Source organism: Muscardinus avellanarius, assembly GCF_963383645.1.
Source record: "Muscardinus avellanarius genome assembly, chromosome: 15".
NCBI lineage: Eukaryota > Metazoa > Chordata > Mammalia > Rodentia > Gliridae > Muscardinus > Muscardinus avellanarius.
In genome coordinates this window covers 20,711,601-20,987,768 of record NC_137801.1, presented here as the reverse complement: position 1 = coordinate 20,987,768, position 276,168 = coordinate 20,711,601, and the positions used below count along the sequence as shown (strand labels likewise).

The 276,168-nt window shown below is 50.4% G+C and overlaps 4 protein-coding genes across 7 annotated transcripts; 2 read left to right on the top strand and 2 right to left on the bottom strand.

The window, feature by feature from the left end:
• Positions 1-43,281: 43,281 nt before the first annotated feature.
• CIB4 (calcium and integrin binding family member 4) lies at positions 43,282-102,950 on the top strand (the record flags this gene model as incomplete). The annotated part of the gene is made up of 7 exons (XM_080711334.1): positions 43,282-43,335; positions 43,787-43,821; positions 54,703-54,799; positions 94,113-94,254; positions 101,366-101,475; positions 102,271-102,359; positions 102,920-102,950. The coding sequence occupies 7 exons, from the start codon at positions 43,282-43,284 to the stop codon at positions 102,948-102,950; spliced, it is 558 nt and encodes a 185-aa protein (XP_080567460.1).
• Positions 102,951-105,057: 2,107 nt separating this feature from the next.
• On the bottom strand, positions 105,058-132,395 carry CIMIP2C (ciliary microtubule inner protein 2C; the record flags this gene model as incomplete). The annotated part of the gene is made up of 4 exons (XM_080712077.1): positions 105,058-105,202; positions 108,602-108,714; positions 109,779-110,052; positions 132,322-132,395. The coding sequence occupies 4 exons, from the start codon at positions 132,393-132,395 to the stop codon at positions 105,058-105,060; spliced, it is 606 nt and encodes a 201-aa protein (XP_080568203.1).
• Positions 132,396-136,513: 4,118 nt separating this feature from the next.
• On the top strand, positions 136,514-223,444 carry OTOF (otoferlin; the record flags this gene model as incomplete). 3 transcript variants are annotated; one of them, XM_080712075.1, is made up of 47 exons in its annotated part: positions 136,514-136,592; positions 150,661-150,719; positions 164,158-164,246; positions 170,660-170,759; positions 173,164-173,345; positions 178,476-178,520; positions 185,412-185,485; positions 187,792-187,918; positions 188,365-188,419; positions 193,951-194,082; positions 198,381-198,443; positions 198,815-198,899; positions 202,378-202,537; positions 203,727-203,913; positions 204,185-204,371; positions 205,996-206,219; positions 206,670-206,778; positions 207,238-207,418; positions 207,497-207,617; positions 208,104-208,204; positions 208,285-208,375; positions 208,469-208,585; positions 208,672-208,824; positions 208,956-209,145; positions 209,222-209,346; positions 209,686-209,820; positions 210,519-210,680; positions 210,793-210,912; positions 211,271-211,432; positions 211,545-211,707; positions 212,283-212,353; positions 213,220-213,249; positions 213,525-213,656; positions 214,048-214,114; positions 214,893-215,029; positions 215,137-215,271; positions 215,471-215,608; positions 215,812-215,939; positions 216,032-216,202; positions 216,610-216,770; positions 217,460-217,602; positions 217,962-218,050; positions 219,446-219,544; positions 219,656-219,897; positions 220,420-220,598; positions 220,681-220,781; positions 223,264-223,444. In XM_080712075.1, 47 exons carry the CDS (start codon positions 136,514-136,516, stop codon positions 223,442-223,444), a joined length of 5,982 nt encoding a protein of 1,993 aa, XP_080568201.1. The 3 variants fall into 3 exon arrangements, with proteins under 3 accessions (XP_080568201.1, XP_080568202.1, XP_080568200.1); XM_080712076.1 differs by lacking the exon at positions 178,476-178,520; XM_080712074.1 differs by lacking the exon at positions 178,476-178,520 and having other exon boundaries at positions 212,223-212,353.
• Positions 223,445-224,776: 1,332 nt separating this feature from the next.
• DRC1 (dynein regulatory complex subunit 1) lies at positions 224,777-270,071 on the bottom strand (the record flags this gene model as incomplete). Of its 2 annotated transcripts, none has more annotated exons than XM_080711238.1 (17): positions 224,777-224,833; positions 226,274-226,376; positions 226,634-226,777; positions 227,972-228,151; positions 230,784-230,878; positions 231,357-231,446; positions 232,573-232,682; positions 233,558-233,790; positions 234,625-234,759; positions 237,131-237,270; positions 246,652-246,774; positions 247,585-247,671; positions 248,529-248,666; positions 251,530-251,713; positions 252,389-252,501; positions 260,698-260,785; positions 269,914-270,071. In XM_080711238.1, 17 exons carry the CDS (start codon positions 270,069-270,071, stop codon positions 224,777-224,779), a joined length of 2,178 nt encoding a protein of 725 aa, XP_080567364.1. The 2 variants fall into 2 exon arrangements, with proteins under 2 accessions (XP_080567364.1, XP_080567365.1); XM_080711239.1 differs by having other exon boundaries at positions 227,972-228,117; positions 230,789-230,878.
• Between the last annotated feature and the right edge of the window lie 6,097 nt (positions 270,072-276,168).

Here is a 276,168-nt window from a genome sequence, read left to right as displayed (position 1 = left end):
CAGACCTTGGTCATCTCTGTACCCCATGGCCCCTTGTACACACATTCCTACATTTCTTCCATTCAACTTGGCTGACTCAGGTGGGTTGGCAGGGCTCAAGGGTCACTGAGAGCTGTCCAGAGCCATCCCCACCTCAGCAGGGGCAGAGAGAGAGGTGGGCTCAGAGAAGGGGGACTGAGCCCAGGAGCAGCAGCCGAAAGAAAGCAATGGCTTGGTGCAGATCATTGCACCGGAGTCACGGCCTTGTACTGCAGGCCGGTGAGGTTTAGGGTACCCTGAGCGTGATTGAGGTGTTTCTTGGTGGATCTCTATAGGGAGAGAAGTTGGGGATTAGCCTGGCTTTATGGAGCATAACTAGTCCCGCTACAGCTGGCTTGCGTTTGTCAAGAGACACTGTTTGTTTAACATCTGGAGCCCAAATCAAACACAAAAGGCAACTGTTAGCAAAGCAAGGCTTTGTCGGCTGTTGGGAGAGAGCCGGGCTGGGAAGCTGGACACCTGGCCCTCTTCGTCCTGCCTCATTGAGCTGTGTAACCTGGGGAGAAAGCCATCCTTCTTTGGGCCAAATGAGGGCCCAGACTCAAAACTGTGTGAGGCTAGCCCCGGCCCAGGAGTGGACTTGGCTCTCCTACTAGTGAGAGTGAGGGACAACTGGTCTTCGTGGAGCTGCTATAGGGACAGGCTTGCTCCTGACCATCATCGGCATAAAGCCTGAGTCCTCAAGCCCAAGCCGCACGCCCCACATCTGATGGCCCTTCCTCTGGACAGGGCCTCTTGAGGGGCTTCCTCCGAGATTGCGAGTCCTACCCTGTGATGAGCACCTTCACACATGCATGCTGAGGGTCTGCGGAGGACTGTGGTTGGGACCCAGACGCAGAGGCGGTCATGTGCCCACTGCACGTCTCTAAGCGTGGCTGTCTTGCATGAGATGGCCTGCCTCACCCTCCTATGCCTTCCTACTTTTTACTCATTTCTACCTTTTCTTACTTTTCCTTTCTTCTTTGAAATTTCCTCCTTCCTGCACTTGGGGCAGGGAAACAGGACAGACACAGGCATCACTTGGGGTCTTGGGCAGACCAGGAGGCCATAAAAGAAGTGTGACCTGGAGAAAGCCCACCGCCATTCTCCAGCCTGGCATCAGTGTGCATGTGTATGTGTGTGTAGGAGGCGGTGACTCCAGGAGTGTCAGCCGCAGCCCTGGTTGCCTCTTCTCCTCTTCGTCTACCACCCAAACCTTCATGTCTCCTCTCTGCCTGCACACATCTCAGGGTCTGCCAAGTTTTACAGAAAAATTAAAGCTGGGAAAACCTTGACCCTGGTACCTATGAGGAAACTGAGGTGTGGAAAGGGTACTGAGCGCCTCCAGGCCTCCAAGAATAAAGGGCCAGAGCTGGGATTCATGCCTGACCCCCCTGGCTTCCCATAGCTACAAGATAAGTAACCTAAACTCACCCTGATTGTTGCGAGAACCAAGTCCCTTACGGTTGTCCTCTGCAGATTATGAAGTGGCCATCGTCTGCCTTTCCTGACAAACATCACTACTAAAGAAAAAGGAGAGAGAGAGAGGGAGAGAGAGAGAGGGAGAGAGAGAGAGAGAGAGAGAGAGAGAGAGAGAGAGAGAGAGAGAGAGAGACCCAAGATGTAGTCAACAGCTCACAAATCTTGAAATCCTTCTTTGCAAGGTTTATGGCTTCTGAGAAGCCGGCAGAGGCAGCCTGTTCTTAGCACCAAACACAATAATTATAATAGCACTTGCAGTGATTAATCAGCCAGCGAGTATTGAGTGGTGCCTGAGTGTACACATCAGAGTGTGTGTGTGTGTGTGTGTGTGTGTGTGTGTGTGTGTGTGTGAGGGCAGGGGAGAGGACAAGAGAGATGACTGCTCCCGATGAGCCATGGGTGGCCCTCCCTCGGTGGAGGGGCTGGGGCGGCCACCGTGGCCCTCCTTGGTAGTGTTCTGCTCCATCTAGGGCTGCAGCTGTTTCTGCCAAGGGAGGAACCCTGCATCCTGTGGTCCCGGCTGCTGGGCTCCAGACCATGCTGGGAGAAGAATTGACAAACGGAAGCAGGTTCCAGCCTGTCAATCACATTAATGAGGGGCCTTACCAGCATGATGTATGCGGCACAAGGAGAGAACTTGGGATGTTCAGCCTGGAGAAAAGACTCAGGGGACATGTGAGCTGTCACGCAAGGAGGGACGAGCTTTGCTCTTTGTGGCCTAGAAGGGGCCAGCCATCTGTGGGCGATGCTCCCAGCAAAGACCTTTCTGCGCAACTAAAGACGGAGTATTCTCCATGCCCCCAAAGAAGGAGTGAGCCGCCCAGGATGGAAATGAGCTCCTGATTAAGAGAGGTGTGCAACCCCCAAAGGTTGATCCCTTGGGTTGAGGCCATTTTAGAATTCTAGGAGCTAGTACTGTGCCCAACACATAGTAGGTCCGCAAGAAATGCCTTTCAACTCTTCTGTTGAGTGTATTGAGTTTTGCTGGACTAGATGCCCTTCGGAATTCAGCTGGGTGCAGTCCAACATTTTTGGAGCAGTCTGTCTATGCCGGGCTCTTTGTCCCTCCAACCTGGAAATGCTGTAATTCCCTGGCCCCTGGCCACAGGAAGGGCGGCTCTGGGCTGCTGAGCCATCACAGTGCTGCTTTCTCTCAGCTCCCCCATCAAGCCCAAAGCCCACCACATATGCCACACACACTGCCACCAGAAGAGGTCCACCATGCACAAGTTAGAGTAGGGGTCTGGAGGCCCCGGGACTCCAGCAAGGAAAATAGGCCTCTGGCAGGCTAATTACTGGTAGCTGATTCTATTAAGCAGATAGCTTGCTCCCAGCAAAGCAATTACACCTAATCAGCCCCTTGCAGCAGTCCAAAGGGACAGCCGTTTGAGCCAGACACATGCGTGAGCAGGAACATCAAAGCAGCTGGGTACAGGCCTGGCAGGCTCATCCGAGGCCAGTGCTGCTCCCAAAGTGGTCCCCTTGGCCTTCCCAGGCTGCCCAGATCTTAGGCCACCGCGGGCTGGCTGCGGCACGGTCCAAACAGCCCTGCCCGGGCTGAATTTCATTGATGATGGCGCTTCTCAGATCTCTGCCTCAGTTTCCCTATCTGTCAAATGAATTGGCTAGACTAGACAGGATCCATGTAAGCATGACACTCCAGCCCAGCCAGCCCAGCTGGTCTGAATTCTCATCTAGGTTACCGTGAGCTGACCAGCTAGAGAAAAATCTGTCTGAAATCTCTAAACATGGGATTGCATACTATGGGATCTAATTATTCAGACTATGTCTTCAAAAATAACCGGAATAATGTACTTTGAGTATACAAATGTCCAATTGATATTCTTAGTGTTCCTTTAGACATTTTATGAATGTGAAGCCGGGCGTGGTGGCGCACGCTTGTAATCCCTGCGCTTGGGAGGCTGAGACAGGAGGATCGCACAGGTTCGAAGCCAGCCTCGGCTACTTAGTGAGACCCTGTTTCCAAATAAAATATAAAATAGGTCTGGGAGTATAGCCCGGAGGTAGAAAGCCTCTGGGGTTCCACCCCTAGTACTACCAAAAAAAAAAAAAAAAAAAAAAGAAGAAGAAATTTCATGAATGTGGATCTGGGCGTGGTGGCGCACGCTTGTAATCTCTGCGCTTGGGAGGCTGAGACAGGAGGATCACGCAGGTTCAAAGCCATCCTCAGCTACTGAGTGAGGCTCTCAGCAACTTAGTGAGACCCTATTTTCAAATAAAGTATAAAATAGGTCTGGGAGTATAGCCCAGAGGTGGAAAAGCCCCTGGGTTCTACCCCCAGTACTACAACTACACACACACACACACACACACACACACACACACACGCAAAGAAATTTTATGAATATGTATACCCCCTAAACACCTGATTTTAAAAAAAAACACAATTTAGTGGCTTCTGAGTGGCAGATTCATGAGGAAAGTGGAGTCATATTAGAATGTGCGGAGGTGGGAAGGGGGTCTTGGAAATGAGGAACGAACAAGATGACAATGGTAACATTCTGGCCATGGTGATGGTCAGCCCTCTATGATGGTTCGTGTGCCATTTTCTTTTCCTGGAGGAAGAATGCCTCAAAACACTTTTGGACACTGTCAGGATGTGAATGAAGGATTTTTTTGTTGTTGTAGTACTGGGGATGGAACTCCAGGGCATTCTCCCTCTGAGCTACACTCTCAGCCCTATTTTTTTTTATTCTCTATTTTGAAACAGGGTCTCACTTTTGCAAAGGGCCTCACTAAGTAGCTGAGGCTGTTCACAAATCGTGATCCTCCTGTCTCAGCCTCCCAAGCACGGGGATTACAATTGTGCGTCACCACGCCCAGCAAGGAAGAGGGAGTGTGTGTGTGTGTGTGTGTGTGTGTGTGTGTGTGTGTGTATCTGGGAATGGAACCCAGAGGCATTTGACCTCTGAGGTACACCCCCTGCCCAATTTTTTATTCTTTATTTTGAAACAGGGTCTCACTGAGTTGCAGAGGGCTTCACTAAGTAGCTGAGGCTGTCTGCGAACTGCGATCCTCGGGTCTCAGCCTCCCAAGCTCTGGGATTACAAGCGTGCGGCACCACGCCCGGCAGGAAGAGGGATTTTTAAACATCAGTTACTTTCAGTGCTGAAGTTCTGGGACCCTGGGTTGGTGTCAAGTGACTCACGTGACCCAAACACACCAGCTGGGCAGCCAGGGGAAGGGACCAGAAGACAAGAGACCACTACCATGACAGCTGTGGGCCCTGGGCAAGCCATGGCCTTCTCTGAGCCTCAGCTTCCTCTGCTAGGACTGGGGAGACGAGGAGAGCAGTCCCCACAGGGCCTGCCCCAGCCGTGCTTGGGAGCCTCCTGTGAGGTGGTAAACAGAAGTGAAGATGTGACCGTTCCCGTAGTGAGGGTGTTGTTAGCTGGGGCCAGGCCCCCTCTCCCTCCCAGCCCTGCCCCGGGTTTTGACTCACATGACTGGTTGTGGAGTCAGCGTGGCCTCACTGGAACAGACCCCAGGGCCAACTGACTCCCAGGTCCTCTGGCCTTGGTGATCTCAGATGACTGGTGCCCATGGAATTGGATGAGAACCTTGGTCTGCCCCTTCAGAGGAGCGCTGGCCCTGACTGGCCACCAGTGGCCTTGCTTGGTGTTCGGGCATTTCCGGGTGTGTATGTGTGGGGGAGGTGGCAGGATGCAGCCTTGGCTCAGGACTGGGGCTGAGGAAAGCTGATTCTTCTGGGTCTTTCTGAGTTGAAAGAGAAGGAGGGATGGGGTGGGAGAAACGGAGCCCCGAGGAAGGTCTGGACTGTCCCTCCCCTCGGCTCCTGACACTAACTAAACTGTATCTAAACTGTAGAGAAGAAACCACTTTGTGCCCCATCTCCTTCCGGGGGTGATGGGAGAGGAAGCTAGCCTGGGGTGGGGGGTGTTGGAAAGCCTCACTGCCAGCCGAACGACCCTGCACTGTGATCTGGAGGAACATGCAGGCAGGGGTATCACTCAGCGAGGCCATGGTCGCTAGTTCTGCTTGGCCCTCAGCCAAGCCCACACCCATCCTGCGTGAGCCGCCCAGCTCGCCTCTCCGGCTCCATCCTCATCACTCCCCTTGGGGCTCTCTGCCCTGATGCTCTGTATTTTTGTAGTGCCCTAACTGCACCATGTTCTTTCCTGTCTTTAGCCCAGGAATACCAGGTACACCTTTGAGCAACCCTTGGAATGGCACCTTCCTAGTTTATCGATGAGGAAACTGAGGCTCACAGTGAAGCCACCTGTCTAAGCTCTTTCAGTTAAATAGATCCAGGATCCAGGCCAAGATCAGTCTGCCTCCAGTGTCTGTGTGTGTCCTTCTCTGCCATATTCCCTCTCTAGAAAATGATTGGGGTCAGAGCCAGGCAACATGGGGGATAAAAACAGATGGTGTTAGCAAAGTTGGGTTGGCTCACAGAGCTTAGAAAAACAGTCACACGAATGAATGCATAGCACAGAGAGGAAGGGTGGGAAGGGTCAAGACGGAGCGCCCAGAACGGACAAATGCTTCACTCTGAATAGGAAGCAGGGCGGAGCTGTGGACGAGGCCGAGTGACGGAGCTCGCAAGGGGGCTGGGAAAGAGGATCCACAGTGAAGGAGCTGAGGACCCAGGCCAGGTGGAGGAGGAGCAGAGCTGTCCTTGCCCCGCCCCGGCGCAGGGCCCAGGCACCATCCTCGGCAAGGACTCAGGTGGGTCTCCATGTCTGTGCACCAACCGAAGGGTGTCTTTGGGGCTTTGGGCTGGGGGCTTGGAGGACAGTGGTGTCTCCAGGGCCCCCAGTGATTTAAAGGGGTAGGGAACATCCACCACATGCACGAAGTCATGGCGCTGAGTTGCCATGGGGAGGCGCGGGTAGGGGAGACTGGGTTCGGAGTGCGCAGATCTGCCATGATCCAGAGATGGTGTCACCCGGTGTCCCATGGCAGCCTCAGCGTGTCAGGGAGCGGGGTCAACAGGGAGCCAGCGCTCAGGCGGAAGGGCGCAGGGAGATGGAAAAAGTGATGTCGTTAAGGAACAATGTGCGTGGAGGAATGAGCCGTAACTGGCTGGATCGGAAAGGACAAGCACGAAAATGCTGCCAGAGGCCCTGGGGTGTCTGATGATGGCCTGACACTGTCCTGGGGGAGGGAGCCCCAGCCCCTGGGCTAGAAAGGAGTTACCCTGTAGGCGCCACGGTCCTGGTCTGCCCCTCAGTATCATGCCATGCAACCCCCCCGGGTCTATTAATAAATGCTTGATGAATTGAATCACGACAGGCCTCCTGGCCCAAGAATGCTGCCGCTTCTCCAGAGCAGATCTGGGAAAGCAGCATAGGGCCCAGGGAGAGCACGGTCCTGAGGTCAGCAGCAAAGGGGGTTCCTGGGCCTGGCCTGGGGTGGGGAGCTGTGGGAAGACTGATCAGAGGCAGGTGAGACTCCACAGGTGCTCAGAAGTTGAGAATCTTGGAGTGCATCAGGCGACTTGTGGGTGGTGGAGGGGCTTAGCTGTTCTAAAGTCCCCCTTTTTTTGATACTGGGGATTGGGTCCAGGGGTGCTCTACCTACGAGTTACACTTCCAGCTCCATTTTGTTTTTTATTTTGAAACAAGGCCCTGCTAAGTTACTGAGGGTCCCCCCAAGTTGCTGAGGCTGGCAGGGAACATGCGATCCTCCTGTCTCAGCCTCCTGAGGACTGAGATTATAGGCATGCGGCACCATACCCAGCTCTAAAGGCCCATTTAACAGACAAGGAACAGAGGCCCAGCGTGGGCAAGATCCCAGGACCAACACCAAGCTAGCACTTAGGATCGATTGACCTCAAACCCTGTTGTTTCCTAACAAGAAAAAGCTGCATAGAAAAAGGGATGGTGGAGCTCCTGACAGGGCCCGACACCAGGGTGGGCAGACACCTGTGTTGACCTTGGGAATTTGGAGGAGGAAATGGAACTTTATGTTGTTGTTGTTGTTGTTGTTGTTGGACTGAGATTGGCCCTGGAAGGGGGACGGCAGCTCATCTTGGGTTCCTTGAAAGTGCGGCCTTCTGCATAGAGATGTAGAGAGGCTCCGGCTCGCCTGGAATCTGGGGCAGGGAGCTGCTGGGTCTGAGGGACTGGGGTGCTGGGAGGTGGCCGATCTCCATATGCTTGAGTGGGGAGACAAATGGCCACATCAAAGCCTCCGTCCCAATACACTCTCATGCTAGCTCGGTTTAAAGGCACATCCTGTGTAAATGTGGCCCCTGTTGTCCCCATTCCTCTGGGGAGGACAAGTGACTCCAAGGGCCACTCAGACAGCTGATGGGGGAGACAGGACACCTGGCTTATTTCCCACAATGCACTGAGGCCTGTGCATCTTCTCTTCTCTCAGGACCCACTCCACAGCCCCCTCAGTGCCCGGCAGGTCCCCCCCGCCCCAGCAACCTCAACTGTGGATTCTGCTTTGTCTCCAGCCTCTGAGCCCTTTTGCTCTCGGGCCAGACCAACCTTTTCTCCAAGAGAAGAGAGGGGGACAGAGAGGGAAGCCTCAGGCCTCCATAAGAGAGGGGATCGAGGCATGGAACTGGCTGAGCCAAGGCCGAGTACTGGCAACCCTGTCCCCAAGTCCAGCAAGAGAGGATGGGGGCAGCAGGGACAGGCCGCAGGCCGAGAACGGCTGCTCTGCTTCCCTAAGCTCCCAGCTGGGACCAGGAACACCAAATCCTCTTTGAATAAAACAGAAAAGGGATTTTAAAAAATCAAGACATTAACCTTCTGAAACTGGACACCCCCCCCGTACAGAGATTAACTTCTTTCCTAAGCTCTCTTTTTTTTTTTTTTATTTCTATAAACATCTTAATTCATGCCAACATCACAGCCAGCCTGGATTATGGATGGAGGAGAGCTGAATGGCCTTGTCTCAGCCATACACGTGCATGTGCACACGTACACACACACACACACACACACACACACACACACACACACGCACACACACACCTGGAGCAGCATTACAGGCACTTTCCTCATCTGGAAAGGGGCAGTTGGACCGGTCAAGTTTAAGATGCCTGCCAGCCTCTTGTGACTGCCCTCCCCTGGCCCCTGTCCAGGTTTCTTCCAGAATCTCTCTGACAGCCATCAGGCCTGGGACACATGCATGGAAGCAGGTGAGGCAGGGAGACCCGTGCTCTGCCTCCGAGGGGCCTGGACTGCTTATGTGGACGGCTCCTCCCGCTCTGCGGCAAATGCAGCCGCCGGGCTCAGGGCAGGGCCTTCCTGGGATCTGTGCCTTTCCCTCCGCCTCCCTCTTTTCAGTTTGCACCCTTCAGCTACCTCGGCCACTGAGGAAGCCATGTGGTGTTTTCTGGTTCCTGCCTCCTCTCAGCCCGGTGTCACGGGGCTCCAGTCCCAACCCTGGGACGGCTCCTGTCGCTCTCAAGAGGAAGTACCTGGATCCTCCAGGTTGCCTGCCAGGCCCCGTGTGTCCCACTCCTTCTACCTCCCAGCACTGCTTGAGGTCCGCTGCCTGCTGCCTGGGCTTTCCGAGTCTTCTTTCAGGTCCCCCCAAAATCATCATGCTCCTTCTATCTTGACCCCCTGTGAACTCTGTCTCCTCTGATATCTCTTACTCAGAGCATTCTTGGTGAAGCCAGAGAGGGCTGGCTCCCGCAGGTTCCGTTCCTCCGGCACCCATCCTCGGATGGCGAAACACCATTTTGACCGAAAGCTTTCTGGCATCCTAAGCACTGCATGTGGGTCTCACCAGGAGACCATAGGCTCCCGGGAAGGCGGGCAGGGACAGATCAGGATGTCTGTTTTTTCTCATCACAGTTCCCCTGCACACACGTAATGCCTGGTGCCTGATAGGTATTTGAATCACACGGAAAGTTGCTCTTTAAACACAACTGAAATAGAGTTTAGCACCTTCTATGAAATCTGGACATAGAATTCCCCCAGATAGCTTCACTCGACTCCGGGTAGGTATCTGACCTTCTCTGAAAGTTTCTCCCCACTCCCCAACTATAGACATTGTGTACGTGTGTGTGGAAGAATGTGAACTGAACCCAGCTAGACCCCAGTCTTTTTTAATTAAAAAAAATTTTTTTTAGAAACAAGGTCTCACTAAGTTGCTGAGGCTGGTCTTAGACTTGCCATCTTCCTGTCTCAGCCTCCCAGCTACTGGGATTACAGGCTGACTCTTTATTTTTGAGATTCTCAACACCTCAAGTTCCTTTTTAAACCTTCCTCTGACCTGCCAGCAGCATCACCCCAATCAAGAAACAGATTTTAGATGCCGTTTCCAGTTCCTCCCACCTCTGCTGACAAGCCCGATCACTTCCACGCCTTGATTATGTTTTGGTTCTTGCGGCTGCTGCCAGCTGTGGGTATTCTCAACTCCTGTTGGCACTGGAGAGGAGGGTCCTTGTGGGGTAGTTCCGGTTCAGTGGAGATCAGGAAACATGCTGGTTCCCCACAGTCCTGGGCCTGGGGCAGAGGGGGGCCATTGCAGTGGGCAGGCTCTGGCTGGAGCAGAGGGTATGTGAACCCCTAGTTGATACTCACTGTGATCAATGCCCTTCAAAATATACTTAGGGAACAAGGGTTCCTTGAGCTGTTTTGCAAAAGAAAGGATCCTGTGCTCAGATGGATTTGGGGAATTTAGCCCCACTCAGTCCTTGATTGCAAGCTGCAGAAGCTAGCTCTTCTAATTTAAGCTTAGAAAGGAGTTATTCTAAGGCCCTGGGTGGCTCAAAGAATCTCCTGAAGGGTCAGAAAATCAAGGTCAAAGGCAAAATAGCCGAAGTCACATTGTGCGGCTGGTCCTAGGAGGATGCCATTGCTGCTCCAGTGCTTGAGCGTGGGCCGCCAGCCTTGCCACCGCTACGGCAGCCTCTGGAGGCTACCTATCGATCCCGCCACCTCCGTCTCTGCTCTGCAGTGAGTTCTGCAGGGTCCTGCTTCTTTGCATTTGATTCTTGTTTGCATTGAATTCAAAGCTGGGACGGGCCACTTTCAGCTTTATCACTGGGCAGCAGCTTCGGCCTGAAGACACAGGGGACATCCTCAAACACAGGAAGGCAAGCAGGTGCCGGGCGGCCCAAGAGAATGGCAGGTGTTCTCTGCACCGCGGCCCTAGACACCTCCCTTGGGAGTTTGCGATGTTCTAGAACAGGGCTTCTCAGTCTCAGCTCTGTTGACCTTGTGGGTGGGTGCTGCTCTGCTGTGGGCTGTTTTACACATTGTAGGATGTTTAAGTAGCACTCAGGCTTCTTCTACCAGTCCTGTAGCACCCTCCCAGCCGTGACAACTAAAACTGTCTAAATACATCACCAAATGTCCTCTGGGGGACAAGTCGTTCCCAGTTGAGAACCACCATCTAAGATAACTGCAGGAAATTTGCAGTACACTTAAGGAACGAGGATTGGCTTAACCTGCTTTTCCAAACTGATTTGATCAAGGGAAACCTTTCCTTTGATACTCTTTGACTTATCTTGCCCCTGTAGGTGTTACTTTGGGAAATTCTGTGAGGCTGAGGACCTGACTCCAGAATTTTCTCAGGGATGGGAGATTACTCAGACCAAGAATGCTCTAGGTCTTCCAGTTATCGCCTTCCTCACCTGCCCAGCTTCCTGAACAAGGTGGAGTCTCCTGGAGGTCTTCTGTGCGAAGGTCCAAGCTCTGGGAGATAGTCCCAGGGTGCAGGGAGGACCCGGAAGAATACCATTTGGCTTTCTGGGTCATTCTTTATTCCTTAACTATGAAGTTGCCCAACAGGCAGGTACGGCCCTAATTACGAGGATCACAGCTTCGGGAAGGATTCTCACACCTGTGGCTCCCCTCTGGGACCCACTGCACAACTTGTAGCAGACTAAGGTGGCTTCAGCCAGGCAGGTCTCCAGTGTGGGGCCCGGCCTCCCTGTCTGCATTCCACACATCTTTACCAGGTCCAGGCCCTTCCTACTGCCCAGGGATGGTCTGGACACAGGATCAGGTACATCTGCCCCAACCCAGGACACATTCTACGCACTGAGATGAGAGGTCACAGGCCCTTGAAGGGTGGGCCACCCTTGCCTCTGAGAAAGAGCTGCTGGAGTTGGCACTGCTGGCCGGCGTGGCATAGGGAGGCATGCCCATGCTGGGGACCTCTGTGGCCCGGCAGTGTCCCCACACAGATGGCCCAGCTCTTGTTTGCGGCTTCGCCTTTGGGCCTCACTCATGTGGCTGATGGCATCTCCCAGTGATCTATGCTCTTACCCCTGGGAAACTGGTACAGCGAAAATAGGCTAATAGGTTAGAGAAGGCTGTGTTTGATCCACTGTCGGTGCATCGCCTTGCTCTCTGAACTTTAACTTCCTCCATCTGTGTGGATTTTTTAAAAGTGCCTCTCCGCTTCTCTATTCCAGGATTCTGTATTTTAGGGACTGATAGGTGGCTCTGGGTGGTAAAAAGTTGGGGCTCTTGCCGGGCGTGGTGGCGCATGCTTGTAATCCCCGCGCTTGGGAGGCAGAGACAGGAGGATCGCGCAGGTTCGAAGCCAGCCGCGCGCGCTGGCTTAGGAGACCCTGTTTCCAAATAAAAATGTAAAAATAGGTCTGGGAGTGTAGCCCGGAGGTAGAAGGGCTTCCAGGAACCCCAGTACCACCAAAAAAAAAAAAAAAAAAGTTGGGGCTCTTAATGCCTCCCTGAGAATTGAGGGCCCCATCCTTTAGGCTCCAAGATGTATCTTTATGGGAGCTGGGAAGACAACTAGAGTGGAAGAAAAAAAAAAAAAAGGCCTGGAAAGGCCTTGGATCCCAACCAGCCCGAGGATGCGCCAGTGGAAAATTCCTGCTGTGTGTCAGAGGCCCACCTGGCCCGGGTGACAGCCAGCCAGACATGCAGGCCCCACGGCATGTTTAGATAGCACTTTCCTGCCCTGGCCAGAGCTCCCCTGGCTCACCAGTGCTTCTCCTGGGAAAGTGGGGTGGGGTGGTCTGTGGGCCTTGCCTGGGCTCAGGGAAGCTGCCTGTGTTTCAGATTCCAGGCCCTGGGAGCAGCATGGTGCGCTCTAATAGAAAGAGTGGGCGAGAAGGGGCCCAGCGTCCACGTCTTCCCTGAGCCCATCTCTGTGACCCAGGAGCAGCTGTGTTCCTCTCTGGGCCTGGAGCTCCCCATCTGCCCCACCACCCCGCTGGAGCAGATCTGCATCCTGGGGGAATTCCACAGATACCACAGGAGAGGCGACTCCCAACAGTCATCCTCAGAGACTTTCCTTCCAAGGAAGGCCGCAAGCAGTTGTCTATACCTATGGAAGGGAGAGTTTTGACAGCAGAGGAGACAGATCTGGGAGGAGCAAGGGAGAGCCCTGAGCTTCTGAGTGCAGTATTGGTCCAACACTATGGGTGGGAGTCCTTGGATTTAGGAGTGCTCTAGGGATTGTGCTGACTGTTCTGAAGGGGGCCGGGCAGGTTGCTGGGTCTGACCATAGTGGGATGGAGTGGTCCTCAGACGCCATGCGGAAGCCATACACAGGGCCTCAGCTGTTTGGGGGCTTCTGGACCAGGCCAGGGCAGCCCAGGGTGGGGGCAGATGTGGGCAGGAAGAGCCCTTAGTAGGTTTGAATGCATTGGCTAAGGTGGGCCTGCAGGTCCCCATCTCTTGGCCTGAGACCTTGGGAAGATGCAATCCTGGTCAACTCACCAGGCTGGTGCCACAGAGGAAGTCCCTGGGCCAGCTGGGAATATGCCTGCCAGACTCCCAGCCCACCCCGCTGATCACCCCTTTGCAGCCCAATTTCCCACAGAGAAACTCTCTTAAAGATGACATGATAAGCCCTCCAGGGCCACTCTGGCTTTTGAATCCTTCCCTGCAGACCTAGGGACTGGAATCCCATATGCTCAGCCAGTATTGGTCCAGAGCAATTCTTGGGCATATCTTTTTGTTTGTCCTGTGGTACTGAGGATTGAATATAGGGGCATTCTACCTCCGAGCCACACACCAACCCTTTTATTTTTTTGTTTTGAAACAGAGTCTCTCGCTGGATTTCTGAGAGTCTCACTAAGTTACTGAGGCTGGTCTCAAACTTAGGCATATTCTTAGGATGAAGCTCTTGGATGCCACTGTGCACAGGTCTGGGCAAGGTCAAATAGATCTGCGTGACTCACTCTGGCTGGGCTTGTATCAGCCCATTGCAGGGGGTTGCCAGCCTCACCCAGCCTACTTATCCGTCCATCCCTCTGTTGGAGGCCAGAGCTCTTTCTCTGAGTTCTCCATGACCACATCCTTCTCACATCCTAAGTCTGCTCCTCTCAATTCTAGATTGAACCTGTCCTCTGTACAGCCCCAGCTGCCCGGCTTTCCCCGAGAACTAGCTCCCCTGAGGCCGGCTCTCAGGACGTCTCTACTCCAGTTTCATGTTCTCGAACAGTTTCCCGCCTATACTTTACCCCGTCGGCATCCTACAGGCTCCCCTGGGATCCAGGGCATCCGGGAATCTCTTTCTTGCCCCCTTCTGAGGACCACAGTCAACGTCACACTGTGCATCTTTGAAATCCTAGGACATTCCAGGATGAATAAGACAGAATGAGCACACGATGTGGGGACAGGCTTGGTCCCCAAAGAATACTATGTCTCCTTCTGACAAAAGTCCTCTAAGACCTCCTGTCTCCCTCGGTCGAAGTCAGCCATGCCCAGTGAGTACAGGTTCTGAGAGGGCAGCCGAGCACTTTCTGGGCCAGGTCACACAACAGGGCATGGCGTCCAGGAAGGAGCCCTGGGCCTGCAGCAGGCCCTTCGCCCCTTGCTGCCTGAGTACCAAGAAAGGGAGGTTGGGCCCCAAGTATCCTTACTGGGGTTGGGGTGGAAGATGGCTTAATCCCATGGACAGGTCTGAGCTCAGTGGAATGATGTTTGAAAACAACCATCAGGTGATCACTTACTTTTCCAGAGTGTTCCTTTGGTTTCACAGCTCAGTATGCATCCTGATTTATGGGTGCAGGGTTCCAGCAGCTCTGGCAAGTGTTCTGGTTTCTGCTGGACTTGAACTCATTTGGGGAGTCAGAAGTGAGGTACTGCGTTGGAACGCTGGGAGTTAGGAGTCTGAGGGCAAGAAGCCCCAGGTGGGGCTGCAGCAGACACCCACGGAGACTCCTCTCTGCCTTCAGCTATAGACCCTTTGGCAAAGAGAGGAAGGCCAGGAGCCTCACGTTTTGTTGCCAAGTAGGGCCATATTTTTTGGAGCCAAGAGGAACCATGTATGTCAGGCCCTCTCTTTCAATGGGGAAGAGAATGTACACCCAAGGGTCTTATAGCTAAAAAAGTGGTGGAACCAGGCTCCACATCTTCTGGTCCCAAGTTCAGTCTCCTCATGAGCACCAGGTAGCATCCGTCAACCTCAGTGAAGAGCGGAGGAAGACACGGAGCTTTAGGCAACCAGGCTTGGTTCCAGGCCTGCCTCTGCTGGTAACAGTGGTATGAATTGAGCCAGTATCTGAATCTCGGTTTTCTTAGAAATACAATGGGTATAGTCAGTGCTACTCGGGGGCCAGCTTATTCTGGCTCCTGAAAGCCAACTTTGTGTGTTTCTTCTCAACCTGTATTCAGAATCAGTAGGTGTGCCAGCTTGAAGTGGGCCAAGGCAGAACCATGAGCATCATGGAAAGACAGCTGGGCACGGTGGCACGTACCTGTAATCCCAGAGACTCAAAAGGCTGAAGGAGGAGGATTGTGCGCTCAAGAGCAGCTTCAGCAACTTAGTGAGACCCTATCTCCAAATAAAAAATAAAAAGGGGCCGGGCGTGGTGGCGCACGCTTGTAATCCCTGCGCTTGGGAGGCGGAGACAGGAGGATCGCGCAGGTTCGAAGCCAGCCGCTTGCTCCGGCTTAAGAGAACCTGTTTCCAAATAAAAATATTAAAATAGGTCTGGGAGTGTAGCCGGAGGTAGAAGGGTTTCTAGGAACCCCAGTACCACCAAAAATTAAAAAATAAAAAATAAAAAGGGCTGGGGATGTAGCTCAGTGGTAAAACACCCTAGGGTCCAATCCCCAATAGTGAAAGAAAAGCAAAAGAAAGGAAGAAAGGAAGGAAGGAAGGAAGGAAGGAAGGAAGGAAGGAAGGAAGGGAGGAAGGAAGGAAGGGAGAGAAAAAGAAAAGAAAGAAGAAAAGAGGAAGGAAGGAAGGAGAAAGAAAGAAAAGAAAGAAGGAAAAAGAAAGAAAGGAAGAAAGGAAGGAAGGAAGGAAGGAAGGAAGGAAGGAAGGAAGGACGGGCGAGCCAGCAAATGCTACAAATCAAGGCTTTTCTCCCAGGGTCCTACTGTTAAGCATCTGTCAGCGCACCCTGGTATAGTTCCTGCCGTACAGGACTGAGTACTAGCTTATGTAAAGTATGTAAATTCTTACCACAATGCCTAGATTGGAACAGATGCTCCGAAATGGTTAGCAAGAGTAAAATTTACACTTTCTGCAGCCTTATCATGTTTTATTCCTTTATTCACTCAGGAAAGTAATTTGGGCAAGAATTCCTCTCTTCCCTCATATGGACGCGGACATTGGAAGCTTCGAGAGGCTGGTGACTGGACACAGAAGTGGCCAATGGAGAGGCAGGACCAGAACTCAGATCCGAGTACTCCTCTTTTTGGAATGTCCACTGCCTTCCCACAGATCAGACAACTGAGAGTCTCAGAAATATGAAGATCCTTGTGCTGGAAGGAACATTAGAGACCATCTGGTAACAGTGCAAGACCTTCCTATCACCGATGAGGAAGCTGGCCTGGAGAGGGGAAGGGACATGCCCAGGGCCACACAGTTATGGTCAGGCTAAACTTCAGATCCCATATCTCTTGTATCTCCATCAACATCTCCCTCCACTGGACCAAACTGCTGTTAGATCCCTGAACGAGGTGGGATGTCTTACCCAGAGAGCAGGGCTGCTTCAGTGAGGGTATTTGGGAGGCCATCGTATGTCCATCCCGGGGAAGGAGCATGTACAGACAATGTTCTCTGCCTTCCCTGTGTCGCCAAAGTAGACGAAACCCTCTTGTACATGCTAAAATAGTTATGAATATAAGTCACTGGCATTTTGTCAATCTATAAATGTCGAGTAGACTTCCCACCTGCATATCCTTGGGCCTCTGTGAGCAACAGAGCATTGGGATGGATGAGCCGGGGCTGGACCAAACTTCAAAACCCCTATGACCCTACTTTAACCTCCCTCCTCCCCCTCCCTTCCTTTCTTCCTTCTTCCTTTTCTTTCTTTCTTCCTTCCTTTTTTCCTTCCTCTCTCCTTCTCTCTCTCCCTTCCTCCCTCCCTTCTCTCCTTCCTTCCTTCCTTTCTTTCTCCCTCCCTCTTCCCTCTCTCCCCTCTTCTTGTCCCCAGAAACCAACGTGGGCCAATCAAGCCTGTTCTGATGAAGATGTCAGAAATGCCTGGAAGTTTCCACCCCTGGTTACCCTTTAACCAGCCTGAGGGTGAGGAGTGTGGACCCATGGGCCAGGCCTCCTGGAGCCTTCCCTGCAGGGCTTTATCTGAGTCTGGCTCTCCCTGCCTTTCTGGGAGCACTTCCCTAGCACACCCTCATTTCAGGAGCCACTCCTGGGGCGCCCAACCCGAGGCACCTGCTTTTTTATTTATTTATTTATTTATTTATTTATTTATTTATTTATTCATTCATTTATTTATTTATGGGTCTGGGGATGGAACCCAGGGGCATTCGACCTCCAAGCTACACCCCTGCCCTATTTTTTATTCTTTATTTTGAAACCGGGTCTCACTGAGTTGCAGAGGGCCTCACTAAGTAGCTGAGGCTGTCCACAAACCGTGATCCTCCCGTCTCAGCCTCCCGAATGCTGGGATTACAAGTGTGCACCACCACGCCCAGCTCCTGCTTTACTATTTTTCAACTACGTACCGCTGCTTGGCACGATGCTAACCTCTGTCTGCTTCCACTGCCACGCAAGCTCATGAGGGCAGGGGCTTGGTTGGTTTTTATCACTGGGTACATTTGCATGTCTGGAGAGCTGTGTGGCACACAGTAGGTGTCCCAAAGATATTTTGTTGAAGAAATTTTCTCAATGAATTCTCACAATGACCCAGCAAAGTGAAGATTATCATCACCATCTTACAAACGAGAGGGCAGTTTCTAAGAAGTTCAATAGCTCGTCTGAGGCTGATAAAGACCACACATGGCACAGCCAGGATTCCAAACTCTGCCTGTGTACCTGCAAACCAGAGCTTGGGCTTTTAAACCTCAGCCTGTGTTTTCAGTTTCTAGAACATTCCAGGATTTTTTGCACCTTTTCGGTGCTGCTGAATCAGCTTCTTTTGCAAAGAAGTACTCTTTTCCTACTCTGAATTAACCACCACAATGGCCTTAGAGCCTCTATGTTCCCTCCACAGACTCTTGATGGCTCTTTTTCATGTTTGATTTCTTTTTCTTCCCTGAAATCTTTCAGGGAAAGACTTAGTCTTATTAATTTTTGCTTCCCTAGCACCTAGTTTGAGACTGGCAGAATCTATGAATGTTTGAAGGAAAGAAAGGATGAAGGGAGGAAAGGAAGAGGGAGGGAGGGAGAGAGAAAGAAAGAGAAAGGAAGGGGGAAGACAGAGAGGGAGGGAAGCGAGGAGGCTGGAGGAAGACATTCTGCACAGAGAGAACAGAGAGGGCCAGTTCCCTATGGGCAGGAAGGGTGTTGAGGGTGCCTTCGGAAGCCAGGTGGGGGCAGCCCATGCCCTGGGCCCTCCTGTATGAGGTGGTGTTGCGACAGTCTGATCAGTCCTTTTACCCCTGGGTTGTGTCCTGGGGCAGAAGCCAGATGTAACCTGGTACCCAGCAGCCAGCCTGGTCCCCAGTAAGGGCCTGATAAGGGGTGAATGAGTGAATGATGACGTGGTATGAAAAGCAGATTGGATTTGAAGTCTGAGACTCACGTCCCAGTGGTCCCTTGTTTACCCCTTTCCCTCCACTCCTTGGCATCTGTCTTGGTTCAAGTATCAAGTGTCTCTTCGAGAATCATCTCCCCTACAGCTTCTGCTAGAATGAGCTCTTTGCAAAAGGAACCGGCCATGTCGTAGCTCCTCTCCGGGCTTAACCAATCTCATTGTTTGTAGGGTAAACTCAGTCTCCATGGTTCAGCATAAGAGGCTCTTCCCCAGTGTGTGGTGATAAGAAGATGGATGGCCCCTGAGGCCAGATTGTCTGGGCTCTAGTCCCACCTATGTTACTCTCTAGCCATTTAGCTTTTAGAAAGTCACTTAACCTCTCTTTAACTATGTTGTCTCACCTGTAAAATGGGGGAATCATAACCTAGTTACATAATAGGGACATTGTAAACATTCGATGACTTAGCACTTAGGGCAGTCCCAGGCTCACCTAGGTTGGCCATCAAGCAAAACCTCTCTAGCCAAACCCATCACCTCCCTCCGCCTCCTGCTTCAGCAAGTCCTCTCATGCCAGGGTGCGTGGTCCGTGGTGTCCCTTTCCAGAACATATTCCCCCTACCATTCTCCCTGGAAAGATCCGTCATCCTGCAAGGCTTTCCCAAATGCTGCCTACTCGTAGGGGTCCTGGGGGCTCACTCCTATAACCACTATATTGGGAGCGAGGCAATAATCTTGTTGTGTTGCAATTGCGGGTTCATGAGCCTGTGTGACTTTAAGCTCTGGACCCACTCCCAGGCCATTTACCAGCCTCCCATACAAATGGGTCCTGGAAAAGATCCAATATCAAAAAGACATAAATTCTTCCCAAATTAATCTATAAATTCAGTGAAATCCCAATAAAAACTTAACAAGAGTTCTAAAATTGCAATTCTGCAAGTTAATTCTAAAAGTCATCTAGAAAAAAAAATAGACAAAAATAGCCAGGCCTTTTTTTTTTTTTTTTCATGGCAGTGGGGGTTGAACCTAGGACATTCTATCTCCAAGATGAACCTTAGTCCTTTCCATTTTTTGTTTTGTTTTGTTTTGTTTTTAAACAGGGTCTCACTAGGTTGCTGAGAGTCTCACTATGTTGCTGAGGCTGTCCTTGAACTTGTGATTCTCTTGTCTCAACTTCCAAGTACTGGGATTACAGGTGTGTGCTGCCATGGCTGGCTGCCAGGCAAATTTTGTCTTAGTAAAGCAATGAAGAGAAACAGCCCTTCTCCTAAGAAAGATTTACTAATAAGTGATCAATACGGAGTGATATTGGTATGAGAATAGATAATACAATTACTGGAACAGAGTAAAAGAAACAGATCCACTGAAACCTAGTGTATGCATTTTTAAATGCGTGAGAAAGGACTGACTTAATTAGCTGTGTGGCACACACCAGTACTTGGGATGCTGAGACAGCAGAGTCACAAGTTTGGGGCCAGCCTTAGCAACTTAGTGAGATCCTGTTTCAAAATAAAAATAAATTAGAAAGGCTGGGGACATCGCTCGGTGGTAGAGAACTCTTGGGTTTTATCCCCAGTACCAAAAAAAGAAAAAAAGAAAAAAAGAAAAAAAGAAAAAGCAAGGGAGAAAAGAAAAGAAAAGAAAAAAAGGACTGATTGTTTAAGAACAGTTTGGGGACAATAAGAAAGATTAAGTTAGATATTCTATTGGTCATGGTTTTTCTTCCTGAAAGAGAAATTCATTCTAGCTATTTTAATTAAAAAAGAACTTACGGGAAGTATATGCTGCTGTTTGAAGATGGCTCACTCCCTCTGAAACTCATGTTGGAATTTGATTGCCATTGTGGTAGAGTCGGAGGTAGAACCTTTAAGAGGTGATTAGGCCATTAAGACCTAATAAGGTGAATGCCTCTTTCTAGTGAGTGAGTTCTCAGTCTCAAGGGACTGGGTTAGTTAACAAGAGAGAGAGGGAGGGCTGTGATGAAAACAAGGCTGCTTCTTGTATCTTCTCTCAGGCACACACCTGCTTCCTTTCCTGCCGTCTACCACAGGGTGAAGCAGTGCAACACGCTCCCTGGAAGCCAAGCGGGTGCTAGCACTATGCTCTGGGCCTTCCCAGGTCCAGAACCTGCAAAGGCTCTTTTCTTTGTAAGTTACCATCTCGGGTATTCTGTTATAGCAACAGAAAACAGACCAAGATGTATACATAGCAGCCAGAATCGTAGGGAGCATGGAAAAGAAAGAATTTATACCGAACTTAGCAGACAACTTCCAAAGCCACAGAGCAGAACCGAGCCACGGAGAAGCTGGCTGAGGAGCGTCTCCGCTGCAATCTGGGAGCTGCCAGATAGTAGGAAGTTTTCCCATGAATGCTGTTCCCAAACCACACCACCTCTGCAAGGTCTGTGCTTGTAAAATGGAAGCTGTGCTGCCTTTGTCTCCACATCACTGAAGCTTCATGTGAGATGTGTTTGCTTAGGTCCAGTAGGAAGCGGACACAAAGATGGAGCCTGGGAGGGCAGATCTGTCAGAACAGTGCCTGTAAAAGATCAAGGTGAGAGGGGGCAGGGATGGCAGGGAAAGCTTTCCAGCTTCGTGTGATATAGTTCTGATGCCAGTGAAAGAAAAAGAGAAGGAAGGAGGATTAGCTAGGGGGGAAAAAAAAAAGCCTAAGTGTGGTACAGCCTTGAGAAAAGTCTGGGCCACCACAAATATCGCCCTTAGAGGATTTCCATGCGGGAAGAATAGCCATGCCTTAGTTCTAGCTCCATGCTTAGTCACCGTCTCAGAGCTGTGGTGGATTCCTGAAGGCATCTAACTGGGGAAATCTTCATTACATCTGGAATCCTAGCTTGAAGGATATCTCTGAAATACAGGAAGACACTTCAGAAAGGGCACTGATATAAATTTTGAGTCAACCAAAATACAGAATCCAACTGCCATAGACCCCTACCTCACACCATACTCAAAATACATTTTATTGTTAGAAGAAAATAAAGAAAGCATAGGGACATATTTCTATAACCTTGGAAAAGGGAAAGTAATTTTAAGAAATACACAAACTCTAGAAAACATAAAGAGATATTTTAAATTACTTCTTAGGTTTTCATGTTTTAATTAATGCAATTAATGCTAACATAATGATGAGAAACTAGATACCATCCCGCTAAGATTAGGAACAAGACACGGATATTGTCATTCATCAGAAATAAAACTTCCTTTGCTTGCAGATAACTGATTATTTGTGTAAAAATATTCCAAAGAATCAACAAAACCACCCAAACTAATAAATAATTATAGCAAGATGCAGGATACAAGGTTAATATACAAAATTCAATTGCTTTCATATATTCCAACAATAAACAATTTGAATTTGACATTAAAACCCAGCATAATTTGTGAAAGAAAAAAGGATTTAGACATGTATATATGACATATACATATATGAAATATATAGACATATATATGAAATATATAGACATATACATATGAAATAACAACATGATGATGAAAGAAGACTGATAAATAGTCCATGTTCATGGGCATAAAAAAATTTAATATTGTTAAAATGCCAGTTCTTCCCAATTTGATGCATAGATTCAACCCAATCAAAATCAAAATCTCAGCAAGTTATTTTGTGAATTTCAAAAAACTGATTCTAAAGTTTGGATGAAAAGACAAAGACTCAGAATAACCAATACAATACTGAAGATCAAAGTTAGAGGATCGACACTACCCAACCCCAAGACTTCAAAGCACAGTGATCCATGCAGTGTGGTATTGAAGAAAACTAGACACTAGATCAATGGAACACAATTGAGAGCCTAGAAATAGACCCACACAAGTATAGTCAAGTAGTCTTTGGCAAAGGAGCAAACATTATCCAAAGGGGGAAAAATTTAACAAATGTTGCTGGGACAATTGGACATGGGCATACAAAAATCAATAAATATATACACAGATCAGGCACTTCACAAAAATTATCTCAAAATGGATCACAGACTTAAATGTAAAGTGCTAATCTTCAAAATTTCTGGAAGATGACATAGGAAAAAAATCTAGGTTATCTTGGGTTATCAATACCCAGAACATGATCTATGAAAGAAAATATTGCTAAGTTGGACTTAATTTAAATTTTAAAAATTATTTTATTAGTGCAATTATATGCCATAGTAAAGTTCTATGTGATTAAAAAAAAAACATGCACATATGCAGCTCTTTGTGTATTTTCCTGCACATTCCATCCCATCCCATCCTCTCCTTCCCCACAAGAGTTAGTGACATTGGTGGTAACACCTTCAGATATTGGTATTGTATTATTTGAACGGTTTCCTTCTTCTCCTTCTTAGCTCTCTCCCTTAAATCTCTTCAACTGCTCTACAGCTCTCTCTCTCTCTCTCTCTCTCTCTCTCTCTCTCTCTCTCTCTGCATTATTTAAAGTCTTCTATGTCTTCTATGTTTCTTTCTGATTTTCTCTTTAGCTTCCAAATATGAGAAAAAACATACAACCTTTAACTTTCTGAGACTGACTAATCTCATTTAACATAAAATTCTTCAGTCTCATACATTTTTCTGCAAATGACATAATTTTGTTTTTCTTTATGTCTGAGTAGAATTCCATAGTGTGCATATACCATATTTTCTTTATCCATTCATCTGTTGACAGACACGTGGGTTGGTTTCATTAAAATGAAAAATCTCTAAGATGGGTGTACTGGTGCATGCCTATCAGTTCAGCACTTGGGATGCTGAGACAGGAGTATCACAGGTGTTAGGCCAGTCTCAGGAACTCAGTGAGACCCTTAGCAACTTAGTGAGACCCTGTTTCACAATAAAAAGCTGAAAAAGGACTGGAGGTATAGTGTGGGGAGCCATTAAGGCCTTCCCCTAGATTGGTGTCTCTGACTCAGCTGACTGTCCTTCACCCAGAGTCAACAAGGTTTGGAGTTATGGAAAGTTCAAAAAGGTCTGAGAGAAGATCAGGTGGTGATGACACGAGGGTACTGATAGGCCTATCTGTAATGTATGTGTTTTGTATTGGTCTTTATTGTATTCTGGTGGTATCATGAGAATGTTGATTGGACCTGTAGCTGTGTATAAATACGTCTGGAAAAACAAACCCGGGGTCAGCGCAATAAAGATGAGATTGACCCAGAAGTAGGTGTCGGCCAGGAGCGTTGGCGCAATAGAGAATACTGACCCAGGCATAGTTGTTGACCAGTAGGGAATATTGACCTAGGAACAGGGGTAGGCCAGTAGAGATAATAGGCTGGCGGCTCCCCTGCGTTAGAATTAAAAATTCTTCATCCTCACGCCTCTCTCCAGAACCCGTACTCTTGCCGGCTTGGCTCCAGCAGTGTAGCTCAAAGGTAGAATGCCCCTAGGTTCAATCCCCAGTATCGATCAGTCAATCAATAAAAAAAAAAAAAATGTCTATTCTGTGAAGGACATTCTTAAGGGAACGAAAAGATAAGTTGTAATCTGGGAGAAAACCTTTGCAACACGCATATCTGATATTTAAGGATCTTATATCTAAAATATACAAATGAGTCTTAAAATCTAATTTAAAAATGGTCAAAAGGACTGAATAAACACCTAACCAAAGAAGACACAAACGCGGCAAATTAGGCATAGGGAAAGAAGATCAGCATCACATATCACTGGAAATTATGTATTAAAGCAACAATGAGGTACCACTACTACATATCTAAAACGGAAAAATCTTAAATGTGAACAACACGCTACCTAGGATGTGGAACAGTAGGAACTTTCATTCATTGGTGGTGAGGATGCAAATGGTACAGCCAGTTTGGAAGACAGTTTGGCAGTTTTGTTTTGCACAGTTAAACACAGGCTTACCATATGACCCAGCAATCATGTTTCCAGATACTTGCCAAAAAATGAGCTGAAAACTTTGTTCACACAAAAACCTGCACACAATTGTTTCTAACAGCTTTGTTCATTATCGTTAGTAACCGAAAGCGGCCAAGATATTTTTCAATAGGCGAATGAATAAATAAACTGTGGTGCATAAGTACAATGGAATATTATTCATTAATAAAAAAGAATGGGTTTTTATCAAGTCTCAAGAAATCATGGAAGAAATTTGAGTGTGTGCTACTAGTTGAAAGAAGCCAATCTGAAGATGCTGTTCATTGTGTGATTCCAACTATATGAAAGGGGCAAAACTAGAGAGAGACAGTGAAAAGATCAATGGTTGCTGATGATTCAAGGGGAAAATGGGAAGGATGAATACATGGAGGACAGGGCATTTTTAAGGTGAGAGCGGTTCACTCTGGTACTATAAGGATAGATATATGGCATCATTCATTTGTCAACTCTATAGAATTGAATAACTCAGAGAATGAACCCTAATGTAAACTATGGACTTTAGTTAATAATATCAATACTGGTCCATCATTTTTAACATATGTACCACACTAATGCAAGATATTAACAGTAGGAAAAACGTGTGTGGGCATGGTTGGAGTACAGGGGATAGATGGTCTGTAATTTTTGCTTTATTTACTGTCCTAATAAAGTCTATTAAAAATGTAAAGTCATGGCTGGGCGTAATGGCACACACTTGTAATCCCCATGCTTGGGAGGCAGAGACAGGAGGATCGCGCAGGTTCGAAGCCAGCCTCACTGGCTTAAGAGACCCTGTTTCCAAATAAAATATAAAAAAATAGGTCTGGGAGTGTAGTCCGGAGGTAGAAGGGTTCCATCCCCAGTGCCACCAAAAAAAAAAAAAAAAAGTAAAGTCATGGAGCCAGGCATAGTGGCGCACGCTTGTAATCCCCGCACTTGGGAGGCTGAGACAGGAGGATCGCACGGGTTTGAAGTCAGCCTCAGCTACTTAGTGAGGCTCTCGGCAACTTAGTGAGACCCTGTTTCCAAATAAAGTACAAAATAGGTCTGGGAGTGTAGAAAAGCCCCTGGGTTCTACCCCCAGCACCACCAAAAAAAGAAAAAAAAAGTAAAGTCATTAATATACTTGAAGAAAAAGTTGGAAGCAAAAGTAACTGACAGTAGTAGAATAACCATATGTTTTTGTTTTCTCAGGACACTTTTATACTTATCCTAGAGCACCATCTGAATTAGTATTTATCATTCTCAAAACCATATTGGATTGGATGACAACTTACACAGTCACCCTAGAAAAAAAGATTACTATTGCTAATATATAAGGAATTCCTATAAAGAAATAAGACAGAAGGTAATCCAGGAAAAAATCAGCAATATATATGAGTAGGTCGCACCTTTAACCTATTTGTAGCTGTGTTTGAAGTGGGTTTCTTATAGGAAGTATATAGTTGGAACATGGTTTTAAAAAAATCTAATATGACAAATCTATACCTTTTAACTAAGGTATTTAGAAACACTTACACTTCATTTTTTATTATAGTATTCAGAGTGGCAATGTTAATGTCTTACAAAGAAGATTTTAGAGTAGAAAATATTTCTAGAGATGAAGAAAATTATTTTATAGACCAAGCAATCAATTTATCAAGATGATATAGTAATACCAAATATACATGTACCTAATATAAAAGCTTCAAAAATACATGAAAAGTGATAGAATTGTAAGAAAAAAATAAACAAAACTCATAATCATGGATGGAGATTGCAAATATTCTTGTCCTTATTTCATCATTTTCTATTCTTGCTATATGAGAACTCTTATCTCTTTAAATGCTTAATCAAATTTAAGTCCCTTTCCAGATTAATTTATAGTCTCTAGTTTCTCTAGTGTGAGTTATCCCATTTGTTGAGTTAGTAGGATGTCTATCTTGGCACTGGACTTCCCCATCTGTTTTATAATTTTTGTCTGTGAGCACATCTTCAGCAGGAGCCATTTTTCACAGGAGTCCTATAAGTGCTCTGGGTTATGAAGGCCCCTTGGGGGTCATCACCTCACCATTTCTTCCTTCTACTCTTTTTTGGGATTGGCTCCTTTGCGGTTACCAGTTTCTGTTTCATTTCTGGCACTAGAAATTTTCTTTTTCTTGCTTTTGAGCTTAGCTATGTTTTAAAATGAAAAATTTAAAAAGTTATATAACATTTTACTGTTTGGAACAGTTTTGGGAAATCCCTACATCTGATTTGATTTGGGTTTTGATAAGATCCCCTAATAGGTCTCCCACGACAATATCTTGAAGTCACCCTTCACCCTCTATTTCTGTCTGTTGTCCTTTGTCCGGGAATTATAAAATTGTAATAAGTTGGATTTTTTTTTTTAACTGAAGGGAAAAAAATGACATTTTAGGATTGCAAGACGTGTCTGCCTTTTTTGGGTGGAGCTAGAACTTGCTTTGTGGGGGGTGTTCTTTTGATTTGGAATGCATCATTTGAGTTGACCCTTTGAGCTCTGTCAATACAAAGCAAGGGCCTATGTATTGGTCTCCATGAGTATGGAGAAGCACTGATAGGACCCTAAAGGAGATTACTTACTCTGAGATGTTAATACCCTTTAGTAATATGCATTTTGTGGATTGGTTGAATTATGTGCCTGAGGATTGTTTTACTTAGAACATCACCATCTCCTAATTTGGAATCAGACTATCCTGGCCCTGAAACTGGTGTGTCCTTGCAAAACTGTATGTATTACGTTGGGATCAGTTGTTTGCACAAGATAAAAAGAGCTGGGATGAAGAAGATGTAGCAGAGAAGTGCTCACTTCTTTAGCTGGTGGAAGCTGCCTGGGGCAGCTCAACTTACACCTGGGAGCTGGGTCCTACATGAGGTGCTATTTTAACCTGAACATTACAGCTTTGGGGAACTGCCTGCAGGTATTTGTCTGATGTCTGTACTATGAGTAAGGCAGGCAAGAGGCTAGTTCTGGGGGCAGGATGAGAGGGCTTGGAGGACAGATCTTGGGTATGAAAGGAAAAACGACTTCCTGGTATGGGGCTGGGGGTAGGGTCACTTAGACTCTAAGGAGGGGAAGTTGGGATAGGCCTGGTGGTTTGAAGAGCTTTACCCAGAGGCAGGAGAGGGCTTGTGAAGGGCTTTGGAGTTAGCTCTGGGCCATGTGCTCTTGGCAGAGCTGCTTCTAAGAATAGCGATAGGATTTACTCTGGTGGGTACTTCCTCAGTTTCCCCAAAGGCTTTAGGAAATTTTATTACCTTGTCTCTAGCCATGGTACAGAGAATTAGGAGGAAGCCTGGCTTGTGCTTTGGGAGGGGGGAGTGAGGCCTGATTGGCTCTGGGTGCCACGGGGCCGGAGAGAGCTGGGCAGGTGAGTATGGAGCCAGGCTGGAGCACGCGGGGCTTCGCAGGCCATTCGAAGACACTGGGCCTTGTCCTGTGAGCTACAGGGAGCTGCTGCCAGATATTAAGAAAGATGGTGCTGCTCTGATCAAACTTGCATTACACAAGAAAGAAAAGCCAGACTCTTCCATGAATTTATAGATGGCTGTGGTGGATGTCTGCTTTCATCTGCCCAGCATCTCTTCCACCTCTCTCCCATGGAAAACCTATTCCATGTGATCAGGATAGATCTTATTGGACTCTTTCCCCAAATGTCCGGTGTGCTCTTGACCCAGGCCAGGCCACTTGGAGCATGTGATCTGGCCTCGAGGGACAGAGCTGTGATTTCAAGTTTGGGTCACCTAGCTGGATCTAGAACTTTCACCAAAGAGCCGCTAGGAAAGACCATCTTGTTCTGACGGAGTCTCCAGACTGATAGGTTAGGAATCCAGGGCTCCTGGTGACAGGGAAGGCTTCTTGCCACATGGAGAGAACACACTGGAGAGGTGGCATGAACCGGAGGCCTATGGATGTAGTTTGAGGCACCAGGTCCAGCCATGCTTACTGCCACGTCAAACAGGCAGTTGGAGGAGGGAACCCCGGGTCATTATTGAGCTGCTGGATCCAGCCATTCTTGAAGCCCCCTGAGCATCCCTTTTACATAAGCCAACAATTCATTCCATGCTGAATCTACTTTGTTGCATTTCTTTAATTTATAAGAATCTGTAGAGCTGCATACGCTTCCTGCTTTGCTCTTTCTCTGACTCAGTGTCCCCAATTCATGGTTTCTAGATCCCGCTACCCTGCCATCCTCCTCTGGGTGAAGATGTCCTCACGAGTTCCCTGGGGAAAGCTTTCTAAGGTTTTATTTCAGAAGAAAGTACATGCTGGACTCTTCTCTGTAGAAGTCGAGAGGGAAGGTCGGTGCCGGTGACTTGGGGCGGCCAAGGCTGTTCGAGGACATGGCGTTCATGGGCGCGTATGGCTTGAAGCACCCTCCCTTCTATAAAGAACGGGGCAACTTGGCTCAGCCAGGGGGCGTTCTGAGGGTCACACCTGGAGCAACCTTCTTTTCTAAGCGAGAAGGAAAGGAGTGTGCCCTCCTTTGTAGCCCAAAGGTTCCCCAGGCTTCCCTGGCATACAGATGAAGCCACTCAGTCATCTTAACTGGCTGTTAATGAGCGGATCCATAATTTAAAGGTGGCTTTAAGAAATGGAAAGAGGGAGGGGGCAGGGAAATACAGAGTCAGACGCGTATTTGTTATCTGAGTAGATAGATGTGTGTGTGAGAGATAGTGTGTGTGTGTGTGTGTGTGTGTGTGTGTGTGTAGCAGGGAGCAGTATGCCCACTTCCTTCCTGATTCTACAAAAATGTCTGTGTTTGTCTTGGGTACGGTGACTCGAGGGGTCTTCAACAGAAAACCCGCACTTAGATTCCTAGGGGCTGAACCTTCTAACAGCCCCACGGGGCCTGCCTGGAACCTCACCAAGTCCTGCTCTGTCTTCTTCCTGGCAAGTTAGTAAGTAACACACAAAACGAAAACTCAGATGTCTGCCACTTAGGTGTTCTAGAGGGTTCTGGCCCTCTGGGGTCATCCTGCCTGTGAATATACAAGGGAAAATGGATCGAGCCCTCAACACACTCCAGGGGGAAAGGCAGGGTCACCTGCAATACTTGCAGAGATCTGCTCCCAGTCCCTCCTTACTGGATGCCCCGTTCCTCCCTCCCTCCTTCCCGCCCTCTCTCCACTCCTCTTGGAGCTGTTTTCTCCTCTTGTGTCAAGACAAATGTAAAGCAGATGCTCTTCCTTGATTTCCCCAAAGTACTCTAGCATAAGGCAAATATATTTTTTCCTGAATTTAATTGGGGGAGCTACACTGCATCTTAACACAAAAACAAACAAGCAAATAAAAAACTTTAAGGTCAAATATTAGCTATTCCCTTGGTCCCTCCCTCCCACTAACCATTTCACCTCCTTGAGGCCCAGCCTCCCCCAGGCCTCTTGCCTGAGGTGCACACATACACTCTCTCTCTCAACACACACACACACACACACACACACACACACACACACCCCTCTTCTCCGTTTCTCCTGTGCCTCACCCCTGCCCTAGCCTGCCTCTGGGCCACTCTGCCTGCACAGAAACCCACTCTGGACCAGCTTTCAAATTATTTTTTGCTTTACTACAATCAAATTCTGAGTGTTGACTTCTTCCCCTACCAATCTCTACAGACATGGAAAGAGCTGTCATCTCTTTGATGGGGATTATGCCGCCCTCCTGGCGGGCAGAAGCAGCTAGAATAATTCTGTTGGTTGGTTCCATAGCAGCTTTTTCTTTGCTTCTGTTCAAGTTTAACTACAGCCCAGAGATATTCCCATCAGCCCCACTGGCCTTGTTTGATACATCCTTTCCACCTGGCTCTATCATCATGCTGCTTAACAAGCCCCAGCCCTAGCCTCGCTCCCCAGGGTAAGAGCCTTCGTGGACCAGCCCAGACTTTCACGCTGCAGTTCCAGCAGCAATGGGTGTCTTGAGCCATAGGAAGCCCCTTTCCCGACTCCAGCAAGCTCAGGGCTCTCCTCTTGCCTGGGGTCAGCCTCTCATACCGCTCTGCCTCTGTGTGCTGAGGGTCTCAGAGTGTGCAGCACAGACCCAGGGCCTAGCCTCTGTAAGTTCCCACACCTTGCTCAAGGGACACACTCAGAACTGGCACCTGGCTGAACCAGAGCTCCATGGTACCCTGGCCCTGCGGGGAAGGAGTCAGACAAGAGTGTGGTCTTCCAGTGTTGCACAAACTGCAGACCGGGTCCCCCTCTGCTTTTCGTGCTGTCCCTTACTAAGAGGCATGGCTCTTAGAGTGGGCAGGCCACCCACTCTAAACTCTCGGGCATCTCCCTCATCTAACAACTGAGCAGGTGGAGTCGATGAAGTCCAGAGAGCTAAATCCAGTCCTGGGAAGGGGAGGATCTTACCTCTGGAGTTCAGGATGGTGCCTGGAGCCAGCTGAGAATGTAACATGGTGCTAGAGCATTCTCCTAGTATGTTCAAGGTCCTGGGATTTGACACACACACACACACACACACACACACACATACACACACACGAGAGAGAGAGATCGTGCTGCCTCTGCGCACAGGGAGGCCCAGGTGAAGGTAGGGCCTCATGGGAAGGTAAGCCCAGGAGTCCAGGAGACAGAGGAGACGCCAGTGGAGCTGGGGGAACGTGTGTGGGGCATGGCACATTTCGGAGGTTGCCATCAGTATGGTAGGTGCGGATGATGAACCACTTGGGTCTCTCAGCACCTAGTTAGGGGCATTTCACCAGGACTGAGGTCCCTCTGGCCACCTATACGCCAGCTCAGCCTGCCTCAGAAGGAAGGATGTTCACCCAACTTCGCTGCCAACTTCAAAGGGGGCTAAGGTAGGAGCCTCGTGCCTTCCTCCCAATGATGCCAGCAAGGGGAATACCAGGGCAGCTGAAGAGTGAAGGCCCATGGCAACGTAGCAACGGGTAGAGCTGGGTCTCCCCTCCAGACCAGTGCCAGGATGGAGCACCCCTCTGCGGTGGTGGGAACAGCCCCTCTGGCCCACCAATCCAGATTCAGGGACCCTCTCCTCTAGAGGTGGTTCCGGTTCCGCTTGGCCACTCCGAGTCCCAGACACTTTGAGCCGACTTCTGCTACAGGGCTCTACTGGCCAGACCCAGCAGATGGGCCACACAGCTAGTTGGGTTTGCCTGGCTGGCGAAAGGCACTCTTTGGGCATGGAGATAGAAGTGGGGCTACGTGAGAGAGGGTAGAGGGAGAATAGCAAGCAGTGGCTCGGTGTGAGGGGTGGACCATTTGCTAAATAAAATGTAAACCCGTGCCATGGTGGCTGCCAAGAGGAGAGAAGTGGCTGATGAAAACCACATGTCTCTGAGTAAGTGGACGGAGCTGTGCTCCGTGCGCACGTGTTGAAGATGCTGCCGTCGGTCCCCATGCAATGGAAAAATCTCCTGTTTTAACGAATACAGTGTTAAGAGCCACTCCGAGACAAACCGCGTTTCGCAATTAAGTAGTTCACAAGGTCAGCAAAGGAAAGACAAAATAAAGCAGCTGAAAAGGTCTTGCTCAATAACAAAATTTGTTTAAAAGTTCAATGTTATGGTCCCAAACTGTAACATAGGCTTGTTCTGGAGAGAGAGAGAGAGAAGGAGGAGGAGGAGGAGAAGGAAGAGGAGGAGGAGAGGAGGAGGAGAGGAGGAGGAGAGGAAAGAGAGAGAGAATGTGTGTGTGTGTGTGTGGTACTGGGGGTGGAACCCAAGGGCTTTTCTACCTCTGGGCTATCCTCCCAGACCTTTTTATACTTAATTTAGAAACAGGGTCTCACTAACACTAAGTTGCTGAGAGCCTCACTCATTAGCGGAGGCTGGCTTCGAACCTATGTCATCCTCCTGTCTCAGCCTCCCAAGCGCTGGGATTACAAGTGCGTGCCACCACGCCTGACTTAGATTTTTTTTAAAGAGCCAAGAGATGAATCTCTGCAGAGATGGGGAGGCAGTTAAATGTGCTTTAAGTGCTGGTATGACGAGTATGTTTCCTGCTGATTGAAAAGAGAGTAGTTTTTGTTTGTTTGTTTTTTAGTGTGAACTGTATTGCTTTTCACTTTTTCTAAATGGACCCTGAGGCAAACTAAAACCAAACATAGACATCACTACCATCCACTCTTAGTCCACAGAATAGGATTCTCATTTCTTTGTCCAACACTGAAGTTTCAGCATGATGAGACTCCAACCTGAATTTTCCTCCTCTGAAAGCTGCTACTGGGCCCTGTTGCCCATCACACACATTCTTGTTTGTGGACTGGACTTGTGGGGCTTCAGGATCACCTGCTTTTTCCTGTGATACCCTTCTTCCTAGCTACATGGAAAAATGTTAGCCTTTTTTTTTCTTTTTGTTTTGGGTGCCAGGGACAGAACTCAGGGTCTTGTGCATGCCTTTGATAGCCATTCTTGAAGGTTTTTAACCTCCAAATTCTATCCATTCCGTTATCATTTCCATCTGATTCTCATGCTTTTCTTTTTCTTTTTTTTTTTTTTTTGTGGTACTGGGGATTGAACCCAAAGGCATCCTACCTCTGAGCAATACTCTCATACCTTTTTATTTTTAAATTTTGAAACAAAGTCTCGTGAAGTTTCTGAGGCTGGCCTCGAACCTTCTTCAATCCTCCTATCTCACCCTCCCAAGTAATGGGCTTATAGGTGCGCGCCGCCGCACTGGGCCATCTCATTCTTTCAATTCCAGTTCCCCCTGAAATTTTCCATTTTGTCATCTATTTTCTTGACCATATTAATCACAGCTATTTTAAAGTCTGGATCAGAAAACTCCAAGATCTGGCTCACCTGTGGGGCTGTTTCTATTATGGAGATCTTTTGGGCTCTGACTGATGTTACCTTTCATCACAGAGGATTTATTTTTGCTTTCCGGAAGGCAGTCAGAGGAGCGGAAGGTCATCCTAATCCAGTCTGGGATTGAGCTGGTTTGACGCTGGCGGTCAGACTTTGTGAGGGCTGCACTATTTCTAGCTCACCCTTCCTCGGCATGCGTAACTTCTCACTGAAGTCCAGCTTGCTTTCTAGGGCCCCTCCTCTGCCGTGCGCCTTCAAGCCTGTCTCCCAAGCCCTGTGCAGCTGCCAGTGGCTGTGCTCAGCTCCCCGGGCCTCAGCCGTGCGCTGCCACTTGGGTGGGCGCTAGGAGAAAGCCTTCCACCTCGGCACTGACTGCACGTGGCTCTCTTCTCCCAGAGATCCTGGCCATCGGGTCCTGCTTCCTGCAAGGTTGAACTCCCAATGTGTCTCCCGGCCCCAGGAGATCGGCAAAATCTCACACTGATTTCTCAGCATCGTGTCCCCCACTTTCTGCTTGGTCTGTAAAGCCCCTTGGTCTCCTGCTGCTCAGGAGCCAGCAGAGAACTCAGGGAAGAGACGCGCTAAGGCCGCCTCCTCCCTTAAGGCCTGCTTCCTCCCTCTCTGGCTCCCGACCTCTTCAGTTCTGGCTGCCTTCAAGCGGAAGGCTTTGGGGGTCAGTCCAGCTCATTCCTGACGGGATGACTGGTCTCCAAGGAGCGCTCTGACATCCCGGGAAGCGGAGCATTCTAACTGTGTTAGAATGTGAGTTCCCCCAGGACTGGGACCGTATCTCCTTCACTACCGGGGTCCCTGGCTGATCTTAACCACAGCGTAAATGTCACCAATGTCCGGCCACTTCCAAATACCTGTCTGCAGCTCAGAGCTCTGTTCTGAGCTCTTAGGTATCTAAACACCCCTTGTCATCTCCTCACATCTATAATGTGGACATGTCAAACTTGGTCAGCCCAAAATTTTGTGTTTCCACCCAAATCCGCATCTCCTCCACCCAGATCCGCATCTCCACACTTGCAGCTGTTGGTCAAGAATCCATGGGGTCACGGCTGACAGTTGCTTCCCGCTCCCTCTCCTCCCATCTCCCATCTCCCAGAGTGGCTCATTCCACCTTGAGATGTCACATGAAGTCATCCAGCTCCCTCCGGCTCGGCTCGCAACCACCGTCTGGTCCCGGCGACCGCCCCTCCCGTGCTCCTTGAGCAGTCTCCTCACGGCTCTCCCCAGGGCCACATGGCCTCCTTCCAACATGCTCGCCAGCCACCCTACGGGCGGGCGGAGTGATCCCTTGAAAACAGAAAACCGATTATGTCATTTCTCGGCATAACACCCTCCAGACTTCCCACTGCTTTTAACATCAAGCTTTGAGGGTAACCCTCAAGGAGCCCGGTGCGCTCGGCCTGATCTGCCCCAGCCTCTGCTCCTGGCCATTGCCGGGCCCACACGCTATCCTCAAGGCCCTGTCTGTTCTGCCAGAATCTTGAGTTTCTATCTAGGGGTCCTTCCCACACGCCCTTCTGCCAGGAAACTGCCTTTCCCTCCTGTCTGCCTCTTGGCTGCCTGTCCTTCCAGGTCCAGCTCGATGTCCCCACCTCAGAGGAGCTTCTCCGACCCCAAATGGGCTCTGCATCCCTTCAGTTTACTGTCACTGGGTCCCCACGCTTTGGTCTCAGCACAGCTGTTCCAGTGCCAGTTCAGTGATCACTGACTCTGTTTCCTCCTACTATCCTCTAACCTTCTGAGGCTGGAGACTATGTCTGTCTTTATGACCAATCTCTCTCCAGCTCTAGCAACATCTTAGGAGAGTTGCAAATAACACTTTGAATAAATGAATACGGGATGAAGACCGCAGCCAGCCACCCAGCAGAAGGAGGGCCCAAGCACTCAGCAGAGAGGGTGGCTAGGCACGGACTTTCAGTCAGCCAGCATCTAAGAGTGACCGCAGAAATAAGGAATTCTAATTTGCCGTCTAAAGCGGTTTTTCTTATTTTGCAGGGCAGAAAGCACAGGATGAGGAGCCCGCAGCTCTGGGTTCTAGTCTCAAGCCTGGCACAAATCATGGCAAGTAACACTTGTGCAATGCTTTGTGGTCTACAAGTTCCACAGATAGGATCTCATGAGGTAGGCTCTGTGGCCGCCCAGCCACCGGCTTTTAGAGGACTGGGAAGAAGAGGAGACAGTGGGCTTCTGGAGTAGCTGTGCTGTGGCCCCTCCCCGAGTTCTTAGGCAGGTCCCCTCTCAGGTCTCAGTCCACTCACCTGTACAGTGAAGGCACAGAGATGGTCTCCGAGACCTTAGAGTTAAAACTTCGCATCTGCTCAGTCTGAAAGCCAGTTTTCGGAGTTAACTTTCTCATCAAATAGCTGTTCCCCACTTTTAGCACAAGTGTCTGGGCAGTGTCCCCAGAGGCCTTGCAATACCAGGGGTGACCTAGCATGGTGCTTCATGAAGCAGACCCAGAATGGAGCTTTTCAGAGGTTGTTTGAGAGCTGGTCCTGGGAGCAGGAGTGAGGAGCTAGGAGACAGGAAAGCTGGGCTGGGCATCCAGGTGTGTCCCATGCCCCTCTGTTCCTGAGGGCCTTGACTCTACCCAGATCTGCTAAAGCCACAGAAGCCTCCGGAGCTGCCTCCCGGAAGGGTCAAGGGAGCCCTCTGGGCTCCGACCCCCACTGGCTGAGCCCTAGGAATTGTCAGTAAACTTCTGGGCTGCTGCTACCCACAGGCTGACATAGGTCTCTGTTCTCTGGCCAGGGAACGAAAGCCCAGCATCCCTGAGGCAACACATCATCTGGGGAGATGCCTAAGTTCTCGGGGACCCATCCAGGCAGCAGTGCCGCGTCCAGGGCAGGACACGGGGTACCAGGGCAAGTGGCACAAGCTGGAAAAGGGCAGGGTCACTTCTGTCTAGGTCCAGGGAACATTTCCTTCCACACCACATCAGTCCTCCCTGTTCTTTGAATGTCAAGGATCCTCAACCTCTCTTCTGGGGAGCTCTTCCTGGGCCATTAAAAATTGGGGGTGGGGAGGTGTTATCTGAGCTCAGTTAAGCCTTGGGAAATAAGCCTTGTCCTGCTGGGCAGCCCCTGAGTGACAGTGCGATGGGCAGGGTGACTGGGGACCCGGCCACAGCGCTCCAAGCTTCTCACTGGGCATGAGAGGGGCTCCTCATAGCTGCTGACCGCCATGTACCCAGTGGGGATACCCTGGCCGGCCTCCCTGTAGCCTGGTGCGTCCTCTCTGTCTTCTTTAGCTGTCTTTCCTTTATAAAGTAATCTCCGCTTCCCTCAGCCATCCCTTCTAACTCTCAAAAGCAAAAGTCTGATTTGTTAAAAAAAAAAACAACACACACACACACAATTATGGCCACTCTCCCAACAACCTCCAGATAATATAAATTGGAGTCTAAAGGAGAATGTGTCTCAGGAGAAGGGGAGAGGAGGGGGAAAATACAAGGATTTACATTTTAGAAGATGATCTGTCCACATTTTCCACACCTGGGGCTTCTGAGCTACGTGCTCATGTGCGGTGGGAGCCTACTGGGTCCCATTTGGCCCTACAAAAGAGAGCATCTTAGTGAGCTGGGACCCGGCTTTGCGCTGAGCTCCCAGGCCCTGGGCACCCTATCCCCAGCCTTGTGGGTGCCTCTGGGTCCCTGTCTGTTGCCACCAGGCCAGGGAAGCCTGAGGACCTCCAGGACACTCCTACCCTGCCACTTCACACCACGCTCCGCTCTGCGGCTCTGGGCGGTGCAAGGTGGGCTTCTATATATTGTTTGCCTTGGGAGCCAGGCCCCATCCCAGATTCTCAGCACCCAACCCATTTCCAGGCACCTGCCATGCCACCTTTGTCTAGTGAGCACAGGACACAGGGCTATCTCATGTTCTCAGAGCACCGACCCTGCCATCCTGTTTCTTCCTCCGTACCCCTAGAGAAACCAGAATCTGCTCCCCCAGGCCCGCTTCTTGCCACACCAAAGGAAGTTAGAAGCCCCTCTCCACGAGTGAAGCCTAGCTCTCCAGCCTGCAGGGAGGGGACTCAGAGCCAGAGGTGACTTACTCCAGCAGGATCTCCTCTCTAGCCCAGCTGAGTGCTGGGTGTGGGTGGAGCCCCCAGGGCTTCAGGGCTCAGGCTGCATTCTCTCTCTTACACATTCCTTTAATAATATTTATGGTGGCTTGCTGTGTGCCAGGCACCAAGACAGGAGTTAAACACCCCCTTGACATTTTTAAAATAACAGCTTCAAGATCTAACTGACATACCATACAATTCGCTCTTATAAAGTATACATACACCTCACTGGTTCTTAGACTATTCAGAACCATCGCCACCATCTAATTTTACATGTTCATCACCCTGGAAAGACAGCCCCTGCCATTAGCAGTCTCTGTTCCCCCAGCTCCTGACAACAGCCAATCAACTTACTCTGGATCTCTATGGATTTGTCTATTCTAGATATTTTGTATGAATGTAATCACACAATAGGTGGTCTTTTGTGACTAGCGTCTTTCAATTAGTATGTTTTCAATATGTTTTTATCCAGGTTGCATTACGCATCCAGTCTTCATTTTTTTTCCTGCCAAATCATACTCTATTTTATGGACATATCATATTTTATTTATCCATGCATTGGTCAACTGACATTCGGGTTGCTTCCACATTGGGACTATTATGAATAATGCTGCTGTGAAGATTTTTGTACAAGTTTTTGCCTGTGCATATGTTTTCATTTCTCTTGGGTATCTGCCTAGGAGTAGGGTCATATGGAAACTCTGTTTCATGTTTTGAGGATCTGTCAAAGGTTTCCAATTGGCTGTGCCATTTTACATTCCCACCAGCAAAGTATGAGGTTTCAATTTCTCTACATCCTCACCCATACTTGTCATTTTCCTTTTTAAAATTGCCATCCTAAAGCCCACTGTGGTGCCACACGCTTGTAATTCCAGTACTTGGAAGGCTGAGATAAGAGGATCACAGGTTAGAGGACAGTCTCAGCAATTAGGCGAGACCCTGTTTCCCAAGTAAAAAATAAAATAGTTTTGGGAGTATAGCCTAGAAGTAGAATGCCCCTGGGTTCCTTCCACCCCCAGTAACACACACACACACACACACACACACACACACACACACACACTGTATCCTACTGCTGTGAAGAGGAATCTCATTATTGTTTTGATTTGTATACATCTCCCTGATAGCTAATGATGTTGGACATCTTTTTCTTTTTACGTACTCCTCCGTTCATATATCCTCTTTGGAGAAATATTCATTCAGATCGTTTGCCCATATTTTTAAGTTAGCTTATTTGTATTTTTACTGCTGAGTTGCAAGAGTTCTTCACATATTTTGGATACAAGTTCTTTTTCAATGCCGGTTAGATTCTGAAAGATATTGAAGTCAAGGTCAAGGCAGGAGTTGCAGTTTTAAGAATCTGGAGAGCCTGGTGCAAGGTGGCAGGAACCTTGCAAAGAACGCAGGCCTGTCCCATGCAGAGCCCAGAGGGCAGGATGGAGAACTGTCCTTCCAGGGACTTGCTCACTGCTCCTCGGCACCCGTTCAAAATCCTTACAGAAGAGGAGTTAGGGAGATAGAGTGGGCTGAGGGGAGGGGCGCAGGTTGGTTAGGGTATAACAGGCAGAATCGCATGGGGGAGGGATTCTTTCTTTTTTTTTTTTTTAAAGGAGCATAGACTTTCATTTCATGGGCAAATGAGATGGTACATAAAAGCATTTTGGAACTGTAAAAGAATATGCAAAAGCAAGGTGACATTCTTATTGTTACTATTGTTATTTGTAGGACCCAATGAAAACTCTCTCTAGGGCAGTGCGGGGGCAGGAGGTGGGGTTAGGAGAATGAGAGTGGGCAGAGGAGGGTAGCAGAGTTGGCAGAGTTGGCAAACCTTGGGGAGGAGGAGGAGAGAGAGAGAGAGAGAGAATATTTTTGTGGTTTCTGGCTCATTCCTTTACCACCTGTAAAATTATTTGCTTAATATTTTTCTTTAAATGGGTTTCTATTTCTTTTAATTAAAGAGATATATTTGCAAAGGAAACTTTATACCAGTTATGTGAGAATATAATCAGATTTTTCTATTAAAGGAATAGCTTGACTTAATCTCTTTTTTGTAAAACTGCCATTTTGTAACCTCGTGTGCACTTATATTTTTTCTGTCAGTTTCTATCTTCTGAGCATTGCAAGTGCCATCCCCACCCTTGGCATCACCTTCAGCCAATGGCTTAAAGATTGCACAGCTATTTTCCCACCAATAGGAGTATAGCACAGGAGCCTCGTGCGGAAAATAAAACACCCAGCACTTTCCTGCCATGTTGGTCTTGCCCACCTAACTTTACTAGTAGCAAGATCCCTTTTTGCAAAAAGTAAAATCTCTTTGCTGAGCCACTTTTGAACACATGTCTTTCTCTCTCTCTCTCTCTCTCTCTCTCTCTCTCTCTCTCTCTCTTTCTCTCTCTCTTTCTCTCTCTCTCTCTTTCTTTCTTTCTTTCTTTCTTGTACTGGGGACAGAACTCAGGGCCTTCTATTTCTGGGCTACATTCTCAGCCTTATTTTATATCTTATTTGGAAACAGGGTCTCACTGAGTTGCTGAGAGCCTCACTAAATAGCTGAGGCTGGCTTCGAACCCGCGCGATCCTCTTGTCTCAGCCTCCCAAGTGCTGGGATTACAAGCGTGCGCCACCACGCCTGGCTGAACATGTGTCTTTTCTTACCCTGCCACGGAAATTTATTTCTAGCAGTTATAAATGAGGAGCTGCATGATCTTTAGACAATGTGATGCCGTCCTAGCTTGGATTCTGCTGCCTTCGGGGCCTGGAGCACACGGCCTTCTCATCCTGCCTCACCACCCGTCCATCACTCAGGGGTCTGCTTCCATGGGGCCTCAGGACCCTCAGCAGCCCCTGGTTCTTGCTTTGTCTCTCATGATCCTGTGATTACCTAAGGGCTAGGGGTCACATTCATACAGTGTGTCATGTGGCAGGGTGTTGTCTTATTCCTGGTCTTCACTGTCTGGCTTAGAACATAGAGGTGTCCTGGAGAGCTAAAAAGCTCTGAGCTGCAGGGCCCTTGTCACCTTTGTTTTTGTTGTTTAGCAAGTATCAGCAGGGTGTCAAAGGCACACCAGCCCTGCAAGCTGCAGCTCGCACCTCCTGTAATCAGGAGGAGCCAGCAAACTGGGTGTGATCACAAAGGTCCCCTGGCTGCCCTGGCTTCCCCACCCCACTCTTTGGGACTCCCCAGACCTACAACCTGTTCACCCCCAAAGACACATTGCTAGTTCCTGCCTTCTCCTGGGCACAAGAGGGCAAATACTCTTTTTCCCTCCCAAAACTGGGGTCACGAGACTAGCCTGGGCTTCTGTAGGCATGCCTGGCAGATACAGACTGCTCCGTGAGTAACAGGAGAACCTCCCGAGTTTAGTTGAAGAGGAGTTTTGTTTGTTTGTTTTCTAGTTTTTTTATCCTTTTATTGGTTCATTGTAATTATTCCCCATAGTGAGATTTACAGTGATACAAACATACCTGCACACAGTACTTGGTGTATTTCTTTTAACTCCGACCCTACTTCCCCTCATCCCTCTCCATGGATGTTAGTGAGTTGGTAGTGATGCCTTCAAAACACACACACACACACACACACACACACACACACCACACCACACCACACCACACCACACCAAAACAAAAAACAAACCCATAATAAGAAATGGGCAAGCCGGGCGCGCACTTGCTTGTAATCACAGCATTCGGGAGGCTGAGACAGGAGAATCACGGTTCGCGGACAGCCTCAGTCCTCGAACTTAGTGAGGCCCTTTGCAACTCAGTAGTGATTCATCAGTTTCAAAATAAAGAATAAGAAAAAAATAGCCGGGCGTGGTGGCGCACGCTTGTAATCCCCGCGCTTGGTAGGTGGAGACAGGAGGATCGCGCAGGTTCAAAGCCAGCCGTGCTGGCATAAGAGACCCTGTTTCCAAATAAAAATGTAAAAATAGGTCTGGGAGTGTAGCCCGGAGGTAGAATGGCTTCCAGGAACCCCAGTACCACCAAAAAAAAAAAAAAAAAAAAAAAAAGAAAGAAAGAAAGAAAAAAGAAAATAGGGCTGGGAGTGTAGCTCGGAGATAGAATGCCCCTGGGTCCTGGGTTCCATCCCCAGTACCTCAAAAAAATAAAAATAAAAAAATAAAAATAAAAAATAAAAAATAAATGGCCAACAAATATATGAAAAAATGTAAAAATGTTTAGCAGCATTATCAATCTTGGGACTGCAAATCAAAACTACTCTGAGATTCCATCTAGAGCCAGTTAGAATGGCACTCATCAAGAATACAAACAATAATAAGTGCTGGCAAGGTTGTGAGAAATAGGAGCACTGGTTCACCGTTGGTGGGATTGTAAATTAGTGCAAGCACCATGGAAATCAGTATGGAGAGCTCAAGAGACTAAGAGACTTAATTACCCAAGAGACCGGAGATTTAATTACTAACTCTGCCTGCTGAAGTACTACCCTGCTTTCTAGGCCCGACTTTAAAAAGTAATAGTATTATTTACTCTTTAATGAGTATTCAATATGTGCTGCATATCTTGCTAAATAAGATCTTTACCTACATGGTTTTATTTTACCCTTGCAATAGTTATAAAGTAGTGATTTATCAGTCCCATTTTACAGATGAGGAACTGATAGTGGTTTCATGATTTGCTTGAGCTGATGCGGCCAGGCCTCCAGGATCTCAAAGTCCTCCACCACCACACATGAAAGCCACTTAAATGTCATGGTCTACAGGAAGGGTCCCTCCCAGCAGTGTTACCTCTGATGACATCAGCCTCCACCTCCTGGGGGGGTGTGCGTGTGTGCCTGGGCTGAGCATACATTTCTTGAGAGCTGAGGCCACATTTGGTCAAATCTCCAGGGTCAAGTGGAGTCACTGGCACATTTAGGCACTTGTACTGGTGTCTGCTAAGAAAATGAAAGAATGAAGATTCGGGATTTTCTTCTGCCAGGGTCGTTGTGTGGAGGAGAAAGTGCCCAGTGGTTTTTCCAGCTGCATTAAGAAGTCCCTGGGCTCTTTACTGAAGTCGGGGAGACCAGCTCCGTGCATGAGGGCGGTGTGGTGGGTGTGCAGTCCATCCTGGAGGCAGGGCCGGGGGCAATGGCTGCTGGGGACGCTCCTGATCTGCCACCCTGAGGGCCATTCTGGCTGTCTCCCCTGTCTCTCCAGATTCATGGCTAGCCCCACTCCACCTTGCTCTCCACCTCCACAGGAGTCAGAGGAGGAGCAGATCATGGCCTGGGGGAGTCCATGTGCCAGTGGGCCAGGGCCGTGGCAGCTCTGTGGTCAGGAGCCTCAGGATTCTGAACCATCCCGGGTGGTTTCCTACACCCTTACCTCTCTTCAGTGCAGTGGCCCTTAATTTAGAAACTCTTCATATCATCTTAATTTGAAGGTGTTCTGTTCTTGCAGGGACCCTGACTCATGGTATGGAATGTTCTCTCCTGCGCTTTTTAGGCCTCCTCTTGAGGTCGGGGCCTATGCTTATTGTTAGGGTTTGGGTTTAGAATGTCCCCCAAAAGCTTGTGTGTTGAAGCCTGGTCCCCACTGCAGGAAGGTTCAGAGGTGGAGCGTGACTGAAGGAGGTGGTTACTGGGGTGTGGTCTGGGGGCCATTTATGTCCCTAGGCCCCCCTCCCATGCACCGTGCCACCTTGGGCTTTGCCACAGTGACCTCTGGCCTCTGACCTCTAAGGCTGCTGAAATCACGAGCCTAAATAAACCTTTCTTCCTCTAAGTTGCGCTTATCAGGCATTTTGGTCACAGTGATGAAAAAAAACTGCCTAAAACATTTATTATTTATTCATCTCTATTCAACACCTGACACAGTACTTGTGACCTGACTATAACATTTATTGAACACTAACTCCGTGCCAGTCATGGTTACTGACTCAACTAATCCTCACAACAATTCTATGATTATCATCCCCATTTCACGGAGGAGAAAGAGTAGCTTGTCCCAGATCACCTGGTCCACATGTGGGAGATCTGGGATTTGAAGCCAGACAGTGTGACCCCAGAACCTACACTGTGCCTCTTAAGACTGTGGTTAGGCTGCCTGGCCAGGTGTGGTTTGGGGATGATGTCTCTTAACTTGAGGAACCAAAACAACCTTTTCCTTTGCCAGCTCCAGGGCAGAAGGCGGAACCTGGGTTACCATGGCAACCAGATCAACTGGTGGTACCAGCGGGGGGAGCCCTCAGGCCAAGGTTCTACTGCTGGCTGAAAGAAGGCTGGGTCGCCATGGGGCAGTGTTTGAGGTACCAGATGCACTGGGAGGACCTGGAAGAGTACCAGGTGAGGAGATCAGGCCAGAGATTCCAGGCGGGAACTTCCCAGGGTGGGTGGGACGAAGGGGATTTCTCCCTCGAGGCCCTGATTTTGCCAAGCAGGCAGAGATGCCTCTTGCCTTTGCTAAACCTGCACGCAGGTGGTGCAGACCAGTCTTCCAGCCCCCTCCTCCACATCTCCTGCCCCAGAGCCCAGGGTTTTGGTCCCGTCTCTGACCCCCTCTCTGGGTCCATGCTGCTCTGCTCCCTTTCCATGGTCATGGAAGGAGGGAAGAAAACCATTTCCTCCCCTGCCACTGCCTCAGGTATCCATAGTGTAGGCTGAGGGCCCTCTATTTTCCTAGCAGTACAACAAGAGAACGGGCTTTTCCTACCCAGCTCTGAAGCTCTCTACTTCCCAAGGGGCCAAGAGGGCAGAGCTGGACCGAGTGGTGGATTACCTCTCTGATTTGTTGCAGGCCCTGACCTTCTTGACCAGAAACGAAATTTTGTGGTAAGTAGAAGCCCTGTCCCCCTTTCCCTTCCCCTGAGCTGTGTTACTGGTATTCCCTCACTTTGGCCCCTGGAATGGCTCCCACTCAGAGCCACTGGGGCCCTGGGGCCGCAGCTGGAGTGGGTGGGATGAACAGACCCCAATCCTGAGACCACACTGGAGTTGAAAGAAACTTTAGCTTCAGGCTGCTGTGACTTTGTGGGCATCCAAGGTGGGGTTTCTTCATGGGATCATGGAGCTGGAAGGGCTTTCTTGGGACAACATGATAGCCAGGAAAGAACTTGGGAAACAAACGTTGGGTTTAGGCCACTCACCGGCTGGGTGAACTTGGATACAACACCTGTCTTCTCTCCAGGGCCTGCTAGGTGCCAGGCACCATGGAGGCGGTAGACATGGGGTACAGGTCCTCTTCTCATACAAGTCTCTGCAGTGGGAAGGCTCTTGGCCAAAGACAACCGTTCTGCAGTGTGGAGCTGCACAGCTGTGCCCCCAAGGATGGTGGGGAGAGTTGGCAGCTGAGAGGTTTGATCGAGAGCAGCCCAAGCTCAACAAAACCTATAAAATGAATACATGAGATTATCAGGACCTTCTGGGAAGAGTAGAGAGAAGTGGGGGTGAAGAGACCCTTTACACCCTCTGGCTGGTCCCTCTCCTTCCTTCCCTTCTCTCTGCTTGGACGTACCCTCCCCGGGTACCACATCTCCCATGGAGGCCACAAGCATGAGCCCCTCCAGGCATAAATAGGAATGAGGGGTGGCCAGAGAGCTGTGGCTATGTGGGACAGCTACAGGGCTGTGTTATTTTCTTTTAAAAAACAATATTTACATGCTTTTTTAAAGATAAAAATAGGACAAAACCCGACACGACCCATATCCTGCTACTCATATAAACCCTATTGATATTTTCTAAAAAGTATTGTACGAATAAAAATAAAATGACATAATATGTGAGCATGGCTAGAAAATTCAAATAGGATAAAAGTTTCAACTAAAAAGCAAATGTCTCCATTCTCTCCTCCAGTCCTCCAGACACAGCCCCGTGCACTGTCAGAGCATCCCAGGCTCCCAGGAGAGTGCTCCAGGCTCAGACCTACACACTGAGCCTTCAGCAGCTTTACCCCTTGCCTCCTGTGGCATCCATCTATCCATACTGTTCTGCACTCTGGGTTTTGTTTTTGTCGTTTTGGGTTTTTTTTTTTTACTTAATTAAAATTTTCTTCTTGGCCAGTTTTACAAAAAGCACATTGAGATCTGTCTCATTCTTCTTTAGTAGCTATGGATCCTTGTGTAGATAAGCCATAATTCATGTTATGATCACCAAGTTGTTTATAGTTTTCACTTTTGTAAGTAATGCTATGTTAAACATTTGCATTCAAAATTCTTTTTTTGTGTGGTGTTGGGGATTGAACCCAGGAACATTCTACCTCTGAGATACACTCCCAGCCTTCTTTTCTTCTCTTTCTTCCTTCCTTTCTTTCTTTCTTTCTTTCTTTCTTTCTTTCTTTCTTTCTTTCTTTCTCTTCTTTCTTTTTGGTGGTGGTATTGGGAATGGAACCCAGGGGCTTTTCTACCTCTGGGCTATACTCCCAGACCTATTTCATATTTTATTTGGAAACAGTCTCACTAAGTTGCTGAGAGCCTCACTAAGTAGCTGAAGCTGGCTTTGAACCCACGTGATCCTCCTGTCTCAGCCTCCTAAACACGGGGATTATAAGTGTGTGCTACCATGCCTGGCAGTCTCGCTGCTTTCTGAGGCTATCCTTGAACCTGCGATCCTCTTGTCTCAGCCTCCCAAGTACTGGGTTTACAGGTGTGCACTACCATGCCCAGCTTGCATTCAAAATTCCTATCCAACAGGAGAGAGTAAATTTACTGGGCACATATCTAACTCTAGAGTTGCCGGGCAAAGAGTAGGTACATTTAAAAAGTTGATAGATGTGATGAGGTTGTTCTTCCAGAACCTGTTGTTGTCCTCTCAGGGATGGAACATAACCAGGCTAATTCTCCTGCCATGCCAGGGGTTTTCCAATGGTATCTTTGGATCCCAGGGCTCTTCATATGTGCCAGGAGCTAGTGTGGTGGTGCTGGTGAGGATCTGAGGAGAGAGAAGGACAGGAGAGGTCTGGGTTTTCTCTCTTAAACATGCCTCCTCTCATCTCCTATATTCTGCATTGGTCTTCCACCTCCTCCTCATCCTCCTCCTCCTCTTCCTCATCCTCCTCCTCCTCTTTCTTCTCCTTCTTCTTCCTCTTCTTCTTCTTCTGTATTGGGGAATTGGACCCAGGGACAGTGTACCTCTGAGTTATACCCCCCAGCCCTATTTATTTTTATTTTGAAACAGGATCTTGCTAGGTTGGTGAGAGCCTCACTACTTCCTGAGGCTGTCCTTGAACCTGCATCCTCCTTACTCAGCCTCCCAAATCCTGGGATTACAGGCAGGCGCCACCACTCCCGGTGTCTGCATATTGGTCTTTTGAGGAAGATGGCCTTAGGAGCAAGCCATTCTTAAGGGAGCCTCCCTTGAGAGCTGCCCACCAGGCCTTGAGGTCGCCTTTGCTCAGATGGCTCCCTTCTTCTGAGAGGGGCACCTTTGATCTGCTCAAGGGCAGCCAGGGGAGACTCCATTCAGTCCAGACTTTCCAACGAGCTTTCCCCACTCTCCTTCTAGCCTGCGTCTCTGATGACTCTAGTTCTGAGCACAAGGGGCCTGCGCCCACTCCTGAGAGGCTCCTGCCCTTTGGGGCCATGGAGAACAGACATGGGTCAGGGCTGGGTAGGGATAGGGTGAGGTGTTGCTGCGTCAGGAAGAGTGGAAGGTGCGGTGGCTCGGCTTCTACTCTGCTTTTGTGTCTCCAAATCTGACACCTTCAAATGTGGCAGAGGAGACAAGCAGAGACTCCAGGGTGGTGGGGTGATACCAGGGAGAGCTCTGTTGCTTCCAACCAAGGTAGAACGCCAGGCCCAGGAGCAGCTAGGGATTCAGAACAGTTGTCAAGAGCCCTGAGGAGTGGGTGAGGACTGGCAGAGGCTGGTGGTGCTCCAGTGTTCTAGTTCAAAAGGGAAAAGACACTTTGACCTGGTCATTCCACTCACATCAAGAGAAGGGCCCAGGCAGCCAGGTGCTGTGGCACACACCCGTAATCCCAGTACTTGGGAGACAGAGACAGAAGGATTGCTGTCCAGCCCCAGCAATTTAGTGGGACCCTCAGCAACTTACTGAGACCCTATTTCAAAATAAAAAATGAGGCCAGGCATGGTAGCGCATGCTTGTAATCCCAGCATTGGGTAGGCAGAGACTGGAGGAGTGAGGTTCGCAGACAGCCTCAGCTACTTAGCGAGGCCCTTCGCAACTCAGTGAGACCCTGTTTCAAAATATATAAAGATTAAAAATAGGACCAGGGGTGTAGCTTGGAAGTAGAGCACCCCTGGGTTCCATCCCCAGTACTGAAAAAGAAAGAGAGAAAGAAAGGAAGGAAGGAAGGAAGGAAGGGAGGGAGGGAGGGAGGGAGAGAGGGGCGGGCTAGGGGTATAGCTCAGAGGTAGAACGTTCCTGGGTTCAATTCCCAGAACAATGTTACCTGAGCCAAAGGAAGGCTCAGGTACCATAGTGCTGATACACGCATGGGGGATTCCGCCCTTGGAGAGGAGGAGCAGCAGCATGATAGTTGGTATAGAGCCATCTCCAAGGTATACAACTAAATTAAGAAAGCAAAGTGGTGGGAGCTTCCAATTAACACGGAAAATACATTAGCTTCTATCTCTATTCCCTCTACTAAAAGGAGAGTCAAGAGACTGTTTAAAGAGAAGAAAGAAACCCACAGGACAAAAAGAACACAAGATATGACAGATAAGAAAGGTCAACAAAAATTTGAAAAGTGCAAAGCAGATAGATGGGCGGTACAGACTTAGCTGAGAGAAAGCTGGAAGAAAATTACCTACAGGGGTTGGATGATGGAACCAGAAAAGATGAGATTCTGAATCCTCAGATGCAAGGTCAGGTAGACACAGATAGATCGGAAGACATATTTAGTTTCTTCTCTAGCCTTACAATCCACTCAGCAGCCCTGCCCCACCCGGAAGAAGATGGGAGCTCAAATCTGAAGAGAGCTAGAGCCAGATGGGCTGCTGACTCAGGGTGGTCAGGCACCATGAAGAGCAGACGGAGCTCTCGCTCAGCCTTCAGAGCCTTGCTGTGGTCCGACTTGAAAGCCAAGGGACTCCAGGTATGGAGGGAGGAATAAAAGGAATTCTACATGCACTAAGTTGTGTCAGCATGACATTTCAGAATACCAGAGATAATGAGATGATCCTACAGGCTTCCATAGAGAGAGAAAGAGAAAATAAAACAAAACAGATTACACATGGTGTGTCAGCAATCAGAGTAACTTTGGACTTATGTTGGAAGACTGTAGCTAAACACCCTTCAAAATCCTGAAGAAAAAAAATCTCCAACCTAGAATCCAGTCCTAGCTAAACTGCCAAACTGTCTCTAATCAAGAGTGGAGGTGGAATGACGATATTTGTGGCATACAGATTAAAAGTAATGATCATATACGGGCTTTTTCTTGGGAAGCTTTTGGAGGATGTGTTCCACTAAAACTACTAAGTGTTCCACTAAACCAAGAAAAAACACAGGATCTAGAAACAGGATTTCAATTTAGAGGAAGACAAAATGAATTACAAGAATGAGAGTGTGAGGAAAGCCGGGGATGACGATGGCCGTAGTCATCTGGGTTAGAACTGAGGAGTCGGTGCTAGGAGCAGTGCCCCCAAGAAAACCCAATGGACCTACAGATATTGATCCTGTCACCATATTGAGAGGAACTCTACAGTTCTGCAGAAGGTTTAGGTATGAAATAATGATGGATACACTGAAACCCGCGCAAGTGAAAACCAAAGTGATTATTAACTCTGGGAAAAACAAAAGGCCTTGCAAACAAGAAAATGCAATCATGTTGAGAAGGGACCTCAGCCGGAGCGATGCTTACATAATACACACATACTACAACAACAACAATAATAGTAGTCATCATCATAATCATCGACGCTGTTGATTCAGGCAAATTGTTTTACACTGAAGGCTAGGGAAAGGGAAAGAAGCATATATAGAGAAAGAAATCCTTTCTTTAGTAAAATGTCACAAGATAATGTCTATGGTGAAAGAAATATGGACAAGTGGCCATCTCAGCACAGTATTTAACATGTACAAGGCCCGGAGTTTGATCCCCAGCACTAGAAAAAAAAAAAAAAAAACAAGAGAAATAGCGAGATGTTTATAAAATGCTGCTTCTGGGGAGCAGGGTGGGGAGGTAGTGTGGGATGCTGGGCATTCATTTTAATTGTAAGCTTTAGAATACTGCTTGTGTTTTTGTATTTTTTGTTTGTTTGTTTTTTGTGGTGTTTTTGGTACTGGGGATGGAACCCAGGGGCATTCTACCTCCGAGTGTCACCCCCAGCCCTATTTTTTATTCTTTATTTTTTGAAACAGAGTCTCACTGAATTGCAAAGGGCCTCACTAAGTAGCTGAGGCTGGCTGCAAACTTGCACAATCCTCCTGTCTCAGCCTCCCAAATGCAGGGTTTACAAGCGTGTACCACCACGCCCAGCTACTGCTTGTGTTTTTAACCTATGTAACCGTGTTGCTTTGATAAGCTAGACTGATATATACAAGATGCCGCTGCTTTTGTGAAATAGGGAATGTTCATCCATATATATTTGCACCAAGAGGATATCTCCAGAAGAACACACACACACACACACACACACACACACACACACACACACTGAAAGTTAACTTCCTGGAGACAACCAGAGTTGGACATAGGAGGGTTAGTGTGTGTGTTGTCTATAGGTGAGGGGTGTGTCTTTGACATGGATGCCCAGCTGACGGCAGGCACTCAGGCATGCGATACCCAGGGGAGGATAAGGCCATCATGGCTGCCAGGGCCTGGGAGACCAGACCAAGCTGATCACTTTTGAATAATTTTCCTATGTGATCTCTGATGAGTTGTTATGAAATATGGCATGGGTTGAATGGGCGGTGCCCATTGAACTTAAGTGCCCACGAGACCACTAGACAGAAGGAACCTTTACGAGGAGGGCATTGGCCTCACACTTTCCGGCCTGCTTATCTGTGACACAGAGACCAGGTGACTAGATCTGCAGATGACACCTGCAGGGGCAGATCTCCTGTGACACATGGCTGCCCCTGCGTGGCCCTCTGAAAAGCGTCTGTGGGCGCTTTTTCCAGCCTGTGGGACTTTTCTGTCATCTCCTTTGATCTCTCAAGGTCCCTTAGGCCCCTTTGGACCTCAGGCAGCTTCCTCTGACTTCTGGTTCGTTGTCCATTCCAGGAGCCCCTGCCTCCCAGAGACCTCTGTGGGACTCCACAGCCCCAGCGAGGGTTCAATGGCTTCAGGAGCAGGGCGTGGCCTGGCCTAGTCCAGCTGGGACCCAGGTCAGCCAGGCTCAGGCGGAGTTCTTTGGATGCCCCCCATCACTCAGGGGTCTCCTGGGTTGATTCGGGTCTGATCTGGGGACTGAGGCTTTGCTCCTGGCCCCCGCCCAGGCAGACCCAGACACCAGGCTGCTCTTTCTTTTACTTCCTTCCTTTTGTGCTGGGGACTGAACCCAGGTCCTTGCACGTGCTAGGCAAGCACTCTGCCAATGAGCTTGCCCCGACCCCTTCCAAAGCCTCTCCTTCTTCTTAGCACCTGGAGGCTCCCAACGCTTTACGTCTCTGCATCCTGTCCTGGCTGTTAGCTCCGGGGCCCTTCTGGAACACCTGGGGACCAGCAGGTGGAGTGTTACAGGTTTACTTCCCAGAAGCCTGGGTTGAGGCTCAGCTCTGTGCTAGCTGTGACTGCAGTGAGACTCTTACCCTGGCTGAGCCTTGGTTTCCATACTTACAGAGCAGTGTGGGCTGAGAGCAGAGTCAAAGCCCCCCGTTTCACATTAGGACGATTTAGTGGTGGAGTCTGGGTCATGGTGTGAGCCAGGCCCAGCATGCGGCTCAGGGCCGAGTTTGCTGTTACCCTCATGGTGTTAAACTCTTTGCTGCAGGTAGGGAAACTGGCTCAGGGAACAGCAGGGGTTTGTCCAAGGCCACACAGCTTGGAAGAAGCAGGGGCGCTAAAACCCATATTTTTAGGCTAAAGAAGGTTCCATTTATTAAACATGGGGAAAAGGACTATTGGCCCACGGGTCTCAGAGGCAAAGGGGTAGATAGGATGCCAGAGGCCCAGAAGCCTAGAGCCACCACTGCCTAAGCTGGAGGGCGCCAGAGCAGAGCCCACCAAGACTTTCATTTTGCAGAGGGGAAACTGAGGACCCTTAGCAGGTCCAAGGTCGCACGGAGCAGTAGCGCTGAGCCGGCCTTGGAGCCACAGACAGCCCCGTCCCTGTCTCTGAGCTAAGTGTGGAAGCGAGCCAGCCCGGGCTGCTTGGCTGCTGGCAGGCGGAATGTGTGAGTTTTTCAAATGGCTTTGACTTCTGAGTCCATTAGTGATTAATTCAGAGTTCCATTTAGAGCCAGCTGATCCATATTTGGAGGAGGAGAACATTTTGTGGCAGCGGAGATGCAGCCACGATTCATCTGTGGGCAGCTGGCCCACGTGGCAGCCTGGGGAGGCCCAGCACCCCAGCCCCAGCAGGCTCTCGGGGGGCTGAGTCTCTCACCTGGGGGAGGGTGGACCCTTGACAGGTGGACGGCACAGCCTAAAGAACCTGTTTTAGGGCTCAGCGTTCCACTCCATCCATTCCCAGTTGTAAGACCTTGAACACACCCCCTAAACTCCCTGAGCCTCAGTTTACCCATCCATAGAAATCATCACCTGCGCCTCTCCCACAGTGGGTTGTTGGGAGATTCCTCAGGTGACACGCTGGAATGCGCCCAGCCCTTGGAGTGGGGAAGGGAAGAGGGGTGGCGGGGCAGCGGGTTCCTTCTCTCCCCCTTAGGCCTTCCACGCCCTTTACTCTGGGCTCCCGGGGATGGAGCCCGGTGCCTGCAGCTCTGTCTTTCACAATTTCCAACCGGGACTTCAGGCAGGTTGTTTTACTTTCTTGGCCTCCGTTTTCCTCATGTGTAAGGAGATAATGGTCCCGGCCTTGCAAAATTTCATTGAGAACTGAAACGCCTTCATGAGGGCTGGTGGTGCGCAGTAGCCATGGCACTCCCCGCGATGGGCTGGAGGGGCAGCCGCCCTGGTGCGGACACGAGGGCTCTTTGCCGCCGGGATTCTTTACAATTAATAAGATGCACCGACAGTTGGTCTGCTTCTTACTGCCCTGTATCGTCTGCCTTAACAGTGAGGGCAATGGCATGTTCCTCTTGGCTGTAGCGGACTCTCCTGCCCTTGCCCCTTGCAGCCAGGGGCCTCAGCAGGGCGACTCCTTTCCTCTTGTTTGTTTTTGGTACTGGAGACTGAATCCAGGGACACTCAGGAAACCCCCTAATACCTCTAGACATTTATTTTTATTTTGAAACAGGGTCTTGCTAAGTTGCTGAGGCTGGCCGCAAATCATGATTCTCCTGTTTTAGCCTCCCCAGTACTGGGATTACAGGTATGCACCGCCATGCCCGACCACTTGATTTCTTTCCTCTGGTTCACCTGGCTGCCACATTCCCAGGAGACTGTCTCTGCAACCTGTTCTATACCCTGCTTTGGGGCTCCCTCCCAAACTTCCAAAGAGCCTCTTGTCCCAGTTCGGGTCCCTTAGGAGGCCAGCAGCGTCATGGTGGTCTCCACAAATGTCCAGGTCCTATTCTGGCTCCACTCGTCCGGCTTTCCTGAGCCATTGGAGGGGGATTGGACACTCACAATTGGAACCGTGTCTGTCTGCTCAGAGAGGTCTTACAGCTTGCTCCTGGCCACAGCCAGTGGTAGGGAACAGGATCCAAGTGGGACTTCACGCCTCATGTGTCAGCATCCCTGCAGAAAGTGTTGTGTCCTCCCCTGGTATCTTTGAAGAGGCCACGGGGACATCCAGGCACCAGCCATCATCACCTAGGGCCTGAGCTGCCCAGCTGAGGGCTGGAGGTGTGGCCTCTGGCCCCTTGGTGGACACTGCCAGAGTGTGGTGAGGCTGGGCGGGGGAGGATGAGTCCTGACCTCTCTCTCACCGCCCCCCATCTCCTGCCGGGGCGTCCCTTGGTCAAAACCTACTGGGAGCCAGAGGGCAAAGGCGCGGGATGCAGTTGGTACAGATGGCCCAGCGGCGCGCACTGCAGGGTCCAGGCAGGGGGCAGAGGAGCAAGTTGGATCACAGCTTGCTGTCTCCCCAGTCTCCCATGGCCGGGACGGAAAGGACATTGTTCTAGTTGGTGAGCTGTGACAGGATGAGAGGCCAGAGGGGAAGCAGAAGGAGGCCCTGGGCTCTCCCGCTGCGGGCAGGAAGAACCTGCCTCTGAGTCTCCAGCCACAAAATCACCCTCCACCCGGTCACGTGGCCCTAAATCCCACCACCCAAAGCTCCACTGGAGCTTATAGACCATGTGCTCTGGGAATGGCAGGAGGAGGTTTCAGCCACTCAGTCCCCAGTGAATGTGATCAGGTTGCTGGACCTCCTTGCTCTGCTGAGATTACGAGTTTGATGGGAGAGAAGAGAGGAAGAGGAAAGGGATAGGGGAGAGAAGGGTATTTTGGAGCGTAAAGAGAGAGCAGGCCTGGGCGGGTTCGAGGCCCCTACTGCAGGGGCGTGGTCTAACTTTGAGTTCAGCATAGTTGGGGGCACAAGGATACCCGGAGTGCAGAGGAGGCACAGAAGGGGTTTGGAGGCTCGGGGTCTTCTCTGAGGCTGGGGAATATGAGCACGTTTGCCTGCCAGCGCCATCCCAATAGCTCCTCCCATTTGCCCTTGCAAACGTGTAAGGGAGATTTCTCACCCCACTGAAGAGTCGAGGAAACTGAGGCTCAGGTGGATTCAGAAATGTGCTCAGGGGCTGGGAGCTACTGAGAGGCAGAGCCAGGACTTGAACTTCAGCTTGCTGGCTAGGGAATGTTTTAAGCTAGCCTGTGACCCTCCTTACACACACACACACACACACACACACACACACGCACACACACACACACACACACACACACACACACACACACCTCTTTCTCTGGTTCACACTCAACTTGCATCACAGCCCTCCACGAGAAGCCTGGATTGCCTTTTATTCAGAGGGTGAAACTAAGCTCAGAAGTGTAAAGTTGCCCAGCGCACGCGGCCCCGGCGGCAGCGCAGGCTCTGGTGTCCAGGCCTCCTGGCTCTAAGCCTCCTCCCTCCCCCTCCACCGGCTGCCTTGGTCACAGGCCCTGCAGACCCAGAAGCCTGCAGGTGGACGGGCCCTATGTCCAGGCTGGGGTGAGGGGGTCAGAGAACAAGGGGCCACCTGTCTTGGTGTGGGGCAGAGCTCCCTCCTGCCCCTTTCCTCTCAGGGGTCATACATCCATTTCAGCCTCTGCTGGTCACTTCTAAGTGAAGTCCCTGGACTGTCAGACTGGCATACAGCGTAGCTTACCTGCCACGAGCCAATGGGCTCTGCTCCCTGCTCACTGTGCTGCCGAGGGCTGAGGATGGGGGTGGCAGTGGCCAGAGGGGGCCCATGGCATCTCCATCTCTACCTGAGGGTCTGGATGGAGGCCTGACAGAAGTCCCTGTCAGCTCTGATGCTCTAGAACTTACTCCCAGGAGCCTCTCACTTCTCCTCAGCCTGACACACCATGATGTTCCAGGCATGCAGGTGCCTGGGGTGTCTCTAGAGGGGTGGGGAGATTCACTGCTGCTTTCTCCCTCGCCTCAGTGCATTTTCCCCTCCCCTACCCCATGAGAAGGCCTTGTGGCCCTCTTTTCCACGCCCGCGCGGCCACCCTGCCTCTCCCGCCTGTCTCCCCAGCATCCACGACACCTTCCTGAAGCTCTGTCCTGTGGGCAAGTACTACAAAGAGGCCACGCTGACCCTGGACCAGGTTAGCTCCCTGCCGGCCCTGCGGGTGAGTTGGGGAGGGGATGGGGGTGGTGTCCTGGGATGCTGAGGGGCTAAAGGTGTGACAGGGTGGGGTGGGGCCGGCACAGGTGCTGGTGGACAGCCAGTTCCATCCGCCCTTCCTCCCCCATCACCCCTGGAGCAGGACAGGTAGGTGAGCCTCTCCATCTCTCAGGCCAAATGGCCGACAGGGTGTGAGACCTGCCTAGGTCCCACGGTGGAAGGTGCTAGCCCCAGCTGGAGGCCCGCGCTGGTTCTGCTCATCGGCCTCTGCGCCTGGCCACCCCTAGAGTCTCGTAGCCTACTCCCACATGCGCCAGCTACTTCCTGCTGCTAGCCTTGTGCCCCAAACCGGGGTGAGTGGGAAGGCTCCCAGGTGCCTCGGGGTCTCGGGGAAGCCAGGGTGCCACTGTCTGCCTGGCCCATCTCAGCCCTGCCCCTTTTGTGCTCAGTTGTTACAGGAACAAGACTTCTTTGTTTTGTGGTACTGAGGACTGAACTCAGGGGCATTCTACCTCTGAGCTATAATCCTAGCACTTTTTATTTTATTTATTTATTTATTTATTTATTGTGGTACTGGGGTTCCTGGAAGCCCTTCTACCTCCGGGCTACACTCCCAGACCTATTTTATACTTTTTTTTTTTTTTTGAAACAAGGGTCTCTTAAACCAGCACGGCTGGCTTCGAACCTGCGTTATCCTCCTGTCTCCGCCTCCCAAGCGCGGGGATTACAAGTGTGCGCCACCACGCCCGGCATATTTATTATTTTGAAACGGAGTCTTGCTAGGTTGCTGAGGGCCTTATTAAGTTGCTGCGGCTGGCCTTAAACCTGGGATCCAGCTGGGCGTGGTTCCGCACGCTTGTAATTCCAGCGCTTGGAAGGCTGAGACAGGAAGATCACACAGGTTCGAAGCCAGCCTCAGCTACTTAGTGAGGCTCTCAGCAACTTAGTGAGACCCTGTTTCCAAATAAAGTATAAAAAAATAGGTCTGAGAGTATAGCCCGGAGGTAGAAAAGCCTCTGTGTTCCACCCCCAGTACCACACACACACACACACAAAAAAAACCCTGGGATCCTCCCGTTTCAGCCTCCCAAGTACTGAGATTACAGATATCCACCACCACACATGGCTCCGGGAACAAGACTCTTTACTGGGACTTCTTGCTCGAGTAGAAGGGAGATACAACTCCGACCAAGAGTGTCAAGCTGGATCCCAGGACAAAGCAGGGAGCCAGTTTTATTCATGGGAAAGGGTGGTGGGGTGGGCCAGAGTTCAGGAATGTTCATTGGTTTTAGGGACATTTTAAAAGATTTCCTTTGCCTGGGTGAGCACTTTAACCTTGAGGGGCGGGTCGTTAGCTGGTCGTCCTGGAGCCAGAGTTGACATCTCTCATATGATGTCACATCCTGTGTAAGCATCTCTGTCTCATGAGAAGGCTGAGCTGCTGTGGTTGTTAAGAGAACGCTGTGGCGGGGAGTGGGAGACACACAAATCATGGCCGGTAGTAAGTTCAAGACCCTGGGAATGTGCTATTTCAGTGACTTCTCAGCAGTTTTACCCCTTATCCTTTATATTACTTATTCTTGGAAAGTCGTGGTGTCCTGGCCTTGATACACCTGCTTCATGAGCTAGTGAGTGAGGAGGGAGGTAAGGGCAAATATCGCGCTCCCCCTCCCCCCAGTACTGGTGATTGAACTCGGGGGCATTTGACCTACAAGATACAGCCTGTCCCTTTTTAATTATTTTTTTATTTTAAAACAGAGTCTCACTAAGTTGCTGAGGCTGGCCTCAAACCTGTGATTCTCCTGTTTCAGCCTCCCAAGTACTGAGATCAGAAGTATATGTCATGTACCTGCTACATAGCATGCATGGGTCCCTCTTCTTTCTCTTCTCTTCCCCTCTCCTCTGCCCTCTTCCTCCTCCTCCTTCCTCCTTCCTCCTTCCTCCTCCTCCTCCTTCCTCCTCCTCCTCTTCCTCCTCCTCCTCTTCCTCCTCCTCCTCCTCCTCCTCTTCTTCTTCTTCTTCTTCTTCTTCTTCTTCTTCTTCTTCTTCTTCTTCTCCTTCTTCTTCTCCTTTTCTCTCTCTATTGATCTCTCTCCATTAGGGACTGAACCCAGGGTCATTCTACATCTAAGATATACTCCCAGCCATATATATCTATATATCTATATCTATATATAGATATAGATATATAGATATATAGATGTAGGTGGTTCTGGGGATTATATTTTATTTTGTTTTGAGACAGGGTCTTGCTAGGTTGCTGAGAGTCTTGGTACATTACTGAGGCTTACCTTGAACCTGAGAGCCTCCTGTCTCAGCCTCCCAAGAGCTGGAATTACAGATGTGTTCCACCATGCCTGGTGTCAGCCCCTTTTTAAAATTCTTTTATTTTGAAACAGGGTCTCACTAGTTTGCTGAGAGTCTAACTACTCTCTTAATAGCTCACAGGGCACAAGTGGAGGTGGAAGAGCAGAGGAAGGCACACCATGGTCTGAATAGCTAAGGAGCCGGGAGTTAAAGCCCAGCAGTGCATTTGCCTTGGTCTCTGACAGTCTCAGAGGGAGACTGACTCAGGCTCTTCCCCAAGAAGCCAAGAGGATCAAGACTTGGAGTCAGGGGACTGTCCCCCCAGCGAGGTGGCTGCAAGTCTGCACTCGCTCCCCAAGGCCCCGGAACCCCAACAGGCAGTGCTCCAGGAGCCGCCAGCACTGCCCCCACTTTCCAGTCTTTTAAGGACAACCGAGGGAGGCTTGTCTCTGCTGTGAAGAGGCCCTGCCCTTCCCCTGGCAGAGCCCCGAGGCGTACGATAAAAAGGATTCCCAAATCACTCCTGAGATTTTAATTAAAACTTGTACATCGCCGGGAGGCGCCATCAGGTTAACAAATCTCAGCACCGTTTCATTCTGCTGTTTGTCATCCGGATCTCGGCGGAATAATGATTTGAGTTTGTCATTGTGCAGCAAGAGAGAGCCCACCTTCCTTTCTGTCTGGAACTAGGCAGGCTGTGAGAGCCGAGCACATGGCGTGGACGGGGCCCAGGGGCTTGGGAGGAGGGGGCTGGCGCCCGAGGGAGACACATCGGGCGGGGACCCATGGCCGCATCTCTCCTGAGTGACAGGCCGTGATCGAGGACAGAGACAGAGAGGAGAGCACCGAGCTTGGGCTGGTGATGGAGGTGGGAATGGAGGCGACCAAGGAACGAGAAGGGGAGACGGGGGTGACCAGGAGAAGCCGAGGCCTTGGGGTGAAATGAAGTGGAATTCTCGAAAAGGTGAGATAATTGGAAAATGTGTCTGTGTCTTTCTGGCACCTCCTATTCACACTCACCTCCAAATGAACCCATACCCATGTATACACACACACACACACACACACACACACACACACATTCACACACAGCCTATACTCAGTTACAGACACGTGGGTGCTGGGACTTAGACCTAGACACCCACTCACGGACCCAGGGCCCAGGACAGCCAGAGAGGGTCCTGAACAAGCTCTGCCACCAACACAGACCCAACACGTTTGTGTCTTTCCACAAAGCCGGGATTCATTGAAGAACAAGGAATTCACAAGCTCCGTTGCTTTCATCGGGTGCGGCTCACTCCACGCTCCGGGTCACTTGGGGTCAAGTGGAGGGTTAAATGAGCTGGTCCTCGGAGTTGCCAAGGGGAAGGTCTGGACAGAGTCAGCTTGAACTGAGATGTGCCTCATTGTCACAGGCAGGAGAAATGAGCTGAGCCGAAGCCCAGGGACAGAGAATTGGAAGCTTGTTGCCGCGGCAGTTTTCCTGGGCAGGCTTTGGTCTGGGTGGCCAGGTGACAGGGCCAATGCGTTACGGCGTCCAGTCTTGGGGGGCTTCTCTTTTTATGGGCCATAAGTGAGGGGGTTTGATCTGGTGTGTTTGATAAACTCATGGGCCTGGCATTTCTGACATGGGGTTGATACATCCATGTATCCATGTGCTTCTGACTAAATTCAGTAAGTCCACAGGTGGCCATTTTTATTAGCACAATTAATAAATAATTTATCAGGTTGTTCCTTATGGTTGTGCCGGGCAGATGGTAGCTGTTTGCTTGTACAAACAAGGTGTAGAGTCATTCTACACAAAATGGAGTAACTTGTGGCAAACTACGGCTTTATAAAGTACTGTTTTACAAAACAGAGCAGGGCACAGCCCAAAAGCCGCTTTCTGTCTGTTGTGGAGCGACTCAGCGCAGGGCACAGCGCACTCTCTACAGAGAGGCAGGCTGGCTGGGAAGCTTCTGCCCATCTGGAGACAGACAGGGCAGAGTCCCTGGTCAGCACCAGACTCCCTGAGTGAGACTGGAAAGAAGCTTGGTGACCCCTCAGTCTAGCCACCGTCAAGTGTCCCCGCCCTGACTTTACCCGTGGAGACCTGAGGCCCCGGAAGGAAATTTTGCCCATAGTAACAGGGTGTTAGAGCCAAGATCGCCCCTGCTCCTGGGGAGTCCGCTGGGCTTCTGACTCCATGAGGCCCCGAGTGCAGAGGCTTGCCCCCGGAGGGCTGGCGTGGGGCGCGTGGGTGACTCCTGGCCCCAGAACACCCTTGTCTGGTGACCATCTTGTCCCAACAGGTGCTAGGAACTCTATTCTGAGGTGTAAAGGAGCAAGCCCTGGGTCAGGATCCGCGGGCTGCTGGGTCTAGAACAAGCTGCGTACTGTACAACCCTCAGTCTTGGCTGGTCCACCTAAGGAGGGGACCTGGCAGGGGTGAGCCAATCTGCACCCTCCTTTATGCCCCCAAATACTCCTTCCATTTCAGAGGCAGGAGTCTCTGGGGAGCGAGACTCAAGAAGAACAGGGGAGTGGCCAGCCCCACAGGTCAGGGCTGGGACCGGGACTTCTGCTGGGACATCAGAGCCCCCCTCCCCAGGTTGTTTATTGCAGGGTGACTCTGAAGCGGGGTCTTGGGTCATGTGACTTTAATTTTGTTCTTTTTATTTAACCCTCCTAAATGGTCACAATTTTATTCCATTTTATGAATGAAAGTGAGTTCATTGTTGAAAAAAACTAGAAAATAGCCGGGGGTGGTGGCTCACGCTGTAATCCTAGTACTTGGGAGGGTGAGACAGGAGGATCACAGGTTCACAGCCAGCCTCAGCTACCGAGTGAGGCTCTCCGCAACCTGATGAGATCGTTTCAAAATAAAGAATAAAAAATAGGGCTGGGGGTGTGTGGTTTGGAGGTAGAAGGCTATCCCCAGTAACGCAAAAATAAATAAATAAATAAATAAGAAAGAAAAACTAGAAAACACAAAAAAGCAAACGCGAGATATAAGCCATTGAATAGCTCACTCGAGATCTGACAGCCATGACCATTTCGACGTGTTCCTGTCTGGACTCTTCTCTATGCGGATGTCTGAGTATTTAGTGGGATCGTGCTGATTCTTGTGTGAATTTTCTCCCACTGTGGTTTAATTGTTGCTTTTCCAGCCAGAACCATCTCATGAATTGTGGACCCTGAGCCATGCCACACCCAGAGAACTAGGGCGCAGGGAGGCTGACCAGGGGAGGGGAAACCCGCTTGAATTTACTTGCTAGTCACATGATCTCAGGCTAGCTGCTCCACAGGAGAATGACTGGGGTGTGGGACACAGGAGCAACTTGACCCCACCCTGGGAGACGGGGGGGGGGGGGGGGGCTGTTTCCCGCAGGAGAATGGCAGCCCTTGGAACTGGAAAGGCCTTGCTCTAGGTGGTCCCAGCATCAGACCAGCTCAGAGATGGTGCAGATTTCTAAACTACGAAAGGGAATGTTTTCTAGTCATCAGAGCTGTGCATAAAAGCAATGAGCTCCCTGTCACTGAGGGGAGCCAAGTGGGGCTAGTCAGGCCCCAGCAGGGGTGTTCTGGCACACACATAGTGTGAAGGGAGATTAGGCCAGATGCCTCGTGCCCTCCACGCCCCGACTCTGTGGTTCTGGCTCTGGGCTCCGTCTTATTCTCTCTTGAATCATTTTACCGCACGGTGTGGTGTCCCAGACCTTTTTTTTATTTTTTTTTCCAGTTATTTCAAGGAAGGACTAGAAATACCAACTTTCAATTTCGCCAAGTAAGGACATAAAAAAAAATCCACAATCGCCATTATTTCATTTTTTAAAAAATGTTAACCTTAAATTGCAAAAAGCCTCTCATCCTAGAAGCAAGAATGTTTCATCCCGAACATGGTCCTTTTTGTCCTTACTTTTCTCCCGTTGTCACCAGTTGTGAACAGCCTTGTCCCTGGCCCATCTCTGGTCCCCAGACTAATTTGAAATGACTTAAACCTAGGTCGGAACTCCCCTTCCACATCTCTGCAATTCTGGACTAAGCAGAAAACTTGCTTCCCAAGAGGAGCCAGGAGAGGCTTGCTGGAAGGCGGGGCCCGGGTGGGCCGGTGTCCTCTGCAGCCCAGGGACAGGGGCAGTGTGACTCATTCTGTCCAGACTCTTCTTTGGAAGAGTCTAGAGAACAGGGCCCCAGGGAGCTCTGGGGACTCATATGACTTGGCTCAGGGGCTTCAGTGGTCTGGGAAGAAAGTTCTGTTTTCTTAACTTGGGTTCTCGCATGGAAAAAGCGGGCTTGTTGGTATCGGGAGGGGTCTGGGGGCCGAGGAGAACGGGGCAGGGAAGGTCCCGGCTAGCAGAGGGGAGCGGGAAGAGCCTGCCGAGGGGGATGCCCGCTGGGTCGCCACACTGTGCCCTTTTTCCATGCAGACTTTCTGTGCTTTTTTTGTCCTCTGGATTTGATGTCTTTAAAAGTCAATTAGCTCGATGTTTCTGTTCCTGTAAATAATGATCTTGCTTTCTGTAAACATAATGAGTGCTGCCGGTGGTGTGACTCAGGTTTCCAGTTTACTGGCCTGGAGTGTCTTTGTGTCTGCCCGGTGGCCGGGCAGCAGGGCCCGAGGGCCAATCTCATGTTCTAGTGGGTAGAGAGAAGGCAAGCACACTGATCAGGCCAATGCCTCCTCTGGCTCTGGCCTCTTCCCAGACCTGCTACAGGCTCTTCCAGCCTTGATGCTGTCAAATCAGAGAGAGGTTAGGAAACCTGCCCCAGGTCTAAGGTGTGGCTTCTAAGCCTTCATCTCCTTCTCTCTTTTCATCTCTACCCAGTTGTTCTGGTCCTTTCTGAGCTCTGCTGTGCTGAAGCCTATCTGCTTAGAATTAATTGATTGAAAGGACTTATTCCCAAAGCTGAAATGTAATGGAAAGTCATGATATTTATTCAGCCTCTTAAGAAATTATCAAAGTAAAGAGGCATAGAGATGAGAGTATATTTTTAATTTTATTTTTAATACTTAATTTTTTGTTTTAGTTTGTGTATGTATGTGTGTGGTACTGGAGATGGAACCCACGGGCCTTCTATCTCCAAGCTATGTCCCCAGGCCTATTTTATTTTTAACTTGGAAACAGGGTCTAAGTGCTGAGAGCCTCACTAAGTAGCTGGGGCTGGCAGTGAACCTGGATCCTCCTGTCTCGGCCTCCCAAGTACTGGGATTACGAGCCTGTGCCACTACTTCTGGCCTTTGTTTTCGTTTCTAAAGCAGAATTATTTATGTATGCGAGAATTAAGCTGCCCTGTAAGTGTTGCTCTATTTCCCTTTCTCTTAAGCAACCATTTTAGCTGTCCGCTGACTCTTTGGGTATTTACCTCTCCATCTCTAAAGAGAACACCATTTGATCTTCCTGATAGTTCAGCCTTTGACTTCTGCCTAGAGAAAGTGTTTAGCTGTTTCCTCTCTCACTATGCCCATCCCACATTATCATTCTTCATTCCCACACTCTCCTGAGACAGAGCAATATTCAGAGTTGTATCAGTCAGCTTTTTGTTACTGTAATAAAACACTTGAGGCTTGTGAGGCATGAGAAAAGGTCTTTGTGTAGTTCAGTTTTGGAGACTTGAAGTCCAAACAGCATGGCACAGGCTCTGGCAAGGGGTCTTCCTGCTGAATCACATCATGGAAAGAACATGTGTGTATCTTGTGTCTCTGTGGTCTCCCTTTCTTTTCTCTTTTCTTTTCTCTCTCTCTCTCTCTCTCTCTCTCTCTCTCTCTCTCTCTCTCTCTTTTTTTTTTGGTGGTACTTGGATTCCTGGAAGCCCTTCTACCTCTGGGCTACACTCCCAGACCTATTTATTTTATATTTTTATTTGGAAACAGGGTCTCTTAAGCCAGCATGGCTGGCTTCGAACCTGCGCTATCCTCCTGTCTACGCCTCCCAAACGCGGGGATTACAAGCGTGCGCCACCACGCCCGGCTCTCTCCCTTTCTTTATAAAGCTGCCAGAACATAATCATAGAGGGTCCACCTTAATGATTTTACTGATATAATCACTTCCTAAAGGGCCCACTTCTAAACACCATAGTGGGATTAAGTATCCACCGTCTCAACACCATGAACATCAATTTTAAGGATTAAACTCCTCGAGATAGAGAGACAACCATGCCGAAACCATGCTGAATGTTCCCACTATTATGACTGCGTACGCTGTTCAGAGCTGAGCCGTGAAATAAGCTCTTCACTTTCCCTTTCTGCATGCTTTTGTTGTCTTTTCCTGGATGTAATCATTGTTTTTGCTTAGTTTTCCATGTACATATCATTAACTCAACACCAAACCTCTCCCAATTGTCTAAGCCTCTTCTAAAAGCATCCAGAAGTGAGAATTTCCCACACATTTTATTTTCCTAGAGGACGTTCTCTTAGAGCCTTCCAACGGGCTCTAATCAGGATGGGGCTGCCTCCTGAGCCTGGTACACATGACCATCCTGGGATTTCCTTTCCCGATGGTGGGTGTCAGATTCTGTTCGCCTCCTTCTTGGGTCTTGCATTTCCTGTTTTCAGTTTCCAAGGGCTCGTTTTTCTGTTCTCTGGGGTTTTTTTTTTTTTTTTCCTTTTAAAATAGTACCCTCCCTCTTCTCCTGGATGCAGTAGGCTCCCTGGTCTTTCCTTCGAAGGACTTCTTTCCCCGTTCGCTTGTTTGGGTCCTCGTCTTTCATGTCAGAGGCCTTCCTTGGACATCTGGCTGTCATCTGCTCCTAATGAAGAGTGGGCAATGGTTGCCCTTTAAAAAGCTGTTTCAAAGCTGGGTGCATTTGTCAGCTGCAGGGGCCATTTCTTGAGGATTCCCTAGAAATTCCAGGAGGAATGTTCTGCATGCCAACGTCCTAGAGCCAAGTCCCTAAAGAGGGCTGGAGGGCTCTCAAAGTTCAGCATGCATTTATTCAGTCCCCAGTTCCCGGCTGTGTCTGCTGTCCCCCAGGGCACAAAGTTGCGATTATGCTGTCCCCAGAGAAAAGCCCTCCTGTCTGCAGCAGGGCCCGGGAGCTCTAGGACTCCAGCTGCCCTCGGGTTTGCCAACCGTATTTCCAGTCCTCCAGGGCGCGATGCCTATTCCGGAGCCTGCAGATCGGGCTGGTGTGGCCCTTCCCGCTGTGGGCTCAAGGTCCTGCTCTCTCGCCTCTGCAGCCCGCTGGCCACTTGGTCGTCTGCCGTCCATGTGAGTCCTTGCTGCCACCCCCTCTTGAGGTCTGTTTTTATGAGTTTCGCCTCCAAGAAATCCTTTTATGTTCACTTCAGTGGTTGTCAGCGGTGAGCGAGGCTAGTTGTTCTGAGTGAAGAGTTAAACTTGATGAAAACCCCCTCTCCTCACTGTTGCTCACCCAGCGACCCCCAAGCCTTTCTCTTCTGCCCCCCACTCCAGCCTCCCGAATGCTCTGCTTGGTTGGCACTCTCAGAGCCCTGCTCCCGCCCAGTCCTCATTCCCATCGTCCCGTCCCCGTGCTGGATGCCCAGCTGCCTGGCCGCCAGGGAGCCCCTCACCCTCCTTGAGGGCTCTGTGAAAAGACCGCAGGGAAAGGTTCTTCTCTTTGCTTTCATTACCAGGGAGAAAATACCAGGGAGAAGAGATGCTTTTGTGGAGAAAGGCTGGTGAATAGAGGCACGCGCACCTGGCTCCCCTGCTCACTCCGCAAGAAGTCATTAAGCATCTGCGGCGGGCGGCGGGCTGCACCCTGAGTTGGGTCCTGGGGCTCACAGAGCCTGTTGTCAGGGCAAAGAACAGGAGAATCATCAGCCATGAGGGCTTTGCAGAGCTCAGACTCTGGACCCCAGTGCCCAAAGCTAGGGACCCCCAGACCCTGACGTGAGCCTGATCTCTCTCAGAAAGACCCATTGAGAGAACTCGGATGTGCTCTGTCAGCACCCCTTCCCATTCCTAAGGAGGCTGAGAGGCTTCCTGGGGTATCTTGGCCCAACACAGCTCCAAGAGGGCCAGGAAGGACCTCTCAGTGCTATCCTGTGGCCAGGATTGGGCACCAGGAGCATCTACACACAGACACCCCCACAGCACTGGCCCACCCGGACCCCCAGCCCCACGACAAGCCCTGATCCCTGGACCTGTAAAAACTATCATAAATGACAGTCCTGTAGTGCCACAAGCTAGAAGGGGTCCCAGAGGCCTTGGGTTCCTGAGCCCCCCTTTTTTTAATGTGTAGCACTGGGGTTTGAACCCAAAGGCATTCTACCTTCAAGCTATACCCCCAGTCCTTTTTAAATTTTTGTTGTTGTTTTGGTTTGAATAGTCTTGCTAAGTTGCTGAGGCTGGCCTCATACCTGTGATCCTAGTCTAACTTGCCAAGGACTGGGATTACAAGTGTGCACCACCATGCCCGGCTCGGGACTCTCTTTTCTATGGGAGATGGCCCATCTAGAATTTAAATCCTCCTGTCTATTCGGGAAGAGGTGGGGGTCGGAGAGAAGCAGGAGCTGGATGTCAGCGGTTTTCCCAGTGTCTTTAAGGATCTGCCCCTTAAGGACTATCTCCTCCAAGGTGGACAGGCCTTCACAAAAGGAGAAGCCAAAGCCTGCAGATGTAGGTGTGACTCATACTGGGTAACAGGGCCCCAGAGAGGCTGAGCCAAGATCAGAACCCAAACCTCCCCACCTCGGCTATGCCCGCACTCCACCTTCTAAACTTGTACATCCTGAGCTGACTTCACAGTCTGAGGGTCTGTCTGTCCCTTGATAAAGAGCTAGCCTGATCTCCAAACTCCCAGGAACCCAGCCCAGCCCTCCGGGCACGCTAAGCTCAGCCAGAGGATAGAAAACCAGACTGGAGACCAGCAGCCCGCAGGGAAGGCTTTGATCACTCGCAGCCAGGCAGGGACAGCTGGGCCCTGCCATAATCCTCAGATTGTATTTAGGCCACTACCCTGAGCTCCCCTCTGCCTCAGATATTCTCCCCACTTACTAAAAAAAAAAAAAAAAAAAAAAAAAAATTAAAACATTAAAAAATTTAAAAAAGCAGATTGGATGGATGGATGGATGGATGGATGGATACAGAAATTCACTTTTCAGCCCTCAATGTCCACTGCCTATAGTCACACTGTGTGGTTGCAAGTGTTTTTCACTCCCTGCCTCATCTGATTCTCATGGAGGCTCCGTGAGGCACAGGGGTGTCCCCCATTCTACAGAGAAGGAAACTGAGGCTTCAAGAAGCCAAAAGCCCGACCTGAGCCCACACAGTTACAAAAATATGATTGAAGCCAAGACTTCATGTGCTCTTCTCCGTCTTCTGGGGAAAGATACGTGTGTGTGTGTGTGTGTGTGTGTGTGTGTGTGTGTGTGTGTGTGTGTGTCTGTGTACCGCAGGACAAAGAATAGACAGTTCCTGGTGGCCTGAACTTGGTATTGAACCCAGGGGCCATCTACTCTGAGCTACTTCTCCAGCCCTATTTTTATTCCTTATTTTTTATTTTATTTTATTTTATTGGGGGTTTGGGGGTGGAACTCAGGGGCATTAGACCTCTGAGCTACACCCCCTACCCTATTTTTTATTTTTTATTTTGAAACTGGGTCTCACTCAGTTGCATAGGGCGTCACTAAGTAGCGGAGGCTGTCCGGGAACCATGATCCTTCTGTCTCAGCCTCCCGAATGCTGGGGTTACAAGCATGCGCCACCATGCCCGGCTTTATTCCTTATTTTAAAACAGGGTCTCATTAAGCTTCAGAGGACCTCACTAAGTAGCTGAGGGTGGCTGCGAACCTCCTGTCTCAGCCTCCCAAGTACTGGGAGTACAAGCATGCACCACTACGCCCGGCTTGCAGGACACAGGTGTTCATCCCGTGTGTTGGTCGCCTGTGTGTGGGTCCAGCTCTGGATGGCAGAGTCCCTCCAGCTCCCAGCACTCACCCAGCCTTTCTGGCTCCTGTGGAGGCCTGGGAATTGTCTGGTTCCCAAGTCCTCAAGCCAGGCTCCACCCCTAGTGCCCAGACTCCTGAGTGAAACACATGTTCCACTGAGAAAAAGAAGAGAACAAAGGACCCAGCCTGGTCTCCCAGGCTCCCACCTCTAGGGCCCGAGGTCACTCTAAGCCTTTTACCATCAGAGAGAAGCAGCTGGATCTTTGAGATAAATAAATATCAGGGGCTGATCAGAGACCTGGCATCTCCCCAGTGGACCCAGAGAGCCCGGCCCTTTGCTCGCCCAATCTGCGGGGCCAGGGCTCATTCAGCAGAGTATAGAGCAGCTGGCTGTCCCAGCTCCGCCTGTGCCTGGCTCTGTTCGGGACGTCGCCTATATATCATCTCATTTAATCCTCAAGGTAACTGTGCAAGGAGGGAGTTGTTATCCTCATTTACAGCTGGGAAGCAGATCAAAGGGGTTAAGCAAGCCATCCAGTCTACAGCTGATGGCAGCGGCTCCGTCTCCAATGCTCACCCCCCTCCCCCGCCCGCCCCGTGGGAGGGTCCCGGCTCCCCGGTGCCGTGCCGAGTCAGAGCCGGGAGGGCAATTTGGCAGCTGGCTCTCTCCCTGCATTTTCAAGCATCATTAGATCTTTTTCTGACAACTTCATCAGTTAGCAGGGCTTGGAATTGGCAAAAATCCTTATTTAGACATTCAGCCAAAGAATTAAGCGGTTTGTTTCAGAAAAAGCTCCGTGATGTAGGAGGCCGTCTCCGTTCCGGGCTGAGCAGACAGCAGGGGCAGGACCGGATCTCTGGCCTCCAGCCTCGGCTTTTCACCCGACCCAGCCGTCAGGGCTGAATAACTGCCCTTTTCTTCTCTGGCCTCAGTTTCCCTATCTCCCAAATGGGTGTGATAACCTCCCACCCAGGTAGTTAGGAAAGCCTGGGAGGGCTCTGGGCTCTGGTTTGGGCTGTCTAATCTGCTGGCTGAATGGCCTGGGGCCAGTTTCCACCTCTTCCCTGGCCTGGACCCCCAGGTAGGGCAGGGAGTCCCTGCTCTGAACTGGGGAAGGGGATGGGGAGCCTGGGATGGCCAAGGGCTGTCTCTGCCCCCTGCAGCCTGGGTGGGGGGACTCTGTACTTTATAATCTATGCATGGGGGGTGGGTTAGGGTTAGAGAGAACTCTCCCCTCAGTGCTGGTCTCTCATTGTCTGGGAGCAGGAGCTGGAGGGCATTTTGTTTTCAGATTTTGCCTGTTCCCATCTCCGACCTCACTTGTTGCATCTTATCGGACCCTCTCATCAACCCTGGGAATTAGCTACTGTCTCCAGCTCAGGGAGGGGGAAATTGGGGCACAGGGTAATAAAGCCGCATGCCACAGCCACCCAGCTGGCACCTGCCATGACCGTGGGGGGGGGGGCTCCAGCCCTCCTGCTCCCCACCCCCAGCTCTCACTTCCTGGGCGGTTTCCTCACCCCGGCCCTAATTGCTTCCCTGGATGATTCATGCTTTTCCTCAGAGCTCCCAGAGCAGGACTATTAGCCTTGCTGCACTGGGCTTGGCGGCGTGGCGCTGTGGAGGAGGAACGGGCTTCCAGGCAAGTCCCTTGACTTCTGAGGGCCTGGGCTTCCTTCCCTTTCTGACGGGACTGACACATCTCTTGCAGGGGTGTGTAAGGAGTCGGTGGCCCAGCCCTTGCCTGGCCATACCCTGCACTTAAACCACCCAGGCAGGAACGCAGGCCGTGTTTGAAGGGCCAGGGAATCAGAGGCCGGCCGATGGAGGGAGGGTGGAGGTGGCTGGCTGGTGAGAATCCAGACTGGAGCCGCCTCCCCCAGAGCGCCTCTGTGACACAGAGGGGCCAAATTCACCAGCAGCTGAGGGAGCAGACATCAGGGGGCCTGGGCAGGGGCTGCCAGGACGCTTGTCCAGCACCCCTGGTCACAGTCCTGCACTCAGAGTATAAGTTAAACAGGCCCCATTGTGGCTATCCAAGAGGCCTGGTCCCCAGGGCTTTTGTGGCCTTCTGGCTGGGGGCATTATTCCACTCACTTCTTTGCTGATAACTTCATTTGTGCCCCCAGAGACCTCAGACTTGTTTAAAAATAGAAAAATAAACAACATTGTTCCTGAAGCACCCTCCCCCTCTGCGGGCTGCCTGAGGAGGTGCTGGCTACAGCCGCCAGGGCTCTGTTCCCAGGGTTTTTGACCCCCTGCAGGCCTCGGGCCTGCTGCGGCCTCCACAGGGACTGGACGCCCTGCAGCTTTGAAGGGCTTCCCGGAGGCCTGAGTGCCTGTCATGGAGGAGGGTGTGCCACCTGCCTGACAGCTGGGGACAGGAACGCTTATACCCAAGCTCAGAGGGGCTTTCCAGGGATCTTTCCCTCCTTTTGGCTCTGGCCTCAGCCCCTCACAGGACCACAGGCCTGTGGGTGCCAAGCACTGAATGAGAGTCCCAGAAGTCTCCTGGGCTTAGCAGGTACCCCTGAAGTCCTGCAATTGAATTTAGAGTTTGTGGATGACCTCAGCTTTGCCCCTCTCAAAAATGGAGCTAGTGAGAGTGGCCTGGCTCCTTCCCAGGGCTTTTAAGAAGCCTGGGTGGGGGGTGGGGAGAGGCTGACTCGGGGCAGGGGCTGCACCTGGAGGAATGGCACCTGAGGGGCATGGCTGTGCCCGTTGAGAGTAGGGCCATGTGCGGAGTCTTTGTGGGTGAGCTGGAGGGGAGGGGGAGTCCCTGGAGGAGCCCACAGCTACACCACTGGGAAGGCGGCAGAGAAACTGGCATGTTCCACCTGCAGAAAGGCCTGGGGGGCGCTCTCTCTCTCTCTCTCTCTCTCTCTCTCTCTCTCTCTCTCTCTCTCTCTCTCTCTGTAGTACTGGGGTTGTTCCTGGAAACCCTTCTACCTCCGGGTAATACTCCCAGACCTTTTTTTTCTAATTTGGAAACAGGGTCTCTTAAACCAGCGAGGCTGGCTTCGAACCTGTGCAATCCTCCTGTCTCCGCCTCCCACGTGTGGGGATTATAAGCGTGCGCCACCACGCCCCACACACATAACTCTCTTTACATCTTTACATATTTACTGGTGGGTGGAAGAGGAATTAGATTTGCCCCCAACGTGAGTAGAAGGACATTTCACTTGGCCCTAAGGGAAAAGGGCAAGCTGGGAGACCAGGTTCATGGAGAGAGATGGGGAGGAGGAAAGAGAGAGGGACAGGGACAGGGAGAGAGATGGGATCCTGTGCCCTGAGCCCATCCCAGCTCTGGAAATGATTCACCCTTCTCACCCGTTCTACCGAAAAACAGATGCCAAATGTTACGGTTTGGACTATTATGGTTTGGGAGGACTGTCCCTGGGGACCTTTGTTAGGCTCCCCAAGACTATTCCCATAAAACCGCGGGTTCTTGTCCTGAGCTAAGGATAGATATGCAATAGCCCAGACTCTTGCTGAAGATTTAAAGGAGTTTGTTAAAAAGATAGAAATACAGAAGATAGTTACATGAGGGGGTGCTTCGAACGAAATCACTGAAGATTTCTGGACACAGAGTATTCTTATAGCCAGTCTCCTAACCCCCAAAGATCCGCCCCCCCTCTAGGGCCAGTCTTTTGGTGTGGGGGATTCCTTCCTGCAGGTCTGTCCTGTTTCCCTTAGCACCAAATGTGTTAATTAATCATCGCTTATGGCATCCTCTCATGATTATCGAAGTCTGAGATCTCCTGAAGGTTCATGGCATCCTTCCACTTCCTTGGGAAATCTTATCTTTACAATGGAAAGGGCCCTGAAACTATGTCTGTTGTCTTGCTAATCTCCCTTGGTCCCTGGGATCCTGCAGCTTCTTTTTCTGAAGCTCTTGGCTTCTTTACTACCAAAGATATTTTTGAAAAATTGAAAATCTTTCCCAATACTGGTACGTTAATACATTTTGAAGCCTCTTCCTAATACTGGTACACCAGAGGGATGTGACCCTCAGGCCCACCAGTATCAAGGGAACTGAAGAAATGCTGATGATCAAGCCAGCACTCCTCAAAGATCCTCTTTGTCTGTCTGTCTGTCTCTCTCTCTCTCTCTCTCTCTCTCTCGGTCATAATAGGAAAGAGGGTCTCGCTGAGTTGCTGCAGCTGGCCTCAAACCTGCGATTGCCCTGTCTCTCTGGAGATGGCTGGAGGTACCTGCTTCATGCTTGCTACCTGGCCCCTGTTAGAGCGGGGCCTCCTTTGTCCTGTGCCCTGAGCCACCCACCTGTAGGAGGTTAGGAGGGGAGCAGCAGGTGGGGACTGGGAGGCAGGGATCAGCTTCTTCTCTGCAGGAGCGGCATCCTTCCTGACTGGCTGCTCTCGCTTGCTCCGTCCCAGGCAAAGAGCCTTGGGACCAAAAAAGTCCCACAGACAAGGGAAGGCTGCCCATCAGGACCAGGCAGGTAACAGTGGTCCCTGCTCCTACCTCGAGCCCCATCCTTCTCAGAACAGCCACCAGGGACCCTGGGGGGACAGGGAAGTGGGGACCACTGTGCTTCCTCAGGCGTGTACAGCGAGAGAGTGGAGACAGCACAGGCAGCCGGACAGGCTCTCGGAACCCTGCGGAATTATCGGCAGAAATGTTTGCCGTTCCCTGGTCATCCAGCTTTGGCCATGTATTTTGGAAAGGATCTGGAAAGATGGATGGCTTAAGACACAAGACTGGGAGATGAGCCGGGGCTTCTCTCAGTGAGCTTAGCAGGGTCCCTGCTTCCTGCTGGGTCCTAAGGAGAGACTGCCTGTTAACCTCTAACTGGCCCTGGGAGCCAGGGGTGCAGCTCCCAGGAGAGAAGCAGGAGGGGAAGCAAGAAGCCCTGCCTCCAAGCCCCTCCAAGGGGAACCTGGTTTGCTTGTCTTAGCACATGGTCTCCAGAGAACACATTTTTTTCTTTTCCTTTTTTTAAACTTGCTTTTTATTTATTGTTTAAAAAGCATGTCAGCATTCAAATAAAAAATTTTAAAAAGCAATTCTTTAGCATCCTACCACCCTAAGTTAAGTTTCCATTTTCTATTTTCTTTTGGCATCTTTGTCCCTAGGCGAGCTTTATTTTACAACACTGTAGACATACATAGATAGAATTTTATTCCTCTCCCCCCACCCCTGCTTTTTTTCCACCAGGCATAAATGCTTTTTCAGTGTAATTATCATTTTAATGGTTGCATAATTGCATTGGGTTCTGGTTTACTAAACCATCCCCTCATTGCTGGACATTAACATTGTTTCCAGGGGTTTATTTATTGTTTTGCTACTATAAAAAGGATCTTTGCAGTTAACATCATCATGTATTATTTTCTTCATTTTTCGGAACTGTGTTCTTAAGTCTAGATATCCAGGTCCGTTGGAGGCAGTCCAACCTGAGAATTTGAACTATGCAACCATTAAAATGATAATTATACTGAGTATGTAGCAACATGGGAAAACATTTATGCTTTACGGGGGTGGGAGTGAATACAGAAAAGAAAAATATGGGCTTTTAAATATCCTTAACCCAAATCAATGCTAAAACGATAGAGCCCTGTGAGACATCACTAGAGGCCTTCCTCCAAGTGGACGTCATTGCATAAAGATCACTTTGCATGTGGGTTTTCAACAGGTAGCTGTGTGTGTGTGTTACATGCAACCCATTTTCTCTATCTGTCCATGAGGGTATCGGACAAGAATGTCTCCAGTTATGCTGGGCTGACGCTTGTCCCTAGCGCTGGGGACATCGCAGCCAAAGTTGGGCGGGCTCTTTCAACACCTCCTGCCCAGGGTGTGGTCGCCCAGGCTTCTGCACTGCCGCGTGGCTGATGCATGCTGCAGGAGAGATGTAGTACTTATGTCATTCCTGAGACTGGTCATCAGAACACCCAGTGCAGGGCCATGCAGGACGTTTTCCACTCCTGCCCCTGGCCCTCCCTGAGCTGGCACCAGCACCGTTCATGAACACTTTCTTTGGCATTTTTTGGTCCAAACACTGGACACCTTCACATGCCTTCCCCGCCCCCCCCCCCATATGGGATGCACGGTCTTTTCAGAACAAACTCCTTGGAAATATGGGTCAGATGGACCTGGATCTGATTCCTACTGTTCCTCTCATCTCCTCTCTGCTAGCTGGTTTCGATCATCTATACAATGGAGTTCCTGACATGTACCAGGGTGAGGTGCCTAAGGACCCGGGCCAATAGTGGGTGTTTAATAAATGCCCAGGAAATGATGCATTGTGGGTGGCTGGCTGGGCCCTTAGCAGTCAAGCATAGCCTGTTGCTAATGGGGCAATGTCTCCAGCAAGAAAGAAGGGGAAATAAAAGGAGAGGTTGGGGTCTTCAAAAATCCTGAGTGTCAGGGGCTGAAATAATAGTGTCTTTGAGTTGTGTAGGTTGAGTTGTGTAGGTTTGCACTTTCTGGTGTTTAAAGAGTCTTTGAGCATGGAAAAAGGAGGAGGAGAAGGAGGAAGAGAAAGAGGAGGAAGAGAAGAGGAGGATGAGGACAAGGACAAAGACGAGGAGGGCGAGGAGGAAAGGGCCACAGAGGGCTGTGGTGTGAATCCATTTCCGTCTCTATCGCTTGGTTCAGAGAGAAGCCAAACAGATTACTTGTCAATGCTCAGCTGTATTGATCAAACAGAATTATCCTGCTGCAAAAATCTACATCCTCTGCAGTTGTCAGGGGACACGGTTCCCACGGTGCCCTGGGGCAGGTTCCCTGAGCAGCCACAAAGCGGACACAGGAGCGGCTCCTTGAACAGTTGACCCGAAGGCTGCAGGCTCGCAGTTGCTCCGGGAGGGAGGGGCAGCCCTGCCCCACAGCAGGGAGCCCTTCTGGGCAGCTTTCCGAAAGTTCAGCGCCAGGCTGGCCTTGGCAGACGCTTCATCCTGGCCGTTACCGTCTCCTGCTTTGGGCTAACTGCCTGTAAAATACAGGTACAGCTTGTGTTGAAAGGATTTTTATATCGACTGTCCGGAACTTGGTTTGTATTTTCTACAGAAAACTGTAGAAACTGTTGTTAAGGTCCCCACCCCAGCCTCTTGGGGTTGAGGCCACTTGCTGTGCAAGAGCGTCGGGTAGAGAGCCCACCCGGCTCCAAGACTCACACCCATGCACTTGGGGCCTCCCCCCCCAGGGGAAATCCAGGTGCAATGGCTGTGAGCCACCTTGCCTTCCTTCTGTGGCTGTGGGGTACACGGTCCTCCTTTTGCCATCCTTCTGCTCTTTCTTGGGAGGAATCCTAAAGGAGAGGGGTGAGGAGCTCTTGCTTCTTTCTTATGCCCCTCTGCCACCGTCTCTGGCAATTCTGCCTCTCTTCATATTTTCCCAAACAAAATTCTTGGTCCTTTCACTGGTTCACAAATACAACATAAGCCCTGGATGAGCTGTGGGCACCGCTGAGGGCTGGGTGGGCCCCAGGAGGTGTCCTCTCTTGGAGCCCTTCCTCATCTCCTCTCTGTCCTCCTCTCTCCTCCTCCCCACTACCTGCTGCTGAGCCTCAGGGACTCCCCCATCCTCCTCCCCTCTGGGCAGCGGGGCTCCTCTCTCCACACAAGCCTCCACAGAGCAGAGGAGACCCCCACCCACAGGACCCACCTTCCCTGCACCCCAGTGGCTTTAGAACGTCAATAACAATTTTTATTCCATTGTCTGAGTAATTTGATAAAACGGCAAAGCTATAGCATTGAACTAGAGAGTCATTCACACGACACCAGCGCTTTATTGGGTTCCCGGGGAGAAATGGCTTTCACCAGAAGGCAGGCAGCGGAAGTAAATTTATTTATTTCCTAAATAAATCTGGCAGAAATTGGAAGGAAGGAAGAGGGGAGACAGTTAAAGGACCTGTTTGTAGGAGAGACCGTTTGTCATGGGTGGAATTGATGGGAGCAGGGCCGGAGAGGTGGCCTGGCTCTGTCCTCCTGGCCACTCTTTCCTGGGGCCCCAGCCCCATCCTTGGCTGAGAGGCTCTGTCCTGGTAGGGACAGGGGCCACTTGTGGAGTCCACACAATCTCAGCACGGGGTTGTTGACGGGGTTAGTAAACACCTAACAGTTTGGTGACCACGTAAGCACCACATGGAACTTGCTGAGATTCCTGGGCCCAACCTGGTGGGCTCAGGATTCTGAATTTCAGTTAAGCCCCACCATAAGCTTGGATTTGTTGCCATCCCTGGTTCTCTCCTCTCAGCTGCAGGGTGAGGTAATGTTAGCACCCCTCTTGCCCTCCTCACCAGAGCTGCCCTCCGAGAGCCCCCCGGGGATCTCACTTGGAGGTGGCGTTCCCATCAGCCTGCCAGACCAGCCGTGCTTCTGGCCAGAGTCAGCACCTGAGCCTGAGGAGCTACAGGGTGAGCTCACAGCAGCATGGTGGCCCGGGGAACAGCTTTGCTTGGGAGGTCAAAATGGTCAGCTCAGCCCGGCCCGGGTGCTGATGATGCTGATGGGGGGGGGGCAGGTAAAGTGGGGTGGGGGGGCAGCATGGGAGTGAACACTTACTGGGTGCTTTACAGATACGATCTCACTGGATTTCACACAAATCCCCATAAGCAAAGTTAGGATTCTGCCTATTTTTCAGATGGGAAAATGGAGAGGTTTCACGATCTACCCAAGATCACACAGCTTGCTTTTGCTGATATTGTTACCCCAAATCTTGACTATGGTTTAATGTTTTGTATGATGTCCTAGAGTTGATCTGAAGCTGCTAAAAGTGGTAATGTATAAGCTGGGCATGGTGGCGCATGCGATACTTGGGAGGCTGAGACAGGAGGACCGCAAGTTCACGGCCAGCCTCAGTAAGTTAGGGAGGCCCTTTGCAACTTAGTGAGACCCTGTTTCAAAATAAAAAATAACTAGGCCTGGGAATGTAGCTCAGAAGTAGAATGCTCCCGGTTCAATCCTCACTAACACACACACACACACACACACACACACACACAGTAACAATGTGTGAAACACATTTTGTGTGTTCACATACAAATGTGAACAAACATGTCTATAGTACAGGTAAGTTTTGTTTTGCCTGTGATCGACGTGGAAAATCAGGTGAGGGAAGGATTGACTTTCTGGCTTTCTTTTTCTTTCTTTTCTTTCTTCCTTTTTGTATATTTTGCTTGTGCATGTTGCACTGATTTAAAAAGTTGAAATTCTAGAAACAAAAGCTGCTACATAACAAAAATCTTGTAGCTGTCAAGTAGAAAGTTATTATATTAGGTTTTTAGTGTCAGTCTGATTCCAGCACCTCTGCCTGATCCACTCTTTACCCCCAGTCCTCCCAGGACAGTGCCAGGCCCCTGAGCGGCTCTGGGAAGCAGGTGTAGCTCCTTGAGTTCCACCAAGAGGAGGTGCTTCCAGAAAGCTCTTCTGGAAGGTTCTTGGGAGCAGTGGCAGGGTCCCATGCTGGGGATCTGGGGAGAGACTGCTCTGGTGGACCTGAGCCAAGCTTAGCCACATGGGCCCAGGGCTATTCAATAATATTTAACATTTTTACTGCCTTTCTCCCCTATTTGTTCCATTAGCGATCCGCCTCCAGCTGCCAGTAGGACACATCCTCAGCCCATCCCTGCCAGCCCATCTGTCACGGGGAGACAGCTCCTACTGGGGCCTCTGTGGTTTTAGACTTCAGGAAACTTGACACAGAGAAGGTCCGTTGTTTCTTATACACAAAGGGTAGAAAGATGCCTCAGGGCCTGGCCCAAGGAGGAAGGACATTCCCTCAGTGTTCTCAGCTTCCTACTCCTACTCCCCTGCAGTGAGCTTCCAGGGTGCTCCCTACTTGGGGAGGACCACACAGCCCCAGCGGGGCCTTCGAGGGCTTTAGTTAGGGTACCAGTGCATCCCCGCCTTCAAAGCATCTCATCCATCCTGTCAACCTGGCTGGCCTGGAAGGGGAGGGGCAGCTGGAGGACAGGAAGCAGGAGGGAGCCGCTTGCCCTGCTTCTTATTCTCAGCCATAGCTTCTGCCCACCCCACCCCTCAGCACACACCGCCCTGTCCCCGCTACCGTCATGATGTTTTGCTTGTACAATAGCCCCTCCTCATCTGCCGTATCCCTTTCCATGGTTTCAGTTACCCATGGCCAACTGTGATCTGAAAATATTAAATGGAAAATTCTGGAAATAAACGATTCATGTTTCAAATCATGTGCTATTCTGAGACTTGTGATGAAATCTCATGCGATCCCGCTGGGACGCGAATCATCCCTTTGTCCAGCGTATCCGTGCAGTATATGCTACCTGCCCAGCAGTCACTTAATGGCCTCAGGTATCAGAGTGACTGTTGAGGTAACACAGTGCTTGTAGGTAGGGTTCAGTACTATCTGAAGTTTTAGGTTCATTGGAGGTCTTAAAATATATCTCCCTGGGACAAGGGGGACTACAGTACGTGCTCTAGACTCTTCTATGTTGCCTAGTTCTGAAGAGACTTAGGCTGAGCCTCATGGAGGGCAGAGGTGACATCTCCATTGTTTTGAAGTCTTGAGATCTAGTTCAGCTTCTGGCACGCAGTAACTCAGGCTTAAGCATTTGCTACAAGGGCTTGAAGTTCAGATTTTGAGCTTTGTGTCTTTATGCCCAGCTGAAGAAGTGACATCTTCACTCCCAACATCTTTTCTCTGAGCCGCTACCAGTTGGCAAGGGCATGGGAATCAGGGTAATGCCTCAAACCCCTCATGCTCTATGGGTAGGAAAGTGATTTGGAGACATTTTCTTGGAAAAAACAAATAGCTAATGGAGTCAAGAGTAGCTCTGTAGAAAAAGCACTAGCTTAGGAGTGTGAGTCCTGACAAGGCTCCTGAGGGCAGGGCGGTGACCGTAGCTGGGAGCTTGGAATCTGGAGGATTGCTTTCCTTGTTTGGGTTTGTGGCTTCTCTCTCTGTCAAATGGAGTGGTAATGCCTACCCTGCCACCTGTCTGCAAAACAGTCACAGCCTAACCCAATGTGTTGCATACAGTAGGTGCTCACTAGTGTTGTTTGTGAACTGAGTGGCTGTGACCCAACACTGCCACCTTCTGGTGGAGCTACTCCAGTGCTAAAGGGCTGCTCCTGGGAGCTAGAAATTCCTCCTGGGCAAAGGGATGGCAGGAAGAGGAGCCTTGCCCCAAGGTGCATCCCATCCATCTGAGCTCCCTCTACCTTTCAAGTGATGAACTCTTTCTTCTTCAATGGCTCAGGTAGGCCAGGAGCATGGGGTTAGGATGGATTCCACCATCCACCAGCAAAGACAACTGTTCCCCCAGTGATCACCAGTGATCAACTCCCATCAAAGGGTGAAGGACCTTTCATGTTTCTTTCTTTCTTTTTTTCTTTTTTCTTTTCTTTTTTGGTGGTACTGGGGGTGGAACCCAGAGGCTTTCTACCTCCGGGCTATACTCCCAGACCTTTTTTATGTTTTATTTGGAAACAGGGTCTCACTAAGTTGCTGAGAGCCTCACTAAGCAGCTGAGGCTGGCTTCGAACCTGTGCGATCCTCCTGTCTCAACCTCTCAAGCGCGGGGATTACAAGCGTGCGCCACCACATCCGGCGTCATGTTTCATTTAACCAAACAATCTTTCTTCTTTTCTAATATAAGCACTTAATGCTGCTAATCTCCTTTATGCATGGACTTCAGCCAAATAGTACAAATATTGATATGTTGTACTTTCATTTTTTTTTATTCTGTTTTTTTTTTTTTTTTTTTTGAAACAGGGTCTCACTGAGTTGCAAAGGGCCTCACACTAAGTAGCTGAGGCTGTCCAAAAACCACGATCCTCCTGTCTTGGCCTCCCAAATGCTGGGATTACAAGCATGTGCCATTGTGCTCTCCAGCTGGATATTTATTTATTTATTTATTTATTTATTTATGTATTTGGTGGTACTGGGGTTCCTGGAAACCCTTCTACCTCCGGGCTACACTCCCAGACCCATTTTATACTTTTTATTTGGAAATAGGGTCTCTAAAGCCAGCACAGCTGGCTTTGAACCTCTGCAATCCTCCTGTCTCCGCCTCCCAAGCATGGGGATTACAAGTGTGCACCACCATGCCTGGCTTTATCCTTTATTTACAAACAGGGTCTCACTGAGTTGCAAAGGGCCTCACTAAGTAGCTCTGGCTGGCCACGAACCTGGATCTTCCTGTCTTGGCCTCCCAAATGCTGAGATTACAAGTGTGCGCCACCACGCCCAGCATATGCTTTCATTTTTAACTCAAAATACTTTTAATTGTTCATAATTTGAGAATGTTCAAGATATCTTTCCATTATTTATTTCTAATTTAATTTTTATGGTCAAATGACATATTTCATATTATGCAGATCCTCTTAAATTCATAAAAACTTGCTCTATTAGCCCTGATCTGGTCCATTTTGGTCAATGTTCCAAGTGCACTTGAAAAAAAATGCTTTCTGCTATGTTAGGTGCAGTGTTGTACAAATGTCAATTAGATACAGTTGGCTGATAATCTTTTAAGCCTTTTATTTGCTTAATGACCTTGGGCAGGAGGGTCTACTTACTCCATCAATTACTGGCAGAGAATTATTGAAATCTACAACTATGATTGTGGGTTGTAGCCTGCTGCAGTGGCACACACCTGTGGTCCCTGCCACCCAGGAGGGAGGGTTGGCCTCAGTTGGAGGCCAGCCTGGGCAACTTAGGGAGACTCTGTCTCCAAGTAAAAAGTAAAAAAGGCTCAGGATGTGGCTCAGTGGTGTAGACCATCCCTGGGTCCAATCCCCAGTAGAGAGAGAGAGAAAGAGAGAGAGAGAGAGAAGAGAGAGAGAGAGAGAGAGAGAGAGAGAGAGAGAGAGAGAGAGAGAGAGAGAGAAGGGGGGGAGAAAAAATTATAGATTGTGTCTTTGAAAAGGATTTAAAATTAGGAAAAATATGTTTACCCACATATTTGTCATTTCTGTGTTCTTCTTTCCTTTGTGTAGCTCTAAGCTTCCTTCTAGCATTTCCCTTCTACCTGAAAGACTGAAAGACTTCCTTTAATGTTTTCTGTGGCTCTGGTCTGTTGCTGCTGAATTTTCTCAGCTTTTGTCTGGGAGAAAAAAATCTTTTGCCTTGAGGTCTGAAAGATATTTTTACTGGGTATAGAATAACAGGACAAGAAGATCGTTTTTGCCTTCCAGAGAGTGAAAGATACTGCTGCATTGTTGTCTAGTTTGCCTAATTTTTGACAAGGAATGTAGTATCATTTTTAACTTTGATTCTGTCTAGGTATGTGTTTTTCCCTCTCTGGAAAAGGATTTTTTAAGTTACTGGTGTTTAGCAGTTGACTCTGCTGTTCCCGGGTGTTATGGTTTGATTAGAGAATGTCCCCTGGAAAAGCTCATAAATTGGCTATTTGAAAATGTCCAGAAGTGAAATAAGTGAATCAGGAGGGTTCTAATTTTGTCAGCGGACACATTTGATAGACTAATACTTTGAATATATTTGTTGGGTGGTAACTTAGGCAGGTAGGGTGTGGCTGGAAGAGGTAGGCCACTGGGGGTGTGGCCTTGGGGATCATATATGTCCCTCCTCTTCTCCCCCTCTATCTCCCTCCATCTGTCTGTCTCTGTCTCTGTTTCTCTCTCTGTCTCTGTCTCTCTCTGTTTCTCTGTCTCTGTCTCTCTGTCTCTGTCTCTCTGTCTCTCTCCCTCCGTCTCTGTTTCTCTCTCTCTCTCTCTCTCTCTCTGTTCCTCTCTCTCTCCGCCACTCTCTCCCACCACCATTCCTTGAGCTCTGCAGATGTGACCTGGCCTAACATAGACTGAGTCTCTGAAACCTCCAGAACTGTAAGCCCCCAAATCAGTCCTCCTTCCTCTAAGTTGTGGTTGTCCGGTATTATAGTTTTCTTCATCATACTTTTCTCTGCCTTCTTTTAAGTTTTTTTAAATTTATTTTTGAGATGGAGTCTCACTACACACCCAGGCTGGTCTTCAGTTTGTGGGCTAGCATGAGCTTCCCACCTCAGAAACTGGGACTATGGAAAATGCCTCTGTGCCCGGTATCCTCTGTCTTCTTGAAAGTAGTGTAGTTATAAGTTATTCTAATATTTGTGCCTGTTCTGTCATTTATATAATTTGTGGGTTGGTTTTCACTAAGCTGATTTTTCTACAGATTTTGGGTCTTTTCCTGTTTTGTTTTGTTTTTTTTCCATGACAGGCAATTTTTTGGGAAGACCACTAAAACATTGTAAATTTTGTATAATTAGGTGATTAATTTTGGTATATTCTTTTTTTTTTTTTGGGTGGTACTGGGGTTCCTAGAAGCCCTTCTACCTCTGGGATACACTCCCAGACCTATTTTTTAACTTTTTATTTGGAAACAGGGTCTCTTAAGCCAGCGCGGCTGGCTCCGAACCAGCGTGATCCTCCTGTCTCCGCCTTTCAAGCGCAGGGATTACAAGCGTATGCCACCACACCCGGCTGGTATATTCATTTAGACATTACTGAGTTTTGTTCTTGAATGTAGTTTTGTTCCTAAAGACATTTGATTTTTTTCAATACTTGCTTTTAAGATTTAGTAAGGCAGGTTCTCTATGCTTTTCATCTGGCTTCCCCTGATGTCAATACCCTATATTATCACAATAGGTTTATCAAAAACTAAGAAATTAAAACTGGTCAAATTTTAATTGAGTTAAAACTGTTAGCTGGGCGTGGTGGCGCACGCTTGTAATCCCCGCACTTGGGAGGCTGAGACAGGAGGATCGCGCGGGTTTGAAGCCAGCTGAGGCTGGCTTAAGAGACCCTGCTTCCAAGTAAAATATAAAATAGGTCTGGGAGTGTAGCCCAGAGGTAGAAGGCCCCTGGGTTCCATCCTCAGTACCACCAAAAATAAAATAAAATAAAATTAACTCAATTACAAAACTTGCTTGGATTTCACCTATCTATCCACGAATGTCCTTACCTGTTCCAGAATCCAACACTGACTTTGTTATCAAGTGCCTTTAGTCCCTCCAACCTGTGAAGGTTTTTCATCTTGTCTTTCATGGTTTTCTGGAGAACACCAACAGAATATTTTTGTAAAATGACCCTTAATTGGGGTCTGTTGTGTGATTAGACCGGGATCACTGATTGGTGTAAAGAATATCAGAGAAGCGAAGCACCCTCCCCCTTACCTCACATCAGGGGGCTCATTATATCAACCGGACACAAGATCTGCCTTCCAAACCTGTACAACCATGAGTGGCCCAAACAGTGGTACTTCCCTGAGTAAGATTCTGCTGCAGGTAAACTGAGGCCTCTACTCAGGACTGAGAATGCTGGCTACCTCATACCCTCACAGGGACCACCTTGTCTACTCCTTTCCCTGGTAGGTGCTTTACATCTGCTTTAAATGTTTAAAAATATAATCATGAATCATATCATTTTAATAGGAGTTGGCAATGGACACAATACACAAAACCAAAATATTATTAAAAATTAACAGACACTAGCTGGGTATGGTGACACATGTCTAAAATCCCAGTACTTGGGAGGCTGAGACAGGAAGATCACAGATTCAAGGACAGCCTCAGCAAGTAATGAGATTCTCATCAACCTAGTGAGACCTTGTTTCAAAAAATAAACAACTAATGAACAGGCACTAAAAATTAAGGAAAATTAAATGGCAATGAGAAGTTTTAAGTGAAATAATGTTATTTGATCTCTTTAAAAATCAAAGTGCATCGATGATGTCAGTTTTGAGTCATTGGTGTATTTTTGTGAGGATTTTTTCCAGCAACCGTAAAAAGCTCTCTTTGACTAAATGCTAGTTGGAGAAATGGTGAGGAGATATTTTTAAGCTAAGTCCAAATATTTTCCCTCTGACTTTCATGTTCAAATCAAATCTCTTGTTCAATAACTTTGAGGAGATCTTAAAAAAAAAAAAAAGTTTAGTGTTTTTGGCAGGGACTGTGATTTTTTTTTATTGTCAACAAACTGTAGTTTCTGTTTCCAAAAAAAAAAAAAAAACCTCCCAGCCTTGGGGTTTATTTTCATCATCTTTGTCATGCATAGATGGAGACTGCGTTACTGATTTACCTGTATAAATTCCATGCTGACATGTTTATATTCCCTTGTTCAGGATGCCTTCAAACTAGGGTACATGTTATTCTTGAAATGGAAGCATTACTTTGTCAATTGTCACTTCCTTCCTCCTCTGGAGGATTGAAGACTTTTAAATGAATGTGAAATTTAGTGCAGACTATAACGCTCTAGATAGGTCCCCAAATTTATGGGTACAGATTTTAGATTGTTAATGTTAGAGCATCAAAAATCTGGAATATAGTAACCCGGACCTGTGATGGCTAATGAGCCTTGCTCCTTCTGCTGGCCCTGCTTGGTGGGCTGGTCTTCTGTCTGCTCTGCAGGGCTGGGCTGGCTGAAGAGAACCCCAGGACACAGGTTGAGCTGTCATTAGCTCGGGGTGAAGAGCAGGAAGAGGTACAGAGGATATACATCAACAAGGGCCTTAGAAACCTGCAGTGCCATCTGGTCTGGAACTTCATATGTTCTGCTACCTCATGATCTGTATCTGGGGATATCCCTCCAACCCCGAAAATGACAAGGCAGGGAAACTGGACGGGGGGGTGGGGGCTTGTTGGAATAAAAACAGGTCTGGGACCCTCACCTGGCAGGTACCTGCAAGGCCTCACAGAGAACTGCACTGGTCCGAGCCCAGATGCCCTGGAGGTCTGGTGACCCAGCCCAGCCCCTGTGGCCGGATGTCTGTCTCCTCTGGAACAGTGTCCCCTGCTCTGTGCTCTGATTTGCCCCTCCCCCCGAGAAGGGGATAACTTTTCTCTGCTCTCCCTGTTCCAGGTTCCTCCTGCAGCCTGTGCTGCTGTGGCCTCAGAGTGACAGGCAGCAAGTTCCCAAGGGCCACTTCTCTGGCTTCAGTCTAGGCTCCAGCTCTGCACTTTATGACAAAAAGAAATGTTTGTAGTAAAGAAAGAATTTAGCCCTGGCGTGGTGGCGCACACATGTAATCCCAGTACTTGGGAGGCTGAGACAGGGGGATCACAGGTTCGCGGACAGCCTCAGCAACTTGTGAGGCCCTCTGCAACTTAGTGAGACCCTGTTTCTAAAGAAAGAATTAAAAGTAGCACTGGGGGATGTAGCTTGGAGGTACAATGCCCCTGGATTCAATCCTCAGTACAACCAAAAAGTAAAAATAAAAAAGTAAGAATTTTTAGAGAGAACCATTTTCAAGGTTTTCTACATTTTACTGGTCATGTTGCCGGCCTCCTTTGCACCTTTTGGTTTTAATATTCATTTGGCATGGGGCTCAGGGGACCTCCTGGGTCCTGGCTGACTTGCCTACTCATTGGCTAAGTGACCTTGGGTAAGTACCTCCCAACCCAGGGATACATTTCTTTTTTTTAATTTTTTTTATTGGTACACTGTATTCATACATCATAATGGGATTAAAAAAAAAAACTTTTGTAGACATACATGCACACATCGCCCAGTTAGCCCCTACCCAATTCTCACCCCATTCCCTCCCCATCCCTCCTTCCCATGCTTGGCTTAGTGGTTGACATCTAGTATTATAGCAATTTATCCAAAATTAACAATGATAATCTCACATAACAGTTTCATTTGTCTGATACCAAGCTTTTGATGACTTAAAGATAACATTTCAATATTTCTTTTTGCTTTCTTTCTTACCAGAGGATAATTTTTTCTTTTTAAGGTGAAACTATCATACATTTATTTATTTATTTTTCAGAAAAAAATCTATCCTAATATGGAATATGGACTCTAGATACCAAAAATGATCTCGAAAAAGAACAAAGCTAGAAGATGTATATTTTCTGATTTCAAACCTTATAAAGCTACAATAATTGAAACAATGTAGTACTGTTATAAAGGCAGATATATAAACCGTTGGCATTAAATAAAAGCCTAGAGATAAATTCTTCCATATATTGTCAAGTTATTTTTGACAAGGTTTCCACGAACATTTGGTGAAGGAAATAATAATCTTTTAACTAAATATTGTTGAAAAATAATAGTTACATGAAAAAGAATAAAATTGGACCCTTACCTAACACCACATACAAATATTAACTCAAAATAGATAAAAGACCTAAATATAAATCTTAAGTCTATAAACTTTTAGAAGAAAATCTGGGTCATAAAATCTCACAACAATGAAATTGGCATTGATTTCTTGGATATGATTTCAATGTCACAGGCAACAGAAGGGTAAACAAACTCCCTAAAAAATAAAAAAAAATATTGTATATCCAAAGACAATGTAAACAGAGTTAAAAGTTACTGATAGAATGGGATAAAGTATTTCCAACTGCTATATCTGAAAGTATATTAATATTCCAAATAGAAATCCTAAAAATTAGCAACAATAAAAACAAACAATACAATTTAGAAATAGGTAAAAGGGGAAGATGGCAACCGAGAAAAGCGGGGCTTAAGAGTCCCGCTAACAACCAATCTCCATTACCACAAAAAGAGCGCCTTTCATAGCCAGAAAACACCATCACCAGAAAAACAAAAAAAACCACCAGGCTCCAGAGAGAAAGCGGACTGAGAACAGAGCTCAGGGCCACAGAGGAGACACACGCGCCCGAGGATGCGGCAGCAGCGCCATACTGCCGGCGGCAGCGGCGAACTCAGGGGACGGCTACAGCAAGCCGAGGTGAGCCGATGCGGAACAGCCAGGCGGGATCTTTCGGTGCAGACAGCATTTAAAGCTCCCAGTGGCTGAGCTCAGCACACGCTGCAGGGATTCAGAGTGGAAATCAAAACCAGAGAAGAAAAAATACACCAGCCTCATGGCCGAGGGCATGGCAGAGGCGCCATATTGCCACCGGCGGCGGCAGCAGCAGTGAATTCACCGAGTCCAGTACAGCTACATCTACGTACTCAAGAACAGTGAGTCAAATTGTGGGCCACAGAGGAGAAATCCCAGTATTGTGCCTCCTGGGACTTGACCCAGTGAGGGAGTGGTGGTGGCAGAGATATCACACCATAGGAGAGCGTGCAACCTGGCACCCCCTATAGTTTAAAGCAGCCTCTATCGATTCCCTGGGTCGGAGACTCTGTGATACAACCCAGTAAAGGAGTAGTAGGGTCTGAGATAATACAGACTCGAGATCCAGAGCACCTTAAGTGAAGCCATAGTGACCCAAGGGAAGAACCCAGAGAAGGCACAAACCTCCGAAATCATGGGAAAGAGGAATAACACTGAAGTAATGAATGTGCACAACCCCACAACATCAGAACCTGATAAAACAGAAAATCAGAGATTTCTAGAAGATCAAATCAGGAAAATAACTGTAGAAATAATAGAGGTGCTTCGAAAAGAACTCAGAGAGAGCCAAAAAGAGATAAAGGATGCAATTAATGAAGTAAAGGCCTCAATTCAAAGCACAAACAACCGATTAGACCACATGGAGAACAGAATCTCGCTCTTAGAAGATGAGCAATCCAAAAATGAATGCATAGTTTCTAATCTAGAAAAAGATATCCAACAGCAGGAATCTGACATTGAAGAAATATGGGCCCATTTTAAGAGAGCTAACCTAAGAATAATTGGAATAGAGGAGGGAAAAGAAAGTGATACCAAAGGGATCAACAATCTCTTCAAGGAAGTAATAGCAGAAAATTTTCCAAATATAGAGCAAGAGATCCAGGAAACTTATAGAACTCCCTTTAGACAGGATCCGAGAAGAGGATCCCCACGCCATATAATTGTCAAAATGACCAATGTGGAAGCCAAGCAGAGAATCTTAAAGGCAACAAAAACAAAGGGCCAAGTGACATTCAGAGGCAAACCAATTAGAATCACTCCAGACTTCCCAAACCAAGTCATGAGAGCCAGGAGGGCTTGGAGTAACATATTCCAAACTCTGAAAGAAAACAACTTCCAGCCAAAAATTTCCTATCCAGCAAAACTTTCTATCAAATTAGATGGAGAAATAAGAAGCTTCCATGACAAACAGAAACTGAAGGAATTTATGTCTTCAAAACCAGCGCTAGAGAAAATACTCAAAGAGATTAACTACAAAGAAGAAATAGGTAACACACATCAGAACTAGAGAAACAAGATTTTCCATCCAACAGACAACTAAGATTGGTTATCTGTGAAGATTCATTATTTTTGTTAGTCTTTTACCTATCTCTAAATTGTATTGTTTGCCTTTATTGTTGTTAATTTTTAGGATTTCTAGTTGGAATATTAATATACCTTCAGATATAGCATTTGGAAATATTTTATCCAATTCTATTAGTAACTTTTAACTCTGTTTACATTGTCTTTGGATATACAATATTTTCTTTTATTTTTTAGGGAGTTTGTATATTCTTCTGTTGCCTGTGCCATTGAAATCATATCCAAGAAATCACTGCCAATTTCAATGTTGTGAGGTTTTATGACCCAGATTTTCTCCTAAAAGTTTATAGTCTTAAGATTTATATTTAGGTCTTTTATCTAGTTTGAGTTAATACTTGTATGTGGGATTAGGTAAGGGTCCAATTTTATTCTTTTCCATGTAATTATTATTTTTCAACAATATTTAGTTAAAAGATTATTATTTCCACCACCAAATCTTCGTGGAAACCTTGTCAAAAATAACTTGACAATATAGGGAAGAAGTTAGCTCTAGGCTTGTATTTAACTCCAATGGTCTATATATCTGCCTTTAGAACAGTACTACACTGTTTCAATTATTGTAGCTTTATATGGTTTGAAATCAGAAAATATACATCTTCTAGCTTTGTTTTTGCTTCGAGATTGTTTTGGGTATCTAGAGTCCATATTCCATATCTGGATAGATTTTTTTCTGAAAAATAAATATATGATAGTTTCACCTAAAAAAAAGAAAAAAATATTCTCTGGTAAGAAAGAAAGCAAAAAGAAATATTGAAATGTTATCTTTAAGACATCAAAAGCTTGGTATCAGACAAATGAAACTGTTATGTGAGATTATCATTTTTAATTTTGGATAAATTGCTATAATACTAGATGTCAACCACTAAGCCAAGCATGGGAGGGAGGGATGGGGAGAGAATGGGGTGGGGATCGGGTGGGGGCTGACTGGGCGATGTGTGCATGTATGTCTACAAAAGTTTGTATCCCACTATGATGTATGAATACAGCGCACCAATAAAATAAAATTTAAAAAAAATAGAAATAGGTAAAAGACTAACATAAATAATGAATCTCCAAAGATAACCAATCTTAGTTGTCTGTTGGATGGAAAATCTTGTTTATGTGGTTCTGGTGTGTGTTACCTATTTCTTCTTTGTAGTTAATTTCTTTGAGTATTTTTTCTAGTGCTGGTTTTGAAGACATAAATTCCTTCAGTTTCTGTTTGTCATGGAAGCTTCTTACTTCCCCATCTAATTTGATAGAAAGTTTTGCTGGGTAGGAAATTTTTGGCTGGAAGTTGTTATCTTTCAGAGTTTGGAATATGTTACTCCAAGCCCTTCTGGCTCTCATGACTTAGTTTGGGAAGTCTGGGGTGATTCTAATCGGTTTGCCTCTGAATGACACTTGGCCCTTTGTTTTTGTTGCCTTTAAGATTCTCTGCTTGGCTTCCACATTGGTCATTTTGACAATTATGTGGTGTGGGGATCCTCTTTTCTGTTTCTGTCTAAAGGGAGTTCTATAAGTTTCCTGGACCTGTGTATCGACCTCTTGCTCTATGTTTGGAAAATTTTCTGCTATTACTTCCTTGAAGAGATTGTTGATCCCTTTGGTTTCACCTTCTTTTCCCTCCTCTATTCCAATTATTCTTAGGTTAGCTCTCTTAAAATGGGCCCATATTTCTTCAATATCAGATTCCTGCTGTCGGATTTTTTTTCTAAATTAGAAACTATGCGTTCATTTTTGGAGTGATCATCTTCTAGGAGCGATATTCTATTCTCCATGTGGTCTAATCGGTTGTTTATACTTTGAATTGAGGCCTTTACTTCATTGATTGCATCCTTTATCTCTTTTTGACTCTCTCTGAATTCTTTTCAAAACTCCTCTATTATTACTACAGTTATTTTCCTGATTTGATCTTCTAGAAATCTCTGATTTTCTGTTTTATCGGGTTCTGATGTTGTGGGGTTGTGGGCATTCATTGCTCCATTGTTATTCCTCTTTCCCATGATTTCGGAAGTTTGTGCCTTCTCTGGGTTTTTCTCTGGGTCACTATGACTTCACTTAAGGTGCTCTGGGTCTCGAGTCTGTGGTATCTCAGTCCCCACTACTCCTTTACTGGGTTGTATCGCAAAGTCTCAGACCCAGGGAGTCAATTGAGGCTGCTTTAGACCATGGGGGGGTGCCAGGTTGGGCGTTCTCCTGCGGGAATTGTGACTATGGTGTCATATCTCTGCACCGCCACTCCCCCACTGGGTCAAGTCCCTGGGAGTACAGTACTGGGAATTATCCTCTAGGGGCCACAATTTGACTCACTGTTATTGAGTGCGCTTGGACTTGGTGAATTCGTAGTGGACTTGGTGAGTGCGTAGTGGACTTGGTGAATTCGCTGCTGCCGCCACTGGCAATATGACACCACTGCTATGCCCTTGGCCGTGAGGCTGGCATATTTCTTCTCTCATTTTGAGCTCTGCTCTGAGTCCCTGCAGGGTGTGCTGAGCCTGGCCCCTGGGAGCTTTAGATGCTCCCTGCGCCAAAAAATCTGCCAAATTCCACCCGGCTGTTCCGCAGCTGCTCACCTCGGCTCGCTGTTCGCCCCTCCTCTCCAGGGCCTGGTGGGCTGTTGAGTGCATTGGTCTGGTGCTGTCTGGTGAACTCGCTGCTGCTGCCGGCAGTATGGCACTGCTGTTGCATCCTCAGCCGTGAGGCCAGCGTATTTCCTCTCTGGTTCTGAGCTCCGTTCTGAGTCCCCCTCCTCTCTGGGGCCTGGTGCTACAAGGGAAGATGGCGTCCACATGGCTCCGCGCCATGGCTCCAGCCACAGTTCCGGCCGCAGCCCTGCAGGCTGGTTTCTTTCTGATGTCTCGTTTTTCCAGCCCTCTTTTTCTCTGTCCCTTGTATTTACACTTTTTGTTTCTCTGCTGATGGTGTTTTCTGGCTATAAAAGGTACTGATTTTGTGGTAATAGAGACTGGTTGTTAGCGAGGCTTGTAAGCGCTGCTTTTCTCCGTCGCCATCTTCCTGGAAGTCCTCCATTTCTTTATCTGTGAGATAAAGGGGGTTAGTCTGGATCAGAGATTCTAGAAATTTTTATTGTGTATCTCCCAAATTAAAAATAATGTGGTATATACGTCCATAATATGTACCTATTTTTTATGGACTATATATATTTGAACTATAGATATACAAACATATATACATATGAGCTATATATATTTACTACTACCTGCTTATGATATAAATATGGAAAATTAAAACTTAAAAGGCAAGCTAAAAATCGCACAAAAGATCTTAAAAATAAATCCCCCCTTATTATATATAAAACGTCTTCTTTGCGCTATTTTATTGTTTGCGTATGATTAATAACAAATACAAGTGAAAGCGATGTGGTTGGAGCGCTTCATTATTCTTTGAAATCTTGCTTTAATGTTTTGAAATAGAGCTGTTTAAAGGTCTGGTTCTCATTTAGTTTTTTGTTTAATTGACACATAACGCACATATTTATGGGGTATATCTGGTTTAGTTTATTTTTAACAGCTGTCTAACTGATCCAAAGGGAAGAAATGTATTGTGGACTGCATGTATTAAATCCTGATATTCATCTTCATTCCCACCCGCCAATTAGAGGCTTTTTTTTTTTTTGGAGTGAAGCAAGGAATTGTCTTTACGCCTTTATGTCAGCCAGTGACTTTTATAAGCTAATTGGAAAGCTCTGTATTTTTATATTCTTAAAAAGTGGGCTGAAAGTCCACTGACATTGTTTGGACAAATTTTAACCAAGCTATAAAAGTCTATTATAATATTTTCAGGTATGCAGAGGTGAGCATTCTTTGTAAGAACAAATATACCATTTTCAAAATATTTTTTCTAAGCTAGGCATGGTGGCCCAAGCTTGTAATCCCAGCATTTGGGAGGCTGAGACGAAGGATCATGGGTTCACAGACAGCCTCAGCTACTTAGTGAGGCCCTATGCAACTCAGTGAGACTATGTTTCAAATTAAAGAATAAAAAAATGGGCTGCGGGGTGTAGCTCAGAGGAGTGTCCCTGGGTTCAGTCCCCAGGAGCGTGTGTGTGTGCGCGCGCGCACGCGCGCGCGCGCACACACACACGCATTCTTAAAAACATGAGGTTTCTTTGGTCAAACACTAATGGTAAATGATGTAATCTAATTTACCTTTAAGAGTTCAATGAATTCAAGTTCATCTTTTGGTGAGCAACAAAAAATCAATGAATATATAATACAAGTAATATGGAATAATTTTAGCAAAATTTATTTAGCAAAATAGTAGGTAGCAAACTGCTAACAGCCACTTTGTCATAATAAAAAGGCAGCAAATTCAGATACTTGTGCTTTTAGGCAAGAAAAATGTCTAACTCATCTTTAGGTTTGATAGCTCTTTTATAAGAGTTCTGCCAAGAGATAACTAGCAAACCTCCATCTGGTCCAGAAGATGTTCATAGCCACTTTCCTTCTGATAACAAATCATTGTATAAGTTTTACTTTATTCTAAATTTGCTTTTAGAAAGGACTAACTGTATCAATGTATCATGCTACATTTCTGTAGTGTGTGTGTGTGTGTGTGTGTGTGTGTGTGTGCACGCGCGTGCATGCTAGGCAAGTACCCTGCCTCTAAGGTACACGTCTAGCCTCCTGGATTTCCCTTCTCCACCACAGTAGCCTGTGGGGAACCCTACGGGGAGTTAATTTCACATGTGCCGATACCTCTTTTCATAACGGAGCAGCCTCTCCATCCATGACTGCGCTCAATTTTCCCCACAAGTGTTGCTTTTATTAAAGAAGTAATTTACTCTTCAATCCCTATCATCTTTTTCTTTACTGGTTCATAGAAATGTGGTTCTTCGTGTCTTCCATTAATGAAATAGCATCTAGGAAAACTATGTCAGGAGCATCCGCATTGTACGTAACCAGCAAAGCGTCTGCACTGTGAAATCTGTTCTGATGCACATGCCTCTCTGCATGTTCAGCAGGTTTCTCTGCATCTTCCAATGGGCTTGCCACTCTGTGCTGTATGTGCTCTTCATATTGACACTGGCAACTACAACTGCTCGGTTTCCAGAGTCTATGACAAGGAGGGGTGTGTGTGTGTGTGTGTGTGTGTGTGTGTGTGTAGATAAGTCACGCAGCATGAGTTGAGGGATAAGTGAACTGGCCTCCTGGCAATCCCCCCTCCAACACTACCAGCAAAGCTGTGCCGTGCGGAGGGCCCCAGGGAGAGGAAGCCTGCTCTCTTCCTCCCTGGCTGGAAATGTGCTTTGGCAGGGAGCTTGTTGACCTGCCTTGCACCTGTCTGAGCACGGCCTCAGAGAACTGATGTGGGGACTTCTTGCTATGTCTGGCTGCAGTCTCATGGTTTCTGCCTCATGGCATTTTTGAATAGAAGCGGTCTCAGCGCTGACATCTCCTTGTTGAATTTGCATCGTAAGCATTATCTTCCATTGTGGTTTCCTCGCAGGAATCTTGTTAAGCCACGGAGCCATTTGTGAGAAGACTTAATGTTGTTAAAACCGGGTAATGTAATCTGTAGAGCTACTTCATTTGGTCCATGTGACCTGGACCACATCACAGTAGATAAGGCTTATCAGAATTTATTTGAGCAGTTAGATTAAACATTTCTGGGAATGTTGAGGGGAAAGAATGGAAGTTCCAGCAGGTCAGCCTGGGTTTTCTTGGCCCCTGGCCACCTCTGAAACATATATCTATGAAACATGCATAACATACATACACACACACACACACACACACACACACACACACATATACGATAAAAATATATAACTATTTTTACTTAATATATACAACAGACTCATATCACCTAGGGAATCTTAATTGCAGCGCGGACTTCTACGCGTGTTAGTTTACTAAGGTTTCCCTAACAAAGTACCACACACTATGTGGCTTAAACAACAGAAATTTATCATCTTATAGTTTGGAGGCTGAAGTCTGAGATCAAGGGGTTGGTTCCATCCGAGGACTGTGAGGACAGGCTCAGCTCCATGCGTCTCCCCAGCCTTCAGTGGTGCTTAGCATGTAGAAGGACCACTCCAATGTTTACACAGTCTGCTCCATTAGTATGTGTTCTGGTGTTCCCATTTCACGTTTTTATAAGGACACCAATCCCATCAATGGATAAATCCATTTGATAGATTAATACTTTGAGTGGATTTGCTGGGTAATAACTGTAGGCAGAGGGGATATGACTGCAGGAGCTAGGTCACTGGGGACATGGCCTTGGGCACTGGATGTGTCCCTGATCTGTCTCTCTGGCTGCCCCCAGTTCAGTAGCTTTCTTCCACCATACCTGCTGCCATGATGATTCTGCCTTGAACCTGGTGACTATGGACTGACCCTCTGAAACCATGAGCCAAGATAAACTTTTCACCCTCTAAGTTGTTCCTATCAGGTGTCTTGGTCACAGAGACAGAAAGCTAATTAATAAAGGGAGATTATGTAGTTTGTCTAAACTAAAGTCACGTAGCTATAAATAGTAAAGCCAGGACTGAAACCCAGGTCTGTGTCACTATATTGACAGTAGTTAAATGTGAGGAATCTACAGCTTATTTTTTTGGTGGTACTGGGGTTCCTGGAAACCCTTCTACCTCCGGGCTACACTCCCAGACCTATTTTTTAATATTTTTATTTGGAAACAGGGTCTCTTAAGCCAGCAAGTCTGGCTTCGAACATGCGCGATCCTCCTGTCTCCGCCTCCCAAGCACAGGAATTACAAGCGTGCACCACCATGCCTGGCCAGATTTTTTTATTCTTTATATTTTTTTGTTTTCTACATAAAATAGAGACAGACTGATAGCCACAAGAACAACACAGCCAAAAAAAATTATAAGCCTTAAGAATATGTGTGCAGGTGGAGATGGTGATGGGGAAGTGATGTCAAGCAGGGCCCCTCATCCCTGGTCCCCCTGGTCCTGCTCACTGAGTCAACACGCACTCCAATAGTTAGCTAGTGGCCATTTCCTTCTCAGCTCTAGGACACAGTGCTCTTGATAGCTGAGAGAGAGGTTGGGAGGCATGGCCTTGACCTGAGAACCCTCATTCCTCCTCCTCCTCCCGCCCACAGGTCAACCCTTTCAGAGACCGCATCTGCAGAGTGTTTTCCCACAACAACGTGTTCTCCTTTGAGGATGTGCTGGGCATGGCCTCCGTGTTCAGCGAGCAGGCCTGCCCCAGCCTGAAGATCGAGTACGCCTTTCGCATCTATGGTGGGTGCTGTGGGCGCCTACATGGAAAGCGGGTATGGGGCATAGAGTACTCACCACATCTGGTCCAGCAGCATCAGTTCACTGGGGTTTACCTGGGCTGTTGTGGGTATGTATCATGTTTCACAAGTGCTGTGGAATAACAAAAATGATTGAGAACTACAACCCCAGTGGATGGACACCCACCCTTCCATGCCACCCAAGGCCCTTGGAGTCATCGGTGCAGGTGTTTGGTGGCAGTGTATGGGCAGGCCAGAGGGAGAGGAAGAGAACTACATGGGCAGGAAGGGTTTGTGCTTGCTTGGCAGAGGAGCAATGAACGGGAAGTCAAGAAATGTGAACATTTGAAGCAGCTCAGCCACTCGCCGGCCAAGCAGTCTTGAAGAAACCATTTCACTTTCCTGGGGGCTCCGTTTTCTCATATTTAAAGTGAAGGGCTTTAGAGAGATGAACTGTGAGGCCCATTGACATTTTTTTGGTCTCTGATTTTGTCTGAGATAGTCATAAGGCTCTGCTAAAGTTCTGCTCTTCACCAGATAAATGTCTCCCTTAACACAGGCAGAATGCCTGAAACTCTCAAAAGAAATCAACAGAAAAGAAACAAAGAAATCCTGAGATTTCAGACAGGCCATGTGCAGGGCTTTGAGAGCATCGTGATGACCCCATGGTCCTGGCCCCATGGCTGGGTGCATTTCACCATCTCCCTTCCTTTTTGAGCTGGGACAGCCAGCTCCGTCTGAACTCGTCCAACAAGGAGCAGAGTCATGCAAGCTGATGAAAACCCTGAGATACGTAAAGTAAAGGGAAAGCTACTGAAGAAGAGAGAAAAAGGCAACTTAGAAGACCCTGCTTCAAAATAAAAAATTATTTATTTATTTATTTATTTATTTATTTATTTATTTATTGGTGGTACTGGGGTTCCTAGAAGCCCTTCTGCCTCTGGGCTACACTCCCAGACCTATTTTTTATATTTTTATTTGGAAACAGGGTCTCTTAAGCCAGCATGGCTGGCTTCGAACCTGCGCGATCCTCCTGTCTCCGCCTCCCAAGTGCGGGGATTACAAGCGTGTGCCACCACGCCCAGCACTAAAATAAAAAAATTTAAATGGGTGTAACTTGGAAGTAGAATGCCCCTGGGTTTGATCCCTAGTACCAAAAACAGAAATAAAGAAAAAATTGACTTACATGATTAAGGCAGCCAAGAAATCCATGCCCTACTGTATGTAAACTGGATGACTAGAAAAATCAGTAGTTTAATTTAGTCCAAAGTCCCAAGGATCAAAAGCATCGATACCCAAAGACAGGAGATGAATGACCTGACTCATGCAGAAAGAGTGACTTTCCCTTCTGCTGACTTTTTGTTCTATTGGGCCTTCAATGGACTGGATGATGCCCATATCTTCTTTACTCAATCTTCTGGTTTAAATGCTAATATATTCTGGAAACACTCTCACAGACACACCAGAAATAATTTTTTGCCTACTATCTGGGCATTCCTTATCCAGACAAGTTCACACATAAAATTTACCATCAGGATAACCATGATCGGAAAGCAAATATGCTCACAATGAGTTAAAAGATATAAAATGTCAGCAGAGCAATAAAAACTGTAAGAAAGAATAAGATGGGAAATGTAGAATAAAAAAAAACATGTGAAAAAAATCATGGAGGGGACTTAACAGAATGGAGATGATAGAGGGAAGAACCAGAAAACCCAAAGATAGATCAGTAGAAATAATCTAATCTGAATAACAGAGAACAAGTGTCGGGAGAATTAAAGAACAGGGGACACGTCCAACTGCGGGAAGGTCTAACATCTATTCAATTGGAGTCTCAGGAGAGGAGAGAATAAGTGGGGCAGAAAAGATATTTGAAGGAATAATGGTCCTGAATGTCCTTAATTTGACACGACACAAACTTACAGTGACTTTTAAGCAGAATAAGTAAAAATAGAGTCATATACCTAAATTCTGTTGGCTTAATAGTCCCCACCTGTCTGCTACAGTTCCTCCTGCCTTACCCTCAAGTATTTCTGAGGTCTCTGGGGGAGCTCCCAAAGTAACCTGGGAGTCCTAGCCCATCACTTTCTGCTGTTTTGTTATATCTCCCACCCTACGTGGCCCCTGTGCTGGCTCAAGCCATTGTCATCCTCTTTGGACAGGGCAGCTCTTCTGAGAAAACATAGCCAGGCTCAGAGTTTGTTCATGTCTCAGCCAAGAGACAAGATTGCAGCTCATAGAAAGTTACCCACGTCAGAGTACCTAAGGAACAGTTTCTTTCTCATATAACGAATGGTCACATACTTGGAGGCATTAGATGGTTTGCATTGGTGATCTCAGTGTCTGTGGGTCAAAGGCCAGGCATGCCCTCACTGGGTCTTCCTCTTAGGATCTCACCAAACTACAGTCAAGGTTCTTCCTAGGCTGCGTTCTCACTCAGAGGATGCTGAACTGGGGAAGAACCTACTTCCAAGCTCACTTGAGCTATTGGCAAAAGTCATTTTCTGGTGTCCCTGGGACTCTGAGCTTTGACTTCTTGCTCTGACTTCTCAGCTCCATGCCACATGGCTTTCTGACATGGCCACTTGCTTCTTCAAAGACAGTAGAGGGAGAGCATCCCTTGAGTCACTCTGGTCTCAAGATGGAGCCTGACATAACAAAATGTGATCGTGAAAGTGACCGATGATGTCTACGCCATTCCCGCATGGGCTGCAGGCTCCAATCTGGCTGGCTAGCCCCAAGCATCTGTTTCTCCCTTCCGGTTTCTCAGCAGGTACTTATTGGCTCAGCTGAAACAATGATCTGCTGCCCTGGTTTGAGTGACCAGTCTTGCTCAATCACCTACAGCCAAAAGAAACAGAGTCGCATGGGCAAGCATGGCTCCCAAGGCCGACCACTTGTGGTGGGGACACTTCTCAGTGATGGTAAAGTAAAGGCCGGACGGGTGTCCTGAAAGGCTGTCTTTGCATAGTTTCCAGAGGCAATAGGACAAAAAAAGCCCCCCAACCCAAGCCCCTCAGGCACTAGAGGAGCAGCAGTTTGTCAGCTCTGAAAGAAGGGATGCCCAGGTCCCAGGAGGTCAGACTGTATGTCTGGGTCAGGTCGAGGGCCAGATCCCACACTGTCCCCCCCAGTGTCCTTCTTCCTCCACCCCTCTCCAGAGCCCCTTGAGCCTATGGTTTCTCTCCCCCAGGAGCCCAAGCACAAAAACAAAAGCTCAACGTCTCCATGCAAATTGGCTGTGCAAACAGATGCCTAGGGACTCATAAGCACCAGCCTGAGTGAGATGCGCCTGGACAAATCTGAATTCTCTTTGGGCTCAGAAGATTTGTGGCCTCATACAGCTGTCAGCAAGATTAGAGATGGAACTTGTGAATCCCTGTGCCTAGCGCCTGGCCCGTGGGAGCTGTTCCGTAAGTCCAGGTGGGGGTGGTCTACGATGAAGGAAGAAGAGGAGGAATAAAGAGAGAGGAGACAAAGACAGAGAGAAGATGGTGGTGACAATGATTCTTAAAAACCTAACTCAATACTCTGGCCCTGGTGACTCCAAGTGTGGCTCCTGGACCAGCAGCATTAACACAGCCAGGAAGCCTGTTGGAAAGGCGGATCTGCATTCTAGTGAGATCCTTGTGCACCTGAAACTCTAAGAAGCGCTGCCTTAGCCTGGTGCTTCTCCAACTTGGCTGCACATTGGACCCACCTGGGAGTTAAACAGAATAAAACAAAACAAACAGAACAGATGCTTGGCTCCAGCTCCAGAGACTCGATGTAATGGTACTAGGTGTATACACACACACACACACACACACACACACACACACACACACACTTAGTATATTCTGGTTTGGGGGTTTTCTAAGCTCTTTCTATATTTCTAATGTGCAGCAGAGTCTGAGAGCTATTGCTCAGCCTATGAGATCAGTTAGGATTACACTCAGTCATGCTTAACTGTGTCCTCAGTTCAAAAAATAAAGTCTGAAGTCAGACAGTCCGGAACTGGGGTGATAGCTCCAAGAAGAAACCAGGGACCCAGGCCCCTTCAGACTTCCAAACCTGCCAACCGTGTGGGACCATCGTCCTCACGATCACAAAATAGCTTCTGCGCCTGCAGACATCTCCTCTTCATTCTAGTGAGCAACCGAGGGGAGTGCAGACAGAATCTTACATCCAGCGGCACAGGTAAATCTCTGCTCCTTCCACAAGCTCCCTCGGAACCCCAGCCAGCAACTTCGGTTTATACTTCATTGGCCAGAGCAATGACGCACGGCCACCCCCCGCAGCCAGGGAGAGTGGGACGGTCCATACTTGAAGCTGAGCGTGGCATCATGCGGAGGAAGTGCAGATCTGTTAGTAAGGAGATGCCAAGAACCCACTGAGAAGCCACGTTCCCTGGAACCTATGTCCTGGGCTCCAGCTTTCTGCTTGGAGGAACATTATGGCCTTCAGCTGACAAGTCTTCCAAGCTCTCCACACCTGTGGGGTGATTTTGCACCCTTCAGAGACCATGCCTTCTTACCCGCAGCCAGCAGGCTGATTCTTAGGAGTACTTTGTCAATGGCCAGGAATAGGAATTACAGAGACACTGGGATGACGATTGTCACAACCTTTTGGAGGGACCCGAAGGCCGAGCTTTGACTTCACCAACTTTCTAAACCCCCTCCTGTTGGGAGACGGCAAGAGGAAGGCTCCATCTCCTCCCAAGTGGTCCAAAGCTGCATGTCCCTGGGCTACAGGGCTGCATGGGCTGGGACCTGGCCAGTGGCCCGGAGCTCCCTTCCGCCAGCCCTTTCCCAGGCTCCTCTGCCCTGGCACCCCCAGAGGAGAGGAGCTGTCCAGGACTACATTCACTCTAGCAAATTATTCTGTTTCCAGATGGCTGAGGACCAAAGCCATGTCATCCGCTGCAGTGTCTGCATGAGGGAGCCGGGCCAGCAGGATGCCTGGGATGCTGCAGGGTCTCCATACCCGCTGCGGAGCTGCTCTCTGGCGGCGCACCGTCACTGCAGCTGTCCGATGCCTACAGCTCCCTCTGCCCCTTTCACCATGGTGTGTCATGGCGGAGCTGCGCAGGGAGAGGCTCAGGCCACGGTCTCCAAACCCTGGGGCTGATAAATGTCCAGCTGGGGGAAAGGTGCTGCTTCAGGAGCGAGGGGTTCAGTGTAACCTCCGCACCCACATCCTGACTTCAGGAACAGAGATGGGTCTTGACTCCATCACCAGAGAGCCCCATGACATAAGCAAACCCTGGGCCTCAGCTTCCCTAATAGCTCTGTACAGCTCTAGTTCCCATTCTTTAATGTAGGATATTACCCAAAGTTTGCTTTTCTGTCCTTAATAACCAGCAAGTGATGCAGAATTGAGACCCTATTGTATCTAATAAGCGTCTACTATGCTGAGCATCTTCCATATTCTAGACCCCATGCCAGGGGCATATCCATTTTTTATTTAACCTTTATAGCAATTCTAAGGAGGTTTAATATTCCCATTTTACAGATGGGGAAACTGAGGCTCGGATCGTGAATTAAGATTAAGGTTGCTTCCCAATGCCCGGAAACAGTGGGTTAAGCAAAACAGCTTCTGAGAAGTCATTTACTTATTTCTCTAACACGTAGAAGGTCAGAGGTAGTTGCCCACAGTGGGTCTAAAGTTTCACAGCATCAGGGACTCAGGTTCCTTCTGCTAATGCTTTATCTTCCATTCCCAGGGTCACCTGGGAACAGGGGCCTGCTTCCAATCTTGACAGCTCACAGACGACCTGTTTTAAAGTTGGCATTTTTCTTCGTCTTCCCCCTTTCCTTCACCTCCTCTTAGCAAATAACATGCTCTTATCTGTTTACTGGGGGACCTGGCACCTGTGGATCTGAATAAGAACCGACTCAAGGAAGACTTAGATGTGAACTGTGTCCCTTCTGATAAACAGGGCAATGTGACCCTGGTCTGCAGAACTGAGTAAGAACTGACTCAAAACCTAAACATAAATTGAATCCCTTCTGACAGATATACCAGTGTGACCCAGCTCTGTGGATCTTCATAGGAACTGACTCAAGGAAGGCTTAAATATAAACTGTGCCCTTCTGATACACACACCAGTATGGTTCTGGCCGGCAGATCTGAATACGAACTGACTCAAAGACTTGAACACGAATTACATCCTTTTGATGAGACACCAGCATGACCCTGAAGAGCTAACTCCGAAAAGGGACTTGATTCCTTTGTTCAGAGAGAATCCTTGGATTCTCCGGAAAAAGCTCTGGATCCCTCCCATTTGCTAGCAAATCAATACATTTCTCTTTTCTTCTTCCCAAAGGCTTGTCCCAATTATTTGATCTGGTAAATTGGGGCAGGTACTAGGATTCAGAAACAATCTCAGGACTTCTCTTTTCTAAAGACCTTCCCGGAAGTTGTCTGTGCCTCCTCTACTTACATCTCATTGGCCAGAACTTAAACACATGGCCACATATAGCAGCAAGGGAGGCTGGGAGATGTAGTGCTTGTTCTGGATGATCCTACACCTGCTAAAAGTTGGCATTTTATTGCAATAAAGGCACTTATGGGTGGGGCAGACAGATTTCTAAGTAGCCCTGCTGCCTCCGTTCCTCATGTCTCTACTTACCAAGGTGTGACCTTGGGCGGCTTCCTCATTCATTTATTCAATTCTTCACTGAGACTCTACTCTGTCCTAGGTACTGTTCTCTCTGAGTGAGGACTATGGGCCTGGAGCACTACCTCGTGCCCCTGTCTCTTTGAGGGCACAGCCAGTCCCTGAAGCCAGCCCATCAATGGCACCGGCTGCAAGGACCACTATCCCTACTTCCCTGAGGAGGTGAGGGCCCATGTCTGGGTCACTCACAAAGCTACAGCTCAGGAACAGGAACAGGGACTGGTACCCAGGGCTTCTGTTCCAAATCCAGGTCGCCTTCTCCTCATGGCTCAGCTCTTGGCCACTAAAAGACATCCCGGCTTCTGAGTTCTGAAATGGAGATGTCCACAGCAGTTGGGACCTGCTCAGCCTCCCGGAGGCTAATGGGATTCTGTGTTGTGGGGCCCCGGCCACTGAGGCCCACTTCCTTTTCAGCCCCGCTCTGTTCACCGCAGACCCCACCTCTTTGTTGCAGATTTTAACGAGAATGGCTTCATCGATGAGGAAGACCTGCAGAAGATCGTGCAGCGGCTGCTGAACAGTGATGACGTGTCTGAGGACCTGCTGATGGACCTCACACACCACGTGTGTACCAAAAGCTGAAGGGCAGGCCCGGGGCCTGGTGGGCCTCCAAGGCCCCTGGATGTCCACCCTCTTGGGAGGAGGCCCAGGGCCAGCCTCAAACAGACATTTGGACCACACATTCCCTGGCGGCCACTGTGGGGTGGGCAGCACAAGGGGCCCTGATAAGTGAGCACAGAGCTGGAGGCTGCCAGCCCAAGTCCCTTCCAGGGTCCCCAGAGCACCATGCCCGGCCCACCCTGCTGCACCTCCCACCCACAGGGGTCACTGCAGGCAGGTGAACCAACATCAGCTTAGCCTCAAATGGATGTCACGATGTCCCCTCCCCACATCCCTCTCCATCCCAGAACAACATAATACCTGCTGTCCCAGAGCAACAAGAATCCCAAGACAGGGCATGAGGTCATGTGTCCCCAGACCACAAAAACCTTCAAACGTTTCTGGTCTGGGCGGGAAGTTGAAAGAAAGAAAAACCATGAGTACCGTTGAGAGGGTCGCCGCCACCTCCTGCCTCACTGGGTGACAGGGCAGGGAGGCGACTCACCGTCCCCACTTCCCTGCTGGTGCTGTAAGCTCCAGGGAGAATCTTCCCAAGAGTGACAGCAGCTGGTGAGGTCCGGAGCTTCTGCACATGCCCTCGTCCCTCTGCAGGGATGAGAACCAACCTCATGGCCCAGCCAGGGAGATGAGTGTTAGCACTGGCCGAGATCCTGGCCTATGGTGGCCCCTGGGCATGGGCGTTCCCCCTCCCCTGCACCCCATCTCATTGTCTGACCCCAGGCTCCTTCCCCCGTCCAGGTCCTGAGCGAGTCGGACCTGGACAATGACAACATGCTGTCCTTCTCTGAGTTTGAACACGCCATGGCCAAGTCTCCAGACTTCATGAAGTAAGGCGTTCTGGAGGGGGTGGGGCTGCCCAGCATGGTGGGGAAGGAAGGGCCCCTTGTTTCCCCTGGCCCATGAGGCATCTCGGTTCTCCCAAGGAAGTCCTGAGTTTCCAGGGCACTTTGCAGATTCTTTCAGAATTAGGAAAACTGCAGTTTCTGAGAAGTTAGGTAACCCTGGGGAACTGAGGGGCAGAGGGAGGACTGGATTGCAGGCTTTGCCAACGACATGAGGGGCCAGCCTCAGGAACATGCCCCTGGAGGCCCACATGCCTGCATGCTTCTCCCAAGCCCTGCTGAGCTCCGGGGCTGGCCTGCCGCCTGGTTGTTACCCTCAGTCATGGGGAGGTGGGGATGGGAAGAGGTAGCTTGGAGTTAGAATGTCCCTGGGCTCAATCTCTAGTACAGACAGAGGAGAAAGAGGAGAAGGAACAGCTTTGGGGTCCATTTGGGCCGCTGCCCAGAGAAAGTAACCTGAGAGGTGGGCTAGGGCAGGGTTGAGCCAGCAGTCAGAAGCCCTGCAGAGCTGCAGGCTCCAAGGGCCCACGGGTTCTTTTTTTCAGCTCCTTTCGGATTCACTTCTGGGGATACTGATGTGGCCACAAACCTTGGTGCAGCAGCCTCAAAGGCAACCACTGGGATCCACCCCTGCAGGCACCAGGAGATCTCTTTGACTTTATCTCTGCCTCCTCCACCTCTAGAATATTATTTTATAAATAAAACCAAAGAAAGCCCTTTTCCTTAGGCTGCCAGCCCACTACTCTTTGAACATAGGATCAGACAGGAGGACCTGACATTAAGAATGGCTCATTCCAGGGCTTCAATCCGCCAGCGACGCCGGGGAAGCTGAGATGGTGAGCTTCTTTTTGAGGCCAGGGTCCAAATCTCAACCCGTGTCAGAACAAGGCACCCGGCCAAATGGGACAGAGGTCACTAGGAAAGTATTCATCTTTCCCTCCCTCCGCTGGAACCCTCCCTCCAGCATCTCCCAGTGCAGAGAGGCACAGAGATGTTCACATAGCTGTCATTCCAGTCGGCGCCTGGCGCTCCATCCTCATCCCACGGAGAAGACATCTTGGCCCCACTTGGCAACCCCAGCCCCCGGGATGAGACCACATGTGACCAGAAATCAGGGATTGTTTGCTTTACTCTTCAGCCAAGGCCTGGAATGAATCTGGTCACTCCAGGGACACTTTTGGGCCCAGCTGGTCAGAGTCTCAGGGACCTAGAAGAAGCCCCTCATGGGGGCTTCCAAGAGTCATCAGACACCATCTGATGGGCACATGGATTCTCTGCTTGCATTGTTGAGTGGAGGTGGCTAGCGCTGGCTACAAAGGAACCTTGAACCTTGCTATGGTCCCCTTGCTCTTAGGTCCTGGCTCAGCCATTCAGTGGTAGTGAGAGCCCTGCTGCTTGATGGAGCCCCTGGACCCAGTCCCCAATCCAGCTGGGATGTTGAGGAAGTCCCACGGTAGGGTACACTGGTAGTCTGAGGTCCCCATCCCAGAGCCTGGGAATTGTTGCTATATCCTGCCCCTAACCCAGAAAGCAGGAGCCCCTCCCCAAGAGGGGCTGAGCAGAGCCTGGGGAGCACAGACCCTCCAAGGCCACCCAGGCCCAAGGCCTTGGCACCCACTCACAGTGTCCACAGTCCTAAAACTCAGAGCTTCCTTGAAGAGTGGCTTCAGAGACTAGGCACTGCCTCCCCTCTCCTAGAAACCGCCTCGGGGGCAAATGCCAAACCAGCTGGTCCCTGCCAGGTTGGGCAGAGAGCAGGAAGGAGCAGCTTCTTTTCCCAGGCATTGTTCCTCCAAAGGGTCCTCCGGGGTTCTAGAAGTTGCCTCTCAGTCTCCACACACGCCAAAAGCAGGGTTTAGAGTGGACAGACCAGGGATTGGGAGTCAGAAAGATCTGGGTTCAAGCCAGGCGTGGTGGCGCACGCTTATAATCCCCGCACTTAGGAGGTGGAGACAGGAGGATTGTGCAGGTTCAAAGTCAGCCTTGCTGGCTTAAGAGACCCTGTTTCCAAATAAAATATAAAGGTCTGGGAGTATAGCCCAGAGGTAGAAGGGTTCCATCCTCAGTACCACCAAAAAAAAAAAAAAAAAAAAAAAAAAAATCTGGGCTCAAGTCCTAGGTTGCTGTCTGCTCTCTGTGTGAGTTTGGGCAACTTTCTAAACATCTCTGAACCTCTGTGTCTTTATCAGTGGAGCAAGGCTGAGATCACCTCTTTTAAGTTATCTCATGAATGGAACAATGCGGAGTCAGGCCCCCATAAGAATTCCTTTCTTCTCCCACCCAGGACAACTGTTCTGCGGCCACTAACTACTTCCTTCAGACACCGGCTTTTTTTTATTACACCAGAAGAAGTACATGGGAGGTATCCCATACCTGAGTGACCGGTCACCAAGGCTTGGAAACCCCTTCCTTCTCCATCCCACCTGCCTTACCTTGAGCAAGGAGCTGAGTGTGTCCACTCCACCCACTCAGTGGCTGGGCACTGCTGCTCCTTGGCTTGAATCCTTGAACTGAACTTTCCACACACCCTTAAAACACAACACTGAGCAACCCTTAGGGGCACTTTCCTGCTATAGCGAAACGTGCCTAGGACCCAGAGGAGAGGTTCATGGGATAGTTGTGGCTATAGATTTTATTCTGAGCAAGCCAACCTGGTCAGGGCCTAGGTGTTGACCCCCTGATCTCATGCTCTGAACTCAAAGTAGCAGTCCCTCTTTTGCCGTTCTTGCGGGGACACCCTCTTCCCCGATGGGAAGGTCTGGTAGGTCTTCAGGTTCTCAGGAGAGGATCTTAAAAGGTACCACTTCTGTCTTGGGCTCAGAGGCGGCCTGGATGTGAAGATAGAACCAGTGTCGGGCAGTGTGCCTGGAGGGAGGGCAAAGTGTGCCCAGCCACAGCCCCACACACCCACTCTCAGCTCCCCATTGGGTGCTCATCAGTAAAGAGCTGATAAGTCACCCTACCTTGAGAGAAAAGTGACTTGTGTGTGCATAGCGGTACAGTTGTTAAGAATGAGGAAACAGGAGTCAGACAGACCTGGCATGGATTCTGGCCCTATTTCCTACTGGAAGTGTACCCACGTAAACATGGACTGCTGGTGGTTTCACCCTCTTAGCTCTGTTCTGAGGAGAAAAGGAGGTAATGCCTATGAAGTACTCATGATAACACCAGGCAAGGAGTAAACACTCATGAGTGTTACAAAAGGTGATAGTGGTGATAGTGAGGATGGTGATAAGAGTAGTGGTGATAACGAAGTTTATGGCAGTGATAATAGTGATAATGGTGAAACTGATGGTGATGGTGACAACCGTGATGGTGATGATCGTGATGGTGGTGATGGTGATGGTGGTGATGGTGGTAATGGTGGTGATGGTGATAGTGGTGATAATGATGGTGGTGATGGTGATGATCGTGTTGGTGGTGATGGTGATGGTGGTGATGGTGGTAATGGTGGTGATGGTGATAGTGGTGATAATGATGGTGGTGATGGTGATGATCGTGTTGGTGGTGATGGTGATGATTGTGATGGTGGTCATAGTGATGATCATGATGGTGGTGGTGGTGATGGTGGTGATGGTGATGATTGTGATGGTGATGGTGATGATCATGATGGTGGTGATGGTGATGGTGGTAATGGTGATAGTGGTGATAATGATGGTGGTGATGGTGATTATCATGATGGTGATGACGTGATGGTGATGGTGGTGATGGTGATCATCTTGATGGTGGTGATGGTGATGATCTTGATGGTGGTAATGGTGATGATCGTGATGGTGGTGATGGTGATGGTGGTGATGGTGATCATCTTGATGGTGGTGATGGTGATGATCTTGATGGTGGTAATGGTGATGATCTTGATGGTGGTGATGGTGATGATCGTGATCATGGTGATGGTGATGATCGTGATGGTGGTGATGGTGATGGTGATGATCGTGATGGTGGTGATGGTGATGATTGTGATGGTATTGGTGGTGATGGTGATGATCGTGATGGTGGTGATGGTGATGATCGTGATGGTGGTGATGGTGATGGTGGTGATGGTGATGGTGATGATCGTGATGGTGGCGATGGTGATGATCGTGATGGTGGTGATGGTGATGATCGTGATGGTGGCGATGGTGATGATCATGATGGTGGTGATGGTAATGATCATGATGGTGGTGATGGTGATGATCTTGATGGTGGTGATGGTGATGGTGATGATCGTGATGGTGGTGATGGTGATGATCGTGATGGTGTTGATGATGATGATCGTGATGGTGGTGATGGTGGTGATGGTGATGATCGTGATGGTGGTGATGATGATGATTGTGATGGTGGTGATGGTGATGCGTGATGGTGGTGATGGTGATGATCTTGATGGTGATGGTGATGGTGATGATCGTTATGGTGGTGGTGGTGATGATCATGATGGTGGTGATGGTGATGTGTGATGGTGGTGATGGTGATGATCTTGATGGTGATGGTGATGCTGATGATCGTGATGGTGGTGGTGGTGATGATCGTGATGGTGGTGATGGTGATGATCTTGATGGTGGTGATGGTGATAATCATGATGGTGGTGATGGTGATGATCTTGATGGTGATGGTGATGGTGATGATCGTGACGGTGATGGTGATGGTGATGATCGTGATGGTGTTGATGATGATGATCGTGATGGTGGTGATGGTGATGATCGTGATGGTGGTGATGGTGATGTGTGATGGTGGTGATGGTGATGTGTGATGGTGGTGATGGTGATGATCGTGATGGTGGTGATGGTGATCGTGATGGTGGTGATGGTGATGATCATGATGATGGTGATGGTGATCATGATGGTGGTGATGGTGATGATCGTGATGGTGGTGATAGTGATGATTGTGATCGTGGTGATGGTGATGATTGTGATCATGGTGATAGGGATGATGGCAATGGTGGTGATGGTGAGGGTTATAGTGGTGACAGTGATGGTGGTGGTCATAGTAGTGGTGGTGACTGGGATGGAATTGCATAATGAGAGAAAAGAACTGGCCCCAGGCAACAGAGCAGATAGCTGAGCTTCTTATCCCTAACCACCTGGGTAATGTTCCATGCCACGCAGGAAGCTTCCAGCAATGCAGGCTGCCAGGCAATTTGGAGAAGGAAAAGAACTGGGAAGCCCAGTTCCCTGCAACTTCAGGAAGGTCCTATCCTGGGAAGATCTCAAGAAGAGATCTGTCCACAGGAAAGATTTGCTCTCTCCAATGACACACTGGGTCAGCACTATCCCAAGTGGTGGGAGTGGCCGACCCAGAGTCTAGAGTTCACCACAGGATACACAAATTTCAAGCCTGGCCTCCAACCAGCCGGGCCTCTTACCACAGGCCCTTGAGGCTAACACTAAGCCTCAGTTCCCCTATGTATAAAACAAACCCAGTTTCCTACAGGCACTCCTAGAACAAGTAAAATCCGTGTCTTTAAAAACCATTAAGCTGTATAAAAAGCTGCTGCTTTTTATCTGCAACATGATGATGAGGCTGGGGCTCATGAGGGTCAGTGAGACTTGGAAAACCAGGATCTGCTTGCTAACCTCCTAGCATCCCTTCCCCCAACAAAGAGACGAAGTTGTGATGAAGGCGGTACCTGCTGGGAGGCTGGTGGGCCCACAGCCCAGGCACCCTACCACCACCTCTAAGACCACAGGACACCTCGTGGTGGATTCCTGGTCCAGTGCCTGGGCAGCCGGAGGGACCATTCAGCAAGGAAAGCCCTAGTGAAAAGAGCTCTCCAGATAAAGGCAGCTGTGAGCTGTGACTATCATGAACTTACATATTTTCTTAGCTGGACAATTGGACTTTCGAGATATTTCCAAGTCCCTTGAGAGGGAATCTATCCCCACTCCATCCCAGGCTGCCTTTATCTGGGAGAAGCTAGGGAACATCCCTATTTGGTGTAATGCCCTCTATACCCTCCAGAGGGCAGCAGCTCCCCACTGCAGCTGCAACACGTTTGGACCCGTGCAGGAAGAGGATGCAGCGAAGAGTAAGGGGTTTCCCCCCAAAGCTCGGGGCGCACTGGGTGAGGAAGGTGCCTTTTCTGATTCTGTTCATTCCTGGCCCTGGCATCCTGCCTGAGCCTGCCGGAGCTCGAACGCCCTTGCTTTGCAGGCAGGCACTATGGGGCCTGGTAATTAAAACTCAGTTGGCCTGGGGGGGGGGGCAGATCCTGTGTTTGTGGAGGGAAGGAGGAAAGGAGGGAAAGTACTCACAGGTCGGTGGGGAGGGGGTACCGTTCAGATTCCCTCAAAGGCAGCACAAAGTAGGGGACCCTGGGCACCACGCCGGTCTTATCTCTGTAGTACTTCCGGTGCTCCTGTGCCATCTGCAGCTCGACCGAGGAAGAGATGCCAGGTTGTTAGGGAACAGAAGTGACCTGAGGCGCCTGCAGCCCGTAGCACCCCTGGGTGCGTCTTCAAAGCTCCCGGGTCCCTGGCTCAACTGCTAACCAGCTAGTATCCTCTCTGAGCCTGAGTTCCTCCTCCAAGGGGGTAATGGTGCCTCTACGCCAGTTTTGCTGCAGAGAGTAAATGAGACAAGGGCCAGCTAAGACCAGATACAAGCCCCAGCTGAGCAGGTGCACCACACCTGCTGTCCGCACAAGCGCAGCGGGAGCTTGGCATGTCCGCTCCTCCTTCTCCTCCCCTCCTGGACAGGGCATGTTCTGTAAGAGCCAGGATGGAGGGAAGGGCTGTCACAGACTCACAGATGGCCCCACGGTTCCTGGGAGTCTGCCCCTCTAGAAGCAGCCTTACACATTGAGTCCCCGCCCTGGCCCCAGGTGTTCTGTGTCCTTGCAACCATGCTGGGAGAGATGTAAGGGAAGGTGATGTAGAGAGGAGAGTTCCAGAAACATAGCATACAACAAGCCCTTACCCTCCCCCTGGATAAGAGCCGGCTCCAGCCCCTCTGTACCCTAGGCCCGCCAAGGACACTTCCTAAGCCAGAGGAGCAGGACAGAGCACTGAGGGGGACCTGTTGTCCCCCCCCCAAACAGTTTGGTGCAGTCTGGGCAGAGGCTAGCTCGGGGCGCAGCCTCCTAAAGGCACCTTGGGGGCTGAGGTCTAGGGGGAATCAGTCAGTGGATGGACCAGGGTAGGGGGCTTCAGCAGAGACTTTGCTCATGAGCGATTCATCCTGTGGGGGAATCTTCAACCTCTAGCTCGGGTAGGAAGTGAGCAGGGATCCACAGCAGGAGAACAGGGCACCATCATCCCTGAAGGCCCCCAGCTCCACTGACAGTGGGAAGAGCAGGGACCGAGGTCTGGAAGTCCGGAGCCCAGCCCTCTCCCCCTGCCAAAACTCGCCAGGATCCCCACTGACTCAGGGACCCTGGAGGGGCAGGGCTTCACCATCACTCCTCCCCATGCAGCGCGGGCAGCAGCGCACCTGGTAGAAGTTGGAGACTTGGCTGGAGCGGTGGCTGTCCAGGTTGAAGCGGGTGTAGCTGGGCATGTGCAGCCAGCGGTCCCAGGTGCGCGAGCGGTCAATCAGCACCATGTTGGGATTGGGGGAGAAGATGGTGGGGAAGTGGCCGCCTCTGCCGAGGGGGGTGTGGCTCTTCTCCAAGGCTGCATTGCGGTGGTCCTGGAAGTACTTGAGGGTGGTGTTGCCATAGGTGGAGCCGAAGGAAGAGTCCACACCTGGGACATGGCCTTGGTACCTGCCCCAGGGTGGAAAGGGGTGAGGATCAGTGAAGGGCTCCAGGGCTAGTTCCCCAGAGGCCCTTAAAACCAGAGGCTAGCTGTCCCTCTGGCTTAGAGGGGGCTCCTCCGGTCACTGACCAGCTTGGGGCTTTGGGCAGGGCCAAAGGGACAGGACTCGGGGCTTCTTCCTTTGCACGGAGGTCTCTGCCAAGATGTTCATCTTCCAGGTCAGGGGCCTTCCTGGGACCACAGCACCTGGGTGCCCCTTGGCCTGCCTCTAGGAAAGTCAGTCTTCCTCAATGGGCCTCCACTGACTCAGGGGTCGGTCTGAAATGCGGGAGGCCTCCCCCAGCTCTCACATTCTGTGGCGATCTCATTATAGGGTAGAGGGAATGTGAGAACAAAGCGGGTCTGCAGCTGCTAAAAGCTGCGGGTGTTAGATTTGTCAGATGGGAGCCCTGGGTTTCAGTGCTGCAGCCTCACCCCCAACACCACAGCTTCAAGAGCCACAGCTATTCAGATCAGAAGCACTGAGGGCCTGGAGGGACCCCGCCGCCCTCCGCCCCACGGCCCAGCAAGAGAGACAGGAGATGGTGAGCTGAGGCCCTCTCAAGACCTTTGGCTACTTGAGGCTCCCACAGAGAGGGACCGGCACCGGCACCCAGAGGGCACGGGCAGCTGACCTCTGGCAGATACAGGAAGGGGCAAATCTCTTCCCACCTGTATAACCCTCCAGCCCCGCACTCCACGCCCTCTGAGGTCTGATTTTGCCCTATGCTGACACTGGATTTGCTCCTGACAATGATTTTCTTGCTGCTAATTGGGGGATTGGGCCCTTCTGCAGCACTGGGCATTGCTGGCCTCTCCCTTCCAGAAACCCTGCCCTTGGTTTTCATTACCCTATTTGCTCATTTTCTCTTGGGTTTCGCCCATATCCCTGATCATCCCTTCTTGGTCCCAGGATCCCCCTCTTCTGACTGCCCTCTGACCTGATGGTACCATCACCAGATCTGCACCCATCTTTATTTCCAGCCGGGGGTTCTCATCCATTGCACGCTTGACATCTTCCTTGGGTGTCCCCGGGCAAGGTCTCCCACCCCAACCTGACCCAATGGACTCAGTGAGGAGTCCCCACTAGCTGTCCAGGTGAGAAACCTGGGCGTCCATCTCACATCCAATCAGCAGCTTCCATAGCTCCGCCTCAACACCCAAGCCAGCCATTCACCTTTCACCTGGGCAGTAGCACCTCAGCACTCTCGCGGCACTCACATCCCACTCCCCAGTCCATTTGCCACACTTTGATCAGACTGCACATTCCAAAGGCAAATCTGTAGCAAGACCCTCAAGACTCTCGCTGTCTCCAGCCTCAGCGGCCAGCCTACACCCCAGGCCTAAGGAGCCACTGCGGTTCTCTGGGTGCATCTGCTCCCGTGCTCTCCCCTCTCCCTCCCCGTCCTGGGCTCTTCCCCCTGTGTCTTCTGACATCAGGATGTCAATCCTATTCACCCACCCATCTGCAACCCTTCTGTTGCCTCCCAAATACTTAATAGTCCAAATCCTAGAGTCCTTTAAGCACCGCCACCTCTCCTGGCCCTGGGTGGGTACCTGCTCTCTGCACTGTAAGATCCCTTCCACGAGCCCCATCTTTGTGCTGTGACTGTCCTTAGGTCTCCGTATCCTCCACCAGAGGCCGAGCTCCTCGGGGGCAGAGCTCACTTTTGTGTCATTGAGTCTCAGTGCATCTCTGGCACATGCTATGTGGGGAGGACACTCATCATTTATTAAACAATGAAAAGCCGTGTGGATGGCGTGCCTATGCTACCAATGACATCTGCAGTCAGGCCTATACGCACGAACCCTGAGGACCAGTGGCCAGCCTCTACGAGGCTTGATGTCCTCCTTTCTCTGGAGTCCTGACCACATGCCACAATATTCCCAATGAGGCCCAGGAGGTGCCAGGAGCCAGCTACAGCTGCAGCATCCCCGCCAATACAATCCAGGCACTGTCCTGCCCCGAGGGCTGAGAGGTTGGTGCCTCGGAATCTCTGGGAGCTGTCTCAGGCCTCGGTTTCCTTGCCAGCAGGACAGCTGTTGGCCTAGAATTAGGTAGTGATGCATGATTCCCTTCTTTGCATCTTCAGGAAAGAGGTAAGGAAGCTAAGCAAAGACTGTGATAGCTCTCTGTGTTGCTTTCCACTGTAAGCAACTAACTAGAATCCTTTCTGCGTTCTGGTCCCAAGCACCCCTGCCAGCTGAGCCTTCCTGGGCCCTTCCTAGGCCAGAGCAGGAAAGGAGGGTGTAGAGCCGGCCATGGAGGGACCCCGCCACCAGCTCACTGCCTTTCCCCAGCCTCTCTCCCTCCTTTTTGACACCACAGGTACAATGCCCTTGACACTACCACCGTGGTGGTCCTAATGCTTTTCCCATGCCCTCAGAGCCCTTCCTGGGGGGCTCCTGCATCCCCTGCTGACCACCATGCCTCCTCCTGACCTGAAAAGATGTGGGGGGTCAGAAGTCCTCGTTGACTGTTCCTGTGAGCCTGTCTGGTCACCTTGGCATCCAGGGGGCAGCGTCCTCCTCTCTGCATGGCCTGCTCCCTCCTGGGTCTGGAGCCCACCATCCTGCCACACCTGAGGCCTCTTCCCCTCAAGCATCTCTCTCTCTCTCTTTCTCTTTTTCTCATCCTTTCTGTCTGCCATCTTCTTTTTTTTTTTCTTTTTTTTCTTTTACGTAGGGTCTCACTATGTTGCCCAGGCTGGTCTCAAATTTATGAACTCATGCGGTACTCCTTCCTCAGCCTCCTGAGTAGCTGCGGCCACAGCAAGCACCACAAGCCCCACCGTCTCTGCCATCTTTACTGTCCCCTGCCCTCTTGGTGTCCTCCCACCTTCCTAGAGACTTGTGCAAGCCTTTCCCAGCTGGCCAAGTTCTGCAGCACCCCTCACTGCTGTCTCACACGCAACCTTGCCCCTTCCTTTATTTTCTAATCTCTCCAAGAAAATACCATGGACCTCCTGCCTTTATTTCTTCAGCTTCTGCTTTTTCTTGACCCACCTCCTTCAGCCTTCTGACCCGCAACTCAAATGTGAACCTCTAATTTTTAGTTAAGACCTTATCAGGTCACCCAACATCCTCAGTTCACAGTCTCTGCAACGTTTTTACCGATGCCAAAACTCATTTGGAAGAAAACATTTCCAAGAAGTAGAAGCAGAGTTCCTGAGAAGACTGTGTGCTGTGAGAGAAATTTCCTAGAAATATAGATTCAGGGAGTTGAGAAGTCAAAGACAATGTGAACATGGAGATTCCGCTTCCTTGTCTCCTAAGTCCTGGTGTAGGGAAGGGCCATGCTGCCCTTGCTCTAGGGCCTTGCAGGTGGAGGACATGTGAGTGGTGAGTTAAAGGGGAAATGGAAGGCTCGTGGGCTGCCCCTTCCTCCTCCTCTTTCTCAGGAGCAAGGAAGTACACATTGCCCTTCCATGCTAGAAGTTCTGGGTGAACAGGCTCCAGCCCTGCCTGTCACATCTGGGCTTTGGTAGATCTAGGATCCATTCTCTAAGGCAGCTCTTACTCTCCCCATTAGCTCAGAATATAGGGAACGAAAGATGAGATACATGGTCATCAGGTGTTGCCAAATTCCAATGAAAAGAGAAAGCCACAGAACAAAACATAGATACCTGCCACATTCTGCCGAGAGGAGAGCATGGCCCAGAAACATCATACCTGCATGTGGTCAGCAGATACAAGGCGGGTCCTTCCCTGGCAAGGAGGAACTCGGAAAATAAAGCTCTCACAAGAAGCTCTCACATAAAGCTTCCCCATAAAGCTTCCCCAACACCTTTCTCAGTGACAAAACCCTGCCAACCAAAAGGTGATTGCCAAGAAAAATAAAACCGAGTGATATAGAACCCCCGTGAGAACCAGGGGTGGTGATCTTCAAATCTATTCAAGAAAGGAACTAGGAATAGCAGGCAGGTGAACCCTGCTTGCCGAACAGAGTGTAAATGTTATAAAACCTGTCAAAGTAAAAATAACTGAAACAACCCAAATTGGGGGGTGGGTGGAGGGGAGATAGGGGTTTGCTCGCTAAGAATGCCTCCAAGCCGTCAAGCCACGGCACCAGAAACGGAAACATGTCGTTAAAAATGTGCAGCATAATGACTCTAACCCTCGCAAGGCTTTTATTCTCTCCTCCGCCCCCTTTAGAGAGAGGGATTAATATCTCTCGTGATGAGTTGACATTTATCTGAAGACTACCTATTCTTCCCTTTTGCTTCAGTTTCTTTCTCTTAAGCTCTAGTGAGATTAAATTTCACACTTTTGATTTTCAAATAGCAAATATGGTATGATCATATTTTTATAAAATTGCTTTCATCTAGCTTTATATCTAGCCCTCCATCCAATATTTTGTTTGTTTTTGGATTTGGTACTGGGGAACCAACCCAGGGGCTTTCTACCTTCTAGCTACACCCCCCCCCCCAGCCCTTTTTAGTTTCTATTTTGAAATAGGATCTCACTAAGTTGCTGAGAACCTCACTAAGCAGCTGCAGCTGGCCTTAGACATGTGATCCTCCTGTGTCAGCCTCCTAAGTACTGAGATTACAGGTCTGCACCACCACACCCAACTCTCCATACAGTCTTTTGTCTGACTATACACATACAGACCCCGAGTAAAGTTCATCAAACAGTAACCCTGGTTAATGCTGGGTATTTGTGCTCACGGTGACTTGTTACTTTCTACTCTTTATACATATCATTTTTTAAAAGAATCTGATGGCATTAAAAGTCACTTGATTGGGAGCCCAGACACAACGCTGAGGCCTGGGAACACCCAGCTCCTCCCTCACTCATGGGCCACGGTGCCACTAGGGGCACGTCCTGCATGCAATGCTGCGCCAATACCAACCAGCTCCAACCCACGTTGGGCCAGAGTCCAAGCTCTTACGCTGCTCCATGCAAGGAGGGAAGGCCGTTCCCGTGGTGGCGACTGAGTGAGCCCAGCAAAGGAGCTTCCCGTGGGATGAGGCTTAGAGGGCCACTCAGCGCTTGGGAAGAGTGGACAGTGGGTCTGGCCACCGCCCTGGCTCATCTACTGTTGGTGCTGCCCCAGGGTCCTCATCTGTTTTCAGGGACCCACTACTTCAGGGTGACTTCATCCATGCAAGACCTCAAACACCTCCTGCACATTTCTGATGCCAGATCTGGGTCTCTGGCCCCAACTATTCTCCTGGAACCACAGCCACCAGCCTAGCTGCTGCTCGCTCAAAGGCGCCCCAGGCCCAGCTGTGGTATTCAGTCCCGGGTCCTGGAGCACCCAGGCCTCTGAGCCTAGCAGAAGTTTCTTTACCTGGATGCTGATCTCTTTCTGTGCCTGGGCAGATGCCTCCCCTCGGCACTCTCTGTTGTCTTCCCTGGCTGGACCCTGTACCATCAGGGTTATCATCCATAAATTCACATCCAAGGCCACAGGCATCTCCCTCCTCTGCTTGTCTGTTCTCCCTGACCCTCCACGTCTGGCACAGGACAAGAGCTCAGTGAATGCTTGATAAAACAGGGAGAAGTCCAAAAGCCCCAGGAGCATGATGACCTGGAGCACAGGGGCCCTGGAGAGCTAGCTGGCTGTCAGAGCGCATGAGACACCCCACCCACAGGGGCGGTGAGCTCCAGAGACGTGACTTGCTTCTGTGATTCTTCTCCTCGCCACCCCCAAGCTCCCTGCCATGCTCCTCCTCTGCTCTCAGAGCTTTTCCACCCTCTGAATGCCAAGATATTTGCATCCCAATAGAATAGAAGCCCTCTCCTCCGCACCCTGGAAGTTCTGCTTGACTTCCCTTCAGAACCTGCTGCTCTGGCAGGTGTGCACGTGTGCATACGTCCATCCATATTCACGTGTTTTTTTTTTTTTAGCACCCAGTAGGCACATCCTGGCAAGCTAGCTCTCTGGCCCTTGTATGCACCTGCATTTGCCAGCCCTAAGCATAACCCTGGTGCAACTCCCTGGTGGAGCCTTCTCCAGCCCTGTTTTTGTTGGTCTTATGGCAGGCCTTGCTGGACAGCGTCAGAGGGGATTTGCAGATTTTATAACTGGGCACTGAACAGGTTGGATGCCATTATCACAGCACCTTCCTGACCCCAAGTCTCCATCCACCTGTACACACACAAGTTAGGAGACGGGCCCTGGGCAAAGATCACATGTGGATTCTAAAGCCCACTGTGAATTACTGCGTGTTCAGGCAGCCATCCCTTCCCTGCCTCTTAATAGCACTGGTTGGCCCCATAGCTAACATTAAAATTAATTACCATGAGCCATCAGGGATCCCATGAGCAGCCTTATTAACTAATTAACTTGTTACTGTCCCCCATTCCTCATGCAGCCTCTTCTCTACGACGCCTCCTACTGCAGACAGTTCTGATCAGATCTTTCCCCTGGGCAGAACCTGCAAGGGCTCCCTGCTGCCTCCGAAATTAAGAACAAACTGGGCCAGCTGCTCGGGGCCTCCTGACTTGGGCATGTGTGAGAGGTCTCTCCAGGCTCGCCTTTGCTTCATAGTGCAGGAGCTTTTCCGCTCTGGCCATGAGACCATTTGCTGCTTTGAAAGCAAGTCCTGCAGGAACCTTCAGCAGGAGCCTCTGCCCGAGCCGGCCCCTCCCCCACTGTGATCTTACCCATCCTGGGGGGACCTTCCCAGCACCCTCCTTTCCGTGGAGCCTCTTCTGACCCAGCCCCCACCCTTTCACTGGTCTTTGCTCTTCCTGCCTCTCTTCCGTCTCAGTTCACCCACTATTGTATTTGTAATGACCTGAGCCCTTCGGGTATTATTTCTTTCTGAAGTATAGACTCCCCTGGGGAGAGAGGGCTAAGTTTCACCCTACTTGCACACTCCCATTCCCCCCACCCAGTAGATGCTCTGTAAATGTATGTTGGGTTGAATTGACAAATGGAGGCATGATTTCATGAGCTGGTCTTTCTTCCGGAAAGGAGAAGCCTTGTGATAAAGACCAGGTTCCCAGGGCTCTGGGCCCTCTGTTCATAGGAGCTTCTCCCATTCCTCATGGTTGCAGGAGAGGCACCCGTTACTATGAACCACCCAGCTCCCTTGACCAGCTCGGAGGTGAATTCTGGGGAGGAGAAGGGGTGGCCGTGGGGCAGAGGTACCGAAGAGCTAAGAGACCCACAGGGTTTGTGGATCCAGGGGAGAGAAGGCAAATGAGGGGTTCCAGGCACCCAGGCTGCCTCTGGGGGATCCAGGATGGGCAGGGCCTGGAGGCAGAAGGACAGGAAGAACTTTAGAATTTATTTTTCGTTTCTGCACTTTGGGCTTGAATCAGGCCAGCTCTGCTCAAAGTGGCTTCCAGTGCCTCTGTCAACCCTGGGCCTCGGAGTGGGGGCTGCCGAGGAGAATGGCAGGTGTGGGAAGGCCCCACACTGGGCCCCCTTGTTAAGATGCTTAGAAAACAGGCCCACACCAGCCCCCTCTCAGGGTTCTTGTTCCTAATCACTTGGGAGGGTTAAGAACTCCTGATGCCTGCCCACCCCAGGCGATTACATGAGAATCTCTAGATGGAGCCTGAGTATCTGTTAAAGCTCCCCAGAAGAACCTAATACTACCGCCTGGGTGCACAGTCTCTCCTACATCCTCTGGGGAAGATGAATGGCCTTTGTTTCATACCCAGGACCTACTGGCCTGTCTCAGGCAGCACCTCCAATGCCAAGGCCTGGGCTGGAAAGGAAGTGGCTTCGGGGATGCACCTGCTGGCCCTTCTCCCCTAAGAGCGAGGCCCAGGCCCGAGGAAGTGGCAGAGACAGGCAGTGTGTCGCAGGCCAGCTTCCAAAATGGCCTTGCTCAGTTTATCAGCTAAATTTTTCCAAGTCTATTGTTTACCCAAAAAAGCCAGTATTCAAAACTAAAGTTATAGCCAGGCGTGGTGGTGCAGGCTTATAATCCCCGCACTTGGGAGGTGGAGACAAGAGGATCGCGCAGGTTCAAAGCCAGTCGCGCTGGCTTAAGAGACCCTGTTTCCAAATAAAAGTATAAAAATAGGTCTGGGTGTGTAGCCTGGAGGTAGAAGGGTTTCCAGGAACCCTAATCCCACCAAAAAACAAACAAACAAAAAACTAAAGTTATAAACAAATCATATTGAAAGCAAAGATAATAAATGTACAAAACTTAACACTTCCTAACCATTATATTGCATTTTACTGTTGTCTATTTTCTCACCATTATTTATATCTACTGAATCTTATAGTGTAAATACAGCTATCATCCCCCTTGCCCATGGGGGATACAGTCCAAGACCCCCCCTAGTGGATGCCCAAAACTTTGGATAGAACTGACTTTATTCCCGGAGGTCCGGGCCACAAGGCCCCGACCCCGGGCGGTTGGGCGGGTGCAGGCGGGGCACTCTTAGGAGACCCCTCCACCCGGAAAGAAAAAAAATTTTTCATCGCTACTGAGTGCCTGATCCCACATCCTCCCCAAACCACACATGATCTCTTCTCTTATTAAAAAAAAAAAGGGGGGGGGACGAAAAAAGAAAAATATTCGAGAGGAGTTAAGATGGCCCCGGCGGCAGCTAGAATATTGGAGATGCAGACAAAACATATCCATCTGAACTAGAACTTTTGGAAAAATTCCCAGAGAAGGAGGACTGCTGCTTCTCTACATCGTTAAGAATCCTGGACATCACCTGTAAGGAGAGAGTCTAGCGGAGACCTAGGAGGAATGCGGTGGTGGCAGCAGTGGCCGAGATGGCGGTGGAGACTTGGATTTGGGAGAGGCAGACATCTGATCCAACCCACCCTGATCCTCTGAAGAAATCACCCCAAAGGTCGAATGCTACTGTCGCACATGCTCAGGAACACTGGACGTTGTGCGGTATGGAAAAAGAGCTTGGGAAAGATTTGAAATGGTGGAGGCAGTCTCATTGGCAGCGGCAAGTACTCAGGGGAGGCAGAGATCTGACGTAATATACCTGGAACCTTTTTTTTTTTTTTTTTGTGGTACTGGGGTTCCTGGAAGCCCTTCTTCCTCCGGGCTACACTCCCAGACCTATTTTATATTTTTGAAACAGGGTCTCTTACGCCAGCACGGCTGGCTTCGAACCTGCGCGATCCTCCTGTCTCCGCCTCCCAAGCGCGGGGATTACAAGCGTGCGCCACCACGCCCGGCTTACCTGGAACTTTTGAAGAAATTACCTCAGAGGCAGAATACTACCACCACATACCCTTGGGAACGTGGGACAACCTGCTGGGTGAAGAGGGTGCTGAGATCGAAACCTGCAGAGGGATTAGGCCAGTGCCGGGGCCATTGAGGCTGGGATCGGAGCCTGCTGTGAGGCAAGGCCAGTGCTGGGGCCTCTGAGGCCTGGATAGGAGCCTGCCGAAGAGTTAGGCCAGTGCCGGGGCCAGCAAGGCTGGGATCGGAGCCTGCTGTGAGGCAAGGCCAGTGCTGGGGCCTCTGAGGCCTGGATAGGAGCCTGCCAAAGAGTTAGGCCAGTGCCGGGGCCAGCAAGGCTGGGATCGGAGCCTGCCTTGAGGTATGGCCAGTGCTGGGGCCTCTGAGGCCGGGATCCGAGCTGCTGAGGGGTGAGGTCAGTCCCGGGGCCAACAAGGATGGGATTGGAGCCTGCTGTGAGTCAAGACTGCTACTAAGGCCTCCGAGGCAAGGATCAGCGCCAGCTGAGGGGTTAGGCTGGTGCCGGGACCAGCAAGATCGGGATCAGAGCCTGTCGTGAGGCAAGACTGGTGCTGGGACCTACAAGGCCGGGATCGGACTCTGCCAAGGGGTAAGGCCGGTGCCTGGGCCAGCGAGGCCGGGATTGGAAACTTCTGTGAGGCAAGGACAGAGCTGGTACTTGCGAGACCAAGATAGGAGCCTGCCAAGGGGTTAGGCCAGTGCCAGGGTCAGCGAGGCCGGGATTGGAGCCTGTCATGAGGCTAGGCCAGTGCTGGGGCCTCTAAGGCTGGGAGAGGAGCCAGCTGAGGGGTTAGTTCGGTGCGGGGGCCATCGAGGCCAGGATCGGGGCCTCCCATGAGACAAGGCTGGTGCTAGAGCCAGTGAGGTGGGGCTCAGAGTCCTCAGGGTGGCCAGGCCACTACTGGGGCCATCAAGAGTGGGATAGGAACTTGCAATGCGGCATGCACAGAGAAATGGCACAGAAAATAAAATCCAGATGCTTCCCCTAATTAGCAAGAACTAGGAGGAAATGGGGTACAGGAAGAGGTTGAGTAGTAGAAAGGGCCCTATTGAAAAGCAATTAAGAGGATGGAACCTCTTTAAAACTCAGGAGGTACGTAAACAAATGTATTAAAGATAATCACCAGTCAAGCATGGGATCAAGGGAGGGGGAGGGAATGGGATGGGGATTGGATGAAGGCTTATTGGATGATATGTGCTTGTATATCCTCTCAAGTCTTGTATTCCAAAGTGATGTATGATTTAAAAAAATAATTAAGAGACTTCCGGGAAGATGGCGACAGAGAAAAGCAACACCTACGAGTCCCGCTAACAATCGATCTTTATTACCACAAAACCAGTGCCTTTCAGAGCCAGAAAACACCATCAGCAAATAAATAAAAACAGTAAATACAAAGGCCAGAGAAAAAGAGGGCTGGAAAAATGAGACACCAGAAAGAAACCAGCCCACAGTGCCGCGGCCACCACCGCGGCGCAGAGCGATCAGAGCCATGGCACGGAGCGGCCAGAGCGGCCAGAACCACGGCACAGGCTACATCTTCCCTCACAGCACCAGGCTCCAGAGAGGAGGGAGACTCAGAATGGAGCTCAAATCCAGAGAGGAGGTACGCCAGCCTCACGGCCTAGGACACAGTAGCAGTGCCTTACTGCCGGCAGCAGCGGTGAGTTCACTGGACAGCTCCAGATCAATGCACTCAACCAGCCACCAGGCGCCAGAGAGGAGGGGTGGACAGCAAGCCAAGGTGAGCAGCTGCTGAACAGCTGGGCGGCAGTCAGCAGTTTTTTCAGCGCAAGGAGCATCTAAAGCTCCCAAGGGCGGGGTTCAGCACACCCCGCAGGGACTCAGCAGAGCTCAAAACCAGAGAAGAACTATGCCAACCTCACAGCCGAGGACGTGGCAGCAGTGCCTTACTGCTGGTGGCAGCGGCGAGTTCACCGGACGGCTTAAGACCAACGCACTCAACCAGCCACCAGGCTCCAGAGAGGAGGGGTGGACAGAGAGCCAAGGTGAGCAGTTGCTGAACAACCAGGTGGCAGTCAGCAGTTTTTTCAGCGCAGGGAACATCTAAAGCTCCCAAGGGCCGGGCTCAGCACACCTGGCAGGGACTCAGGGCGGAGCTCAAAACCAGAGAAGAAATACGCCAGCCTCACGGCCGAGGGCATGACAGTGGTGTTATATTGCCTACGGCGGCAGCCGCAAATTCACCGAGTCCACTACAGCTCCATCAGCACACTCAATAACCGTGAGTCAAATTGCGGCCCCTAGGGGAGAAATTCCACTACTGCACTCCCAGGGACTTGCGCAGATAGTCTCCCTGGGTTGGGGATTTTAGCAGTCCAACCCAGTGGGGGAGTGGCGGTGGCAGAGATATCACACCAAAGTCACAACTTCCTGCTGGAAAATGTCCAACCTGGCACCCACCACAGTCTAAGCAGCCTCAATTGACTCCTTGGGTGTGAGACTTTGCGATACAACCCAGTAAAGGAGTAGTGGTGACTGAGATACCACAGACTCGAGATCCAGAGCACCTTAAGTGAACTCATAGTGCCCCAGGGAAGAACCCAGAGAAGGCACAAACTTCCAAAATCATGGGAAAGAGAAATAACAATGGAGCAATGAATGCCCACAACCCCACAACATCAGAACCTGATAACACAGAAATCCAGAGATCTCTAGAAGATCAAATCAGGAAAATAACTTTAGAAATAACAGAGGACTTTCGAAAAGAATTCAGAGAAAGTCAAAAAGAGATAAAGGATGCAATCATTGAAATAAAGGCCTCAATTCAAAGTATAAACAACAGATTAGACCACATCGAGAATAGAATCTCGCTTCTTGAAGATGATCGCTCCAAAAATGAACGCATAGTTTATAATTTAGAAAAAAAAAATCCGACAGCAGGAATCTGACATTGAAGAAATATGGGCCCATTTTAAGAGAGCTCACCTAAGAATAATTGGAACAGAAGAGGGAAAAGAAGGTGAAACCAAAGGGATCAATAATCTCTTCAAGGAAGTAATAGCAGAAAATTTTCCAAACACAGAGCAAGAGGTCGATACACAGGTCCAGGAAACTTATAGAACTCCCTTTAGACAGGATCAGAGAAGAGGATCCCCACGCCACATAATTGTCAAAATGACTAATGTGGAAGCCAAGGAGAGACTCTTAAAGGCAACAAAAACAAAAGGCCACGTGACATTGAGAGGCAAACCAATTAGAATCACTCCAGACTTCCCAAACCAAGTCATGAAAGCCAGAAGGGCGTGGAGTAATATATTCCAAACTCTGAAAGAAATCAACTTCCAGCCAAAATTTCCTGCCCAGCAAAACTATCTATCAAATTAGATGGGGAAATAAGAAGCTTCCATGACAAACAGAAACTGAAGGAATTTATGTCTTCAAAACCAGAGCTAGAGAAAATACTCAAGGAGATTAACTGCAAAGAGGAAATGGGTAATACACGTCAGAACCAAAGAAACAAGAATTCCCATCCAGCAGACAACTAAGCAAAGAAGAATAAACAGTATCTCAAACAGAAATAAGATCTTAACATGTTGGGAACTAAAAATTATCTCTCTATAATCACACTGAATGTAAATGGCCTCAACTCCCCAATAAAAAGACATAAAGTGGCAAAATGGATTAAAAGCCAGAATCCATCCATCTGCTGCTTACAAGAAACACACCTTACAAGTAAAGATAGGAACAAACTCAAGGAAAAGGGCTGGAGCAAGGTAATCCATGCTAATGGTACTCCAAGACAAGCAGGAGTAGCAATTATGATATCAGACAAGTTAGACTTCAAACGCAAGCTTATTAAAAGAGACAAAGAAGGTCACATTTTACAGGTAAAAAGAATAATCCAGCAAGAGGAAATAACAATAATCAACATCTATGCCCCAAACATAGGGGCAGCTACTTTCATAAATCAAACTCTTTGTGACATGAAGTCACACATAAATCCCAACACAATAATACTGGGAGACTTCTACACACCTCTCACAGTACTAGACCGATCTTCCAGACAAAGGGTCAGTAAAGATGCCTCAGAACTAAAGAACACCATTAATCAAATGGACCTGTTGGACATATATAGAATATTTCACCCAACTACAGCAGAGTTTACATTTTTCTCAGCTGCTCACGGAACCTTCTCCAAAATAGATCACATCCTGGGACACAAAATGAGCACTAGCAATTTAAAAAATGTTACATACTTCCCTGTGTCATTTCAGACCACAATGGAATGAAACTAGAAATCAACTATAGGAAGACCCAGAGAAACAACATAAACATGTGGAGACTGAACACCACACTTCTGAATTAAGAATGGGTCATAGAAGATGTAAGAGGTGAAATCAAGACATTTCTAGAAACAAATGAAAATAAAGATACAACATATCAAAACCTCTGGGACACTCTGAAGGCAGTATTAAGAGGAAAATTTATAGCACTGAGTGCTCCCATATAAAAAACAGAAAATCTTCAAATAAATAGCCTAACGACACACCTCAAAGCCCTTGAAAAGCAGGAACAATTGAACCCCAAAGCCAGCAGAAGACGGGAAATTATTAAAATTAGAGCAGAAATTAATGAAATAGGGAATAAAAAAATACAGAAAATCAACAAAACCAAAAGCTGGTTTCTTGAAAAAATTAACAAGATTGATAAACCACTAGCCAACCTAACTAAAAAAAAGAGAGAATCAACCCAAATTATGAAGATAAGAGATGAAAAAGGAGACATTACTACTGACAGTGTAGAAATCCAGAATTATCAGAAACTACTTTGAAAAACTATACTCCAACAAAATGGAAAATCTGGAGGAAATTGACAACTTCCTGGATAAATACAACCTTCCTAAACTGAGTCAAGAAGATATAGAACACTTAAATCAACCAATAACAATCAAAGAGATTGAAACAGCAATAAAGAGCTTGCCATCAAAGAAAAGCCCAGGACCAGATGGTTTTCCAAGTGAATTCTATAAAACCTTTATAGAAGAGCTAACCCCAATACTACTCAAACTATTTCATGAAATAGAAAAAAACGGGACTCTCCCAAATACATTCTATGAAGCCAACATCACACTAATACCCAAACCGAATAAAGACAGTTCAAGGAAGGAAAACTACAGGCCTATATCTCTGATGAACTTGGATGCAAAACTATTAAACAAAATACTAGCAACACGCATTCAAACCACATCAAGAAAATCATACACCATGACCAGGTAGGGTTCATCCCAGGGATGCAAGGCTGGTTCGATATACAAAAATCAATCCATGTAATTCATCATATAAACAGAATCAAAGAGAAAAATCACATGATCATCTCAATAGATGCTGAAAAAGCATTTGATAAAATTCAACATCCATTTCTGATAAAAACACTGCAGAGAATTGGAATAGAAGGAACATATCTCAACATTATTAAGGCAATCTACAATAAGCCCACTGCCAACATCATATTAAATGGGGAAAAACTTCAAGAATTCCCCCTAAAAACTGGAACGAGACAAGGATGTCCATTATCACCACTTCTCTTCAATATAGTACTAGAGATTCTAGCCAGAGCAATAAGGCAAGAAAAGGAAATCAAAGGAGTACAAACAGGAAAAGAAGAACTCAAGCTTTCACTATTTGCAGATGACATGATACTATATTTAGAAAACCCAACAAACTCAACCAAAAGGCTTATAGAACTGATCAACAAATTCAGCAAAGTATCTAGATACAAAATCAATCTTAAAAAAATCAGAAGCTTTCCTGTACACCAACCATAAATCCACTGAAAAAGAAATTCAGAAAACACTTCCACTCAGGATCTCCCACAAAAAAATAAATTACCTAGGAATAAACTTGACCAAGGAGGTAAAAGATCTCTTAAAAGTAAATTATAAAACACTAAAAAAAGAAATCGAAGAAGATCTTAGAAGATGGAAGGACCTTCCATGTTCATGGATTGGCAGAATAAATATCATTAAAATGGCCATCCTCCCAAAAGTGATCTACAGATTTAATGCAATGCCCATTAAACTACCAAGATCATTCCTCACAGACATAGAAAAATCAGTCCTTAAATTTATCTGGAAGAACAAAAAGCCCAGAATAGCCAAGGTAGTTCTCAGCAACAAAAAACCACTCAGGAGGAATCACAATACCTGACTTTAAACTATACTACAAAGCCATTGTAATAAAAACAGCATGGTACTGGCAAAAGAACAGATATATAGACCAATGGAGCAGAATAGAAGACCCAGAAACAAGTCCACACACTTTCAGCCAATTGATTTTTGACAAAGGGGCCAAAAACATACACTGGAAAAAAGATAGCCTCTTCAACAAATGGTGTTGGAAAAACTGGTTAACCATATGCAGAAAACTGGAAATTAATCCCACTTTTTCACCCTGTACAAAAGTCAATTCACGATGGATCAAAGACTTGGAAATTAAACCAGAGACCTTGAAGCTCCTTGAAGAGGGCATAGGTCCAACACTGCCACACATAGGCACAGATAAACATTTCCTCAACAAGACCCCAAAGGCACAACAAATTAAAAGGAGAATCAATACATGGGATTGCATGAAACTGAAGAGCTTCTGTTCAGCAAAGGAAACTGTCAAGAACCTCAATCGAGAGCCAACAGAATGGGAGAAAATTTTTGCCACCTACACCACCGATAGAGGACTAATATCTAGAATATACAGCGAACTCAAGAAACTCAACACTAAGAAATCAAAGCATCCAATAACAAAATGGGCAAATGAACTAAATAGACACTTCACAAAAGAAGAAATTCAAATGGCCAATAAATGCATGAAAAAATGCTCAACATCACTGGCAATCAGAGAGATGCAAATCAAAACTACCCTGAGATTTCACCTAACTCCAACTAGAATGGCAATCATTCAAAATACAAACAACAGATGCTGGCGAGGATGTGGAGAAGTGGGAACTCTAAGACATTGTTGGTGGGATTTCAAATTTGTGCAACCACTTTGGAAAACAGTATGGTGAATCCTCAGAAGAATGGGAACAAATGTACCATTGATCCAGCAATACCACTTCTGGGTATCTACCCAAAAGATAGGAAGCCAAACTACCAAAATAATGCATGTATATCTATGTTCATAGCTGCACAATTCACCATAGCCAAACTATGGAACCAGCCAAGATGTCCATCAACAGATGAATGGATTACAAAACTGTGGGATATGTACACAATGGAATTTTACTCAGCCATCAAAAAAAAAAACAACACAATTACATCATTTTCAGGGAAATGGATGGAACTGGAGGACATTATGCTAAGTGAGATTAGTCAGTTACAAAAAATAAGAAATCAGATGCTTTCCCTAATATGTGAGAGTTAGGGAGAAATGGGGCATAGGAGGAACTCTTGAAAAAGGAAATCCTATAGAGGAGCAAACAAGACAACCTAAAGGAGGAGAAAGGAGGGGGAAAGAGGAAAATCGCTAAAACACACAATGTACTTAAACATATCGAAGTCAATCACTAAGCCAAGCAAGGGAAGGAGGGATGGGGAGGGAATGGGGTGGGAATTGGGTAGGGGTTAATTCAGCGATGTGTACATGTTTGTACACACAAGTTTTTTACCCCAATATGATGTTTGAATATAATGCACCAATAAAAAAGTTTAAAAGAAAAAAAAGTGAATAGTTGTGTTTCCTCATCTGTGTGGAAGCTAGAGAGAAATTGGGTAACAAAAGAGACCTCAGATAAAAAAATAATAATTAAATTAAATTAATAAATAAATAAAAGAACTGACTTTATGTATACTGTGCTCTTTCTTGTGCATACATTCTGTTATAAAGTTTAATTTATAAATTAGGCACATTGAGAGATAAACAACAATAATGATAAACGGAATGATTATAAGAATATACTGTAATAAAAAATACTTAAAACCTAAAAATTATTTATTTCTAGAATTTTCCATTCAGTATTTTCAGACCATGGTTGACCTTGAATAATTGGAACTGCAGAAAGTAAAGCCTGGATATAAGGGAGTCCACTGTCTTATCTAATGGGGTCCTGCTGCACACCCCACCCAACTCGTTTAGGGACACCACGTCGGTAGCTTGAAATCAGCCCTGAGGGGTATGGATACCACAGGTACGGGTGGAGGGTTTTTCTTCCAGGGAGCTAGTTATTAAACACCAGGGGGTCTGTGAGTCTATTGTACAGGGATTCTGGGATCCAGGCACAGACCCCTCTGTGAGACCACCCTCCTGAAAAAGAGCAAATGTAAAGCACACTGATTTAGGGTCCTGACCTAAACCCTGAGACCCAGCTCAGGAGCAGATGTGACCACAGCTGCCAGTCCAGACAGAGAGAAGGAGCAGCTGATAGGAGTCCCCCTGCCCTCGCTCCTGGGGAGAGCTGCTGGGCAGGGGCTGTGGGCACCAGGGGTAGCAGCAGGCTGGGCGTCATGAATTCACTGAGAGCCTGTGGGGCCTGGTGGGAGGCAGCCAGGGAAGGCTGCACCCAACCCTCACCTGCAGGCAGGAGGCAGACTCTCACTGCGGCCATTCTCATCCCTTCAAAGCCTCCCAACCCCAGAGTCGGAGCCAAGAGCACCCTGCACGGTGCAGGACAGTACCCAGCTAGGCATGTACGGGTACTACCGATGGCAAGATGCCTGGGAGATATGTCACCTAGGAACAGCAAAGGACAGAATAGATCGCCCTGGCCAACTGTCTCAAGACCAGCCTCGCCATGGTCTACCACTCCTGCAGAGTCTAGTACCAGGCCCGAACAGGGGGCTTGAACTAATGACCATAGCTAACAATTATCAAGTGCCAGGCTTCATGCATTTTAACTGATTAAGCCTGTGTGTGTGTGTGTGTGTGTGTGTGTGTGTGTGTGTGTGTGTGTGTGTGTGTGTTACTGAGGCATGAGGGGGGTGCTCAACCACTGAGATAAGCCCTTAGCCTTTTAATTTTTTTTATGCTATCCCATCCATGAATTCTTGCTTTAATTTCCTGAGCTTTGGGGGGGCTTATTGAGGAAGTTTCTACCTGTACCTATATGTTGGAGCGTCGGCCCTATTCCCTCTTCTAGCACTTTCAAAGTTTCTAGTCTAATTTCTAGGTTTTTAAATCATCTTTTGAGTTGACTTTAGTGCCTTCAGTAAAGATTGGCTAGTTATAGATACGGGGCTTTGTTTCTGAGTCTTCTGCTATGTTCCATTATTCTATGTGTCTGTGTTTGTGCCAATACCATGCTGTTTCTATTACTATTGCTTTGTAGTATAACTTGAAGTCAAATACTGTGATGCCTCTAGCATGGTTCTTATTGCTGAGAATTGCTTTGACTGTTCTGGGACTTTGGTTTTTCCGTATGAATTTTATAACTGATTTCTCTAAGTTTGTGAAAAATGAAACGGAGTCTTGCTAATGAGCAGAAGCTGGCTTTAAATTTGCAATCCTCCCATTTCAGCCTCCCAAGGTCTGAGATTTCAGGTGTGTGCCACCGCACCCAGCCAGATTAAGTCTCCTTCAACTTACATAACACTAACCCCATTTAACAGATAAGGTGAGGCCCAGATAACTTGCGAGGAAAGGGTAGAGTCAGGGCTCGAAGCCAGGCGGGTTGCTCCAGAGCCCATCCCTCCGTGTCTACTCCATGTCCTCACTTCTGACTGAGGGTAGTGTGAGAGGCTGCGTGAGGGTTTGGGGACACACTGGGGTGAGCTGGGGTATAGAAAGCACATAAAGGCTTGGCTGGAAAGCTTGCTTGCTGAATGGCCTTGGGCAAACTATTCATTCCTCATCTGGATTGATATGAAAAAAATTCAGCATTTTTATGGGTTAGGGGTGTAGTTCGGTATTAAAGCACTGGCCTAGTATGTGCAAGGCTCCGGGTTCAATCCCCAGCACTGCAAAACAAGGAAAACTTAAAAATGATTTGTAACAGGGCCAGCCAGCACAGTGCCTGTATGCATGGGTGTTTGTAGTGCTACCTCCGGGCACCAGGGACGTGGTTCCAGCCCAGCACTACCATCGCCAGGCAAGACCCCAGAACCTCGGTGTCTGCCTATGGGGGAGCAGGGGTCCCGCATGGTCTCCGAGGTCCTTACCAGCCCGAATAGTTTCTGCCTCTATGAATAAACCTGAAAGGGGGTGATTTGAGCATCACGAGAGACTGGCTGCACTGTGAAATCTGTGATTAATGTTTGAAAAGACACGCAAAAATAACAATTATCCAAGCACGGTGGGGAATCTTGGATTCTTTCATTAAGTTAACAAAATCACCAATGAGGTAGCATGCAGAAACATAAAGCAACTTGCTTCATCGTTGGTTGGTGGGAATCTTTAAGGACAGCATGTTGCTCCCAGAAAAAGAGAAAAAACAAAAATCCAGATGAGCACGTGCCAGACACACTCAGCTGCTCAAACCAGCCCAGGCCAGGCTTGGAGCTGTATTTATGACATGTGTTAGCACCGTTTCTAAGTCAATCACAGGACAGGATGCCTGCTGCCGGGAGCTGCAGACAAGTGGTTGTAGCCAGAGAAGTGTCCTGGAAGTTGCTCCTGAAACCCGCTGCTCCCGCCCCTTCCAGACGGAGAGGGGAGCCACCAGGCAGGGTTTGCAGCTGCCCCACGGGCAGACAATGGTCAACCAGACTGTGGGAGGCTTAGTGGGAAAAAAAAATCTCAATGTATAAAACCAAACCTCATGGTAAACACCCAGATGTGCACAAAACACCACTAGCCAAGGCAGCAAGGGTGGATTTTAACAAAACCTGAGTGTTCACACCAGACTGGGAGCCCCGCGCAGGGCAGCCGCCGACTCGTTTCTTTGTCTTACTGGCATCTTTTTTTTTTTTTTTTTTCAGTACTGGGGATGGAACCCAGGGGCATTCTACCTCCAAGCTATGCCACCAGCCCAATTTTTTTATTCTTTATTTTGAAACAGAGTCTCACTGCATTGCAAAGGGCCTCACTAAGTAGCTGAGGCTGGCCGCGAACCTGTGATCCTCCTGTCTCAGCCTCCCAAATGCTGGGATTACAAGTGTGCGCCACCACGCCCGGCTCCCCAGCATCTTAATACAACACCTGGGACACCCCAAGTACTCTGCGCTGAGTGCTCAGCTTCCTAAGTGAATGTCTAAATGAATGAAGCTATGGACAGGCAAATCCTAAGTCTCCTTTCCCCACACCCCTGGCTTGGCTGCAGAAAATTTCAGTGACTTTTCCTGGTGGGAACCAAAGTGGCTTTTGAGCCGTCCAAGACCCAGGGAAAGGTCCTGTCCACAGATGGGCTGGGGAAATACTAAAACCCCTAGGTACAGCTACTTTTGCATGCACCGTCTCTGGAAATGACGTTACTACAAGTCCTCCGTGCGTGCAAGATGTACGCAGGGGTCTTCTCATTTTGCAGTCTTTTCAGTTTGCAGGAGAGAGTATGTATTTTTCTTTCTCATTTGGAAGTTGTCTGGACAACTCTTAAGAAGTTAATTTCATTCTCTCGTTCCAGAGCAACCTGCTAATACTGGGCCAACTGTGTTGGTGACTTCGCTGAAGCCCATCTCTACCCTCTATGCCCTCCCTGACTGGTAGGAGGGTTACGACAACCTTATACCCTGGAAGAAGAGGTGGGGGCAGAAATCAGACACTTTAGAAGAAAGGCCAAAGATTGGGAGGGAGCCATCAGGCTTGCATTTTAGATGTTTGGAGTTTGGAAGCATCCAGAGAAAAGAAAAGGAGGGCTCGCCCTGCATTTGAAACCGCTAAAAGCAAGGCAGTGCTCAGGGCTGAGAAGCTTCCAAAAAGAAAGTTCTGTCAACAAAATGACCATCTACAAATTTGGGTGTACGGTATACACTATCATCCATCAAGTATTGGCACCCTACTCGGCCAGATTCTTTCAGCTGGCACCCACCAGGCCTGTCTCCATCCTTCAACCCAGAGACACAAATCTCACCTGAATCCTGGGTGCCCACAATATCCTGCTCCTTTGTCTGGGACTCCTTACACTCTTTTTTTGTGTGTGTGTGTGGTGGTACTAGGAATTGAACTCAGGGGCATCCTACATCCAAACTGCACCCCAGGTCTTGTTAATTTTGGTTTTGAAACTGAGTCTCTAGCCGGGCGTGGTGGTGCACACTTGTAATCCCAGCATTTGGGAGGCTGAGACTGGAGGATCATGGTTTACGGACAGCCTCAGCTACTTAGTGAGGTCCTCTGCAATTTAGTGAGACCCTGTCTCAAAATAAAAAACTAAGGCAGGGGGTTCCATCCCAGACCTCCCTACCAAAAAAAAAAAAAAAACTGAGTTTCACTGGATGGCTTAGTGTCTCACTAAATTGCTAAGGCTGTCTTCCTGCCTCAGCTTCCTGAAAACTGGGATTACAGGTGTGTACCACCATGCCTGGCTCCTCACATTCTTTTTTTTTTTTTTTTTTTTTTTTTTTTTTTTGGAACTGGAGATGGAACCCAGGGGAATTCTACCTCCGAGCTAACACTCCCAGCCCCATTTTTTAGTCTTATTTATTGGTGGTACTGGAACCCAGGGGCTTTTCTACCTCCGGGTTATTCTCCCAGACTTATTTTATACTTTTGGAAACGGTCTCACTGAGTTGCTAAGGGCCTCACTAAGTAGCTGAGGCTGTCTGTGAACCAGGATCCTCTAGTCTCAGCCTCCCAAATGCTGGGATTACAAGTGTGCGCCACCACACCTGGCTTCCTCATTCTTGATGCGGACTCCGGGCTACTGCCTGACGTGTCTCATAACCCCAAAGCCCACAGAGTCTCCTGTGCTCAGGCTCCTGCAGTGCGAGGTCCCATTATCCAGGGTTGGTTCTGCCCTGTTCTCAGCAGAGGACCTGGAGCTCCCCCAAACCTCTGCTCACACACTTGCCCAATCAATGCCTGCTCTGAGCGCCTGGGAACCCCCAGGTAGGCCAGGGAGCCTGGTGGAACTTTGGCGGGTTCCTTCAAGCCCCGATGGTGCACGCAGGACGGGGTTTGGGCCACCAGGGCGGGCGCATCCGGAAGGAGGGGCGGGGCGCCCCGCGGGCTCTGGCCCTCGGGCTCGGTGCGCTCGGCTGCGCGGCGGCTTACCCGGGCATGAGGCTGGGGGGCACGTAGGTGGCATTGTACTCGGTTAGTAGAGTGCCGGCGCTGCGGGAGGCCATGGTGCGGGCCCCGGCGCTGCCCTGCTCGAGCCCGAGGTAAACAGCCCGCGGGTTACCGGGCAACCGCGCCCTGGCAACGCGAGTCTGGCTCCTAGATGCCCCCGCGTTCCGGACTCTGGGTGCTTGGCCAGTCCCGCGGGGTGTCCTCAGACGGCGCCTCCCCATCTCCGCCCGCTGCGTGTGACCCCGCAAGCCACCCTCGCACCCAATGGGCTCCGCGGCCGATGCTGGAGGCTGGTGCTGGACAGAGGTGGGGACTAGGTGGCCTGGCCCGGCTGGACCCATCCAAAGTGTCCTACCCACTGTGGAACTCTGTGACATGAAACCACAAGACAGGCCTAGCTCTGGAGGAGGCTCAGGCCCAGGACACCCCCCTCTGGTTCCATGGGGGCTGCCAGAAACCACTGGGCAGTAAGAAAAACCTTTGGAAAAATGGCTGGAAAGCATCAGGTGTGAGCTCCAGGCAAGGCTTTCTGGCCACCCACGAGGGTGGGCTGCTGCTTCCTCCATTCCAGGCCGGGGGAGGCACTGTCAAGGCTCCCACCCCCCATGCCCACTTGTCCAGATTCCCCGAATCTGACTCTGCTGCTTGGGGTCCAGCCTGGGATTTGGCTTGCGTTTCAGCAGGCCTGCCGAGTGGAATTGCTACCGTTTTACAGATGTGGAAATTGACGTTCAGCCAAGCTCATGCCCTGCCCAAGGCAGGTGGTGGGTTTTTCCTAAACATGCAGAAGGCTGTAAAAGGCCTCGCAAAATCCATCTCTTTCCAGAGAGGACCTTCAGAAGGCCCTGGTAAAAAAAAAAATTCTTTTCTTTTCTTTTCTTTTCTCTTTCTTTCTTCTTTCTTTTTCTTTTTTTCTGAGTACTGCCAAGTCTTATAAAAATCATCTGTTGACTTCATGGATGGAAAATGCTAGAAATTTTATTTATTTATTTTTAGATTTAAAAATTTTTATTGGTGCATTGTATTTATACATCATAATGGGGTTAAAAAAAAAAAAAAACTTGTGTGGGCATAAATGCACACATCACCCAGCCAGCCCCCACCCAGTCCCCACCTCACTCCCTCCCCATCCCTCCCTCCCATGCTTCGTTTAGTGGTGAATAAGTACATCACGTGCTTTAAAGCATTTCCCTCTGCCCCCCTCCCATCCCCACAGTTAGGCTGCCTCATTTGCTTCTCTATAGGATCTCCTTTTTCACCTGGAGTTCTTCCTATGACCCCTTTCACCCTAGCTTTCACATATTAGGGAAAGCATCCGATTCTTTACTTTTTGTGACTGACTAATCTCACTTAGCATAAAGTCCTCAAGATCCATTCATTTCCCTGAAAATACCACAATTGTATTTTTTTATGGCTGAGTAAAATTCCATTGTGTACATATCCCACAGTTTTGTAATCCATTCATCTGTTGATGGACATCTTGGCTGGTTCCACAGTTTGGCTATGGAGAATTGGGCAGCTTTGAACATAGATACACATGCATTCGTTTGGTAGTTTGATTTCCTTTCTTTTGGGTAGATACCCAGAAGTGGTATTGCTGGATTGAATGGTGAAAATTTATTTTTTTTTTTAAAAAAGAGTCATTAAAACGGGCATGGTGGCACACACTTGTAATTTCAGTACTTGGGAGGCTGTGACAGGAGGATCTCAGGTTCAAAGCCAGCCTCAGTAACCTAGTGAGATCCTGTTTCAGGGTGAGGGTGTAGCTTGGAGGTAGAATGCCTCTGGGTTTTATCTCTAGGAGAGAGCGAGAGCGAGAGTGAGAGAGAGAGAGAGGGCGCACTTAAACTTACCTGGGTTTGTTTGTTTGTTTGTAGTACTAGAGATGGAATCCAGGGGCATTCTACCTCTGAACTACACCCCCAGCCCTATTTTTTATTCTTTATTTTGAAACAGGGCCTCACTGAGTTTCATAAACTTACCTGGTTTTTCAAAGATTGAACATTGACTTCTTTTCAATAAAAGCAAATTTCAAGCCAGCTGTGGTGGTACATGCCTATAATCTCAGTACGTGGGAAACTAAGGCAGAAGGATCGCAGGTTTGAAGCCAGCCTCACAACTTAGGGAGACCCTCAACAACTTAGATCCTTTTTCAAAGTATCAAATAAATAAAAAGGGCTGAAGGTGCTGCTCAGAGGTAGAATGCCTCTAGGTTCAATCCCCAGTCCCCCCACCCCAATACAATTTTTTAAATATTCTCTAATTCAATATGGTTAAATATGGTTAAGAAAGGTGAGCAGGAATTGAGGAAAGAAAGAGGGAGAAGGAAAAGAACATAGAGAGTGTGTGTAGGTAAAAGAGAAAAACATCTAGGAGGAGTGAAGACTCAAAGGACAGCCAGCAAATGACTCAGACCACGAACTCAGAAGGGGTGACCTCGTTACCACTCTGAAAGTTTAATATTTCTCTTCTTAAATCTTTAGACTCTGTGTCAATAGGTCATGGGTGCGACTTTTTATTGTATCATAATTAACCGGGCATCCTACTATGTGCAGAATCCTCAGGCTCTGGGGTGCAAAGATGCTGTGTGACCGAGCCTGCCAGGGGTTAGTGAAAAAAGTGGAGCTGCCCCAAGATCCTGCGAGGCGAGAGGGGCAGGAGTCACCTGGGTGCTGGTGCAGCGGTACCTCCAGAAATGGGCGCCCAACAGGCCCCGGCCAGGCCAAGAAGCAGGGGGTGGGGGGAGGACTTCCCACCAAGAGCGAATGGGGCAGCAGGCTGTGCGGGCTCCAGGGTCAGGGATCCCGCCCTCATGGTCCCTGTCCCTACGAGCTACTCCTGAAGGAGGGGGACAGTTCTCCTTTGCTTCTAGGAAATTCTGCCACGGATGTCCCTTCTCTCACCTCTGAGTGGCTGATGAGAGCAGGAAGCAGGACAGTTCTCCCCCTGGACACCACGCATCAGCTGTCTCACCTCACCTGGGATGGGGCTAGGTCAGGGCTTGACCTTTGATCTCTGTCCCCAGCAGAGCAGAAGCCTCTGAGCCTCCAGTCAGGCCTCTGCAGCCTGGTCCTCAGCTTCCCCCGCGCAGCTGCCCCAGCCTCTCAGCCTCCAGAGATTTAGGTCTCAAACCCCAGGGTAGGAGACCAGAACACAGCCTCTCAGAACAATCTCAGGGCAGGGGACAGGTGGTCAAGCACACCTCTCCTCCTCCTCCTCCTCCTCCTCCTCCTCCTCCTCCTCCTCCTCCTCCTTCTCCTTCTGTATTAAGGATTGAACCCAGGAGCAGTCTACCTCCAAGCTACATCCTCTTTTTATGTTTTATTTTGAAACAGCTCAGTTGCTGGAGCTGGCCTTGAACCCGATTCTCTTGTCTCCGCGTCCCGAGTACTAGGATCACAGGCCTGCGCCACTGCGCCTGGCTTCACCTCTTCTCGGGATGCTTGTATTTCTGAGGAACCCTCCAGTTGGCATTGCCCTGCTGCTGCCTGGTTGCTGCCGGTTTTCTGGCCAGCAGGCCTTGGGTTAGGCTCTCTCCATGGCACGGTGTGATCTATCTGGAGCAGCAAGCAGGTCAGGCCGGTCAGGCTCTCAGCCTTGAAGGCACCAGGGCCCTGGTGGGGAATACATAGCGCAGGAGGCAGCGTGGGTCACCCCTAAACACCAGTGCGACAGACAGCCCAGCCTCCTGTGCCTACTGACCTAAGGGTCCTGATCCCAGGGAGGGTACTCCCGTCCCATGCCCACTGCCAACTCCCTGCTCTTGGTGGCAGAGCATACTCAGCCCTCCTTGGGGCTGGCCAGGGGCCTGCGCTCCAAGAGCTGGAAGGAGATACCTGAAGCCGGACAGGGCTTTATCTGGGAGGCAGTGCTGCTGAATAATGAATTCCGACTCTGCGTGTGCACTCCCAGGCTGCTCGCTGGGTGCACAGCGCACACACGTACTTACACACACGCTGGGCTGACAACTCGGAGGGGCGGGAGCTGGCAGGGCTGTGAGGCTCCGTGAGTCGCTGGAAGGAGCAGCTCAGCTCGGTTGCCTTGGTCTCTGCGGGCAGCATCGAGAGGAGGCAGCGGCGGCTGCGGGGAGAGGAGGGAGGCGTGTGGGCTGCGTTCCATCAGCTGGCTCCCTCCAGGCTGCCCTGCCTGGCAGTGCCGGGCTCTCCACGCCGGCATGGCTCTGCTCGTCCACCTCAAGACTGTCTCGGAGCTGCGGGGCAGGGGCGACCGGATCGCCAAAGTGACTTTCCGAGGTAGGGAAGCCCCTGTCCCAGAGGCCCAGCCCCTGCCCTGAAGACGGATGGGGACGGGGCAGGGCTGGGAGGCTGGATGGCAAAGTTATAGCAGAGGCTTGGGCCACGAGGGTTTCCCATGGGTACCCACCCATCCGTGGCCTGAATAACCCTCAAGGAAAATCAGGGTCCTGTGTTTTTACTCCTATCTCTCCTTGTACTTGCGAATGTGCCAGTGCCCCGGCAGGGTGCAAAGCCCTCTGCTCAGGAAGGCAGAAACAAGGAGCCCACGCCTGGGCTCAGGGACCAGGCATGAGCCCACACCAGAACTGAGGGACCCGGCCCTGCAGAGCCTTCCTGGCCCCCTTACCCCTCCTGCAGGCCAGTTGCTTTGGATGTAAGACGGAGGTCTAGACCTGGAAGAGAAGGGTGGATGGTAGAAAGGGCGGCCACGGGCGGTCTCGGCCCCAGTGGGCATGCTCTTGGCTTCTCTCGTGTCTGCTGTATTCCTGGGCAGGGACCCTGCAGGCTTCTCTGCTCATTCTCTTCCTATCTTCATTCAACTCCTGCGTTCAGCCACCACTTACTCTGATCTACCCTGTACCGAGGCTGGAGGCTGGAAACACAGCCCAGGTCCCAGCCTCCAGGATCCACAGCTGGTGGGACCGGAGCACCGCTGGGAAGACAGGCAGGCAGGTGTGTGACCCAGAGAGATCGGGGAAGAGCAGCACACAAGACACAGAGGCGGATCCCTAACCTGGGCTGGGATCCACAGGCAGGGAAGGCTTCCCGGAGGAGGCACCACTCAGCTGAAGCCCAAGGGCCTTGCAGGAGGCAGCAGGGTGGGGAGGTGACCTGGAGGAGATGGAACAGTGTACCCAAGACTGGGACAGGAGCTGGATGGTGGGAACCCAGGCTCTGTGCAGCTGGAGACCAGAGAAGAGGTTATGGTGGAGGTGACAGCTGCAATCTGTTGGCAGGAGGAGGGCAGGCAGGGGACAGGAAGGCAGACTGGCTGCCTGTTGCTTCCCAGCCCTGTCTCCGCTGCCTTCACTGCAGCACCCTAGCCCCTCTGAGGCCACCTGCCGGCTGGTAGCGGCTTCAGAAAAACAAGTGTGTTTCAGCTACAAAATGTGGCCCTGTGTCTGATTCACAGCACAGTGCTTGGTTATATAGCCCTAGGTTTCTGTGCTGCTGCAGCTGGGGCTGCGCAGGGCCAGTCCCACTTGCAGGTAGAGAAATCAAGGTGCAGAGAGCCCTGCGTGCAGCGCCCGCTGGTGGTAGTGGTGGGGGGCTGGGGCACCGTGGCCCAGCTTGCAGGACCTTGTCCTGGTTGCTCAATCCTGCAAGCTCTTTTTGTCTCCTCCGAGCCTATTGGGGTGAGCACCTTGTCCATCTGAGACCCAGCTTTTTTGGGGGGACACTGAGACTGACCACCCCGAGATCAGCCTATTTGCAGCCTCTGTCCTCTAGGCTGAGAAAAAAAATCTCTTTCTAGGCTCCACATCTGCAAACAACAATAGGCAGGGCTTCTGGGAAAGGGGGTTGGGCAGTAGGAATATAGGCAAACGACGAGCAGGTTTCCAGAAAGTGTCCTATATCACGCTCAGAGAGGCTCAGCCAATCACCTGCTACATCCAGCAGTTGACAACCATAGGCACCCCAAAACGACAACACCACAGAATGGACGCGCTCTAGAATGCGGTGCAGCGCCTCCCCACACGCACGGCCACTGGCATCCACGCAGATGCACTGCAGGAAGAATCCAGAATTGTGAGCAGTTGAGAGGGACGCTGGCTCCAAGCTCCCCAGCCCCCTGGCGGGAAGCCCAGTGCCAAGCAGGGTAAGGAAGAGGCCTGGGACCCCGGGGTGAAGCAGACACAGCCTTTGTCCCCGCAGCCACAGCGTCACTGGCCTAGACGGCAGGTACGGGGAGGCCGGACTTGATCCCAGTCATGGCTGCGGGCCAAAGGACTCTGGGGCCTCAGCCTCCCATTAACTGGAGATGAGAGCCCCCATTTACCTCAGAGGCCCGGGGTCATCAGAACTAAGCAGGAGTGGGCTGTCTGGGAAGGAGCTGTCTTGACCCCAGATGCTACTCAGAGAGGAAGTATTCATTTTGAATTTGTACTTTATCAGCTCTAAATTAATTTGCTGTATCAGTCCTGGAGCCATAGAAGTCAGGGTGGGAGGGGCCTCTGAGTCCTTCCAGCCCACCCCTGTCCAGTTCTCAGCCACTGCGAGCCCCCAGGCATGGAGACCCGGGCTGCCCGGGAACCTAGGGGCAGGATGTCTGGGGCCAGCAGCCCCATCACCCCCTATGATGTCCTCCACCCCCTGAGCATTCTTGCCAAAGCACAGGTTGAGGGTTTTATGTGTGTGAGTCGGTGATATCCAAAGGCTGAATCTGGCCTCTGTGGGATTTACCTGGTCTGGCCACTGGCTCAGTGGACCACTCTAGCAAGACTTCCCTTGGGAGGGGGTCATCCCTACTCCTCCTCTCCTCTCCACACCCCCCCACTGCACACCCACTGTACCAAACTCCCAGCCAGTCCCCAAAGACACCAACCCTTCTATACCTCCACGTCTTGAGACACATTTCTTCGAATGATTCTCACCCTCCACCTTGAGAATTCCCGTCACTTTTGTGCATCCTTCAAGGCCCAGTTCATACGCCTCCTCCTCCAGGAAGCCTTCCCTTCCCTTGCAGTGCTCTGTACGTTCTCCTGAAGCTTTGGTATGTTGTATTTTAGGAAGTTGTCACATGTTAATGTGCTTCAGTACCTTCTGAGCACCTTCCAGACAGGGACTGGATCCCAACTGGGCCTGAGGCTGAGCCCCGCGGGGTCTGGTCATCAAGGGCAGTAAGAGGCAGCTTCTGTCTCCGGGGTCTTCTCTGTTGAATGAGTTGAAATTCTCCGGTGGCTCAGCTCCCAGTTGTGAACTCCACCCCAGAACTTCCTGTCTAACAGAGATGGAGGGCCTGGAGGCTCATCCTCCTCCTACTGGCCTCAGCAAATCTTGTAGGGCCTCCGAGGGAGGCTGACCTCATCCTCTAGCCATTTTGGGGGGCCCAGCTCCGGCTCACAGGTGGGAAGCAAGAGGGGCTCCGTAGACCTCCTCTTTACTGAGCATGCTCATTCCGAGCCTCGCCGTGACAGCGGGGGTGCAGGGCGGAGGCTGAGCCAGGACTTCACCACCAGGCAGAGGAGAAGAAACGTGTGGGCTTAGGAAACAGTGCGGGCCCCAGGAGGGCCAGGGCATGCTTGGTGAACTGCAAGGATGCTCAGAAGATGGCGGCTCACTCAGAGCTGCAGAGCACAGGGAAGGCTTTGGAACAGGGCCGAGGGGCTGGGGAACGAGAAGCAGCTCTGGGGCTGGGTCTTAATGACCTTCCTGCTTGAACACGGGGAGATGCAGACGGAGGTGGGGGCCCACAGGGAAGGCAAAGCCATTGGGGGTGAGTGACACAGGGCTGGGAGAGTGTCTGAAGCAGAAGCTGGAGGGCGGACCAGGGGACAGCCAGGAAAACCGCAGGGGTGACTGTGCTGGAGGGGGCTGGGAACGAGGTTCCCATTCCTGTGGTTGCCCGGACCATCTCAGATTCCAAATTAGGTGTGTTTTTCCCAGTGAAATGGGGGGAGCTCTTCTTGATGATAAATATGACTTCTATCTGGAAACTTCTTTTCCATCCCTGGTAAAGGAGGCAGAATGTCCTAGTGCCCCGCCCCTGGATGTCTGGGCCTGCCTTTGGGCCACCACTAGCAATGGAGTAAGCAGAGGGTCCTTAATCCAGTCTCTGCAGCCCTGGGCTCTCACCATTGGCCCGGAGAATGTGTCCCTGCGTCTTCCATCTTCCTTTTTCTGTTCTTCCCAGCCCAGGTCCTCTCTACCTCCCCTCCCCTGGGAAGGCCTTTGTCTAGACCATGGAAGCTGATGTTCCTGTCTCCTTCCACCCAAAGCCAGCCCCAGCCCATAGGTCCCAGCTGAGAACACCCAGAAAATCCCCCAGGATTTTCCTGCTGATAAAAGGAGTATATTTTCTTGCTTATGGAAATGATAATAAAACTATCTTTTGCTACAAGAAGTCTTATATATATATATTTTTTTTAAAAAAAAAAAAGGCTGCTGGAAATGTGCAGAGAACAGACTCACAAATAATTTCCCAGAACAACAAGGGCTTAGTTTTATCTTCTGCCCTTACTATTAACAAGAAAGCCCCCTCTCTCCTGCCTATGCCCATCCCTGGGTCTGAAATTTTGGTGTGTGTGTGTGTGTGTGTGTGTGTGTGTGTGTGTGTGTACGTGTGTGTGTGTTTTAACGTTTTTACAATAAAAAGCCTCAAATGTAAGTGGAGTGTGGTGGCACACATTTGTAATCCCAGTACTTGGGAGGCTGAGACAGGAGGATTGTGGTTCGCAGCCAGCCTCAATTGTGAGACCCTCTGCAATTTAGTGAGACCCTGTTTCAAAATAAAAAATAGGGCCAAGAAAGCCCCTGGGTTCAATTCCCAGTAGCAGTACCAAAAAAAAAAAAAAAAAAAAAAAAAAAAAAAAGCCTCAAATGTATACAAGAGTAGAGAGAAGAACCTCATTCAGTTTCAACAGCCAACCAACTCCTGACCAGTCTGGTTTCATCCCCGCCCCAAATCCCAATTATATTGAAGAAAAAATATTGTATAATTTTATCTGTAAATATTCAACACATGGCTATAAAAGACAAGGATTTAAAATTTTTTGTTTATATAATTTGGTATTGGGGATTGAACCCAGGGGCATTCTACCTCCAAGCTACACCTTCAACCCTTCTTATTTTTTATTTTGAGACCTTAGCCACTCTGAGGCTCACTTCATGTCTACGATACTCCTGTCTTAGCCTCCCAAGCACTGGGATTGCAGGCACGCACCACCATGCCCAGCAAAGATTTTTTTTAAAATCCCACCTGCTTCATCATTTCTAAAAAAAAAATGAACAATTCTTTAACACTATCAAGTGTTCAGTCTGTGATCAATTTCCCATTTGTCTCGTCAATGTCATAAATTGTTTCCCAGTTTATTAAGAGTTCCATCACCACGCGCTTTGTAAAGCAAGGATTCAACTCAAAAGAATAAGTATCAAATATTCACTGAGGACCACCCATGCGCTAGGCACTCTTCTGGGCCCTGGGAGGACAGCAGGAAATGAGTCAGAGCTGGTTTTACCCTCGAGGGCAAGACGGCCATTGGCACAGTCTTTGTGAATGTGCAGAGTGCCGTGGAGAGCGAAGTTTAGGGGCCGAGGCAGAGCGTGGCCTGGGACCCCTGAGACCGGGTGGCTGCCCTGCTCCGGTGAGACACAGGGAGTCAGTGGAAGGTGGTATTCAAGGTGGCACCTGAGAATAGCAGTAGTTTTTTTTTTTTGGGCAAAGACTGAGCCCACGAATGGCCCCATTCCAGGCAGAGGGGCTGAGACTGGTGCAGATGCCGTCTCTAGAGATGAGGCGTGGGTCCAGGGTGCGCAGGGGAGGCTGGAGGTGGGGTTGGGGTACAAACAGAGAGGGTCAGTATCACACTGCAGAGTCAGAGCGTTGCTTTGTAAATTAAGGGGACCCCCGGAAGCTCTTAGCAGGAGGATGGATGGGAAGATGTGGTTTGGGAAACACTCGGGGTCAGGGCTGCAGACAGGGTGCAGGGAGAAGCCTTGGTGCAGGCCAGCAGCGAGGGGAGGACAAGGTGCCTCTGGGCCAGAGTGGAGTAGATCGTGCCCCTGGGGACCACTGTGGATCAGGGTTTGGGGAGATAGGAGCATAGCTGGTCTTCCTCTGGAGGCCTACCCAGTGCTGACACCCTGATTTCTGGCAGACATGGAGATGCGGGGCTGAAGACACTGGCGCCATGACTATCTATCCAGGCGGGCACCCCCAGGTGGCAGCGTGCCTGGCACCGGGCGGACCTGCGGCCGAAGTGTGCACTGTGCTGGTGCGGCCTGAGGGAGCAGCCAGTCGCTTAGTGCCGCCGGCCCCTCTGCAGCCATCCCTGCAGCTCACCGGCAGTTCTAGAAAGGTCTCCTGAATCAAGGAACACCACGTGCCTCCCTCGGCCTATGACTGCTTCCTACCCAGACAGACCCACCCTCTACATACTGATTCACCATCCTGTTTTTATTTCTTTTTTTCATCTGCTTGATTGAAGGTCAGTTTTCACTCACTGGCTTTTTTTAAAGCCCAACTTTAGGATAAAATCAGTACTGCGGTTTTGACAGTATTTTTACCCCATTCGAGAGTGTAAACAAAGTCACCCTCCTATCATGCCGCATTTATTCCCACTGCCTGGCACAGAATGGGGGCTCGGCACAGCTTGCGGGTCCCTAGGACCACTCGCGCCATCCGTCACAGCGCTGGGGGAAGCTAAGACCCTGCAGGTAGTTGCTAAGCGTGTGGCTGCCTCTGTCCTAGACTCCAAGGTAACTCCACACTCCCGCCGCCGTCTCTGGGCTAGGGTCTAAAAAATGGGAACCAGAGGTATTAGTTAGACTCATGGCAAAGCATAGTAAACACCTGGGAGAAGCGAGGGTTTGAGCCGAGCCAGAGAGATGGGACCGGCGACCCCTGCCCTGTCCTCACCTCTCAGCTGAACATGTGACCCAAGCCCGAGGCTCTCTTGTGCGTACCTGGGGGCTAGCAGGGTGAGAGAGGGGAAATACACAAGTGGAGGTGGAAATTATATTTGAATAATTTCAAATATGATAGTGTAAAATAAAGGGTTATAAGCAGAAGGCGTCTTCGTTTGGCTGCGAGGCAGAGGAATGGAAGGGCCGCCTCCCCCTGAGGGAGGCCCAGGAAGCCTCTGCTCCCCCAAACAAGAAAATCGCTGGGGCGATGGAAGATTGGATATCATCAACCCCATCAACCTCCACACCTAACGGGCATTCCTAGGACATTACCCCTCAAAACTGAAGAATACACATTTTTCTTAAATACACATGGTACATTCACTATGACAGATTCTAAGCTGGGAAACTGAACAAGTCTTACTACATTTCAAAAGACTGACATCCTGCCGGGCATGGCGGCGCACGATTGTAATCCCCGCGCTTGGGAGGCAGAGACAGGAGGATCGCGCTGGTTCGAAGCTAGTCTCTGGCTTAAGAGACCCTGTTTCCAATTTAAAAAAATAAAATGGGTCTGGGAGTGTAGCCCGGAGGTAGAAGGGTTTCCAGGAACCCCAGTAACACACACACACACACACACACAAAACAACAACAACAACAACAACAAAGACTGACATCCTCCCGGGCGTGGTGGCGCACGCTTGTAATCCCCGCGCTTGGGAGGTGGAGACAGGAGGATCGCGCAGGTTCGAAGTCAGCCGTGCTGGTTTAAGAGACCCTGTTTCCAAATAAAAATATAAAATAGGTCTGGGAGTGTAGCCCGGAAGTAGAAGGATTTCCAGAAACCCCAGTACCACACACACACAAAAAAGACTGACATCCTGCAGAGAGGTCCTATGACCACAGTGGAATTCAGTTAGAAATCCAAGGCCAGGCCGGGCGTGGTGGCGCACGCTTGTAATCCCCGCGCTTGGGAGGCAGAAACAGGAGGATCGCGCAGGTTCGAAGCCAGCCGCGCGCGCTGGCTTAGGAGACCCTGTTTCCAAATAAAAATGTAAAAATAGGTCTGGGAGTGTAGCCCGGAGGTAGAAGGGCTTCCAGGAACCCCAGTACCACCACCACCAAAAAAAAAAAAAAGAAATCCAAGGCCATAAGGTGTCTTTAAAAGCCATAACAGGAGCTGGGCGTGGTGGTGCACCATTGTAATCCCAGTATTTGGGAGGCTGAGACAGGAGGATCATGCAAGTTCAAAGCCAGCCTCAGCTACTTAGTGAGGCTCTTAGCAACTCAGTGAGCCCCTGTTTCCAAATAAAAAATAAAAAATAGGTCTGGGAGTATAGCTCAGAGGTAGAAAGCCCCTGGGTTCCACCCCTAGTACCACACACACACACACACACACACACACACACACACGCGCGCACGCGCGCGCGCGCTCTTTCTATTTGTAATTGAACAATAACCTGTCATCAAAGAAGTAAACAAAAGAGAAAGTATAGGACATTTTTAACAGAAATATAACAAATCCGCATTTATAGTTTTAAATATTTGTAGCAGAAAAAAAAAAGTATAAAATCCATGATCTAAATTTTGGCTTTAAGGAGCTAGAAAAAGAAAAGCAAGCTAAACCCTAGTTTTGAAATCATGTTAAATAAAAGAAGTTAGACCATATACTGTATGGTTTCATTTATATAAAAATGTTCAGAATAGGTGAGTCCATAGGGAAAGAAAGTAGATTGCGTAGTGGCTGCCGGGGCTACGGGAGGGAGAAGAGCCAGTGACAGCTCATGGGAACGGAGCCTCCTGCCCGAAGATAAAAACATCCTGGAATCAGGCAGTGGCAATGGTCATACAACCTGGTGACTACATTAAAAAATACCATTAGAATATATACTTCAGAAGATTAAACTTGTTATTACATTTCAATAAATAAAAAATAGAGGGTGTAGCTCAGAGATGAAATGCCCCAGAACCACAAAAAATCAAAAAAATTAAAATGAGATACTATCTCATGAGCACTAAAATAGCTAAAAATGTAAAATAACCAGATGTTGGTGATCGTGTGGAACAGCTGAAACTTATTTTACATTGTTGAGAGAATTGGAAAATGATACAATCACTTTGGAAAGCTGTTTGCCAATTTCTTATAAGATTAAATAAATAACTACCCTAAGATCCAACGACTCTACTCTTAGGTATTTCCCCAAAAGAAATGAAATTACATGCCCACAAAAAGAATTTTATAAGAATATTCACAGCAACTTTACTCATAGTAGCCCAACATGGGAAAAAGTCTATCAAAAGAGGAATGAATCAACAAATTGTGTCATATCCATACAATGGAATATTACACAACAATAAAAATTAAAGAATTACAGTTGGCCCTCTGTATCCATGGGTTCCGCGTCTACAAATTCAATCAACTGAGGATTGAAAATATTTGGTGGAAAATACATCTCTATTGAATATATGCTGATTTTTATCTTGCCATTTTTTCTGAACAACACAGTACACTATACCTCATTCACAGTGTTTTAGGTATTAAGTAATCTAGGAATGATATAAGGCACATGGAAGGCTGTGTATAGGTTATAGTAAATGCTAGGAGATTTTCTATAAGACATGCTAGCATTCACAGGTTTGAGTATTCTTGAAAAATTGGTTCTAAGACATCACCACCCCTCCATCAGATACTGAGGGATGACAATATCAATCAATGTGGGCAAAAATATAGATGAATCACAAAAGCATTGCATTGATCAAAAGAGCCAGACACAAAAATGTATACTCTGTGGGGACAATTTACATTCAGTTTAAGACAGACAAAACTAATCTTTGGCAGCCAGGCAAAATACTTTGGAGGCTGAGACAGGAGGATCACAAGTTTGAGGTCAGCCTCTGCAACTTAATTGAGACCCTGTTTTATTTTTATTGTTATTATTATTATTATTGGTGGTACTAGGGGTGTAACCCAGGGGCTTTCTGCCTCTGGGCTATACTCCCAGACCTATTTTCTATTTTATTTGGAAACAGGGTCTCACTTAAGTTGCTGAGAGCCTCACTAAGTAGCTGAGGCTGGCTTCGAACCTGCGCGATCCTCCTGTCTCAGCCTCCCAAGCGCTGGGATTACAAGTGTGCACCACCACGTCCAGCTTTATTATTATTATTATTTTGGTGGTACTGGGGGTGGAACCCAGAGGCTTTCTACCTTTGGGCTATACTCCCAGATCTATTTTATATTTTATTTGGAAACAGGGTCTCACTAAGTTGCTGGGAGCCTCACCGAGTAGCTGAGGCTGGCTTCCAACCTGTGCGATCCTCCTGTCTCAGCCTCCCAAGTGAGGGGGATTACAAGCGTGCGCCACCATGCCCGGTGAGACCCTGTTTAAAAATAAAAAGAGCTGAGGATGTAGATCAGAAACTCCTGGGTTCAATCCCCAGTACCACCAAAAAAAAAAAAAAAAGGAAAACAAAACCTTAATTTTTGGTAATAGAAACCAGATCAGTGGTTTTTCTGCCAATAGTTGCAGATAGAAATTGCTGGAAAAAGACCCAAGGGAATATTCTGGGGGAAATGTTCTATATATCATGATTGGCTAATCCTAAAATGAAGAGATAATGGCATCTAAAATACCTAAAACTTAAAAAATATTACAAAAGGCGAGGAAAAATTACTTCTGATTATATGCTACTAAAAATGACTATACGTATGATTCATGAGAGAGGAGATCATTTTTATATTTAGCACATAACTTAAAGGTTAAAGGAAAGACAGGAGTATTTAATAAAATAATAGCTATTTCCTATTGAGTAATAAACTGTACAGATGCTATTCTAAGCGCTATCACCCCCCTCCATTGTATAGAAAACACGGATGCAAAGGGAAGTTAGCAACTCCTTCAAGGGCACGGGGTTAGCGAGCGGTGGAGGTGGGATTTGAACTCCGCACCCCGGCCCGGGTGCCCTCTCTCTGTACTGCTCACCCTGTACTTATACGGACTTGAGGTTTCACTCAGACCTTCTCAAAAACAGCCTCTGGCTGCAATGGTCGCATGAGATGTGGTGTCTGTGACCCCAAGGGGTCGGACAGCCAGCGGCAGGGCGCCCAGGCCATGAGCCGCAGCGCCTGGCCCAAGCCTGACCGGGCCTGGCCTTGTTTCCTCCCCACAGGGAGGCTGGCGCCCTGCTTCCTCATCCTTGGGAGTAGCCAGCCTTCAAAAGAAACAGGAGAGGGGAGAGTGGAGATTAGCAGGGCCTGCTCAGACAGCCATGCGGAGGGAGGATCAGAGGAAGGGAGCACGCCCGGCGCTGCTGAGCTCCGTACAGCCGCCCATGCCGTCACACAATGAGCCTTGGCTATTTTATTTTATTTTTATTTATTGTGTGTAGAATACTGGGGATTAAACCCAGGGGTGTTCTACCTCTAAGATACACTCCCAGTCCTGTTTTATTTTGTATTTTGAAATAGCATTTCGCTAAATTGCCACCCACTGGTCTCCAACCTGTCATCCTCCTGTCTCAGCCTCCCAAGTACTGGGATCACAGGCGTGCGCCACCGTGCCCTGCTGAGATGTGACTATTTTAAATAAGGGGAGGAAATAACAGCGGAGGGTCTGAATCCCATGGAGTGCTAATCGCGGTTGCGGTTTCTCAGCTTACACAGGTAAGAGCAGCAGGCTCTGCTGGGGCGATGGCCAGAGGCCTGGGCCCGGGCAAAGCCTCAGCGTCGCTGGAATTGGCCTTGGACCCGCCCCTTCCACTTTAGATGGCCGGCATTTGACCCCAGGCCCCTCAGCTCTTTCCCTCCACGGCCACTCCCTGTGGACGGACCTCTTTCTTATTCCCTTCGCCTTTGGGACTCTCGGCCCTGTGTCCAGCGTCTCAGCACTCCATTCTCTGCTCCACGCTTTTAAACACTGGCATGCAGTCTTCTCTCCGCCTGGAATTCCCTCCTGTCTCTCTGCTTACAGGCTCTAGACTGGACTCTGCTTCCAGTGCCTAGAGTCCATCTGTTCTCCAGTGTCCAAGCCCCATGTCTCAAAGATGCCTTCCTTGACCTGCCGGGCTGATAGCCATTTCTCCGTTTCATGAACCTCACTTTATATTTTTCATATGGCAACAACCAAATGCCGCCTTCTGTAGAAGTCTTTTTTGAGGTATGACATAGCCCCCTTTCTGGATTGTCATAAACTCTTAAAGGCAGCATCCAGATCCCAGTGACCCTGACACAAGTCTCCTGCACATGGTCACATGCAGAGCTCACCGACCAGGAGAGGAGACCTCCTCGCTGTGGACACGAAGAGATGTGCGGGACAGTGTCCCCCCGCACCTGCCTTTTCTCAAAGACTTGGCCCTAGCAGGGTAAATTGTCTGGGAAAGAGAGCTATATTCTCTGCAGGTGGGACTTCTGTATCCTGCAATCACAGGAGAAGCCAGCACGCTGTCTGCATGTCAGTGCTGAGCGTGCCTGCATCAAGGAGGCGAGCTGCAGTGGGGATACATAGAAGTTACTTCTATTAAGCCTTGGGCTCCTCAGTCCCTCCCGGTTGGGATGGATAGGTAGCCTGTCGTGGCCCTCCTTGAACTTGGAGCACAGATCTGCAATTCAAAGCCCATTTACTGCCCCCTGGGGGTGGAGGGGATTTCAAACCAAGGGGCAGCCACCTCACAGGGAGGGAAGACGCTGTTCAATTCTCCATCTCACTTTTGTCTCCCCCTGGGTCCACAAAAGCCGCTCCGTGCAGGGAAGAGGCCATTTTCTTCTCAATCTTTCCTGTAGCAAGAAAGCTGGAAATGGGGATTTTTAATGATTTTGTTTGAAAGCCACTTAAAACAAAACTGAAATGTCAATAAGACTGGTGTTGAATGAAGTCGATGTTAAGTAGAAATGAACCTAAAACAAGACGGGGGCTTGTCATCCCCACTGGTAACTTCAAACGGATGCTGGAGGGCCCTGGCTCGGCCCCAGTGAAGGCAGAAGACCACCTGAGTGATGCTGCCACAGGCAGACATATTCTCCGAAGAAGTGGCTCTTCAAAAAGGCTTAAGGATGTTCTGTTTTCTTAAAAGGTTGACCATTTTCTCATTGTTTCTGTATGATGAGAGAGGGAGAGGGAGGCAGAGAGAGAGAGAGAGAGAGAGAGAGAGAGAGAGAGAGAGAGAGAGAGAGAGAGATTGATTTCAGTTCATCCTGTTTAGAATATTCACCAGGTCCATCTCCCCAGAGCCGGAGTCAATGAGGTCTTAGCGCCTTCCCAGAGTCCTGATGTATAAATTGTGCAGCACCTAATTTCACAGAATTGTGCTTCCTCTCCATCAGGGCTGTGGGCACTACATGAGCAGCGGAGGGTTGGAAGATTTGGGACTCAGTGTTTCAAGCACAGTAGACTTGACACTCCCTTGGCGGCCCCTGCCTACCTCCAAGGCCTGGCTTCCCGTCTTCACTGCAGAGGCCTTGAGCACAGCCTAGCTGAGCCTCCAGGATGAAGAGGCCTCTGGAGAGCTGCAGGGCCTCCGGGAAGCCCCACGCACCACTAGGCTCACCTGATTCCCGATTTGCGTTGTGTGCTGCCTGTGGGAGAAATTAGCAGAAGCTGAAGGCTCAGGCGCCGCCTCTTGTGCATCTTTCTCCTCCGCCAGCAGCACACATTGTTGGGATTTTTTTCTTCATATATATTTTTTTTTTGCTTTATTTTGTCCCTGTCTAGCACTAAAGATTCTTTCTTTCCCATCTTGTCTACTTCATATCTATTTTTTCTGTGTGGATGGCTCTGCTTTATAGCAATCCTTCCCTACCTGCCCCCACCACACACACACACACACACACACACACACACACACACACACACACACACACTCCACCCTCCTGCTCTCCTCTATTCTGGTAAAGCCCATGTCAAACCTGCCTTCCTCAACAGGGGCCAGTTCTCTCTTGAACTAGGGCTAGCACCTGAGTCTTAAAAACCACTGGGCCAGCAGGGAAAGGAGGGGCCAGTGAGACTACAGGGGAGAGAGATGTCACCTGAGACTTCCATCACTGCAAAGGCTTCTAGAAGAGGAAAGATGGGGGAGGATGTTGGGGGAGGGGGAGGAGGCTGATGGGCGACAGTCTGGACTTTGACTGGTTGTCCTGGGCCTCGTTTGGGCAGACGCCCCAGGGTAGCTGCAGGCGGTGACTAGGCATCACAGACCCCCTTCAGCAGGCGAGAAAAGTGCCAGCCACAGGAGCAGGATTTTGCTGCAGTGGCAGGGCCCTGGACAGCAGCAGAGCTGAGGGGCTGCAGGAGGCAAGAGGGCCCCATGGGGCTAATGGCCTTACCCACCTAGCTTCAGGGCCCGGTAAGAGGCAACAAAGGCACAGTCTCCCCTGCAGAGCTGCAAAGTCCTGGGGTCCCATGGTGCCCAGCAAGGGTTTGTGCATCAACTGCTGTGAGGCTGAGTCCAGGTCGACGCTGACCCCAGCCTGTTGTCGAGACCATCTAACTGGTCCTCTCTCCCCACACAGGGCAGTCCTTCTACTCCCGGGTCCTGGAGAACTGTGAGGATGTGGCCGACTTCGACGAGGTAGGCATCGTGTCCGGGACTCTCTCCTCAGGCCACCTGGTGGCGCTGAGCCCAGAGGGAAGCAGGGCCCTCCCTGCCCTCCTGGGTACACACTGTCCCCATCCCAGGCGCTGGCTTGCTCTGAGCGCCATCACTCCCTGTGTCCAGGGAGGAGGTGGCAGTGGGAGGATGTGGTAGAGCCTTCACCCAGAGTCTCCTCAGAGCCGCTGCCCAGGAGCCCATGCAGTAGGATGGCAGGCCAGGCCACCTCCAAGGCCTGTCCACTTCCTCTGGAAGAAGGACCCACAGAGCCAGAGGCCTGAACATGAGCTCTGGCTGAGGCCTCCATGAGACTGGAGCAGGGGCTCCCTCTCCAGAGTTCCTGGGAGCCCTTGCAGGACACAGACCAACCCCACAGGGGCTTCACATGCCATTCCCCTTTGTAAGAGCGTGGCACACCCCTCCCTCCTCGGCAGCCAGAGCTTCCTGAAGTGGAGACACGGAGGTGCGCCCACCGCGCTTCCCCAGAAAGCTTGTTCGAACCGCAGTCTCAGAAGGTTAAACGTAGAAATCTTTGGCCTGGGTTTATGGTACCCTGTCCCATTGGTCTTCACGAGGCCCCACTCTTGTCTTGGATGGGTACATCCATATATATTCTGTTAGTCTCATCCCCTCTGTGTACAAACATCCTAGTGAACAGAATCAACACCTCTTGGTTTCCTTTGTGTCCTTGCAAGAGTTGTACTGTTGTCTTGTGAGCGTGTATGTGTTTACTTTAATGGAAATGTGCTAAGTGTATGCAGGGGACCAACCTTCCTCGTTTGCATGGGACTGAGAGGGTTCCTGGGACACAGGTTTTCAATGCTAAAACTGGGGACATTTGGGGAAACCAGAATGAGCTAACTGGTCACCCTATATATCCTACCTGCCTGCTCCACCTCAGAGGGGCCACCTTGCCTCCAGCTCACTCCCATCAGGAGGCGATGTGTTTTCTTGTACATGTCTCTTTTGTCCCTGTGTGAGCAATTCTCTGGGATGTGCGCCAGGATCTGGAACCGCTGGCTCCTAGCATTTGCATACACTTCATGTGACCCAGTAGAGCACTTCCATTAGTAGGGCAGGAAGATTCCCGTCCCCAGCTTCCTAGCTTGACATGGTCCCACAGTGATATCTCCTTGTTGTTTTAATTTACATTGCTCTGATGACTAATGGCTTCGAGCACCACCTGATGTGCTTTTAGCCTTTTGGTTTCCTCCTCTGTAAATTGTCCCTGTTCCCCGTCCTTTTCCTGGTTGAGATGGCTGGCTTTGCATTATTGATTTGTAAGTCTTCTTTGCATATTCTTGCTATAGACCCCTGTTAGTTTAAAATATTGAAAAGACCTCCCAGCCTGTCTTCTGTCTACAGACTGAGTCCATGGTGCCCCTCATTGAACAAACGTCATCACTCCTGACAAGCTTTCTAGTTTGGTTGAAGAAGTCTTTAATGAAGACCTCTCTCTCCTGTCACCCTCTCCTAGGAGACAAATATATATTCTACAATATTTTCTGATATTTTGGTTTTATCTCTTAAATTGCTATATTATAGATCTCTCTCTCACACACAGCTTAGGGGTCCAGTTTTGCTTTTCTATATATAAGGAGCCACTCTTCCTAACATCAGCTTACTAACTCATACTAACTTCTCTCCACTTATGGTCTGTGTCAGAGCCCTCTGTGTATCCCATTAGTCTAGTCTGCTCCAGAACCTTGCCATATTGGCTTCATTAATATGGATTTTTTTTTATTTATTTTTTTTTTTTTTTGGTGGTACTGGGGATGGAACGCTTCTACCTTCGGGCTACACTCCCAGAACTATTTTATATTTTATTTGGAAACAGGGTCTCTTAAGCTAGCATGGCTGGCTTCGAACCTGAGCGATCCTCCTGTCTCCGCCTCCCAAGCACAGGGATTACAAGCGTGAGCCACCACTCCCGGCAAATATGGATCTTTTGTATGCCTTAATATTAGGGAAGCAAACTCCCCTTTCTTATTTATTTGTGTGTGTGTTTTTATTCACTAATCTCTACTGGGGATTGAACCCAGAGGTGTCCTAACCCCAAACTACACCCCAGCCCTTTTTGTTTTTTATTTTGAAACAGGGTTGCTGAGGCTGTCCTCAAACCTGCAATCCTCCTGTCTCCGCCTCCCAAGTACTGAGATTATAGGTGTGTGCCACATGCTTGGCACAAGTTCTCTTTTCTTACTCTTTCTTTTGTAAAGTTGACCTATATGTACACCTTTTATTCTTCCAAATAAATGTTAATGTTTACCAAATTCTTCCAAAGCCAACTGGGATTTTGATTAAGATGACATTGAACTGAAATTTTAATTTAGGATGTTGTTTATAATATTAAATCGTCTGTTCAAATGATCTACTAGACTTTACTAGATTTTTTAAAGTTTTCTATATAGAAGTCTATAGTGTGTGTGTGTGTGTGTGTGTGTGTGTATGTGCACACGCGCGCGCATTCTACCTCTGAGCTATACCCCCAACCTCTTTTTGTTTGTTGTTTTAAAACAGGGTCTTACCAGGTTACTGAGTCTCTCCATGTTGTTGAGGCTGTCCTTAAACCTTCAATATTTCTCTTAGCCTCCCAAGTACTAGGACAACAGATGTGTGCCACCACCCCTGGCTGAAATCTATATATTCTTAATTAATTCCTAGATACTTTATAGTTTTGATGATGTTGTGAAATGGTATCTTTACTTTATTACAGTCTCTTAGTTCATTATTGCTTTCAATTCTTTTGTAAGTCCCTTTTATTTTCTGGCAACCTTGCTGAACTCTTAGGGGTTTCAATAGTTTGTATACTGATTCTGTTTTTCTTATGCATATGAGCATATGATCTACAAAACATGTGTTTTATCTCTTCCTTTCCGATCTTTATCTCCATTACGTCTTGTCTTCTTATAGAAACTTGGTCATGCCGGGCGTGGTGGCGCACGCTTGTCATCCCCGCGCTTGGGAGGCGGAGACAGGAGAATCGCGCAGGTTCAAAGCCAGCCGCGCTGGCTTAGGAGACCCTGTTTCCAAATTAAAATGTAAAAATCGGTCTGGGAGTGTAGCCCAGAGGTAGAAGGGCTTCCAGGAACCTCAGTACCACCAAAAAAAAAAAAAAAAAGAAAGAAAGAAACTTGGTCATGATTTCTAGTTCTACCTTAAACAACGATGGTGATAGCTGTCCTTTCTGCATTCCTTCCCAAAATTAAAGGGATTAAATGCGTCTCATGTTTGATCACCAAGTATGATTTTTGCAGTAGTATTTTACTCTCTCTCTCCTTGTCTCTCTAGCTCACTCAGAGTTTTCATTATAAAACGTTGTTGAACCTTATCAAAGGCTCTTTCTGTATCACTCAAGGTCATCACATTTCATTCCTTTAATATATTTCATAATGTATTCATTTCTGGTTAGATATTATTCTAACTGCTATTACACTATCATTTACCTAAAATTTTCTTGAACAGCATATATGATAGAAATTGGAAGCCGGGCGTGGTGGTGCACGCTTTTAATCCCAGCATTCGGGAGGTGGAGACAGGAGGATCACGGTTCAAGGACAGCCTCAGCTACTTAGCGAGGCCCTCCACAACTCAGTGAGACCCTGTTTCAAACACAAAGAATAAAAAAATTAGGGCTGGGGGTGTCGCTCAGAGGTAGAATGCCCCTGGGTTCCATCCCCAGTACTGCAAACAAAAAAAAAGAAAGAAAAGAAAAAAAAAAAGAAATTGGTCTTCATTGACATATTGAAAGACCCAAATGTAAAATCATCCAAGTCTAATGAAGGAAAGGTGGAAAACGCTTGCTTGTAATCCCAGTACCTGAGAGGCCGAGCCAGGAGGATCGCAGGCTCAAAATCAGCCTCAGCAACTTAGTGAGGCCTTCTGCAACTTAGTGAGCAAAGGAATTCTGCATTAGAACAAAGAACATTGTCTCAAAAAAAAAATAATACACACACACACACACACACACACACACACACACACACACACACATATATAAAATAAAGCTAAAGGTGTAGCTCAGAGGTGGAATGTCCCTGGGTTCAACCCTCAGTACCACAAAAAATAGTTTTAAAGATCCAAGTCTAGACTTTTTTGAGAGGGAGACTCTTCAACTCTTTTTTCAGTTTACTTGTCTTCTTACACTAACTTGAGATTTTGATAGTTTCCTAGGCATGCTAGTGTTTTATTTAGGTTCTCAAATTTATTAGCACATATAGGATTCTAATATTTTGAATTTTTTTTTTTTTTTTTTTTTTTTTTTTTGGTGTGGTGGTACTGGGGTTCCTGGAAGCCTTTCTACCTCCGGGCTACACTCCCAGACCTATTTTCTATTTTATTTGGAAACAGGGTCTCACTAAGTTGCCGAGAGCCTCACTAAGTAGCTGAGGCTGGCTTCAAACCTGCGCCATCCTCCTGTCTCCGCCTCCCGAGCGCGGTGATGACAAGCGTGCGCCACCACGCCCGGCTGAGGCCCCCCCTTTTTATTCCATGTTTTATTTACATGTATTTTCTCTCTGTTTCTCTTGGCCAGTCCTCACGTAAAATCCACTTATTAATCTTTGTAAAGAACCAGCTTTAGTTTTCCTTAATCTCCTCTGGTAATGGTGGTAGTCTCTTCATGTCATTGATTTCTGACCTTTTCTAATGACTCCATATTGATTTTATTTTGCCCAGTGCCCCCTTTCCCAGCTTAAGTGCTAAGCTTGTTTTTTGTTTGGTTTTTCTTTTCTTTTTCTGACAAGGTCTCACTATGTTGTCCAGGCTGGCCTCAGATTCATGATCCTCCTGCCTCAGCCTTCCAAGTAGCCTGTTCTGAGGGCACAGACCACTGTATCCAGCCCTTCTTGTTTCTCAATAAATGTGTGTGTGTGTGTGTGTGTGTGTGTGTGTGTGTGTGTGTGTGCGCGTGTGTGTGTGTGTGTGTGTGTGTTTTGCTGGAGATTGAACTCAGGGCCTCAAACGTGCTAAGCAAGTGCTCTACTGCTGACCTATATCCCAGCCCTTTTTAAAATTTTATTTTGATCCGGGTGTGATGGTGCACACTTGTACTTGGGAGGATGAGACAGGAGGATCACGCAGGTTCAGAACCAGCCTCAGCTACTTAGTGAGGCTCTCAGCAGCTTATAAGACCCTGTTTCCAAATAAAATATAAAAAATAGGTATGGGAGTGTAGCCCCTGGGTTCCATCCCCAGTACCATAAAAATAAATAAAGAAATATAAAATGATGGTCCAGGTGTGGTAGTAAATACCAACAGTCCCAGTATTTGGGAGGCCAAGACAGGATGGTAGATTTGCAGCCAACCTCAGCGAGGCCCTCAGCAACTTAGTGAGACCCTGTCTCAAAATTTAAAAATGCAAGGTTGGAATGTAGCTCAGGTGTAGAATGTCCCTGGATTTAATCCCCAGTGCCACAAATCATCACCATCATCATCATCGTCATCGTCATCATCATCAAGATGAGGGGTGGCTGTGGCAGAGAACCCAGCATGGCACACTGAGCCAGCATGAGAACCCACCACGGCACACTGAGCCAGCAGGAGGACCCACCACGGCACACTGAGCCAGCATGAGGACCCAGCATGGCATACCGAGCCAGTGAGAACCCACCATGGCATACTGAGAGGCTCAGGCCGCCCCACTGCATGGCTGCCGGCTCCCCACTCCCTCCCCTCCTGGTTTCCTGGTTGGTGAGGATGTGAGCAGCCCAGCCCAGCTCCTCGCAGGCCTGCCCCACCTGGCCTCTCTCCCTAATCAGCCAGGCAGAGCCTCCAACTCCCTCCTCCCGAGACTCCCAGGGGACAGATTAGCCCAGGCCCAGGCCAGGAGCAACCTGATGCCCCTTCCACAGGCACTGCCACCGCTTTCCATGCACTGCCCCGGGACACCTGAGCCACAGATAAACATGGCATTCAAAGTTAATCACCGTGTCCTTCCTCTCCCTAGAGCTGCCCAGCACAGGTCAGGTGGAGATCATCTCCACTGTCCCGTGTGCTGGGCACCTGAGGGGTGCCAGGCCTAGGCTAGAGATACCCTGGAGAGAGGAGAATGGCCTGAACAGGAACTTAGGAACGAGGTCACCTTTGGGGGTGTGTACAGAGACCACCGGGAGGGGCAGAAGCCAGGGAGCTGTGACAAATGCTCTAACAGCGGTGACCACCAGTTGGAAAGGAGGGGTGTTTATTGGGAAGGGTGCTGTCTGCCCACAGGGACACAATGGGGACCCCCTGGCACCTAATGGGGTGGGGCAGGAATGCTTCAGGACTCCCAATGCTCAGGCTTCCTGCCTTGCCATCAGAAGACTGTGACAAGCCGGGCGTGGTGGCGCACGCTTGTAATCCCTGCGCTTGGGAGGCAGAGACAGGAGGATCACGCAGGTAGCCAGCCGCGCTGGCTTACGAGACCCTGTTTCAAAATATAAAAAAATAGGTCTGGGAGTGTAGCCCGGAGGTAGAAGGGCTTCCAGGAACCCCAGTACCGCCAAAAAAAAAAAAAAAAAAAAAGACTGTGACAGCCCCTCTCACAGTAACGCCATGCTGCTGATACAGAGCAGGTGTGCATGAACATGAAGCCCTCCCCCTCCCCTGCTTCCTGGGGGGAGGCTCTCGAGCAACCGAGCAACCCAAGTGCTCAGGACAGGACCTGGGAGAAAGACAATGCTCCTATAACAATGCTGGAAACAGCCTGGCAGTCTCCCCTTTCCCAGAGGCGGGAACCTGAGCTCCCCCATTTAACCTCCAACTCCCAAGGACCTGAGAGAGAGCGAAGGAGGCCCAGCCTTTGCGGCCACGGAGTCCACCGCAAGCTGGTGCAGCCTGGCTCTAACACAGGCTGTGTGGACCAGAACCCCTAGGAGAGGCCAGAATGACAACGGAGCGCTGCTATTTACTGTGGCGAGAAGGGCCGAGAGCTTTGCTCAGACAGCATGCTCCCTAAAACTCTCTGGGCAGGCTTCATCCCAGGGCTGGAGGAGCCATGCCAGGATCGGAGCCCACGTCTATGTGCTTCTAGAACCGGGGGGCATTTGCAAAAGGGGCAGACTCAGACCTGCCCTCACAGAGCTCAGCACACATGGACCCGATACAGACAAGTATGGACCATGGACTTCTGAGCCTGGAGGAGAGGACGGACGGCGTGAGCCCCCCAGGGCTGGCAGAACAGGGGACCTGGCCCCATCTGCCCACTCCTGCTTGCAGGTGGAAGTTGTGAGCCGTAAGCTTCCTAGAGGCAGGAAAAGGCCTGTCTTTTCATCACTGCCCAGCACCCAGCAGGGGACTGGGAGAAAACTGCCGAATAAAGGCATGAGGCGAAGCATAGGCATCCACCAGCTGGCACTGGCACCAGGGGCCTGCGCTCGGCTCCGGAGGGCAAAGCAGGGCTGGCAGCATGGGCACCCTCTTAGCGCGGGCCTGGCAAAAGAAGTAGGCAAGGCACAGACATGATCGCTTAAAGAGCCCTTAGGGATCACCCCATTTAGCCTCCTGTTTCACAGTGAAAAGAGAAAGTGTAGGGGGAGGAAATGAGCTGACCGAGACCACCGGCTGAGGACAGGCGGAATATAGACCCAGGTCTTCCAGCTCCCGAGACGGTCTCTTTACATTTCACCCCAATTCTTTGCAGCGCATCTCAGTTCCCCTTAAGGATGCTATCTTGTAGGTTGAGGAAGGTTCCAGGGCTGGTCGGTGGTCAAGCTGGGCACAATCCAGATCATTCTCCAGCGCACAACAGGGACACCTGTCTGCAGAGCCCCAGATCCCTGGGGCTGATAGCGTGCGGAAGGCGGCATCTTGGCCAAGCAGCGGCCAGGTCAGGGCTGAACCTGGAGCTGGTGAACTGGGTCACAAATGATCACTTGCAGGGCTCCGAGACCTCTCCTGACAGAGATCCTCTTTCCTTCCCCTACCCAGAATACCCATCTCCCTACTCCCGCCAATGGTCCTATTGCAGGTTGCTATTTCAAGCCAGTGTCTGTCTCCAGAACTATCCAGAAGCATCCCCAGGACTAGGAAACACCCCTTCATGCCCACAACTTCTGTGTTACCCACATCCTCTGGCTCGAGACATCTTGGGCAGCGAGGTCTGGCGTAGCTCCGGAGTCCCCAGGTTACCAGGCGAACGTTTTGTGGCTTGAGGGCTGAGACAGAGTGGGCTCTTAGATGGACCGCTGGAATTCCTTGACCCAAACTCTAGGGCACCCCCAGAAACAGAAAACACCACCCCCAGCTTTTACAGCCACAGGAAGAGGATCGTGCTGGTGCCGCCCAGCTGGAGATGTGCCCCCTTCCCAGACGCTCCCTGCAATCTGGAAGTGTCTGTCACCAAGCCGCCAGGCCTGGCCCTGTTCCACACGGAGTGCCTGGCTGGCTTCGCAGTTACCCCAAAAGTGCAGTATACCGCGTCACCCTCACTTTAGAGAGAGGTGCACAACCTGCCCCAGCATGCTCCACTAGTAAGGATTGGTACTACAGTCAGGCCCATCATTTGAGACCTGTTCACTGAGTACTTACTGTGCGCCAGCCCTGCGGCAGGTGCAGGGAGACCCCAGTGAACCACACCAAGACCTGGGTCTCGGCCCCATCCCCGCTCTCGCCAATCATAAGCCAAAGTGAAGAAGAGAAGCAAAAGAGCTGGTGGCCCTAACACAAGTCTGACACTTAGAGCCACAGAGAGCATGGGGTAATGTCACCGTTATCTTGTGCTGCGTAACAAGACACCCCTCAACCTGGTGACTGACATGATTCATATTTTATTTATTTATGATTTTTAACAATGTGCTTTTATTGGTGTATTATAGTCTAACATCATAATGTATATCACACGTGCGCACAGCATTTGGTGCCCCTGTATCCCCATTTCTCCCCTCCCCATTACAGGGTACTGAGACTGATGTTGATATAATCACTTATGTACACAGGGTCAATGGTAGTAATTCCATGGATGAACCTCAGCCTTCCCCTCCCTTCCCTTAGACCACCTCCCGGGCTCGTGTGCGGAGTCCCTCTGGAATCCCAATTACTCCCTAAATGAGAACACTGGGAAGCAAGGAAACTTGCCCAAGTTCATGCAGCTGCTAGTGGCAGAGCCCGGGTGCACGCAGCCCGCCTCCTGTATAAACTACTGAGCTAGCCGGGCGTGGTGGCGCACGCTTGTAATCCCCGCGCTTGGGACATTGGCAGGCCAAAGCAGAGATGGTGTCGGGAAGTGAAGGAGGGAGACATGGCAGCCACAGACACGCACAGAGCTGCCACGGGGGGGAATGAACGAGAAAGAGGACCCAAGGAATAACGCCTCCCATGTCTGCAGCGCTCTGCCACTGACGAAATCCTGTCACCTCTGTGGCTTCTTTTGGTTCTCTTAACAGCCCCTTGAGATAGCTGTCTTAGTCCATTTTCTGATACTATAATCAGATACCTGAGCCAGAATAATTGATAAAGAATTGGGTTCTGAAGGGTGGGAATTCCAAGAGCACCTGGTGAGGGCCTCTTTGCTGCGGCATGACACGGCAGATGGCACCGCAGGATGAGCCAGAGCAAGCACCAGCCTGGTGCCCGGACCCCACCCGGAGATGCCAGTCCAATTGGTGTCAGGCAGGGCCCAGGGACTTTTAGTGAAAGCTTCTGGAAATGATGCTGACACGCAGCCAGGGATGGGAACCACTGGGGCACAAAGAGAGTAGCCGAGACAGAGAGGAAAACGATGGAGGGTAAAGTGGACGAGCTGAGGAGAAAAGGCAGAGAAATAAAACAGGAGAGCAAGAAAGTAGAAGCCGGAATGGTGGTACTCGGGAGTAGCACTGGTACTCGGTAATCCTGGTCCTTGGTAATCCCAGCACTTAGGAGGCTGAGATAGGAGGAGTGCAGGTTCAAGACCAGTCTCAGCAATTTAGCAAGACTCTCAGAAAACCTAGAAAAGACCCTGTTTCAAAACAAAACAAACAGCCGGGCATGGTGGTGCACGCTTGTAATCCCCGCGCTTGGGAGGCTGAGACAGGAGGATCACACAGGTTCAAAGCCAGCCTCAGCTACTTAGTGAGGCTCTCAGCAACTTAGACCCTGTTTCCAAATAAAGTATAAAATAGGTCTGGGAGTATAGCCCGGAGGTAGAAAGCCCCTGGGTTCCACCCCCAGTAGCACCAAAAACAAAACAAAACAAAACAAAATGATTTTGAAGGGCTGGAGATGTAGCTTGGAGGTAGAATATCCCTGAATTAATCCAAAGGAAAGATAGAAGGAGGAAGGAAGGAAGGAAGGAAGGAAGGAAGGAAAAAAGGAAGGAAGGAAAGAAGGAAAGGAGAGAGGAGAGGGGAGGGGAAAGTATAGTGAAGGTAAAAAATACAGGTGGTAGAAAGGTGAGGAAAGGGAAGAATGTGTAAGAGGAGAGAGAAGTCAGGACACGCTTCTGGCTCACTGAGACCTTTCGGTCACTCACCCTGAACACCTCTGAGGAGGACCTGAGTCTCGGCCCACTCAGCCCAGCGTTCACTTCCTCCAGCCCCCAGCTTGGGCTCCTTCCTACAAATGCTCCTTCTGGCTGAGAAATTCCTGGAGCAGGGCCGGTCCCCAGGCCTGCTTCCCTGGACTCTCCTCCCTCCCACCCTCCCGGCCTGTGGGGTGGGCCTCTGTGCCCCACTGCACTACACCCCAGGAGCTCCCTCTGCAGGTCCCCTGGCCTCGGTCCACCATTTTTCTCTGAAATGACTTTGCTGTCGCCCTTGTGCCCTCCTGGCTAAGCCACCTTTCCATGTACCCTCCCTCTGACGGTGCTGTCGCCATCGGATCCCTCACGTCTCCTGTTCCTCCTCCCCTTCCAATGCCGGATCCCTCCCACAACCCATGGATCACTCACCCCTGCCTGCTTCATCTCAAGCAAACCTGAGAGTATCCTCCAGCACCCCTTCTCAACACCCAGCGGATGACGATGAGTCGGGCTCATCTCCCTGCAGCCCCAGAGAAGCAACTTCATTAAGAAAACCACATGCTCTGCCCACAGAGACAGCAGACAGCAGGAGCCCACGCTGTTTAATGAGGCTGCCTCGCCCTCCCCGCTCCCCCCCCTCCCCGCTCAGACCCTACCCATCCCACCCGCACCCCTCCCTCTGTGTGTCCCTCACACACTCAAATCAGGGACCCTCCTGGACCAGACCAGTCCTGCAGGAAGCTAAGGCCATCCTGGGACAGACCCTGCACACACTGGACAGTGACCTGCCAGGTTGGCCCAGTGTCCTCCCAGCCCCCCAAGTCCCTACTCTGAAAGAGGAAAGCTGAGCTTTGGAAGTGGCCCCTGCAAGCTGGGCTCTAAGAAGCCTCCTCCCCAGACCCACTCAGCCGCCAGCCCATCTCTATATCATACTGCTTCTCTGAGCCCTAGATTTTCTGTCCATAAAACAAAGAAGGCATTACCAGCCTCTCGGGCTGTTGTAAAGACTAAGTGAATTAATATCACAAAGGTTTCAGACCCCTGCAAAATGACAAGGTCTCCATAAATCACAGCGATTATTACTAATCACTATTAAGTATTACTGGTCTCTTGAGTGGCCTGAATTGGATGGGGTGTTAAAAGGATACTTAAAAATAAAAAGTCAAGCCAGGTATGTGGCGCACACTTGTAATCCCAGCATTTGGGAAGCTGAGACAGGAGGATCACGGTTCGAGGACAGCCTCAGCTACTTGCAACTCAGGGAGACCCTATTTCAAAATAAAGAATAAAAAATAGGCCTGGGGGATATAGCTCAGAGGTAGAATGCCCCTAGGTTCCATCCCCAGTACCATGAAAAACTATATATATATATATATATATATATATATATATATATATATAGTCACTGATTAGCCTTAGCAACTTAGCAAGACACTATTTCAAAATTTTAAAAATTACAGGGAAAAAAGGACTGGAGTGTCGCTTGGAGGTAGAAAGCCCCTGGATTCAATCCCCAGCACCCAAAAAAAAAAAAAAAAAATTAAAACTTGCTACGTTCCACCTGCTTTGCCAAAACCACACTGGTATACATCTCAACAGCCCTGAGCTACCCGCCAAAGCCTCAGCTCATTTGGTCATCCAAACTCTGGCCAAGGCCAACACTCTCACCTGGCACTGGTCTCCACCTGGCCTTCTCCCCTTCTTTAGTGCTTGGGGCTTTAGACTTGGAAGAGGGGCCCCTGCTCAGACCCTCCCCAGCCCCTCCCACTCCAGCAGAGGCAGAGGTGTGGCATCTTTCTGGGGTTTTGCCATGAGCACAAACCCCCAGGTGACAGCTTCTCTGACAAGCTCAGGGTGCCCTCGGCATGGCGGGCTGCAGGCTGCAAGCACTGGCTTCCTCCAGGACACTGTGCAGGAGTTCTGTGGGACATCTGAGGCCATAGGTTCCAGCTTGGGAGGCCTGGCTCCAGCCCACCCCAGCTCCTGCCACCGGGGACATCCCTGCAGCCTCCTCTGTGTGGAGGAACCCACCCCTCCGCAGGCGGCCCTTGGAGGGAGTGCCATCAGGTCACCACTTGGCCCACAGAACAGAAACCACATACACGTCTCACCCCACAGGGCCACACGAGGCTCTGTGGGTCTCCTGAGACCAGCTCACTGCCAGGCAGATGCTCTTGGGATGTGCATGCCAGGCTGTCTTTCTCGCAGGTGCCTCATCTCTATGAGCTGTGTCTCCAGGCAATACCACAAAAACACTGCTCTCAGGACGTGGTCACTTCTACCTCTTCCTTTCCCTTCTTCGTTGCCCCACGCAGGAGGAGAGCTGAGCGAGGGCAGGGGTAGCGGGGCCTTTGAGAAGCCGAGGGAGGCGCCCGCCTCTGCCATCATTGACTTTCTTTAGCGAATGGGGCACTCAGAACCTTTTGGCCTCTATGTTGAGCCCTCATTGCCACTTCTAGGACATTGGGAAAAAATTCCATTCGAGTTTCATTGATCTTTGTTGTTGATTCTGGGAAGACTCTAAGCGAAAGGGTGAATCTAGAAACGGTGAGTCAGGGAAAGGCTTTGGTCCTGATCTCATAACACTAAACAGCTAAAAGTCCGTTCTGACACGAACACGGCCACAGTGTGGGTGGCTCGGCCTCAGTGGGGGCGTCCAGGCAGAGCCCGGGCTGGGCAGAATGACTGCTGGGGAGAGCTGAAAGCTCACGGCTCCTCTCAGCACACACCCAAACCAGGCTCATAACCTGAGGCAAAAGTCCTGGCTAGGTCTAAGTCGTCCCCTTCCCGCCTGACCTTGGGCAGCTCCCAAGGCTCTTGGAGCGGCATGTGTGAAAGAGAGTGGACAGCAAGCCCACTCTATGCCGTGAGAGTCCAGGTGCGAGTGCTTTGTGCCTGGGCCCGTGTGAGGGGCCACGGGGGCTGCGAAAGGCCTCCACCCACACTCCACGGGCTCTCCTGTTCTTCCCGCCTGAGATCCCGCTATCCCTCTCTCCCCAGACGTTCCGGTGGCCGGTGGCCAGCAACATCGACAAAACCGAGATGCTGGAGATCCAGATTTTCAACTACAGCAAAGTCTTCAGCAACAAGTGAGTGTGGGCTGGGCTGGGCCTGCCCCGAGCCTTGGGCTACCCCGGGGCTTAAAATAGGGACTGCATCCCTGGCCTGCCCTGGGAAGACCCTCAGTGACCAAAGAAGTCGCAGGCTGAGTTGTGCCCACATTCTGCTCCCGCATGGAGCCCCAGGCCCTCACCCGTTGCCATTCAAGAGCACCTCGCCCTCCTGGCCACCCTTTTGTCCCCAGCCCCACCAGTTTCCTGTCTCTTTCTTTAGGCTCCCCTCTGCACCCGCTGGGGGACAGTAACCCATCAGAAAGGTTAAATCCTGAATGGCTGACAATGTCTTTCTTCAGACAGTCTCCCTTCAGGGAGAACTTGTCTCCCAAGAGCCATGAGACACTTAGATGAGGTGCTTTAGGAGGCAGACCTGCAGGTCCTCAGGTCAGCCATCTGCCGTGGGACCCTCGGCAGGGCACGTAACCTCTCTGTGTTCAATATACTCATGTGAGAAAAGGATATATATTTGCATCAAAGGCAGCTGTGAGAAGCGAATGAGATAGAGTCATTCATTACAAGTGTTGACTAAGTTCCCGTGTGTGTCAGGCACTGAGCTAGGTGCTGGAAAGCCAGGTGCCTGCCCTCGTGCGTCAGCACATGAGTGTTATCACCATGAGATGCTCCAGCAGGGTGGGCATCTTTCTCTCTGAGTGACCAGCAGAACTGAGAAAGATTCGAACAGTCTAGAATGGTGGCTTCATATTAGAAATGTAAATTTCAGTCCTACATTCAGAAATTAATTACTCTTATGTAAGCTGGAGGAGGTCATGAATTAACTGCTATGTGCACCAAAACATGTGGAGGTATTAGCTTAGTGGGGGCTCAGTGTGACTCAACAGTGGGAGGGAAGCTCAAGCCAAAAAAAAAAGCTAACCCAGTCCTAGGTCCTATTAGAAGCTGTACAATATTAGCAGAAGAGGAGAGGGTTCCACTGCTCTCCTTTTGGTTGCAGATGACTCCAGTAGGTACCATCTATGGTTGCCTATGGGAAAGGATTTCAAATCTTGCCTTAAAACAAGTGGATGCAAGGAGAGAGTCATATAAAACATACTTATCCATTCATCTATCCAGCTACCCATCCATCCATTCATTCATCCAACCATTAACTTATCCAACCATCTATTAGCTTTCATCCATTCATCCATCCATCCACCTATCCATCCATAATCTGTGTATTCATCTCTCCATTTGTCTATCCATCCATCTGTTCATCTGCATTCATCTATCTACACATCTGTCCATCCACTCATCCACCCTCCCATCCATTCCTCTATCAATCTGTCAGCCAGCCTGCCATCTATTCATCCATCTATCTACCCATACATCTATACATCCACCCATTCTTCCAGCCACTCACCAAACACGTACTGAGCAAATAATATTCTATATCAGACAGAAACTGTGCTAGTCACTGGAGGTGTTGGGATAAGGGATCAAGGCACAGTCCCTACCCCAAGAAGGCTTTCTGCCATGGGAAGAGGAGAGAGAAGAATGATCCTAGAGGGAACATGAGGACGAGGCTTTATTGTTGGGAGAAAGCAGAAAAGATCATCAGAACTCTTCAACCAACATGCTCCTTCAGGAAGTAGTGAGCTCCCTTCTTCTGGGAGAGGACAACCCAGAGTGGACTGAAGAGGGGATTTCTGAGTCAGGAAGAGCTGAAATTCATGGGCTGTGAGGAGTGTGTGATTCTGTAGTATTTATAGTGAGCTCTCAAGATCACAGAGTATGACGCACGGACATTTCAGGCCTGCTGGCAGGGCCACAAGAGAGATGTTTAGGTCACAGAGGTCTCCCTTTGCCTTTCAGGGACCCAGGCAGCTGCCTCTGGTGTCCATAAGAAAGGTTGGTGAGAGAAAGCACACCAGGGACCCCAAGGGGGAGCATGGCCTTCTTCCCTGGGATGAGGCACCCGAGTGACCTGTGAGGACAGGAGAAACCGAACAAGAGGAGGAGCCAATACCGACAGAGTGGGAGTGGAGGGGGAGGGGAGGCAGAATCAGAAGCTGAGGGCCAGGAAGGGGCCAGCAGGGGCCACTCAGGAACCCCAGCAGGAACCAGCCCTTAGATGTCAGAGCATCCGGGAGCGTGGAGCTCCACCAGGGCAGCCCTTGCCTTCAAGAGGGAAAACTAAGTCCCAGAAGGTACAGTGAGGTCACACGAAGAGACAGGGAAGAGGCAGGTTGCGACCCACATCTTCCATCTGCTCTTCCTGGTCCTCGGCAACTCCCAACACCCACAGGATTTGAGCAGTGACGTGGAAACCAAAGACTCGGAAGACATTGTTAACTCATTTACAGTTAAAGTTGCTAGACCAACCACAGAAGTGCTAGAAACCCTTAAACACATCAAAAGTCCTGCTATACACAAATCAGTATTCAGGAAATTGTCTACCACATAGCGAAGATGCTGAAAGTTGAGGCTCCACTTAAGTGTTCTTAGGTGTAAGAAGGAAGACAAAAAGGGGTGCGTTTCCTACCCCAGCGCTCCCCTTCTTTGTCCCTCCCTCCCTTGCTCTCCCCACTCACAAGGAGGCAGGAAAACCCACCCACAGGGGAGCGCTCAGGTGTGAACGAGGATCCTGCCATTTTCTCAGGAACCTAGAGAATGTCCAGTACAAGACACTGTTGGCTGAGAGATGGGACAGGGATAAGAAGAGGCCATCTTGTGGAAACACAGCCCATCCTGACACAGGACAGCCTGGGGAGGGGTGCTTGGAGTCAGGTGGGGCTCAGGGCCCCCCATTCTGAAGTCAGGGAGTTATTTCCTAGAGCCAAAGAAAAGGCCCACATCTAGTGGTTCTAGGGCCTGCCGGGAGCTGGAGGCTTGGTGGGAAGGAGGAAGCATCCTAATCAGGGTCCAGGAGGCCACTTGGCTCCGCCTGGAGCAAGTATCTCCTTCCATGAACCTTGAGCTTCCTGTGCAGGAAGATGTTAGGTTGGGACGTCTTGGGCATCCTGCTTACCTGTCCAGGATCTTGAGGGGCAATGGCCTGGCCCAACCACCAGCCTTCTGGCTGTGGAGGATGCCAGAGTCCCTGAATAATTCAGGAGCCAGGAGCACAGTGGAGGGCCAGCGGATCCCAGGGCACCTGACACTGGCTCCCAGGGGGACGCAATGAATTATTGACAGGATTCTGGTGCCCGGTTGCCATTCTATTGTGGTCAGTCTGTGGCCCATCTGTACCTGAGGCCTCCTGTCTGACTACCTGAGAATCCTGGACCGCCCTGCCAGCCAGGCCCCGCGATGGGGGCCTTCCAGGAGGAGTGCTCTCTGTGAGGAGGGATTGGGTGGACCATAAGGGAAGTGTCAGAGGACGTGGCGTCAGCTCCCAGCTCCTTCATCTAACAGCCTGGGTGAACCTGAGGCCCAGAGAGGGCCCTTGCCCAGGGTCACACAGCAGGTCTTCAACCCAGACCTCCTGACCTCTCGGCCAGTGCTCCTTCTCATACCTCCATTTCCAAGGACACAGCTCCGCTGTCCAGGGGACGGATGAGCCCACCCTTCCTTTGTCACCCCAGGGGCCAGGTCCCACGGGTCACTGCCCCGGCTCTTCCCCAGAGCGTGTCTGTGGGGGAGAATGAGGGCAGCGTTCTGGTTGAAAGCCGCACAGCAGCGTGAGGGCCTTTGTTTTGAAACTGCGTTTTTATAGCAAGCACCTGTTTTTGCTTAGATGATTGCTTGCAGACCTGCAAAAAGAGCAACACTTCATAAAAGTGCTTTTCTTTATAGTTCACGTAAAAGTGAGATGATATCAATTACCCGTTTCAAAGAATATTCCTTTTTGTTTTTAATTTGAGGAAGGGCAGAGGTGCTGGGAGGTAAAATCCCCTGCAGCGTGACAAGTTGGTTCCTCCTATAGCAGCGGGTCCTCCGGGCTTGGCCAGGCGGCGCGGGCTCTGTCAGGGGGAGGGTCGGCCTGGGTCTGCTGCCAGATCCCAGCCGGCGAAGGGGAACCACCCGACCTGGGCCCTCCAGATGGCAAGCCCAGCATTAGAGAGCTTGGTGGGAGTGTTTCTGCTCACTCAGAGAGGCTGAAGGACCAACCAGACCCACACAAGCTACCAGGTGGCAGACTCTCCCATGGGCTCTGCTGGGTGACCCACATCTGTCTACACTGCCTGATGTTTAGCCTGGGCTTAGGCCAGGGTGTGGGGAGTGGGGGTTTCCAGGCCTCTGGGATGTGCGGGTGAACCAGCGGTGGGAGCCCATGGAGCAGTGAGATCCCGCCGCCCCAGCTCCCCGGCTCCCCATGTCCAGCTAGGCTCAGAGCTGGAGGTTGTTTCAGAGCTGAATGCTAGGCAAACAGCTCCTTTCTGCCCCCTGGGGGCGTCTTGTCACATTGCAGCACCTCCTCTGATCCCAGGGACTTTCCTTGGCTGTTCTTGGGCCTCAAGATGGAGTAAGATGTGCCCTGGGCAGGTACCTGGCAAAGTCCCAGTAAAATGATAGTGTCCTGAAGACCCCACAGGCAAAGTATCAGAGTGAAACAGACTTTCAGAGTGTGCCTCCCCCCGCAGCAGCCTCACCAGCATCACCTGGACAGAAGTGCAAATTCCCAGGCCATGTCCCACCAGTCAGATCAGAGACCTGGAGGAGCAGCCAGTGGTGCGAGCTGAGCTGATGGCCATGGTGAGTCATTTATACCATGGAAACTGGCAAAGCTACACACTGGCACTGCCTTCCTTCCTTACCAGTTGTTCAACAGTTACCAGCACATCGGAGGTCCCTATCATTTGTATTTCGAGGAGCCCTCTAGTGATCCTGTTCATGAAGTTTGAGAAGCACTGATTTAGGACCCAGAAAGGTGAGGTTGCCACCAGGCGGGGGTGCCCTTTCATGCCAGTCATCTGCCCTCCAGATGTCTCTGAGATGTAGAAACCTGAGCCCAGACAAAGACAGATCAAGACTCAGGAGCAGCGGTTCTGGGTCTTCTGGCCCCCAGCCCAGCACTTCTCCCTGTGATATCTCCCCGGCTGAGGAGAGATCAGGATGGGACACGGCCTCCCGTGTGGCTGGCCTGAGAAGAGTCAAGAAGCCTAGTTGGGCTCCAGAGTGGAGGGCCTGGACAGTTCCGCCCAGGGAGGTGGCGTGAGCTGAAAGCCAGGGCTCTGAGCCCTGGAGGGATGCGGTTCACACGTACCCAACACGACTGCTTCCAGAAATTCCTCTTCGTGTGGATGGATTTTTTTTTTCTTTTTTAAAATCAGTGTTCATCCTCCATAGCCCTCGGAAGGGTATAAACTTCAACCATGACTAAGTCAGAATTTGCCTACATCTCACTTCACCTCACATTTGCAGGGGGTCCTTGTACCCTCATGGACATGCTGTCCTTTAATTGGCTGTGTTCCTGTTCCCTTTCTTGGCCCCGAGGACAGCACAGATGACTCCCAGGTCCCTTCCAGCTCTCACTGTGCGAATCCCCTCAGCCATGGTCCTTCTACAGAGAAGGGCCACGTGCTCAACTCGACCCATGAGAACAGACCACGTGAGCGCAGCCCTGAGCGCCCTGCTCACTCCCACCGTGGGGTAGAAGGGATCCACGTCAGCATTTACTGGACATCAGTTCAGTCAGCAGATATCGAGGTGTTTAGTGTATGGGAAATACAGAATAGAGGCTAAACATAAAAAAACCTGCATGCACACCCAGGGCTTTGGGAGTGGTGAGTATGTGCTAGATACCGACCAGATCATCGACAGAGTCTCACTCACTTAGTAAAGCAGGGGCGTTAGCTCAAGAGCAAACCCAGAGCTTAGGCGGGGTGCCGGAGACAGGTACCCTGCTGGGAAGTGTAAGCTGGCTTTCAAACTCCATTCTCCCCGACACTGGGTAGCTGTGCCCTGCTGTGCAGCTAGAGTACGGGGACTCCGCAGTTCCACGGGTCCTTGCCTTGAAGTTGCTTAAGGGCTGCCCCTGTGGGATGAAGGAGCAGCATTGGCGAGTAATGGAGATCTTGGTCACAGTTGGGGAAGTGGAAGGGAGGAGCCACTTATGAATCCTGGGGCCTCAGTCCTTCCCAGCAGCCTCCACACAGGCCTCTGGGCCTCCAAAAGCTGCTCTTGCAGGGGCCCAGCTGAAGCCTGATTCCATACACCCTGGCTCCCAGTCTGTGAACGCCATCCCAGGATGCTCACTGCCCCTTAGAACTCCCCTGGGGACAGGCTTCACGTATACAACCATAGACATTTGTAGGAATCACATACCTCGGGGACATGCTTTCCTGGCCAGGCCAGTCCCAGCTCCTGGACCATCGTCTCTAGTCCCAGCCTCGGGCTTGTGTGAGTCCACCTGCCCCTTCCCAGCCTCCCACAGCCCTCAGGATGTCAGCCTTGGCCCTCACTCTGGCATCTTCTGTGCAACCGCCATGTCCTGGTGCCATTCACAGGCTGATCGGGACCTTCCGCATGGTGCTGCAGCAGGTGGTGGAGGAGAACCGCGTGGAGGTGACCGATACACTCATGGACGACAACAACGCCGTCATCAAGGTGGGTGTGACCAGACTCCCTGGACTTGCCCCTCCTGGGCCCACCGGGAAGCCTGCTTTTGCTTTCTCTCCCCCACATGTAGGGAAGACTGGGCAGCACTTCATACAGGGCAAGGCGAGGGAGGAGGAGACGGGGAGACTGCTGGAATTACTCATGTGGGGCCGGGGCTGGAGCCTCTGGAGCGTGACAGTGATGGGGAAGGGCAGTGGGAGGTGCCATTCCTTCTCTTCCATCAGGACCCAGCTCAGGAATCACGAATGCGGCTTCTCTAAGCACCCAAAGGCCAACCTGAGCCCTGCTGGCCCTCCACCAAGTGGCCTCCACTCTGCCTACCTGACTGGGCTCCTCTTTTTGACTAGGATCTTTGATTGGGAGTGCAGGGATCTCAGCATGAGCACAGAGGCACTAGTAGCAGGCCTGGCATTTGATGTATGTTCTGAAAAAGGAGACAATAAAACCCTGGCCCACCCAGTGCCCAGGGGCTGCTCTCCTGTCTTCTCCCTCCCACCTCCGTCACTCATGGGCAGTTGGCAGCATGGAAATGAGCCCAGCACCTGGGTGTGTACCTTGGTCAGGCCGCCCCCTAACTATGACTTAGACAGGCTTCTTGTCTTCTGCAATGTGAGTAAAAATATGGAATCCACCTGACAGGGTTGTTCCGAGCACTGAGAACACACAGAAAGGGCTTAGGATAGCTGAGCCCATAGCAAGGACTCAGTAACTACATAAAATGCTATTGTCAGCTAGGAGTTCCTGGCCTCAGCTCGGCCACGTGTAAAGTGGGGCTGCACCATGGTGCCCCCACCAGGGTCCTACGTTAAGGCACGGCCCTGCGTAATAACTGGCAGGAACAGCCTGAGAGGGTAAGATTGGAAGGAGCCCTCACTGAGGAATGCTCAGAATGGGACCGAAACTCCCACCCTGAATTGGCATGTGAGGATACTTCCTTGCAAACGGGAGGACAGCTAGGGCTCCTGACCTGAGCTCAGCCAGGCCATTCTCTCCCCTGGGTGGGCTAGAGGTTGGGTGGGCGGCTCAGCCACCACAGCAAGGGGAGAGGGGGTGCACAAAAAGCAGCAGGAATGGCGGGCTTGCACACCATGGCAGCCTGGAGGGAGACAAGGTATCGTGGGTGACGAGGGAGGAAGGAACGGAATGTTGGCAGGGACCAGCACACAGCCGGGCCTATATTTCTAGAATTACACTTGGGGTTTGTGCCCAGGAAAGGGCTTGCAGATCATCAAGCCCACACACCTTTCACCTCTGCTGCCTGTGTTATGGATGGGAATGCCGAAGTCTTGGGTGGAAATAGATTTGCCTGAGGTCAGAGAGCTGATAACAGCAGAGGCAGCTCTGAAACCCAAGACTTCCAAATCCAGGCTGCCATGTTCCCATGACAACATACTTGGTCACACCAGAGGGGCCTCCTTGGCTCAGAGGAAAGGACATGGGGCTTGGAGTCAAGGGTCCGGGCTCAAGTCCCAGCTGCAGCAGTTCCTACCTGCTGGACTCTAGGCACGCGACTTACCTCCGGCTATGTTAGGTAGGGTGGGTTGAAGTGTTGAGAAGATCAGATGAGTTTACATAAAAGTATCTCAGCATGATAACGGCGAGGGCTCAGAAAACGTGTGCGCCTTTCCCTTCCCTTGGGAAATCCAAGCCTGGCCATCGGGGGCTCCAAGGACTGAGGGAAAGGTGCTATCGAGTACATGAGCAAGTCGCCCCCAGATCTGAGAGGCCTCCCTTCTCCCATGTGGTTGAGGAAGGGACTGGAAAGGGTCTCCCCTGTGCACAGGGTGCACCCAGAGCTGGACAGAGGTACGTGGCCCAAGGACAAAAGGCAGGAATCCAACCAGGCTCCTCAGTTGCCGAGCCTGGGCCCAGGTTTTGTTCTACTTTCTGCAGAGGAGAGGCCCAGGGCAACCCCCAAGGTCCTGTCCTCTCCAGGGCAGGAAGATCAGAGTGTCCAGGGCTGCGCCTCTCCTGGAAGGCGAGCTTAGCTCATGTTGTCACGCCACCAAGAGGCCCCTGTTCTGAGGACAAGGACGTGACCTAATCTTTGGGGACACTAAATGTAATTCTTGATTATGAATACAGGAAACTCAGAGAGCCCACCCCTAGTGCCAGGTTCAACTGCCCAGGGTGGGCCCCCAACCTTGGCCTTGGGAGCAGCAAAGCCAAGGGCCCTGGGACCTAAGGCCAGGACCCCCTGAGCTGGGGAGTTTGCAAGTATCAGTCTTTCTGAGCCTTGGTTTTCTCATCTGAAAAATGAGTAGGGTGGGGGACTCCCCCCATGTCCCCTCTAACAGGCTGGAAGCACTTCACAAGCACTGTTTAGTAGCAGGATGCCGGGACTGGAACTGTCACCGCCGTCCCAGGCGTCTGCCACCCTCCCTCCTTCCAGACCAGCCTGTGCGTAGAGATCCGTTATCAGGCCACAGACGGCACCATGGGCTCCTGGGACGACGGGGTCTTCCTGGGGGATGAGTCTCTTCAGGAAGAAGAGAAGGACAGCCAGGAGACAGACGGGCTGCTCCCCGGCTCCCGCCCCAGCTCGCGGCCACCAGGAGAGAAGAGCTTCCGGAGGTAACAGGCTGGGCCCCTCCTGCCTCCCCCAAAGACCCTGGGAGTAGGCCTGAGGCCTGGTCCAGGCCTGGCTGGGCTCACAGGGCAGCTGGGTTGCTGTAGATGATGCAGCTGTGAGAAGATATCTTGGCAATATCCCTCATCTGTACCCCTCAGAGCTCAGCGGGGAGGCGGCAAGGGCTCAGAGAGGGCTGAGGGGCCGGGCCTCCCCAACCCTGAGGGAGCGGAGGGTCTGGGAGGTTGAGGGGAAGGGACTAGACTGCATGCCCTCCTTAGGGAATGGGAGGAGGTGGAGGAAGGTCCAGCCTCTAAGGTCTAAGATCCAGCAGTGCCAACCAGGCCCAGACAGCTGAGCCTCTACCCTGGCCCAGGGAAGACACCCAAAAGGTGTTCACTCTTCCTGCCAGAGAGAAGCCAGCGGTCCTGGCTGGGGCCCAGCCTCTCCTCTGTCGAGAAAAATACTTCCAGGCACTTCTGTGGTCATGCCCTGCGGATGCCCTGCTACACACAGATGACAGGGAGCTGCGTCCAGACCTGCTCATTCCGCACACAGTATTTTTACAGGATCTAGGCTGGGCTAGTGAAGTGGTGTCCACAGGTCCCTAGGTCACTGCCCAGGGACAGTGTGTGAAATGCTGATAAGACTAAAGGGCCAGGCTATGATTTGAGAAGAACAAGGATCTCCAAGCTGTGGGAAGCGTCTCCCTCTCATCTACTTTCACCCTTCCCTTCCCAAGTAAAGGTCACTGGGTCCCTGTGCGATGATGCCAATTAGCTGTAATGGAGTCAATGGGCATTTACTGGACAAATACGTTTCCCGGCAGGATTAGAACCCAGGGGCTAGAAATGCTAAGTGGAGGGGGCTCAGGGGACGCTCACACGATGGCCACCACCTGGTCCTCATCCATCAACTCTACTCAGGAAAGAGCTGGACAGGGCTGGCTCAGAGTCTGCGGGTGGCCTCTAGGAGAGGGTTTTTCTGAGGTTGTGATTAGAAGCCACAGTAGGGCCATCAGTTATAGGGAAAGGAGCTCCGGCCTGAGTCAGGAGAGCTATGCTCCGTTAAGTCCCATCCTGACTCTGCCACTCAGCTACAACCCCTCCAGGCCAATAACAGGAAGGGCTTCAGCAAGCTGACATGCTGGCTCCCCTCACCTCTGACATCCTGGGGACCAGGAGATGTCCTGCTTCCTAGAGGTAGCATCCATGGGAAGCTCCTCTGAGCCTGGGGCTGCCCTCTGTGGGGTGGCTGTACTGTGGGCAATGCCATTCTCTCCCAGTCCTACATGAAGAGGGTTAGATAAAACAAGATGAGGGAGGGGCTTAGTTCCTCGACCTCCAGAGAGTCATGGGCCCCAAGACCCTGGAGCTAAGAGGGCTCCGCCCACCCTCCCACAACACAGCCTTGCTCCCCTGCCTGTCCCCCACTTCCATGTGGCCACCCCCAGGGCTGAAGCAAAAAGCAGGAGTGGGAAGAGGGCTTTCATCGCAGGGACTGGGTTTTGAGCCAGTGACAGTCGCGGCCAGAGCACCCTGTCTTCCAGGGGCCACCACCCTGGTTGGAGGGGCATGTGAGGGCACACACTTTCTCCAGCCTCGGCCCAGGGGTGGGAGTCATCACCATCACCATCACCATCACCATCACCATCACCATCACCATCGCCCTCGTCTCCCTTCAACCCAGCCACTGCTGTTAATCCTCTGCTTCCACCACGCCATCTGACCCAGCCCCTGGCCAGTCGCCTGCCTCTGATCCACTCCGCCCTCTTCTGCAGTCCCTGCTTCCAACTCAGGACCTCTGGTTTCTGCCCACTCTCTGTACAACGCCCAGGAGGCAAAATCCTACCAGGAGACTGTGCAGTACAATGAGAGCCTGGGGCTCAAGTCCCAGCTCAGCCGGTTGGAGCCCCACTTTCCTCCTGAAAGATGGGCTCACCGACGCCACGGCAGTGTTAGGATGAAGCAGGGTGATCTGTGAGAATTGTGTGGCGCGTGGCAGGTGCTCAGCCAGCACTCAGCTCCTTCCCCCTCACACTCCATGCTATCCCGACCCCAACAATTTCTATCTGACCTTTTGGTCCAGGTGCTGTTACCGAGCCCTGTCTCAGCTCTGACACCCCACCCTATACCAGAGGCCCTTGGAATGCTGCCCACACAGGAGATTCAGCCCGCTGGACGGAGAAGGGGTCTCACTGCCCCACCTCCACCGCCCCAAGCTGTCAGTACTGCAGGGAAGGAAGGAATTACTAACCTCACGAGCTCTCTGCTTTCAAGAGCGCAGAATCAGGGTCCCCAGCCTTTGAATGGCAGCGTACATCTTCCTCAGTCTCTGGAGAGAGGAGACTTCAGCCCTGCACACCACACAACGCACACACACACACACACACACACACACTCGTGTGCTTGCACACAGGCACATGTATGTACAGTACGTGACACCAGGGAGTTGAACATGCCAGCTGGGTGCTGGGCTCTGCAGCTGTCTCTAGGAATCACATCTTAGAAAGAACAAAGAAAGGAGCCACAGCCATATTCTCGGGCCTTTCCTCCAGGTTCTCTGCATTCTTTGATTCTCTCCCTCTTTTCCTGTGGCCTAGCCCTCCTGCCCTCCTGGCCCCAACTCCTCCTGCTACCCAGCCCCCTCTCTGGTGTCCTGGGAAGCATAGGGGTCCTCGCTGGGCTGCTCTTAGCTTGGTCTCATTTGGAAGGGGCCGTAAGAGGGCCCACTCTTCTTGTCCTCCCCATGGACATTCCTCTGCTCCCGTGGGTCCTACTTTCTATGCCTGAAGCAGCAGCCGCTGGGCGCGCATGCATGGCCGGGTGCTCTAGAGAGGTGCTAGGTGTGAGCTGAGGCTGTGCGTCAGCACCGCATCAGCACACCCCGCCTCACCCCAGTGTTGCTCTGTCAGCTCCCTCCACCCCCAGAGAGCTAAAAGCCCTCATCAGCGGGGCTCCAGGGCTCCAAAGACTCACAGGGCCCAAGGTTGGACAACCATGCCGGGATCGGGGAGAGAAATGTGGCTCAGGAACTCCTCTCCAGCCCAGCTGCTCCACCTGAGCTTTGAGCCCCCCTGGGCCCTCCATCCACCCAGCCCAGGGCTCAGTGCTCAAGTAACTGACTTTATGAAGCACCTGGGCCCCAGCAAGCCCTAGGGGTCCCCAGAGGGCTGCCATGGTGATCCTCCAGCTCCGGGATTGCTAGTAGTAGTAGTAGTAGTAGTAGTAGTAGTAGTAGTAGTAGTAGTGGTACTGGGGACTGAGCCTCGGGGCATTCTACCTCTGAGCTGCACCCCCAACCCTTTTTTTACTTTTAACTTTTTGTGTGTGTGTGTGGTACTGGTGATGGAACCCAGGGGTATTCTACCTCAAAGTTACAATCCCAGCCCTATTCCCCCCCCCCCCCGGTGGTACTGGGGTTCCTGGAAGCCCTTCTATCTCTGGGCTACACTCCCACAGGCTACACTCCCAGACCTATTTTATTTTTGGAAACAGGGTCTCTTAAGCCAGCACGGCTGGCTTCGAACCTGGGCGATCCTCCTGTCTCCGCCTCCCAAGCACGGGGATTACAAGCGTGCGCCACCACGCCCAGCCCTATTTTTTATTCTTTAATTTGAAACAGGGTCTCACTGTGTTGCAAAGGGCCTCACTAAGTACCTGAGGCTGTCTGTGAACCGTGATCCTCCTGTCTCAGCCTCCCAATTGCCAGGATTGCAAGCATGCACCGCCACGCCCGGCTTACTTTTAACTTTTTGAAGCAGGGTCTCACCAAGTTTCTGAGGGTCTCGTTAAATTGCTGAGACTGACCTAAAACCTGCAATCCTCCCATCTCAGCCTCCAAGCACTAGGATTGCAGGCATGAGCCACCACACCCACTACAAGAATATTCTTTCTTCATAGGAAGAAGAAAGCCTTTCCCTTCTCCATCTGCATACTCAGGGAGTGTGGGCCTGTGGGTCACCTTTGTTGGGTCCGAGGCCTGGAGTGTTGGAGAAGGCAGGACAAAGGTTCCCCACTGAGGAAGGGCTGATGCCTTTATGGGATTTCAGAGCAAAGCCCAAAGGGAAAGAAAATGGCCTCAGTTTATAGTTCAGAATGTCTGGTCCACCTCCTGCCGCCCTTGCCCGCTCCCAGGCGATGCCTCCTGTCTCGTTTCCTCTATGGCAGGGATTCTCAGAGTTTTCCAGGTCTTGGAGTTCTTGAAAAAACAAAGACAAACCCATTCCTCGGAACCTGGGTTGACAATTCAGAGAAAAGGAACTCTCCGTGGAGTAACGTGAGGGTGGTGACCAAGAAATCTCCCAGGGAGCGTCAGTTGCCTAAGGGCTCCTGGGAGCAAGCCCCAGCAGCCCTCCGGGGTCCTAAGGAGGCCCATGACAGACCAGCCCCCAGACCAGCTGGGCTGGGCCAGAGCAGAGCCCGCAGCTCGGTGGTCCCAGCCGGTTGCAGAGCCAGAGGCCCGGCTAATGTTGAATTACAACTGACCGTCTTGCTCATGGTCAAGATTTAGCTGGACGTCAGCTGGGCTGTCCTGAGGCCTGAATGACACGGCAAGGGGTCAAGTCTGCCCAGAGAAGGTCTGGGCCAGGACAGCAGGTGAGGAGAGGAAAAAATTGTTCCTGGATATTCACTTTCTTTTCTTCACCCTCATTGACACATCATTGAGATGCCTTGAGAGAGCATTCCAGAGGGTTCCCGGAAGCTTTCCTTAAGCGAGCGGGAGCACCATTCTCTCCCTGCTTTGAGCCCTAGAGTGGTCACTCTCTTACTGCCCAGCCCCACCTTTCTTCTCAAGAAGCAGAAGGTCCTGCCTAGCAGCGCAGCACGCCAGCCCCTCGCCCCCTCAACACAGGCTCAGCTATCTGTCTCCCTGGAGCATCACCAGCCTGGGATGGAGGAGATCGGCTGGTCCCAGGCCCTTCCCCTCTCTCTGAGGCAGAGCCTGGGACCCTGGGATCCCGGCCCAGCAGACGCAGGCTTGCTCTCTCAGAGGCTGCGGGAGAGGGATCTGTGGGACACGGAGGCCCCTGGGGAGCGTGGGGTCGGCAGGGCCAGGGCTAAGGCTGCAAGTGTCTCTGGTCCACACCCTCTCACTTGCGTCCCCTTGTCTCCTCGTTTCTCCCCCCTACTCAGCAAAGGCAGAGAGAAGACCAAGGGAGGCAGAGCTGGCGAGCACAAGTAGGTGTCCCAGGCCAGGGCAGAGCTCCCTACCCCAGGGCCGCAGAGAGTGGGGTGGGCCCAGGAGGGGGCTGTCCTGGCGGGGCCAGCATGGGGTAAGGAGCAGGAGGGGAGGGAGGGGTGGGCAGAGGGCCAGGCCTTCTGGTTTCCGCTCTTGCTTCTTGGAGGTAACTCTCCCTGCCTTCAAAAGTTCCTGTTCCTTCTCCATCGCCCTGTCCAGCGATCCACCCCTGCATGTCAGGCCCATAAGCTCCCCTGTGAGGGAGGGTATAGCTGAAGAGGAGGGATGGCGGCATGAGAGGCCAGTGGACAGAGCTAGGCAGCTGGACATACAACCCTGGAGCCCAAGGAGGACCAGCTCTGGGCACTGGGTAGCTGCAGGGCGTGACGAGCTTGAAGACCAGAAAGCTGAGGGCAGGTAACCATTCTTGGGTGACTCTCCAGTCTCCATTCCCCAAAGGTTTCCTTGGGGAGGGAGACATCAAGTATCCCTGAGAGAGGAGAGGAGGAAGGGAGCCCTAAGGGAGGGGACAGCCGTCCGGCGCTGGCAGGGCTGGATGACTGAGGTTATGAGGGGCTCGCGGGCTCCCCAGAAGCCCGTCATCATTTGAGGATTTCACGAGGGCAGTGGTAGCCAGTGCTGACCACACTGGAGGAGACCCCTGACCAGCTCCCAGTTTTACAGATGACAAATCTACGTCCCAGAGAAAAGGGGGACTAACACATGGGGAGTCCAACTTCCTACCCAGAGCTCACAGCGGACCCCGGGCTTCCAGCCCTTGATTTGGCTCTAAAGTTAATTCATTTTCAGATAACACCAACAAGGGTCAAAAAGCTAAAAATGTGGCCTTTATTTTCCAGATAGAAAAATGGAGCCCCAGAGATATTAAGAGATTGACTCAAAGCTGCTATCCCAATACATTAAAAATTAGTTCAAAAAAAATTAGTTCATGTGAAGATACCATGCAAACACCATGATTGTGTGTATAGAGGGCACTGGTCCTGGGTGCCTGCTTACATTAAGTTTAGAATGCAGAGGGAGCCCACTGCTTTGTCTGTTGTTTTACCATAGCGCATTGAATTCTGATCATGCTTGTTACACATAAGCAACAGCACTGACAACAGTGTTCAGGCTATGGTGATGGAGGTGACCCCATTGTGTGGGGAGAGCTCTACCCAAAGACCAAGGGGCAAAGAGTTTGCTAGAAGCCCCAGGCAGAGAGTGTGGCAAGGCTTAGACAGAGAACCAGGGAAGTGGACCCCTGGGCAAGTGGAAAATGATGGGGACACTGAGCTGGGGAATCCTCTTAGGGAGAGGGCTCAAGGGTCCAAGTTTCTCAGTGACCTCTTAGATATCAAGGGCATATATAAGATGGGTGTGGTAATGCACACCTGTAATCTCAGTACTTGGGAGACTGAGTTATAAAGAGCGCAGGTTTGAAGCCAGCCTCAACAACTTAGTGAAGCCCTGCTTCCAAATAAAAAATAAAATAGTGCAGGGGATGTGGCTCAGAGGTAGAAGCCCCTGGTTTCAATCCCCAGCTTAAAAAAAAAAAAAAAGGCTTGTATATGAAGCATGGGCCACCTGTTCGCCTATAGTGATCTGTCTGAGTTCATAATGCTCAAACACGATGCTCAAGGCCCCCTTTTTTTGTGGTACTGGGGATTAAACCCAGGAGTAGTCTACCTTTGAGCTACACCACAAGCCCTATTTTTTTATTCTTTATTTTGAAACAGGGTCTTACTAAGTTGCAGAGGACTTCACTAAGTAGCTGAGGCTGGCTGTGAACCTGTAATCTGCCTGCCTCAGCCTCTCAAGTACTGGGATTACGAGCGTGTGCCACCGAGCCTGGCTCAAAGGCCCTTCATAATGTCCAGCTCCCCAGTTTGTCCTGGGTCTGACCACAGCACTTGGACTGGCCTGATCCCTGTGGCTGACTACAGCCGGGGTAAGGAATACCTCACAGTACCTCACAGTCACACAGTAGGCCCACAACAAATGCCAATTTCCTTGCCCTGTGCATCTAACTTCTTGCCATCTTCCATTAATGCGGGAAATAGAGTAAGCCAGCATGTATTATTATTATCTGAATGTGTACAGCAGTATGTCTACTAAAAGAGTAGGGAAATGAGATTTCTAAAAAGCAATTAAACAAATTGAGACTCCGGCCTGGGAAGAGGAGACCGTGGGTACAGTTTGTAATCTCTGAAAGGTGACAGTGCAGCAAAGCGGCTTGGTGTTTCTCTCCTCTGAGGGGAGGTAAGTGGAAAGCACTGCAGTAGAGAAAACTTGCGCTTCGACCCATGGAAGAACACATGCTTGGCATGAGCGCATGGGTCCTGGTTAGGTTGCTTCAGGGAGATGGAAAGTATAGTTCCCTGATTGCTTGGGCTTTGCATAAGGGTGGGCCGCCAGGGAGAACTGAAAGCCAGCTTCCCTGGCACTCTTGGGATTGGGGTAAGTCCCTTTGGGCCTCCCAAGCCCCCTGCTACAACAGAAATACATATGAAAATAGGCTTGTTTGGACAGAGGGTGGCCCTTGTGTAAAGAATCCATGTGTCCTCCCAAATGGGATGCTATTTGCAAAACTGAAATTCAACACACTTCCAGAGACATTGTCAAGACAGCAATTGTACTGGAAACATAAAAAAATAAAAGAAATAAGCCCATCAAGAGGTGCCTAGAAACATCCCCAAGCTTTTAAAACCTGTTTAAACACTGCAAAGAAGCATCGCAGACCCCGAATTCTCTTAGGTAGGAGTTTATTTATCCTGATTACCTGAGGCCTCAGCTGATGAGCCTTGACAGTTCCAGTTGAAGCTAATCCTGGGTAGAAAAGTCCCGAACGGTGAGAAACCATCTGACTCATAAATGAAGAGCTTGCAATATGTGCACCAATTTAAAAAATCTGTTCTCATTGTTATAACTGGTATTCCTAAAGGAAGGATGGAGACATGAGGCGTAGAAAGCACTTCCAAAGGCATCATTAAGATAATATTCCTGAGATGGGTGCAGTGCCAGGTGCCCATAATTTCAGCTGAGTCCAGCTGAGGACCGCGAGTTCAAGGCCAGCCCAGGCAACACAGCGAGACTGGTCCCAAAAAACAAAAACACAAACAAATAAGAACCTGTTCTCTAGACAGAACCAGTCTAGAGGTGTCATTTCGACTGTGGCGCATCCAGCCACGGGAAACAAATGTGACTCTAAGTCTTCAGAAGGTCTCAAGAGGCTACGTCTCCTCCATGCCTATTTTTAGAGTTTAATTCACCCACAAATAAGGAGCCACATGGTTGTAAATAATTTTTCACCAAGTTGATTATTGGCTTCTTTTCTTGGTCTGTTTCTCACCACATCCTATCCTCAGTCATTGTAGAACTAACTAGATGAAATTCAGTACTTTAATTTAAAAATTGGGGGTGCTCAGATCCGGCGTGGTGGCACACACTTGTAATCCCAGCATTCAGAAGGCTAAGACCGGAGGATCGCAGTTTGCAGACAGCCTCAGTTACTTAGTGAGGCCCTTTATAACTCAGTGAGACCCTGTTTCAAAAACAAAAGTCTAAAAAATGGGGCTGGGGTGTAGCTCAGAGGTACAATGCCCTTGGGTTCCATCCCCAGTACCGGATTAAAAAAAAAAAGCTCGGAGCCAGGCATGGTAGTGCACATCTGTAATCCCAGTACTTGGGAGACTGAGAGAGAAGGATCATAGGTTCAAAGCCAGCCTCAGCACTTTAGTGAGGCTCTTAGCAACTTAGCAAAACCCTGTTTCCAAATAAAAAATAAAATAGGGCTGGGGGTGTAGATCAGAGGTAGAATGCCCACACACACCCACACGCGAGGTGAGGGGGATTCAGTACAACAGAATTATAATCAACAAATCTCGTTTTTTGAAATCCAGGTCTTTAATACACATGGATAATCTTCAGATTTTCTTGGTTAAGTTAACATTTGTTTTTAAAGAGCTCCTCACTCTTTGCCAAGGGAAGCTGGCATACTGCTTTCTGGGAACTGGTGCTGCCACCAGACAGAAAGGGCTTTTTCTGTAGCGAATTTCTGATATGCCATTGATCAGAAAATCACAAGGGCAGGGCATCGTGTCTATTGCTCACAGAGCACAGGCACAGAAGAGCAAGTCTAGAAGAAACCAACAGAGGCACAGAGCCTAGACTAAGAATTCTGGAAATTATCTCCATCACTACACATTTCTACATTTTTCATCAAGGGACAAACATATCACTTCAGATGGTTAAGTGATGCAGAGTTAGGAGAAAGGGGTTTTTTCTTTGAATTGCTTCAAGATATGGTAGAGATGGTTGGATAAATATAGGCTTTTAAAAATCTTTACTTCCAAATATGTTTGTCTTGAGGAATAAAGTGTGCTTCAAAATCAAGGGCCATAATAACCCAAGGAATGCCCCGGGACCCGAGTAGGTGGGAATATAGAATCGGCTTCAGAAAGCCACGGTGCCCTGCTGCCTAGCCGTCCCTCTGGGCCTCGGGCAGCTGGCTTCTCCAGGTGAGCCTCTTCTGACCCAGGCATCACTTGAATCTGCCATCTCAGAGCAGTTCCCCCAGGGTGGGGGCTTCAGTGGCTAGAGCAGGCTGCGATGGAGATAGCGTTGTCTCTACACTTGGAGTGGGACAAGGGACTCTAGGAATGGCCCAGCCCAGGAATGGCCAAGAAGAGATTGTATCGGGGAAAATGCTAGCCCTCCAGGAGACCCCTGGGTCATTCAAAATAGAATTAGTTGACCAGTGAGGCCAAGCAGAGAGGAATCCCACACCCAGATACAGGCAGGGATGAGTGGAGAGTCACAGAGTGGAATGAAGGCCAGCATTAGCTGAGTTTCCTACAGCTGGACCAGTGATTGAGTGATTTTGCATGTAGCACCCTGCCCTAAGACCACTGGATGGGGGTGAGCCCACAGGTGCTTCAGGGTAAGCCAGGTGGGATGGCCGCTCTGCCTACCGCCACGCCATTCTTTCTAACTGCCTCCTCGATCTGTTCGATGTTATATCACCAGTAACTTAACATTTATAGTTGTCTCTTCCCAAATGTGTGTAGATGCGTAGGTCATTTTTGAATGAGCCCTTCAGCGTGGGACCCTTCACAAATGATACCCTGATCTGTAAATTGTGCTGGCACAGTACAGCCCTGAGAGCCTTTTTGCCAGTGTCCCCAGTGGTCAGGACTGGATTCACATCCACAGAGCAGTCCCACAGCACGGAGGCAGTGGAGCCAGCACGGGGCAGAAAGGCCGCTGGCCCAGGTGACAGGACCTTCATGCTTCAGCCCCAACTTTGCCATTTACCGTGGGACAGTGTTTGCTCAGAAAGGTTATGCAATCTCTTTTTGGCCGTTTTATATATGGTTTAGACACATGCGTGTGTAATTTTTCTCTCCTTAAGATTGCTTTTTAAATATTTCTGAAAACACTGGTTTTCTTTTTGTAGGGACTTTCTGTTTCCCTTTCTTCCCATTTCTATGTTATGCCCGAAACAACCGGATACTACAGATGTCTGACAGCCTGGTGCCACCCCGCCTTCTCCTGTCCCTATTTAGGAAGCCCATAAACATGCCAGGGAGCCTTTACCACACAAAAGGGTGGCTCTTGGCAGCCCCCACTGGAATTCAGATATACTTTGCCCTGTATCTGAATAGTAAGTAAAATCTCAAATTTAGGATAGGGCCAGGTTTATGGGAGAAGACGGCTCCCCAACCCAAATGGCTTGAGGTTTCCAAGCCATCTCTACAAGGACAGAAAGGTTTTCTCCAACCTCACATTACACAACGTAAAAGGCCTGGGGGTCCTAGAAACCATTATCAAGCCTCCATGGGAGATGCAGACCCCAAGACTGTGGGCTCTGCTATAAGCCATCAGAGATGGGCCTGCCCCTAATGGGGCCTACAGGATGACAGCCACACCCAGGAGGAGGAGAGGGAATTCAGGGAGTCAGGTATCCTGCTCATGCAATATGGATGGGGTAATGGAATACTGCACCTTACCCTCGCCGATCCTACTCCTGGTCCCTGCTGGCTCCAGGGACCTTGGGCTCGGCTGCAGAGACATCACTGAAGGGCAGTGAGGACCCCTGCCCCCTTCCCTCAGCCCCCCAACTGCAAAACCCTTCACCTTGGGCTCAGGGCCACACCAAGCCAGAGGAAGAGGTAGGAACTATGGAGCCTGCCCTAAGTTCCTGTGTGGAGGGAGGGAAGGGTTTCCACTGTGAGAAGGGACAGACAGAAGGGGCAAAGCTAGGGCCAGAGATTGGTGGGAAAGGACCCATCTCCTCCTTTGCACTGGGACCAAAGAGAGCCCGGGGCACAGAGAAGCTAGAAGCAGGCAAGCCGGGCTCTGTGCTCTGGGCCAGCTGAGCGCAAACAGCTGGTTTCAACACCTCCCACCTCCTCCTCGGCTCTGCCCTTCCGTCCCCCCAGCCCTGCTCTTTCTGGTCTGACGCTCTGTCCATTGTTATCTGGCTTAATTTCCAACCATCTCAGGTGGGATGCAGGGAAAAGGGGGATGATCTCTGGGACCTTGCAGAGCTCAGGGCTCTAAGACTGTGAGGGGCCTGGGGCCAGCCTGAAAACCCCAAGGCCCAGAGGTGCTCCAGGGAATGCCTCCCCCAACTCCAGGCCACCTTCCCTGATCACGGGGCACCCCCTCCTCTGTGGTGTGAAGGGGACTGTAGGAGGCATGATGGGGTTTCCCTACTGACTCCCAATTTGGGAAGTTAGGTCCCAAATATATTTGGGGATCAGTAAGTAAGGGGCTGGGTAGCCATCTCACTTTCTCTATGCATTCCCCCATGCTTGGCCCTTCTCTGTTTGTGTGTTTTCCTCTGCGTGTCCACCCCCCCCACCTCATTCTGGCGGCCCCCCTCACAGGGCCGGGAGGAGCGTGTTCTCCGCCATGAAGCTCGGCAAGAACCGGTCCCACAAGGAGGAGCCCCAAAGGCAAGGTAGGAGGCCCGGGCCCCTTGGACTACCATCAAACCCCACCCCGGGCAGGTGCCAAGCAGGCCTTTGGGATTGGTCAACCAGAACCCCCTGGGAGGGGCCCAGCCTTCCACTGGCTGGCCAAGGAGCCAGTTCTTGCCTGAGAGTGTGGTCCTTTGGGGACTGATGCCCCTGGACCCTGGGGGTGGGCACGACCCCTCAGCACCTCCAGTGGTCTGGAAATGGGCAGAGAGCCCTCTGAGGGGTGGAGACCTCCTGCCCTCATAGCTCTCCATCCTGTGTTATTTACACAGAGCTGAGATTCTTAATTTAGGAAATGGGGGACCAGTACCCCCTGACCTTGACTTTATGGCCATCTGGCTGGGGTGGGCTAGACCCAGACTCGGTGTCTCTGTCACCACTCTCAACACTGGTATCTAAAACAAGCAGTGAGTGTCAGGCGCAATGGATCCTTAGCTGCCAGGCAGGACCCAGTTGCCAGGTTTAGAGTTTGAGTGGAGAAGACCCAGGCCCGCGGACAGCTTCTTCCTAGTCCTGTCCCTTTCTTAACAAGGAATGTCAAGAATCCTGAACATCATTTAGCCAATTCTCTCTTGGGGAAGGGGGGACAAGAATCCCAGGAGTGCCTGCTCAGTGGAAGAGCTTGCTGCCCTGCCTGCCAGCGCCCTCTCGCCAGCCTGCAGCTTGTCCTCCACAGGAGGCCCTGGGGGCCCCGGAGAGAGTGAAGGCTGGCCTCAAGGCTGGCTTGGCCTGTGGCACTGGCCCCTCAGAGAGCAGCCATCTGAGGATGGCACAGCAGCTGTTTAAGGGCAGGAAGGGGGGTGAGGCTGAAGCAGGGGAGAGATGTAGAGAGATGCAGGGGAGGGAAGGTAGCAGTGTGCAGGCCGGCTGCCCATCATATGCCCACCATCAGGACGTCTGGATGCCCTCCCCATGCCCCCTGTGTGGCCCATCGGTGCCCAGAATCTCTCTCCCTCTTTCCCCATACCAGTTCCAGCTGTGCCCTTCTTAGATTACGAGTATAACTGCTAGCCGAGGCCCATACCCACCACCCTTGGGTGGCTTTTCAGAGTCACCATTTCTTTGTCTCATGGGATTGATACATACCAACACAAGGTTAGCTACTGAATCCCATCACGTATTTTATATGGACCAGTTACTTCTGAAGCCTCGGGTTCCCTATCTATGACGAAAATAAAGACTATCTTTTTTCTTTCTTTCTTTCTTTCTTTTCTTTTTTTCTTTCTTTCTTTTTTTTTTTTTTTTTTTTTTTTTGCGGTACTGGGGATGGAACCCAGGGGCATTCTACCTCCGAGCTACACCCCAGCCCTATTTTTTATTCTTTATTTTAAAACAGGGTCTCACTGAGTTGCAAAGGGCTTCACTAAGTAGCTGAGGCTGTCTAAGAACCGCGATCCTCCTGTCTCAGCCTCCCAAATACTGGGATTAATAATGACTGTCTTAACAAGTCTTTGCTCTAAAGACTAGAGACCAGTGTGTAAAGTGTCTGGCATGTGCCTGGTACAGAGTGGCTGTAAAACTAAATACAGCTACCGCTTTGGAAGGTAAAAAGGTACAAATTCAGCCAGGGGTGGTGGCACTGCTTGTAATCCCCACGCTTGGGAGGCTGAGACAGGAAGATAGCACAGGTTCGAAGCCAGCCTCAGCTACTTAGTGAGGCTCTCAGCAACTAAGTGAGAGAGACCCTGTTTCAAAATAAAATATAAAAATAGGGCTGGGAGTATAGCCGGAGGTAGAAAGCCTCTGGGTTCCACTCCCAGTACCACAAAATAAATAAATAAATAAATAAATAAAAAGGTATAAATTCTCCGGGCCTGGTGGCTCACACTTGTAATCCCAGCATTTGGGAGGCTGCGACAGGAGAAAGTAAGGCCCTTCAAGGCCCTGTTTCAAAATAAAGAATAAAAAATAGAGCTGGGGGTGTAGCTCGGAGGTAGAATGCCCCTGGGTTCCATCCCCAATACAGCAAAAAAAAAAAAAGGCATAAATTCTTTATTCCCTACTTTCTTCCATAAAATAGATGCAGTGCTTCAGTAAGTAGCATTTAATTTTGAAAAAGTTATATACTACTAAAATTAAAAAAGCAAGACCAGACATAGTATCAACCAAAATTAAAAACTAAGACTAGAGAGAGAACAGCAGCAAATATATAGACTGTCACAACCTAAGTGGATGCTACCAAGTAAACCTTGAATTTAACTCTCGGGTTACTGGATGCCAAAGTCAGAGAGGAAACAGTCACCATCCCTCCCACCACCCACCCACGGAGCCGGCCCTCCTTCCCCAGATGAACCAGCGGTGCTAGAGATGGAGGACCTTGACCACCTGGCCATTCGGCTAGGGGACGGGCTAGATCCAGACTCGGTGTCTCTGGCGTCTGTCACGGCTCTCACCACCAATGTCTCCAACAAGCGGTGAGTGCCAGGCGCCTCCATCCCCAGTGGTCTCCACCCTGCCAGGCGGGCCACACTTGCGGGTTTGGGATTTGGGTGGAGAAGACCAGGTCCCTGTGCAGCTTCCCAGCCCTGTCCCTTTCTTCCTTTCCTGGGACATACCTCTCTCCTTGAGTGGCATTCAGCAGCTACGGCCTTTTCCTGGGTCACTTAAACACGTTCAGGCCACAAGAAAGCACAGAGCTTCCCAGTTCACATTGGAACCTGCTGGCCTATGTCTGCTCCCCTGCTACTTCTGGTCTGGTTAGTCCTCTCCTGCTGGCCCCCATTCGGGCTGACAGTCCTAGAATGTCTGCAGACCCTGATCTTGTCCCTCCTCCCTTCTGGAAGGTACAGCCACTGCCATTCCTCTCCTCCCCACAAGCAGGCCCCTTCCACCAACCCTGACAGTGCCTTCTCCTCCTCAGATCTAAGCCAGACATTAAGATGGAGCCGAGTGCTGGGCGGCCCATGGATTACCAGGTAAGTGGGCGCCTGGGGGGCCTCATGTCTTACAGGCTCTGCTATAGTGGGAGTTTCCAACCTGATGTTGTGCATTCTAGACTCTGTCTCATGAATCTGAGGGTCATAGTGAACCACAGGCTGAATATGAATTCTCAAAGTAAGCTTGTTCCTGGAAGGCATTCCTAGAAGTATCCGAGTAGAGAGATACAGACCCAGAGAAGAGCTTGAGAACTCTGCTTTTGCTGGTCAAAGCCCTTCTGGGATTTGTGCCCAGCATTGGACATCATAAAGTAAGAAAGATTGAAATAAAATATAAAAAGACCAAGGAGAATCTCTCTCAATCTCTCTCTCTCTCTCTCTCTCTCTCTCTCTCTCTCTCTCTCTCTCTCTCTCTCTCTGTTGAAATATAACCCTTTGAAGAAGGGGTATTTTGAGTATACTTTTAAATTGTTATTCTATATTATTCTAATGCTGGAAGTAACATCAATCCTGTTATCTCAGGATACAGAGAATGTGGTGGGTCTTCTTTTTGCATCCCTGTACTTCATGAGATGGACACAAATTCCTCATTTGTATGTTTGTAAAACAGGCTGAGACAGGGAGGGGGCTGCAGCCAGACAGCTGTGAACGTGGCCACAGTGTAGCCAGGACGGGTCATGAGCATGGCTGGTGGCTGCTGGGACAGGCCACACTGACTCTCTGCCTTGTAGGGCCAGACTTTCTATCCTGACTGCTCTCCAGAGTCACCCAGAGCCTGGGAGGCAGAGTTATACACAAAATAAACTGGAATAGGAGCCAGGAGCCCCTGGTACCTGCTTAGAGAGTGGGAGCATTGGAGGAACAGGCATCGCTCAGGATCGGCCCAGGGTCCCTCCCCTGGGGGCCGATGAGGCCCAGCCATAGGTTTGTAGCTTATGGTGGAGGGTCAGAGGACCGGGCCTTCAAGAGACCCCCCCACAACTGTCACTGTGTTTCCTGCCCGAGGATGTTCTCTCTGGGTAGCAGCATCTGGCCTCGGGATCAGGGTGAGCCCCTCCCAGGGCAGAGCTTGGCTTTCTGGTACCCACACATGCCGCCTCTTCTTGACCACACCCCACCTCACCTCCCTCTGGAGATGACATCAGGGGCTGGGTGGCGCCTTTCTGTGTGAAAGGTGCCTCTGCTCACAGCCCCCCAGGGTTCACCCCGTCCCCCTTGCTCCTCCTGTTTCTCTTCTCAGTCACATCTTTCCAGGTGCATGAAAAATAATACCAGGCGGTGTCAATGGGTCCACCCTGGTGGCTTTAGACCCCCTCAAGGCTTTGGACTCCTCGAGGTTTCGAATGTCACCCCTCCCCTTTCAGCAGAAACCCAAACACAAAGTTTCCTGAGGTTTCTGGGGTACTTCCAGGGGGCTGGGCCCAGGGGTTCGCTCCTGTGTGCAATGCACAGGAGAATTCTAAAGAACAAAGACCCCCAATTCAGATACCACGTCACTGGGCTGCCCGGTAAAGAAAATGGAGTTGTCATTATGCAACTTGTTTTTTGAAGATTGATTACATGCCGGGCACAGTGCTAGGTATGTGTTTGATTTAAATTAGTGTAATTCTTACAACCACTTAAATAGAGGTGATACTGCACTCACAAGGTAGGGGTCAGAGGCCAAGGCAGGAAGCTTGTCCCAGGTCACAGTGAGTCACGGCGAGAGCAGGGCTCCAACCAGACCCTAGAGAGCGGTCAGCGTGGCCAAGCTCCTGACCACTGCTCCCCACTAGTGCCTGGTTCTCTGAGCTCATTCCTTACTGCTTGTTTTCAAAAGTTTTCCAAGCCACTCACTGTCAGAGACATTTATTAACTGGACAAGCCATTTTCCTTCCGAAAACTTTTTTGTGTGTATGTGGGTCTGAGGATGGAACCCAGGGGCATTTGACCTCTGAGCTACACCCACTGCCCTGTTTTTTATTCTTTATTCTGAAACTGGGTCTCACTGAGTTGCAGAGGGCCTCACTAAGTAGTAGCTGAGGCTGTCCGCAAACCATGATCCTCTGGTCTCAGCCTCCCAAATGCTGAGATTACAAGCGTGAGCCACCATGCCCAGAAAAGACTTCTTAAACTTCTGGGGGAAAAAAATTTTTTTTTTTTGCAGTACTGAGTATTGAACCCAGGGGCATTCTACCTCCAAGCTACACCCACAGCCCTATTTTTCTTTTTTTTAATTTTGAAACAGGGTCTCACTAAGTTGCAAGGGCCTCACTAAAGTAGCTGAAGCCGGCCACTAACCTCCTAAGTACGGGGTTTATAGGCGTGTGCCACCATGTCTGGCTAAACCTTCTGAATTGAACAAAACAAAATTGTTACTTATCACCTGGCAGAACAGTGTCCCTTGACTCAGAACTCAGCTGCAAGTGTGTTCCTACAGAGAGGGGGGGGGGGGGAGACCACGTGCAAGTGCGCACCCTGGCTATGAGGATGCAAATATAAAATAACTTAATTCTAATAAATACAATGTATAAAGCAATAAAGCCAAGGGACTTCACTCCCTTGGAGAACTACAGGGAGGGCTGTAGCAGAACTCAGATGCAGGATTCCGAAGGCTCAGAATCATCTCAAAGGTGGATAGTCCTGCAAGGAGGTCTGGAGGTAAAGATCACCTGCCCCTTAGGTACTTAGAAGGGACGTAACATATGAAGCCTTTCCTGATTGTTAACATCTCACAGGTGACAAGTCCCAGGCCCTACTGTGGATGTACAGTTTCCCCACCAGACCGGGCAATGCTCAGCACTTGGTAGAGATGCTCTTGGTGGGACATGGGGCCTGGAGTTTCCTTCCTGGTACCCAGGCTTAACACGTGTCACCTCCAGACATCTCTCCCGTCTTCACCCCTTTTCATTGCACTGACCTGCATGAATGTCCCCACTTTTCCTGGTCTCCCTGGCTTCATAGCGCATTCTCCTCTCCATCCTCTTGACACCACCGGACCTATCTTCTCTAAATGCAGATTGCTTCTGTCCCATCTCTGGGCCCTGAAGATGAGGGGAGGGAAAGGATGTCACAGAACAGCAATAGCAGAGGGTCCACCAACTCTCATGCCTCGTTAGCCCCCAGCTGAGGTTCTGGGAGTTCAATCAGCTCCCCGGAAGTGAGTCCCAAAGGAGGATCCTATGGCCATGCCTCGAGAAGCGAAACATCAAAACCAGCCAGCCTCTTGGCATGGGGATGGCTCATCTCTGGCTGGCATATCTGTGGTATTCGCCAAGGTGATGTCCATCTAATTCCCAGTCCTGAGTCACAGAAAGCATTTTTTTAAAAGGGAAGGGGGACTTAGATGTGAAAAAATAATGGGATTTTTTTTAACCTTTAACACTAAAAGATTCACGGAAATTAAATTTCTACAAAGTTCTGTGCAAAGAATATTCCAGAAGGACTTCTAGTGTCTGTTTACTTTCTTCACAGTAGACTTCTCAGAGCTAAGTAAATTAGCCCCATTTCCTTTTTGCTCCCTGAAGAAATGCCGATTATCAAACCTCTTTGAAGCTTGGATTCTGCGCTTTCACTTCAATCCCTTTGGTGCTTCAAGCTCCAAATAGAAATGTTTGCTTTCGTGGTTCAAGTGTTCCTTCCATGAGTAAATATTCAGTTTCCCATTTCTGCGCTTTCCTGGCAATGTTCTTTTTGTAATTGTAGTGTCTGTTTTCTTAGCATCATTACTTCTGATGCGTGGATTTTTCTTGGTCTTTGGAATATTTAAAATAACATAATGGATGTAGTAAATGAAAATTTTAATGTCTTTTTATAAAAATGGAAAATAGGGCTAGGGTGAAAATAGCTCAGTGGCAGAGCACTTGCCTAGCATGCGTGAAGCCCCGGGGTTCAATCCCCAGAACCACAGAATCAAAAAGGAAAAAGAATTCTTTTGAGTAAAATCATATTGAAAAGTTGCCCCAAAGCACAGCAACTAAATTCCCAAGTCTCCTAGAGGAGAATCATAAAGAGCGACCCTTACCTTCATCGGTGGCCAATGCTAATACTAGCTGGGGTGAGGCTTCGCGTTAATGCGAGCTCAAGAGAGTCACGTGACCCGATCCCAAGCACCGCACCCACCTGCCTGCCTGAGAGTAGACGCTATGGGAGAAGCCGTTTAGGACTAGGGCTCACACTGCCTACGGCGTTCTCTTGTTCAGGATGCAAGTCCAGCAACCTCAAGCCTGCATCTTTCTATTTCACCAGGTCACTCTAACCACCTCCACATGCAAAGGTGGAACAAATGGCTTCAAACGAAGGCTTAGGAAAAGGCGTTACGATGGGAGATACACGAACACGGCTCTCTCGCTCTCTCTTTATGTACAGAGACACATATAGTCATATATATATATATATGGTCAAATATATATTGCCTATACTTATATATTTGTATCTTTTAGATATATATTTTATATATACCTTTTTAACTATATGTATCTCTATATGTGTGTATATAAAAATAGATAATAGATAGATAGATAGATAGATAGATAGATAGATAGATGATAGATAATTAGCTTAAAATCTATAAGCCAAAAATCATCTGCAGTAAGTTCCATTTAGGGGAAAAGCTCATTTCGCTCTTACTGCTGCCTGGCCCCAACAGGTGCACCCCAAATACTTGTTGGATGAGTGGACACCTGGAAAAGTCCTGCCTGGATAGGAGTAAGAGTCCAGGGGGCTGGAAGCCACTGGAAGGACTCAGAACGCACACGACATATAATCCCCAGGCAGGAAGAGGCTTCATGGGCACCAAAGCCTCCTGGACCATTCAAAGAAGTTAAGCGAAGGAGAGGGGCAGGAATGTGGAAAGGGGGACAAATTCCAGAAATACAAGGAAGTATTAGAGGCCCGAGGCTTAAGTGAGAAATCCTAGAGCTGGAAATTAATGAAGACTCAAAAAGTATAATCCCTGAACACACAAAACTTGGCAGTCTCCCCCCAAAGCAGAGTCACCCCATTAGTTCTGGGAGAAAACTTGGAGCACTGGCAACACCCAGGAGCTTTCAAAAACTGATGTGCAGACCAGTCTTCAACACTGGTCGGATTGATCAGGAGTGGTGGCCTGAGCAGCAGGGACTTTACATGCCTCTGCCCTGGGTAATTCTAGTGAATGCTGACTTAGAGACCATGCAGCCCGTGCCCCTTTATAAATAAGGACACAGAGGCCGGGCATGGGGCGCACACTTGTAATCCTAGTAGTTGGGAGGCTAAGAGAAGAGGATCGCAAGTTTGTGGCCAGCCTCGGCTACTTAGTGGGGCCCTCTGCAACTTAGTGAGACCCTGTTTCAAAATAAAAAATAGGACTGGGGGTATAGCTCAAGGGTAGAATGCTCCTGGGTTCAATCCCCAGTACCGGAAAAAAAAAAAAAAGACACAGAGGCTTAGATCACCCAGAAAATCAGAGGCACCAGTCAGCATGCAGTCCAGAATGTAACTCTGAGCCTGTGCACCCCTGTGCCCTCCACGCCCGCTCTCCAGCTCCTGGGCTTCAGCAGGAGCCCCCAAGGCTCACACAGCTCTCCTCAGCGCCCCCCTCCCACCCGCAGGTCAGCATCACCGTGATTGAGGCCCGGCAGCTGGTGGGCTTGAACATGGACCCCGTGGTGTGCGTGGAGGTGGGAGACGACAAGAAGTACACGTCCATGAAGGAGTCCACCAACTGCCCCTACTACAACGAGGTCAGTGGCCCTGTGGCCCTAGTGGGGAATGTGGCAGGACACTGGTCCTCAGCCCCACCCAGGCCCAACAGGAGCAGCTGGGTGTCAAGGGACACAGGGGTTTCCAGCAGAAGTGACCGTGACCCACCCCAATACCTCCCCAGCACACCAACATGCGGTGCCATGCCTTCTGGACCCCCAGTCTAGATCCTAGTCTGACCCAGCTCCCGCCAAGGGCCACCCATTGAAATGAACACAGCCTGGGCGCTCCCAGGCATCTCCCAACAGTGCAGGTAAAGGAACCCCATGCCCCCACGAGGCCTGGGCCCAGCTACTTTCCTGGGAAGAGCCCTGGGACAGTGCAGCTGACTCCAGCCGGCCTGTGGGGCACTGGCACCATTGGCGGGTATTTCCCGTGGGCACTCTGCACTCCTAAATGCAGTAGGTACCATAATGACTGTCCGAGGCCATCACTGTATCCCGCTGCAGGCTCGGGGACACTGAGGCCTCTGCAGGAGGACCTGCTGGTCAGGTCCAGGTGCTCAGCCACCTACACACCTGCACCACTGTGCGCTTCCCTCCAGAGCCCTGGTCTGGACTTTGGGTGTGAGAGATAAGATGCCTGGTGTCTACTCCTGCTCTTTCCAGCCCTTTGGGGCCATATGGGTGGGGTGTGAGAGACCTCAGACCTTCTAGTTCAACCCCCATCTGACAAAGGAGGAGGCTGAGGCCTCAGTTTGGGAAAAGGAAGACTGCCCACTATCACTGGGTATCAGTGATGGCGCAAACCCAGGCTGTCCAGCCTCCAGTCCAGTGCCCTGGCCGCCACCTTGGAACAGAGTCCTGGACTCTGGGATCCAGATGAGCTCCCATTGTAATCAGCTCTGGTGTCTGAGCACACATCAGGCTAGCCCAGAAACCTGGGGGGCAGGGCTTCCTGGAGGGGGCACCGAATCTGTTTCTCCCAGGGGCTTCAAGCAGGGACGGGTGCCAGGTATCCGTTTCCTGAGGTGTGGGGAAGGTTGAGGGTGCCTTGGGCAGCTAGGGATGGGGGCTTCAGCTGTGCACCTGCAGGGGGAAAACCTGGGCACACCTGGGCCCTTCAGCCCAAGCCCAGCCGAACTCTCATGCCCCGCTCACCTGGCCCTGCTGCCCCGGCTGGCTTCCCTCAGCCCGAAGCAGGACTCACTGCTCAGAACTCCTCCAGCTTTGCATGGAGTCAGGACATTCCAGCTTACATCTCTGACCTTATGGATACATCTGTGACTGGAAAAGCCTCTGACCTAGATAAGGGTCTTCTTTCCCCCTATGGCTCTGGAGATAGGTCCCTGTGGCCTTCCGTGGTTATTTGATAGTGGCAAAGCCATGTTTGACGGACTCCAGGGCTCAATTTGCACACACACCTCATGTTTTATTCACATTGCTTCCTCTTTCCAAGAGCTGCTTCCCGGCTCTGTGGCTTCCAGCAAACTCCTCCTCATCCTGCAGGGCCCAGCTCAGATGTCCCTGCCCCACTCCACTTGTCCATCCCCCACCCCTCTCTCTGGACTATAGCATCCTTAAATTGCCCCCCCCCTCTCTCTGGACTATAGCATCCTTAAATTGCTTGACTCTTCACGTCACTGTTACCCTGGTAGACTGGAGGCTCCGGGTCCCCTGTGTCACTGTGGCCCAGCTCAGAGCCCGGCAGGTACTTGGAGGGCTCAGTAACACTCCGTTGAGTGAATTCTGAGTCTTCCTCAAATGAGGAAAGCAGCATTCGCTGAGCATCTGCTGAGCATGGAGCCAGCGTGGGGCAGCAAGGACGCTAGGGAGATGGCGACGAGACAGTTTCTGCCTTCACAGCTCAGCCAGCTGCAGCCTGGAGACCACCTTCTAAACTTCACATCTGCATCCTCTGTGACCAGTCATTCCACTCTTCTAGGACTGTCTCACATTCGTTCCTGATCACATTTGTGTTCTCCTTCACTAATCCAGGGAGCTCTGAATTTTTTTTTTTTCTGTTTCCTCAGAACTAGGGCTTGTCACGCTTAGCACTATGGAATATTGTAGTCAAGATTTCTCTGTGTGTGTGTGTGTGTGTGTGTGTGTGTGTGTGTGTGTGTGTGTGTGCGTGCGTGTGTGTGTGTGTGTGTGTGTGTGTGTGTGTTATTAAAGATCGAACCCAGGAGCATTCTACCAACCCTATTTTATTTTTAAGTTTGAAATCGAGTCTTCCTAAGTTGCTGAGGCTGGCCTTGAACCTGAGATTTCTCCTGTCTCAGTCTCTTAAATACTGGGATTACCGGTGTGTCTCACCACATCCAGCTTGGAGAATTCTTTATGGTGGGGTTGTCTAGAGCACTGTAGATGCTGAACAGGGTCCTGGCTTCTACCCACCAGATGCCAATGGCAACCCCCCTCCCAGTTGCGGAAACCAAAAATGTTTCCAGACGTTGTCAAAGTCCCCTGGGAGTTCATCTTGCGCCCAGGTGAGACCACGATTCTACTTCTCTTTCTCTGATTCCTTCCAACCCCAAGGCCTTTCTTTCCCTTTTCTTCTCTTCCTCTTCAATGAAAAATACCCTCCTGGTCTCCAGTACGTTTTGCTTCTGGCGAGTTCTCTGAGCTGGCAGGAACCTTCCTGTGGTTCCACGAAAACAACAGAGGGAGGTGAGACCAGTCGACCTGTCTTAGTGGATTTCTAAGCAATTCCTAAAGGGAATGATGCTCAGAAAATACCAGGAATGCAGCCGCGGACAGTTCTGAGGTGCGGGATTCGGGCTCTAACTCAGCCCGTTCCCAGGGCTGACCCAGCTCTGGGGTGCCTGCCTGGTGGAGGGACACCTGTGGCCTTTGCCTTCCCAGAATGACCTGCTGCTCATGGACCGGGCCAAGACCCCTTCCCTGTGCAGCCTGGCCCACCTGGGCATCCTGGGAGCCTGTCCCCTCCCTGCCTCACCGTCCTCTTCTCTTTGCTGGGGCTTCTCTTCAGACACCCCAGGAATCTGGCATTGCACATCCACCAAGCCCCAGCTTTGCCCTTGCCTCCTCGTGGCTCCTCCTCCTTTCCCTGTAAGTGTTCACCTGCAGTGTATTCCGGCTAAGCACTACTGTGAAAGCCATGGCTGCTTGCTTCTTGTGGCCCTGTCCTGGGCCTGCTTCCCCTCCAACAAACTCCGCGAGCATCTCCATCACCACCCACGTGCTGATGATCCCCAAATCTAGATAGACTTCCATCCACCTCTCCAGAGCTGCAGGCGCCCCTGGCCAGCACCAGCTGGACCCACGACTGCCACACACAGTGGCCATTGCTTCCTGTGCCTTTCCCAAGAGCGCACCTGGGTCGAGTGCTGGCCAGGGTCCTCTCACTTCAACTCACAACCACGCCTCACAACCCGTGTGAATGGTGCCTGCAGTGGTCCAACACAGAGACCTGAGATCATTATCCCCTTATCGCAGGGGTAAACTGAGGCTCCGGAAAGGCAGCGGCGACCCAACAGTAACAGCTAGGGGGCAGGCACAGAGGACAGTTTTAGCCACACTGCACTCACCATAGCTTTTGTGCAACATTTCCCCCTTTCCTTGCCAGTGAGTTTGCCAGAGCAGCGGCCCCTCTGCTCACTGCCCACACCCTTAGCCCAGCCCCTGCACCCAGGCCAGGGGACAGGGCTGGGGACCACGACTGTGCAGGGCAGCTCACAGCACAAGAAGACGTTTCATGTCCCAGGGTTATGCGCCTTCACACTCCGTAGTTCCTCAGTTCTAAGACTCACCTTGTTCGATATATCTGCCAACCTCCCTGAAGTTGGGATGCGGCTTCCAGACAGCAACTGGTTTGATGGTGATGCCTGTGTAGGCCTCAGCCCACAGGGTATCTCACCATCAATAGCAGTGTCCACTTGGTGACATGTGTTATAGTATCTCATCAGAGCCTCACAGCAAGAGTCTAGGGAGGTGTCAATATCCCCATTTTACAGCCGGGAAACTGAGGCTTGGAGAATATGCTATTCAAGGCCACATGGCTAGACAGGGCAGAACTGGGACTACAGACCCTGGCTCCTGGCTCCCCAGCTGCGGGCCCTTCTGAGCATATCACGTCAGCGTAGACCAGTGGTTCCACCTACTGGCAGAAGACGGCCCAGCCTGGGGATAGGGCCTGCTCCCACCCCCACCAGGGCACTCAGAACCATGGGCTACACTGCTGCTCATCCAGAGCTTGGAGCACAGGGGAAATGGCTGGGGTGCAGACAGGCACTGCCAGGAGGGAAGGGCCCGGTGCTGCTCCGGCTGCCGCCGCCACCCGCCAGTGACAGCCGCCTGGTCCTTCCCCCCTCCAGTACTTCGTCTTTGACTTCCACGTCTCTCCTGACGTCATGTTCGACAAGATCATCAAGATCTCGGTGAGTGGGGAGCAGCCCCAGCACACACCTTCATAGGACCTTGAAAGGTGACCCTCTGGACCAATCAGAAAGGCAACCTGTGCCAGGACACGCAGCTGGGCAGGGGGGCCCAGACTGGATTTGGGGTCCCTCTAGCCTGATGCCCCATGTAGTACACAACCCACTTACCTGTCTATGGAAGCCAGCCAGAATTAGGAGTGGGTGGGACAGGCTGATGCTGAGCCTCTGGACGCCCTGCCAAAGGCCCTCCTGCTTCACCATGAAGCTTGAGCCCCAAAAGACCGAGGCAGCGCCACCATGAGTGGGTCCTCACAGCCCCGAAGGCCTCACCCCGCCTGGCCTGACTGGAGGCTGGTGGTTCTGCCCTGAAGGTGATTCACTCCAAGAACCTGCTGCGCAGTGGCACCCTGGTGGGCTCCTTCAAAATGGACGTGGGGACTGTGTACTCGCAGCCTGGTGAGTAACTGCACGGGCTGTCAGCCCCGGTGCACACGGCTCGGGGAGCGGGCGCCCATGGTCCTTCCTACCACACAAGGCAGGTGCTGGGCTCGCCTGGCCAGGACCACAGACACTGTTAGCTCACAGGCGCAGAGGAAGGTGCGCACGGTGAGCCCCAGATGCAGGAGCAGCGCCGCGCGATCTGGCGGGTTCTTGCTTGTTACTGTTGCTGTATCTCCGTGCAGAGCCTTAGAGTGACTGTCATGGGCGCCTTCTCAGTACATGCGTCAGGCTGTGTGTTCAGGGGCCCCCACCAAGTCACACCGATGTCAGTGCTGATACAGCAGCCCGTAAGGGATGCTGGGCTCTGAGAACACCTTTTACGGGGACCCAGCTCACCTGAGGAGCAGCGATGGTGGCTGTGGCTGGCTGGCAGCTATGTAGGCACCGTGGACCAACTCTGGAGATGACAAGGAGTAGCCCAGAAGGTTTGCCACCCCGTGGCCAGCTTGGGGCAGCTCTGCCCCTGAAGTGAACCAGATGCCCTGAATGCAGCAACAACCCCATTGTGCCCTTTGGGGCCCCAGTTTCACCCAGTTGTCACATTGGATGATCACAAAACAGTGAGGTAGGCAGCTCTGTCCCTTCCCATTTTAGAGATGGGATCAATGAGGCCCCAGAGAAATAAAGGTTGAACAACTAGCACTCTCTGGTGTTTCAACCTAATAGACACTTAGCTGACACACAAGAAAACTGTGGCTCAGATTAGGGAGCTTGAGTCCAGTCCCCAAGATCACAAAATCATAGAACATTCAAGCTACCTAAGACCTTGAACACATCTAGTCCAGTCTCTATTAAGATGGACAACCCAGGGAGATGAGACTTGTCCAACATCTGGAAGTAGAACCTGGTCTCCTGGCTCCTGGGCCAGCACCTATCACATGGCCCACACAGTCCTGGGCCCCAGGAGATCAGCTCTACTGACCGCCCAGAGCTGCGGGGAGCGGGGCAGTGTCAGTCTGTAACCACGATGATTCTGAGGAAGTGGCACAGCTGTGGACCAATTGCCCAGAATGTCAGTGACCAAGGGTCAGGCAGAAAGTGCCCCTGCCCCATTACCATTGGCCTGGAGCCACGTACAGGGTGGAGACAGGGGAGCTTAGTGTGCACCTCCAGGCAGTTGAGTCGTGGTCAGCAAAGCACCGCCCCTCCTAGAGGAGCAGTGGGTGCCAAGCACTGTGGCCAGCACCAGCCCAGCAAGTCAGACCCCCCCAACCCCATGTGGGGACCAACGTTCCCATTTCACAAGAAGAAAACCGAGGCTCACAAGCCAAAGTATCTGCTCCAGGGCTACAGTGGGAATAAATGGCTGAACCAGGATGTGGCCCCAAGCCTAGGCGCTCCGCTGTGACAACCCACCCCGTACCTGCTGCCCCTGCAGAATCTCCCCTGGGCCTGGTGTCTTCCCAGAAATAGGGGAGGCCGCAGTCACACGGTCAGTCCTTCAGTGAAGGAGTGAGTGTCATCCCTCTGGTGGTCTCCAGTTTGGCTGAATTTCCTAATGAGTCCTTGGTTCCTGACCAGGCCAGAGTGGCACTGGGCAGATGTTCCCAGGGACATGGGACTTCTGAATGCTGCTGGGAAACTTTGGGTGTGTCGATACCTGGTAGAGCAGAAAGAGCTTCCTGGGGGTAGGAGCTTGTTCTCACCCTGGCAGGATCCCTTTGCCCTGTCTGGTTCAACAGCAAGGGACTGTCCACTCTCTGCTGCTCTCTGCTGGGCAGAAGGGTGGGTTTGCTGGTCACAGAGAAAGCCTGACATGGTGTTTCCTGTTGGTAAGCATAGATAAAGCTGGGAGCTCATGTTCTTGTAAGTCTAGACTGGGATCACACAGTATCAAGACTGGAAGGACCTCAAAGGTCAACAGACCTGTGTGTACCCAACACAGGCACCCCTGTTGTTGACAGTCATCTAGCCTCCGTGTAGACCTCCCAACAGTGAGATACTCAACACCAAAATCTGTCACCCATAACCTTCACCCATGTCTACAGGTCTGTCTTTCAAGACAGAAAAAAAAAAAAAAGCCTCTTCAAATAGTCTGTAAGTTAGAAGGCAAATTCTATGTCACTCCTGAGTTTTCCTCTTTCCCTGCTAAATTTCCACAATTCATCTAATCATGTCCACGTCTGCCAATCCACCCATCCATATATTCACCCACCTACCCCTCTGCCCACACTTTAGTAGATCCTGCTATCCATTTATCCACCTACCATGTAGCCATCCACCTACCCCGCCAGCCTGGCCGCCCAGCCCCAGCCCTGCGTCCATCGCTCCAATGGCCATCCAGCAGTCCATCCTACTGGGAATGCCTAGGACACAGCTCCTCTTGTGAGGCCCTTCAGCTCAGCAGAGGGGCCCCAGCAACTCTGCACACCTGTGAGCTCCTGCCTCTCGCCCGCCTTCACCCTCCCTTCACTCTGGCATTGGCTCCCCTGAGACACAGTGGGCTCGCCGGGCCCTAGCCAGGTTGGCTTCTGCACTGACCACCAGCGGTGGTCAGTGCCTTGGAGGATATGAGCCTGGGATGCAGTGGAGGGTGGAAAAGGAGGGAGACAGGGTGTTCTGAAGCCCTGGGGATTTCAGCACCCACACGCAACCATTGGAAGAAGATTCGCAGAGCAAGGCCTCCCACCCTGGGCTGAAAGACCACCGCAAAGGGCAGATCCTGCCAGAGTGCCTCCTGCCCAGACACCTGTCCTTTCCTCCCACTGACTCAGGTCCTGGGAACACCAGGGTGGGACTGCCAGTCCTGCCTTTAGGAAGCTCTCAGTGTAAATGTGGGAGGCAGGCATGTGGGGTACCAAGGGCACCAAGAGGCCAGGAACCACCCTTCTGAGAAGGCCGTGGAAGGCTGCTGGGAAGAGAAGACCCTAGGGCAGGAGGAGGAAAAGTTCTCTGGCAGCTGAACAGAGAGGGGAGCACGGGCAGGGTGGCAGACAGAGCAGCCTGGAGAGGGGATCTGTAGCAGGAGCACAGAGAGGAACAAAGGAGCACCTTGCCTAGTGAACACTGCGCTGGCGGCTCAAGCCAGGCAGGGAGGGCTAGAGCGGGAGCACCACACCAAGCCTCTGGGCTTCACCCCAAGGCACGGGGAGGCCCCAGGCAGGTTGGAAATGAGGATGTGAACCGGGGACCCTCCGCTTTGGGGAGCCCCACCTGGCAGCCATGCAGGGCTGGCTGGAGAGGTGACGGTAGGAGAAGCTTCAGGCTGAGAAACCCTTTAGGGTGACACCACACATCCCGCTGCCCAGCCGCCCTGCTGCGGAGGCCCATCTCCCCCAGGCCCAGACACAGGCAGAGCTGTGAGCCGTGGCCCCTGGTCTCGGGGCCCATGGCCTGGGCTCTAGAGCCAGGTGGTGCTCAGCTCTGCCGCCCATGGCCCGACCCGAGGCGGCGAGCTGCAGGACACAGGGTGCAGCGCCCTCCCCCACTGCAGAGCACCAGTTCCATCACAAGTGGGCCATCCTGTCCGACCCCGACGACATCTCTGCCGGGCTGAAGGGCTACGTGAAGTGTGACGTCGCTGTGGTAGGCAAGGGGGACAACATCAAGACGCCCCACAAGGCCAACGAGACAGATGAGGATGACATCGAGGGGTGAGCCCATCTCCCTCAGCCCCTGGAGGCCTGGCCCCCTTTCCCCTTCCCCCTTCCCCCCTGTGGAGCAGCGCGGCCACCACCCAGAGTTTTCAGTGTCCAGCCCCCTGACTCTGGTCCTGCCCATGCATCCACACAGTCCTGCTCTTCCTGGAGGGCCTGGGGCAGCGGCTAGGGTGATGGAGGATGGTTAAGAATGACAGGGCTAGCCAAGTACCAAGTACTGGGGAGGCTGAGACAGGAGGATCCCAGGTTCAAGGACAGCCTCAGCAAGTAGCGAGACTCTCATCAACCTAGCAAGACCCTGTTTCAGAATAAAAGTAAAATAGAGCTGGGGTATAGCTCAGAAGTAGAATGCCTCTGAGTTCAGTCACTAGTATCACAATGAAGAATGGCTGCTTTAGTCAGGTGCAGTGGTGCACACCTGCAATCCCAGTATTTGGGGAGGCTAAGCTAGGAAGATCGTAGGTTTAAGACCAGCCTCGGCAACTTAGTGAGATCCACAATAACTTAGTGAGACTCTGTTTCAAATTTTTTTAAATAAATAAAAAGGGCTGGGGTGTAGCTCAAAGGCAGAACATCCTTGGGTTCAATCCCCAGTGCCTCCCCCAGAAATGGCATTGCTTTTAAGGCCATACTTTTGACTGAGCAATTTGGTAGGAAGAGTAGGTGGTGACCAACCTCAGGATGGGCCCAGAACAGCACAGCCAGCCCTTTTGGTAGCGAGAGAGATGGTTGAGCAATCTGCTGGGAGCTTGTGGGGAGCTCGTGGGGGAAAGCCCTGGGATCCTGTGGATCACGCCTCCCAAGGGCCGAAGGGGAGAGCAGCCGCCTGTGAGCGTGCTGTCCAGGGACAAAGGGTAGAGAAAGGATAGATAGAGCTGTGGAAGTTGATACTAGCACTAAGGTTGGTATCCTGCTCTAAACGTACAAAGCACTCTGCGTTGCCTATTCTGTTTTCTCCTGGGGACGGATATTACTATTATTCCCACCTCAGCAGTGTGGAAAGTAAGGCTCAGTGAGACGGGAGACTCACCCGGCGTCCCGCGTGGCAGGTGCCCGGAACACGAGTGCCATTAGTCCGAGTCTCCTCAGCTGTACCTCTCAGCTGCCCCAGGGCAGACAGATGCTAGGACGGGAGCGAGGTCCTGGACCTAGCCACCATGGCCCTGGCTGGATGTGCCTGCAGGAACTTGCTGCTCCCCGAGGGGGTGCCTCCGGAGCGCCAGTGGGCCCGCTTCTACGTGAAAATCTACCGCGCCGAGGGGCTGCCCCGGATGAACACGAGCCTCATGGCCAACGTGAAGAAGGCTTTCATCGGCGAAAACAAGGACCTCGTGGATCCCTACGTGCAAGTCTTCTTTGCTGGCCAGAAGGTACTGGAATACATGGCGTCGGGGGCTGGGGTACCAGGTGGCGCAGAGGCAGATGACGGACAGGGCGACAGGCCTGAGGCGAACCGGAGGCCTCCAGCTGGGGCTGGGAGGGCGAGGCCAGGCCGGAGTCAGCTCAGCCAGGGCCAGGGCTTAGAGAATCCTCAGACCAAGAGCAGCCTCACAAACATGCACGCACATGTGCGTGCACGCACGCGCACACATGCACACACGCACACGCACGCATGCCCTAACCCTTGCGCCCTCCCTCCAGGGCAAGACTTCAGTGCAGAAGAGCAGCTACGAGCCCCTGTGGAACGAGCAGGTCGTCTTCACAGACCTGTTCCCCCCGCTCTGCAAGCGCATGAAGGTGCAGATCCGAGACTCTGACAAGGTCAACGACGTGGCCATCGGCACTCACTTCGTCGACCTGCGCAAGATTTCCAACGATGGCGACAAAGGTCGGCAGCAGGAGGCTGGGTGTGGCGGGGGCCGGGGCGTGCAGGGAGGGAGTAGTAAGACCCCTACTCATACCACCACCACACCAGGGCCTCAGCCTGACAGGCTTCTGAAGGGCCTGTCACCGGGCCTGCCTCAAAGATGAGGGGGAGGTCAGGGCTCAGGGCTGGGCAGACTGATGGACTGGGCAGTCAGCTCTGTGAACTTTACACCTATTTTCCCATATGCAATTTAAAAATGAGAGGCCCACAATAGAATAATTATAGTACAAATGTCCATGTAACTACAGGGCGCGCGCACACACACACACACACACACACACACACACACACGCTGTACATATATCTGGCTACAGTATCGACAGCAGCCCTAGTCATGACAGTAACACCTACCTACAGGCCTGAGGGGCTGAGCCTCTCCTGGAACCCAGCTCTGTGCTGGGGGTAAGGACATAGAGATGGGATTCTGTCCCTGTCCCAGGCACGCTCAACTGACTTTGAGGAAAGAAATTGGCACTGCTAGATGTTCAAAACAGCAGGCAGAAAACATGGAAGGCTACATGTTGCCTAGGTCCATGCAGATGAAACATTCAGAATGCTCAAACTCACAGAGGCAGAAGTAGATTGTTTCCAGAGGGGTTGGGGGAGGGGGGGATTGAGACTAACTGCTCTTAGGTACAAGGTTTCTTTAGGGGAAGGAGCAGCGGAAGTGTTCTGGAACTAAATGATAGTTGCATAACACAGTGAATATCTTAAAACACACACACTGAAATGTATACCTTGAAATGGTTACATTTATGTCATATGAACTATATCCCAATTTCTAAATGCTGTGAATGATTTTTTTTTAATTAGGCAGAGGCCAGGCATGGTGGCATTCAGCTCTAATCTTAGCTACTAGGGAAATGGAGACAGGATGATCACAAGTTCGAGGCCAGCCTTAGCAACTTAAAGACACTGTCTCAAATTTCAGGAAAGAAGGGGGAGATCTGGGAGTGTGGCTCAGTGATAGAGCGTCCTGGAGTTCAATCCCCAGGACTAAAACAACAAAACGGGCAGAACAGGGCTGGGGTGTGGCTCCGTGGCAGAGCACGTGCCTAAGTCTATGCAAGGCCCCAGCATCACACACACACAAAGAATAAAAACCAAACAAACACGCAAGGTGGAATCAGAGCCACACAAGGCAATTTTTATTGGATGGAGCCCAACGAATCCCAGCCAAGAGAGAGGTGACTTGTGACTAGGCACGGGGGCTCCCGGGGAGCGACGTCTCCAGGCAGAGACCAAGAGGGAGGACCTTCAGAGAAGAGAGAGGAATCTCCTAGGTAGGGAAACAGTAGTGGACATGTGTCCACAAAGATGACCAGGGGCCCTGCAGCCATGCTGAGGAACTTGGTAGGAGCTGGCATCTGTCTGCAGGTGGCTCCGGCTCCAAGTACCAGGAAGCAGGACTCTGCTTCCCCCACACCCAGCTCAGACCCCCATGAGAATAAGTAGTCCCCCAAAAGGGCTCCATGCACACACAAGTACGATAAGGCCACCCTGCACCTGCCCGGCACCCAGCAGACACCAAGCCTTCAGCCTAGTCCAGCTGAGCAGCCCCTCCCCCTCCTCCCGGCTGCCGCAGGATTCTTGCCCACTCTGGGCCCAGCCTGGGTGAACATGTACGGCTCCACACGCAACTACACGCTGCTGGACGAGCACCAAGACCTGAACGAGGGCCTGGGGGAGGGCGTGTCGTTCCGCGCCCGCCTCATGCTGGGCCTGGCCGTGGAGATCCTGGACACCTCCAACCCCGAGCTTACCAGCTCCACAGAGGTGCAGGTGGAGCAGGCCACGCCTGTCTCAGAGGTGAGGTCCGGGGACTCTGCTGCCCCCAGATCACTGAGTCCTGGGATCTGTCTTTTGCTGCCCTGTCTACCTTCGGGGGGCCAGACCCCCACATGAGGCCTCCCCTAGGGAGTAGATGGCTACAGCAGGACCTCTGTCCTCATCTACTGCACCCTTCCCAGAGGTCCCGTGATGGCCACCAGCTCCCAAGACAGTGCCTCACACTGACCCTCCTCCCGGCCATGACTGCCTGTGGATACAGAGCCAGCCTCCTCCCAGGGCTTGAGGCCTTCAGGGTGTGGGTTGCCTTCTCTCAAAGCTGGCAGGATGCCAGCCATCAGCCCAAAGAACCCATCTTCCTATCCCAAAATCTGGAGGGATGACAGGCCCTTTGGAGGATGTTGAAAGGAGGCCGGCCAGGCCCGTCGCCCCACTAAGGTTTAGGGACGGTTGGAACTACCTCCCCCACAGAGTTGCACAGGGAAAATGGAAGAATTCTTTCTATTTGGAGCCTTCCTGGAAGCCTCAATGATCGATCGGAAAAACGGAGACAAGCCAGTCACCTTCGAGGTGACCATAGGTGAGTGGAGGAGGTTCTTGGGCCCAGGGGCTGCTGGTAACCGCTGGAGCCTGCGCCCCAGCCCCTGGGGACCAAGCATCACCCACCTCTCTCCCCTGAGCATCGTCAAATACCCACACAGCACACTGCGTGAGCATGGGAGCGTAAGTGCCCCCAGAGGGGCCCCGCTTTGCTCCACAGAGGACTGGCCTGCGCAGGCACGTGTGGGAAAGGATGGCAGGAGAGGAGAGGGTGGGAGCGCAGGCTGTGTCCTGGGTGGGCATTCCGCCCCACAGTCATTGGGCTCCGTGAGATCTTACGGGGCGGGAGACACGGGACCTTTCTCTGGCCGGTGCTCCAGGTACCTTAAGCCCCATTCTCTGACTTTGCCTCTCCCCAAAACAATGCCTGGGTGGGGTGGCAGGTGGGACCCTGTGGGAAAATGACTCCAGAGCCTCTGATGGCCCATTCTGTGTCCAGGCAACTATGGGAATGAGGTTGACGGCTTGTCACGACCCCAGCGGCCTCGGCCCAGGAAGGAGCCCGGGGATGAGGAGGAGGTAGACCTGATCCAGAACTCCAGTGACGACGAGGGTGATGACGGCAGGGACCTGGCCTCGGTGTCCTCCACGCCACCCATGCGGCCCCAGATCACAGATAGGTGGGCCCTACCCTCCCGTGGCCTGGCCCTCCCGCCTCCCAGGACGCCAGCCCTCAACCTCTACCCACCGCCCACCAGGAACTACTTCCACCTGCCCTACCTGGAGCGCAAGCCCTGCATCTACATCAAGAGCTGGTGGCCTGACCAGCGCCGCCGTCTCTTCAATGCCAACATCATGGACCACATCGCCGACAAGCTGGTCAGGGCCAGGCGGGGACCCGGGTCCTGGGGGAGCAGGCGCGTCCCACAGCCTTGCCTAAAACACACAGGCTCATCCAGAGGCTTGCCACAGGGTGGGGAGGGGCAGCAGGAATGGACCCCGGCCCAGGTCACAGAGCTCAGGAGCAGTTCTGAGGATCCAGGTCCCTGCAGCCCTGGGGTGCCCTGGGGGTGGCAGGCATGCCCCGGTCTCTGGCCAGCACCAGCCTGCTCAGCCTTCCATGGTCACCACCCAAAGGTGGCTTCTTCCTTCCAGAATTGAGGACCCTGCTAGTACCAAGGTCCCCATTTTCCACAACAAAACCTGGTGGGTCGGTTACTTCCTTGTGACGAATGGGAAGTGGCCTAACAAGAGTTCCAGGGCACTAGGTCCCTTTTCCCACCGATGAATGGGGAGGAGACACGTGTGCCGATTCCGGGGGAGGGCTATAACCCGCATGCATGTGCCTCTGACCCTGGTTCGCAGGAAGAAGGACTGAACGACGTGCAGGAGATGATCAAAACCGAGAAGGCCTACCCCGAGCGCCGCCTGCGGGGCGTGCTGGAGGAGCTCAGCTGTGGCTGCCAGTGAGAGGGTGGGGACAGGAAGGGGGGACTGGACAGCAGAGGGGCCGCCCCAGCCTAAGCCCCGGCTCCCCCACCCCCAGCCGCTTCCTCAGCCTCGCTGACAAGGACCAGGGCCACTCGTCCTGCACCAGGCTGGACCGGGAGCGCCTCAAGTCCTGCATGAGGGAGCTGGTAAGGACGCTGCGGACCCCAGGGGGAGGGAGGGGCTGGCAGCGAGTAGGGCATCTGCCCAGCCGTCCCCTGATGCCCGAGCGCCCCCCGCAGGAGAGCATGGGGCAGCAGGCCAGGAGCCTGCGGGCTCAGGTGAAGCGGCACACGGTGCGTGACAAGCTGAGGCTGTGCCAGAACTTCCTTCAGAAGCTGCGCTTCCTGGCGGACGAGGTGCGCGGCCTGCGGGGAACTGCACAGAAAGTCGGGGGGCCGGGGGAGAAGGCCGATCCCTGACCTGCGCCCGCGGCCCCGCACAGCCTCAGCACAGTATCCCCGACGTGTTCATCTGGATGATGAGTAACAACAAGCGTATCGCCTACGCGCGGGTGCCCTCCAAGGACCTGCTCTTCTCCCTGGTGGAGGAGGAGCTGGGCAAGGACTGCGCCAAGGTCAAGACGCTCTTCCTCAAGGTGCCGCAGCTCCCCCGGCTCATCCCCCCCAACCCCGCCGCCCCTGGCCCAGGCCTCCACCAGCCCCCGGTACCCCACCCCGCGGGCCCTGGCACTGGCCAGGCTCTCTGTGACCCGGAGCCTGTCCCCAGCTGCCGGGGAAGCGGGGCTTTGGCTCGGCGGGCTGGACGGTGCAGGCCAAGCTGGAGCTCTACCTGTGGCTGGGCCTCAGCAAGCAGCGAAAGGACTTCCTGTGTGGCCTGCCCTGCGGCTTCGAGGAGGTGAAGGCGGCCCAGGGCCTGGGCCTGCACTCCTTCCCGCCCATCAGCCTGGTCTACACCAGTGAGTGAGGCGGCCCCGACAGCCCCTCTCCCGGTCCTCACCCTGCCGGCCGGGCCTCAGCCTCCTCTCCCCACAGAGAAGCAGTCCTTCCAGCTCCGAGCCCACATGTACCAGGCCCGCAGCCTCTTCGCCGCAGACAGCAGCGGGCTGTCCGACCCCTTCGCCCGCGTCTTCTTCATCAACCAGAGCCAGTGCACAGAGGTGAGGGCCTGGGGAGCAAGGAGCCAGGCTTTCAGAGCGCGAGGATGCCTCCAAGCCTGGGGCCTGGGGAAGCAAGTCTGTGGCACCCCCCGCTCTCTCTGGAGGGAAGCCTGCAGGTGGCCGCGGGGGAAGGCCACGACTTTGATGGGGGTGTGCCCAAAGGCAGGGAAGACTAGGTACTTAGCAGGCGCTGAGAGCAGACCTCGTATTAGCCTCAACATTAAGATTTCCAAATACCAGGCAATCTGACAGTCCTGTGCCTGGCTTCCCCAGAACCCCTGACTAGGAGTGGCATCTGCCACTCACCGCCTGTTCCTCATCCCCCACCCCATGCTGCAGGTGCTGAACGAGACGCTGTGCCCCACCTGGGACCAGATGCTGGTATTTGATAACCTGGAGCTGTACGGAGAAGCTCAAGAGCTTCGGGACGATCCCCCCATCATTGTCATCGAAATCTACGACCAGGACAGCATGGTACGGTGGCGGGGGGGGGGGGGGAGTGTCTCTGGCACCAGGGACCCTGGCAGCACCAACCTACCCCAGATCCCTGTACTACACCTGGACCAGAGCCACGCGGCCTCCTCCCCAGCCACCTGCTGGGCTGGGGCCTACTGGAAGGTGGGAGTGTGGCCTGCTGACCGGTCCCTCCAGTGCCTCCTGCCCACCTGCCCTAGCCTGGCCCCGCACTGTGGGCCTCAGGGGTCTAACGAGCCAGGTCAGGCACCTGCACCTCCTGGCACAGAGGGAAGCAGGAGATGAATCCTACTGTTACCAGTCTCCCCTCCTTGGGGGTTCCTGACCCCTTGTGCACACCTACCATAGTCTGTAATAACCTTACAGCCTTCCATGGGGACTCTAGTATAAGGAATGAAGATTTGGGGTGACCCCTGAGGGCTGGGAGTGTCAGCTCTTCCTAAAAACGACCTTACCTGTGGAAGTGCCCCAAGAGAGCTCTGCACGGGGGGTAGGAGGGCCTTCCTTCTAGTCTCAAGCCCTGAGTCTGCCATCCACTGCCGGGTCTTCAGCAAGCTCCTGTCTGTCACCCCATCTGTCAGTGGGGTGACACCATTCGCCAACTCCAGGCCGTCGTAAGGACCGAGCGTGATGACGGGTGTGTGGGTGTTTGGTAAACGGCAAGTAGGAGAGACCACCTGGGTTGCTTGTCGTGTCAGGGCAAAGCCGACTTCATGGGCAGGACCTTCGCCAAGCCCCTGGTGAAGATGGCAGATGAGGCCTACTGCGCGCCTCGCTTTCCACCACAGCTTGAGTACTACCAGATCTACCGTGGCAACGCCACAGCCGGAGACCTGCTGGCTGCCTTCGAACTGCTGCAGGTATGTCACAGGGAGAAAGGCCCTGTGCCGGGGCCTGGGACCCGTGTCTCCCTGATCTCCTGGCAAACCACATGGGGGGGGCCTCACAGGGACCTGTGACCCCATTCCCCAGATTGGGCCAGCAGGGAAGGCCGAGCTGCCCCCCATCAACGGCCCTGTGGACGTGGACCGAGGACCCATCATGCCCGTGCCTGTGGGCATCCGGCCTGTGCTCAGCAAGTACCGAGTGGAGGTGCGTGGGGCCGTCTGTGGCCCTCCCTGTCCCCGGCCTGTGACATCCACCCCGGCTTCCTGTTCCTCTCATTTCCACCGTGGCTGGCAAACACCTCTGCTCCCTCAGTCCCGCTCCCTGTTTTCAAATAAGAAGACAAAGGGCCCATGAGGGACGGTGACTTGCCCGAGGTCATCTCTGAGACCAGGCCAGTGCCCGCCCCAGAGTGAGTCAGACGGCCATGCTCAGGACCATTCCTGCCTCCTGTCTGTTCCTGCCTCTGCCACCTCCACGCCCACCCTCGCTCTGAAGCCCTGACCTCGGTGCCTGGAAGACACCCACCTCACCGTCCCCACCCATTGAAACCCCACATCTCCAGGTGCTGTTCTGGGGCCTGCGGGACCTGAAGCGGGTGAACCTGGCCCAGGTGGACCGGCCACGGGTGGACATCGAGTGTGCGGGCAAAGGGGTACAGTCGTCCCTGATCCACAATTACAAGAAGAACCCCAACTTCAACACCCTGGTCAAGTGGTTTGAAGTGGTGAGCACAGGCCCAGGTGGAGCCGGGGCTGGCCAGCACTGCGGGCGGGGCTTGGTCTGGCTCCTCGGCCTCCTTCTTTGAGGCTCAGGCTCCACGTCACTGGCACCCCCAGGACCTCCCGGAGAACGAACTCCTGCACCCGCCCTTGAACATCCGCGTGGTGGACTGCCGCGCCTTCGGCCGCTACACACTCGTGGGCTCCCACGCTGTCAGCTCCCTGCGGCGCTTCATCTACCGGCCCCCGGACCGCTCGGCGCCCAGCTGGAACACCACGGGTACGGGCACCCGACACCCAGTCCTGGCCCCTCTGTCCTGGAAGGGCTCCAGCTCACAGGCCAGTGCAAGTGGCCACCGGAGATTCTCCAGGGGGACGTTTCATGGGGTCGTGAGGGTTGGGTGGGAAGGCAGACCCCACCCTGGGTGGCCATGGAAGGCTGCCCAGGGGGACCCTCACTCTGGGCCAGAGAGGGCCAGTGCTGGAAAGGGCCTGAGAGCAGTTGGCCTCCTCCATGGGGTAACAGGAAAGGCCCGGGCTCACACCCTGCTCTAGCCTCCACTCTGCTATTTGGCTCCATGGAGCCTCCCATCTCTCGGGTCACTTCCTCCCTCCTGGTCTCCATCCTTCCCTCTCAGCTACCCTGTCCCTCCCTCCTCTCCTCGCAGAGAGTTCAGAAGCTGCCTTGGCCCCTGCGCCTTCCTGCCTCCCAGACTCTCACCTCTCTTCCTGCTCCCACTCTGTGTGTGTGTCTGTCTGTCTGTCTCTCTGCCTGTGTCCTGTCTCCCGGTCCAGCTAGGCTTCTCCGGGGCTGCCACGCACCGTGCAACGGGGGCCTCTCCTCTTGCCCCCCAGGGGAGGTCGTGGTGAGCATGGAACCAGAGGTGCCCATCAAGAAGCTGGAGACCATGGTGAAGCTGGACGCGGTAAGAGGGTAGGACGGGCAGGCGGGGGACACGCATGACACGTCTCACGAGCTGGGCATTAAGTCACTTTTCTTACAACATGTGGATCTCAAGGGCTAACCCTGATGGCCTGTGCAGGTCCACCCTAACACTGTCCGTGTGTGTGTGTGTGTGTGTGTGTGTGTGTGTGTGTGTGCTGGCTTGATCTTTAAGGCAGCCTGCCCAGGTCAGGGAGAGCTGGAGTGGAAGTTGACCCCCCTTAGCTGGCATGGCCGCCCCCTGCACACCCTGTTGCCTCCCCCTCGCAACCCTGGCTGTTCACTGAAATCACCTCTGAGTTTTGAAATTCACTGGTGCCCATCACCCCCACACAGACTCAGTGGGGCCACGCTGGTCATTTGCAAAAGCCCCCCAGGGGATTCCAGCACTCGGTTGGGAATCAGCGTCCTAAGAGGCCGCAGGAAGCCTCGAAGCCTCCCGACACGGGGCCCTGGCAGCGCACTTTTGTTAACACAAAGTTGGCCTTGTTGGCTGGGCGTGGTGGCGCACGCTTATAATCCCCACGCTTGGGAGGCTGAGACAGGAAGATAGCACAGGTTCGAAGCCAGCCTCAGCTACTTAGTGAGGCTCTCGGCAACTTAGTGGAGACCTGTTTCCAATAAAATACAAAAAACAAATAGGTCTGGGAGTATAGCCCGGAGGCAGAAAGCCCATGGGTTCCACCCCCAGTACCACCTAAAAAAAAAAAAAAAAGTTGGCCTTGCTGGCGAAGGGCACACGATGAGCACCCCGTGGTCCCAGCCCTCCATGATCCCTGGCCTGAGCCGCTGCCTGCCCGCCAGGCCCCAGGGGCTAAGCCTGTCCTGTCTCCTTGGTCCCCTCTGCAGACCTCTGACGCCATCATCAAGGTGGATGTGGTGAGTGTGCAGCCACACCAGGGCCCTGGGTGCCAGGTGCCAGGGACTGAGCCCTCCCCCACCCTGGGGCCCATCCCACCTTGCCCGGTGCCTTGCACCAGGGCCGTCACACCTTCCTCCACAAAACAAGGCCTCTCCCACTGACAGTGGTCCCCCGCAGAGCATCGTGGGGCCCAGGGCTTTTCCAGAGCAAATGGCCAAGGTGGGTGGGGGCCCTTGGGAAAGTGCAGGAAGCAGGGAGCCCACAGGCGCCTATAGACCTGGCCCACCCTCAGGCTGAAGAGGAGAAGGAGAAGAAGAAGAAAAAAAAGAAGGGTAGCGCAGAAGAGCCAGAGGAAGAGGAGCCGGACGAGAGCATGCTGGACTGGTGGTCTAAGTACTTCTCCTCCATCGACACCATGAAGGAGGTGAGGCCCCAGAGAGGCTGGGGCTGCCGGAGTCGGCTGCCCCGGGCCCTGGCTGCAGCTCCCACCCCTCCCCGAGAGCTGGCTCCCAGCTCCCACATTCTTGAAGTTCCAGCTGAGAACTCACTTCTTCCAGGCCAGTGGTCCAGTCTGCCTCCCCCGACTTGGCCACCTCTTTTCTCATTCGTTATCCCACAAACATCTCTAGAGTCTGTGTGAGGAGCCAGACCATACTAGTTGCCACCGGAGCCTAAAGATCAGATTCCATTCCTGTCCCGAGAATTCCCCATTACAGGGCAGAATGGATATGTGGACAGATACTTAGGGTTCCGCGTGATAACAAAGGCAAACCAAGCCCCAGGGAGTCAGGGAGAGCCGCTTCATTTCTTGGCAGCAACTTCGACAACAAGAGGCCTCAGGTGTTGACTTGGAGGAGAAGGAGGAGACCGACAACACCGAGGGTGAGCCCTGGACCCGGCTCCCCAGGCCCCGGCAGGTTCCCCGCCTGCCTCACCAGCTCCAACTCCTTCCCATCCCACGGTCCTGGCGCAGATGTGGTCAGGAGGCACTGGGTGCCAGGGAGCGGGCTAAGAATGGCTTTTACTCGGATGAGTTCAGCAACCACAGTGATAGACAGACACTTAAAGCCACAGAATAGGGAGCCAGAAAGGATCTCACAGCTCATTTTCCAGACCTTTTTCCATAGAATAAGATTAATAACTATTCTGGAGGAAAGAAAGGGCTCTGTAGGCAAATTGGTTCAGGAAATTCTGGCTTAAACAGATTCTTTGGGGAACGATTTCTCAGAGCCTTTAACATGCAAATATGAATATACTATATCTCTAGTAGGAAGATACTGTATAAAATATTTCCCAACTCACTCCAGCACAACGCCCTTTCTTCTAAAGCATGCCAGCCGCACCTGTGGCAGGTGGTCCACCAGGTGCTGTTTGGAAAATAGAGGGCCAGCCACCTTGCTAGTACCGACAGTAGATTACCACCAAAAGGAAAAGGGAAGGGGTCCAAGGCCACGCGCCACCGGCCTCTGACTCCTTCTCTGCCCCACTCCACCCCAGTGCAGGACCACAATCTGCTGCCTTTTTTCACAGTGGAGCGCAGTAAAAAGTTAAATCATAAATGGGCGGCAAAGCTGGGTTTCCAGCACAGACCTTGCTGCTCGGGCCTTTCTGCCCACCTCCCCCTAAGCTGAGTGGGGCTTCCCTTTCTGCTTCCTGCCAGGCCTGAAGGGGCCAGTGAAGGGGAAGGAGAAGGTGAGGGCTGCCAAGGAGGAGAAGAAGAAGAGAACCCAGAATCCCGGCCAGGGCCAGACATCTGAGGTCCCTGAAAAGAAGAAACCCAAGATTGATGAGCTGAAGGTGAGGGTCTGGAAGCAGGCTGGCCTGGGTGTGGGCAGGAGGCGGCAGACAGGCTGGATGAGAGCCAGCGGGTAGGCATCAGCCACTGACGGCCCGGCCTGGCTCAGGTGTACCCCAAGGAGCTGGAGTCAGAGTTCGACAACTTTGAGGACTGGCTGCACACCTTCAACCTGCTGCGGGGCAAGACTGGGGATGATGAGGACGGCGCCACCGACGAGGAGCGCATCGTGGGCCGGTTCAAGGTCAGACGGAGGAGGAGCACAGCCAGCCCTGCCCCCAGAGCCTCGAGTTCCCCTCCAACCCCAGTACTGCCTGAGCCCTTCCTCCCAGGGCCTCTAGCTCCCCCCATGACCCAGCAGCAAAGGGTTAGGATCCTTAGCTGTTAGCTGTCTTTGGTGCCACCCTGCCTGATGCATCCCCGGCCACCTCACCTCTCCCCAGGGCTCCCTCTGCGTGTACAAAGTGCCACTCCCGGACGATGTGTCCCGGGAAGCCGGCTATGACCCCACCTACGGCATGTTCCAGGGTATCCCAAGTAACGACCCCATCAACGTGCTGGTCCGAGTCTACGTGGTCCGGGTGAGTCTCCTCACATCCCCACCTCCCAAGCCTAGTGGTCCTCCTGCTCAGGAGGGACTGACACAGCTGCAAGCCCACCGTGCTGGAGGCATGGAGGGAAGGCATTCAGCGCTCCTGCCCCCACATCCATCATCACCCTGGGGCCCGCCGGGAGCAGGGCAGAGGCACCTGGAAGCCCGCTCAGGCAGCACCTCCCACCCCAGGCCACGGACCTGCACCCTGCTGACATCAATGGCAAAGCTGACCCCTACATCGCCATCCGGCTCGGCAAGACCGACATCCGCGACAAGGAGAACTACATCTCCAAACAGCTCAACCCCGTCTTTGGGAAGTGAGGCCCCTGGGCTCCCGCCCTGCTGTTCTGGGGCCTGGCCCTCCTCCTGCCCCGACTCAGCCTTTGACCTTCTCCTAACCCGCCCCCAGGTCCTTCGACATCGAGGCCTCCTTCCCCATGGAGTCCATGCTGACCGTGGCCGTGTACGACTGGGATCTGGTGGGCACCGACGACCTCATCGGGGAAACCAAGATCGACCTGGAGAACCGCTTCTACAGCAAGCACCGGGCCACCTGTGGCATCGCCCAGACCTACTCCATGTGCGAGCGGGGGCTGGGTGTGCCTGTGTCTCCTTGACCTGGGTGGGGAAGATGGCAGAGGAGGGTCCTCTGGAGCTCTGGGCCAGCCTCTGCCACGTCCAAGCTGTGTGACCCTGGGCAAGTCCCTTAACCTCTCTGGCTACCAGTTTCCTATGGGAATCTGAGCTTCCAGTGGAGTGGGCACCATGGGGCAATGGTTGGGGGACACTGAACCATGTGGACCAAAGCCTGAGGTCAGAGGGGTCAGGCTTAGGCTGTCCTAGTGTGTTGGGCAGGCCTGGAGTCCAGGGCAGGCCCACCTGCTGACATGGGGCATCAGCCATTCTAGAGAACCAGTACGAACCGCTGCCACCCAGGATGACTCAGGCCCAGCCCAAACCCTCAGTTATGTGTGTTCCCACTCACAGACATGGCTACAATATCTGGAGGGACCCCATGAAGCCCAGCCAGATCCTGACCCGCCTCTGTAAAGAAGGCAAAGTGGACGGCCCCCACTTCGGGCCCCCCGGCCGGGTGAAGGTGGCCAACCGAGTCTTCACTGGGCCCTCGGAGATCGAGGATGAGAACGGTAATGGGCGCTGGACCAAAATGCCTGGCCCCCGACCAGAGGCCAGCAGGAACACACAATTCCTGGAGAGAGGCCTGGAGGTCCAGCCCGGTGTCCTGAGCCTGAGCCGGGGCTCCCTCCCGCCTCTGCCCCTCCACCCCATCCCACTCTGCTTTCCCACAATCGCCTTTTCTCTCCCACCTCATCCCCAAGGGGAAGGGAGATTATCCCCACTCTGCAGATGAACAAACTGAGACCCAACGGGTCAGTGACTTGTCCCAGGTCACATAGCTCTTTAGAGGCAGCAGGAGGGTGTGGGCTCAGGCTCCTGTGGCTCCAAGCCCTGTACTCTCCCCCTTCTCCCCTCCTGAAACACTTCCCAGGGAACCAGTAGGTACCCAAGCTGAGAAACTTGTGCCACGGCCTTCAGGCTCCTTGCCTCCTTGCCGTACACCCTCACAGCCCAACATGATTCTCCACTCGGCTTCCCTAAGCAGGGCGAGCCAGGGGCCCAGAACTCTCTGGGCTGTAGGGGGCAGTCACGATCTTGGGCAAGCCACCTCTCCCCCAGTGCCTCAGTTTCTCCAACAGTAAACTGGAGGTGGGGTGGGCAGATGTGACTCAATGCCTTGTGTCCCAAAGTTCCCAGCCCTAGGTCAGGTCTCGTGGTTCTGGGGAGCCCATGCACAGCTGACCTGCGGCACCCACAGGTCAGAGGAAGACCACGGATGAGCACGTGGCACTGTCCGCCCTGAGACACTGGGAGGACATTCCCCGCGTGGGCTGCCGCCTGGTGCCCGAGCACGTGGAGACCAGGCCACTGCTCAACCCTGACAAGCCGGGCATCGAGCAGGTGAGGATCACAGCGCCGGGATGGGGGTCCCAGACCGGTCCAAAAGGTAGAAAGAAGGCATCCTGGCATTCATTTCACTGTTGCTGTGTTCCTGGAAGCCTGGCAGCCCCGCCCGCCCCCCAGGCCAACTTGAAGGCCAGTGCCTTCTCTCTGAATAGGGATTACATCAGCAAGTGGAGACCTGAGTTATCTCCCTCCTGGGCCATGATTGGCTACCAGTGACATCATAGAAATTCCCAGAATCCAAAGATGGGAATGGATGTGGGTCCTTGTCAGAACTTGGGTTGGGAGGACAAGAAGGGCTGACCTTCCCGGACAGAGATGTTCCCAGGACCATCTGCCACGGCCTTCTTTTTCAGGGCCGCCTGGAGCTGTGGGTAGACATGTTTCCCATGGACATGCCGGCCCCTGGGACGCCTCTGGACATCTCCCCCAGGAAGCCCAAGAAGTGAGCTGCCTGGAGCCTGTACTTCTTCCCAGGCCCTACCTACTTCCCACCAGCCCAGTCCTTCTGAGGGGCACTGGCCAGGTGGCCTTGGTCAGTCACTCTCCCTGGGCCTCAGGTGTGGCCAGTCTCTCCAAGGAGAAATACACTGACCTAGGAGTTGCGGGACCTGCTCTGGGCCGGTCCCCATTTGCTGAAGCAGGGGCACACCCTCTGTGCCATCCCTGGGGGAGATGAGCCACACCCCAGCACCCCAACACACACCCAAAGACGCGTCCACGTGTAGATACGCTCGCCCACACCCACCCCGTGCACACACGGCACTCCCATGGGCACCCACACACATGCTCACACACACACTCGCACAGGAGACAACCCCTGAGGCTGCTCTGCGCCCTCCAGTTAGGTTCTGCCAGGTTTTCTTTCAAGTGACAGTGAAAAGAGGTGGAAAGAGGTAAAATGGAGAGAGCCCTGAGTCAGGATCCACGTGGCCCTGACCAGCCTCAGTCCTTCCCCCCAGTGAGGGGGCAGAATGCAGTTGCATTGATCCAGTGTCCTCAGGACCAGCTTCCCAGGCATACGAAGCTGTTCAGGGCTCCACACCAGAAGGGGGTCAAATTATTCTTGTTTCTATGCTCCAAAGTTGCCATATGGATTTCTTGGTGATTTTTTAACAAGGGGCCCTGCATTTCCAAACTGCACTGGCCCCAGCAAATTATGCAACCAGCTCTGCCAGAAATAGCCTCCACGCCTGGGGCCATGAGGCCGCCGTTCCGGGTCCGACCACAAGGGGGCAACCCAACCCAACGGGCCGTCTGCACAGTGGACCAAGGGCTCTGTCTCTTCCTGTAACTGCAGAGAGCCAGCTCTCATCTGATTTTGTTAGATGATTCAACCTCACTCCTAATTATTGAAACTTAACTACCTACCTCACTTATAATTAAAATTAAACCTCTAGGGGGAAATCTTCCCTGGGGACAAGGACATAAGGAAGTCAGCATCCATGGGCTTCAATTGCAGGCTCCTGGGCTTAAATGTAAACTTCTCTTAGACCCAGAGTGAAGCTCTGGAATCTCTGGCCTCCAGAGACAGAAGTTGCTCCTGCCTCCCTCAGCCACTCTGGGCAACTGGCTCCTCTCCCCTCTGCCCCTCCCTGTCCTCAACCTCCCTTCCAGCCTGACCGGCTCTCCGCTAGGCGAGGGCCGCAAGTGACTTGCTGATGACCTGGCTCACCCCGGGCCCCCTGGACGAGGCCTCCCTCCAGCCTCCACCCACTCTCCTGGCCCATGCCACCCCCAAGTCCCCAGGGCTCCTCTTGCTTCATCCCCTGCCCCATCCCAGCCCCCAGAGCCTGGGATACCCACACCTGCTGCTAACCGGCCCTCCTGCCTTGCCCAGGTACGAGCTGCGGGTCATCGTGTGGAACACAGACGAGGTGGTCCTGGAGGACGACGACTTCTTCACGGGGGAGAAGTCCAGTGACATTTTTGTGCGGGGGTGGGTGAACTGGGCGATGCCACCTTTCCAGGAGAGGAGGGGCAGGGCCGTGGGGTGGGGATAGCCCCCCAGGGGTATGGCCGTGGGTCTGGAGCACGTGGCTCCCAGCAGGTGGCTGAAGGGCCAGCAGGAGGACAAGCAGGACACGGATGTGCACTACCACTCCCTCACCGGCGAGGGCAACTTCAACTGGCGCTACCTGTTTCCCTTCGACTACCTGGCGGCCGAGGAGAGAATCGTCATCTCCAAGAAGGAGTCCATGTTCTCCTGGGACGAGACGGAGTACAAGATCCCTGCACGGCTCACCCTGCAGATCTGGGATGCCGACCACTTCTCGGCTGATGACTTCCTGGGTGCGGGGCCTGGGACCCAGAGCTGAGGGGCAGGGCTGGGGAGACAGGGGCGGGCTGAGCCCACCACGGGCAATGCAGAGTCAGCCCCACTGGGTCAGGGACAGAGGTCAGCTGGGGTTCCTGTCACCCAAGACCACACATGACCGAGGTTGGCAGGGTGCTTCGGACACACCAAGGAGGAGACAGTGGATTCTGATGATACAGGAATCACCGCGCGTCCTAAGGGCGTCAGGAGACCTGGGCCTCAGACGGCTCCTCTATAAAGCAAGGTTTTCTGCATAAAGCTAATCTGCACCTGCAACTTTGGGGATCTGCAGGACTTTGATAGTCAATGCGCAGCTCAGGGGGTGGGGGAGGCATGAGAAGAGACCCTCCAGGCTGAAGGAAGGGCCCAAGCAGAGCAGGGGGGAGGCCGGTAGAGGGAGAGAGTCGGGAGGATGTGGGGCAGTGTGATGTGAACAAGGGGGCCAGAGCCCCTGCCCCTGCCATATTTGGCCAGCGCTGACTCTGAGGTCGCCACAGGGGCCATCGAGCTGGACCTGAACCGCTTCCCACGGGGCGCAAAGACAGCCAAGCAGTGCACCATGGAGATGGCCACCGGGGAGGTGGATGTGCCCCTGGTGTCCATCTTCAAGCAGAAGCGCGTCAAAGGCTGGTGGCCGCTCCTGGCCCGCAATGAGAATGACGAGTTCGAGCTCACGGTGGGTCTCGCCTCCTGCTCGGTGCTGGGTGCCGAGGGCACAGCGGCTGGCCCGGGCACTGGGACCTTTCTGTCCTCTGCAGGGCAAGGTGGAGGCTGAGCTGCACTTGCTGACAGCGGAGGAGGCGGAGAAGAACCCAGTGGGCCTGGCCCGCAACGAACCCGACCCCCTGGAGAAACCCAAGTGAGCCCCTGCCTGCCTGCCTGGCCACCTGCCATGTTGGCTGGGGGTGGGCAGGAAGCGAGACCAGAACCTGCAGGTCTCCTTGCCCCCACTCCGCAGGCACCCTCTCGGCCCCTTCCTGGCCCATTGCAGGGGGGCATCCTCCTCCACCCCTGAATCCTGCTACCTCCCTCTGAACCAGAGGATGGGCTGTTGGTACCTGGAAACAGTTCCCCTCCCAGGAAAGGCCCCATCCAGCAGACCCACAGGCTCTTCCTAGTTTTTGCCCAAGGGAAGCATCCCCAAAAGTGGCACTGGGGCCTCAGCCAGCCATGATGGCCCAGCAGGCGCGTAGAACTCCACAGGCTCGGCCAGGCGGGCTTCCCCTCTGCAGGCGTGCCTCACCACACCAGCCCCAGCCCCCGGTCCTTTCTCCACGCTCCCTCTACTCTCCCCGCTGCTCCAGCCGGCCCGACACGAGCTCCGCTCCGTCTGCTTCTTGAACCCTCTCAAGTCTGCCCGCTACTTCTGGTGGCAAACCTACCACTGGCTGTTCCTCGAGCTGCTGCTGCGCCTGCTGCTCGCCCTGTGCCCCTGCTCTGTGCCTGGCTACCCGGCCAAGAAGGTCCTCGGGGCCTGAGCCCGCGGCCCTCTGGGTCTGGTGCTTCCCCCTCCTGCCTCTGGACCCTAGGCTAGACAATATGTGAAACACACGTGTGCAGAAGCATGCATGCGCACACAAGCACACAGGTCCACACTCAGGCACACGTACACACATAAAAAATGCACAAGCACATACATGTACCCACACATGCAGAAGTGCACATATACAAGGACACACACACACACACACACACACACACACACACACACACAGAGCAGCTTGCAAAACAGGATCATATTCTTGGAACTAGAGGCGGCTACTTTACAGTTTTACATATTGGGCCAGAGAGATGAACTACCTCGCCCAAAGCCACCCGGCAAATTAGGGTAGAGCAGGGACTCCAGTCTGAGTGTCCAAAATATTGTAGTTCTTCCCACGATAGCACCTTCTTTCCCAAACACGTTCCTCACGCTCTAATTCCCTGTCCTTTGCAAAAGAAAATTGAGATTTGGACAGGGAAAGGGGAAAGGTTTGGCTAGGATTAACCAGCATCTCCTACCTCTCCAGAGCTGGTTTCTGCCCTGCGGGATAATAATTCCACCTGATTCTAATATTCTGTGGCCAACGCTGAGCGCCCCTCCTCGCGGGCTCGGTTTCACATGCCCTGTCTTGGGTTTCCATTTCACCAGCCCAAGAAGTAGGTGCTACTGTCAACCCAGCTTATGAATGAGGAAACTGAGGCTCCAATGGGCACTTAAGTTGCCAGTCACAGCTGGAATTGGAAATTGAGTGCTCTGGGTCCAAACCCTGCTCGGCTCTCCCACTTATCCTGAGCTCAGCTCATGATAACATGGGGTGCAGCCCATGTTCTCTGGGACCTGGTGGGTAATAGTTTAAAAAATCATATTCAAGACTTTAATTTTATATCTGGGCATCTTATGAAACCTATACCTTTCAAAAGACTCTGCAGAAAGTCAGGCAGTCAGACCCTTAGCAGAGCGTGAGGGGACAGAAGTCTGTGTTCATCAGAAAGGAAGAGCTGGGCGTGGTGGCACATGCTTGTAATCCCAGTACTTGGGAGGATGAGACAGGAGGATCGCGGGTTAACGGCCAGCCTCAGCAATTTAGTGAGGCCCTCCGCAACTTAGTGAACCCTTGTTTCAAGATAAAGAATAAAATCAGGCTGGAGGTGTAGCTCAAAGTTAGAATGGCACTGGGTTCAATCCCCAGTATCACAAAAAAGTAAATTTAAGCCAGGCGTGGTGGCGCGCACTTGTAATCCCCGTACTTGGGAGGCTGAGACAGGAGGATCGCACAGGTACAAAGCCAGCCTCAGCTACTTAGTGAGACCCTGTTTCCAAATAAAATATAAAATAGATCTTGGAGTATAGCTCGGAGGTAGAAAGCCCCTGGGTTCCATCCCCAGTGCCACCAAAAAAGTAAATTTAGAAAAAGAAAGGAAGAGGTCATGCAAGACTAGGCTCCTGAGAACCGGAGGCAGCAGGACCCTGCGCCATGACCTGCTCACTCAGAGCCGAGGTCGTAAAGAATCAGAGCAGTCTGTAGCGCCGCAGCCCCTGCGGGTGGTGCCACCGTGGCCACAGAGGTCCATGGGGGCTCCCACAGAGGTCCATGGGGGCTGGGAGCCTCCAGCAGCGTTCATCCAGGCCTTGGGAAGAGATGGGAGCTCCGGAGACCTGCAGGGGGCCCTCTGTAGACAGCAAATCTGCTCAGAAAGGGGCTCGACTGCCTCTGGCACTCACTGCTCTGGGGACGAAGGCTGCGACAGGGTCTCTTGGGGTCTAGCAGGAAAGAGAGAGGGGTGTCCTGTGGGGTGCAGGGGCCGGGGGGCGCTCCCACTTTCTGACCGGCCTTTCCCTCCTGTGCGCCATGCCCCAGCCGGCCCGACACGGCCTTCGTCTGGTTCCTGAACCCGCTCAAGTCCATCAAGTACCTCATCTGCACACGGTACAAGTGGCTCATCATCAAGATCGTGCTGGCGCTGCTGGGGCTGCTCATGCTGGCCCTCTTCCTCTACAGCCTTCCCGGCTACATGGTCAAAAAGCTCCTAGGGGCCTGAGGGCCCTGCCGCCCAGCAAGCGCCTCTCCATGGCTGCTGTGTTCGCCCTTCCCACACCCGACACGGTCCCACCTTGCCTGCGTAGCCCCGTGTCCACACTTGGGGTCTTGGACTGGGCCCTGCCCCCTGCCTGCCGTCCACATTGCCCCACCGCTGCTGGCCTGGCCTCCGATGGGTTGGGGAGTGTGGGGAGGCAGGGGGACCCGGGGCAGGTCTCTGGCCTCACCCTGCTGAGGCACCACCCTCCTCCAAGCCCCAGTCCAGTCACCCCAAACCCTCCCCTGGGCCAGCCCAAGATCAATGCTTTAATGAAATTAACCAAGGGACTTGGGCCGGTGCCCAGGGCTTAGAAAAGAATGAACCAGAAAAAGGCATCACCAGGCAGTCTGCAGCAGGCGGAATCCCTTGGGCACCAGACACACGTCCAGTCTTTAGCTCGGGGCACTGAGCCAGCCTCCTGGCCAGCCCTGCGGGCAGCTGCTGCCCCACCCACACCTCCTAGGCTCCTTCTCCTTCCCAGGCTGCCACCACCTGTCAGCAGGTGCACAGCCCAGTCCCGGTTCTGCCTGGGGGCTCCTACATCTTCCCAGGCTCTAAAGCCCAAACAGGATCACCAAGATCACCCAACAGGGCTGCACCTGTCCCCAATGCCCTGCGCTGCCCTGCCCTGGGGCAGCCAGGAGTTCCTACCTTAGTACTGCCCCCGCCGGCACTGGGTTTCTGTTGGCTGTTTTTCCTTTTGAGTGTGATTTTTCTCTTAATAAAATAAATCAAACAGCAAGCTGACTGCGAGTGTTGGTCCAGAGAATGGAGAGCCACCTGTGTGGGTGCAGGGCCAGTGGGCACTCTGGGTTGACAAACCTTGCCCTTGCCAGGGGCTTCTTGTGCCCAATGTTCAAGGTCTCGGGGATGGGGGCAGCTCAGGCTGCCCACAGGAGCTGCTCCCCACCACAGCCCAGAGGGCACGGCAGGGCACACCTAGGGGCCCCTGGGGACAGTCTGAAGGCTTACGACCCAACGAAGGCCTCAAGCTCCACCCAGAGCAACCAACTGCTCCCAAAAGCAAGAAGGGTGCCCCACGCCACTGGCCTCTGCCAGGGACAAAGTTCCCTCGTGATACACACACCACACCTGGCCTCTTCAAAGAGAGTGAGCCACAGCTTTCAAAAGACTTTAATTAGACCTACAGGTAGCTCTTCTTGCTGCCTTATGTCGACAGGCTTATAAGACAGCTCTGGAAAATCCACAGTGGGTCTGGCTGCGGTGACAGGTCCCAGCCGCGGTGCCAGCCCCAGCACCAGCTCGGGCGCACCAGCCTTTGGAGGTCCACCTCTATTTTGTGGGCACCCGGAACACCTGAGTGGGAGGAATCTGCAGCTCAGAGTTTATCTGGAAGAGAAAGCGTGATAGGTCATTTCCTGCCCCTCAGGCCTTCCTTCTTGGCCTCTGAATCCAGCCAGCGCTTCCTGTCCCAGCTAAATGCCTGCGCTCCTGAAGCCACGCCAGCACTCCCTGCTCAGCGTCCACGCTGGCTTCGCGTTCATCGTCGCCCATCTGCTCTCACGCCCCCACCCCTCTTCATCTGCCACTGTGTCCCCAGCCTAGCCCTGCCCCCTCCTCCGGATCCCCTGTACCCCGCATCTGTGGAAGCGGGGCACATAGGGCCCAACTGTCTGAGTCCTGTTACATGCCAAGCCTCGCCATCCCCCGCAGGGCCTGGCCTGGGACCTGAGACCCGGCTGGGGCCAGGCTTCCCCAGTACTGGGACTTGGGGCTGGTCTCAGTTGCCTTGTGCGTGTGCAGCTGATGACTGTCCTGACCCCCTGATCCCTCAGCACCACGTGAAGGGTCCCACGGGAGCAGAGGAGAGCACACCACTGCTACGGAGGACCCTGTCCTTTCTCCTCTGGCCAGGCCATGGGGAGATGCCACAGCAGTTGCCAGAGAAGACACTGCTGGGGCCCAGCGCACATCCGCCTGGCAAGGCCTCTTCTCCCCACACAGCAAACCCCGGGCATATCGGAGGCTGAGGAAGCTGGGCAGGCAGAATGGAAAGAGCCCTGGGTTCCAGAAGCCTCGCTGAGTCCCCAAGTTTTGCTTTTTCTTTTCATGAAATGGGGAGAACAGTTCCTCTCTGTCTCCCTCACAGAGCAGTTGTTAGAAGAAAATACCCATGGTGGGCTCTGCGAGCCGAGGAGCTCAATCCTGCCCTTGGGATTGCTTAAAAAAGAGTGGTCCCAGCCGGGCGTGGTGGCGCACACTTGTAATCCCAGCATTCGGGAGGCTGAGACCTGGAGGATCATGGTTCGCGGACAGCCTCAGCTACTTAGTGAGGCCCTCTGCAACTCAGTGAGACCCGGTTTCAAAATAAAGAATAAAAAATAGGGAAGGGGGTGTAGCTTGGAGGTCGAATGCCCCTGGGTTCCATCCCCAGACCTGTAAAAAAAAAAAAAAAAAAAAAAGGAGTGGTCCCAGCCTTGGGACCACTGTAATTGTACACCCATAATCCCAGTACTTGGGAGGCTAAGAGAGGAGGGTTGAAGATTTGAGGCCAGTCTCGAAAACTTAGCAAGACCCTCTTTCTAAATAAAAAATAAAAAGAGCTGGGGGTATAGCTTCAAGGTAGAACACCCCTGGGTTCAATCCCCAGTACCAAAATAAGTAAACAAAGAGTGGTCCCATCAGGGGCTGGTACCAAAACCACAGGCATCAGGGGACATGGTCACCCAAGCTGCTAATACCACTGCCTTGGGAACATCTGCCTCCCGCTGAGGCCCTTGTTGATTTTGCACCCATCTCCAAGCCCGGGACCCCCTCCAGCCCACCCACCTTGGAGTGCAGATACTGCTGCAGCAGCGACTGGAGCTCCGTATTCTGCTGCTCCAGAGACTGGTTTTCCATCAGCAGCTTGGCCCTCTGCGTCAGGACGAGGCTTTGGGTGAGAAAACAGGTTAGAGGCCGTTTCTGTTCTGGCTGGGGTGGAAGAAGACCCCAGAAGCCAGAAGGGACCTGGGAGGCGGGGCCAGAGAGCCAACACCCAACCCCATCCACCACCCCCCAAGACAGAATGACTTGCTCCAAGACTGGGTGGGAACTGCAGGTGGCAAGTGTATTCTTCTGGTACAGGACGGTCCCCCAGTGACTTGCCCGGTCCCCTCTTCCCTCTGGGGCCATGGTGCCCACACTCACTGGTATTTCTGCAAGGCTGTGTACACAGCATCCCAGAGGTTCTGCTTGGCATCCGGGATGACCATGCTCAGGGCCTGCCAGTACTCAGAGTCCTTTGAGTCATCCCGCACATCCTTCTTCACTCTCACTGGAGCCCCGAAGTCCCTGCAGGTCAAGAGCACGTGCCATGACCTCTGCTGGACACCCCAGCCCCCAAGCAGTGCCTGCCGTGGTACCCGGAGCCCGTCACACGTGCACTGCCACCAGCTGCCACCTTCCCGCTCAGCCGCACTTTTCCATCAAATTGATGGCCGGTTCCCAGAGAGCACACCTGCTTGCCATCCACGCTCCCGGCTCCTGGGCCATCAGGGTGTCTTTAGACTTTCATTCACCCCGCCCTCTCTCCTGATTAGTGCACCTCAACGGCCTGCAGCTTGTTGCTGTGCCCTTTTGGATCCATGAGTAACTCCAAAGCAGCTCTTGGATTTTGTGCCTTCTTGCATCTCCTCTCTAATGATACTGATCCAGGGTGCCATCCCCTTCTACCTGGACAAACCTCCCCATTGCACTCCCGGTATCCAGCATCACCCCCCTCTCCGCTGTCAAAGGGATTTTCCTACAGTGCAAGTTAAACCAGGGATACCTCACTGATTAAAATCCTTTCAGGCTCGTAGGCACTAGGAGCAAGGCTCCCCTGGACCTGACCTTGGCTCCCCACCCTCTGGCCCTACCCCCCAAACACGGACACACAGCCATCACTCCCAGTCATGATCTTGAATATGCATGTCCTTTCCCAGTGGTGTCACCTCCTGAAAAGGCCTTTCGCCTACTCTGCCTGCCTAGAAACACCTGCTTCCAGTGCCATTTCTCCCCCAAAACCCTCTCTGACGTGCCAGAGACAGCCACTTCCTCCCTCCTCTCGGCGATGTTACCGCTCACATAGGCTTTGACCGCTGTTCTGATCCTAAGGTTTTATCTCGTGCCCAGGCATGACAGACCGCAATAAATGTTTGGCGAATGAAGGACAGATGAGTTGAAGAGGTAGTGGTTACTCCTAGACTCCTTCTTTTCTTTTCTTTTTTTAATTGAACTCGGGGTTATTCTACCTCTGAGTTATACCCCAGCCCTTTTTACTTTTTATTTTGAACTGGGGTCTCGTTAAGTTACCGCTCACTGGCCTCAAACCCATGTTCCTCCAATACAGGGACTACAGGCAGGAGCCACCACGCCCCGCTCCTACGCCCATCTCTTTCGTGATGATGCAAAACGCATGCCCAGCACCTCTTCTCTGCTCACCAGCCTCTGCATGGCCCCAAGTCTCCCAGGTTCCCAGGCAACACCGCCCACACCGTGACACACCTGGGCTTCTTGAGACCCATGACAAAGGCTTTCAGAACCTTGAGGACCTCGTTGGGGTGGATAAGCAAGGGAGAAGACGGGACCTCCTTCTCTTCCTGCTCCCCGCCCACGGGGATCTCCTCCTCTTCTTCCTCCATCTCTTGGGACTCTGCTGGCTCCAACTCGGACGCCAGGCTCTTTCTGTCCACAGCCGGTGCTGGCACCAAGCTCCTTTGCTCTGTCTCAGACTCCAAGCTCATTCTCTCCAGTGCTGACATCAAGCTCGTTTGGTCCTCATCCACTTGATCCAAGGAGCCAATCTGGAGAAATGTGTGAATCTCATTTTGAATCAATACAAAGTAAAGTTTGTTTTAATTTTTAAATTCAAGAAAAAAAGAAAGTCTTGCTGGGTCTGGTGGCTCAAGCCTGTAATCCCAGTACGAGACAGGAGGATCACAGGTTTGAGGACAGCCTCAGCAATTTAGCAAGACTTGCAGCAACTTAGCAAGACCCTGTTTCAAAATAAAAAAAATAAAATCTGGGCATGATGGCACATGCTTATAATCCCAGCATTCAGGAGGCTGAGACCTGAGGATGGTGATTCGCGGACAGCCTCAGCTACTTAGTGAGGCCCTCCACAACTTAGTGAGACCCTATTTCAAAAAACAAAGAATAAAAAAATAGAGCTGAGCCAGGTGTGGTGGTGCACGCTTGTAATCCCCACGCTTGGGAGGCGGAGACAGAAGAATTGTGCAGGTTCGAAGCTAGTCTTGCTGGCTTAAGAGACCCTATTTAAAAAAAAAAAAAAAAAAAATATATATATATATATATATATATATGTCTGGGAGTGTAGCCGGAGGTAGAAGGGCTTCCAGGAACTCCTGTACCACTAAAAAAAAAAAAAAAAAAAATAGAGCTGAGGGTGTAGCTCAGAGGTGGAATGCCCCTGGATTCCAGCCCCAGTACCGCTAAAAATAAAAATAAAAATAAAAGGGCTGGGGTTATGACTGTGATGTATAATACCCCTTATTTATTTTTTAATTTTTTAATTAATTAATTTATTTTTTGTGGTACTGGGGGGTGGAACCCAGGGGCTTTCTAACTCCGGGCTATACTCCCATACCTATTTTTTATACTTTATTTGGAAACAGGGTCTCACTAAGTTGCTGAGAGCCTCACTAAGTAGCTGAGACTGGCTTTGAACCTGTGCGATCCTCTTGTCTCAGCCTCCCAAGCACTGGGCTTACAAGCGTGTGCTACCATGTCCGGCTCAGTACCCCTTATTTAATCCCCAGTAGCCTCTTCCCCTACATACAAAGTCTTCCTCCTATTCCTGTCTCTCAGTTTTCAATTTACTTCTCACAGGCAACCTTAAATAGTCTTCCAAATAAATAATATGCCTATCTAAGCACATGCATAAAGAAATACACATATAAAATACTTTTTCTCAGCATTTTCACATACATGTAACCATATTAACAATTTCCTTGTTCCTCTGGGGTGTGTGTGAGTGCGTGTGTGTGTGCGCGTGTGCATGTGAGTGTGTGAGTGCGTGTGTGTGTGTGTGAGTGCGTGTGTGTGCGTGTGTGCGTGTGAGTGCGTGTGAGTGTGTGTGCGCGTGTGAGTGCGTGTGTGTGCGCATGTGCGTGTGAGTGTGTGAGTGCGTGTGTGTAAGTGTGTGTGAGTGCGTGTGTGCGTGTGTGTGAGAGTGCATGTGTGTGTGAGTGCGTGTGTGTGTGAGTGCGTGTGTGTGTGAGTGCGTGTGTGTGAGTGCGTGTGGGGGGGTTGTGTGTGTGAGTGCGTGTGAGTGTGTGTGCGTGTGTGTGCGTGTGTGTGCGTGTGTGTGCGTGTGTGTGCGTGTGAGTGGTCCATGGTATCCTTTCATGTAAATGCCCCATATGTTATTACATGGATTCCTTAATGATGGGTATTTAGACTGTTTCCAATCTACGACCTCAAATAATGCTGCAGTGAAGAAGCTACAATAAGCACATCTTTTCAACTCTTTTGAGGTATAGCCATAGAATTAATCCTAGAAGAATTGCAAAGCGTTTGCAGGTTTGTAATTAACAAATTGTCCTTTTAGACGTGACTGCAATTTACACTCCTACCAACAACTTCTGAGTGAGCCTGTTTCGACGCCTCACTCATCACTATGGGTAACCCAAAACTCAGACTTCTGCCAACCTGACAGGTGAAACTGAAACTCAGGCAGTTTTGTTTTATGTGTTTATTTGTTGGTTTTGTTACTGGTCATTGAACCCAGTAGCATTCTACCTCCGAGCTATACCCCTCACCCTTTTTATTTTTTTAAATAGGGTCTTGCTAAGTTGCTGAGGCTGGCCTTGAACTTGGGAGCCTCCCAAGTACTGAGATTACAGACATATGCCACCAGGCCTGGCTAATAATATTTTCAATACAAAAATTTTCATTTTAAAATGAAAATTTCTTATTTTAATATGATGGCTTCTTTAGAATAGTTGATATTTTACTCTCCTACTGAAATCAGTTACAATAAAGACATGTACAACCCTACAAACCAACCCTGCTTTGCAGGGAAGTGTTAGTGGCCAAAATATATAAAATGTGGTTGGCCCAGACCTTATGGGGGCTGAGGTCTGGCTTGGAGGAAGGAACCGGGGGGAAAATGCCTGGACCTCAGTGTGAGAATAGCACCCCAACCCCAGCCCTTCTTCCCTTTGCAAATAGAAAATAATTGTAATAAGGAAACTGCTGCTAAGTATTCTTGGAATAACCCCCTCCTCAAAGGCAGTGATGGATGCCCTCTGGGGGCTTCCAGGAAAGTCAAAGTGTCCTTTCCGTGGTGCCTCACCTTACCTGGCTGCCAGAGGATAAATGAGAGGCTCGGTATTTAAGGAAGAAGCGCACCAGTTTATACATGTCGTCCTCACTCTCGATCCCAAGGGCCTGGGGAGAAGAGAGGATGGTTGCTCAGACACCATGAAAGAGGCCACGGGCTTGGGTGCTGCAGACTCTGGGCAGCTCAGAGCAGGCGCTGAGCTTGTTCCCGAGCTTCCCCGGGGCCTGCCTGGCCCACAGTAAGGACGCTGGTCAGCGCTGGGAAGCCACGGTAAAATGAGGGACAGGAGAACAGACAGAAGCAAAGCTCAGAATCGCAGCTCTGGTACGTGAGACAGTGCGGGGCCGGGGGGCCCATGCCTGAGTTGGGGGTGCGGGGAAGGCCTCAGCACCTGAGAGCCCAGTCACGAGAGAAGCCAGGAGAGGGAGGGTCAGGGACGGTGACTCGACACGATGCCGAGGCCGGTTTGTGGAGTGGAGAGCACGCTCAGGGAAGGCAGTGGGAGCACGGGGAGCCCAGGAGGCCCTGGCCCGGTCTTCACCCCACACACCGCATGCGCTCACTCGCCCGCCCAGTGGGACTCACAGAGAAGATGGCGTCCAGCCTCAGCAGGTAGCACTCGCTCTTCTCCAGGGGGAAGAGAAGGCTCAGCAGCTTGCTCTCTATGAGGAAACCCTGCAGAAGAGGACAGCACCAGTCAGCATCCGCAGCGCTCCTGTGTGAGCCCACCGTGACGGGACCACGGGGCAGAACCCCAAGGAGCAGGCCCAGGGACAAAGCCAGTCTTCATGGCGGCTCTCGGCTGCCCTTCACCTCGCCCTTGAGCCACTGACCCGTCGCCAGCGCCCACCTTCCCCGCCTCAGGCTGAACAGGTGCGGGGCTGTGGAGGCGCGAAGAGCGGGGATGGCGGTGCGCGCCACTTCACCGCACAGGCCCACGCAGCCCCTGGGGGTGAGGATCCAGGGCACCCCCAGCTGGGGACCCTAGGGGAAGGCTCCATGAGGAGGTGGCCACTGGCATCGGTCCACAAATACAGAGGGACTGACTCCTCCAGCAAGAGCCAGCCCTGCGCCAAGAACCCGGCCCTGCACGCCCCAAGCGACCTGAGGCTGCTAGACCTTGCTTCACCCCTCGCCCACCTCAGAACCGCAACCTACACAGACACTGGTCATGCTCCTGACAACCCCACTGCAGCTGAGCCAGCTCCAACAAAGACTTCATTCATTCATTCACTCATTTATTTTGGTACTAGGGATAGAACCAGGGGCATTCTGCCTCCAAGCTACACCCCCAGCCCGAATTTTTATTCTTTATTTTGAAGCTGCAGAGGGCCTCACTAAGTAGCTGAAGCTGGCCACGAACCTGGATTCTCCTGTCTCAGCCTCCCAAATGCTGGGATTACAAGCATGTATCACCACGCCTGGCTCAAAGTCTTTTTAAGTGTAATTCTTTGTACTAACACACAGTGCAGATACCCAAACTCAAGGTAGCCAGAGTAACTTTAAACTGAGCCTCCAGGAGAAGGCCAAGGTGTGCGTGGCCGCAGCCCCTGGCAGGGCAGCAGAAGACGCTGGCTCAGCTGGACTAGGCCTCACTCACCCTCTGCAGACAGAGCCATCACCAGCTGGGCCAGCTCAGGGGCGCAGGCCCCCCATGAACTGCCCCCAAATCCAGGGCCAACCCCAGCTCCCTCCTCAGACCCACTCTCTGGGGATGGCCAAGAGACAGCAGCTGCCCATGGCCCCAGGCCACAGGGGCCCAGCAGAGGCCTTAGAAGCGGCCAGGCCCGGCTGGCCTCACCGACTCGTCACACAGGAGCATCAGGATCTTTTTGGTCGTTTTTGCTGACATTTTCTTGGGCAGGTCCAGGTAAGACTCTGGATCTGAAGCCTCTTCTAACCCCTCCTCTTCTGCAGAGAGAGAAAGAAGAAGAAGGCAAGTTTGTGGCCTTGGTGGCTTTGGGAAAAGTCAGAGGACTTTCCTGGAGAAAACTGACCTCGTAAAGTCCTCTGAGGCCTGGCACTGGCACAGTCTGTCTTGCTGAAGGAAGCCTATTACGTGTGTGTGTGTGGGGGGGGGGGGGTTCAGGAACCAGAATCAGAAACTCTCCAGAGGCCACGGCCAGCCCGGCCAGCCTACAAATCCTGGGCTCTGTCCACGGAAAAGGCCCAGAAACATCAGCCAGTCCAAAACCGTATGCCTCCGGCCCCACGTGTGGGTTCCAAACAGCGCTTCCTACTTAAAAGGACCAGGTATCGTGGAGAGATGACTGGCTCTGGACCTGAGGCAGGAAAAGCATAATGTGTGCCTGGAACATCTCTCCTTCCCAGACAGCCAGGACGCTACCAAAGACTACAGAGGACACAGCAGACAGGCCCAGGTGCCAATGTGAAGAGACTCCCGCTGGCCCCAGAAGGAACAATTAGAGCATCAGTAAGGGCAAGAATTATAGTTCACTGAAATACACCACACTTGTTTTAATCCATGTGTTCATTATATTAAAAAAAAAAACCTCACTGACCTTTGAAAGTTACTAGACACCCAATCCATTATTCTAAAAACTGGTACAGAAAGGAAAAAAATAAGCATCAATCCTGCTTTCCCTACACAAGCTGCCTCTAATGAGAGTGAGGTTATCTTTTCAGAAATGTGTTCACTAGTCCAATGTGCTGTCTGCTGCTCCTCCTCTTGGCCCTCCCAGCTGTCATTTTCTCCTCTGGGATGGGCGGGTGGAGGGGGTCGAGAGCCCCGCTCCCCTGAGGCAGCCCGCCTCTGTCCTAGTCACCTGCTTGCATTAGCACTTCTTCTATTATTTCTGCAGGGGTCTTGTGCAGCTGCTGGGAAATAGGCCCCACGTTATTCAGGAACCAGAAGTCAGGGGCCGCCCAGGACAGCCCCAGGTGCTGGGTGTGGACGATCCTGTCCACATCAAAGGCTCTGCCGATCAGCGCCTTGGCCTCCTCTTCGTTCATCAGCCAAATCTCCCGAAACTTCTCCTCATCGATAAGAGCAAAGTGTCTGTGTGAAAGAGAGTTAGTGGGCACGGCCAGCTGGCCTCCAGGCCTGGCCGGGGTCCCCGCAGTGAGGGGCACCAGGGCAAGAATGTGAGGGAGAGCCTTGGTACACCCGGCCTGGCCCCATCCACAGGCAGCTGATCCCACCCACGGTAAAAACAAACCATCCCAAGAAGAAATAAGCAGGTGACACAGGAGAAAAGGGACACAGGACACAGCACGAAGCATCATCAGTGCCCTGGGCTCACTCCAAACAGCTGGCATCACTGCCACCACACCAACACCAACCTGCCCTCCCACCCACCACCTCCATCCTAGGCCGGGACCTAGGACACCCAGCCAGAGCCTGGGTGTCCTAGAAACACTGTCAGGAGTTTAGGCCTAAAATGGGAAAGAGTAAGCCCCGCCCACTAGTTCCCAGCCCCGCCCACTAGTGGCCCCTCGTTGTTTAGCAAGTGAGCAGACACTTCAAGATAAGGGAGCGAGCTATTCCTTAGGCAACCCAGAGTCAGGATCCAGGAGCTCTTCCTAATGTAAATAAGAGCCCCAGTTAAGAGAGTGGAGAGTGCTGGGGGGAGGTATGTAACTTAAGCACCTTGCTAGGTATAATAAATCTCCAGCTTACTCCTTCCCTCTCCAAAGTGAGAGGCCAAGGGTATAAGAATCACGTGAGCCCTTTGTTCGGGGCTCAGTTCCATAAGTTTATCAACTGAGCCATTTACCAGTAAATAAAGAAACCTGTCTCTGATTTCAGCTTCTGGAAATCCTGTCTCAGGAATCAAGAGGAAACTGAAGGCAGGGAGACCGAGTCTTCTGCGACACCCAAATACGTAGCTACCTCATGGCTTTCTGTAGCTCCTTGAACTGCATCACGAGCCGCCTGTAGTCTGAGGTCAGAGAGTGGTTCTCTTCCTGGAACTGTCTGACCTGCTTGGCGAATTTTGCTCTCAGGTTGTTAAGTATATCGTGCAGGCTGGTTGGAGGGACAAAAGTTCATCCTCGGCTCAACAGAGGTGTAAAGTATGTTCCCTTCATCCACATGACTCAGTCTCACAATAATCCCAGAAGCAGACTTGTGGAGAGATTAAAAAAAAACAAACAAAAAAAAAAACCCCTCCCAGCTATTCCCAAAGCCAGAGAGGTAAGGAAGGCGACAGGGGCCAGTGGGATGGACCAGAACAAGACAATCACAACGTCCCCGGCCCCCCCAGAGGCGGCCAGCTGCTCCCGAGCGGGAATGAGCCTGCCTCCACACGACACTCGCCAGCACCCAGTGCCTCCGGACCTCGGTCCACGCTCACACTAGTTCAGGGTCTGCTCTCAGAAGTCCTGCACTAGAAATGTGTGCCACTGTCCAGATTTTATTGCTAAGTCAGCAGTGCCAGATAAAGCAAAAAGGTGAGGTTAAGGTTAGCGATGTGACTTTGGTAGTTATCAACCAAAAGATAATGTTCAAAAGTATGAGGCTGGCATGCACGGCAGACAGGAATAAAAAGAACAAGCAGAGGGAATCTGGGTTCTTGTCTTGACGGCCCAGAAATATTAGTCCGAAAAGCAGAACCATCAAAGGAAACAAATAAGGAAAAAAGCAAATATTTCAGGAACATAAGAACCAAAGAAGGTAAGTTTGGTGTTCAATAATAATAGAATGAGGCCTGAGGAAGCGCTGGTGTTTGGCCAGCAGGACAGCACCAGTCTCCTACTATGGGGGAGGATGGTTGTTCAGGTCCAGAGTCATAGGTTTCCGTGCTTTAAATGTGTTCCCTACAAAAGCCAGGTGTTGCCAGCGTGACAGTATTAACAGGCGGGCCTTTCAGAGGTGCTGGGAGCCTGAGAACTCCTCCCTGTGAACAGGAATCAGGCGCTCATCAAAGAAACCGCTGGGCTCGCTCTCCGCTCTCTGCCGTGAGAGGACACGGCGCTCCTCCCTCTGGAGGACGAAGCCGTCACCAAACACAACCAAACCTGCCCACGCCTTGATCTCAGGCTTTCCTAGCCTTGAGAACTGCAGGAAATACATTTCTGTTCTTTACAAATTACCCAATCTCCGCTGGGCACCATGGCACCTGCTGGCAGCCCCAGCTATACAGGCGGCTGAGGCAGGGGGATCGCTAAAGCCAAGAGTTCAAGACCAGCCTGGACCACACAGCAAGATCCTGTCTCAAAAAAATTGAAATGATCTGGGTGTGGTGGTGCACAGCTGTGATCCTTGTACTTGAGAGACCGTGACAGGAGGATCAAAGGTTTGAGGCCACCTCAGCAACTTGTGAGGCCCTCTGCAACTTAGTGAGACCCTGCTCCAAAATCAAAAACAAAAATCAGAGAGCCGGGTGTGGTGGCGCACGCTAGTAATCCCGGCATTTGAGAGGCTGAGACCGGAGGATCGCAGTTCGCAGACAGCCTCAGCTACTTAGTGAGACTCGTTGCAACTCAGTGAGACCCTGTTTCAAACTAAAAAATAAAAAATAGGGCAGGGGGTGTAGCTCGGAGGTCGAATGCCCCTGGGTTCCATCCCCAGACCCGCAAAAAAAAAAAAAAAAAAAAAAAAAAAAAAATCAGGTTGGGCGTATAGCTCAGAGACTTCTGTCCCCTGGGTTCAATCCCTAGTATGGAAAAAAGAAAAAAAGATGTGGAAAAGCACACACCTGTAATCTCAGTACTTAGAAAACTGAGGTAGGAAGACCGTAGGTTCAAGGCCAGCCTGGGCAACTTAGTTGAGACCCTGTCTAGGTCTAGGGGTATAGTTCAGTGATAGAATACCCCTGAGATTCCTTCTTCAATTCAAAATAGAACAAAAACAAAAAGATGTCAGGCATGGTGGCTCACACTTATAATCCCAGTGCTTGGGAGCCTGAGACAGGAGGCTCACAGGTTCAAGGACGGTCTCAGCAAGCAGTGAGATTCTCATCAACCTACCAAGACACTGTTTCAGAATAAAAACTAGGGCTAGGGGTGTAGCTCAGAAATAAAATGCCTCAGCCGGGCGTGGTGGCGCAGGCTATGCCCTCAGACCTATTTTATGTTTTATTTGGAAACAGGGTCTCACTAAGTTGCTGAGAGCTTCACTAAGTTGCTGAGGCTGGCCGCAAACTTGAGGTCCTCCTGTCTCAGCCTCCCAAGTACTGGGATTACAGGCGTGCGCCACCACACCCAGGGCCAAATACTCTTTTCCTGGGGAGAAAGAATAGAACCTCTTGAATATATTATCTTGTCCAAAAAACTTTTATAACTTGAATGAGGGTTGGTTATATTTCTAATGTGTTGATACCCCTTCAGAAGAGAAAAGTCTACGGCATCCCTAGTCTCAGCATAGAAGGGCCCAAAGGCTCTGTGAGCTAGCTTACCGGTTGATCTTCCTCTTCTGCTGGGATTTAATTACCGTGCTTTCTTCGTCTCTCTTCTTCAGCACCTGGAAGTTGTATTCTAGCTTCTCTTGGTTTAGCTGATAAGTTGCTTTCATGTGCTGAAGTTGTTGCTCAAGAATCTAAAGTTAGAGGGAGAACAGAAACAATGAGTCCTTGGTATAACTCAGTGTGCCTGAGGACCCCAATAGCTGGTTCAAGGCACGCCAGAGGAACCTTAGGGGCAGCCTGGATTATGAGGAATCCTACTATGAGAGGCAAGTTAAAGACCAATTCGATAATATACAAATCGCTCACCTGCAAGCTAAAACCCGCATACCCAAAGCCGGAGGAAGAGTATCTTTAAGGGCTTCAAGTCCAACTAGTGCTGGTACTTTGTACCAGGCCCTTTAGAGATCTCATCTGAGCACCATAAAAAATAACATTGCCAGCTGGGCATGGAGGGCACGCTTGTAATCCCAGTACTTGGGAGTCTGAGACAGGAGGATCACGGGCTTGAGGACAGCCTCAGCAACAGAGAGAGAGATCCTGTTTCAAAACAAAATAAAGTGAAATAAAATAAAATAAAATAAAATGGGCTGGGGGTGTAACTCGGAGGTAAAATGCCCCTGGATTCCAATGCCCAGTACAAAATAATAAAAAAAAAAAACCCAACAATAATAACAACATTGCTGCAACAACTTGAAACTCCCCCGCTTTGATGGCCCAGGATGGCGACATTAGTGTGGAGGGCTTAACAGCACTTAAAAGGAGGCCAGGCGCATCTAGCTTTTGGGATTTCTGTTAGCTGTATTCATTCAACAAATATTTACTGAGTGTCTACTATGTGTCAGCCATTTTTCTAGGTCTTGCTGGAAAAACACTGGCACACACACACACACACACACAAAAAAAAAAGGCAAGTCCTGTCCTGTCCAGGGCGGAGACAGGCAACAAGCACGGGGGATAAGAAGCAGGACAGGAGCAGGGCCCAGCGGGAGGCACAGTTTCCTTGGCCTTGCACCTCGGGAGGCATTCCTGAGACCTGGCGAAGGAGCAGGACTTACTCAGGTGACACTGAGGGGCAAGAGCCCTGGAGGGAGGAATGGTGCGCACAAGGACACAGAGGCAAGGAGAGAGAGGGGTCTTGGGGCAACCACAGCAGTGCGGATGCAGGGAAGGGCCGGGGAGGGGGCTGGCCCAGCCGGTGGCTTGGAGCGCCAGCCAGAAGTGGAGGAGGGCCAGCCACTAAGGACGGCCAGTCCTGGCCAGTAGAGAGGCACAGCTGGAGGCAGGGCAGAGACCTGCGGCCACTTCCGTCCCTCCTGAGCGGAAGGAACTAGGAAGATGACTAAGCACCCTCAGATCTGACAGCTTAGCTGGACCGCGCGCCCGCCAGCCTCCTCCCAACCTCGCTCCACCAGGCCCCGGCTCTTGCCAAGGAACAGACAAGGCAGCGATGGCAGCCAGCCATCACCACCAGCGAGGCTCAGGAGCGACCACGTCCACGTGGTGATGGAGGATCATCAGGCTCCGCGCAGAACGTGCAAGTGGTCGCCTCCTGACCAGACGCCGTGTCCGCCCTTCGCGGTTTCCCTCCTCCCGGAGGAATTCTTAGTCAAGTATGTTCTACTTTAACCTCTGCTATGTATGTGAACATCTCCTTCACAACAATTTGCTTTGTAAAAAAAAAAAAAAAAAACTTTCTTTTTTTAAATTTTTATTGGTGCCTTATATTCACACATCATATTGGGGTAAAAAACTTGTGTGTGCAGATATGTACACATAACCCCTACCCGATTCCCACCCCATTCCCTCCTCGTCCCTCCTTCCCTTGCTTGGCTTAGTTGTTGACTTCGATATGTTTAAGTACATTGTGTGTTTTAGAGATTTTCCTCTTCCCCCTCCTTTCTCCTCCTTTAGGTTGCCTTGTTTGCTCCTCTATAGGATTTCCTTTTTCATCTAGAGTTCCTCCTATGACTCATTTCTCCCTGCTAAGTGAGATTAGTCGGTCACAAAAAATAAGAAATCAGATGCTTTCCCTAAAAAAAAAAACCTTTCTTAATGGCATAATGGCAAAAGAAAAATTTGCTCATAATTTGCTCATTGTTGACAGTTCGGAAGCTACAACAGGTGAATGTGCCACCAAGCCTGGATATTAACATAATATCAATGGTGTAACTACCTTTATACATTATATTATCATATATGAAATACTTATTTCCCTACAGTTATATATTTATGTTCTTTTGATACCTTTCACTCTAATAAAATAATGTTAGTATAAATTACATATAAAACTCCTGAGTTTTTTGTTATTTTTGTTTTGTTTTGTTTTTGTTTTTGTGGTACTAGGGATTGAACCCAGGGGCATTCTACCTCCAAGCTACACTCTCAGCCCTATTTTTTTTTTTTTTTTTTTTTTCGGTACTGAGGTTGGAACCCAGGGGCGTTCTACCTCTAAGCTACACCCCAGCCCTATTTTTTGTTCTTTTTTTTTTTTTGAAACAGGGTCTCACTGAGTTGCTAAGAGCCTCACTAAGTAGCTGAAGCTGTTCGTGAACTGCAATCTTCCTATCTCAGCCTCCCAAATGCTGGGATTACAAGCGTGCGCCACCACGCTCAGCTCTAATTTTTTATTTTTTATTTTGAAACAGGGTCTCACTAAGTTGCAGAGGGCCTCACTAAGTTTGCAGCTGAGGCTGGCTGCAAACCTGCGATCCTCCTGTCTCAGCCTCCTAAGTACTGGGAGTACAAAGGTAAGCTACCACACTTGGTAGCTTATTTTTCTTATTTCATCAAGGTAGTGTGTGTGTGTGTGTGTGTGTGTGTGTGTGTGTGTGTGTGTGTGTGTATTGATTGAAAACAGGGGCATTCTACCTCTGAGCAACAACCCCTGCCTTTTTATTTTTTATTTTGAAACAAAGTCTTGCTAAGTTGCTGAGGTTGGCCTTGAAGTGCAATCCTCCTGTCTCAGCCTCTCGCATACTGGAATTACAGGTCTGCACCACCATACCCAGCTCATCAAGGCCTTTTCTAGAAGCGAACCAACGAGGTCAAAGGCTCCCAGAAGTTGCTTTCCAAAGAGCAATTTATGATTCATGCTTCCTCTGATCAAGAGTACAAGTGCCCTTCTCACCAGGCCCCCTCTGTGCGGAACATTGAGGAATCAGCTACAGGGTCGGCCTTGGGTGGGGTGCTTGGAGCACCCCACCTGACCCTTATGGAGCACCAGGAACATTTGATGCTGACACTTCTAAAGTGAATGAACGCTGGAAAAGCCCCAGCACAGTCCCAGATCAAACACAATGAAGTGGGCCTGCCCCTGCCAGGGAAAGTCCCAGTGTCTCCCAGGAAAAGGGGCTTGCATCTGTTTTCCTGCAAAGTGACAGTTATTTATGCCCCATTCTTCTGTAGAAACCACAGGAATTCTTACAAACCACAAGAACAGGAAAATCTAACACACAAATTGGGCATGATGGGTAAAGTACAAGAAGTAAAAAAAAAAAAAAAAGAAAAGGGTGTATGTTTTCAACTGCTTATTTCCAGTAAAAGCCATGTTATTAATGACTGGAGCAAAAAGAAGTCCATAAACATTATGCACTTAAGCAACAAAAAATTAATTAAAGGCCAGGTGTGGGGCACATGCCTGAGATCCCAGTACTTAGGAGGCTGAGACAGGAGGATTGGAGATTTGAAGCCAGCCTCAGCAACTTAGTGGATCTCTGTTTCAAAATAAAAAATAAAAAGGACTAGAGATATAGTTTGGAAGTAGAATGCCCTGAGTTCAATCCCCGTACCAAAAAACAAACAAAAGAAATTTAATGAAAAAATTATGTACTCAAGAGGGATTTTACTACCCGCTCCCATCAGACCAAAGTAAAACTTCTAGAAACACTTAAGGTTTTTTTTTTTTTTTTTTTAGTAGTGGGGATGGAACCAGGTGCATTCTATACCTCCAAGCTACACCTTCAGCCCTATTTTTTTTATTCTTTATTTTGAAACAGGGTCTCACTGAGTTGCAGAAGGCCTCACTAAGTAGCTGAGGCTGGCTACAAACCGTGATCCTCCTGTCTCAGCCTCCCGAATGCTGGGATTACAAGCGTGTGCCACCAACTCCCGCCTTAGTTTAGTTCTTGATGCAAAAAAAAAAGTTTTTATTTTTAGGCCTTTCATGCACAATTAAAGTTGTAAAATGACCTAGTTCATATGTAGGAGCTATTGCCTTTAGTACCAAAATATTAATCACAAAAATAAAGGTTGTTTATTGAACAAATATTGTTAATTTACATTGTGCAAAGCTCAGAGATAAGCAAGATACATACAGTTCCTGCCTTCAAGGAATTTGTCACCACTGATTAAGAAAGTAAGCCACATAAACATTGCAAAAGATCAAGAAAACTACATCATGCTGGGCATGGTGGCGCACGCTTGTAATCCCAGCATTCGGGAGGCTGAGACAAGAGGATCGGGTTCGCGGACAGCCTCAGCTACTTAGCGAGGCCCTCTGCAACTCAGTGAGATCCTGTTTCAAAATAAAGAATAAAAAATTGGGCTGGGGGTGTAGCTCAGAGGTAGTAGGCCCCTGGGTTCCATCTCCAGTACTGCAAAAAAGAAAAAAGAAAACTACATTAACAGGCAAAAGCAGCCCGTAGGCCGGAGCTGACCTGGCCACCTCTCACTATGGGATGGGGCCGCACTTTGGATTCGGCCCCTCCCAGGTCGGGAGGGCCTCTGGATTCAGCTGAGAAGGCAGAAGGGAAGGTTGTTTCAGATGTCCACTCCAGGCAGGGCATGGGTGGCAGCCTCTTCTCCTGAGTCTGCGGGCAGGAGATACACCTAAAACACCTGGTAAAGACTACTGCCCCGCTGCCCCAGGCAAAGGAGGGGAGATGTCAGCAACGTGTGTGCTACCTTTAACACTGAAGCACTTCCGCAGCCAGTTAGCTCATGATCTATAAATCACGCACAGGAAACCTAGCATCATGCTTGGCTCTCGGTCTTGGGAACATAACGTACCACTTTGCAAAATATCTTTGGATAACTGAAAAAGCTATATTCCATACGTAACAGTCAAGGGTGACTATAGGTTGAGAGTAAACCCTGAGCTGATGAACAACGGTCACTGATACTGAAACGATCATGAGCTGAAGGTTTGAGAACAAATGAGTTGTAGAAGTCCTGTCGCTGCCAGTGGAGACTGTACGCGGAGCGATACCAGCTGGTATCGGCTAGACCATGCGTTGGTAATGCCTACACCAGTAAGGCCTACCTGTCATTACTGATGCAAGGCCACAAGGTCGCCCTGACCCTGAGGTGTGATGGAGAGGGAGCTCATAGCGCTTGCTGGTGCCTCCGGACACCTGACCCCTAAGAATGTTCTCTAGCAAAGACCAAGGGCAAATGTTTGCCACCCAAAGGGCTAAAAATGACTAATAGATATTTAAACACTTGTGCAAGCAAAGACATATAAATTAGAGCAAGCAGGTGACTGTGTGTGTGTGTGTGTGTGTGTGTGTGTGTGTGTGTGTGTTACTGAGGAATGAACCCAGTGGCATTCTACCTCTGAGCTACACCTCCACCCCTATTTTATTTTTTATTTTTAACAGGTCTTACTAGGTTGCTGAGAGTCTCAGTACTTGCTGAGGCTGTCCTCGAGCCTTCAATCTTCCTGTCTCAGCCTCCCAAGTACTCGGACTACAGGTATATGCCCCCACATCCAGTTTAATGCACACTTGTAATCCCAGTACTTTGAAGGCTGAGACAGGAGGATCACAGGTTCCCCATCAACCTCAGCAATTTAGTGAGGCTCTTGGCAACTTAGTGAGACTCTGCTTCAAACTGAAAAAATAAAATAGGGCTGGGAATGTAGCTCAGAGGCAAAATGCTCCTGGACTCAATTCCCAGTGCCCCCCACACCCACACACACACATACACATACACATACACATACACACACACACTGTTAAAAGGGGGAATTTTCTAAATCTTTGGACTTTCAAAAATATAACACTATTAAAGTGGTAGGGAAAAAAGTTAAGTAGCTCCATTCTGGAGTGATCGCCAACATACACAGCGGAGATGAGTACGATGCTTCCATTTATGTGAAGTGGGGAATCCGTATTAGCTGTCTGTGCTGTGTATGGCTAGACTGTTTCTGGAAGAATACAGAGGGAGCTTGTCAATGGCCATGGATTCTGGGGTGGGGTTGAGGGTCTGAATGGTGCTATTTGAGACACATTTCTTCAAACATAGGCATGGGTTTTTTTAGGGGGAAAGGTATACTAAGGACTGAACCCAGGGTGCTCTGACTCTGAACTACATCCCCAGCCCTTATTTTTATTTTATTTTTTTTATTTTGAAACAGGGCCTCATTAAGTTGCTGAAGGTCTAGCTGAATTGCTGGGGTTGGCTTTGACCCTAAGTTTCTCTTGTCTTAGCCTCCCAAATACTGGTATTACAAGTCTGTACCACCATGCCTGGATTTTTTTTTTTTTTTTTTTTTTTTTTTTTTTTGGTGGTCCTGGGTTCCTGGAAACCCTTCTACCTCCGGGCTACACTCCCAGATCTATTTTATACATTTTTTTTTTTGAAACAGGGTTAAGCCAGCATGGCTGGCTTCAAACCTGCGCGATCCTCCTGTCTCCACCTCCCAAGCGTGGGGATTACAAGCGTGTGCCACCACGCCTGGCATGCCTGGCTTTTAATTATTCTTTTACTAGTCAACGGTATAATGTTTATAGGCTTCTAGTGGCTCCAGTAATTTTAACAAGACCTTTACAGGCAGTAAGCAAAGGATAGATCTTTTTTTTTTTTTTTTTTTTTGGTGGTACTGGGGGTGGAACCCAGGGGCTTTTCTACTGCTGGGCTATACTCCCAGACCTATTTTATACTTTATTTGGAAACAGGGTCTCACTAAGTTGCTAAGAGCCTCACTCAGTAGCTGAGGCTGGCTTCGAACCCATGTGATCCTCGTGTCTCAGCCTCCCAAGCACGGGGATTACAAGCATGTGCCACCACACCTGGCTAGTATATATTTATTTTTTTAAACTTGTACTTTACCCATCAAATCAAATCTATGTGTTAGATTTCCCTGTTCTTGTGGTTTGTAGAAACCCTAGTTCCACATTTTAGAACTGATAGAGTGCTATGAATTAGTTCGGAAGAACAACTTTGACATTGAGCCACATGTTACAGCCTCTTTAAAAATCTATGCCATTTAGGCTGGGCGTGGTGGCGCACGCTTGTAATCCCCGCGCTTGGAGTATAGCCTAGACGTAGAAAGCCTCTGGGTTCCACCCCCAGTACCACAAAAAAAAAAAAAAAAAAAAAAATCCATGCCATTTAATCTGAAAATCTAGTGAAAGTACACCTAACAGGTTCTATGATAAAGTGCAATTTACTAAAATGTCCCACATGTCACAATAGGAGGTGTGCCTGATTTGATGACTTTTTCCCAGTAAAAGGGAAGCACACGCACGTGGTCTCAACCTAACCCTGGGAAGAATTTTGACGTCAAAGAGCGACCCCCCATCCCACTCCGCCCCGTCCACCTGGAGCCAGGTATCTGGTGCCACCTTTCCTCCTGGCCTCCCTCTTTGCTCTCTAGGGCCCAGGATTCGGGGCTTTGTTCACATAGATGAATGATGAAATAGCGTGAGGTTCCATCTAGCTACCCGTTGGAGGCCAGGATGGACGTGTGTCACAGAAATCATCATAGAACCAAGGAGAATTCAGATCAGTAACCATTTTCAGTCACAGTGTATCGTGCAGCCCTCAGCGGCGCTGCCTCCACGCGCCCTTGTGCCATTCTTTCTCAGTAACTCTCATTCGACGACACTAAAATGAGCCCACCCCAGGCACAATCTCAAGATGAGAAAATATATTTGTTGTCTAATCCTGATCTAAAGCTACAGAAAGGGTGGGAACTGAACTTCCAGAAGAGGCTAGGGGAATAGCTGTTTTGTTTTGTTTCTGAAGGTTGAACCCAGAGACATTCTACCTCCAGGCTACACCCTCAGCCCTTTTTTTATTTTGTAACAGGGTCTTGCTAATTTGCTAAGGGACCTCACTCGATGGCTAAGGCTGGCCAAGAGCCTGTGATCCTCCTGTCTCGGCTTCCCAAGTGCTGGGATTTCAGGTGTGTGCCAACACACCCAGCTAGAACAGCCTTCATCCAACAGGTTCTTCAACACAGAGAGTGTGCTTGAATATTAAGACGCAATTACATCACTTCTCAGTGTAATTAGAGATGCATATTTTAAACTGGCATCGGAACATAGGATCCTAGACTTAAGAAAGTACTTTAGAAACCAGAGTCTAATCTCCTTTGGCAGGAATCCTCCTGGGAAAATGTAATGAGAAAAAGGACTCTGTCCTGTGGAACACCCTTTTCTATACTGGATGGTCCTGTTCCAAGGCTCTTTTTCTGATGGCTGAGTCAGAATCTGCCTGACTATAATTTCCAGTCATCAGTCAGGCTCTTTTTGGCATAAAGGGAAGGTTGAAACTGGGTTTGAATTCAGGTTTACCATGTCCCTGATATGGTATAGGCCTGGTCTCTGAGCCTCAGTTGCCTGGTGTGTAGACCCTATGAGAGCCAGGTGTGGTGATGGCCCACACTTAGAATCAGAGTACTTGGGAGGCTGAGACTGGAGGATCGCAGGTTTATAGCCAGCCTTAGCAACTTAGTGAGACCCTGTTTCAAAACAAAGAATAAAAATAGGGCTGTGGTGTAGGTTGGAGGTAGAAGGCCCCTGGGTACAATTCCTAGTCTACGCGCGCGCACATGTACACACACACACACACACACACACACACACACACACACACTGCTGTGAGTGATTTCTCCTTTCATGTTATCCTGAAGATTAGAGAAAGATCCTTAAGTTATGTGCGCCGCATGTCCAGGTGGGTTTGGCAGCAGCAGTGGTGACTTGGCTTCAGCCCCCGCACACAACTAACTTGCCCCAGGGACACCTTCCCTCTGCCAGCCTCAAATGCATACTTAGTTCTCTCAATGATTCCTCACCTGCCGTGCTTTCAGACCCTGGGAGCATCTTGGCAGTTCTCCTCCACTGGTTTCTTCTAGAAAACGTCCCTTGGGGCTAGGGGTGTAGCTCAGTGGTAGAGCACTTGCTTAGTATGTGCAAGGCTCTGGGCTCCATCCCTCACAGAGGGAAGAGGAGAGGAGAGGAGAGGAGGGGAGGGGAGAAGAGGGGAGGGGAGAGGAGAGGAGGAGAAAGGAGAGGAGAGAGGAGAGGAGAAGGAGAGGAGAGAGGAGGGGAGAAGGAGAGGAGAGAGGAGGGGAGAAGGAAGAGGAAAGGAAGGAGAGAAAAGGAGAGGAGGAGAGAAAAGGAAAGAGAGGAAGAAATAAAGAGAGAGAAAGAGAGAGAGAGGAGGGAGAAGGGAGGAGGAGTCCCGCACAGATCCTGGCCTGAGTCCTTCCCTTCCGTGGTCTGGCCAGGTCAGGAAGCCGCTGACTGGGCAGCGCTGGGCGCCAGCGGGTGGCCTGGCGCACGCACCTGCACGTCCTGCTCCAGCTTGATCTTGATCATGCTGTACTCCTCGCAGTCCCAGATCCGCTGCTTGTTCAGCTGCTTCTCGTAGTCCTCCACTTTCTTCATGCGGTTGATGAGATACTCGAGCTAAGGCACAGGAGAGCAGGGGAAGCTTGGGCCTCCTGCCCCAACGCAGCCCCGCAAGACGCCATGGGAGGTTTAGCAGTTCCGTGGCCGGAGCAGTCTGGTGGCTCTCAGGCCTGATGCCCCAGGGCCTTGAACTCTGAGATCATGGTGTATGTTCCCTAATGGGACCCTTACTCCTGAAACTCCAGGTCTCCCAGATGCTGGGATGACAAATGTGTGCCACCATGCCCGGCCAGACATTTTTATTTCTTTAAAAAAAATACTGAATCTTGGTCAAGACACTTCTGTGTTCTTTATATCTCTAAAATAAAGTAATGATCCTCACCAAACACAATGGTTCATGCCTGTAATTCCAACAACTTGGGAGAATGAGGCAGGAGCAACACAAGTTTAAGGTCTGCCTGGGCAATTTAGCAAGACTCTGCCTCAAAATTTAAAAATAAAATAAAATGAGCTGGGAGCTGGGGGTGTAGCTCAGTGGTAGAGTACCCCTGGGCTCAGTCCCCAGTACTGCAAAAATAAATAGATAGATATACAAATAAAGTGATCATTCCCATGCCCTTTCAAAAATGCACCTTAAACACCTGCTGGAGCTACCGATATTCCACTCAAGAAGAACGTGGCAGCCAGCTGCAAAGGTGGTACCCACCACCACAGACATAGCCCACCTGCAAGCTACACTCATCAGCCAGGAAGCACAGGCTGCCGGGGCACCCTGCCCAAGATATCAAAGGCTAGCAATTCAACCACAGTCGAAATCAGCCCAGACCCCATGGCTCACCGTCCACACACCCCCACGAGCCCCTTTACCTCCTTGGCGTTGTGGGCCTGCAGCGCCCGCTCCCATTTCTTCTTATTACTGGTCAGCAGCTCTTGTCTTTCCAACTCAAAGGCTTTCTACAACCAAGACAGGGAAGGGCCCGAGTCTGCCTCAATTGGGCAGGTCACACCAGCCTCAAAGAGCATTCAGATAACCACATGGGTGCCAGGTCGCCAACCACCTGGACAGAATCACATCCAAATGCCGGTTTGCCAAACGTCTTGTGGCCAACTGGCAATGGAGTTGCCCGGAGGCTGGGCATTACGAGCCCTGCGCCACGTGAATTTCGAGGGGAAATGTGCCAAGGCTCAGTCAATCCCAGGCAGGGAGCTGGGGGAGAGCGCGTGCTCTGGTGGGCCTGTAGCTCAGTCTTGACTAGGATTGATGCACTGCCCCGGCTGGACTCACAGGAAGCAAAGGCCGCCTGGGGATGCAGACGTGAGCTTCTAGCAACCCAAAGAGAGGCCCAGCTCTCGGCTTTCTCCCATCCGGGGAAGGCCTCCAATCTCAGTCTTTAACATTTCACTTGAATTAACGTGTTCATTCCTGGATCCTACTTGGCATTCTTGCCCATACCCCACAGGACTCCCGTAGGTCAACAATGGCTCACAGAGCCTGCAGCGCTGGAGGACTAACCGCCCGTCACTCCATCCCTGTCTTCTTTTCTTTCAAGCCACCTAGTATCCCTGCCCAATGATACACTGAGTAACTTCTTTCCAGCTATCTCCTACTGGAATCCCGGCTCCACTGAGAGCCTGGTTTTGTGCACGCTGCATCCTGCTCCTGGAACGCGCCTGGCATCCAAGACATACTTGGTAACTACTTGAATGAGTAAATGAAGGAACAAGTAAGTCCAAGCACCCTAGAGCAGACCCGTCCTTAGGTCACCAGGACAGACCCCGCCGTGGGGTGCAGGGAGTGGGCGCAGCCGCACCTCAATGTGGTGGAGCTCCTGGCGGAAGGTCTTCATCACACTCTTCACCTGCTCCTCCATCCTCTCCAGCAGCAGGCACACGTCGTCTGACTGCTTCTTCAGGTCCTTCACATACTGGTCATCCTTCACTTTCAGCTCCTTGAAAACAGCGTGAGGAAGGTCGGTCATTGGCTGAGACAGAGAAAGAGGTGCCGAGCGTGCACGCCTCGGCCCCCTGCCATCCGAACTGCAAACACCAGGAGTTAAAACTGCACAAAGACAAGATGGCTTCAGGAGAGTCTTGGAAGGGCCAGGGAGACGCTCAAGAGGACAGAGCAGACTAGGCTGGGCTCAGGGCAACACAGAATGAATGAGCACGCAGGAGCAGAGCCCTTGGCCACCGCCGTCTCTCTGCAAGCCCCCAGGAAGGCCAGAGTGTGCCAGGCATGGTGGCACACACTGGTAATCTCAGTACTTGGGAGGCTGAGACAGGAGGATCACAGTTCACAGCCAGCCTCAGCTACTCAGTGAGGCCCTCCACAACTCAGTGAAACCCTGTTTCAAAATAAAGAATAAAAAATAGAACTGGGGGTGTAGCTCGGAGGTAGGATGGCCCTGGGTTCAATAACCAGTACTGAAAAAAAAAAAAAGGCTAGAGTGTCCCACCTTCATATATATGCACATATATGAACTATACATATGTGTATATATACACACATATGTGTATACTTTTATTGGTCCATTGTAGTCTCACATCATAATATGGAATATATCTACTGCAGATTAAGTATCACTATTTAAGAACATAAAATATGAAACAGCATTTGCTACAGAAGCACATCTGTCCATCAGGCAGCTGATAATTCTAACATTACTACAAAGCCTTTCTTTCTGGTTAAAAGTTTATCACTAGCCAGGTGTGATGGCACACGCTTGGAATCCCAGTACTTGGGAAGCTGAGACAGGAGGATGGCCGTTCACAGACAGCCTGAGCTACTTAGTGAGGCCCTTCACAACTTAGGGAGACCCTCTTTCAAAACAAAGAATAAAGCCAGGCGTGGTGGCGCACGCTTGTGATCCCCGCGCTTGGGAGGCGAAGACAGGAGGATCGCGCAGGTTCGAAGCCAGCCACGCTGACGTAAGAGACCGTTTCCAAAAATAAAAAAGTATAAAATAGGTCTGCCATCAAGAAAAACTCAATTACATCATTTTCAGGGAAATGGATGGAACTGGAGGACATTATGCTAAGTGAGATTAGTCAGTCACAAAAAATAAGAAATCAGATGCTTTCCCTAATATGTGAGAGTTAGAGAGAAATGGGTCACAGGGGGAACTCTTGAAAGAGGAAATCCTATAGAGGAGCAAACAAGACAACCTAAAAGAGGAGAAAGGAGGGGGGGAAGAGGAAAATTGCTAAAACACACAATGTACTTAAACATATCGAAGTCAATCACTAAGCCAAGCAAGGGAGGGAGGGACGGGGAGGGAATGGGGTAGGAATTGGGTAGGGGTTAAATCAGCGATGAGTACATGTTTGTACACACAAGTTTTTTACCCCAATATGTTGTATGAATATAATGCACCAATAAAAATTTTAAAAGAAAAAAAAATAGGTCTGGGAGTGTAGCCTAGAGGTAGAAGGGCTTCCAGGAACCCCAGTACCACAAATAAATAAATAAATAAATAAATAAATAAATAAATAAATAAATAAAGCTAGAGACATAGCTTGGAAGTCAAATGCCCCTGGGTTCAATCCCCAGTACCTTAAAAATAAAAATGTTGTTCACTTGAAAAAAAATTCAATTAACTGGAAAAGAAGAATTAAAATGATCTCTATTCACAGGTACTAGAGATTAAACTCAAAGGCATTCTACCTCCAAGCAATATCCCCACCTCTATTTTATTTTTAAACAGGATCTCACTAGGTTGATGAGAATCTCACTATTTGCTGAGTCTGTCCTTGACCCTGCAATCCTCCTGTCTCAGCCTCCCAACTATGGGGAGTACAAGTGTGTACCACCATGCCCAACAAAGACATGATCTTATTATATAGAAAATCAGAAGGTAGCTGGGCATGGTGGTGCATGCTTATAATCCCAGCACTTGGGAGGCTGAAACAGGAGAATCACAGATTCTCAGCCAGCTTCAGCTGCTTTAGTGAGGCCCTACACAACTTAGTGAGACCCTGTTTCAAAATAAAATAGGACTGGGGTGTAACCCAGATATAAAGTACCCATGTGCTCAACCTCCGAATACCACACACACACACAAAAAAAAAAAGTTTAAGCCGGGCGCAGTGGCGCTCGCTTGTAATCCCTGCATTTGGGACGCTGAGACAGGAGGATCACTGTTTGCAGACAGCCTCAGCTAATACTTAGTGATGCCCTCTGCAACTCACTGAGACCCTATTTCAAAATAAGAATAAAAAATAGGGCTGGGGGTGTAGCTCGGAAGTAAAATGCTCCTGGGTTCCATCCCCAGTACAGCAAAAGAAAGAAGAAAGAAGAAGGAAGGAAGGAAGGAAGGAAGGAAAGAAAGAAAGAAAGAAAGAAAGAAAGAAAGAAAGAAAGAAAGAAAGAAAGAGGAAAGAAAAAAATAGTTTAGGTGATAAATTTAATGGTAGGTGGGTTTTACCACTAAAAAAAATTTTTTTTAATTTTAAATTATCCCTGAAGCATTCTTTTTTTTTTTTTTCTTTTGTGGTGTAAGGATGGAACGCAGGGGCATTCTACCTCCGAGCTACACCCTCAGCCCTATTTTTTATTCTTTATTTTGAAACACAGTCTCACCAAGTGGCAGAGGCTTCACTAAGTAGCTGAGGCTGGTTTTGAACCTGCCATCGTCCTGTCTCAGCCTCCCAAGTACTGGGATTACAGGTGCGCGCCACCACGCCCGGCATCCCTGCAGCATTCTAAGCAAGAAAGTAAGGCCTTCACGCTCTTCCACGCAGAGACAGCAGACCGGTGACCCAGTTCCGTTCCCAAGCGATGGGCTTGGCTGGTGGAGCCGCGCAGCCTCTTGCCTGCTGTAACTCGTTGATGAGCTTGTTCTTATCTTCGATCAGCCCTGCGCAGTGCAACTGCTGCGTGTTAAGCATCTCCCACAGCTCCTGGGGGATCCGCTTCTTTTTGCCCTCCTCCCACTTGGCTGTGATCTCATCAAATTTGTCCTGGCTGGTCTTCATCTCATTCTCCAGTTTCTCGATTCTGCAAATACCAACAGTCCAGCAGTTGGGGATGCCGCCTTCTAACAGTGCGGGCAGGGTCTCTGGAGTCCCCGGGAGAGGGTCCAGGCTCCGGGCACTGTCCTCAGACACGCCCGCCCAGAACCCAACCGAACACTGGGAAATATCTAAATTTAATGCTTGACTGTAAGTAACGTAGACCAAGTAAACAAAGGAACACATAACAAAGACAGATCAGCATTAAGACCACATGCGAGTGCACGCACACACACACACACACACTCACACACACACACTCACAACATATTTGCATTAAGAATCAACTGATTACATACTTCTAAGCAAGACGATGACACACAATAGTTCTGACACACTTAGTCACAGAGGCAGCTGCTTTATTTTAGCACAAATTATGGCTGGGTGTTCCCATGTGGATCATAAGCAGAGGACACATTTCAGTTCTTTTGTAACCATACAGCTTGGCACACACCAGCCATCTGATGCTTAAGGAAGAAAGAGAACAGGCAGAAAAGAAGGGGCAGGGGAAAGAGGAAAAGAAAGAGCAGAGGATTCCCGGGGGGGGGGGTTGCCTAGATTCCGCTGGATGTGGTCACTTTGCAATGATCCAGGGGATGGAGGGACCCACGGAGGGCGTCACGTTCACACGCCCTGGGCCGCGGAGCTGTGGGCAGCTTACCTCTGGCGCTTTATCTCCTCTTCTTCAATTCTCCTGTGGATCTCTCTGATATCTGTAGCCACTTGAATATTTGTCACCAGCTCAGTGCCACAAAGCAGCAGTTTAGCCAATTTCTGAAAACAGAGATGGGAATTTATAGACATAACACTCTAAAGAATTTAGAAAGTTGTGGGCAGGACTGTAGCTCAGTGTCGGAGGGCCTGCCTAGCATGTGCGAGGCCCTGGGCTCAATCCCTAGCACTACTGGAAAGAAAGGTTTTTGTTTTGTTTTGTTTTGTTTACCTCTCTAGTTCCATCCATTAAGCATGAATCAAGGGCTACCTTAAATCTTTGAGGTGCACCGTCTATTTAGCAATCTTTTTCTTTCCATCAGGACTTTGTGTTGTGATGTTGTGGCTTACAATTTACCAGGACTCCGCAGTTCTCAGCGTACCTTCTTCTTTCCGTCGTACACTGGCATGTGCTGTAGGCACATCTCAGCACTTTGCCCAGCAGATCTCCAAGTCACTGATACTGCCGGATTCCCTTCTAAGAATCTCAGATAACAATAGCTGTTCTCCGACGTCCATTTCCCCCTCTCCTTTGAGTAAGAAAACGCTCAAATTTTAGCTGGACAAAATGTATGCGGCCTCCCCAAATAGGGACATTTTCCAGCCTCCCTTGCAGCTAGAAGGAAGTCTGATTGATGGTGCAGGTGCAGAAGTGATATGCCACTTCTGAATCGTGCCTTTATGGAAAAGGTGTACATTCTGCTGCTCCTCTTCTCCCCGTCCCTGAGGCTGGAGCATGATGTTAGGAGCAGATGAAGGCACCCTCAGGAGCCACAGCAGGAACGGAGGCCCCCAACCTCGAGGTGGCCCAGTACCAGCCCTGAACCACTCACGCTGTGAACTGTTAAGCAGGGTGGCGGAAGAGCTTCTATCTTGTCGCAGCTAATGTTGTGTGGGATGTTTGGTGATGGGGTTTCTGACACAGGGGAGAACTATGGCTGACCTCATTAGCTCTCTTTCAGTGGGCAGAGGGATTTCACGACTGACACCCCCTTCTAAATTCTCCCTCGTAAATTCCATAATCAGTGTCTTCATCCCTGGCCTTCGTGTGATGTTTTGATTTCAAGATTAGAAATCCTACCAACAAACAGGTCAGGTATCCTTAGGTTATGCCTGGTTTTCCAAATTGGGCTTGACCTTACAAACTTTCCAGCTCTCAAATAATTTTTGAACTAAGAACCTACAGACACCTATACCATGGAGTTACAGAAGCTACAAAAGACCCCACCTCATCTCACTACTCTAGGAAACTTTTAAATGTAATTTCAATGAATACAGAGTGGAGCCTTAATCCAGATATCCAGATATCCAGAATGCTCTAGATTTCTTTTTTAAAAGCCTGCACCTTTACCACTTTTACCACATCGTTTTGCATGCTTAATTTCTGTTTTACATCGTTTAATTTCTGTTTACATGTTTAATTTCTGTTTTACATCAGTTTGCATGTTTAATTTCTGCTCAATGTGAACATTAGAATTTTCTGAATCAAGCCAGGTGTGGTGGCACATGGATGCAATCCCACTTGCTTGGGAGGTGGAGGCAGGAAGATCACAAGTTCAAAGCCAGCCTGGGAAACTTAGTGAGACTCTGTCTCAAAATAAAATTTAAAACCTGGGAATATGGCTCAGTGGTGAAACACTTGCCTAGCATGTGGGAGGCCCTGGGTCCATGGCCAGAACCAAAAAAAATAAAAAAGAAGAAAGAAAGAAAGAGAGAAAGGAAGAAAGAAGGAAAGAAAGAAAGAAAGAAGAGATAAATTTCTGAATCAAGTACTTAAGACTCAAAGTAAAATTAAAAAGCAAAATGTTATAGTCAAGCTGGTCGTGGTGGCACACGCTTGTAATCCCAGCATTCGGGAGGCTGAGACAGGAGGATCACTATTCGCAGACAGCCTCAGCTACTTAGTGAGGCCCTTTGCTACTCAGTGAGACTCTGTTTCAAAATAAAGAATAAAAAACAGGGCTGGGGGTGTAGCTCAGAGGTAGAATGCCCCTGGTTCCATCCCCAGTACCACACACAAAATAGGTTATAGTCACTAACAGACCAACAAACCCTTGTATTAATCAGGGGAAGAGTGTAAATGGATGTTCAAGCTGAGCATGGTGGTGCAAGCCTGTAATCTCAGTAGTTGGGAAACTGACACAGAAAGATTGCAGATTTGAGGCCAGCCTCAGCAATTTAGTGAGACCCTCAGAAACTTAATGAGACCCTGTTTCAAATTTTAAAAAATAAAATAAAAAGAGCTGTGGGTGTAGCTCCAAGGTAGGATACCCCTCAATGCAATCCCCATACCAAAACAAAACAAATAAAACCTATAAGGTCCATGTACCCTATGTCCAAATATTTCAAAATTATAAAATGTAAAACTGTTAAGCAAAATACATTCTATTCTCCTACCTCTATACTGTCATAAAAAATTCAAAGTTCTATTTTGAATTCCCACTATACCTCAGACTCCACTCCTCACTGCAGGGGAGGGGGCTAAAGGAGAGCGGGCTCCTGGCCCAGCCCACAGCCAGGCCCAGCTCTGTTCTGTGGGTGTGCGCATTTCCTGGACTGAGTGCCCAAACTCTGTGTGTGTGTGTGTGTGTGTGTGTGTGTGTGTGTGTGTGTGGTACTGGGGATGGAACCCAGGGGCCTTCTACCTCCGGGCTACACTCCCAGACCTATTTTATATTTTATTTGGAAACAGGGTCTCTTAAGCCAGCTGAGGCTGGCTTCAAACCTATGTGATCCTCCTGTCTCAGCCTCCCAAGCGCAGGGATTACAAGTATGCGCCACCATGCCCAGCTTCCAAACTCTATTTTTAAGTTAATTTATTTTGCCCCTGGGGGTTAAACCCAAAGACATACCTTCAGACCTATTATATATGTGTGTGTGTGTGTGTGTGTGTGTGTGTGTGTGTGTGTGTATAAATGTATATGTGTATATATATATATATATATATATATATATATATATATATATAATGAAACGGTCTAACTAAGTTGAGGAAGGCCTTTCTAAGTTGCTGAGACTGGCTGCAAACCTATGATCCTCCGTCTCTCAGCCTCCCATGTTTTGAGCTTACAAACGTTGGCCACCAGCCGGGCCCAAACTTTATCTTTATCCCTTGGCCATCCCTCATGATCATGGAGTGGAAAACAGTGGCCCTGTCTTACCAACATAACAATGGGACAGAACATAGAATCTAGAAACCAGCTCCAACATGTATGATCCTCTGACTGATAACAAAGGTGTTCAGCAATGGAACGGGGAAAAGATGATCTTTCAATAAATAGTGCTGGTGCTGGGTCAATGGAAAATGTAATATGGAAAATAATGGACTTTGAGCCGTAGCATACACTGTACACCTGAAAACCAACCCAAATAGAATGCAGACTGATTTAAGTGACAGAACAACAAAGGTTTTAGAAGAAAGTCTCTATGAACTTGGTAGTGCTCAAAGATGAAATAAGATACATAAAGAATTAATAATAAAAAGGAAATAATAATAAATAATAATTGAGGTTGTTTCCACTTCCAGAAATGGACTGTTCTAGATCATTTCTCTGGAACATAACCCCTTTATCACAGCCCTCTCTTAAACTATACCCCCATTTCTCTAAATAAACCTATTATGTCTCTTTAGAATAATAACTGGAACCCGGCGTGGTGGCGCACGCTTGTAATCCCCGTGCTTGGGAGGCTGAGGCAGGAGGATTGTGCAGGTTCGAAGCCAGCCTCAGCTACTTAGTGAGACTCTCGGCAACTTAGTGAGACCCTGTTTCCAAATAAAATATAAATAGGTCTGGGAGTATATCCCGGAGGTAGAAAGCCTCTGGGTTCCACCCACAGTACCACAAAAAAAAAAGAAGAAGAAGGGGAATGAGGAGGAGGAAGAAGAGGAGGAGGAGGAGAGGAGGAAGAGAGAGAGAGGGAGAGGGAGAGGGAGAAGAAGAAGGAGAAAGAAGAAGAAGGAAGAAGAAAGAAGAAGAAAGAAGATCTGGAAAAGTTCAGGTCTGGCCAAGCCCAGCCTGCCCAGGTCTTAAGGCAAAACTTCTTACCATGAGCCGGGTGTGGTGGCGCACGCTTTAATCCCAACACTTGGGAGGATGAGACAGGAGGATCTAGGTTCTCAGCCAGCCTCAGCTATTAAGTGAGGCCCTCCACAACTCAGTGAGAGCCTATTTCAAAATAAATAATAAAAAAAAAATAGGGCTGGGAGTGTAACTCGGAGGTAGAATGCCCCTGAGTTCAATCCCCAGTACCGTAAAAAAAAAAAAAAAAAAAAAAAAAAAAAAAAAAAAAAAAAACTGGTTATCACAACATGCCAGGCCTGGTGGCACACACTTGTAATCACAGTACTTGGGAGAATGAGATAGGAGGGTCGCAGGTTCAAGGACAAATCTGTTTCAAAATAAAAATAAAATAGGGCTGGGGTGTAGCTCAAAGGTAGAATGCCCTTGGGTTCAATCCAAAGTACCACATTCACACAAAACAGAAACTGGTCATTAATACCTTGGTCTTGCCGGACGTGGTGGCGCACACCGCACACTTGTCATCCTAGTACTTGGGAGGCTGAGACAGGAGGATCGCAAATCCACAGCCAGCCTCAGCTACTTAGTGAGGCCCTCTGCAACTTAGTGAGACCCTTTTATCAAGATAAAAAGAACAAAAAATAGGGCTAGGGGTGTAGCTCGGAGTTAGAATGCCCCTGGGTTCAATCCCCAATACTGAAAAAAAAAAAAAACAAAAACCCCTTGGTCTTGAAGATGGCAGCGTTTTTCATACATTTATCTTTGAGGCCAAGGCCCTCACTACTCATGTTCCAAGTGAAAGGAACCTTGAAAAGCTGCCAATAAGGGCCGGGCGTGGTGGCGCACGCTTGTAATCCCCGCGCTTGGGAGGCAGAGACAGGAGGATCACACAGGTTCGAAGCCAGCCGCGCACGCTGGCTTAGGAGACCCTGTTTCCAAATAAAAATGTAAAAATAGGTCTTGGAGTGTAGCCTGGAGGTAGAAGGGCTTCCAGGAACCCCAGTACCACCAAAAAAAAAAAAAAACTGCCAATGAGGATACTTGGTTTACACTTAATTAATGCATCCTTAGGATGAACCGCATATCAGTATCCTCAAGACTAAGATCCTTTCGTCCTATGTAGAAATCCTCAGAGATGACTGGCTTTTAAATAAAATTCAAAGAAGTGGCATTGGTTATCTTAGCTACAGGAGAAGAAAGATCTGGAACAAGAACCAAGCCATCCCAGTATTCACTACAGTAAAATATCTTTTCCCTGACACAGTAAAAGATAAGTTATTGAATTATCACTCTCTATCTTGTGCTCTATAATAAGGTCTCAGGAACCTGAACTTTTTTTTTTCTTTTGCCCAGAAAGTACACTTAGTTTGGCTACAAATGACCTTGATCTCTCTCCTACCCAACACTTTTTAAAATCCCATCTATTGGCTGGGCGTGGTGATGCACGCTTGTAATACTGGTAGTTGGGAGGCTGAGATCACAGCCTTAGCAACTTAGAAGCCTCTCAGCAACTTAGTGAGATCCTGTTTAAAAATAAAAAATAAAATATGGGTGGGAGTGTAGCCAGGAGGTAGAATGCCCCTGGGTTCCACAAAAAAAAAAAAAAAAAAAGAAATCCCATCTGTTTTTCTAAGACAGCTCAAGTTCCACTTTATCCACATAACCTTCCCTGACTAGACCAGTTTGGTGAGCATTTTCCCATATCTCAACAGACACAGCATCACTGTCTATGAATAAATGTCTTTCTTTTTCTTTTTGGTGGTACTGGGGTTCCTGGAAACCCTTCACCTCCGGGCTACAGTCCCAGACCTATTTCCTATTTTATATTTTTGAAACAGGGTCTCTTACGCGCGCTGGCTTTGAACCAGTGCAATTCTCCTGTCTCCAGTCTCCCAAGCGCGGGGATTACAAGTGTGGGCCACCACGCCCAGCTCAGAATTTCTTTTTTTTTTTTTTTTGGTGGTACTGGGGTTCCTGGAAGCCCTTCTACCTCCGGGCTACACTCCCAGACCTATTTTTACATTTTTATTTGGAAACAGGGTCTCCTAAGCCAGCGCGCGCGGCTGGCTTCGAACCTGCGCGATCCTCCTGTCTCCGCCTCCCAAGCGCGGGGATTACAAGCGTGCGCCACCACGCTCGGCCAGAATTTCTTTTAACAATTAATTAAATGCAGTATTTTGCCAGTTCTGGCTTGCTGTCTTTAATTGCTGCTTATCTCCCGACCTGCTGTGAGAGCAGAGCCTTGCTCTCTCCTCTCCGCTTCCCACTGTCACGCCCTTAGTGCCATGTACCCAGCCTGACACAGGCTGAAATTCTGAAATCCCCAAAAACTGTGAGCCAATAAATCTTCCTTCTTCTAAATTGTGTGGCCAGGTGTTTTGGATCATGGCAGTGCGAGTGTTGACCAAGACATCAGGCAAGGCCCAAAACTATCCAAATGGATGGTACAGAGAAGAGCCGTCCAAGGTGTGGATTAGAGGGCCCAAGAAGAGCTGGGACTTGAAATGGGCTTTAAGAATGAGAAGATTGCCTGCTAAGAGGAGAATCAGGGAAGCTTGGCCTTCCAGGTGACCAAAGGCCCTAAGCAGAATGGAGCTGAGTCCCTTTGGAGGCGAGTGAGCAGATGGACCTAGCCAAGGCAGAAAACCTAAGCCAGGTACTGATAAGAGAAGAAGCTGGAGAGCTAAGACGGGAACAGGCCTCCAAAAGCCTGGACTGTCAGGCTAAGACATCCGAACTTTGTCCTCCATATAGTGAGTGACCACTAAAAGTGCATGAGCGGAGAAGAGACAGCAGAGCCGTAGAAGCTATGATCTGAAAGCTCCTTCCTAGAGAACTCCCAAGTGGGACTGACTCCAACCCAGCGCTGCACAGACGGCGACATGGGACCTGTGTTTCTGTAACAAGGGCTTAGATTGCTCGTTTTTTGTGGAATTAGGAATTGAACCCAGGGACATTCTACCTCTGAGCCACACCCCCCAGACTTATTTCATTTTTTTTATTTTGAAAACAGGGTCTCACTAGGTTGTGGAAGACCTCACTAAGTTGCCGAGGCTGGCCGCAAGTCTACGATACTCCCGTTTCAGCTTGACAAATACTAGGAGTACAGTCGTGCACCACCCTGCTGGGCTTAGACTGTTCATTTTTGCCTGAAAATGTCCAATGGGTAGCTAAAAACAGAAACAAACACCTGGCATCTCTGAGCCAGTGTGGTGACACGTGCCTGTAATCCTAGCACTTGGGAGGCTGAGAGAAGAGGGTCACAGGTTTGTGGCCACCTTCAGCAGATTAGCAAGACCCTCAGTGACTTAGTGAGACCCTAATTCAAAATAAAAAGTGCTGGGGTGTATCTCAGAGGCAGAACGCCCCTGGATTCAATCCCAAGTACAAAATAAAAACAAACAAACAAAAAAAGACTCGGCATCTCTGATCTCTGTCTCCACGTGGCATCAGTCTCCTTCATCTGCACCACCTTGAAATCTAGGAGCAGCCGGGCGGGCGTGGTGGCGCAGGCTTGTCATCCCCATGCTTGGGAGGCGGAGACAGCAGGATCGCGCTGGTTCGGAGCCAGCCGCGCTGGCTTAAGAGACCCTGTTTCCAAATAAAAAAATATAAAATAGGTCTGGGAGTGTAGACCGGAGGTAGAAGGGCTTCCAGGAACCCCAGTACCACCAGAAAGAAAGAAAGAAAGAAAGAAAGAAAGAAAGAAAGAGAGAGAGAGAGAGAGAGAGAGAGAGAGAGAGAGAGAGAGAGAGGAAGGAAGGAAGGAAGGAAGGAAGGAAGGAAGGAAGGAAGAAAGAAATGAATGAATGAATCTAGGGGCAATAGGTCTGATGGGCAAACATCTTAAACATCTTGCAATGAGTGGAAGCTACCCACTCCAGGCAACAGCAACTTTCTTATGTGACGAGGTCCCACCTGACCAATCCTGAGATAATGATGGACCAGACTGTGCCTACCCAAGATCCCCGGCTTTGGCGGTCTTTAGCTATGCGAACCCCCAACCCTTGCGCTCATTCCCCTTTATATAAAACCTCTTGAGACAAGGGTTAGGGACATGGGTCCCTGTCTTTCTGGTATAGCTACTCTGATTAAAGTTTCTTTCATGCTTTTTGCCATTAGCTTTTCTATTTGGTTTTTGGACCAAGAGTCTGGACCTGATTTCCTGGGTCCCCAGACTCAGCCTGTGGCCAGGACTCCAGCAATAGCCGCTTCCGGTCTATCTGCCACCAGTGCTTACCAGTCGGCTTTCTTCTTTCTGTTTGTAGCTCTTGCTCTGATCTTCCTCATTCTCCTTCTTCCCATCTAAATATTCTCCAAGCGCTTCCCTGTGGCAGACAGAAGCAGAGAAGCTGAAGTTATTTCTAGGACTTAAATTCTATATTAAAGGCCAGGCATGGTGGCACACACTTGTCATCCCAGCATTCGGGAGGCTGAGACCGGAGTATCGCGGTTCGCGGACAGCCTCAGCTACTTAGTGAGGCCCTCCGCAACTCAATGAGACCCGGTTTCAAAATAAAGAATAAAAAATTGGGCAGGGGGTGTAGCTCAGAGGTCAAATACCTCTGGGTTCCATCCCTAGACCTGCAAAAAAAAAAAAAAAAAATTCTATGTTAAAGTTTCCATCGTTCTTCATACAGAAACATTCCATTTTAATAAAAATTAAAAATACAATAATAAAAACACCAGAAGAAAGCCAGGTGTGGTGGCACATACTTATAATCCAAGTACTTGGGAGGCTAAGATAGAATGATCGCATGTTCAAAGCCAGCCTCAGCTTAGTGAGGCTCTCGGCAACTTAGTGAGACCCTGTTTCCAAAATATATATAAAATAGGTCTGGGAACATAGTCTGGAGGTTTAAAGCCCCTGGGTTCCATACCCAATACCAGATAAAATTAAAAAATAAATAATTGAAAAAAGGATGAGGGAGTGTCGCTTAGAGGAAGAATGCCCCTGGGTTCAATCCTCAATAACACACACACACACACACACACACACACACACACACACACACACCCTTATCTTAGCACAGAGAGCCCACCTTTGAATAAAACCAAAGTCTGGGAGAAAAAAAGGTCAAATAATTTTTACTTTCTAAAATTTAATAACTTTACCCTTGAAAGTGAAGCTATAAACTGGTAAAAGATATTCAACAAAAATTTCTACCTATAAACTATAAAAGGGCCTGAGTTCAATCTCTGGTACCATTAAAAAAGGAAAGAAGAGCCGGGCGAGGTGACGCACGCTTGTAATCCCCACACTTGGGAGGCTGAGACAGGAGGATCGCGCAGGTTTGAAGCCAGCTGGCTTGAGAGACTCTGTTTACAAATAAAATATAAAATAGGTCTGGGAGTGTAGCATGGAGGTAGAAAAGCCCCTGGGTTCCATCCCCAGTACCACCAAAAAAAAAAAAAAAAAAAAAAAGAAAAGAAAAGAAAAAAGAAAGAAGAAAAAAGGCTCCTTCAACTCAATACAAAAGAAGACAAAATACCAAATAGAAAAGTTAGCAGAGCAATTTTCAGATAAAATGCAAATGGCAAAAAGACATCTGAAAACAGAGCCAGCTTCACAGGTAATCAGGGAAAATGAAGCCCTTCGAGGAGGAATCAGGAATCGCTGCTCTCCTAAAAGACTAGAAAAGATCTTAAAGGTTGATGATATCAGGTGTGGACCAAGAATGTCGCTGATCAACTGTTACCAACCCTCTGCTCACCACCCAAAAGCCAGTACTCGGGAGATGAGAATCGGATGCAGGGAAATCAGGCTAATTTGAGGGAGAGCACCAGGAGAAATGGGGGTAGCTATCATTCCCCCCCAAAAAAAGGTTCTTAGAGAACTCAGGCATGCAAAGGAACTCTTTTGCAGTGCAAGAGAAAAGAGATGCAGGGCACAGGCAAGAAAGGGGTCTCCATGCCGGGTGGGGTCTTTGTCATCTGGGGTATGTTCCCCCCCCAACACTGAAATTGACCTTGATCTCCTGGGCTAGTACCTATAATTCTTTTAGACAAATACATTACTTTTGTGCAAGTTAAACATTACAGCTAAATTTACATGCTTAGCTATGCTTGGTGACACACACCTGTAATTCCAGTACTTGGGAGGCTGAGACAGGAGGCTTGGTAGGTTCAAGGACAGCCTCAGCAATGTAGTGAGACTCTCAGCGACCTACTAAGACCCTGTTCCAAAACAAAAAATAAAAAGGGCTGGGGATGTAGCTTGGAGGTAGAATGCCCATGAGTTCAATCCCCAGAACACATTGAGAGAGAGAAAGAGAAGAGAGAGCGAGCGAGAGAGAGAGAGAGAGAGAGAGGAAGTCAAAGGACAATTTGCAAAGGGGAGGCCACTGTTACACAATTCTGTACACACCCTTCAAACATGGAACAGCCTATCTAAAAGGAAATTTGGCAAGATTTTCTACAGAGAGCTTTCACAAGTACCCAGAGAAAGACTGATACTGCGAAACACAAGGACCCCTCATGCAGCCTTCGGAAAAATGAAATCATTATTTGATGACTCTGGCATTCATTGTGAAACAACTGGGTTCCTTTATCTCGTTCTTTCTCGGCCTCTTCTCTATTCCCTTTGTTCAAAGTCCAGCACAGCCTACTCGTGTTACGCCATTTTTCAGAAACAGAGTTGAATTACCATTTCCTGCTCCTGACCCAGCGAATGCTTTTCTTTCTGTCATCTAACTCACTTCCCTAATCTTACTGAACCAACTCTTTGTTTTCTTAGTAAAGAACACTAATTGTTCCATTCTAAAACGCCTTCAGACGGTGCCAGGCTAAGTGTTCTCTTTTCCACCCCAAACACACTTGTTCGCAGAGCAGGGTGGTGCACAAGACGGGAGGATTGCAAGTTCAAGGCCAGCCTGGGGCACTTAACAAGACCCTGAGCAACTTAGCAAGAGCTTGTTTCAAAATAAAAATTAAAAGGGCAAGGGGTATAGCTCGGCAATAGGATGCCCCTGGTTCAACCCCAATGCCAAATAAATGAATAAATAAATAAATATGCTTGTTCCCTTGACTTTCTACTGTGACCACCAAGAACCTAATTAGCAACTCTATCTAAATAATCCCCTTCCAGCAATTTCCTGAGCAAGACCATGCTTCAGGAAAAAAAAAAAAAGATAAAGATAAAAGACTATTAGTCTACATCTGCTACAAATTCTTATCTAGCTTTGTCTTTTTTTTTTTTTTTTCTCTTGGTTCCGAGGATTCAATCCAGCCAGGGGCATTCCACCTCCAAGCTACACCCCCAGCCCTCTGATATTTTTTGTTGTTGTTGTTTTGAAACAAGTTCTCACTAGGTTGCCAAGAGTCTATCTACTTTGCTGCGGCTGCTCTCAAGAGCCTAAAATTCTCCTGTCTCAGGCTCCCAAGTCCTGGGCTACCGGCGGGCACCACCATACCCGGCTCTGATTTTATTGTGCTCCCCAATATGACAGCCACTAGACACTTGGCACCTCAAGACACTTGCAATGAGGCTGGCCATGAGTGTATTCTCATTATATGCACACTAGACAGACTTTGAAGGCTTAGTACAAATTACATATATGATATATATATATCATCTCATTAATATATTTATATTGATTGTATGACAAAGTGATAATATTTTTATATCTTAGGTTAAATAAAACAAATCAGTGAATTTAATCGTACCTGTTGCTTTTTGCCTTTTAGAACGTGGCTTCTAGAAAACTTAACATTGCACACGCAGCTCACATTGGTGTCTGTTGTTTAGCACCTGGCCCTCCTGGGGCAGATCCCTCTCTGGGGAAGGCCCTCAGTCTAAATGACAACCGCCATCTGCAATAGCCTACGCCCTACCAATCAAGGCCTTTCTCAAGATCTTAAAACATGAAATATGTTATTTGCCTGGAATAAGAGTTTTAGGTGAGGAATCATTTTTCTTCAAAGTGTATGAGTGTGTGTGTGTGTGTGTGTGTGTGTGTGTGCGTGTGTGTGAGTGTTTGAGACACCAGAAGTAACTCTGCCTCTTCCTTCTGCCTTTGTGTACGGCTCCTTCTCCCTCGGCTTCTGCCTTCCCCACTCTGAAAGTCAGCCAGCCATTCTCATCCTCAGGGCTCCGACTTAGAGTGTGTTCACTGTCTTTCTTTCTTTTATCTTATTCCTTTACTTTTTTCAGTGCTGGGGAATTGAACCCAGGGCCTCATGCCTGCTGAGCACGTGATAGACCACTGAGCTACCCCCCCAATGGGTCTGTCTCCACCCACTGTGCTACACATTGTCTTTTTTTGAACCCAGGGACATTCTCCCTCCGAGCTAGACCCCTAACCCTTGTTATTTATTGTTTTGAAACAGGGTCTTGCTAAGTTGCTGAAGCTGTCCTCAAACCTGGGATCCTCTTGTCTCAGCCTCCCAAGTACTGGAATGACAGGCACGCGCCACCTCTACATGCCCAGCGCTACTACCTATTTTTCTATGGCTCTCAGGCAAAGAATGATTTTTACAATATTACATTGGTTAAAAAGATTAAAATAATTAGGCAGGTCACAGAGGATTTTTAGAGCAATGAAAAAATCTTGTATTATACTATAATGGTAGATACATGTCCCTGGAAATTTATTCAAACCCATAAACATAAACCACCAAGAGCGAGCCTCAGGTAAACAGTGGCGCTCATGTGATAATGGTGTATCGCATTCGTGTCCTTTCTAACAAACACGCCCTCTGGGTGGGTGTGAGCCGCTGCCGGTGGCCAGCAAGTATGGATTCAAGGGATATACCACAACTCTGTACTTTCTGCTCAATTTTGCTACAATTCTAAAACTGCTCTAAAAATAAAGTTTATTATTATTTTTTGTGTGTATGTTGTTGTTCTTGCTGGGAATTGAACTCACAGACTTTCTACCTCCAAGCTCTACCTCCAGCCCTATTTCATTTTTTTGTTTGAAAACAGGGTCTAAGTTGCTGAGCCTGGCTTTCAACCTGTAATCCTCCTGTCTCCGCCTCCCAAGCACTAGGATTCTAGGTGTGCACCAGCAGGCCCAGCAGATCATTAGTGTCTTATACTTTTATTGGTGCATTATGGTCTCTCAGCATAAGGAAGTTCATAGCAATAGAGACACGCGTGCACACGGCCCTGGGCGGTCTCCCCTCCCCGTTCACCTCCCCCATACAGGGTGCTGACGTTGACAGTGGCATTCTCAAATATGAACATAATTGTTAGGATAAGCAGCCCAGTCATGCCAAAGATGGCGCCTCTCCGGCTTCTCTTCCAGATTGTGCTGGTTACCTCACAGCCAGCCAAAGGGGCCTCAGGATGCCCAACAATCAGTCCCCTGATAGCACACCCACCGGGGTATGAGCCACCCAATCAGTAAACGCCCCGTACTTTGTGTGATCTTTCGCTATGAGCGGAAGCTCCCTCCTCCCAGCTGCCTGATATAAAAGGGAGCTGGGCTGTCTTAATAAAGCTTTTGCTTCCTTCCTTGCTTGCTTGCTTATCTCCGATGGCTGGCCTTGGGTCTTTCATGCGCCGAGCCCCCTTCATTGGTCCCGAAGACCCCCAGACCCCCTTCAATAATGTCAATGGAGTTAGCAGTTTATTAATTTTTTAAAAATCAAAGAAAGATGACTATTTTGTTATATATGAACATTATATGAAGTTCAAATTTTAATGTCCATAAATAACACTTTGTTGAAATACAGCCATGCCTAAATTAAGCAGCTGGGTGAGAGACCAGGCGATCTCAAAAGCCTAAAACACTGACTATCACAGAAGAAGCGTGCCAAGCCCTGCATTACACGGAGAACATCACGGTGATCGAGGGCCGGCAACGCAGTGCTGGCCCTGGTAAAACGTGGCTCAGAGGGGGTGATAGGCCCAAGGAGAATTCAGAGGCCTCCACAACATTTAAGTTTTTAGGGATCCAGTGGTCAGTGGCATGCTGGGATATCCCACCAAACACACACACACACACACACACACACACACACACACACACACACACACACACAGCCAGGCTTGATGGCATTTGCCTGCAATCCCAATATCTGGGAGGCTGAGACAAGAGGATTTCAAGTTTGAGGCCAGCAATTTAGCAAGACCCTGAGCAACTTAGTGAGACTCTCTTTCAAAATAAAAAGTGAATTGTGCTGCTATGAACATGGGTATGTATATATTACTGTAATTCCCTGGATTCAACCCCTTTGGAAAGACACCCCATAGTGGTACAGGCAGATCATATGGTGGGTCCATTCCCTGTTTTCTAAGGAATCTCTGTACTGATCTCCATGGTGCCTGAACTAGTTTGCAATCCCACCATCAGTGGAGAAGAGTTCCAGTCTTCCTACATTATACCACATTATACCACTGTCATCTGGATACTTGGTATCGGGAAGGAGGAAAATGGGGAGGTGGTGGGGGGCAAGTACTGTGTGAACATCTGCCACTGTCAACATGATCTACACTATGATGTCACACTATAATGCACCAATGAACGTTAATTAAATAAAATAAAAAATTAAAAGAGTGAGCTGGCATGGTGGTGTATGCTTGTAATCCCAGTACTTGGGGGGCTGAGACAGGACAGTCTCATGTTCAAGGACAGCCTCAGCATGTAGGAAGACTCTCATCAACTTAGCGAGATCCTGTTTCAAAATAAAAATAAAGCCGGGCATGGTGGCACATGCTTGTAATCCCAGCATTCAAGAGACAGAGACCAGGGGATCTGGGTTGGTAGACAGCCTCAGCTACTTAGTGAGTCCCTTTGCAACTCACTGAGACCCTGTTTCAAAAATAAAAAGACTAAAAACTACGGTTGGGAATGTAGATCAGAGGTCAAATGCCCCTGGGTTCCATCCCCAGTATCACAAAAACAAAAAATAAATAAAAAATAAAGCCGGGCATGATGGCACACACTTGTAATCCCTGCGCTTGGGAGTCTGAGACAGGAGGATCACACAGGTTTGAAGCCAGCCTCTGCTACTTAGTGAGGCTCTCAGCAACTTAGTGAGACCCTGTTTCCAAATAAAAATATAAAATAAGTCTGGGGGTATCGGCCGGAGGTAGAAAGCCTCTGGGTTCCATCCTCAGTACCAGCAAAAAAAATAAAATAAAATAAATAAAAAATAAAAATAAATTAGGGCTGGGGGTATAGCTCAGAAGTAGAATGGACTAGACTCAATCCCTAGTACACACACACACACACACACACACACACACACACACACACATAAAAAGTGTTGGGGTGTAGCTCAGAGGGAGAACAAAGCTGGGTCCAATCCTAGTACCACACACACACACACACACACACACACACACACACACACACACCTTACTGCATCTTATACCCTCTACCTCAAAAAAAAAAAAAAAAGAAAGAAAGAAACTCAGTGCCCGATAAGCTAGTTTTGGTTTCTAGCAGCAAAAATACATTCCACACTCAGAAATACGGTTCAGGTTGATTTAAAAAAAAAAAAAAAAAAAAAAGCTCCGAGCTTTGGTGCCTGAACAGGAACCCCTTGCAGCAGGTCCAGTCCACAGTGCAGGAGGCCAGGGCACCTGGGCCACAGGGGCCAGGAAGCCTGTGGTTTGCAAGTATCAGAGGTAGACAAGATGCCAGGTAGAATTTATGACAAGCCCCGAGTGGGAGAGCCATGGCACCGGCCCTGGAATTCTGAGCAAGGCTGTGCCATCTGGAGCAGAGAATCAGACACTGTGTTAAAAATAGTTCCTGGCACGTTGCTGAGCCCTAAGAGAGCAAGCACTTGGACAAGGGATGCCGGGCGGGCAGGTATCCAGAGCTATAGATCATGAGCTCGGTGCATGGGACCCAACAGTCTGGCAGGCCCAGTGGCAGTCCACTGCAGGATGGAATGGCAGGTCTGAGATGGGGCCTGAGCAGAGACGGATGACGCACAGGTTACCCAGCCCCAAATCACCCACCATATGATAGCCCAGTGCCCCTCCCTGCGGCTCAAGAGGAGCCCCGTATGAGCAGTGGAAGGAAGAGGAAACAGCCCGAGTTAGTTTCTACATCAGTAGGTTTGGGGTTCGGGCTCACAAGGGACAGCAACAGCATTATATCACACTTAACGATGACTTCCAAACGGGAAGGCTCTAAGGATGCCAACTGACCATGGAATTTGTGTGCCCACAGAGCCTCAGCCGGCACCCCTGTCCAGGGGCCGGAGGGGTGCTTGTCCTCAGGCATGGGGGCGTATGTGATAAGCCAGGAGACCAGGTGACTGACTCATGCAAAGAGGTGCAGAAGTGTGCCTGACGGCCGCGGGTCAAGTCAGATTCCCTGCCATCCCGACCGTGTTGGAGGGGCACCGCCGGGAGGGGGCAGGGCACACCGGGTAGCATCCTCCAAATGCAGAGGTGGCGAGAAGCCAGACACTTCTCTGTGACTGTCCCTACAGGGAAAAGGTCACGTGTAGGAGCAGAGCGGCCCGGCTTCTGCTCCCTCACAAGGACTCCTTGGGGACTCCGTGTCCCCGCCTTCACCACATGGCTCCTGCAAGGTCAGAAGTCCCGGTCCCCGGGGCACACGCCAAGGATCCAGCTGGACCACAGGCTTTGGCTGCCACCTGGTAACGTTGGACTCATCGCGCCCATGACTAAGAAGAGCGGTCACCATCTCAGCAAAGCAACTGACCCTGCCGCAGGAGGTGAAAGGGCTGCTTTGCAAGGGCATAGCGGCCAGGCTGCTGGGTCCTCCCTGCCACAGCGGCCGTGCATGGGCGGGTGTGGGAACCCTGGCCTGAGAAGGGTATGCTTATCAGGGCCCCCGGCCCTTCAGAGATGAGGGTTTCTGTCACACACATGGATGAACCACTGATATCAGCAGAAGTGGTGGGTGAGGTGCACTAAGGACGTGGGGAGGAAGGCAGGCTGGGCGGAGGGAGGTCCTGGGTCGCCTGAACTCTCTCCGTATTACTCACGGGCTCCCACTGCAACAGGCCCTCACTGAAGTGCTGAATGGGTTATTACTTCTGTCAATGATTTAACAAGTGTTAAATAGGTGTCATTTTTTTTGGGGGGGGGATGTGTGTGGTACTGGAGATGGAACCCAGAGGCCTACTACCTCTGAGCTACACCCCTTCTCTATTAATTTATTTTGTGGTACTGGGGATGGAACCCAGGGGCCTTCTACCTCTGAGCTACACGTCCAGACCTATTTTTTATTCTTTATTTTGAAACAGGGTCTCCTTAAAGTTGCAGAGGACCTTGTTAAATTGCTGAGGCTGGCCGCGAACCTGCGATCCTCCAGTCTCAGCCTACCAAGTACTAGGATTTACAAGAGTGAGCTACCACCCCTGCGTGCTGAATGTTTTACTGCCCCACACTCTGCTTCGACTTTGGGGGAGAACTATGTTCTCGCTCATCAAGCAACAAGACCCTGCCACACTCAGGGCACGGATCCCCCACCGGCCCCCACCCTGGCGGCGTCCCCAGCTCCTGAGCTCCCGCCGCGCTCACCGCCTCCGGGCTTCCTGGCGCGCGGCGATGCGGAGGCGCCGAGCCTGGATCCGCTCCTGCTGGTTATCAGAGTGCACAGAGAGCCCCATCATCGGGGTGGATAAGTGTTCGTCCACATTCTGCTCCAGGACCCCTATGGAGGCTGGCGGCGGATTCATAGCAAGAGCCTTCGGGCGGCCAGGCAGCTCTGCCTGGACCACCTCCCGTTGCTAGGAACAAGCCGTTGCCAAGGAAGAGCAATCACCTGACCCGCCGGCCGGCCTCTGGAGAGGTTGCGCGCGCAACTCTCCAGACCCCGCCCGCTGCTCTAGAGAACTTTTAGCCCAGTTTTGGGTTTATTCCTGTTTGGATGGGAGGACTGTCCTGGTTCCTACAAAGGCCCAGTCATATTCGCAGAGACCTTGAAACCTCACCACGACACTGGAAGACAAGCAGGACCCAGTTGTGGTACCAATTGTCTCGAATGATTAATTCATCGAGTGTGTGTGTGTGTGTTTTACTAGAGTGTGAACACAGGGCCTTTCTACCTCTGAGCTACACCCCCAGCCCCCCACCCCTTTTTTACTTTTGCTTTGAATCAGGGTCTCGCTAGGTTGCAGAGGCTGGTCTCGAACTTTCAATCTTCCCGTCGCAGCCTTCCAAGTACTGGGATTACAGGTGTGTACCACCATGCCTGGCCATCACTCATTCTTTATGAAATGAATATTCCTAAAAAGTCATATTCATCGAATATAACTGAGCGTCTACTATATGTATGCCAAGCACCGTGCTAGATCTAAGGACCCCAGCGTTGCCCTTTCTTCGTGGAGAGCACAGAATAAAAGCTGCACCCCGTGCAGCATGGAACATGAACTAAAAGATACGCATCCCCTGGAGACCTTCCATTCCTTCTTGTGCTGGCCCCACCTCCTCTAGAACATGAAAGTGCCCTGCTATCTATGAGTATGTACCCAGCAAGGGCTTGTTGTCCTCTATAGCTGCATTTAGTAGGTCTGAAACCTAAAACAGTCCCATCACCACCTACAACCAGAAATTTACAGAAAGAAGAAAGTGGGGACAGGGGAGATGGTACAGGGAGGGGCAGGAACACAGACGCACCATCAAACTCTCAGGAAGTGCTGTCTCCAGTAAAACTCCACTTCCCAAGCATTTTTGTGTCTCAGCAACAAAAATAGTGTCATTAACAAGGTAAACCCTAGCGGCTTGTGGTGGTGCACGCCTGTAATCCCAGTATTTGGGAGGCTGAGACAGGAGGATCGTAGGTTCAAGACTAGCCTCAGAAAATTAGTGAGACTCTCAACAATCTAGTGAGACCCTATTTTGACAGTGGGGGTGGAACCCAGGGGCATTCTACCTCCAAGCCACACCTTCGGCCCTATTTTTTAATCTTTGAAACAGGGTCTCACTAAGTTGCGGAGGGCCTCACCAAGTAGCTGCAGCTAGCCACGAACCTGCGATCCTCCCGTCTCAGCCTCCCAAGCAGTTGGATTAGAGGTGTATGTCACCACGCCCAACTAACTCAACTCACAACTTCTTAAAGACTATTTTCTCAATTAAGTGGTACTTTCTATCTGTCTGCTCACAGGCCAAGAAGATAAGCTCTTTGTAAAGAACATTTACCATGAAGAAATGGAATAGTTTAATTTTAATTTTAATTTTTTTTTTATTACTGAGATGGAACCAGGGGCATTCTACCTCCAGCCCTTTTTATTTTGAAACAGGGTCTCACTAAGTTACAGAGGGTCTCATTAAGTAGCTGAGGCTGGCCTCGCACCTGTGACTCTCCCGTCTCAGCCTCCCAAGTACTGGGATTACAGGTATACACAATCATGCCCGGCTATGGAGTGTGTTTTTTTTTTTTTTTTCCCCCAAATCAAAATTTCCAAATACACAAGTAGTTGAATACACAGAACAACCTAGAGTCCAGCTGCTGCCAGGATCCTGGTGTCCACTGGCTCGGAGTGAGTTGGGGGAGGCATTGGCTTCTAGGTTCCGGGTCCTCTGCCGAATCACTCTCTCCTTTGATAAAACCTCAGCGTTAAGACTTCCCTTGGGGCCACGGAATCATGAGATGAAGCTCTGCCAGTTTCTGGTCCACGTTCCCTCCATCCATGAGGAGAATGACAAATTCATGTGTGTACATGTCTACGACTGAAGGGGACCACGAGAAAGTCAGCAGGAATCAGCTGTTGCACAAGAAAGGAGAGCGTGAAGATGCCATCAAAACCCAGGAGGGGAGCTGGGCATGGTGGCACACGCCTGTAAGCCCAGTAATGGGAGGCTGAGACAGGAGGATCACAGGTTCGAGGACAGCCTCAGCAATAAAGTGATATTCTCAGCAACCTACTGAGATTCTGTTCCAAAACAAAAGTCAGACATGGTGGCACAGGCTTGTTATCCCAGCATTTGGGAGGCTAAGGCAGAGCTACTTAGCTAAGGCTAAGCTACTTGGCAAGGCCCTTTGCAACTCAGTGAGATTCTGTTTCAAAATAAAGAATGAAAAATAGGGCTGGGGGTGTAGCTCAGAGGTAGAATGCCCCTGGGTTACTTCCCCAGTACTGCAAAAATAAATAAATAAATAAATAAATAAATAAATACAAATAAATAAATAAGTAAGTAAGTGCTGGGAGTGTATCTTGGAGGTAGGATACCTCTGGTTTAGATTCTCAGTGCCAATACCACCACCACCCAAAAAAAAAAAAAAAAAATATGAGGTGACCAATGAGTAACCAGTGGCCCCCAGAATGTCCCCAGATAACACTGCAGACAACAGACACCTTTTATAAGAAGAATGTGGCTCCACTCTTTGCTGTTTTTAGGCCTCTCAGCCCCTTCTCCATATCCTGGGAGAGTTGAGGGAGAGGGGCCTGGGCATGGAGGCACATGTCTGTAACCCCAGTACTCAGGAGGCTGAGATGAGAATCTCAGGTGTGAGGCCAGCCTCTACAACTTAGCGAGACCCTGTCTCAAAATAAAAACAATAAAAGGGGCTGGAGTATAGCTCAGAGGCAGAATGCCCCTGAAATCAATTCCAGTACTCCTTCCCCAAAAAGTTGGGGGGAGTGTTGAGGGTGTAGCTCAGCAGTAGAGCATTTGCCGAGCATGTACAAGGTCCTGGGTCCCATCACCACAAAAAAACAAAAATAAAAATGCCAAAGTCCCTTTTGCTGGCAAGAGATTCCCACCACGTGTGCTGGATACCGCCATCTAGCTCCACCCCAGAACCACCGGGAAGCCACTCGGCAGTCTCCTTTCTCTCCTCCCCTGGCTCTCTCCAGCCAGTTTGTGGCCAGCTGGAAGGCATTCCTCCTTCTCACAGCCAGCCTCAACTGTGTAAGAAAGCTTTTAAATAGGTGTGGAAAACAGACACTCCCATTCACCACCAACAAAGCAACGTTCAGGAGCAGTCTACACTACCTACTAAAGGTGTAGATGAGACTGTGCATTGGTGAGGCATCTCTGCTTAGAATTATCCCAGGGAGAAGAGGAGCCTAGGTTATAGCTTCTTGGAGTTGGAATTATGTCTATTCAGCACTCGACATAGAGCATCTAGCACAATACCAGATAGGTAAGTACTCAACAAATAGCTACTGATTGAAGAAATGAATACACATATATCACACGCGTACTCCAGTTACAGTATTAAAAAACTGGATACGGTTGGGTGTGCGGGCTCACATCCCAGCACTTGGGAGGCTGAGACAGGAGGATCATATGTTTGAGGACGACCTCAACAATTTAGCAAGGCTCTCAGCAACTAAGCAAGACCCTGTTTCCAAATAAAATGGGACTGGGTGTAACTCAGAAGAGAATGCATCTGGGTTCAATTCCCACCTCGAAAGAAAAATAACAACAAAACTCGATACAACACAAAATCCATAGGGGAAGTGACAGAGCGTTCATAGGATGAAATACAATTTAAGAATGAATGCAGCCGGGTGTCATGGCGCACGATGGTAACCCTAGTACTTGGAAGGCTGAGATAGGAGGATCACAGGTTCGAAACCAGCCTCAGCAAATCAGTGAGGCCCCTGCAACTTAGCGAGACTTTGTTTCCAAATAGTAAAATAAAAAGGGCTAGGGATATAGCTTGGAGGTGCAATGTTCCTGGGTTCAATCCCCACTACCACACACACACAAAAAAGAAATATAATGATTATGACCAAGATGGGCATGGTGGTACACACCTGTATAATCCCAGTACTTGGGACGCTGAGTCAGGAGGACCACAGGTTTGAAGCCAGCCTCAGCAACCTAGCATGATCCTATTTCCAAATTAAAAAATAAAGTAGAACTGGGGTGTAGTCTGGAGGTAGTGTCCCTGGGTTCAATCTCCAGCACCACACAAAAAAATATAGATATAGGACAGATAGAACATAAACAAACAAACAGAGAAGACTACATGGTACTTGCTGTTTCTAGAGCCTGGGTTTATAGGTGAATTTCACACTTTCTATGCTATTAAAAATTTGTAATGGCCGGGCGTGGTGGCACACGCATGTAATCCCAGCATTCGGGAGGCTGAGACCTGGAGGATCGCGGTTCATGGACAGCCTCAGCTACTTAGTGAGGCCCTCTGCAACTCAGTGAGACCCGGTATCAAAATAAAGAATAAAAAATAGGGCAGGGGGTGTAGCTTGGAGGTCAAATGACCCTGGGTTCCATCCCCAAACACGCAGAAAAAAAAAAATCTTGAAATGAATATAAATCACCTTTAATAAAAAAAAATAGTTTGCTGCCAGGTACAGTGGTGCACACCTGCAATCTCAGTACTTAGTAGGCTGAGACAAGAGGATCTAGGTTCAAGGGCTATCAACTTACAACCTGTTTCAAATTTTAAAAATAAACTCTTAAAAGAAATGAAGATATAGCTCAGTAGCAAACTGCCTCTTTGTCCAATTGCCAGTGCCATAAGTAATAACAAAAATAATAACAAAATTTGCTTACTTTTTTGCTTTTGTCATTATTGTTTGTTTATACTAGAGGGTAAACCCAGGACAGTCTATCTCTGAGTTATGCTCCCAGCCTTATCTTATTATTTTGAAACAGGGTCTCAGTAAGTTGCTGAGGCTGATTTTGAACCTGAGATCCTCCTGTCTCAGCCTCCCAAGTACTGAGATTACAGGAGAGCGCCACCACGCCTGGCTGCTGTTTTCCATGAGAGATTAACAGGAGATCCCGAAGAGACTAAGGCAGGCAGGAGTAGCACCATCGTCGCTGAGAGGGACGTCGGGGATGGTCGCCGTGACGACTGGATAGCATCCAGAGTCTGCTCCTCAGAGGGTGAGCAGAAACCCCAAAGCAGACCTGCCCGGCAAACTGACTCAGACAAATAAGCTCACAGAAGAAAAAACACACATGGAATTCATTTGAGCAAGAAACTCCAACCGTGATGCAAGGCACTGTCAGCACATCTCTGTGGACCAATTTATGAAGTGAATCAAATAAAAATTGGGAAGTCCCTTGATATGTAGGACCCACGATGGAGCTAACTCACCACAAAGAACATGGGTCCTGCCGGGTGCAGTGAACACCCGCAGTCCTGGTACTTAGTAGGAGGCTGAGACAGGAGAGCAGTGGGTCCCAGATTCGCCTCAGCAATTTAGTGAGACCCTATTTCAAAACAACAAGTGCCGGTGGGGGCGTGACTTAGAGGTAGAATGTCCCTAGGTTCAATCCCCAGTACCACAAATCATGTGACTGAGTTCTTGGGGTACTGGCACCCTTATCTCTGGATAGGTTGGATAGTGCAAATCCAACTGGCTATATGTGCTTCCTTTGCTGACCTAAGACTGGCCATCTACCTTCACTTATTTCTTCATATATCAGAATTAGGGTAATATTAATTGTAATATTAATTGTATTTTCTAGAAGAGGAAAATAAGGCTTAGGGGGGGAGGGGAGAGTAACTTGCCCTAGGCCAACACTTGCTGAGTATGACTGAGGAATTCTTAGAATAGAAACAAAAAGAAGCTGGGTATGTGGCTCACATCTGTGATCCCAGGACTTGGGAGACTGAGGCAGAAGGACGGCAGGTTTGAGGCCAGTGTGTGGTAACTTAGCAAGACTCTGCTTCAAAGATAAATATAAAGAAGCCAGGCGTGGTGGCGCACGCTTGCAATCCCAGCATTCGGGAGGCTGAGACCGGAGGATCGTGGTTCGCGGACAGCCTCAGCTACTTAGTGAGGCCCTCTGCAACTCAGTGAGACCTGGTTTCAAAGTAAAGAATAAAGCCGGGCACGGTGGCACACTCTT